At 38.1% G+C, this 288,358-nt stretch overlaps 3 protein-coding genes and 1 long non-coding RNA gene across 8 annotated transcripts; 2 read left to right on the forward strand and 2 right to left on the reverse strand.

Moving 5' to 3' along the window:
• The first annotated feature begins 3,782 nt into the window (after window positions 1-3,782).
• On the forward strand, window positions 3,783-136,827 carry LOC115933270 (ciliogenesis and planar polarity effector 1-like). 5 transcript variants are annotated; one of them, XR_010131788.1, is made up of 32 exons: window positions 3,783-3,921; window positions 4,018-4,083; window positions 6,105-6,188; window positions 16,491-16,611; window positions 23,270-23,452; window positions 26,522-26,771; window positions 26,947-27,096; window positions 27,266-28,035; window positions 29,569-29,777; window positions 29,976-30,056; window positions 32,822-32,986; window positions 40,569-40,742; window positions 47,880-48,108; window positions 48,851-48,990; window positions 52,504-52,721; window positions 55,441-55,605; window positions 58,299-58,437; window positions 66,886-66,995; window positions 67,156-67,314; window positions 68,331-68,439; window positions 69,644-69,935; window positions 71,023-71,962; window positions 73,734-73,882; window positions 74,560-74,726; window positions 75,304-75,386; window positions 77,045-77,124; window positions 78,770-78,847; window positions 80,813-81,005; window positions 114,754-114,813; window positions 120,105-120,238; window positions 120,438-120,584; window positions 136,742-136,827. XR_010131788.1 is itself a non-coding variant. In XM_055367915.2 (31 exons), the coding sequence occupies exons 1-31, from the start codon at window positions 3,897-3,899 to the stop codon at window positions 133,017-133,019; spliced, it is 5,760 nt and encodes a 1,919-aa protein (XP_055223890.2). In that variant the 5' UTR covers window positions 3,808-3,896; the 3' UTR covers window positions 133,020-133,147. The 5 variants fall into 5 exon arrangements, 1 of the variants encoding a protein (XP_055223890.2); XR_010131791.1 differs by having other exon boundaries at window positions 3,808-3,921; window positions 75,307-75,386; XR_010131789.1 differs by having other exon boundaries at window positions 3,808-3,921; window positions 74,563-74,726.
• On the reverse strand, window positions 41,628-45,298 carry LOC101137570 (centriole and centriolar satellite protein OFD1-like). Its single transcript, XM_019013595.4, has one exon. It carries the CDS (start codon window positions 44,943-44,945, stop codon window positions 41,922-41,924), a length of 3,024 nt encoding a protein of 1,007 aa, XP_018869140.3. The 5' UTR covers window positions 44,946-45,298; the 3' UTR covers window positions 41,628-41,921.
• On the reverse strand, window positions 122,413-125,605 carry LOC115932887 (putative POM121-like protein 1-like). The gene has a single exon (XM_055367917.2). It carries the CDS (start codon window positions 125,155-125,157, stop codon window positions 122,959-122,961), a length of 2,199 nt encoding a protein of 732 aa, XP_055223892.2. The 5' UTR covers window positions 125,158-125,605; the 3' UTR covers window positions 122,413-122,958.
• A 105,244-nt stretch (window positions 136,828-242,071) lies between the features above and the next one.
• LOC134757608 (uncharacterized) lies at window positions 242,072-243,314 on the forward strand. Its single transcript, XR_010131792.1, has 2 exons — window positions 242,072-242,631; window positions 242,986-243,314. It is a non-coding gene; the product is annotated as an uncharacterized lncRNA (long non-coding RNA).
• The last annotated feature ends 45,044 nt before the right edge of the window (window positions 243,315-288,358 follow it).

Below are 288,358 nucleotides of genomic sequence, written 5' to 3' on the forward strand. Positions count from 1 at the left end.
TTGTCATACTGAAGGTTAAAAAGACGTATAATTAAGGGTCAGGGTTTAACGAAATGAATACTGTTTATGGCTTTATTAAGGATATTCCTAAGGGAAACTGATTTTGCTTACAACGCCTATGTAACTGAAAAATACAGTGACTACTACAACATTTTGAATCCTACTGCCTTGATTTATGTTAAGGCACTGTTTTAATTTAGGAATTTTAAGATAGAGCATGCTTCTTCAATGATTAGTAGAAACACAGATATAAGCAAAGATTTTATTACTTACATGCCTGGGGGAGGCATCTGGCGCACCTGGAGGTCAAGGAATGCAGTCAGGGAAAGAGAAAGAGGGACTCATGAGCCAATGCATTCATTGGGTTCGTGGTGTTTTCCAAATAGATTTCCCAAGAGGAATTCCCACACTTTAATTGGTGGGTTTAAAGCAAGCATGCACAAATTTGAGGACAAGCTTGTCAGCCCAGAATGGCTTTGAATGTGGCCCAACACAAATTCGTTAACTTTCTTAAAACATTGTGAGATTTGTGATTTTTTTTAAGCTCTCAGCTATTGTTAGTGTATTTAATGTGTTGCCCAAGACAATTCTTCTTCTTCCATTGTGGCCTAGGGAAGCCAAAAGATTGGACACCCCTGTTCTTGGGAGTCATGCTGTGACCGAGGTAGTCACTGTGGCGTATCTGCACAGTCCATGTAGGACGTCAGTGTCAGCAGGGCTGGTGAAGTAGGCTGTATATATTTATCCTATGGGGAGGTGGGCACCAGGAGGAAGTTTTACACAATAGATACCTGGATTGATCACATTGAGGAACTGGGAGGAGGTGTAGAACTGGAAACTGTGTCAAGGGTGACTGAACCCTGTTTCTGATATGAGAAAGTCCGACTTATATTCAAAATAAATGCTAAGACAACATAAAATTGTAAGAATTTGGCCGGGCGTGGTGGGTCACGCCTGTAATCCCAGCACTTTGGGAGGCCGAGGCTGGCGGATTGCCTGAGGTCAGGAGTTAGACACCAGCCTGACCAACATGGGGAAACCCCATCTCTACTAAAAATACAAAAAAAATTAGCCGTGTCTGGTTGCGCATGCCTGTAATCCCAGCTACTCAGGAGGCTGAGGCAGGAGAATCACTTGAACCTGGAAGGCAGAGGTTGCAGTGAGCCAAGATTGCGCCATTGCAATCCAGCCTGGGCAACAAGAGCGAGACTCTGTATCAAAAACAAAAAAACAAAAAAACGAATACACTACAGGCACCGTAGATTTACCCACTGTTAACCCATTTCCCATTTTCCCCGAGAATACTCTCTGATGGTGCTTGCAGCTGCAGCCTTTACCCCAAGATAACTCACAGATTACAGTCCCGACTTAACCCCCAAAGTTTCTGTCTACTATTTTATTATTTTTGCATCACTTTATTATATTGACTTTGGAAACAAAAGACATTATTCTATTTATAGCATTCTGTTTTTAGTAGTGGAATTTCCATTTACAAAATATAGTAATTCTCGACTGCTGAAAATGTCAAATCCTAGAAAACATAGCATTCCTATGTGTGATGTTAATTCCGTGGTGAACTTATGGCACTGAAATGGTGTGACAACAAGGCAGTCACAATGTTGTCAATATTCCACAATGATACTGCGATTGAAATAGACAACAGATGGAAAGAAAACTAAGAAGCCATGTGTCATTGTGGATTATAACGATAATATGAGAGCAGTGGACTTGGCTGATCAGATGCTCACTTCTTATCCAGCTTAGCGCCAAAGGTACAAGGTTTGGTATAAGATATTCTTTCATAGGCTGTGTGCAGTGGCCCACGCCTGTAATCCTAGCACTTAGGGAGGCTGAGGCGGGTGGATTGCTTGAGCTCAGGAGTTCAAGACCAGCACGGGCAACATGATGAAACCCTGTCTCTACAAAAAATACAAAAATTAGACTGGGCACAGTGGCTCACGTCTGTAATCCCAGCACTTTGGGAGGCTGAGGCGGGCGTATCACTTGAGGTCAGGAGTTTGAGACCAGCCTGGCCAACATGTGAAACTCTGTCTCTACTAAGAATGCAAAAATTAGCCAGGGGTGGTGGCAGGGCCTGTAATCCCAGCTACTCGCAAGGCTGTGGCAGAATTGCTTGAACCCAGGAGGTGGAGGTTGCAGTGAGCTGAGATCGCGCCACTGCACTCTAGTCTGGGCAATGGAGCGAGACTCTGTCTCAAAAAAAAAAAAAAATAGTCGGGTGTGGTGGCGGTCACCTGTAATCCCAGCTACTTAGGAGGCTGAGGCACAAGAATCGCTTGAACCCAGGAGGTGGAGGTTCATTGAGCCGAGATTGTGCCACTGCATTCCAGCCTGGGTGACAGAGTGAGATTCTGTCTCAAAAAGAAAGAAAGAGATTCTTCTCCACCTTCTAAACGTTAAAGTGTTGAACTCCCACATTCTGTTTAAGAAGGACAATCCTGAGCACACGATTAGCCTTGTAAACTTCAGACTGACAGGCCAGGTGCAGTGGCTCACGCCTTTAATCCCAGAACTTTGGGAGGCTGAGGTGGGCAGATCACAAGGTCAGGAGATTGAGACCATCCTGGCTAACACGGTGTAAACCCTGCCTCTACTAAAAATAGAAAAAATTAGCTGGGCATGGTGGCGGGTGCCTGTAGTCTCAAATACTAAATAGCCGGGCATGGTGGCACACACCTGTAGTCCCAGCTGCTCGGGAGGCTGAGGCAAGAGAATCGCTTGAACCTGGGAGGCAGAGGTTGCAGTCAGCTGAGATCACGCCACTGCACTCCAGCCAAGGCAACAGAGGGAGACTCAGTCAACAACAACAACAACAACAAAAAGGTGGAGCGCGGTGGCGCGGGGCCTGTAATCCCAGCACTTTGGGAGGCCAAGGTGGGCGGATCACCTGAGGTCAGGAGTTCAAGACTAGCCTGGCCAACATAGCAAAACCCCGTCTCTACTAAATACACAAAAATTAGCTGGGTGTGGTGGCAGGTGCCTGTAATCCCAGCTACTCAGGACACTGAGGCAAGAGAAGAGCTTGAACCTGGGTGGCAGAGGTTGCAGTGAGCCGAGATCACGCCATTGCACTCCAGCCTGGGCAACAGAGTGAGACTCCACCTCAAAAAAAAAAAAAAAAAAAAAAAAAAAAGCAAAGGGTGTCGTCTGTAATCCCAGCACTTTGGGAGGCCAAGGCAGGCGGATCACTTGAGGCCAGGAGTTCGAAACCAGCCTGGCCAACATGGCAAAACCTCGTGTCTACTAAAAATACAAAAAATTAGCTGCGCGTGGTGGTGGACGCCTGTAATCCCAGCTACTTGGGAGGCTGAGACAGGAGAATCGCTTGAACCTGGGAGGCGGAGGTTGCAGTGAGCCGAGATCACGCCATTGCACTCCAGCCTGGGCGACAGAGACTCCGTCTCAAAACAAAAACAAAAACAAAAACAAAAACAAAAAACCAAAACAAAAAACCAAAAATTAGCCGGCCGGCACCTGTAATCCCAGCTACTCGGGAGGCTGAGGCAGGAGAATCGCTTGATCCCGGGAGGCAGAGGTTGCAGTCAGCTGAGATTACGCCACTGTACTGCAGCCTGGGCGACAGAGGCTCTGGCTTAAAAAAAAAAAAAAAAAAAAGGGAAAGGATGTTACAGAAACTCCAGATACTACTTCTCCCCTCCAGTGGTCTGCGTTGCGCGGCGCTTTCCCGCCTGTCCGGTAGGGGGTGCCGCGCAGAAAGCCGCGGTCCCTCTGCGGAAGGCGCCGCTCTTGGCTTCGGCGGCGCCGCTGTAGCTTGAAGGCGGTACTTCCTCCAGCATTTGCCGCGAGTTATTGGCAAGTTCCCCTGCAGTTGTTTGGGCTGTCGCTGTGGCTGGTTCTGGGGTGTGCGGCCAGCCATGGAGCGCTCTGGGCCGAGCGAAGGTGGGTTTCATGAGGCGAGTCCGGGCGGGGTGGGCCGTGTCGGGGGAGCTGGGGCGCCGCACTAACTAGGCCGCCTCTCTTTTCCTCTTGCTCCAGTGACAGGCTCAGACGCGTCGGGACCGGACCCGCAGCTTGCGGTCACCATGGGCTTCACTGGGTTCGGTGAGTGACTGCCCCAGGCAGAGACCCTCTTCCTTTTGCAGAGGTTTGAAGAGCCGCAGAGTGGGAGTGGAGATCGAGCTGTCAACTCGGAATTACTGTAGCTCGGGTGCATACCTTGCAGTTTGTCAATATTCTTCTCCCATTTGTCTTCTATTCTGCGTATCCGTTGGAACCAACTGAGGTGACAGTTATGAGAGTCCTGGAGAGAGAGGAAGAGAAAGGATTTTTCTAATTTTAAGTCAGCAATAATGCTAAAATGAACATTTTTGTAAATAACAGCATTTGTACGAGGATTTTTAAAAATACGTAATTCTGTAGGGTAGATTTCTAAAAGAGAGCCTAGTTTATTCAGAAATATAAATACTTAAAAAGCTGAAAAATTGGGTATGTGCCTTTTAAAGCTTCTTGATGCTTACTGCCGTAATACCCATCAAGAAACTTGTTTCAGGTTATACCAAAGTTAACAGAATTTAAGAATGCCATTTTTACCATATCCCTACCAACACAGAGTAGGTATTATTATTTAAAGAGAAAATTATTTAAAAAATGAAAACAAAACTTAGTAGACTGATACATGAAAAATGATTTCTCTTTATTTTCCATTTTAAAATTATAAATGCTGTTCATCCAAACATTGGGATTCTAACTTCCCTGAACCTTTTCTCAAGGTCTTCTTGTTTTCTTTTGACCAGCGTGTATTAATTCTGTGATAGTAATTAAACAGTAGACTTACACATATTGGCCTTGGGTTGTGTTCACACATACTAGTTCTGTAGTTTTTCTATTCATTCTTTTTTTTTTGGAGACGGAGTCTTGCTCAGTCGCCCAGGCTGGAGTGCAGTGGCAAGATCTCGGCTCACTGCAAGCTCTGCCTCCCGGATTCACGCCATTCTCCGGCCTCAGCCTCCCGAGTAGCTGGGACTACAGGCGCCCACCACCTCGCCCGGCTGATTTTTTTTTGTATTTTTAGTAGAGACAGGGTTTCACCGTGTTAGCCAGGATGATCTCAATCTCCTGACCTCGTGATCCGCCCGTCTCGGCCTCCCAAAGTGTTGGGATTACTGGCGTGAGCCACCGTGCCCAGCCTTTTCTATCCCTTTTTTATTTTTTGAGATGGAGTCTCGCTCTGTCACCCAGGCTGGAGTGTACTAGTGCGATCTTGGCTCATTGCAGCCTCCTCCTCCCAGGCTTAAGCCATCCTCCCACCTTAGTCTCCTGAGTAGCTGGGACCACAGATGTGTGCCACCACACCTGGCTAATTTTTTATACTTTTGGTAGAGACGAGGTTTCACCATGTTGCCCAGGCTGATCAATCTCCTGAGCTCAAGCAATCCGCCCGCATGAGCCACCCCACCCGGTATAAATCCTTCATTTTAGTATATCATTCCTTTACTCGGGAGTGAGAAAGGTGTCCATATGTTTGTGCCAAATAGGGGAAAATTTTAAGAGTTTTGATAAAGTTACTGGGGGAGGAGGAGAATGTTTCCATGCTCATCCAGTTCCTTGTTATAGGGCTGAGATTTCTGTTTCCCTCTTAGCTCCTTAAAGTACCTGCATTACTTCTCATGTTGCCCCTTTCGTCTTCAAGCCAACTATAATGCCTCAAATTCTTCTCAGACATTGGATCTCTCTGACTTCTTCTGCCATAGCTGTTCTGCATCTTTGCCTTTAAGGGCCAAATAGGATAGTTTCCCTATTTAAAAGTCCATAACCTTAATTATATTTGCAAAGGGTAACTTTTGGGACATTCTCCATTCTGCCTCCCCACATTAGTGTTGTTGTTTCATAGGGTAGGGATCTAGAGGAGGATGGGAAAGTTGCCGGGTTAATAGTACTTAGTGAAGGGATCGTCATCAGAAGTTTTCTGTGACTCAAACTCCTTCTTCTGTGATATATTATGGTTATATTGGAGCCATGCTATAAACTAGACAAAGTAAGTGTTTATTGATCAGTATTGATCACCTAAAGTTTGGCCAACTTACTGCAAGACAATCACAGTCTCCCATTTGTTCATGTTTTAGGTAAAAAAGCTCGCACATTTGACTTGGAAGCAATGTTTGAACAAACTCGAAGGACAGCTGTGGAAAGAAGTCGCAAAACACTGGGTAAGAAGTTCAGATATTTGTCGTTTTATTGGTTTAAGTACTATCTATACCTCATGCAAGTATATTAAAAAAGAGAAAAGAATGTTGGCTGGGCGCGGTGGCTCATGCATGTAATCCCAGCACTTAGGGAGGCCAAGGCGGGCAGATCACCTGAGGTCAGAAGTTTGAGACCAGCCTGGCCAACATGGTGAAACCCCATCTCAACTAAAAATACAATAATTAGCTGGGCATGGTGCAGGGGCCTGTAATCCCAGCTAGTCGTGAGGCTGAGGCAGTGGCTTCAGTTGAAGTTGGGAGGCGGAGGTTGCAGTGAGCTGATATCCCCCCATTGCACTCCAGCTTGGGGGACAAGAGTGAAATTCCATCTCAGAGAACAGAGAAAGAAAAGAATGTTGTTATGCTACTTGTCACTGTTGGTTTTTTTTTTTTTTTTTTGAGTTGGAGTCTCGCCCTGTTGCCCAGGCTGGAGTGCAATGGCATGATCTCGGCTCACTGCAGCCTCCACCTCCCCGGTTCAAGTGATTCTCCTGCCTCTGCCTCCCGAGCAGCTGGGACTACAGGCACATGCCACCACGCCCGGCTAATTTTTTGTATTTTTAGTAGAGATGGGGTTTCACTGTGTTGGCCAGGCTAGTTTCAAACTCCTGACCTTGTGATCCACCTACCTTGGCCTCCCAAAGTGCTGGGATTACAGACGTGAACCACCGTGCCCCGCTTTTTTTTTTTTTTGAAATGGAGTCTCGCTTTATTGCTGGGCTGGAGTGCAGGGGTGCGATCTTAGCTCACTGCAACTTCTACCTCCCTGGTTCAAGCAATTTTCCTGCCTCAGCACCCCAAGTAGCTGGGACTACAGGTGTACGCCACCATGCCCAGCTAATTTTTGCATTTTTAGTAGAGATGGGGTTTCACCATGTTGGCCAGGATGGTCTTGATCTCTTGATCTTGTGATCTGCCTGCCTCCTAAAGTGCTGGGATTACAGGTGTGAGCTGCCACACCCGGCCCAATTTATCATTTTAAGACCAACAATGGGCCAGGTGTAGTGGCTCATGCCTGTAATCCCAGCACTTTGGGAGGCTGAGGCGGGTGAATCACCTAAGGTCAGGAGTTCGTGACCAGCCTGGCCAACATGGTGAAACCCCGTCTTGACTGAAAATAGAAAAACTATCTGGGTGTGGTGTTGGGCCCCTGTAATCCCAGCTAGTAGGGAGGCTGAGGCAGGAGAATCGCTTGAACCTGGGAGGCAGAGGTTGTGGTGAGCTGAGATCGCACCATTGCACTCCAGCCTGGGCGACAAAAGCAAAACTCCATCTCAAAATAAAAAAAAATAAAATAAAATAAAATGGGTGACAAGAGCAAAACTCCATCTTAAAATAAGATAAAATAAAATATAAAATATAAAACAAAATAACTAAAATAAAAAATAAAATGTTGTACAGCAGCAATATCCAGTATTTGGCAGTGTGCCTGACAAAAAATATTTTCAGTGTTTGGAAGAAAACTTTTTGTGGTGAAAAGAAAGCCATCTACATGTACTATTTTTTGAAAAAACCTTTCATTATTTGTTTTATTTGAGACGGAGGCCTGCTCTGTCACCCAGGCTGGAGTGCAATGGCGTGATCTCAGCTCACTGTGACCTCCGCCTCTTGGGTTCAAGTGATTCTCTTGCCACAGCCTCCTGAGTAGCTGAGAGTATAGGTGACCACCACCACGCCTGGCTAATTTTTTTGTATTTTTAGTGGAGACGGGGTTTCGCCGTGTTGGCCAGGCTGGTCTCCAACTTGTGACCTCAGGTGATCCGCCCGCCTCGGTCTCCCAAAGTGCTGGGATTACAGGTGTGAACCACCGTGCCAGGCCAAAACCCATCATTATTATTATTATTGTTATTATTGTTATTTTTTTGAGATGGCGTCTCGCTCTGTCGCCCTGGCTGGAGTGCAGTGGTGCGATCTTGGCTCACTGCAAGCTCTGCCTCCCGGGTTCATGCCATTCTCTCGCCTCAGGCTCTGGAGTAGCTGGGACTACAGGTGCCTGCCAACACGCCTGGCTAATTTTGTTTTTGTATTTTTAGTAGAGATGGGGTTTCACCGTGTTAGGCAGGATGGTCTCGATCTCCTGACCTCGTGATCCACTTGCCTTGGCCTCCCAAAGTGCTGGGATTACAGGTGTGAGCCACTGCACCCAGCAAAACCCTTCATTATTATGTGAAATTTCAAACACGGAAGTATAGTCATGAACTACCATGTACCTATCAATCAGATTTAACTACTGTAATAGTTCATGGCTAGCGTTACTTCTGTTTCCCCTTTCAGATGATTTCGAAGCAAATCTTGGACATCATTTTACTCATAAATATTTTTGTATATACCTTAAAACAGTAAGGATTGTTTTAAAAAAAGCTTAAGCAAGATACCTGTAAGAGATAGGAAAAACCAAGTTGTTTCCTATCCTCTAACACTCCTCTCAGTACTTTCCCCTTTTTTTTTTTAATTTGAGACAGGGTCTCACTGCTGTTGCTTAGACAGGTGTGCAGTGGCATGACCTTGCCTCACTGCAGACTCCACTTCCCAGGCTCAGGTAATCCTGCCACCTCAGCCTCCCAAATAGTTGGGACTATAGGTTGGTGCTACCACACCCCACTAATTTTTTGTATTTTTAGTTGAGATAGATTTCACCATGTTGGCCAGGCGCGGTGGATCACGCCTGTAATCCCAGCACTTTGGGAGGGGCGGATCACGAGGTCAGGAGATTGAGACCATCCTGGCTAACATGGTGAAACCCCGTCTCTACTAAAAATACAAAAAATTAGCTGGGCATGGTGGCGGGCGCCTGTAGTCCCAGCTATTTGGGAGGCTGAGGCAGGAGAATGGCGTGAACCCTGGAGGCAGAGCTTGCAGTGAGCCGAGATCTTGCCACTGCACTCCAGCCTGGGCGACAGAGTGAGACTCTTGTCTCAAAAAAAAAAAAAGAAAAAAAATTTCACCATGTTGTCCAGGCCAGTCTTGAATTTCTGGGCTCAAGTGATCCACCTGTCTTGGCCTCCCAAAGTGCTAGGATTACAGGTGTGAACCAGTACTTTATTTCTGACACCAGATATGTAGGAGTTTTCCCCCACACATCAACCAGTTCTCCAACTAGGTATCCGGTAACTCAGTTTAATTCTGACACCGTCTGCCTGGAGACTACCACAAGACTGCCTTCACTCAGACACTAATCTCAATTCACAGGTTGTGACCAGTGCTTCTAATCTACTGGCTATAAATCAGGGTTCCCATGACCGCTCTTTTTGGTTTGATAATTAGCTAGGACGGCTCACAGGGAAACACTTTACTTACGTTTAACAGTTTATTATAAAGAATATTATAAATGATACAGATGAACAGCCAGATGAAGTAATGCATTGGACAAGGTATGGGGTGGGAGAGGTGCAGAGCTTCTGTGCCCTCTCTGGGTGCACCAACTCCCCAGCATACCCCTGTGTTCAGCTACCCTGAAGCTAATCACATCTAGTGGTTCAGGAGTGTCTAGGCTGGGTGCAGTGGCTCACACCTATAATCCCAGCACTTTGGGGGACCAAGGTAGGAGGATCACTTGAGCCCAGGAGTTTGAGATAAACCTGGGCTAACACAGTGAGATCCCATTCAAAAAATCTTATAAAAATTAGCTGGGCATGGTGGCGCACACCTGTAGTCCCAACTACTTGGGAGGCTGAGGTGAGAGGGTCAGTTGAGCCCAGAGGTTGAGGCTGCAGTGAGCTATGATCATGCCACTGCATCACAGCCTGAGTAAAAAAGCGAGAGCCTGTCTCAAAAAAAAAAAAAAATTTCTATAGATCTTAATTTTCAGCTTCTCCAGAGATTGGTGGGTGGGGATGAAAGTTCCAGTTATCTAACCCGTCAGTTTTTTAAGTGAGCAGCAGTCCCATCCTGAGGCCTAGGGGTCCAGCACTAAGTCACTTCAATAGCATAAACTTAGGTGGGATCCAAAGGGGCTTCTAATGAATAACAAGAGATAGCTCCTATCACTTAGGAAATTCCAAGGGTTTCAGAAGCTCTGTGGCAGGAACCTGAAACAAAGACCAAATATATATATATTTTTTTGAGACAGAGTCTCGCTCTGTCGCCCAGACTGGAGTGCAGTGGTGCGATCTCGACTCACTGCAAGCTCCACCTCCCAGGTTCACGCCATTCTCCTGCCTCAGCCTCCTGAGTAGCTGGGACTATAGGTACCGGACACCATGCCTGGCTAATTTTTTTTTTTTTTTGTATTTTTAGTAGAGACAGGGTTTCACCCTGTTAGCCAGGATGGTCTCGATCTCCTGCCCTCATGATCCGCCCCCCTCAGCCTCCCAAAGTCCTGGGATTACAGGAGTGAGCCACTGCACCTGGCCAAATATATTTCATATTATACCACAATATCATCACATCAAAAAACAATTTTAATATCCTCAAACGATAGACAAAGACATGCTATCTGAGGCATTTACAAATGTTTTAAACAATTTAGTGAATGTTTGTACTATCACAGTATAGGTACCTTGTATTTACCGTTTTAAGCATATAATACAACATGTTTTGAACAAGGATTGTCTTATTTGGCTATGTCAGCTTTTTGTTGTTATTTACTTATTTATTTTTTTGAGTTGCCCAGGCTGGAGGGCAATGGTGCAATCTAGGCTCACTGCAACCTCTGCCTCCTGGTTCAAGCAATTCTCCTGCCTCAGCCTCCCCAGTAGCTGGGATTATAGGCACGTGCCACCACCACCTGACTGACTTTTGTATTTTTAGTAGAGACAGGGTTTCACCATGTTGGCCAGGCTTATCTCAAACCCCTGAACTCAAGTGATCCGCCTGCCTCAACCTCCCAAAGTGAAGCTTTTTATTTTTAATTTTTTTATTTTCAATTTTTGTGGGTACATAGTAGATGTATATATTTGTGGGTATGTAAGTTTTATAGCCCCTAGTACTTTGCTTTGTAAAATAGGTTCTCAGTAATATCTTGAGAATATTAAATTGAATTTAGACCTGTAATACTGTCTTGTTAAAAAATGAAATCTTGCTGCTTTGGAGAATGTTTTAAAATGGCACAATCTGGGCTGGGCACGGTGGCTCACACCTGTAATCCCAGCACTTTGGGAGCCTGAGGTGGGTGGGTCACCTGCAATCAGGAGTTTGAGATCAGCCTGGCCAACGTGATGAAACCCTGTCTCTACTAAAGATACAAATATTAACCGGGTGTGGGTGGCGGGCACCTGTAGTGCCAGTTACTCGGGAGTCTGAGAGGCAGGAGAATCGCTTGAACCTGGGAGGCGGAGGTTGCAGTGAGCCTAGATCGTGCCATTGCACTCCAGCCTGGGCGATGAGAGCAAAACTCCATCTAAAAAAAAAAAAAAAATGGGCACAATCTGTTGGAAAGAGCTTGGGATTTGGAATTGGGGGACCTAGGTTTAAGGCCCAGCCCCACAGTCTACTAGATGAGTAACATTGGATGGATTTTCCAATTTCTGATCCTTCATAACCCTGTTGTGTGTGTATCATCTACCTTGGAAGTTTCTTGAAGAGATTAAGATGTTGGGTGTAGTAGCTTATAAACAGCAAAGTACTTTATAAATATTATTTTAAATTCTTGTAATTTTTCTTAGTAAAGCATGTATACATTTTATCTAAGAGGAACTTGGGGGGTTATTACATTTTTAAATTTTTGAAAAATTGTCTCAAGACTATGATCTCCTTTGATTTTTGTGGACAAATTATTGAACTCTCTTGATTTACATCTTTGGACTGCAATTTCTACCTCTGATCTAAACACATGAATCTAAATTGATTATCTCTTTGAAAGATCTACTTAGCTTTAGCATGTAAATAGAAAATACCATTGGGATAATTTATGGAAGTAGTATTCATCATTATATTGGAAGTTATTCATAAGAGTTTTTTTTTTTTTTAGTGTTCTTCCAGACTTGGCAATTAGATTACATTTAGACTGTGGAATTAAAAGTGATTCCCTGTGAGCTGTCCTAGCAAATTATGAAATTGAAGAGAGGGGTTGTGGGAACCCTAGTTTCCTACCATGAGACAGTTTGACTTACTTTTCTTTAAAAGTTGAAAATTCTCATATGGGCATTATTTATCTCATGCTTGGTATTGGAGTCTTTCCCTGGGTATTGATAGTACACTTGAGGAAACTAAGACTTTGACCCTTTTAATAGCAAGTTTGTCTGTATATGGGGGTATGAACTGTCTTGGTTGCTAAGTGCACTAGTGGAAAGGATGAATTACTGTAAAACCCCAATAAAATATGTGCTGTGAAGGGTCTGGAAATGATAATGGTACACATTTTTTTAAATGTTTTTTATGTTCTTGAAAGCTATAAGTATTTGTAGGACATATGAAATACAAATTTTTTTTTCCTTTTTCTTGAGACAGAGTCTCTCTCTGTCACCCAGGCTAGAGTGCAATGGGACGATCTCGGCTCACTGCAACCTCCTCCTCCCAGGTTCAAGGAATTCTTCTTCCTCAGCCTCCTGAGTAGCTGGGATTACAGGTGTGCACCACCATGCCCGGCTAATTTTTTGTATTTTTAGTAGAGACGGGGTTTCACCATGCTGGTCAGGCCGGTCTCGAACTCCTGACCTCGTGATCTGCCTGCTGCAGCCTCCCAAAGTGTTGGGATTACAGGTGTGAGCCACCATGCCCAGCTGAAATACAGACTTTTTTTTTTTTTTTTTTTAGAAGTGTTACACTAGGCTGGGGACAGTGGCTCATGTCTGTAATCCTAGTACACTTTGTGAGGCTGAGGCAGGTGGATTGCTTGAGGCCAGGAGTTTGAGACCAGCCTGGCCAACATGGTGAAACCCCGTCTCTACTAAGAATACAAAAATTAGGTGGGCATGGTGACTGGCGTCTATAATCCCAGCTGCTCGGGAGGCTTAGGCAGGAGAATTGCTTGAACCTAGGAGGTGAAGGTTGCAGTGAGCTGAGATTGTGCCACTGCACTAACGCCTGGTGACAGAGTGAGACTCCATCTCAAAACAAAAACAAAAAGAAAAACTAAGGGAAAAAGAGGGAGGACTGGCATGGTGTGGTGGCTCACATTTGTAAATCTTGAGGCAGGAGGATTGCTTGAGCCCAGGAGTTCAAGACCAGCCTGGGCAACATGGTGAGACCCCCGTCTCTATTAAAAAAATAATAGTAAAAAAGGGGGAAATGGCAGCTGAGTAGGCAGCCTCGATATCTTTTCCTGATTAGTAATGTAATTGACTGTAAGACCTGAGGGAGAAGATGAGCCTAGAGTACAAATGCTGCTGCTGCCACCCCCCGAGATCTGGAGGGATTGGCTGAAAAAACAGGGTGAACTAGGAGCTAAGCAGGCCCATTCTTTTTTTTTTTTTTTTTTCGTGGAGATGGAGTCTCACTCTGTGGCCCAGGCTGGAGTGTGGTGGTACTATCTCGGCTTGCTGCAACCTCCGCCTCCCGGGTTCAAGCGATTCTCCTGCCTCAGTGTCCCGAGTAGCTGGGACTACAGGTGCACACCGCCACGCCTGGCTAATTTTTTGTATTTTAGTAGAGACAGGGTTTCACCATATTGCCCAGGCTGGTCTCGAACTCCTGAGCTCATGCAAGCCACCCGCCTCGGCCTCTCAAAGTGCAAGGATTACAGGTGTGAACCATCGCCCGGCTTCAGGCCCATTCTTTTTTATTTATTTATTTTTTTTGAGATGGAGTCTTGCTCTGTTGCCCAGGCTGGAGTGCAGTGGTGCCATCTCTGCTCAGTGCAAGCTCTGCCTCCCGGGTTCACGCCATTCTCCTGTCTCAGCCTCCAGAGTAAGCTGGGACTACAGGCGGCTGCCACTACGCCTGGCTAATTTTTTTGTATTTTTAGTAGAGACGGGATTTCCCCGTGTTCGCCAAGATGGTCTCAATCTCCTGACCTCGTGATCCGCCTGCCTGGGCCTCCCAAAGTGCTGGGATTACAGGCGTGAGCCACCGTGCCCGACAGGCCCATTCTTAAATCTGGACACTATGCTTCTTTTTAATTTTTTTCCATTTTCTAGCATCAGAGTGCAGAATTGTTGACTCTTGACCCACCTCAGCCCAGAAGACACAAAAAAGTTAACATGATCTAGCACCGTAGTATTTGCCTTACCTCTTCCTGGAGGGTTTTGTCTTCCATATTTGACATGAAAGACTATGTAGTTCCTTGTTGATGTTTGCTGGGTAAGCTTCTTCCTCATCCTCCATGTCCCAGCAACTAAAGACCCTAAAGAATACAACATTCCACTTGATAAGTGTCCTTTGCTGCTGCTCAACTTGGATTGTGTTGTATTTCATTATTAAGTGAAGGAAAAAAATGTTAAAGATTATCTCAGGTTATTGAGGATGGTGGCAATTGAGAACCAAACTATTCATACATAATCCTTTTTCTTCCTAGTGCCCCCACAATTGTAGAGTGAGATTATCAGAGGGAAAAAAGTTAATATTTTAAATATTTTTTTGTCTTTCTAGAGTAAACAACTCTAGAAAATTAATGTAGTAGTTTTTTTTTTTAAATATAGTGAAAACAAGTTTATTAGGAAAGTAGAGGAATAAAAGAATGGCTACTTTATAGACAGAGCAGCCTATAATATAAATTTTTTTTTTTTTTTGGAGACCGAGTCTCACTCAGTCGCCCAGGCTAGAAGGCAGTGGCACGATCTTGGCTCACTGCAAGCTCTGCCTCTCGGGTTCACGCCATTTTCTTGCCTTAGCCTCCTGTGTAGCTGGGACTACAGGCGCCCGCCACTACGCCTGGCTAATTTTTTTGTATTTTTAGTAGAGACGGGGTTTCACCGTGTTAGCCAGGATGGTCTCGATCTCCTGACCTTGTGATCCGCCTATCTCGGCCTCCCAAAGTGCTGGGATTACAGGCGTGAGCCACCACACCTGGGTAGTATAAATTTTATTATGATTTTGATAGCTAGTCTCTGACCAAAATTCTAGTGTAGGAAATTCAGAAAAAAAGTGCTGTTATTTTTTTTTTATTTTTTTTATTTTTTTTTTGAGATGATGTTTTGCTCTTGCTGCCCAGGCTGGAGTGCAATGGCGCAATCTCAGCTCACCACAACCTCCACCTCTCGGGTTCAAGCGATTCTCCTGCCTCAGCCTCCCGAGTAGCTGGGATTAAAGGCATGCGCTACCACGCCTGGCTAATTTTTTATTTTTAGTAGGGATGAGGTTTCTCCATGTTGGTCAGGCTGGTCTCGAACTCCTGACCTCCGGTGATCTGCCCACCTTGGCCTCCCAAAGTGCTGGGATTACAAGCATGAGCCACTGCGCCTGGCCAAGAAGTGCTAAATTTATGTTTTAAAACATTAGAAAGTTAATTACCTAAAATCTCACCTTTGAATACTATTTAAAAAATATATCACCATCTACATTATGCTAATTTTGCTTAGCATATCTGTTAATATTTTCCCAGATTTCTGTTTTCTATCACTATTTTTATTATCTGCAGTTAATATTATATTGCTATGCAGTAATTTCGTTCAATTCTTTTACCACATTGGCCATTTAGGTTGATAAATTTTTTTTCTAATTTTAAAAATTGTTATAAAATACACATAAAATGTGCCATCTCAATATTTAAGTGCATAGTGTTGTGCAGCCATCACCACCATCCATCTCTATAACACTATTCATCTTGTAAGACTGAAACTCTATACATATTAAACAATTCTTCATTCCCCCTCCCTCTAGCCTCTGGTAACCACCATTCTACTTTTTGTCTCTGACTTTGACTACTCTAGATTACCTCATGTAAGTGGCATTATACAATATTTGTCTTTTTGTTTTTCTGTGAGTGGTCTATCTCACTTAGCATAGTGTCCTCAAGGTTTATCCAAGTTGTAGCATATTGCAGAATCTCCTTCCTTTTTGGGTGAACAATATTTCATTATGAGGATATACCACATTTTGCTAATGCAGTTATCTACAGATGGATACTTTGGTTGCTTCTACATTTTAGCTGTTGTGAATGATATTCTTATGAACATGGGTATACAAGTATCTTTTTTAGACTGTGCTTTCAGTTTCTTTGGATATATACCAGAAGTGGAATTGCTGGATCACGTGATAATTCTATGTTTAACTTTTTGAGGAACCACCATACTGTTTTCCAGTGGCTGTGGTTGATAATTTTTTGCTGTTACTGCTAACACTCTAAGTTATATCTTTGTGACTATGTTAATTTTTAGCCTTTCTAATACTAACATATTTTGAATTGTAACCGTTGGAATTTTTTTGTTAATCTTTTTTAAATCTTTTCAGAAGCAAGAGAAAAAGAGGAAGAAATGAACAGAGAGAAAGAATTAAGAAGACAAAATGAAGATATTGAGCCAACATCCTCAAGATCAAATGTGGTCAGAGATTGCTCCAAATCATCTTCCAGGTGCCTGATTTTCAGAAGGACTTCTATTAAACTATCAGTTTCTAGGTGTTTATAGAGTTTTTTTTTTTTTAATTTTTTTGAGACGGAGTCTTGCTCTATCGCCCTTTGCAGTGCAGTGGCGTGATCTTGGCTGACTGTAACCTCCACCTCCTGGGTTCAGATGATTCTCCTGCCTCAGCCTCCCAAGTAGCTGGCATTACAGGCATGCACTACCACCCCTGGCTAATTTTTGTATTTTTAGTAGAGATGGGGTTTCACCATATCGGCCAGGGTGGTCTCGAACTCCCGACCTCAGGTGATCTGCCCGCCTCAGCCTCCCAAAGTGCTGGGATTATAGGCGTGAGCATCCTGAGTAGCTGGGACTACAGATGTGCACTACCACGGCCGGCTAATTCTTGTATTTTTAGTAGAGACAGGTTTTACCATGTTGGCCAGGCTGGTCTCAAACTCCTGACATGATCTGTCCGCCTCATTCTCCCAAAGTCCTGGGATAACAGGTGTCAGCTACTGGGCCTGGCCTCCAGTTATTACTTTTTTTGAGATGGAATCTCGCTCTTTTGCCCAGGCTGGAGTGCAGTGGCTTGATCTGGGCTCACTGCAACCTCTGCTTCCTGGGTTCAAGTGATTTTCCTGCCTTAGCCTCCCAAGTAGCTGGGATTACAGGTGTGGGCCACCATGCCCTGCTAATTTTTTTTGTATTTTAGTAGAGATGGGGTTTCACCATGTTGGTCAGGCTGGTCTCCAACTCCTGACCTCGTGATCTGCTCGCCTTGGCCTCCCAAAGTGCTGGGATTATAGGTGTGAGCCACCGTGCCTGGCATCCCAGTTACTTCTTTTTGGCAATGCAACAATGGCCTAACACATTGATGTTGTTTATTTTGTCAGAAAATCAACGTTTGTTTCAGTGATGTTTTGTTATTCTTTTTTTTTGTTGTTTGGGTCGGAGTCTCACTCTGTTGCCCAGGCTGGAGTGCAGTGGCACCATCTCGGCTCACTGCAACCTCCGCCTCCCGGGTTCAAGCAGTTCTCTGCCTCAGCCTCCTGAATAGCTGAGGTTACAGGTGCCCACCACCATGCCCAGCTAATTTTTGTATTTTTAGTAGAGACTGGGTTTCACCATGTTGGCCAGGCTGGTTTTGAACTCCTGACCTTGTGATCCACCCGCCTCGGCCTCCCAAAGTGCTGGGATTACAGGTGTGAGTCACTGCGGAAGTGTCAATGTCATTTGTAGTTCTGCTCTGATTTTTTTTATTTCCTCTAATAATTTTTGGTTTGCTTTCTTCTTTGCCTAGTTCCTTGGGGTACATCATTAGGTTGTTTATTTGATGTATTTCTACTTTTTGGAGGAGGTCGGCCTCGAACTCGAGGCTCTCGCACCCTCGCCTCCCTGAGGGCCCGAAGGCCGGCGCAATGGGCCAGAGCCACAGTGGCTCCTGTATTTCTACTTTTTATGTAGGTGTTTATTGTTGTAAATGTCCTTCTTAGTACTGTTTTCTTTGTTTTCCGTAGGTTCTGAGATGTTTTGTTTCCATTTTCTTTTGTTTCAAGAAATTAAAAAAAAAATTTTTTTTATTGACCCTTTGGTCATTTGGAAGCCTGTTGTTTTATTTTCATGTATTTGTACAATTTCCAAGGTTCCTCTTGTTATTGATTTTTTAATTTTTTTTGAGACAGGGTTTCACTCGGTCACCCAGGCTGGAGTGCAGTGGCACATTCTTAACTCACTGCAACCTTCGCCTCCCAGACTCAAGTGATCCTCCCACCTCAGCCCCTTAAGTAGCTGGTACTACAGGTGTGTGCCACCATGCCTGGCTAATTTTTGTATTTTTTTGTAGAGACAGGTGTTCACAGTGTTGCCCAGGCTAGTCTTGAACTCCTGAGCTCAAGCAATCCGCTCACCTCTACCTCGAAAAGTGCTGGGATTACAGGCGTGAACCACTGCGCCTGGCCTGATTTTGGTTTTATTTTGTTGTGGTTAAAAAAGATACTTGAGGGCTGCGCGAGGTGGCTCATGCCTGTAATCCCAGCACTTTGGGAGGCCGAGCTGGGTGGATCACGAGGTCAGGAGTTCGAGACCAGCCTGGCCAACATGTTGAAACCCTGTCTGTACTAAAAATACAAAAATTAGCTGGGTGTGGCGGCTCATGCCTGTAATTCCAGCTACTTGGGAGGCTGAGGCAAGAGAATCACTTGAACCCAGGACGGGGAGTGAGCCAAGATCATGCCCTGGGACTCTAGAGTGAGACTCTGTCTCAAAAAAAAAAAAAAAAAAATCTGTTTTAAACCAGTGCAGCTGGAAACTTGTGCGTTAATCATAAGGGGGAAAATTTTGCAGTATGAATAGCTTAATATAAATTTGTTTAGTCATTCAACTATTACTTACTGAGCATCTACTGTGGATTACACAGTGTTTTAGGCACTGAGATATAGCAATTAGCAAGTCAGTTGAGACCTTTGTTCTCACTGAGCTCACGTTGTTGTGGGAGTATTTGAAGGGATAGATAACAGACAAGTAAGTAACCAAATAAAATAACTTAGCAGGCATGTAATGAAGATAAACAAAGGTACTTAAGGTAATGGGAAGTGGTGGTGTGCCTGAAAGTTTAGAAGGAGTGTGCCCTTAGACTTCTTTGAGGAGGAGACATTTGAGGAAACTCCAAAGATGAGAAAGAGGCCGTGTAACAATCTATGGGAAGGGTAAGTCAGCCGACAGAACTACAAGAGCAAAGACCTTGTTGTGAACCAAACTTAACCTGTTCAATTAGAAAGAAGGCCTTGGAGTGGAGATTTGAGCTACGCAGTGGCTCAAATGTAGAAACTCAGATTTTTATGGAGGTTTGCTAGTTCATATACCTCTGTTTAAGGGTAACCTGAATGTGAGAATATATTCTTTTCAATTTTTAACCTAGATGAAAACAAAAAGAAAAATCTCATGTTTTTCCGTCAGTAGATGCTGAGTGCCTGTTATAGGTGAAGCATTTTTTAGATGCTAGAAATATGTTAGATGCTAGAACAAAACAGAAATTCGTGCTTTCCTGGAGCTTACATACCAGAGATACTTCATTAGAAGGCAGTGACACTTTTAATCTTATCAAATATTTGAAAGATTAATTGATACAATTAAGAATGCTGAATTCTCAACTCTGGGGGCACGTGGAGGGGTGGTGGATGGTGAGGGCTACGCTTACAGGTGTTTGCTAGAGACCTTAGTGAGAGTGTATAATAGTCCTCAGGTGTGGTGGATAGGAAACCACTTGGGAATCAGTATGATATGCCCTAGACTCTCAAGCCTGTCCAACCTGTGTTATATTGTTGTTGTTTTCTTTTAGACTTTTAGCATCCTGAAGCCGTGGTTTTTAGTTTCTGTCTCTAGTGATAAGTAGAAAAGAGGGATGAGGAAATGGCTTCACTGGACAACCAGAAACAAATTAAGAACCCATGACTGTATTCTCTCCCTTGGACACCCCTGGTTAGAATATGGTGTTTTTAGAATGCAAGAATGCTACATTTAATGTTTTGGCAATGTGGGAAACTTGGATTAGCCGTTAGAAATAACTTGTATTTCGGAAATTATATTGAAACATTTTGGGAGTAATATTAACCTCCTTACATGACTGGCATAATTTGCTACTGTGGCAATCAGGGATTGGATTCAAATATAGTTAATTGAGGCACTGGATATCTCAGTGGTTTTTGTCCGTTACTATTTTGTAGTTTTTCTTCTGTATTTCCTTGTTCACCTCTTTTTAAAATTTTTAAATTAAATTTTTATTATATATCTGTATTTTGAGACAGGGTCTCACTGTTGTTCAGGCTGGAGTACAGTGACGCAGTCATGGCTCACTGTAGCCTTGACCTCCTGGACTCAAGTGATCCTACCACCTCAGTCTCCTGAGTAGCTGGTACCACAAGCACATGCCACCACACCTGGCTAATTTTTATTTTTTGTAGAAACAGGGTCTCACGTTGTTTCCCAGGCTAGTCTCAAACTCTTGGGCACAAGCAGTCCACCTGCCTTGGTCCCTGAAAGTGCTGGCGTTACAGGTGTGAGCCATTGCACTCAGTCTCACCTGTCTCTTTATGCGTGCTAATGGTCTAATGGCTGTCTAACATATAATTTCTGTGACCCTTTATTTTTGACTGCGTAAGACAGTTTTTTTTTTAACTTTCTTAAAATATTTGGCATTAAACATTTAATGTTTGAACTACAAATTTAAAAAAATTAAAAAATACCCATTTGTTAATAGGAGAGGAAAAGTATCCTGAGAAATGAATACTATTTCCAAAGTGTGCTCTTCATTGCAGCAGAGGCAAATGAAGAAGCAGGCTGTGAGAAGTGCAGCCTGCTCACATCTCAGTCTCAACAGCAGCCCACAGCAGGGTGATAGGGAGCCTCCCAGGAGTGCCTGAGAGTGCCTGGTCTCCCCTCTTCCTCCCTGAAGCAGTGCAGTAGCAGCCAAGTCTGTAGATCCCTGGTATCTGGGCTTTCTGACGCTGCTCTAGGCTTGGATGCCTGTGGGATTCCATGTGTTTTCCCTTTCTGGAGCAATGTCTCTGAGCATTCTTTAGGCAGCTCCATGTGTCAGGCCCAAAGCCCTAGTGGGTTGAGGGTTTCTCCCACTCAGAGATTATGAAAGCCTGTTTTGGGGTATGAAGCCCTGCGGATTTTTCTCTTACTGTTTCCCTGTGTTCAGGAGCTTTTTCCCACTCTTAGTCTTACTTACTACTTAATAGTAAGTAGACAGTCCATGGTTCCTCTCCATGGAGGAGTTACATGCTACCTGTGTCTAGTCAGCCATCTTGAGCTGAGTGTCTTTCTTTCTTTTTTTTTTTTTTTTTTTGCAACAAGGTCTTGTTCTGTTACCTGGGCTGGAGTGCAATGGCGTGATCATAGCTCACTGCAGCCTCAAACTTCTAGGCTCAAGCTATCCCCCTGCCTGCCTCAAGCTATCCCCCTGCCTGCCTCAACCTCCCAAGTAGCTGGGATTACAGATGCACGCCACCACGACTGTTTTTTTGTTTTTTTTTTGGTAGAGCCAGGGTCTTGCTATGTTGCCCTGGCTGGTCTTGAACTCCTGACCTTATGCAATTCTCCCACCTTGGCCTCCCAAAATGCTGTGATTACAGATGTCAGCCACTGCACCTGGCCGAGAGAGCCTAGTCTTTTTTTTTTTTTTTCCAAGATGGAGTCTTGCTCTGTCGTCCAGGCGAGAGTGAAGTGGTGCAATCTCGTCTCACTGCAACCTCTGCTTCCCGGGTTCAAGCACTTCTCTGCCTCAGCCTCCCGAGTAGCTGGGATTACAGGTGCCCACCACCATGCCTGGCTAATTTTTTTGTATTTTTAGTGGAGACGGGGTTTCATCATCTTGGCCAGGCTGGTCTTGAATTCCTGACCTCATGATCCACCTGCCTCGGCCTCCCAAAGTGTTGGGATTATGGGCCTGTGCCACCGTGCCTGGCCAAGCCTAGTTTTTTAAACAAGTCCCTACATATGCATCCTGTATATCTGAGTCAATAGTAACATAAGTGTTGATTTGGGATGGCACATGAGCTACCACCAGGATCCATGCAAAATTACAGAGTAGGAGAATTTCCTCTTACAGCTTCTAACTTCCTTTTCTGAATACTTTTCCATGCTGTTCTATGCATTTTCAGAGTTTTTAGGTTTATCTAGCCCTGCCTCTTCATTTTCTTTTACTTTCCACAAGTTCCTTTCTCTTTGGCAAATTTCTCATTCATATGATTCATAATACTTTGAAAGTATTAGTCTCAGTTCAGTGGTCTTTTTGATTTAGTGTCTGTCATTTTCTGAGGAGGACCTACTGTTTGTTCTCATTAAACATTAGTATCACCAGATATCAACACCTGTGAAAAGAAGGGAATAAGGGTTAAAATATAAAATTTTAAAAAATAAAAATAAAATAAATTTAAAAATCACGAAATAGTTAAGGAGTAGTACCAGTTAGAGCTTTGGGAAGAGGGAGAGTCTGCTGTTGAGAGGGACTCTAACAGCCTGCAGAGAGGACAGATGTGGCCTTGAAATCTATCAGTAGATCTTGATTGTAGACTCTACTAGGATTAAAATTCATTCTAATATGTCAGTGACTAAAAAACTCAGTTCTTTAGGAATATATATATATTTTTTCTCTGTGGCCCAGACTGGAGTGCAGTGGTATGATCTTGGCTCACTGCAACCTCTGCCTCCCCAGTTCAAGCCATTCTCCTGCCTCAGCCTCCCCAGTAGCTGAGATTATGGGCACCCGCCACCACGCCTGGCTTATTTGTATTTTTGTAGAGACGGGGTTTCACCATGTTGGCCAGGCTGGTCTTGAACTCCTGACCTCAGTTGATCCGCCTGCCTCGGCCTCCCAAAGTGCTGGGATTACAGGCTTGAGCCACGGTGCCTGGCCGAATATTTTTGTTTTTTAATTGCTTATGAATTTCTAATTGGAATATTGTTGAAATAGATGTTTATGAACAAACTCCTTTGTTCTAGGAAGTAAAATTCATGAAATGTGTATGGCAATTGTCTACTATTAGTCATTCTTTTGCCCTCATTTTTTGAACTTTCACACCTCTGCTTGGTACAGCCCATTTTAAATCGTCATAGACATTGTAAAGTATCTCTTCTAAACATGTTGTCTCTTATTTATTATAGGTCCTACTGGGTAGGTGATATCAGCTGGACGCATGATAGTCTTTTTCTGGCTTGTATGTTAAAACGTGGCTCTCTGGTTTTATTGACCTGCCAAGGTGAATTGCTAACATTAATTACATGTGGTTGCTCTATAGAATTTGGCCCAGCAGAATTTATTCCTCTTCATCCACTAATAACGTATAGGTGAGACATTTGAATTGTGTTAATTTGTTTATAGATTTTTTTTTCTGTTTTGTATTACTTTTACTGTGTATTTAAAAAAAATTTCATCTTTCAAATTGTCTTACTTTTTCTTTGAGTCTGTCATCTCAATATCTGTTTCTTATTTATAGTTTTCTTCTATTTCTTTTTGTGGCTTAATCCTGGTGAAAATTTGACATTGTGACTATGTAAGTATAAGTTATTTAAATATTTAGTAGCACGAAATATTATCTTCTTTGATATAAAAGTTAATAAAGTATGATATAGCATTTATTGTTATAAAATAATAGCACTTAGAAAATTAATAACTCAAAATTAACTTGACATATGGATTTATCTACTTTTTTCCCAAAGGGAAAAAGTTACTGGAAATGGATAGAAAACTGTAGGATTTAGCTGTATTTTAATTTTTGTTGTTGTTTTTAAAATTTTTTTTATTGATATACAATATTTTACATATTTGTGGGATACATGTGATATTTTGTTACTTGGATAACATGTGTCATATTATAATTTTTACTTGTGAGATGAAGTAGCAATTTGGCTTTGGAGTCAGATCAAGATTCACATACCGGTTCTTTTACTTATTAGTTGTATGACTTTGGGTTAGTTATTCTTTTTTTTTTTCAATTTTTCAATTTTCATTCTTAGTTTTATTTATTTTTTTTCTTGAGATGGAGTTTCGCTCTTGTTGCCCAGGCTGGAGTGCAGTGGTGTGATCTCGGCTCACTGCAACCCCCTCTCCCGGGTTCAAGCGATTCTCCTGCCTCAGCCTCCCAAGTAGCTGGTATTACAGGCATGTGCCACCATGCCTGGCTAATTTTGTATTTTTAGTAGAGACGGGGTTTCACCATGTTGGTCAGGCTGGTCTGGAACTCCTGACCTCAGGTGATCCACCCGCCTTGGCCTCCCAAAGTGCTATAAGTACAGGCATGAGCCTGTACCAATTTTTTTAATTTTAAAAATTTCTTTTGATCTCCCATCTTGCAGAAGGGTTATTCTTTAGGCCTCAGTTTCTTTTACTATGAAAGGAGTGTGACACTAATTGTGTCTTAGGGTTTAGAGAATGAAGTAAGGTAATACATAATTATATATCAGCACTGTCTGGCATAAAGTTAGTGCTCAGTAAATATTTGTTGTTATTGATGTTGATTATATGTGGCTAGACACATATGCATAACTATTTACAAGACAGAAAAGTTGGAAAAGACATTTGAAATTAGTCTATTCTGTTTGCTTTATAGAAAGGAAACTGAGGTAGGGTGTTTCCTTGATTATATTTATATTTGTTATTTATTTATTTATTTATGTATTTATTTATTTTGAGACGGAGTCTCGCTCTGTCCCCCAGGCTGGAGTGCGGTGGCGCCATCTCGGCTCACTGCAAGCTCCGCCTCCCGGGTTCACGCCATTCTCCTGCCTCAGCCTCCCGAGTAGTTGGGACTACAGGTGCCCGCCACCACGCCCAGCTAATTTTTTAGAGACGGGGTTTCACCATGTTGGCCAGGATGGTCTCGAACTGACCTTGTGATCCTCCCCCCCTCGGCCTCCCAAAGTGCTAGGATTACAGGCTTGAGCCACCGCGCCCGGCCTCCTCCTTGATTATATTTAGCAAAAATGACATTTAATTTTTTGTTTTTTTTTTTTTTTGAGACAGAGTCTCATTCTGTTGCCAAGGCTGGAGTGTAGTGGTGTGATCTCGGCTTACTGCAGCCACCACCTCCCGGGTTCAAGAAATTCTGCCTCAGCCTCCTGAGTAGCTGGAATTGCAGGCGCACGCCACCATGCCCAGATAATTTTTGTATTTTTACTAGAGATGGGGTTTCACTGTATTGGTCGGGCTGGTCTCAAACTCCTGACCTCGTGATGCGCTCGCCTCAGCCTCCCAAAAATGACAATTTTTAGCAATTGGCAATGCTAATGGAAAAACGTGTCACTTCCTGCAGTGAAAGTATTTTTTCCTTACTTGTTATGGTCTAATTCATAATTCATTAGAATTTTCTCATATTCTCCTTTAAAATTAATATTTGGGGCCTTCCAAACTGCTTTTTTTCTGATTATGAAAGTATAGTATTCATTATTTATTTTAGCACTCAAAAATCAAATGTTACAAAACTAAATAATGTGGAAAATTAAATACTTGTAATCCTATACTTCAAAGGTAACAATTATTAACATTTTAGTATGTTGTCCCCCAAATTTTAAAAATATTCATATAACAGTGATAATAGCAATATTAGTTTCTTTTTTAAAAACTAGATAATGTGATATATCCTGTTTACTATTTTCCATTTTTGATTTCACAGTATATCTTTTACATCTTTCCACGTTAGGCATTATTTTTAATGGTTCTACAGAAGTCTGTGGGGTGTATGTCCTATAATTACCAATTTTCTATTGTTGCCATTTGGCTAATAAAAAAAAATCTGTATTTGAATAGTTGCCTAACCAGAAAAAAATTACAATATACTTTGATGGTTTGTTCCTTTTATATTTGTAAAGCCCCAACTTTAATAAGGAGTGATATTAAGTAATCAGAATCAGGTACATCATAATAACAATATTGTATGTTTAAGTTAAGTGGAAACTCAAATTTAAATAGGTAAAATTTTACTCACCACCATTCTCTCCAAATCTTCTCAACTTTTTTCTTTCTCCTCTTTAATAAAAAGTATACTGATAGTTCATAATTTTATTTGTGTAAGCATATTTAAATATATGGTAAGAGGAAAGTTAACTATTTAACTCTCTTTAATAGTAAAAATAAACTGCCTGAATTATTTTCTGAAATAGGTTGTATGTAGATAAATACAAAATAGAATAAATGCTACCATTTAGGAAAATTTTAAAACACATGAACCTATATATTATTTTGTCTTAATCCTGTGTTATGTTTTCCTGAAAGATATAAACACATTTAATATTTTTTGTGTGTTTCACCTGCTTGCTTTTTCATTGTTCTGTAACTTTTTCTTTTTTTTTGAAAAACATTATTGTTTTCCTTAAGATCTTTCTCTTACTGATTCTTGTATTTTGATGTTTGTTTACTAGACCACAGCAGTTTACGTTTCAAGATTCAAATAATTCTGTTGATTCATCAGCTTCTGATAGTGACCCTATGAGACAGAGATTTTCTATAAAAGCACACTCACGGTTACCCTACCTCGTTATATCTGATGGATATATGGTCACAACCCTTCGATTTCTTGATAGCCTATCTCCATCAGTACACATGAGATCACTTCTACTTGATTCAACCCAGAGGCTTGAGAAAATATATCAAAGTGTGATATTGTCTAAGGTATAGTGCTTTTTTATATCATTGGGAAAAGTTGCCTTTTTCTTTTCAAATTTAAAACTTTACTGACAGTAATGTCCTTGAATTGTATACAGTTGTCTATAGAATTTTTAATTGCTTATAATTGAATTACAGATAACATTTTGCTCTTGGAAATCTTTCATCTTTTCTTCTTTAGCCAAAAGGCAAAGGACTGAACTTGCGATCACTGAATTCCCTAAGATCTAGCCTGTTAGAACACCAAGGAAATGAAAGTTCAGCCGATTTCACTGTCCCCAAATTCTTGCAGGCAGAAGAAACAATAAATGAAAATGCAGCAGATTTTCAGGTACTTAGTCGCAGAATTTTATTTGCTTGGAACAATTATGACTTTATTCCAAGAAACATATTCTGTTTTTCTCTTGTTAAAGGGAAGAGAAATTTAAGAACGCCAAAGTGATGCTATTGATAAGGTATTAAATGGTATTAAGTATCATTTTTTTCCCCTCATGTTTTAGGATTTTGAAGCAGAAGAAACTAACGAAGGCAGACACTTTCCAGACAACTTATTTCCTTTTTGGAACAAAAGAGATGATGTGCTGTGTTGTAGTATGAAGGAAGGAAGATTGGAATTTGCATCTATGTTTGATACGATACATGCAAAGGATGATAGTGAGGAGACAGATAGAACCATTACAGAACTGCATTCTATCCAGAAAAGTCTACTTGCAGCGTGGACTATAGGAATTTCAAAAACTGTGACAGAAAAAAATTTAATGTTAAATTACGTAGTAGTTTGTATCACTCATTTTTTTTGCATTCTTCAATTTATAAAATGTCCTTTTCCCAAACTTGATCTTGTTTTAAGCAAAAGCTCAAGACATAATGCGTGGATACTTTGTATCTTTCAACTTTTTCATCAGTGTTTATCAATCCATTATTGGGATATAAGATACAAACAAGATGTGGGGCATTTGATAAAGCTGACCTCAAATACTATAAAACTTTTGCTGACTCAGCAACAAAAGGGTCAGTTATTCTCAGAGAAACTTTCAGCTTGTTTTTATTTACTCAAAATGGTAGCTGACAATTTAAATGGTGTATACATTCTTCAACCTGAAGTTATTTCAGCATCGGCTGATGGAAGTAAAATAACAGCTCAAGACTCATTGGTGGTACCTATTTTTCAGATGTTTCGAGATAGTGGTTTTCAGAAAAACTGGTCTTGGAACTCATTTTTCAAGATTCATCCTCAAGTAGTAAATCCTGTGCAACAGCCAGGACACAGGTATAATCACTTATTTTAATACTGGGATACTATTAGCTTAGTTTTTTTTACTTTTTTAGAAACTGAGCTACAATTCCCATATTGTAAAATTCATCATTTTAAAATGTACTATTCAGTGTTTGTTAATATATTTATAAGGTTGTGAAACTATTAGCACTAATTCCAGAACGTTTTTATCACCCCAGAAAGAAACCTTGTATCTGTTAGCACTCAGCATTATAGATTTTATTTTTTAAAATATTTAAGTACGTTTCAAAACATCATGTTAAATATGTCATGTTATATGTGATAAATGTATACACTTTTAGTTTGCCAAAAAAAATTGTTAGATTTATGCCAAATGTTGTACAATACATATTTTCTTAGTCTCGGAAAACCATGATATTGAAAGATTTTGGTTTAGTTAAGTACTGTTAAAAAATGACCTCTTTTTTTTTGTTTGTGTTTTGAGATGGAGTACACTCTTGTCCCCCAGGCTGGAGTGCAATGATGCAATCTCGGCTCACTGCAACCTCCGCCTCCTGGGTTCAAGTAGATTCTCCTGCCTCAGCCTCCCGAGTAGCTGGGATTACAGGCGCCTGCCACCACGCTTGGCTAATTTTTGTATTTTTAGTAGAGACGGGGTTTCACCATGTTGGCCAGGCTGATCTAGAACTCCTGACCTCAGGTGATCCGCCCGCTTCAGCCTCCCAAAGTGCTGGGATTATAGGCGTGAGCCACCACGCCCGGCCAAAATGACCTCTTAAAACAATGACCTCTTAAAAAAATTAGGCTGGGTGCAGTGGCTCACGCCTGTGATCCAGCACTTTGGGAGGCTGAGGTGGGTGGATCACTTGACCCCAGGACTAGCTTGGGCAACACGATGAAACTCCGCAACTAAAAAATTAGCCAGGCCTGTTGGCATGTGCCTGTAATCCCAGCGACCCAGGAGGCTGAGGTGGGAGGATTGCTTGAGTCCAGGAGGCAGAGGTTGAGCAGATATCACGCCACTGCATTCCAGCATGGGCGACAGAAGGAGACCTTGCCTGAAAAGAAAAAAAAAAACAGTGTGGTGCACCTGTGGTCCCAGCTGCCTGGGAGGCTGAGATGGGAGGATTGCTTGAGCCCAGGAGGTTGAGGCTACAGTAAGCTGTGATGGAGCCACTGCAATTCAGCCTGGCAACAGAGCAAGACCCTGTCTCCCAGGCTGGAGTGCAGTGGCGCATACCTGTAATCTCACCTGTTCGGGAGGCTGAGGTAGGGCGATCGCTTGGGCCCAGGAGTTTGAGATCAGTCTGGGCAACATAGTGAGACCTTGTGTCCTAAAAAAAAAAAAAAAAAAAAAAGATTACAGGTGCTTGAAATATTTATGAAGATTTTATATAAGGCATTTTTTGATCATTTTATTTTGCACTATATTTAAATGTGATCAGTTTGTATGTATGTTATACTGATGAAGAATACAGGCAAAAAAAAAAAAATAGGCTAAAAAGGAGGCTAAACTCATCATTAGCCTGAAATTTGCTTTTGATAATTACCTGATTTTATGTGCAGATTGCTTATTCTCTGGAGAATGCTGTACAAAAAAACTTTATGGTATCAAGCACAATTAAATCGAAGAGTTCCTGAAGCTGATAGTCAGTTAACTGAAAAGATGACACATGAAGCATCTACTGTCAAGTCCCTGTTATGTCATTTGCAGGCTAACCTACAGAGTACTGGTGATTGCTTGAATCAAACCTTAGAACTTAAATCTATCAATGGTCAGTATCTTATGAATATTTTCCAACTCCATGAATAAATGACATAGTTAACCAGACTTTGAATTTCTAATTGGTTTTAATGATTTGTTTTTCAAAATAATTTCTGGCTGAGCTCCATTAACTGGATTTTAAAACAAAGTAAATTTTTATGAAGTAACATAATTAACTATGACTAATTGTTGGTTAAAAACTTTCTAGGGGAAGAATGTTTCTTATTAGGATCATATGAAAAGTCTGTTCAGCTGTGGCAAATAGCTCTACAAGAAATCGAAGAGAAAGGTAAGAGAGTGTTAAAAAATATGTGCCATAATATTAGCAGGACTCCTTTTAGCTTGCTGTAGACCTTAACAGTAATTCTAAATTCCAAAAAATATGTGCCATTATATTAGCAGGACATCTCTTAGCTTGCCATAGACCTTAAAAATAATTCTAAATTTCAGAGTGCTTATGATATCCTAATGCCAAATAGAATACATGTTGTAGGCAACTTGACACTCATGAATACTTATTTAAAATTATTCTTAACCTTGGAATTGGTAACACTAAAAATCTTTTCATTGATCTGTAGGTAAGTCTCCTTCTGTCCTTTCTTTGATTTGTGATAAAGCCTGTGGTTGATTGTTGATGGGAAAAATGAGATTTAGATCCTAAATAAAATAATGTGGTTTTTTTTTTGTCATTTAGAGAGACTGCAAGTATCTCAATAGGAAACTATAGGTCATATATTTCACCACCTTCTTACAGACTTAGAGAAACATGGAGCCGAGGGCTTTTTGCCTTTAAGTAATTTAACTTCAAGAATTGTACGTAAGTTAAACGTATCGTTGCATTAAGTATGGGCTTCGAGGAGTTTTTGATAAGGATATGGGGTGTGGATGTTAGAAACAAGTTATAGCTTTTATGATACAGAGCTGAGGGTATGGCTGAGATGACAGAGGTTCTCAGCTGGTGACCCTGGAACCCTGACTGCAACTCCTACGTGGTCAGATTTGGTCTATTATTACATTTATTTTCTGACTGCTGTGGCTTTGTATATTTCATTAATTCATTTACTTAACCAGTATTTGTTGAGTGCCTGCTATGTGCCCAGCACTGTATTAGGCACTAGGGATAACTGAAATAAACAACTTTACCTTCAAGTTGCCTACAGTCACTTTTCTCATTATGTTTTATGGTAGATGTTTAGGGAGCACAGAAGAACACCTCAATACAATCAGGCTGGAGTGCAAGCATCAGTCTGGGGAAAGCCTCTTGGAGTTGACATTTAAAATTGAGTAGAGATTGGCCAATTAAGGTCATGGGAATGACTTAACAGAGTATATAGTGTTCCAAAACCAAAAAGGCCTGAGAACCCATGGCAATTTGGTAAACTTCAAGTAGTTTAGTAGGACTAGATTATGTGATATATGTATATGTGATATTGGCGATAGGATCATAAGAGCTAAGTTGAGAGGCAGATGGACAACAGATGATGAAGGAGGGTCTTTAATGGAGTGGTAAGGAATTAAGATTTTATCTTGAAGACAGTGGAATCAGTTAAGACACTTTAGGTAGGAAAGGGACTTGTACAAATAAGGATAGGCTGTTTAGAAAGATCACTTTGGTACAGTTGTGGAAGGCCAGTTGCAGGACTATGATATAGGAGCGTGGGTTTTACTTGGAGGCAAGAAAATCAGTCAGACGAGAAGCCTTGAAGCCAAAGCAGTGTCAAGGGTAATGGAGAACAGAGGTTACATTTGACAGTTATTTAATAGGCTTGATCAGTCTACTTGTGATTGAGTAGATTTGGAGAAAGAAGGCTAGTGTAGTTCTCTGACTTGGGGATTGTCCATCTGGGTGAAAAGAGCAGCATTCACTGAGATCTGAAGTTCTGGATGTAGAAAAGTTTTTGTAATGAGTTCCATTATGGACATTTTGTTTAATTTCATTTACAACTATATCCATTAGGAATGGCTTCTAGTAATGGAGATTGAAAGTAGCAGTGGCTTCAACAGAGAAAGAGTGGCTTTCCTTTGTGAAAGGAAGGCAGAAGTTGCAGTTTGGGGCTGATTTGGTGTTTCCATGGTATCACCAAGGCCCCAGCCTCCTTTAGTTTTTCTGCTGCATCATCTTTAGTGCATTGCTTCCAATCTTAAGGCCATTACATAAGCTAAGATGGTTCCTGGACCTTCAGCTATCACATCCATGTTCTAGGCAGCAAATAGGACAAAGGTTGGAAGAGCTAGAAAGGTTGCATTTCCTAGCTGATTTACCTTTCTTTAAGCAGCTTTTCTGGAAATTGCATACAATGTTATCTCCTGAATCAGAACATAGTCACATTTTTACATGGCCACATCTAGGGAGAAATTGTGATCTGGGTGCATTATATCCCCAAATAAAATTGAAATTATTTTACTCAGAAAGAATGGATAAGAGGTAGGCAACCAGCAGTTTCAGTCTTCAGATACGTAAAGGCAGTTGTCAGGGGCTCCTGTCTTATTGGATGACTGTTTCTTCTGCTTCAGTAAGTCTCTTTGGCCATCCCTTTGATATACATATGGTTCCTTGGAGTTTTTTGTGGCATGTTCCCTTTTGTTTCATACTGTGTATACTTGAGATAAAAGTTATTAGTAGACCTTAATGTTAAGATGATAAGAATTTGCAGCTTTCTTTGGATAAACTCTAAGTCATCCTAGGGTGTGATGAAAGAAAATAAATTGTTTAGAATTCAAAATGAAAAAGAGCAAAGTATGCTAAAAAAATATAAGATAGGAGCCCCTGACAACTGCCTTTACATATCTGAAGACTGAAACTGCTGGTTGCCTACCTCTTATCCATTCTTTCTGAGTAAAATAATTCCAATTTTATTTGGGGATATAATGTACCCAGATCACCTGTTAAAAAAATCATTTATTGAAGTGTGAAACAGATGCAGAAAAGTTTACATATCATGAGTGTACAACTTGATGAATTTTCACAAACTACACACTCCCGTCAATTGAGCACTACACCAAGGGCATTCCTTTGCTTACATACTTTTAAGGTGAGCTTACTTCTTGTTTCAGGAGGAAGAAGGACGTATTTTCTTCAGATACGCTATTATCTTTCTCTCTTATACTGCCACCTCTATAGCTATAATTTAAATGATGCTCAAGGATTGTGTGATCAGCTAGCAAGAGAAATCCTGAGATGGTCCCAACTACCTGTAAAAGAAAATAAAGCGTTTTCAGGTATGCTTTTTTTTTTCTGTCTTTTTATTTTTAAAAAGAGACAGGGTCTCCCTATGTTGCCAGGCTGGCTTCAAACCCCTGAGCTCAAGTAATCCTTCTACCTCAGCCGCCTCAAGTGGCTAGGACTACAGAATTCAGTATGTTTACTTGTTAGTTTGTATTTATAGTGTAGACATGAAATTGCTTATACATAAAAGTTGGTTGTTTTACCTCTCTGGTGATTAAGTATATTATGTTGGATTTTGGACTCTCAGCTTCCCAATAGCAGGGACTATGTTGAGGTTTTTTGTTTGTTTGTTTTTAAATCTTAGAATCCCCAGGATTTAACAGTATAGTAATTGCGTGCTGAGCTGATAGTATGATTGCTTTCTTACAACCCTATTTGTTAGACATAATTTTAGGTACCCAAGTGTTTTTTCCTTAGTATGTTAGCTATTGCTTACAGCAGTTTAGTGAAATCATAAAAATCACTTTCCGAGAATATTTTTAGTCTTTTAAAAAATCTGGGCCGGGCACAGTGGCCCACGCCTGTAATCCCAGCACTTTGGGAGGCCGAGGCGGGCGGATCACGAGGTCAGGAGATGAGACAATCCTGGCTAACATGGTGAAACCCCTTCTCTACTAAAAATACAAAAAAAATCAGCCAGGCTTGGTGGCGGGCGCCTGTAGGCCCAGCTCTGAGGCAGGAGAATGGCGTGAACCTGGGAGGCGGAGCTTGCAGTGAGCCAAGGTAGCGCCACTGCACTCCAGCCTGGGCGACAGAGCCAGACTCCGTCTCAAATAAAACAAAAAAAAATCTGTTTAAGAGATTGCAGAGTATCTGGATTGACTTTTTCAAAGAGGTATATTTAAATTAGGCAATAACCAGAGGGAAAGATGTATATGAATGAACATGTAATATATTTATAATGCTTATAGGGTGGTAGACTGCTAGATGTTTACTGTATATATCAATGTGTCTGAAAGGCCCAATGTATTTGAAATTTCTAAATAGGGTTGATAACAATTTCATTCTTGATTGTTTCAGCCACTGTTTATAAATGTCTTATTTTGTGAGTTTTTTTTTTTTTTTTTGAGATATGGTCTTATTCTGTTGCCAAGGCTGGAGTGTGGTTGAGTGATCTTAGCTTATCTGACCTCTGCCGCCTGGGCTCAAGCCATCCTTCCACCTCAGCCTCGTGAGTAGCTGGGACTACAGGTGTGTGCCACCACGCCCAGCTAATTTTGGTCTTTTTTGTAGAGATGGGATCTCACCATGCTGCCCAGGCTGATCTTGACTTCCTGGGCTCAAGCAATCCACCCACCTTGGCCTCCCAAAGTGTTGGGATTGTAGGTGTGAGCCACTGTGCTTGGCTTACTTTCTGATTTTTATCTTTTTAAATTTTTATGTTCATTAAAGAAGTAATACATGTTCATATTAGGCAATTTTGAAAATACGGAAAAGTAGAAAGGAAACAAAATCACTTACAAGTTTAGTTTTTTTTGTCCAGGGCCTTTTGACACATGTATATGTATATATTACCGGAGCTGGATAGTCTTATAAATTTAATATTATAATGAATATTTTCCAGTGCCAATAAACTTAAAAAAATCTATTGAATCTTTTTCCCATTATTGTACATTTTGTTGCCATGTATTTACTATTTTAAATAATGCTGCAGTGTACCTAAATATTTGTGAGCATTACTAATAATTTCTTTAAGATAAATTCCGAGAAATGAGTCTGCTGGGAAATGAGGTAGCTGGAACCACAAGCATGTGCCTCACGCCTGGCTAATTTTTTTTTTTCTTTTTTTTTGAGATGGAGTCTTGCTCTGTCACCCAGGCTGGAGTGTAGTGGTGTGGTCTTGGCTTACTGCAACCTCTGCCTCCTGGGTTCAAGCGATTCTCCTGCCTCAGCCTCCTGAGTAGCTGGGATTACAGGCATGCGCCACCACGCCTGGCTGACTTTTGTATTTTTAGTAGAGATGGGGTTTCACCATGTTGGTCAGGCTGGTCTCAAACTCCTGACCTCGTGATCCACACACCTTGGCCTCTCAAAGTGCTGGGATTACAGGCGTGAGCCACCGTGCCCAGCCATGCCTGGCTAATTTTTAAAAATTATTTTATTATTTGTAGAGATGAGTCTTGGTATGTTGCCCAGGCTGATCTCGAACTCCTGGGTTCAAGTGATCTTCACACCTCAGCCTCTCAAAATGCTGGGGTTTTGGGTGTGAGCCACTGTACCCAGGGTGAAAGACTTCTGTATATGACTTTTTAAATGACAGGATAGTCTTTATTTATTTGTTTATTTTTGCAATATTGTCCTTACATGATTTAACTTTCATGATAAGTTGAACCTGTAGTAATTCATTTGTTTTAATTTTTTTTTTTTTTTTTGAGATGGAGTTTCGCTCTTGTGGCACAGGCTAGAGTGCAATGGCACTATCTCAGCTCACTGCAACCTTCGCCTCCCAGTTTCAAGCAGTCTTCCTGCCTCAGCCTCCCGAGTAGCTGGGATTACAGGCGCCTGCCACCATGCCTAGCTGATTTTTGTATTTTTAGTAGAGACGGGGTTTCACCACATTGGCCAGGCTGTTCTTGAACTCCCGACCTCAGGTGATCCACTCACCTCAGCCTCTCAAAGTGCTGGGATTACAAGCGTGAGCCACCGCGCCCAGCTCATTTGTCTTAATTTTTAATGATGATTGCTTAAAATATATTAAGCATATACTTACTGGGTTGGGGACCCCAAAATTACCCCCTAGATTTGATGGTTCACTAGGAAAACTCAGAAGATTTAACATATAGTTGTACTCATAGCTATGATTTATTACAGTGAAAGAAAACAGCAAAATCAGCAAAGGGAAAAGGTGCATGGTATGAAGTTTGGAGAAAACCAGGAATAAGCTTCTATGAATCCTCTCCCAGTAGAGTCACACAGGATGTCCCTAGTTTCCTCAGTGACAAGTTGTGACAACACGTGAGATATAGTCTACCAGGGAAGTTCATTAGAACCTCAGTGCTCAGGGTTTTTAATTGGGGGGCTGGTCACATAAACCCCTTCTGCCTTAGTACAAACCAAAATTCTACACTCTCAGAGGGAAAACAGATGTTCAGCATAAACCACATTGTTTATACAGTTTAGGTTCAGTGAGCTCTTCTTATCAGTTAGGGTGGTGGAAATCCTCCCAAAATCCAAGTTCCCAGATACCAGCCAAGGACCACCTTACAAGCAAGCATTTCAAGCAGTCATGCATGCTATGGTAGTTCCTTTCTTCACACCTACCTTATTAAATAATTGTGTGTAGTTAATTTTTATTAAATAGGTTTTCTATTATTTTTATTTTTATTTTTATTTTTATTTTTTTTGAGACGGAGTCTCGTTCTTGTCGCCAGGCTGGAATGCAGAGGCACGATCTCGGCTCATTGCAACCTCTGCCTCCCGGGTTCAAGCAATTCTTCTGCCTCAGCCTCCTGAGTAGCTGGGATTACAGGCTCCTGCCACCACACCTGGCTAATTTTTTTTCTATTTTTAGTAGAGACAGGGTTTCACCATGTTGGCCAGGCTGGTATCGAACTCCTGACCTCAGGTGATCCTTCCCCCTCGGCCTCCCAAAGTGCTAGGATTACAGGCATGAGCCACTTCACCCAGCTGGGTTTCTGTTATTAACATTATCACTGCACCCTATACAGAATTACACTTTATTTTTATTTATTTATTTATTTATTTGAGATGGTGTCTCGCTCTGTCACCCAGGCTGGAGTGCAATGGCGCAGTCTCGGCTCACTGCAACTTCGGCCTCCTGGGTTAAAGTGATTCTCCTGCCTCAGCCTCACTAGTAGCTGGGATTACAAGCGTGCATGCACCACCATGCCCAGCTAATTTTTTGTATTTTTAGTAGAGACGGGGTTTCACCATGTTGGCCAGGCTGGTCTGTAACTCCTGACCTCAGGTGATCCACCTGCCTTGGCCTCCCAAAGTGCTGGGATTACAGGCATGAGCCACTGCACCCGGTCGAGATTTACACTTTCAAAATTTTTTTAACTTCTAAATTGATACAGCTTTATTCTGTGACAATAACTTTTATCATCAGGTCACTCCCTATTTAAGAGGCTGATTCCTGAGTTTTGCATAAGGTTTGAATGATTAAGATTACTGAAAATCTTACCTTTGTATAATTCCTCCATAAGTTTTACCCAGGAGAAAAAAATTTTTACCCATGTATCTCTAACTCGAATGTGAAGAAATAGTATTTCGGGTTTTCCCCCCGAAATATTACAGTGACTAAATGAAGACTACTGCTTGAAGGCTAATAAAATTTTCTCAATTCCTTTTGTTTAAAAAAAGAAACCAGGTAACATTAATTAACATTATTTTCTTTATTAACAATATTCCTTTGAGGGCCTACTATATGAGAGGAGAAGTGCTAGGTGCTGGGACATACAGTGAACAAGATAGAACTCCATACACATATAAAATGTAATTTCCCATGAATATGTGTCAGATCACTTTTGGAAAAGAAAGATACCTTCCTATTGTTGGAGCCATACACTTCATACCAACTAATGTTATCCTAGTATTTATCTATACAGTATTTAGTAGTTTTAAACTAATTTATTTTCAAATTTGTGAATGCCAGCTTATATTATTATTGAGATTCTCAAGTGGGAATGACGCATGTCCTCTAATCCTGCTAGTGCACATTGGAGTTATGCCAGAAATTTTGATGTGATTCTTCTGTCCACCTGCTATCTAGCCATCTCCCTTCACCCCACACATTTGTGTGCGTGTGTTTGAGATAGGGCCTCACTCTGTCACCTAGGCTGGAGTGCAGTGGCGTGATCACAGCTCACTGCAGCTTCAACCTCCCAGGCTCAAGTGATCCTCCTGCCTCAGCCTCCTGAGTAGCTGGGACTATAGGCACATGCCACCACACCTGGCTAATTTTTGTATTTTTTTGCAGTGATGGGGTTTCTCCATGTTGCCCAGGCTGGTATCAAACTCCTGGACGGACTCAAGTGATCCTCCAACCTGGGCCTCCCAAAGTGTGGGGATTACAGGCATGAGCCTCTGTGCCTGGCCCACCCCACACGTTCTTTTTGCTACTGCCTGCCCCCAAAATCTTATACTAGTGAGCTACTATTACTAATGGGAGTATATTAAGATTCTCAGATCTAATGGTACAGACAAAAGCATTAAGAATCTTGGGTGGTCATGGTGGCTCACACCTGTAATCCCAGCATTTTGGGAGGCTGAGGCAGACCGATTACTTGAGCTCAGGAGTTCAAGACCAGCCTGTCCAACATGGCGAAACCCCATCTTGACCAAAAGAAAACAAAAAAAATTAGCCGGTCAAGGTGGCGTGTGCCTATAGTCCCAGCTACTCAGGAAACTGAGGCAGGAAGATGGCCTAAACCTTGGAGGCAGAGGTTGCAGTGAGCTGAGAATGTGCCACTGCACTCTAGCTTGGGTGACAGAGCAGGATTCTTTCTCAAAAAAAAAGGAAAAAAATCTATTTCAGTGCTTTTTAGATTATTTTTGTAGTAAGCCCTGCCCCGTTTATCTTAAAAAAAAAAAAAAAAAAAAAAAGGAAAGAGAAGGAAAAACGGGAAATAAATAATGAAATTCTAAGCTTGCAAGGCTGTCATGCCTGGGTCATTTTGTATAGATACCTCCATTTAAAAAATAAAACTTAAAGTTGTGAACAGTTCTTAGGTGTATATGCACATAATTACTAACTACAGTTGACCATTGAACATCACAGGGGTTAGGAGCACCAACACCCCCATGCTGTCAAAAATTCGTGTATAACTTGACTCCCGAAAAACTTAACCATTAATAGCCTACTGTTGACTAGAAGCCTTACTGGTAACATAAATAGTTCATTAACATATATTTTATATGTTGTATATATTATATACTGTATTCTTAGAATAAAGTAAGCCAGAGAAAGGAAAGTTGTATTAAGAAAATCCTAAGAGGCCAGGTACAGTGGCTCATGCCTGTAATCCCAGCACTTTGGGAGGCCGAGGCGGGCAGATCACCTGAGGTCAAGAGTTTGAGACCAGCCTGACCAACATGGAGAAAACTGGTCTCTACTAAAAATACAAAATTAGCCGGGCGTGGTGGCACATGCCTATAATCCCAGCTACTCAGGAGGCCGAGGCAGGAGAATCACTTGAACCCAGAAGGCGAGGTTTGTGGTGAGCCGACATCGCACCATTGCACTCCAGCCTGGGCAATAAAAGCGAAACTCTGTCTCAAAAAGAGAAAAAAAAATCATAAGGGAAAATACATTTCCAGTATTGTACTGTATTTATTGATACCACAAGTTTATGTTATCTGTTTCCAAGATTGATTGTCTGAAATGGTGGACAACCATAGCTGCAGACCTCAATCCATGGTATGTCTCAAGTAATTCAACTTTTATTTGTAATGTCATGAATTTTTTCTGCTTATTCAGAACACTTCCAGGATCTCTGGTGGCACTTCCTGTAGGTCTTAATGGTGTTATTCAAGGTTTATGGTACTGCACTAAACGTGATGAGAACTACACAAGAATTGTGAGGTTGCTTTTTATTGCCATGTGCACTTCACTAGAGAGATGAACTGCTCATGCAGAGATGATTAGCATCAGACAGTATTTTAAGCAAATACTTGCAACACTTGAACTCCTCAAAATAGTAACAGGAAGTAGCTACAAAATTAATACAGTAGTACAGTAGGAACTACAATGAATTTTATGCAGTTATTTAATACTTTATCTTTATGTGTGTTTACATTTCTCTTGACTGTGAACAGTGCCATATATGGCCTGTAAGTGTTTGTGTACATTTTGATAATTTTTTTTTTGAGTCGGGGTCTATCTAGCTCTGTTGCCCAGGCTGGAGTGCACTGGCACAGTCTCAGCTTACTGCAGCCTCCGCCTCCTAGACTCAAGTGACCCTCCTACCTCAGCACCCTGAATAGCTGGGACTATAGGTGCGCACCACCATGCCCAGCTAATGTTTCTTTTTATTGTATTTTTCTGTAGAGGTGGGATTTCACCATGTTGCCCAGGCTGGTCTCAAACTCCTGAGCTCAAGAGATCAGCCCACCTTGGCCTTCCAAAGTGCTGGGATTATAGGTGTAAGCCACTGTACCCAGCCAATTTTGATAAATTTTAACTTTTTATAGTTTATATGTATTTTATGGTACTAAATGATAAAATAATTATTTACATATATTTTTTATATTCATGACATACCTTTTTCTTTTTTTATTGATATTTCTAGGTTATGTGGTATGCCTACAAATTTTTTCAAATTGTCACAAATCTCCAAAACATTTTTTAGTATATTTATGGAAAAAAAAATCTGTATATATAAGTGGATTTATGCAGTTCAAACCCGTGAAGTTCAAGGGTCAATTGTAATTGTTTTTGGTTTTATTGTCTTTAAGAAGTATGGTACCTATTATAATTCAGCTTGTATTGGCCATGGGTGCTTATCTCAGAAAAAAACGTATTACAATTTTCTTTTTGTATAATGTTGGGAACTTAAATATTACTACTTTTGGTAGTTGATCACAATCTTCTTAGGTCATTGCTGTATTCCTTAGGTGCTGCGAAGTCTCATTTTGAGTGTGGAATGGTGGGCGGTGTTCATCCTGAGGCAGCAGTGAGAGTCGTCCAGTCCATGGCTCGTTTCATGGCTGCCTATTTCACCAATCAGCAGCTTTGCATTTTGCCCCCTCATCATGTGAATGTTCTTCCCCCACTTCATATTAAAACAGGTAATGTAGTAAACAAATCCTTTTTAAACTTTTTTTGCATTGCACATAATATAATATTTAAAACATATTATACAGAGGCCATTACTCTATGATACTGTTCTAGCATAGTATCTGAAACATAGGAGGTGATTTATGACTATGAATGAATAGAATCTGAGAAAAGTAATGGCTTAGATTCGTTTTTATTGAACATGGCTTTTTAAAATCACAAAATTGGGACAAGTTGATCTTTATAATAAAGTTTTTAGTTTTAAATTTTGATTTATTAATTATTTCTTTTTAGAGATGGAATTTTGCTATATTGCTCAGACTGGTTTTGAACTCCTGGCCTCAAACAATCTTTTCTTTTTTTTTTGAGACTGAGTTTCGCTCTTGTTGCCCAGGGTGGAGTGCAATGGTGTGATCTTGGCTAAACTGCAACCTCCACCTCCTGGGTTCAAGCAATTTTCCTGCCTCAACCTCCCAAGTAGCTGGGATTATCGGCATATGCCACCACACCTGGCTAATTTTTTGTATTTAGTAGAGACGGGGTTTCACCACGTTAGGCTGGTCTCGAACTCCTGACCCCAGGTGATCCACCTGCCTTGGCCTCCCTGCTGGGATTATAGGCGTGCGCCACGTGCCCGGCCAAATGATCTTAACCACCTCAGCCTCCCAAGTCGCAGGGACTATAGGTGTGCCCAGCTGAAGTTTCAGTTTTTAAAGTGAAAGAGCTGCCACCTTCATTTATGTCAAAATGTAGAGATTTAATAAATATTGAGCCTGCTAATTCAGTATTTAATTTTATTTGGATGATTTACTTTTATTATTTTATTTGGACCATTTACTTTTTAAATTTAATACTTTCATTAGTATGGTCAAAATGCATCTAATCCTGTGCTAGGTAACTGCCCTGCTCTCAGTATAAACAGGTACACAAATTTCTATGATATTCATTCATTCTAATTTTTATTAAGTGCCTACTATTTGCCACACAGTATTCTTAGTGCTGCAGATATACTAGCTTGCACCACATGAAATTGATAATATGAAAACATTTGTAGTTTTTCTTTCTTTCTTTTGTTTGGATTACACATTTTTATTCAGAGTTCTATCTGTTGATAGAGAAACATTTACAAAGGAGTAAATGTTATGTAATTTCTCATGGTATGTAAGTTAGAAGCTGGGCAGCAAACATGGTTACCAAGAGTCATCTGGTTCTTCATGAGAAAAGCCTGTTAAACTTTCGACTTTGTCACTACATTGCAGTGTGTCCACTAGGGAGCCTTCCTGGACCATCTTTTTTGAGCTCTTATCTGCCGACTCCTGGTCTTGCTCCTGCTGGATGATTTTCGTGTATTTCTCTAAAGGATTTTCACTGTGAGCAGATTTGTCTTTCATTTCTTGATTACTCATTTCTAATTCATTTTCCATTTCAATCTTCAGTGATTCTTCAGTCATCCTCCTTTCCTGATACAGTTTTTCTAGTTCTCTTCTTTCCCTTTCTAAAATTTCTTGTCGGTTACTCTGCCTTCTTTCTTCTCTCTGCTTTCGTTCTTTCACTTGCTGTTCCCATATTTTTTCTTCTTCCTTTTGTTCTTCAATTTGTTTCTGATCTACACTTGGGTGCTGATACGAGAGGGGCACAGCAGCTACAGCTGCGCCCATATGAAGCATATCCCCGGCAGGAGAGGGCCCATCCATTTCAAACTGCCTTGGCACATTCCGTGCATATTCAAAAGATGATTCAAATTCCTCGTTATCCTTAAAAGCTAGCTTGTCCGCATCTGAAAATTCACTTTTGTCTTGAAGTTCATTTTGTCTCCAATAAAGACCCGCTTTCTGCTGCGGAGGGCTGGAGAAGGGAGGGATGGAGAGGTTGTGCCTAGACTCAGCAGGTGATGGCGGGGGCATTCTGTCAGGACAAGGACTGGGGGAAGCAATGTGTGATCTGCCCAGACCTTCCAGATATATTTCACTTTCAAGGCTTCTTTTTGCTTTTGGAAGGGGTGTGGAGGAGTGGCGTCTGGAGGAAGTGCCCCCGCGTAGCCTTGAGGCTGCACTGCCTGTCAGGGCTTCCAAGATGTCATTCCTTTCTTCTTTAAGTGTGCCCACTTGAGGCTGCTCAGAGACAACTCTGTCCTCTGCAAAAATACGTCTTTCCGGGGAACTGGAAGTAATGTTTTTGAAGGCTTCCAGCAAGTGCAGAGATGGTGGGCTCTTTGCTGGTAGTGGGCCTTTGGCAGAGTTTTTAATGTCTCTCCGATGGTAACTTCTGAAAGCCTTTTCCAAGCGTTCGGCCTCTTGCTGAAGCTCTTTGACCCTTGCATTAGTATTGGCGACAAACTCAAGGTCAGAATCAGGGGAACTACCCTCCATCCCTGCATTTGGATAATTTGTGATCCTTGATGCAACCATACCTGCTAGAACTTTTTCCTGTTTAAAAGGATTGTTCAAGAAATCCCCACTTATCTCACCATTGTGAAGCACCATGTTGCCATTTATTAATCCGTTGGCAGAATGATGGATCACAGACTGCTTTGGATTGCAGTACACTTCATTCTCTAGGGCTGTCTGAGTTTGCTTCAGTTGCGATTTTAAATCGGCAACCTGAATAGTTAACCTCTTTATGGAAACTTTGTAACCTAGTATCTGGGCCTTCAACTGTGTAGTATGCTCAATTTCATCTTGCAGTTGTTTGTGCAGAGCTTGTTTGCGGCTTTCGAACTCCTCATGCTCAACCACTGTAGCCTTTTCTGCTTTCCGTAGTTCTTTCTGAAAGACCGCAAGTTCAGGAGCCGGCTGAGCTAGGTGGTTTAGGAGACGCAAGTTTTCATTTCTACTCTCTTCCAGTTGTTGTTTAAGTAATTTATTTTGTGCCAGAAGCTCCAGTCTCTCTTCTTTTAGTAGTGAATAGTCACTCATCACTTTAACCTTTTCATTCGGCATATGGTTTTGTTTTGTTATTGCCAAAGTCTGGGCTTTGACAGACTCTAACTCAAGCTCAAGTTCTTTCATGCGATTTATAGATTGATTGAGTTCCTCCTTTTTTGAATTAAAAGCTATGAGCTCCTCTTGCAAATGAACAGCTTTTTCTTTATTCTTCCTTTCATCTTCAATCAGTCGATTAGTTCTAATGATGTAGTCGTCCTTTAGTTCAAGTTGATACTTTAGAAGTTCATTCTTGAGTTTTTGGTCATAGGTCTTCTCAAAACTCTTTATATTCTGCTCCCGTCTCCTAAGTGCCTCAGTCATGCTTTTATGTTTTTCTTCCTGGAGCTTCTGGTTCAGTTCAAAAGCTTCAACTCTTTGCTTCAGCTCTGCTTCTCTTCCTCTTAACAAATCCATATCTTTTAGTAAAAGTTGCCTTTGAGCATAAATCTCTTTTGTTTCAATCTCTTGGTGCTTTTGAATTCTCTCAAGGGTGCTCTTTTCCCGAATAACGAGGGCTTCAGATTTTGCTTGACAAGCTTTCTCAAAATCATTCTGGAACACGGCTAATTCCTTCTCATACTTTTTTTTTGCTTCCATTTTAATTTTTCCTATTTCGGTATCTTTAAAGAACTTCAACTTTTGACACATTTCTTCCCGAAGTTGCTCTTCTATTTCTCTCTTATATTCATTTAGCTTTATTTCTAAAGACTCGAACTTGATACGCTGAGGGTAAGCATCTGCAAACTGATCATCAATAAGCTGAAGCTTCTCAGCCAGAGAATCTCTGCTAAATGTCGAACTTGTCTGAGTTTCCATATTACAGCTCTCTTTAGCTTGATGATATTCTGCCAATTCTTTTAAAAAATGCATAAGAAAACCTTTTTGGTTTTCTTTATCAGCTCCTGAAACCAGTGATTTGTACAGACTGGAAGTAGGGTTGATTTTAATGAGTTGTAATAGATCCTGCATAGTAAATATCTTTTCTTTTGCCAAACCACTTTCTGGAAAGAAAACAGAAAGTGAATATTCATAGCCACATCTTTGTAAGTGATCTGCCACTAAAGAGTTAGAGGCACTTATTAAGAGGGAGCTCCCTTGCACTGAAATGGACTGAGGTTGCAGTTCTCCACTCAATACAGGGTGCATTAACTCATGAATTAGCTGGTTTCGAAGTTGTATCTTGAGTGTGTCCAGTATACCCCGATCCTTAAATGTCTGGTATAGCTTTTTGCGCAGTTCATTTTGACTCAACACATCAGCCACGGGGAGCATGTTGGACTGAGCCATCATCAGCCGTCAGCTTCCTCCGGAGCCCGCCTCGCTCGCCCCGCCGTGGCCCGAGTTTAGTGCCCAGCTGGGGCTGTAGGGCCAAGACGAGGGGGAATCCCTGCCCTCCAGAGCCCTGCCTCTGTCCTGAGGGGTCGGGAGGAACAAGGGTGCTGAACGCTCTCTGCCTTGCACTCCCAGCTAGGTTTTCTAACAAACACGCTAGCTTCCTTTCTTCGCGGTTCTGAGGAATGAGTGGGGACCGTGACCCAGTCACGAATCAAAGGCGGCTGGAGGGCGGGGACCCGGAGACTAGGGACAGAAGGCGGCAAGGCAGGACCGCCTCACATCCCATCCTTCGTCTCCCGAGACCGGCTCAGTACAGCCTTCCCGGTCTGGAGAGCTACGGCGCATGCGCATGTTTTCTTTCTTTCTTTTTTTTTTTTTTTCATCTGTGAAACAGATTTATCCTAACTGCCATGAACAAAGTGATAAAGTACTTGTTCTTTTACGGGGTTTACGTCTAATATGTTGAGACAAATTTAAATATATAAACAAGATATATCAAATGGTTATAACTGTTATGGAGAGAATTAAAATAGAGCAATACAGCGTGACTGAGTGGCAATTTGAGATTGGAATTTCAGGAGTAGCTCTCTGAGGAGGTGAAAGTTAAGCTGAACTCTTTTTTTTTTTTTGGGTGGGGGGGACAGAGTCTCGCTCTATCGCCCAGGCTGGAGTGCAGTGGCGCAGTCTCGGCTCACTGCAAGCTCCGCCTCCTGGGCTCACGCCATTCTCCTGCCTCAGCCTCCTGAGTAGCTGGGACTACAGGCGCCCACCACCTCGCTGGGCTAAGTTTTTGTATTTTTAGTGGAGACGGGGTTTCACCGTGTTAGCCAGGATGGTCTCGATCTCCTGACCTCCTGATCCGCCCACCTCGGCCTCCCAAAGTGCTGGGATTACAGGCGTGAGCCACCGCTCCCGGCCTCTAAGCCGAACTCTTAATAACAAAAAAGAGTTGGATACATCAAGGCACAGGGCATTCTAACCTGAGTTTGTGTAAAAGCCCCAGGGCAAGAACAAGCTTGATGTGTTTGAGAAACGGAAAGATCTGTGTGGCTGTAAACTAGAGGAGGAGGGCTGGGCATGTTGGCCTATGCCTGTAATCCCAGAACTTTGGGAAGCAAGGCCGATTGCTTGAGTCCAGGAGTTTAAGATCAGCCTGGGCAACGTTATGAAACCATGTCTCTACAAAAAATACAAAAATTAGCCCGCCATGGTGACATGTACCTGAGATTCCCAGTCACTTGGGAGGCTGAGGCAGGAGGATTGCTTGAGCCCAGATGGCAGAGGTTGCAGTGAGATCACGCGATTACACTCCAGCTTGGATGACAGAGCAAGACCGTCTCAAACAAAACAAAACAAAACAAAAACAACAACAACAAAAAAAACCAAAGCAAACAAAAAAAAAAACTAGAGAAGGAAGTGGAGAGTGATATGAGTTGCATTCAGTAAAGGGGCCAGATGATGTAAGCCATGTTAAGAAATCTGAATTTTAAGTATCATGGGAAGCTGTTGGAGGGCTTTAAGCAAGAGTAGACATGAACAGATACATATGTATGTACAAGGCACACCTAAGTTAGAGTAGTACAAGTTAAAATATTATTAGAAATTTAATAAAGATGGCAACAAGTGGTCAGCAAATATAATCAGTCATAGAACCATGGATTTTGAACTATGTGTTCAAACTCCTATGTTCTGTGAATGTTTCAGGATGCATATACATTTCATGTTAATTTTTCTAATCAGAATTTTTCTAGGGATTTGAGTTGCTTATTTGGTGTGGTATTTTAAAAAGTCGTGAACTTTTGTACTGTGTGAAAGTAGTAAAATTTTCAGAAAATTTAATTATTCAAGTTATTTTAATAGTATATTACCTTGCTCGTAGTGAATAAAAATAGGAAAAATTTAGCCAGTCTCCTGGCTCCTTTGCTTATGCAAAATCAGACATCCAAGTGGTTGAAAACTTTTTGTTTTTCCAGATGCGTTTGTCAGAGAGCTAAAATGTTAGTTCTTGCAGTAGGCATAGCCTGTATAGGTCATGTGAGAAACTCACCATTTCGAGGAACAGAGAAGCTCACGAATGCTGTTGATGACTTTTATTTTGAGAGAATGAGTAAAAATCCCATCAACATGTATTTTTTAATAACATTTCTTTTATCCTATTTTTAAGTTGCTTTATCAAGTTACTTCAATTAGGGAAAGGGACAGAAGGCCAGGGGGAATGATATTATCCTTTTGTATTAAATCACAGGCCGGATGGCAATCTTATTATTTAGTCAGAATTACTGAACATCACACTTTTCTACTTTGTAATCAACACTAATATTGACACTTAATATGCTTCATTGTTACCTCAACTTAGTCTTTTATTGCATAACACTGTGGGTAACACAAAGTCAGATAAAATGTAGTCTCTGCCTTCTACATTTCATAATCTAGTATGAGAAATAAGCATGTATTTCTGAGCGTCCCACAGTAATAAATTGCACATTGTGACCCATGTCACGGTAATAAATTGTACTTTGTGAACCAGTAGTATAGTAGATATAAATGTTTTTTGTATGTGTTTACATATTACCTGACACAAAAGTTTCATTAAACAGTATTTACCTTTATTTTGTGTCTGATACTTTCTATTCTGTTTTCTGTTTTTTTTTCTCTTTTGTTTCATTTTTAAAATAATGCTGGCATTTGTTTCATGACCCAGGAATGAGGCACATTCTTCAGTGTTAAAAGTGTTTTAGGGCATGTTGCGTATTACTTTAGCCCATTTTGTATGTATCTTCCTGGTGGTTTTTTGTAGATAATACTGATTGAAGAGATAAATATACCCATGTAAAGAAGCATGAGTTTGGATGTGATTGTAATAATCCATTTTTAAAAATTTACTCACAGAGCAGTCCTTTCGACTTATTCCTCTGCAACACTCTAAGGTGGCCAGTGTTGTTAGAGATCAGAATCTCTCTAATGTGTGGACAGTTGAATATGCACTTGAATTACTATTTATTGGTGGCCTGGTTCCAGAGGCTGTGTGGTTGGCATATAAACTTGGAGACTGGAAGACGTCTGTTTCAATTGGTGTGGCTTTCCAGCTGTTCTGTAAACATGATAGCAATTTCATGAGGTATGGATTTTTAGGCAATTTTAAGATATAGTATGATTGAACTATGTATTTTATATTTCTCTTATTGCTGGTATTTACATTTTATGTGGAATCCTTAGTTCAGCATTGTTCAATGGAACATTCTTTAGTGATAGAAATGTGTTGTCCAGTATGGTAGCCACTCACCACAAGTAACTATTGAAATGCAGCCAGTGAGACCAAGGAATTAAATTTTCAATTTAATTTTAGTTAATTTAAATCAAAATAGCCACATATAGTTAGTGGTTACTGTATTGAACAGCTCAGTGGCTTACTTATTTGTGTTAAAACATTTATTAATAGCCAGGGGCGATGATCGTGCCTGTGGTCCCAACTACTTGGGAGGCTGAGGTGGGAAGATCACTTGAGCGTGGGAGGTCAAGGCTGCAGTGAGCCGTGATCATGTCATTACACGTCAGCCTGGGCAACAGAGTGAGACCCTGTCTCAAAACAAACAAAAACCATTTATTTAGCACACTTATGTGTTAGTAAAGCCCGTGTTTAGGGTAGCAATTAGAAATAAGAATGGGGGGAGTATATTAGGATCATAATCGTGGAGGGTCTTAATACAATATTTCCTTGAATATATCTTTTTTACATGTACGATAGATAAAAAAGTAAATTCTGTTGTTTCTTAAACTTTCATGTTTAGTCCTTGATATGTGAAACCTTTCCTTTTTTTTCAAAATTTGGATTCATTTCCCTTAATTTGATGTCATTTCAGGTCCAAGAAAAAGAGTCTGAATCTACCACTACGTATGACTCCAGCACAGATTTTTCAGGAAAAACTGCAGTGTTTTTTAGGTCAACCAACCTCTTTGGAAGCAAAAAATGAAATGGGCTCGAAATATAAACAGTTTACAGGTGTGTTATGTATGTATAGTCTGACTCGTGTCAGATTAATGTAAACCTTATAATACCTTAAAAAGTTTATACATGTCTACAAATGTATTAACACTTTGAAATAAACATCAAAAATGAAAGTATGATATTTATTTTTATTTTATTTTATTATTTTTTGAGATGGAGTGTTACTCTGCCACTCAGGCTGGAGTGCAGTGGCGTGATCTTAGCTCACTGCAAACTCTACCTGCAGGGTTCAAGCATTTCTCCTGCTTCAGCTTCCCGAGTAGCTGGGATTACAGGCGTGGGCCACCACGTCCGGCTAATTTTTGTAGTGTTTGTAGAGGCAGGGTTTCACCTTGTTGGCCAGGCTGGTCTCAGATTCCTGACCTCAGGTGATCCGCCTGCCTTGGCCTCCCAAAGTATTGGGATTACAGGCATGAGCCACTGCGCCCGGCTGAAAAATGAAAGTATGATATTTATACTTAACCATGGGAACACCCAAAATTGATGCCAGCTTACAATACAAGGGTTGATAACTGAATGATTTTCTGATTTTCCATACATGCCTTTTTTTTTTTTTTTTTAAGTATTAAAGTAGCTTTCTTGATGCCACAGTGTTACAGCTCTCTGACTCCTCCTGCAGAGCAAGGCCACCCCAGAGACTATGTTGAGAGTAGCCTTCATACATACCTTTACACTAATTATATTTCGCTTCATTTGTATCATTTTCTTTTGGAGCTGTAGAATCTCAAGCCTGGAAGGGTACTTAGGAGTGATTTATTTCAACTCTCACCTAGTGCATAAATTATAGATCTTTTTTATTTGAAAAGTTCAAAATGGTATTAAAAAATTAAAAATGATAGAATATTACATGTATTACATGGATTCACACAGGCATCTTATAAAATTTATCTGTTTTACAGTTGGAGAAATTTAGATAAAAAGTAATGAAATCAGTCATTTAATGTCGTATATTTAATGTAAAACCAGGACAACTGTGAGGCCCTTCTGTTTTTATCGGTGCTTTGCTCCAGTAAAGAGTGAGACTTCTAACTCTAGATTGCAAAAACTTATAACGTTTCTGTTTTGAGAGAACCTATAATACTTGGAAATCTGACTATAAACTTTTCTTTGATAATTTTCTGTGCAGTTCTTTTGCTTTAATCAATGAAAAGATGTTACTGTGTGAAAGTTGGATTTTAAAGAAGGGACTAAAATATCCCCAGTCTGAACTTTGAGTTTTGGCAATATGTTGTTTTAAATGATCTGAAAACTCTTCCACGATAAATACATAGATAAAATGTGTTTCTAGATAAAATACAAAAAATATCCACTTAAAGGCCAAGCTTTAAATAAAGTAAGGGGAATTGCCAGAGGTCAGAAACAACAAGCAAATAAAAATTCAAAGGGTTCCATTTCTTTCTCTTTAGCTGCTCTTGAATGAATTCCATTCCATTAAAGAGAAATAGAAACAGGCCCATTCAAATATTCATGTACACAAAAATGTGTACATGAAGCCAGGCGCAGTGGCTCATGCCTGTAATCTCAATGCTTTGGGAGGCTAAGGCCAGCAGATCACTTGAGCCCAGGAGTGCAAGACCAGCTTGGGCAATATGACAAAACCCTGTCTCTACAGAAAATACAAAAATTATCCAGGCGTGGTGGTATATGCCTGTAGTCCCAGCTGCTTGGGAAGCTAACTAAAGTGGGAGAATCCCTTGAGCCTAGGAGGTCAAGTCTGCAGTGAGCCATGATTGTGCCACTTCACTCCAGCCTGGGTGACAGAGTGAGATCCTTGTCTCAAAAAATGAAACAAAACAAATATCCATACATGAATGTTTATAGCAACTTTTTCATAATAGCCAAAATTTGGAAACACCTCAAATGTCCGTCAACTGGTGAATGGATAAGCAAATTCAAGTATATCTTTAAAATGGAATGACAAATAGTGAAGAGGAACAAATTGCTGATAACTTGTGACAACATAGATGAATCACAGAACTGTCATGGTAAGAAGTCCTGAAAGAAGTCAGGAACGAAGACTACGTACTGTATGATTCCATTTCTGTGGCATTCTATAAAAAACAAAACTATAGGAGCAGAAAACAGATCGGGGGTTGCCTGAGAATAAACAGGGAATTGACTACAAAGAAGCATAAGATAACTTTTGGAGTGATAGAAATGTTATTACAAGCCAGTATAGATTTGTTTAATTTTATTGAACTGTATACTTTAAAAAGGATGGATATAGTGTGTAAATTATGTCTCAACCTGATTTAAAAACAAAAACTTCAATAGATGGTTAAAGTTACTAAACCAATTTAGGAGCAAATTTGTGAACTGGAAAAGATGAATCTGAGCTATTCATCTGAGCTATTATATATATATAAAATATATAAAGAAAGATAAATATATACAAAATAGATAGGGACATAGATTTGAAAAATATGAAAGAGAAGTTAAGCTTTGTAGAACACACAACAGAGAGACAACATATATTTAATTGGAATTCCAGTATAACCACACCCAATGCTGGATAGTGGCTACCTAAGTTGAATATAGCAAAAATGTTAATATCAGACAAGGATGAGAAGTCAGTACATGAGTGTTTGACATATTCTGTACTTTCATATATTCTATATTTTACGGTATGCTTAAAATATTTCATAGTAGAAAAATCCCTGAGTTTCCAGTTCTACCACCACATCTCCTTGCATTTTGCCTTTTGGAACATGTGCACATATATATATAGATATTTGCATAGTTGAAGCCGTACTATACATATGACTATTTTGTGTTTTCCTGTTTCCTTCATAAGTCATTTTTATTAACTTATTATTACAAAGTACTATCATGTACTATTAAGAAAAGGAAAAATGGCCCGGCACGGTGGTCATGTCTGTAATCCCAGGACTTTAGGAGGCTAGGTGGATCACCTGAGATCAGGAGTTCAAGACCAGCCTGGCCAACATGGTGAAACCTCATCTCTACTAAAAATACAAAAATTAGCCTGGATAGTGTGTGCCTGTAATCCCAGCTACTCAGGAGGCTTAGGTGGGAGAATTGGTAGAACCTGGGAGGCGGAGGTTGCAGTGAGCCGAGATCCTGCCACTGCACTTCACACTCCAGCCTGGGTGACAGAGTGAGACTCCATCTCAAAAAAAAAAAAAAAAAAAAAAAAGGAAAAGTTACTCTCACACAATCTTGTATATTATTTTGGTGTCTTTCTTGACATTCTTTTCCCATTACTATTTTTTCAATTATTTTTGACTCAGAACTACATTTTAAGAATATTTTTATTGTATAGTTGTTTATACAATATCTTGTATAAAAATGTCTCATATTCTTACCTATAATCTCAAAGTAACAAGATAGTTTGTAATTTCTGTCTGTAAGTTTGGATGGTTGTATGTCAACCAATGTGTTCATTCTTGACAATGAATGTATTTAGATTTGAAATTTTTTCCTACAAAATGGATAAGAAGTTTAATACAAGCTTTAACTATTTTACCGAATTTTTGTATTTGATAGATCCCATTGAAGAGGAAGATGCAAATCTGCTATTTGGTTCAGTACAAGAAGTACTGAAAGCATCAGTTATGGCCGATGCAGATATTCTTTCGGAGACATTTCAACTTCTGATAGACTCTGCCAAGGACTTCAGTAAAAGACTGTGGGGCTTAGTGCCATTCGGCTTGTATCTTCCAGCTCCTCCATTGTACTGTCCCCAGCCAGCTATTCTTAGTGAAGTAAGCTTATAGCATTAACTTTTAAATTAATTTAAAGTTGATTTTGTCGAGTTTTTAAAATAATTAACTTGATAATAATCATCAGGTTAAAAATTCAAGCTCTAAAGACAAACTTTTAGATCCCAGCTTTGCTGTTCACTAATTGTATAATCTTAGGGAATGTACTAAACTGCTGTTTAAGTTTCCATATCGGTTAAATGCAGATGATAATAGTACCTCTCATGGCATTTCTGTGAGGATTGAGATATCCTGTAAAATCTTCTAGCTCAGGACCTGGGACATATAGTAATTATTCAATAAATGTTAAAATTATTGTAACAATATAGCACAATTAATCTTAATATCCAGACTTTTAAAAATTAGGCATTTTTTAGGCTAACAAATGAAATAATGAGTGTCAGAATTAGAAGCCATACGTTATTTCAGTCTCTTATTTATCTGTCTTTGCCTTTTTTGGAAGACTTGGCTGGGTGTAGTAGCTCACACCTGTAATCCCAGAACTTGGGAGGCCAAGGCGGGAAGATTGCTTGAGTCAAGGAGTTTGAGACCAGCCTGAGCAACATGGCAAAACCCTGTCTCTATAAAATATACAAAAATTAGCTGGGCATCGTGGCATGTGCCTGTAGTCTCAGCTACTCAGTAGGCTGAGGTGGGTAGATGGCTTGAGCCCGGGAGGTAGAGGTTGTAGTGAGCTGAGATCGCACCACTGCACTCCAGCCTGGGTGACAGAGCAAAACTCTGTCTCAAAAAAGAAAAGAAAGACTTATTTTTATTTGACTTTGGTTTAAAAGGTTTTTCTTTTCCTACACTATTCAATTGATAGTTCTATATTATAAATACTATATTCCTAAAAAACATTTTTATCTGCTCTTATTAAAAAATCATAACATTATAGTTAGCTGGTTTTAAGATTTAAAGTGTTATTATAAATTACTTACATTTAGATTTTTAAGTGTTTGATTAACACTTTGAAGTGTTTCTGGGTATTATTTTTTTACTACCTCCTGTTTCAATATTGGCGATTTCTACCTCTAGTTTTTTATTTCTCATTTGTTCGATTTGGTTATATTTCAGTAGTCTAAAACATTTTACTTGTTGATTTTACAAATGGAAGGAATAAAAAGTCCATGGCATTTCTCAATAATTCATCTTTCCTCTTGCATCTGAGTCTTTAGTAATTGGTTTAGAAATTTGAAATGACATTTAAAGTTTTTTGGATAGCCTATGCAGATAATAGTTCCAGTAGTTTGAGTGGTTACTGCCTTTAGTAGTGCTTCATTTTATTCTTTTTTATTAAAGCAATTCTCCTTGGTAAGATTTCTTCTAAATGTCACCGTATATCAGTTAGAGCCCCTTGTGTTGCAAGTAATAAAACACTTGGTCAAAATGGTTTAAACAATAAAGGCATTTATTGGTTCACATGATGAAGAAACCTAGTTGTAGGGCAGGTTTCTGATTTAGTTATGTTACCAAAGACTTGGGCTCTGTCTTTTGCTCTAGTTTGTTTTCTGAGGTGTCATCTTCACCTGAAGACTAGCTCTCCTTGTGGGAGCAGAATGGCCACTAACAGCTTCTAAGGATGCCTTGTCCATGTCCATGGGCACAGTGATTGAGACAAAGAGAAGTGGCAAAATTATTTCTCTCCCAGCATTCCAAGCAAGAGGATTGAGATTCACTCTTAGTGAGACTGGCTTGGGTCACATGCGTGTCCTCTAAACAGTCACTGTGGCTAGGCTTAACACAAGGTACTGCTTGGCCCGTGAATAGATCCTTCCTTGAGGTGGGATGAGCTTTCCCTCAATCATATGAGCCATGTAGGAGATGGGCAGATACTCAAAAACTGAGTACTGTTAAGAAGTGGGCAGGGAAGAAGGATGTTGGGGAAGCAGATGTTTACAATGCTCACATTATCTCATTTTCTGGGAAAATAATCTTTAGCTACTGGTTTGAATAGCATTTATTCAACAAACATTTATTGGGTCCTACTATGTATCAGACTTGAGTGTGAACACTGTGGCCATATGAAGACAAATGACAAGGCCCTTCCTTCCTCTTGGGAGTTCTTAGTACAGTGGGATACAGGTATAAATTGATATGGAATCAATTGGTGAAAGCTACAGTAGAAGTGTCAACAAAGTGCTGTTGTAGCACAGAGGGATGGGCTTCACAGAGGAAGTAACATTGAAATATAAGTAGGATTCTTCCCAGCAGAGGAAGAGAAAAGGGATTCTGCTTAGATGGACCTCTCTGTAACATCCCACCAATGGAGTCTGGAGTAGCGGGCTTTAACTGTTCTAGCGTAAGACTGGGAACAAGGGTCAGCTTATCCCTTTACGTTGAGGGGAGATAAACATTTCTCAATTCTAGAAATAGCCATAGTTGAAATCTCAGAGCCCATGCCTCAGAATTTCCTTTGTAAATCTCCAGGAACATCCTAGTTTGAGAAGCAGTGAGCATCATTAGCCTATCTTTTTTTTTTTTTTTTTTTGAGACAGGGTGTCCCTGTGTGGCCCAGGCTTGAGTGCAGTGATGCAATCATGGCTCACTTCAGCTTCCAACTCCTGAGCTCAAGCAGTCCTCCTGCTTCAGCCTTCCAAAGTGCTGAGATTACAGGAGTGAGCCACTGTGCCCAGCCTCATTAGCCTATCTTTATTTTCATTTTAACATTCTAAATTTTCTCATTACTAGCCACTAAAATGGATTGTTTTATTTTCCTCAGGAAGATGGTGATGATCTTCTTTTAAAAGCTGAAAAAAATAATCGCCAGAAGGTATCTGGAATCCTTCAGCGTGTTCTCCTGCTTTTCCGGGCGGCTCAGTGTTCTTTTCCTGTAGCACAGTGGTATATCTTGCAGTTGAGGTGGGCAAGAAAAGTCATGCAGAAGGTATGGAAATATCTTAGTCATTTACATGCTGTGTTAACTGAAATATACTCATATTTATATTATTGTTTTTATAATTGTTATATTTTCCCAAGGAGTCCTGCCCTATAAATCCATAGATTTCAGATTTATTCATAAACAAACAGACCAGATTCTTCCTGTTGAAAGGTGAGGACTCTGAACAGGGTCTCTAGGTTAGTTCCACCATGTCTAGCAAAAGATAGTGTAATCTAGTCCATTAATTCCAGGCAATTACAGTTATTTTTTTCCAACTCCCCTGTCATTAAAGATTGAAACTCAGTCCAGGGCTTTCTCCCAGTTCTCCTTGAGGTGTTGTCTGTGTTCTGTGGGGCCTTCTGTGGGTTCAGAGAATGGAAAGTTATAGTTCATTCTCGTCTGTTTCCATCCGGTAGCCTCCACTAGTCAGGGTCTCCCCCTTGCTATTTTCTGAGATGTGCAATTCAGTTTGATTCCCAGGTGTTCATCCCCTTCTATATTGACTTCAGCTGAGCTGTCGCTTCATTCTTATCAGATATCTAGCCAGATAGGACACCTGGTAGGTCTCTTTATCTAGCTGAAAATCCTTTATATGCCTGCTGTCTCTCTTGGAAATGTGGAAATAAATTTCATCATCTCCAAATGTTTTTAATTCAGCCTAATTAAAATTAAATTAATTCAGCCTAATTAAAACAATGTAATTATTTTTAGTAGGAACCTTTGGAGAGACTTTTAGATAACTTTGAGAAGTGATCTAAAAGTATTTTTGAAACACAATGGAAACTGAAAGTAGATAGTGGTTGGTTGCCGGGGTTAGGGAGAGGAGGAAGTGGACAGTGACTACTTTTGTTTTTCTTTTTGGGGTGATGAAAATGACCTGGAATTAGACAGTGATGATGGTTGCCTAACTTTGTGAATATACTAAAAACCACTAATTGTACACTTTTAAAAGATGACTTTGATGGTATGTGAGTTATAGCTCAATTAAAAAATGGTGCTGAAACAAAGATTCTGAACCATATTAGTTTTCTATTACTACCCTACCAAATTAACACAAATTTAGCAGCTCAAAATAGCAGCCATTGAATATCCCACAGGTTCTGTGCATCAGAACCACCACAGGGTGGTTCAGCTAGGTCTCTGCTTAGAGTCTCACAAGGCCAATCAAGGTGGCAGCGGGGCTACATTCCTTTCTAGAGGCACTAGGGGAACATCCGTTTCCAGGTGCATTCAGATTGTTGGCAGAATTCAGTTGCATGTGGCTGTAGAACTGTGGTCCCCCATTTCTTTGCTGGCTCTCTCTCTCTCTACCTCTTAGTACCATCCTGGTAGTAAATGCCATTAATGTATTTGACAAGAAGTCTGTCATTAGCATGCTTCCCAGGAGATTTGATTAGATTGTGTCTTTCTGGAAGTGACTAGCAGAAGGAGAAAATCAATTGCAAGCCTGCTGTTAATGCTTCCTTCCCAGGTTTATGTCTCTTAGAGCCCTTTCCTGAAACGTGGAAATAAATTTTATCATCTCCAAATATATTTAAATCAGCCTGTTATCTGTAGAAGCTCCCCTCTTTTTATTCTTGATTTGTTAAAAAAAACTAGGTAATTTTTCCTGCACCATATTCTAGATTTGTCTGATCGTTTCTTCATTTAGTGTCGCTTAGCTTGTTTCTCTTTCTTTTTTTTTTACCCCTGTAACCCGGTCATTGAGGTAGAGAGGTTTAAATAGATTGAAGTTCAAATTTTCTTTTTTTTTTTCCTTTTTTCTTTTTTGAGACAGCATCTCACTCCATCGCCCAGGCTGGGTGCAGTGGCATGGTCTCGGCTCACCGCAACCTCCGGCTCCCGGGTTTAAGTGATTCTCCTGCCTCAGCCTCCTGAGTACCTGGGACTACAGGCGCCTGCCACCTCGCCCAACTAATTTTTGTGTTTTTAGTAGAGATGGAGTTTCACCATGTTGGCCGGGCTGGGCTCAAACTTGACATCAAGTGATCTGCCCACCTCGGCCTCCCTAAAGTGCTGGGATTACAGGTGTGATCCACCTCGCTTGGCCTCAAATTTTTTTAGAAATGAATCTTTCATAAGTATTGTGCACTTCTTTCTCGCACGTGGCACATGTGTTTGCTTATTTTAATTTTAAGGATGAGGAGATTGAGTTTGGATCGTGTCACACCCTCTATCAAGTATCCCCGTCAACCCCTCAGCTTTTTACTCTGTTAGCATTTACTAATGATCCTTGCCTAGAGTCATTATTAGGGGTTGCCAAATGGTGTCTTTCTAATTCTGCCATTTATAGATTAGTTTTTTAAAAGTTATGTATGTAGGCATAATCTTTTTGTATTTGTTTTAGTTACTGTACACAGCTTTATTTAGGATAAAATTAAGATTCTTAAATTTCTTTATTTTCTTTGCTATGCCAGTGAGGAAAGTCAGGGAAGAATAGCATTAAATTCTTCTTATACAGGCAAAATTGTGACAAGAGAGTGCAAATGATTTACTTAGAACCTTTTTTTTTTTTTTGAGATAAGAAGCTAGTGACTTTCCTGAATTAAATTTGTAAGTTTCTGAAAATATAGCTGATTTCATGTGCTGTGTTTTCCATTCTGTGTGGCTTATCTTACCTGCCTGATTCTTTTATAGTTTCTTTTAAAAGTGATTTATACTGCTGATAATTAACATATTCGGTTATTCTTTACTTTTAGATTCGAATGAAAGGATCCCTTCCTTCACTGAGTCCTTTTCCTCAGTCATTACTTAATTACTGTAAAGGAGGTATCGCATTTTTTAGACCTGGAGCAGCTGGAGACCACAAGCTTGATGAAGTTTCCATTAGAGCAATAGGTTTGTCCAAAATGAACTGCTTGCTTAGAGTATGAATGATGGTATATTTTTCATTTGATTTGGGAAAGTATTGACTCTTCAAAGTACAGTATGCTCTGATATTTTACTTTGTGTTTACAAGTAAATATTGTACTTCAACAGCTATGTGTATATATATATGATATATATGATAGTAAGTCAGAAATTTCTTATATAAACAAATTGTGATACCTATTACCTTATGTCATGCTTCATTATTTAACCGAATTTTTTTTTTTTTTGAGACAGAGTCTGGCTCTGTTGCCCAGTCTGGAGTGCAGTGGCATGATCTTAACTCACTGCAACACACCTCCTGGGCTGAACCTATCCTTCCACCTCAGCCTCCTGAGTAGCTGGGATGACAGGTGCACACCACCACACCCAGCTAATTTTTGTATTTTTTGTAGAGGCAGGGTTTTGCCATGTTGCCTAAGCTGATCTTGAACTCCTTAGCTCAAGCAGTCTACCTGCCTTGGCCTCCCAAAATGTTGGGATTGCAGGCATGAGCCATTGCGCCTGACCTGAATTAATTTCTTAATTCATGGTCTATGTCCAGTTATTTGCATAACAAGTTTAAAAAGAAGTAAAACTTTAGATATCATTTCACTCTTTCCTCCTTAATCCTTCCTTAATCCTTACCAGTTCTATTTATATTAAGCCCTGATCTTATCTTTTTTTTTTTTTTTTTTTTTTTTGAGATGGAGTCTTGCTCTGTCTCCCAGGCTGGAGTGCAGTGGCGTGATCTCGGCTCACTGCAAGCTCTGCCTCCAGGGTTCCCAATATTCTCCTGCCTCAGCCTCCCAAGTAGCTGGGACTGCAGGCACCCGCCACCGTGCCTGGCTAATTTTTTTTTGTATTTTTTAGTAGAGACGGGGTTTTACCGTGTTAGCCAGGATGGTCTTGATCTCCTGACCTCGTGATCCACCTGCCTCGGCCTCCCAAAGTGCTGGGATTACAGGTGTGAGCCACCGCGCCTGGCCAGCCCTGATTTTATCTTTAGACTTTGATTAAAATGTTTATTTTAGAGCTGGGCACAGTGGTGTAATCCGAGGTACTTGGGAGGCTGAGGTAGGAGGTTGCTTGAGCCTAGGGGTTTGAGGGTCTTGTGTGCAATGATTGTACCTGTGAATAGCCACCGCATTCCAGCCTGGGCAACGTAGTGAGAGCCTGTCCCTAAAAAAAAAAAAAAAAAAAGTGTATTCTTAACTCACTCACCCTTAGTATAATCTTACATGTCCTGGGGCTCAGATTGTCTGTTTTTCCAACTGAAACGGCATTGAAATGCTTCTTGATTGCTCCTCTCACCTGTCATGAGCTTAGTTTCATAGACTCTTCATTCAGGTAACAAAAGGGCCAGGCAGGTGTCATCTGGAAAAGTATGTACAATCTCATTTATTTCTTAAAAATCTAGGTCTGTAAGAAGTGAGTTAAATTCACAATAATCCCAGTTAAAAGATATTTGCTCATAAATAGGGACGTAGTCCTTTGAAATGACTTAAAGATTTGAACACATGTTTTTAATATTTTCATTTTGATCCTGAGTTCTACTGTTTAATTATTCTTTTTTTTTTTTTTTTTTTTTTTTTTTTTGAGACGGAGTCTCGCTGTCGCCCAGGTTGGAGTGCAGTGGCGCAATCTCGGCTCACTGCAGGCTCCGCCCCCCGGGGTTCACGCCATTCTCCTGCCTCAGCCTCCCGAGTAGCTGGGACTACAGGCGCCCGCCACCTCGCCCGGCTAATTTTTTGTATTTTTAGTAGAGACGGGGTTTCACCGTGTTAGCCAGGATGGTCTCGATCTCCTGACCTCGTGATCCACCCGCCTCGGCCTCCCAGAGTGCTGGGATTACAGGCGTGAGCCACCGCGCCCGGCCTGTTTAATTATTCTTTTGTTTGATTTGGTCTCTTGATTGTTGAGAAGTGATTTGGCTAGATTAAAAAGTTTCCTTTCTGGCTGGGCGTGGTGGCTCATACCTGTAATCCCAGCACTTTGGGAGGATGAGTTGGGCGGATCACAAGTTCAGGAGTTCGAGACCAGCCTGGCCAGCATGGTAAAACCCCGTCTCTACTAAAATATGCAAAAAATTAGCCAGGCATAGTGGTGTGCACCTGTAATCCCAGCTACTCAAGAGGCTGAGGCAGGAGAATCACTTGAACCTGGGAGATGGAGGTTGCAGTGAGCCAAGATTGCACCATTGTACTCCAGCCTGGGTGACAGGACCAGACTCTGTCTCAAAAAAAAAAAAAAAAAAAAAAAAAAAAAAAAAAAAAAAAAAAGAAAAAAAAAAGTTCCTTTCTGGCCAGGTGCAGTGGCTTATGCCTGTAATCTCAGTACTTTGGGGAGGCTGAGGCAGGAGGATTCCTTGCGCCCAGGATTTCTAGGCTGCAGTGAGCTATGATCTTGCTACTGATCTCCAGCCCCGGCGGCAGAGCAAGACCCTGTTTCTTTAAAAAAAACAAAACAAAACAAAAAAAAACAACAAGGTTCTGTTCCCTAGTTTGTTACCTAAAATAGTAGATTTTAACTCTTAATTTTATTTATTTATTTATTTTTGAGATGGAGTCTTATTCTGTCACTCAGGCTGGAGTGCAGTGGCACAATCTCGGCTCACTGTAACCTCCATCTCCTGGGTTCAAGTGATTGTCCTGCCTCAGCTTTCCCAGTAGCTGGGACTATAGGCACCCGCAGCTGCGCCCAGCTAATTTTTGTATTTTTAGTAGATATGGGGTTTTGCCATGTTGGCTAGGCCGGTCTCGAACTCCTGACCTTAGGTAATCCACCTGCCTCAGCCTCCAAAAGTGCTGGGATTACAGGTGTGAGCTACCATGCCTGGCCCAGGATTTCCCACTCTTTTGAAGTTTTTTTATTACGGAAAATTTAAACCAAAGTAGAGATGTATAAGCACTCGAGTACCTCTCACCCACTCGCAACAATTGTCAACACATGAAAGCAAATCTGAGTACATCATAAGTACAATAAGTACTTCAGTATATGTAGTGAACAGATGAAGTTTTGTTGTTGTTTTTTTTTTTTTTTTTTTTTTTGAGTTGGAGTCTTGCTCTGTCGCCCAGGCTGGAGTGCGGTGGCATGCACAATCTCAGCTCACTACAACCTCTGCCTCCAGGTTCAAGCAATTCTCCTGCCTCAGCCTCCTGAGTAGCTGGGATTACAGGCGCGGGCCACCACACCCAGCTAATTTTTGTATTTTTTAGTAGGACGGGGTTTCACCGTGTTGGTCAGGCTGGTCTTGAATTCCTGACCTCGTGATCCACCTGCCTCGGCCTCCCAAAGTGCTGGGATTACAGGCGTGAGCCACTATGCCCGGCCCAGATGAGGTATTTGGTTTTTTTTTTTTTTTTTTTTTGATGGAGTCTAGCTCTGTTGCCCAGGCTGGAGTGCAGTGGCACGCTCTCGGCTCACTGCAAGCTCGGGTTCCCACCATTCTCCTGCCTTAGCCTCCCGAGTAGCTGGGACTACAGGCGCCTGCCACCACACCCAGCTAATTTTTTGTATTTTTAGTAGAGACGGGGTTTCACCGTGTTAGCCAGGATGGTCTCAATCTCCTGACCTCGTGATCTGCCCGCCTTGGCCTCCCAAAGTGCTGGGATTACAGGTGTGAGCCACCGTGCCTGGCCAGATGAGGTATTTTTTAAAACCATAATTCTATTATCATGACTGACAAAATTTACAATAAATCTTTAATATCATATATAGTCAGGCCTGCTTAATGATGGGGCTACGTCCTAAGAAATGTGTCATTAGACAATTTTGTTGTGTGACCATAGGGTATACTTAGACAAAAATAGCCTCGTACACACTGAGGCTATGTGATACGGCCTTTTGCTTCTAGGCTACAAACCTGTACAAGAGGATTGCTTGAGCCTAGGAGTTCAAGGCTATTGTATGCAATGATTGCGCCTGTGAATAGCCACTGCACTCCAGCCTAGGCAACATAGTGAGACCCTGTCTCTAAAAAGAAGTGTTGCCATATTGAATACTGCAGTACTGAATACAGAATGTGACTACACTGAATACTGTAGGCAGTTTTAACACAATGGTAAATACTTGTATATATAAACATATCTAAACATTGAAAAGGTACAGTAAAAATACAGTATAAAAGATTTTTAAAAATGGTAAGTATGGGGCACTTACCATGAATGGTGCTTACAGGACTGGAAGTTTTTGCCCCAGGGGAGTCAGTGAGTGGGTGGTGAGTTAATTTGAAGGCCTGGGACGTTTCTATACACTACTGTAGACTTTATAAACACTGTACACTTAGGCTATACTAAATTTATCAAAAATATTTTTCTTCCATAATAAATTAACCATAGATTATTGTAATGTTTTTACTTTATGAACTTAAAAAAAAATTAAAACCTTTTTGACTCTTGTAATCATACTTGGCTGAAGAGACATACAGTGGCATAATCACAGCTCACTGCAACCTCAAAAAGTCCTGGGCTCAAAAGATTCTCTAACCTCAGCCCCTTGAGTACTGGGACTACAGGCGTAAGCCACTGTACCAGCTAATTTATTTTTTAGTTTTTGTAGAGATGGGGTCTCTGTTGCCCAGGCTGGAGTGCAGTGGTGCCATCTTGTCTCATTGCAGCCTCTGCCTCCCGGGTTCAGGCATTTTTCCTGCCTCAGCCTCCTGAGTAGCTGGGACAACAGGCGTGTACCACCATACCTGGTAAATTTTTGTATTTTTAGTAGAGACGGGGTTTCACCACGTTGCCCAGGCTGGTCTTGCCCTCCTGAGCTCAAGCGATCCACCTGCCTCTACCTCCCAAAGTGCTGGCTTTTTACAGGTGTGAGCAACTGCGCCTGGCCTAATTTTTTTTATTTGTAAAATAGAGACATGGTCTTACTATGTTGCTCACGTTGGTCTAAACTCCTGGGCTCAATTGATCCTCCCGCCTCAGCCTGCCGAAGTGCTAGGATTACAGGTGTGAGCTACTGTGCTTGGCCAGGCTTTTTTCTATTGAAAAATTTTAAAGTTTATTTTTTACTGTTTAAACTTTTTTTTTTAATTTAAACTAAGACACAACATATTCATTAGTCTAGGCCTACATAGGGTCAGGATCATCAATATCTCTGTCCTCCACCTCCACATCTTGTTCTACTGGAAAGTCTTCAGGGGCAATACCATGCTTGGAGATGTCTTCTCTTATAACAATGCCTTCTTCTAGAATAACTCCTGAAGGACCTGCCTGAGGCTATTTTACAGTTTTTTTTTTTTAGTAAGTAAGAGTATACTCTAAAATAACGATAAAAAACATAGTATAGTAAATAAATAAACCAGTAACAGTTGTTTATTATTATCAGGTATTATGTACTGTATATAATTGTATGGGCTAGATTTTATATGACTGGCAGTGCAGTAGGTGTGTTTACACAGTTGTCACCATAAACATCTGAGTAATGTGTGGACTATGATGTCATGATGTCTCTAGGTGACAGAAATTTTTCAGCTCCATTATAATCTTATGGGCGCACCATAGTATATGCAGTCTGTCATTGACCTGAATGCCATTATGTGGCATCTGACTATATTATCTATCCCATGTTTAAATTTACTTCATAATCTCAAATATGTCTTTTCTATAGTTTTTGAAAAAAAATCTATCCAATCGAGGTCCACCGCACATTGCATTTTGGTTGATATATAAATCTTTCTCTTTTTATAGTGTGATTGTAGCTCACTGCAGCCTTGACCTCCCAGGTTCAAGTGATCCTTCTACCTCAGCCTCCTGAGTAGCTGGGACTACACGTGTGCACCACCAGGCCTGGTTATTTTTTTTTTTTTTCATTTTTTCATAAAGACAGGGCCTCGCTTTTTTGCCCCACCAGGCCTGGTTATTATTTTTTTTTCATTTTTTCATAAAGACAGGGCCTCGCTTTTTTGCCCAAGCTGGTCTCGAACTCCTGGGCTCAAGCAGTCCTACCCTGACCTCCCAAAGTGCTGGGATTACAGGCAGGAGCTACCATGCCTGGCCTATAAGTCCATCTTAATCTATAAAAGTTTCCTTGCCCCCATTCTTTTTCATGCCCTTTATTTATTGTGGAAACTAGATCGTTTGTCTAGTAGAACCCGTTCTATTCTGGTTTCAGTTGGTTACATCTTTTTGGTATTCAAACATTTTTGACCATAATTTAAAATAAGTGCAGATTTTATAGCAAGGTAATACATGCACACACCCATATGAAGTTAGAATGAAAATTTAATGAACTACCTTTACTCTTACTGTGTGCAGTGCACTCTTCTTTTCTTTTCTTTTCTTTTTTTTTTTTGAGACAAAATCTCAAGCCTGTCACCCAGGCTGGAGTGCAATGGCGTGATCTCAGCTCACTGCAATCTCCACCTCCCCGGTTCAAGTGATTCTTCTGCCCCAGCCTCCCAAGTAGCTGGGATTACAGGTGCACACCACCACGCCCAGCTAATTCTTGTATTTTTAGTAGAGATGAGGTTTCACCAGGTTGACCAGGCTGGTCTCGAACTCCTGACCTCAGGTGATACACCCACCTCATCCTCCCAAAGTACTGGGATTACAGGCATGAGCCACCGCGCCTGGCCGCAATGCACGCTTGATATATTCTGTTGTATTCTATTTTAAAAAGATGATTGAGACTCACTGAATTGATTTTATAGCCTAGTAACTAATAAAAGGTTGTAATCCACAGTCTGAAAAACACAGATAAAGGATGTTTTTAGATGAGTTACTGTTTAGTATGTTGCTGCACTGTATCTTGCTAGTTCTTGGCCTTAGTTCTATCCCAGCTTGCCTGTGAAATATGAAATAATGAAACACATCTGTCAGTAATGATGCCTTTCTCAAAAGATTGGGCCATGCTCCCCCGGCAGAATCTATGAGAATCTGATGTGTGGGGTGGGCTGTAGTGTGAAAATGCTCATTGGAGACCCTGATAGTCCCCCTGGGGCCATGTACCCACCATCTTCTCTCACTATTGGGATGAATAGAATGTGTAGAAGACCTGCTTTCTGCCCACTTTCCATAACGTCAAACTGTTCTTTTTGACTTTGTAATATTTATTTTAAAAAGCATATTAAATAGCTCCCTAAAGAAAATGAAAATACTGACTACTAATATAAAAGTCAGTTTATTGTAAAAATAAGGCTTATTTAAAAAATTAAGGCATAGGCTGGGTGCGGTAGCTTATGCCTGTAATCCAAGGCAGGTGGATTACCTGAAGTCAGAAGTTTGAGACCAGCCTGGCCAACATGGTGAAACCCTGTCTCTACTAAAAATACAAAATTAGCCGGGTATGGTGGCACACGCTTGTAGTCCCAGGTACTTGGGAGGCTGAGACAGGCGAATCACTTGAACCTGGGAGGTGGAGGCCAAGATCGCACCACTGCACTCCAGCCTGGGCAAGATAGAGCAAGACTCCGTCTCAAAAAAATAATCATAATAAAATAAATAAAAATAAACAATTAAGGCATAAATGAATGAATGCTAAATTTTAGAATATTATCTTTCTTTCTCCAAAGGAAAAGTTCCTATATTTTTCTTTTTCCAGAGATGGTCTTGCTATTGTGCTGCTAGAAAGAAGCGTGTGCAAGTGTCTTTTTCATGTAATGATTTCTTTTCCTCTGGGATTTTTGGATCAAATGGTAGATCTACTTTTAGTTTTTTAAGGAATCTTCACACTGTTTTCCGTAGTGGTTGTACTAGTTTACGTTTTCACCAGCAGTGTAAAAGTGTTTCCTTTTCACCACATCCATGCCAACATGGAGGCTGGTCTCAAACTCCTGGGCTCAAACGATCCTCCCACCTCAGGTGTCCAAGTAGCTAGGAGACAAGGTCTTGCTCTGTCTACAGAGCCTACACCACCCCGTTGAAAAGGTCCTATTAACCATAGAACATGAGATGGTTTTCACTTAATTGGTCATATGTTAACTATAATAGAAATTTAAGATTAGCAGAAGAGTGAAAACTTGTTTTGATAGCTGGATTGTGAGCCTGTGCATTGTGTATAGTTAAATCCTGATGCTCCATACAATGGAACACCATATTGGCAACAAGAAGACTTAGTATATTACCATGTGAAAAGATATCTAAGATATAGTAGGTGAAAAAAAAGCTAGTTGCAAAGCAGCATACATAGTATGATTTTATATATCTTTGTGTACTTGTATTGCTTTTAATAAAAAATTATTTACTATTAGAAATAGTTTTTAGTATTAAAAATGTTTAAACATAAATGAATATCTGTTAGTGACTTATAAGTCAGTCTCCATGACTTTTATATAAGGACTTTTATATAAATTTACAATGAGCATGTGTTCATTTTATAATTAGTGAAATAAAGACCTTTATTTTGAAAAAAATGATCAGCAGAGGTGGAGTTGTTATAATATTAATGTACATACTCATATGATTTTCTTTCATATTTGTGTTCCTGCTTTAGGTTGCTTCAGAGAACTTTGTGCTCTGTGTTGGATGCTGCATGTCCGTGATAAGTTATCCTATAGTTGCAGGCAATATCAGAAAGCAAGAGAAAATGTAAAAGGAGAAAAGGTATTTACCAGGGCAAAAATAAGAAAAATGAACACACGTTACTTGGGAAATTATTGTTTAAAAGAAGATTTTATTGTTTGTAGCAAAACTTTCTTTTGAACTCATTCTGGTCTACCATCTAAACTAAAAAGGAAATGAATGTTTTTCAATATCCTTTTAGGACCTTGAAGTGGAGTTTGATTCTTGTATGATTGAGCACTGTCTTAGTGCGGTGGAATGGGCTTATAGAATGCTGCCTTTCTCTCGGTTTTTTAATATGGAAGAACTTATTCAGGATATAATTTTGAGCCTTATTGGAGAACTGCCACCAATCAGAAAGGTAATGTGCTTGTAGGTGAAAGTAAACTACATCAGAATCAGAGACTTTAAAAGATTTTTATTTAATTTTAATTAAGGATGATGTTGCCTTTCTTTGGCTTATTTCACTTAGCATAATATCTTGTGGGTTCAAAAAGATAAATACTGTAGGACCTCACTTGTGTGTGGAATATAAAAATGTTAAACTCACGGAAGCAGAGAGTGGAATGGTGGTTGTCAGAGGCTGGGGATGTGGTGGAAATGGGGAGATCTTGGTCAAAGGGTACAACCTTTCAGTTATAAGATGAATAAGTTCTAGGGATCCAATGTACAATATAGTGACAATAGTTTTTTTTTTTTTTTTTTTTTTTTGAGACGGAGTCTCGCTCTGTCACCCAGGCTAGAGTGCAGTGGCGCGATCTCGGCTCACTGCAAGCTCCGCCTCCCGGGTTCACGCCATTCTCCTGCCTCAGCCTTCCGAGCAGCTGGGACCACAGGCGCCCGCCAACACGCCCGGCTAATTTTTTGTATTTTTTTAGTAGAGACGGGGGTTTCACCACGTTAGCCAGGATGGTCTCGATCTCCTGACCTCGTGATCCGCCCGCCTCGGCCTCCCGAAGTGCTGGGATTACAGGCGTGAGCCACCGCGCCGGGCTATAGTGACTATAGTTAATCGTAGTGTATTGTTTACCTGAAATTTGATAAGGGAGGATATTACAATGGTAAATGTGTGTATTGATGGATGTGCTAATTAATTCGACTATGGAAATCAGCACAGGATGTATACGTATATTAAATCATCACATTGTACACCTTGAATATACACAGTTTTTGTCAATTACATATTTTAAAATAAAAAAGTAAGTTGATACTAAACTCCTATTAGCAGACAGATGCTCAGAGAGAGGCTTTGACCTGACTTCAAAAGATTAGTAAGAAACGTGCATTTATATTTTGAGTTAAAATAAAATATTTGTGGAATGGAAGAAAAAAAAGAATGATGTTTCTCATAAAACTTAAACAATTTTTTTTCTAAAGGTAGCAGAAATTTTCGTGAAAGCATTTCCCTATCCTGAGGACGTGAGGGTTCCTTTAAGAGACAAATATCACTCTCTTCACCAGAGACTCAGACACTGTGTTGTGAAAGGTATTATTTGTTGTTTCTCAGATAGCTGATAGATAAATTGCGGAAGATTCCCTTTTTGTTTTGAAAATATTTATTTACTGTTGCTTATGTGTCTATGCATTTTTGCCTCTTCCTTGAGATAGGAGTATGAGAAGGTAGAAACATTTCTCCATTGCAGAAAGACTAATCTCTTGCTTTGGAACCAGATGAAGCTGACTTTGGCTCATGGCTCTGTCAGTCAGTAACTGTGCGATCCTAGGCAAGTTGCTCAGTCTCTCTGAGCCTCATATCTTTATTTGTAAAGTGGGCATAGTATTACCTGCTTTATGATGTGTATTCAGAGAGGATTAAGTAAGATAATATAAAATGAGCATATAGTACTTTGTATATTGCAAGTATTTGTTGAAAACAAGTAATTTCCCTCTATGGTTATTTATGCTTCTCATGTTGTTCTTCAAAATTAGAATACACACATTTCTTATTGTGGTAAAATGCGTATAATATAAAATTTACCATTTTAGCCATTTAAAATACGCAATTCATTGACATTAAGTACATTTACAATGTTGCGGAATTTTTAAAGAATTAAAATTACCCTGCTTTTTAGAACTATAATTCAGTATTTTAAGTCCAGGTATGTCCAGTGATTTTGTATTATTCTATTAATATATTGTATTTGTGATTTGTGTTTTTCTTAATACTTTTTTTGACATCCTCTAAAATATTCTGTTTATGTATTAAATAATGTTTTAAAATGTTTCTATAGGCAGCCTTGAAAACCTTCCCTTGCTATTGTTTCTTATTACTTTTAGTAAGAAAAATGTCCTTGATTTTTTTGGCTAGAATTATCCTCATTTTATCTTATTCTGTATGTGAGAATGGAAAAAACATTAGTTATTCTTTTTATTAAATATAATTATCCTTCTGAGTTTTAAAACAGTTAAATCACTTAAAGTTTTTTTTCCAGGGCATACTTTTTCTTCATGAGGTCTAGGTTCTGTCTCTTTTACTGTGTTCTTTAATGGACCTTCTTTAGCTTCTGCAGTTCTACTTTAAAATATCTTTCCAGTAAATACTGAAGAAAACACGACCAGTAAGAATGTGGAAATAAGCCTTAGTCATCAGTTAGGTTTCTTGTCCCCAGGAGGGACCAGAGTTGGGTCTCCTATGTCTTGAATTGAAATATTTTAATGAACACTAAGACTTTTTATTCTTTTCTTTCCAGGACCCCAGACTGAGGAAGTGATGTCTGTTGTCATGCATTCTATCCAGAAAGTGAGGGTGAAAGCTCTAAAACGTGTGCAGAGAAATATAGGCTCTTTTGAAGTGAATATATGGGAACCAATTGAAGAAGAGAAACCAGATGAGGCTCCAGGTTTTGACAGATATTCCCTGGGGACTAGTTTGAGCAGAAGTACACTCACAGAACTGGGGGATTCTGTGGTTCACAGTGATGCAGATACATTCTCTGAAGCTTTGTCGGTTGAAGAAAAAAGTAGGATAAATATCTATCAAAGGTACAATTGAGATCTTTTAATCACAGGCATTCACTTCCTTTGAAAAGTAGCTTTCAGGCATCTGATGAGCTGATTTCTGGTCCCAGCAACCCTCACTGATTGCGCTATTAATAATATGAATGATAAGTGCCACCCCCTCCACTCATAAGAATATTAGGAGTATAAAATGAGACTATACATTTGAAAATTTACTTTAAGTATTATTGATATATGAAATAATTTTGCCATCTGAAATTATAAAATCAAAGGAGTAGATGAAATTCTACACTTCACTGGAGGACTTTCAGTTTTTTTTAGTAATGTTTAGACTTAAATAGTTTGAGGTAACTGAGTTAGCCATATTATTTTTAAGGAAATTTTTCCTTAAATTTGCTTAATATTTTTAAGGGAAATATTTCAGGGAAGGAAATTGCCTCAATCAGAAGGGATAGGATGCTTTCAGCCCAGGTGGCCAACACCTGTTCTCTTACTGAGGGAACTAAGGATCTGTGTTCTGCCCTAAGAATCATGTTGAGAAGAAACATTTAAAAGGAATTGTGGTTGGGCAGTTAAGGTGTCCGCCCAACAGGTTTCATAACAGCTAAAAGTGTTTAGAAAAAGTTCCCAGTTTTTGTGTGGTAAAACAAAAAAGGACAGTCTTGCTTATTACACATGGTATTAGGGGAGCTGAGCGGGCAGATGCAAGAGAGAAACAAGAAATCCTAAATTTTGTTGTATATCAGTGGCTTGGAGTTTTTGTTGACTTTGTATTCCTAAAATCTGACCCATTAGAGGACTATTTCTTTTACCCACAGAAAAATCATTCATGTTCTTTTATAGTGAAATTTCTGTGGACACATTTTGATCTCTTCTAATACAAATTTTCCCTTTGATATTAATTTTTTTTTTATCTCATAGTAGAAATGTTCCACTCTTGAAAACACTTAGAAATCATTTAGTCCCACTCCCTCGTTTGAAATGTAGGTAATTGAGGCACACAAAATATACATGACTTAATCATTGGAGAGAATTTTTCATGTCAACTCTAAGATCAGTTTTAGTGATTACATGATCTCTACTTTTGTCTTATTTTACTTTTTTGCTGTAGAAATGCTCCAAATCACATGGAATTAACATCGATTCGTAAGCCAACTGATAAAAAGAAAATGTGTAATCAGAAAGAAAATCCTACAAAGAAAGAAGATCATGAAAAGTTATCACAAAATACACTTCCTGTAATAGGTGTTTGGGAATTTGAACGTGATGATGATGAATATATTAAATTCCTTGATCTGTTTTTGAGTTACATTCTTGAAAGAGACCTACCTTATTCCAGGGATGCTGGCATTCCATTTCTAACTAGTTTTTCTGGAAAGCTTAGAGAACATGAACTTAATTCTTTACTTTTTGATGTACATACAACATTAAAACGACGTCAGAGCAAAACTAAAAGCCAGAATGTGTTTAGAGCTGGTTCTTGCTTTGTTGTTGCTCCTGAGTCCTATGAATCAGAAAAATCATCCTCTTTAAATGATGACTATGGCATGCATTTAGAAAACCAGGAACTTTCATCATCAGTACTGGTTAATCAAGGGATCAAACCTTTTTTACAATATCCTTCGAATGAAGTCAATAAGAATGAAGGAATGAGTGGATTATTTGGTTTAAAACAAAAGTCAATTTACAAAATACAAGATGACACTAGAGAGAAATGTCTAATCCAGAGATCATCAAACCACATTTTTTGGACTCCCAAGTCCATTAAAACTAGAAGATGTATTTTCAAAGCTATTCAGTGCAATGATATTAACCCTCAAGAAGATCTTCCTTTAGCACTAAACACATTTGGCAGTATAGGAAGACTGCTGGAATGGATGATAAGGTGGTCTAATAGAAGGCTACTCTGTGATTCTGGTATAACTGAGTCATCCTCTGAGTACAGTCCAGTAATTCGTGTAAAGACCTCTGCAGCTGCCATTCTTACATCATTATGGCTTTTGGAACAACCCTATTTTGCTACATATAAGGCAAAAAATGCCATTATTAAGGTAAGCATATCAATTGTTTATTACTTACAAATGAGAATTCTCATTTTAGATTAAAACTATGTTTACATTTCCCATCTATTAAAGCATCATTAAATAATAGAAAATTAATGACAATGTTGATTATAATCAGTATCTCCTATTTTTTTCTTCCAGTGGTTCCTTTAATTCTTAACAATAAAGTGCTTTCAGAGAGGCTGTGAGGTTTTGAAGTTTTATGTGTATTTATAAAAAAGAAAAAAGGGAAGGAGATAATTTTAAGTGATATTACAAGTGGTATTACACGTATATTATTTCTCCTTTCAGTTTCAGGTTTTGGTTCAGGTGAAGAAGGACTAGGTGGCTCTGTAGTTTTAATTACTGATGTCTCATCAAGTCCATTATAGGGGATAGTTTTTCTTACACTCTCAGGCCAGAAGAGGTTGGAGAACCAAACACAGAAAGGCAGATGGGGGAGTCAGTAGAGGAGTTAGTGTTTAATTAGCTATTCTTTCTTCCCTAGTCAATGGCAAGTGCTTTTATTCTGAAGTAGTTTATTCTAGGCTGAAGGATGTGAATGTGTGTGTGTATGTGTGTGTGTGTATGTGAATATGTGAATTTGTTTTCTTTTATTTTTTACTTACTCATTTTTTGAGACAGAGTCTTGCTTTTTGTTTTGTTTTGTTTTGTTTTTTGTTTTTTTTTTTTGAGATGGAGTCTCACTCTGTCACCCAGGCTGGAGTGCAGTGGCGTGATCTCAACTCACTGCAACCTCCGCCTCCTGGATTCAAGCGATTCTCCTGCCTCAGCCTTGTGAGTAGCTGGGACTACAGGCGCGCGCCACCACGCCTGACTAATTTTTGTATTTTTTTAGTAGAGATGGGGTTTCACCATATTGGCTAGGGTGGTCTCAAACTCCTGACCTTGTGATCTGCCCGCCTCAGCCTCCCAAAGTGCTGGGATTACAGGTGTGAGCCACTGCGCCTGGTCCAGAGTCTTGCTTTATCACCCAGGCTGGAGTGCAGTCTTAGGATCACAGCTGTCTGTAGCCTTGACCTCCTGGGCTCAAGTGATCCTTCCACTTGAATCTTCCAAGCAGCTGGGACCACAGGCTCATGCCAGTATGCCTGGCTAATTTTTAAATTTTTTATAGAGACAGGGTTTCCCTTTGTTACCCAAGCTGGTCTCAAACTCCTGGGCTCAAGTGACCTTCCCGCCTTGGCCTCTCAAAATGTTGGGATTACAGGTGGGAGCCACCACACTAGTCCTTTTTTTTCCTTGAGGTTGGTTTCTGTTATCATAAGGTATACAGTTTATATGATACTGTGATATTGGTCATCCTTGAAATGTGTATTTCTAGGTAATGTATATGGAAATTTTAAGTGAGACAAAAAGGATGTACCTTGTGTTTTTAGCTGCATGTATTTTTGTCTACTATGTCATTTTGAAATAACTACTGAATGTCTTTATGATATAGCAAAGGGAATGAAATGAGAATATTATAATTTTTTTGCCACTGTTTTGTGGCCTGAAAACAATGACAATATGCCTTACAAATTTGTAAGGCTGATTTCTTTTGAATACTATTTAGGTAGTCAGATTGGCTTTTTCCAGTTAGAATAAAGACTTGATCATTGCTTCAGCAACAAATATTGAGTTGTAGAAATGCAGTAAATATTTGATAAATGAATAAGAGGATTATTCAGAATTCCTGTAGAAAGAATGAATAATTTTAAAATATGGTGAAAAATAAAGGGTTCAATAAATACTAAATACTTTAAATGGTTTGCTTTAGATGGTAGAGAATCGTGACACTGGGTGTCAGATTGGACCCAATATTGAGAGGGAGAGCAAATCAGATGCTGGCGGTTCAGTTGCAGTAGCAACTCCAGGTGGAACTGAGGAAAGAAATGGTCAGAATAAATCTTGTCAAAATATCTTGAAGTAAGTTGCTGATTATACTCTTCTTTTCAATATAAGACACGTGGTTTGATGGCATTTCGGCTTAAAGGGAAGATCAAACCCTTGAAAGTTAAAGGAATGAGCATTTTTTGAAGTAGAGGAGCAGGCAGTGAGCTTTCTGAGGTGCTTTAACAATTCATTGCAAATTGTATTTCTTCCCTCTTGGTCTAGCTTATATCTTCTGAGAGAGCAATTAATTCATCCTGAGGGATTCCTTTATCAATTTATTTCCCATATCAGAAGTTGGACTAATCCTTTCATCCATTTTTATATATGAAGCAATGCTAGGAGTAACATAGCTTTGAATACCAAGGCAAAAGCCATTATAGCATGAAGAGTCCTTTGTGAGAATGATAATTTTAGATAAGTTGAAATTATTCCAATCATTCGAGTAAATAAAAACTATGATGTTTAGTTATTTACTGAACAATCTTTACCTGAGCTTCTGTGTATCAGAATTTTTTAAAGAAAGATTTTATAAATATGAAACCAAAGTTTGTTCTTTGCTTTTAAAAAACTGAATTAAGCCGAGATTGCGCCATTGCACTCCAGCCTGGGCGAGACTCCATCTTAAAAAAAAAAAAAAAAAAAACCCGAAAACTGAATTAGCTCTTTATCTCCAAGAATAGTTGTAATTTTAGTTGCTGCATTTTTTTCAGTAGAATGCCAACTGAAGCAAAAAATCCTGATATAAAAGAAATCAATGATGATATTATTTCCGTCACTCATAATACTAAAAAAGAATTTATAGATATTGATGAGAATCTTTTAGAAGTAGAAGCATTTACAGAAGAGGAAATGGATATGCACATATCAGACTATGAAGGTCAGTTCATTTAGATAATCTATTTTTTTGGCTTTATTAATTTGAAATTGGTAAATAATATTATCTGAGGTAACTTATTTAGTCTCATACCTAAGTTAGTATGTTTACAGTAGCCTAAAATAAAAAATTAAGCGAATTAAATATTTATGAAATATTGAGCATATTAACTCTAGTTTTGGTTTTAATAAAACCAAGAAGATCTAAGGTATTTTTATGTTGGTGCTCTTTTACAATTGTTGGGCCTCTTGTGCTGCTTATATAATAATTATGGTCTGTTAATTTCTGTGAAGCAACTCTATAAACCTCTCCCCAGCAGTCTTCCTTAAGACAGAAACTCTCAGAGCACTACGTGGAGTTAAACATACTGAATAATAAGGCCTCTCTCTCAAGGCTCATCTGGGATTTACCTGATGAAGATGGAATGGACTCCAGGTGTTTTCAAAGACTGTCTTTATAAAAAGGATAGAAAATATTTCTGTCGTTATATTGTTTCTGGTAATATTCCCTGAGCCCCCTAAAAAGTCAATAGCTTATTTTTTAAATGATCAGTTTTCTCTTCATCTTCACTTATCGCTAGAAGACATTGAAGAATCTGTTGGAGGTTTCAGAAGTCCCAGTCTTGCCATTTGCATGATGACTTTACCACAGCAGTTAGAAGAAGTAAGTCAATAAATAGTGGATACAATTATTCTTCTTTCATTTTGTATAGTGTTTAAATTATACATGTTTTTATTCATTGTTATTAAATATATCAAAGCAGGGCTAGCTCTTAAAAATGCACTATGGGTTGTAGAATATAGCCATGCTGTGTGGCATTTTTCTTTCCCTGAAATTCTAGTACAGTGTAGTAACCTGTCCAGTAATTTCAGGCAATGAAATTTTCACGTCATAAACTGCTGTAGCAAATTTATTTAATCAAGAGTAGCAAATGTGTCCTTTATTTAAAAAGTATGGAAGTATGGCCAAGCATGGCAACTGATACCTGTAATCCCAGCACTTTGGGAGGCTGAGGCAGGAGGATTGCTTGAGGCCAGGAGTTTTAGACCAGCCTGGTCAAGAGAACAAGACTCCATCTCTACAAAAAATTAAAAAATAGCCAGGCATGGTGGCATGCACCTGTAGTAGTCTCAGCTACTTAGAAGGCTGAGGTGAGAGGATCATTTGACTCCAGGAGTTTGAGGCTGTAGTGAGCTGTAATGTGCTACTACATTCCAGCCTGGGCAACAGAGTGAGACCCTGTCTTTAAAAAAAAAAATTAAAAAGTATAATTCAGCTGTAGTATACTTTTTATACATATATATACTTTTTGATAATATTTTTCTCAAAACTCTATACACTGAATTTCCAGGGGGAACATAGACATTTCCAATTATTGTAACAATTCTGTGTTTTTGTTTTTTTTTTTGAGATGAGGGTCTTGCTCTTTTGCCCAAGCTGGAGTGCAGTGGCACGATCATGGCTCACTGCAGCCTGGAATTCCTGGAATAAAGTCATCCTCTTGCCTCAGCCTCCCAAGTAGCTGGGTCTTACTATAGGTGCACACCACTATGCCCAGCTAATTTAAAAAAAAACAACATTTTTTTTGTAGAGACTGGGCCTTGCTATGTTGCTTAGGCTGGTCTTGAACTCCTAGCCTCAACCTCTCAAAGTGCTGAAATTACAGGTGTGAGCCACCGTGCCCTATCTGTTGTAACAGTTCTTTTTTATTTTTATTTTTATTTTTATTTTTGAGACAGTCTTGCTCTGTTGCCCAGGCTGGAGTGCAGTGGTGTGATCTTGGCTAACTGCAGCTTCCACCTCCCAGGTTCAAGCAATTCTGCCTCAGCCTCCCAAGTAGCTGGGACTACAGGTATGCGTCACCATGCCTGACTAATTTTTTGTATTTTTTTGTAGAGACAGAGTTTCACCATGTTGGCCAGGCTGATCTTGAACTCCTGACCTCAAGTGGATCTGCCTGCCTTGTAACAATTCTTTTAAAAAAGATTCATTTTTCCTGGTTTTATAGTTGTTTTTACAGGGAAATGAGTAATCATATAGTGTTAGGTGTATATAATTTACAGTGTGTTAGTCTACTGACACAGTCTTGTCTTTGTAACTTAGCATGCTCAATAGCCTAGTGTGACAGACTGGAGGCAATTCACACAGTATAAAGATTAGGTCAGAGCAGGACTGGGAGTACATTTTACTGTTTGATTTCTCACTTGCTTGTAGACTGTTGTTACTCTGGCTAAGTGGCTAATATGGGACTCAAAATACTCAAGACAGTAATACCTGTTTGTTTTACCTGTTTTCTTTTTGGGTACTATTCATTTTAACAGGAGTTCACAGAAGAGGTTCAGTGTCAAAGGGAAGAACCACTGGAGACAATTATGGAGGAAAAATCGACTGAACAAAAAGGGTAAGGGGGAAAAAAGTGTGACAGTGATTGTCACTGGTTACCTCAGTGAAGCTTTCAGCTTTTTTCCTTCATAATTTACAATACATGATTTAGGGTGTTTCTAGTGTGTTTCTAGTGAAACTGTAACTTCAGTTTATAGTTATGGTAAAATGATTTTTGGTAAATGTTATACTTCTATGTATTGATAGAGTGAAACAAATAATGATATCTAAAATGCCTTTTGTTCTCTCATCACTATCAGCCTTATCAAAATAAAGCTGTAAATAGGCCAAAGCTTATTTAGCTGCTAAGTAGGGAACCACTTTTCATACTTATTCCATTTTTATTGAATCAAATAAAGAATGATTATAAATTATTTTATGTATGTATAAAATCTTTCACTGTTGTGATGATTACTATACACTATTCATTAGGGCTATGATGTACACATACACTGCCGGCTAGCTTATTGCTTCAGGGAGAGCTGAAGGCAGTTTTCATGTGTTGCAGTTTGGACATGATTTCTAAATCTTTAGAATTTTAGAAGTTCTAAATTTTAGAATTCCCTTAGATAAGAAAGGCAACATGGCCAGGCGTGGTGGCTCATGCCTGTAATCCCAGCACTCTGGGAGGCCGAGGCGGGTGGATCATGAGGTCAAGAGATCAAGACCATCCTGGCTAACGCAGTGAAACCCTGTCTCTACTAAAAATACAAAAAATTAACTGGGTGTGGTGGCGGGCGCTTGTAGTTACAGCTACTCGGGAGGCTGAGGCAGGAGAATGGCGTGACCTGGGGAGGCAGAGCTGGCAGTGAGCTGAGATCGGGCCACTGCACTGCAGCCTGGGCAACAGAGCAAGACTCCGTCTCAAAAAAAAAAAAAAAAGGCAACATAATTAGATTTTCTTTTTCTTTTCAGTATGCAAATTTTGTTAGTTTTTCTATGGACAGTTAAAAAGAATATATTTAATACTATGGGCCTTTACAAGTAATTTAGATACTTCTATTCATAAAAATGATTCCTTCGGAAAATTACCCAAGAAGAGAGAGAGAGAGAAGACAAACACTAATCTTTACAGTTTCTTTTTTCTTTTCTTTCTTTTCTTTTTTTTTTTTTGGAAACAGGGTCTTGCTGTGTTGCCCAGGTGTGCACCACCATGCCTGGCTAATTTTTTTGTATTTTTTTTAGAGATGGGATTCGCCATGTCGCCCAGGCTGGTCTCGAACTCCTGAGCTCAGGTGATCCGCCTGCCTTGGCCTCCCACAATGCTGGGATTACAGTCGTGAGCCATCGTGCCCAGCCTCTTTACAGTTTCAAATGTGACAATGGGCTCTAGGGTTCTGAGCATAGTGTCTCCCTCTTCTATAGGTGAAATTTGGGTCTTAACTAACCTCATGTCCCCTCATTCTGGGTTCTGTTGTTTTCATTGCTGAGCAGTCAGCAGTATTTAAGTGGTGTTTTAAGTCATCCAGACATATTTTTTTGCTTTTGCTTAGATCTGTTACTAATTGCTATGGAGACAAATGTAAACATTGTAATTATGAGCTAAACGTTATAGAAGATTAGAGGATGTTTAGACTCTTAGATGGCTGAGCATAGATCACTCATACCTTAGATAATGCAAAGAATATCTTGCTTACTAATCACCTGTTAATTTTTATTGATAGTATGATCGAAGCCTTTTCACATCCTGAGCATACCACTCCTCAATCAATGCAAGTAGATACAAGTTCAGAAATTTCTAGGTAAGAAGTTTTGCCTACTATACCACTTAAAAATAGTTGTGTTTTACAAATCACAGAGTGAAAGTATGCCGACTGTACCATTTTTGAAACAATTGCTACATTTTGACTAAAAACTAAGAAAATAAATGAAAGCAACATAAAACATTGAAAGAGCAGCATAAGCAGACAGATCTGACATCTTTCATTACTGAGTTTCTACTAGCGATTGTATTTTAAAGTTATACAGGAACTATGTTAGAACAGTCTTTTCTGAAAAAAAGTAGTGATATATTATTGAAAGATGAAGTTGTTGCTCATTTTCAGCTTCTAACTGATTTCTTGTAGTGTTTGAAATGCTTTTAATTCTCTCATAGAGCAGACTCATCCGGTTCTTTTGAACAGAGTGCTTAGTGTTTAGAAATCTTGCCGAAATAGGAAAATATAGCACAGCTTTACCTCAGAAAAAAATTTTCATAGTTAGAATCGATCTCCTTGAGACCTGTTGAAAGCAAAGCCCAATAAAGTTGTTTTAAAATGGGCAGATCTGTTTGTGCAAGGAGACCTTCTTCACAAAATGTTGTCGCGTCTGCATGAGTCCTCATACCCAGATCCGGCCCTTTTGCTACACTCAGTTTAAAGAGCTTCTGAGACTGGCCTGGACTGTGCACATCCAGCTGTCCCTACAGCTCAGTTTACCCCTACACCTGCCCCTACTGTCCCAAGGCCTTCTTGAGTGCCAGTCACTTGTGCAAGCATGAATGCACCCACCCTGTGCCCAAGGGGACCTCTACAGCCCTGGAGCCCCTTGTGGCTTTACTAGGAATGCCTGAAGAGGGGTCAGCCTGAAACCCATTCCCCCTTCCATCACACTTCAGGAAGCCAGTCGCCAGAGGGTGCCTCCTAAACCTTCTTTGGCTCCGCTCACTCTTTAGATTCCAGATCCCTGTCACTGGGCAACTAACTCCCTTGTCACCCAGCTAAGAAAGCTGGGGACAGTGGAGGCTGGCAGCAGCTGTGAGAAACATGATTCTCAAGGAGCAACACTCAAAGCTTTCACTTTGGCAGAAAAGGAAAAGGTAGATCAGTTGTAATGCCTATTTTTTGTGAATTTGCCAAATAAGGTTTTTTTATTGGGTGTGTTAAGATGCTCGATAAAAGGCAAATATTATTGCCAAATGGGAATGAGTGTAAACCTAAATAAGTCTATATGAAATTTAATATGTTCTTTTCTTTTTTGGAAACAGTGATCTGTTTGAATCTGATAACTGCCTGCTCCCTTGCTTAGTTTATAAAATGTAGAAAACTTTGAGTATCTGCTCTGTTTGAGGAGTCATCCCCCAACAGTCATTTTGTTTTTTAAAAAAAAAAAACCTAAACACCTTGCTTCGATCCTTAATTTTTATTTGTAAATAAGCATTTTTTATTAGGGTTTATGATACATTTGAACTCTGAGGTTTGCTTGGAAATGAAATGTTCACAGTACTATTGTTTCACATTTAATGATGATAAACAGTAGTTTTCTCTACTGATCCTAGAATTAAGTTTTTTAAACCCAGTTTTTCCCTAGTTTTCTTAACTCTATGCTGGATCATTAATTTTAGTCAAAAACATATTTCTAAGCCAAATTACAAATTGTGAAGTCTGTACAGCTAATCAGAATGATTCCACAGGTCTCAAATTCAGATGTCCACAGGGACCAGGCAAGTAAAATATATGTCAGCTCGTGGGTTTGCAACACCCTATGAAGGAGCCCATCACTGACTAGACAATCCCTTAATAAAGATGAAAATTGAGCTGATGACGAAAGTGTCTTGGGGGCTGACGGGCACTAGAGAGAAAGGCTTTAGGGTTTAAATTTCTAGAAAACTACTAGAATAACCTTTAAATTGGAAGACAAAAGTGGGATCAAAATATTCTGATCATAGACATTCAATTTGTTTTTTGTCAATTTAATGCATGTTTTTTATTTAAATGCTTTCCACGCAGTGCACAGATTTCTACATATAAAGACAAATCTTCCTCAGTTCCACTTCTGATATCAAATGGAGTCAATGTTGCTTCACAACCACCTGTGCCAACACCTCAGAAGACCCAGAGAAATGAATGCACGGCTCAGTTACCAGATTCTTCGGAGTCTGTTAGGCAGATGCTGCAAGATGAAATGTTTAAATTAGTTCAGGTAAGCACATCTCTGTATAAGTAAGTAAATCTACACATAGTGTACATGTAGGGTTTTAAAATATTAATAGATTTCCAGAAGTTGACAAGGTAAAATTATATCACAAGCATTTCTCTGCTTTGGGTACTTTTCACTCAAGTGTTTATAACTGGTTGGGCGCAGTGGCTCACGTTTGTAATCCCAGCACTTTGGGAGGTCAAGGTAGGAGGATTGCTTGAGGCCAGGAGTTTGAAACCAGTGAGACTGAGTTGGCCAACCTAGTGAGACTCTGCTAGGAAACTCTACTAGGAAAAAAAAATTCTACTAGGAAAAAAAAGACCTCTAGGGCCCAGAGGTCTAGGCTAAGCTACCTACTTCTCACAATGACGTATTTTTACTGAGCTCTTTGGGATGCAGCTGCTCACAAAAGTGAGGTGGGGAGTAATCAAACCAGATTAGTGGGCCCCTACTCAAAAGTATCCAAGGTTTATTTTCCAGCTGACACTATCACATATTTCTTATCCATATTTCTTGTGCTTGAGTTGAAACTGTCAGCTGCATTTCAAATTACTGTTCACTTTGACTTTCATCATACCTGGCTATCCTTTTTTTCTGTTTACCAACAATGGTTAATTGTTTACCTTTTTAGAAACATTAGTTTCCTTCAGATCTAAACCTCTGCTCATTTGTCCTACATTCACTTCCATATCCTTTTATGTGATGTAATATATACCATTTCCATATTGATGATTCTCGGCACTAATTTTCTTTTTAAAAAATTTTTTTATATTTTTATTTTTTGAGATGGAGTCTCACTCTGTTGCCCAGGCTGGAGTGCAGTGGCGCGATCTCGGCTCACTGCAACCTCTGCCTCCCAGGTTCAAGCGTCTTCTGCCTCAGCCTCCTGAGTAGCTGGGATTATAGGCATGTACCACCTTGCCTGGCTAATTTTTATATTTTTAGTAAAGATGGAGTTTCACCATGTTGGCCAGGCTGGTCTCAAACTCCTGACCTCAGGTGATCTGCCTGCCTTGGCCTCCCAAAGTGCTAGGATTACAGGCGTGAGCTGCTGTGCCCAGCTGCACTAATTTTCTCTTTGAACTTAGGGGCCTTGATGAGAATAGTTGTTCAGCGTGTCCCCCTGTCCCATGAAACTTACTGAAACTAATTTTATTCTTATTCTCTCTAGTCCCTTCTTTCCTTTTTCTGTTTAGTAGCACCACTGATTCTACCAGCTTAATGTTTTAGAGACATCTCTCAAACCGTTAGATGGATTACTTGGGGACTTCACTGGTCACTGTCCTATATATTTAACACATTATCCAGATAATTCTGATGCACACAAAAGATTAAGAATCACTATCTTCAAAAGTCATCTTTGCCTTCTTTCACAACCCTTACCCAGTGTTTTACTATGCCCTCTTGAATTTTTTGCCCATACTATATGTCGGTAATAGGCACTTGCTATTTCTATAGCAGTGGCTAACCTTAGCTTCTTAGTTTCATTCTTCCATCGTCTTCTATATTCTAGGACACTTTCTTCAGGTATTATTTTAATAATAGTAATCTGAATGTAAGAATCAGCTTTGGTGCAATTAAAAAGTATGCATGCTTAGGTCCTGTACTCTGGAGATTGATTCAGTATAACTGTAGTGGAACTTGCCTTAACTCCTGCAATTTGTATTATTTATAATAAAAGGCTCCACAGGTAATTCTAATGGATTTCTTCACAGTCTAGTTGTGCTGTTTACTTAATCACAGTTGGGGTCATAGGGTAACTTAGGGTACCTCTGCAGATTATGATCTGTATCATGTCTCATGGATACCTAAGGATATGGGATATTGCTTATAAAATATCTTATTAAAAAAAGGGAATGAAATTATTGCTTTTTTTATGATAGTGAAGCCACTTTAAAGGTTTCATATACCCTTTCATATAGCTCAGAGTTAATATATTTTGATCAGTATTTTATGAAAAAATATTTTTTCTATAATATGTGCATGTTAATGTCTGTGAAGCATTAGTGTTTAATTTCTTTTGAAGATGGCATGGCAGAGGCCATAAGCTCCTGGTTTTTTGAATCTCGTTCATTTTTATATCCTTGTAGTGCCTGAATTAACTATACCTATTAAATCATAATCATATTCTCAGAAGGGCCATGAACATGTAGATATTCTGGAAACTGAGCCTGTAGCTCTCACAGTTTTTTTTTTTTAAATCAAATTTAATTAATTTATTTTTCAATCCTGTTCCTTCTGTAAGTTATTGCTTTTATTATTGAAACTTTATTATTTAGTATCAGGAGCCTTGAAAATGTTCATTTCCTTTACACTCAATAGCCTTTTAAGGATTCTATCCAGAGGAAGTAATGAAAGATTTGGACAAAGCTTTATGCACAAAAATAATTATCACATTAGTACTTATAATTGTGGTTTTCTGAATGTGTTGGGATTACTGCTGGGGGTGTGGTATGGTGAGATGGGGTCCCTCCTATCAGTTTTTGGCCAGGTCAGCTCTATTTTTATGTTAGGCTTCCTCAGAGCTTTCTCTTGATGAAAGAGTTCCAAGTCTGAAAATGTTTGAAAATACCAACGTATGTAAAATATTAGAATAATTAGGAAGAATATAAATACCTAGTAATAGGGAGAGGGACAAGTAAATTGTGTTGTGGTCATGTAGAATGTTATGAAGTCACTAAACATGTTTAATAAGGGTTTTTAGTAGCACTAGGAAAGGATGTAAAACTTAATAGACAGTATGATTTCAGTAATTTAAACAATAGATATGCGTGGAACAAAGTACTCCCATTGCTTGCTTCTAGATTGTGGGAATGAGGATAATATATATTTTTTTGCCTTATACTTTTTTTTTTTTTTTTGAGACAGACCCTCACTCTTGTTGCCCAGGCTGGAGTGCAATGGTGCGATTTTGGCTCACCGCAACCTCCGCCTCCCAGGTTCAAGCGATTCTCCTGCCTCAGCCTCCCGAGTAGCTGGGATTACAGGTGTGAGCCGCTGTGCCTGGCCCTGACTCATACTTTTTTATATGTTTCCAGTTTCCACATTGACCATAGCTGTGCCCATAATCAGAAACAATTATTGGTGCTATAAACAGTTAATTGTCCCTCATTATAAAGCAATTATGACCTCAATTCAAAAATCTAGAACAGATTAAAAAAACCCAAAGGAAACAATATTGAACATGAATATAGAATAAGTCTTAAGTACTAGTAAATAAGCTTATTTTTATTTTACCTCATCTCAAAAAGGATTTAACGGACTGGTCGCAGTGGCTCACGCCTGTAATCTCAGCACTTTAGGAGCTTCAGGCAAGAGGATCACTTGAGCCCGGGAGTTCGAGACCATCCTTGCCAATGTAGTGAGACCCCCATCTCCACAAAAAATAAAAAAGCCAAGTGTGGTGGTGTGCACCTGTAATTCCAGCTACTCAGGAGAATGGGGTGGGAGGATCACTTGAGCCTGGGAAGTCAAAGTTGGAGTGAGCCATGGTTGCACCACTGTACTCCAGCCTGAGTGACAGAGTGAGACTCTGTCTCAAAAACAAAAAAGGATTTAATGAAGTGAAATGCATAGATTAGGAAGAAAGAAGGGAAACTGGAAAACTAAGGAAAACAAATTAAGTTAATTAATATAAAACATGAGAAACAGAGTCTTAAATACCAGGCTATGGGTAGGCCAAAAAACCTAGTTGCCATCATTCCTCTCTTTCCCTCATACCTCACATCCAATCTCCAATCCATTAAGTCTTACTAGCTCTGTCTTGAAGGCATATTACCAGATCTCTCCAATTCTCTGTCTCCATTACTACCACTTTAGTCTAATCCTATATCACTTCAGTGTTAGTAGCCACTAAAGTCTCCCAGCTTCCATTCCATTCTTGACTGGACTACTATAGTAGAAAAAGGAGCAAAATATAGATACAGGGATGCAATATAGAATCGTGATTAAGAGAGTGAGTTCTGGAGCCAGACAGGGCTCCTTCACTTTAAAGCTGTGTGATTTTGGGCACATTATTTAACCTCTCTGTGTCTGTCTTTCCTCCTCTATAAAATGGGACTGATAAAATTCTCCACTCAGATTATGTGGATGGATTAAATGAGTGAATGAATGTATAAAGAACCCTTAGAATAGTATCTGGTGTTTAAAGTGTTCAGTGTTAGCTATTATCATTAAGGTCATTAATTTCAATAGGATAGCAAAAGAGGAATTGAAAAACAAATTTAACATGATATCTAATAAAAAAACTAAAAGGAAACTTTCGTATCATTTGAAGGAATTCACTCATGCATCATACCAACAGTCAGTGTTGTACACAATTAAGGACCAACAGAGGTAACAATCATATTATTATTTAATATTATCCTAGACATTTTTGCCAGTTAAACTAAAATGATCAAGACTGCATTATAAGGAAGAGGTGGGAATATTGGTGTAGTTTATATGACTCTACCTGAAACAAAAGGAACTAACCAAAACTGTTAGATTCATTTAATAATGTTCAGTTTAAAGTGTTAAATGTGAAAGATAACTTTTTCACAATAGGAATAACAACAGATAATTTAGGTGTAGTCCAGGAGTTTGAGATTGCAGTGAGCCAGCCATGATCTTGCCACTGTACTCCAGCCTGGGGACAGAGTGAGACTGTCTCAAAAGTAATAAAGTTAGGGAGAGATGGGCCTGAATATAAAGAATAGTATAAAGCTTTTCAAGACATAACATTTAAGTAAGTCAGGCCGGTGTAGTGCTTACACCTGTAATCCCAGCACTTGGGGAGGTCAATGGGGGCTGGATCACCTGAGCTCAGGAGTTCAAGAACAGCCTGATCAACATGGCGAAACCCCATCTTTACCAAAAATACAAAAAATAATTAGCCGGGTGTAGTGGTGAGCACCTGTGGTCCCAGTTACTCAGGAGGCTAAGGCAGGAGGATCACCTGAGCCTGGGAGGCGGAGGTTGCAATGAGCTAAAAATCGTACCACTGTACTCCAGGCTGGGTGACAGTGAGATTCCATCTTAAAAAAAATTGAAATAAGTCAGAACCACTAAATAATTGGTAAATATTTCTCAAATTTTTCCCACAGAGGTTAAATAATTAGTCCAATTTATTTATTTGCCTACTTTAGCTATTAAGTGACAGAGTTGTTATGCACACGTAGGCTATCTGTGCTTTTTTTTTTTTCCTTTTACGCTTTTTGTCTGTTTTTGTAGAAATGGGGTCTCGCCATGTTGCCTAGGCTGGTTTCAAACTTCTGGCTTTACGAGATCCTCCTGCCTTGGCCTCCCCAAGTGCTAAGATTAAAGGTGTGAGCCACAGGCAGGTGAGCCACCGTGCCCAGCCTAACCATGCTTTTACAGTATGATGCTGCCTCCCATACTTAGAAGCCTGTGGAATTGAGTGTGGAGCCTGTTTTAAGTGTATATTAGTTAGTGTATTATTAATTTGGCTGCCAGTGACAGAAAATGCAAAACAACAGTGGCTTAAACAAGATAGAAGTCTTTTCTCTCCCTCACATTAATGAATAAGGAGTTAAATGGAATAGAACTAGTTTGCAGGTCCAGGATATCTCAGATCTCGTCTGCGTCTGTCTTTTTTTCTGCCATCTTTAGTATACAGGCTTCAAGTTAGATGCTGTAGCTGTAGCCATTAATTTTGCATTTTTGTCAGTAAGAAGGTAGAGGGACAAGGTCAAGCGCAGTGGCTCATGCCTGTAATCCCAGCACTTTGGAAGCCTGAGGTGGGTGGATCACCTAAGGTCAGGAGTTTGAGACCAGCCTGGCCAACATAGTGAAACCCCATCTCTACTAAAAATATAAAAAAATTAGCCAGGTGTCGTGGCACACGCCTGTAATCCCAGCTACTCAGGAAGACTGAGGCAGGAGAATCACTTGAACCTGGGAGGTGGAGGTTCCAGTGAGCCGATATCGCACCACTGCACTCCAGCTTGGGAGACAGAGCGAGACACTTGGCTTAAAAAATTGGAAAAAGAAGGTAGAGGGATAAGGATAAAGAAGCCTCCTCATTTTGAACTTTGTATCTTTGTTTAACTTGAGAAGTGTAATAGTTTTTCTTTTTTGGAGGCCAGGAGTCTACCTAAAATTTAATGCTTCCAATACAAAGAATGGATGATAAGGGGCAACTAGCAACTAAGCAGTGAGTATCTATGTTCAATATTTGTTGCTTTCAGTTATAGCAATGACAAGTTATTTATTTACTTTGGATTTTTTTTGGGTCTTTTTAGCCATTGTGAATGGTTCTTTAATATTATGTGTGTGTGTTTGTGTGTGTGTGTGTGTGTATTATATATAATATATATAGCATGTGTGCTTATTTGATTTTATTTCATACTCGTGAACATTAGCTACCTTTCTCCAAAGGAATAAAAAGTGTAAAGTTTATTGGTACTAATGCAATCTTTAAACTCTTAAGATTTGGTCAGAGTATTAACATGCATGAATTTCATTTTTATTATTTTTTTTTAGATGGAGTTTCGTCTTGTTGCCCAGGCTGGAGTGCAATGGTGTGATCTTGGCTCGCTGCAACCTCCGCCTCCTGGGTTCAAGTGATTCTCCTGCCTGAGCCTCCCGAGTAGCCGGGATTACAGGCACCTGCCACCATGCCCAGCTAATTTTTGTATTTTTAGTAGAGATGGGGTTTCACCATGTTGGTCAGGCTGGTCTCGAACTCCTGACCTCAGGTGACCCACCCGCCTCGGCCTCCTAAAGTGCTGGGATTACAGGCGTGAGCCACCATGCCTGGCCGAATTTCATTTGAATTCTTTTGTGTCTGGTTCTGCTGTGTAGTTATTCTACTGTTTCTCTTCGGAAATGAGATGTAATCTTTTTGGTTTATTTTATTAAGGGAAGATTCCAAAAAACTAGCCTCAGCCGAGATTTTTGTCAAGCTTGACTGTGTATCTGTCAGGTTTGTTTATACTGAGGATCACTGAAGCACTCATAAGGGAAATGAAGGTATAGAAACTGCCTTTTTCCTTGCTCCCACTAACAAATGTGAGAAACTGGCCTTACTTTTTTTTTTTTTTTTTGGAGATGGAGTTTTGCTCTTGTTGCCCAGGCTGGAGTGCAGTGGTGCGATCTCGTCCCCCTGCAACCTCTGACTTCTGGGTTCAAGCGATTCTCCCGCCTCAGCTTCCCGAGTAACTGGGATTACAGGTGTGCGCCAGGATGCCCGGCTAATTTTTGTATTTTTAGTAGAGACGGGTTTTCACCATGCTGGCCAGGCTGGTCACGAACTCCTGAACATCAGGTGATCCACCCACCTCGGCCTCCCAAAGTGCTGGGATTACAGGCGTGAGCCACCATGCCCGGCCGAGAAACTGGCTTTTTTTAAGAGAATGTTTTAGTTATTCACTCTTTCCCATTATTTTTCAGAACTATTATAATTCGTTCCTCAGTTAGCAGTGGCTTTATCAGTAATTCAGAATATTTTTTCAAAGACATGTCAAATCTTTCATCACAATAGGCAAATATATAGAAGACCTGATGCATAAATGTTTCAGACTTCACCAATCTCTATTTTGCCCATTCATTTTCTCTGAGAAAGGGGTCCACTAGTGTTTTTTTTTTTTTAAGGGATAGGGTTTTGCTATGATGCACAGGCTGGTCTAAAACTCTTGGGCTCAAGCAGTGCTTCTGCCTAAGCCTCCTGAGTAGCTAGGACTACAGGCGAATGTGAGTCCACCCAGCTTGGAGTTTGTTAGGTTTTTTTTTTTTTTCTATTTTAGAGACAAGGTCTTCCCGTGTTGCCAAGGCTGGTCTCGAACTCCTGGGCTCAAGAAATCTGCCTGCCATGGCCTCCCAAAGTGCTGGGATTATAGTTGTCAGCCACTGTGCCTGGCCTGAGTCTGCTAGTTTTGACTTGAGTACTGATGAGAACTTTAATGCTACTTTCTCATTCCTCCAGTTTCTGCTTGTTAAAATTCTGTGTACCCTTTAGGGACCATTTGAAATATAATTTCCTCTAAGCAACCTCTCCAGATGCTAGCTGCATTTGCTACTTCCCAGGCTTGGTTTCTGGCTTCTTGTTGTTAAATCATTATTTGTGTGCTTGTCCTAACTCCCTTACCTTTCTTTTCCAATCATATATTAAGACCTCAAGTACAGGAACTTTTGTATGAAAGGTATGGTAGTTTTTTAAAAGTCCTGTGTCTTCTAATGCAATACCTTATAAATGGTATGTACAGAGTACATATTTGTTAAATGGAATTGAACATTTTTGGGTTTTATAAATGAAAAGCTTGTGACATTCAAATGTATTTTTTCTTTATGACACATAGCCCTTAGTTTCTATATGGAAAATGGAAGTAGGTATGGAAGTGTGAACAAAGGAAATGTGAGCATAGAACTGTAAATAAACATCTATTTCCGTAAGAACCATTATACATGCCTTGCCCTAACCTTACAATTTAGATACATTATAGTTTAATAATTGTAAGAGCTGCCTCAAGATAGAGATGACTTAGTTAATTAAATTTATAGATTAAAACTTTATTCTCGCTTTATTTTGATAACTTATGAACCTACCTGGCAAATGAATCAGAAAAAGTTGTAGTTTTCTTTCCTTAAAACAGTTACACAATACTTTCTAAAAAGTGTGATTGTTTTTATTAAGGTGTAACTATTTGTTTTTTTATTTTTTATTTTTATTTTGTGGAAATAAGGTCTTGCTGTGTTGCCCAGGTTGGTCTCAAACTCCTGGCCTCAAGCAGCTTTCCTGTCTCGGCCTCCCAAAGTGCTGGATAACAGGTGTGAGCCACCATACCTTGCTTTTAAGGTGTTATTTAATATAATAATGTGCACAGATCTTAAAGGTTCAGTTTGGTGAGTTTTGACAGTTGTATATATTATGTGTAACCACCATCCCAAATAAGGTACAGAACATTTCTGTCATCTCTATAGTTCCTTGTGCCCCTCCTAGTTACAATACTGTTTAAAAATGATTTTTTTTTTTTTTTTGGCCAGATGCAGTGGCTCACACGTGTAATTCCAGCACTTTGGGAGGCCAGGGCGGGTGGATCAGTTGAGGTCATGAGTTCAAGACCAACCTGGCCAACATGGCCAAACCCCGTCTCTACTAAAAATACAAAAATTATCCGGGTGTGTTGGCACACACCTGTAATTCCAGCTACTCGGGAGGCTGAGACATGAGAATCGCTTGAACCTGGGAGGTGGAGGTTGTAGTGAGCTGATATCATGCCACTGTACTCCTGCCTGGGCTACAGAATGAGACTCCGTCTTGATTTGAAAAAAACAAAAAAGATTTTTTGATAGCTCTAAAATTGGAAGCAAAATTACCAGAGTACTTACTAGTAGGTACGTTATAAACCACACTGTCCCAACTGATTAATTTTTTTGTTTCTTATATGTATTTTACTTCAGTTACTAGTTAGTAGTTGGATTTAGTTTTACTGCTAAAGGCACTATATTAAAAATATTAATTATATTATAATTTCTTTTTGATAAACTTTTTTTTACTTATTTTATTCCATTTTGTTTATCTGTAATGGTAATAAAATTGTTCTTTCCAGTAGAATTTGAAGGATTGTGATTATTTTTCTTAGAACTAAGTAAAACAAAATTCAAGTGGGAAGTATCAGAGAAAACAGGTGAAAAATCATCTTTTGGCTGGATGCTATGGCACATGTCTGTAATCCCAGCACTTTGGGAGGCTGAGGCGAGCGGATCATCTGAGGTCGGGAGTTCGAGACCAGCCTGGCCAACATGGTGAAACTCTGTCTCTACTAAAAATACAAAAATTATCTGGGTGTGGTGGAGCACGCCTGTAATCCCAGCTACTCGGGAAGCTGAGGCAGGAGAATTGCTTGAACCCGGGAGGTGGAGGTTGCAGTGAGCCGAGATCTTGCCATTGCACTCCAGCCTGGGTGACAAGAGTGAGACTCCATCTCAAAGCAAAACAAAACAAAACATCTTTTAACCATTTCTATTACTTGTTCATGATTCTAATTTTTTTTTTTTTTTTAGGGATGAAGGAGGTTCTAACTCATAATTAAATGGAAACTTTAGGATTACTGAGGATTTTCATTATCTTTGCTATCCTGTTTCCCATTACTACAGAAAATAGAAAGTTGGATTTTTATGACTGTAACTAAGGGCTGGATGTAACAGCAGCTTTCTAGTTGTGAGCACCTGTTCTCCATGAACTCTGTCTGACTCCCTGGCTGGCACGTTCTGTGGTGGGGAGTCCAAGTTTGGGCCACCACTGTGTTGCTTTGTCTTCTGGTCTGAGGCATCTCATCCCCTTGGCCTTGATCATTGCCAGCCACCTGTATCAGTCAGTCTCTTTCCCTGATACATGGGGAGAGGCTGAAGAATTCAAAGTGGGAGAAAACTATCTTTTAGTTCTCAGGAGTTGATGTAAGAATAAGATGATTCATGTAAACACGCAACATAGGACTCATACTAGGCACTCAGAATTGCTGGGTTTTATCGTTGTTTTCATCATCAATACCAATATTTGATCAATAACCAATTTAAATTTAATTGAAGTTGACTTCAATTAAAGAAGAAAAGTTTTAAAAAATTGGTATGAGAAAACTTAACTATTTTAACTTCAAAGTAGAATTAATGTCCTTTAAAACAGAGTAATTTAATTACACCTGCAAGGTTATGTCAGCAGAGGATGCTAGAAGCTGTGTTCCAAAACCCAGTGACTGTGTTCCTTAGGGTTTCGAAACTGCTAATGTGTGAAAATGGGCACTAGGGGGCAATAGAAGCTCTTTGGCAAGCATCCAGTTTTTCCCTTTGCCTGTCTATAGTGGAAGGGAAAAAAAGAATCTTTTATAAATAATGTCTTCTACAGACTGGAACAAGTGAGTTTGAGATTGAGATTAGTGTTGGAATGATTACTTTTTATTCTCTGAAGAAGAATGCAGAAAAATTCTCTCAAATATATTTAAAATTTTATCTTGAGCTTTTTAGATAAGTAACAGAGGTTCCTGACTGGGCGCTGTGGCTCACACCTGTAATCCCAGCACTTTGGGATGCTGAGGTGGGCAGATCATGAGGTCAGGAGATGGAGACCATCCTGGCGAATATGGTGAATCCCTGTCTCTACTAAAAATAGAAAAATTACCTGGGCATGGTGGCGTGTGCCTGTGATCCCAGCTACTTGGGAGGCTGAGGCAGGAGAATCATTTTGAACCAGGGAGGCGGAGGTTGCAGTGAGCCGAGATCGCACCACTGCACTCCAGCCTGGCGACAGAGCGAGACTCTGTCTCAAAAAAAAAAAAAAAAAAAGAAAGATTCCTATGTGGGAATTTTAAGGATAGATTCCTCATACTTTAATATTGAAGTCTATAAAGTTGAATAAGGTTTATTTCTGTGATCATTTGTCTAATCCAAACTTTTGAAAATATATATCAGATCTTGCCGGGCACAGTGGCTCACGTCTGTAATCCCAGCACTTTGGGAGGCCAAGGCGGATGGATCACCTGAGGTTGGTAGTTCGAGACCAGCCTGACCAACATGGAGAAACCCTGTCTCTACTAAAAATACAAAATTAGCCAGGCGTGGTAGTGCATGCTTGTAATCCCAGCTATTTGGGAGGCTGAGGCAGGAGAATCGCTTGAACTCAGGAGGCGGAGGTTGCGGTGAGCCTTGATTGCGCATTGCACTCCAGCCTGGGCAACAGGAGCAAAACTCTGTCTCAAAAAAAAAAAAAAAAAAAAAAAAAAAAAAAAAGAAAATATATATCAGATCTTGTCACTTCTCTGCTCCAAACCTCCGGTTTCTTCCTATCACTTCAGGTTCTTTGCCTTGGCCTGTGCAAATCACACTGACTTTATCCCCTTCTACCCCCTGGCTTGCTCACTCCTCTCTAGCCACATTGATCTTTCTGGTTTTCTTTGGAGACCTATTCTTATTCCCACACGGAAACTTTCTATTTACTCTTTCTTCCACATGGAATAATACCCAGAACTTCACATGGCTCCCTTATTTTGCTTGGATCTGTGCTCAAGTGTTACCTTCTCTGTCCATCTTATATAGGTCCCCCCTGCTCCCCATCCCACCTCTTTTCCTATCACTGCTTTATGGTACTTATCATTATCTGACATTTTTGTGTATTGGTTTATTGTCTTTCTTCACATAAGAATGTAAGTTCTATGAGGACAGTCTTTTTTTTTTTTTTTTTTACTGCTGTATCCTCAGTGGCTTGACAGATACCTAGCACATAGTAGGTACTCAAGAAATATTAGTTGAATGAATGGAATGGCCATCCTTGGCTGTGGGCATGGCTACTTTCTTCCTAAACATTTCATTGAATCAAAGTTAGCTTCTGATCTGGTCACAATTATTCTTTTTTTTTTTTTTTTTTTTGAGATAGTTTCCCTGTGTCACCCAGGCTGGAGTGCAATGGGGTGATATCGGCTCACTGCAAGCCCCACCTCCCAGGCTCAAGCGATTTTCGTGCCTCAGCCCCCTGAGTAACTGAGATTACAGGCACGTGCCACCATGCCTGGCTAATTTTTGTAATTTTAGTAGAGTCAGGGTTTTGCCATCTTGGCCAGGCTGGTCTCAAAGTCCTCAAGTGATCTGCCAGCCTTGGCCTCCTAAAGTGCTGGGATTACAGGCATTAGCCACCGTGCCCAGCCACAGTTACTCTTTAGAAGCTGAGAAGCTAATATTCCACTTACACATTTCTAGGCTAGTCCTCCACAGTTATGTCAAAAGTGTGCAGTCTTTTTAAAGCTCCCTTTCCAGGTAAGCTTTTGTATCCTCTCAAGGGTTGTTTCTGCCTCTGAGCAGTGGTTTTTATTTTGCTCAACAAATATTTTGTGCATCTGCTATGTGAATGGACACTGCTAGTATGGATCAAAATGAGGATACTTTAAGGAAGATGGACTAAGTTATGCAGATAATACAAAGCATACTTTAAGTGCAGTGACAAATATGGGGGTACTTTTTATCTGACTTTGATTATAGTCTCTTTACTTACAAGTTTTTTTCTTTTTTTGAGACAGGGTCTTGCTCTGTCACTCAGACTAGAGTGCAGTGGCATGCTCACTACTCAACTGCAGCTTTGATCTTCCAGGCTCAAGCAATCCTCCCATCTCAGCCTCCCTAGTAGCTGGAACTACAGTGGGTGCCACCACGCCCAGCTAATTTTTCTGTGTTTTCTAGAGATGGGGTTTCCTCATATTGCCCAGGCTGGTCTCGAACTCCTGGGGTCAGGTGATCTGCCTGTCTCAGCCTCCCAAAATGCTAGGATTACAGGTATGAGTCACTGCACCCGGCCACCACCCCCCCCCCCCCCCGACTTTTTTTTTTTTTTTTTAAGAGACAGCGTATTGCTCTGTTGCCCAGCCTGGAGTGCAGTGGCACAATCATAGCTCACTGTGACCTCAAATTCCTGGGCTTAAGTGATTCTCCTGTCTCAGCCTTCTGAGTAGCTGAGACTGCAGGCGTGCACCACCATGCCGAGCTAATTATTTTATTACTTTATTCTTTGTAGAGGTGGAGTCTTGCTATGTTGCCCAAGCTGGTCTTGAGCTCCTTGGCTCAAGTGATCCTCTTGCCTTGGCCTCGCAAAGTCCTGGGATTATAGACATGAACCACTGTGCCCAACACAAGTTATTTTAATATCCAGGTATTCAGCATTAAACTCTGGTAAACATCTGTCAATTTAGTGTATACATAGCAAATTGCAAAACTTGCAGATTTAAGTAAGTGCACCATTAAGTAAGTGGAAATGATGTTAAAGAAGTTCTCCACTCCACCCAAAGCATTGTAAAGTGAGGAACTGGTTGAACTAGAGCAGTTAGTTCCTGATTGGAAAAGAGAAAGTTGACAAGAATGATACGTGATTTGAATATCATAGGATTTTGAAAAAATTGAAGAAGTTTCTATAAAATAATACTTGATTCATTCTTTGTGGATTCTAACATTTACTGTGAGATTTGTTATGACTTAAATTTTGAATTATGAATTTTATTTTATTTTATTCAGGATTAAATAAACCTTGACCTAAAAATTTTAATTTTATTTTAAGATATTTTAGTGTAATCTTTTTATACCCCCTCTTCAGTGAAAATTTGAATCTCCTGTTTTTTTGAGATGGAGTCTCGCTCTGTCGCCCAGGCTGGAGTGCAGTGGCGTGATCTCGGCTCACTGCCAGCTCCGCCTCCCGGGTTCATGCCATTCTCCTGCCTTAGCCTCCCGAGTAGCTGGGACTAGAGGCAACCGCCACCACGCCTGGCTAATTTTTTCTATTTTTTAGTAGAGACGGGGTTTCACCGTGTTAGCCAGGATGGTAATCTCCTTTTCTCCTTTTTAGTTGACTACTTCTCTTATAATCATGAAAAAAGTTGGGATGTTCTCCTTTGTATCATTTATCATTTCTTATAGCCATATACCTTCTTCTATATTCACAGAACTCTTGTTCAGTTTTCAAAAATCTCTTGGCATATCTAGTACTTTCTAAAAACTTTTTTTCTGTTACCCAAGGATATTTACTATCATCAGTAATTTTTCTTCTTCTTTTTTTTCCTTTTGAAATGGAGTCTCTTTGTCACTCAGGCTGGAGTGCAGTGGTATGATCTTGGCTCTGCTCACTGCAACCTCCGCCTCCTAGGTTCGAGCAATTCTCCTGCCTCAGCCTCCTGGGTAGCTGGTATTACAGGCACCTGCCAACTCGCCTGGCTAATATTTGTACTTTTGGTAGAGACAGGGTTTCACCATGTTGGCCAGGCTGGTCTCGGACTTCTGGCCTCAAGGGATCTGCCCGCCTTGGCCTCCCAAAGTGCTGGGATTACAGGTGTGAGCCACCATGTTGGGCCCAGTAATTTCTGTAAAGTAATGGAATGCTCATTTTTAAAAATCTTTCACTTTCATTTCTCTTTTCCTATTTTACTTCCTTATGTCTTCCTGTATAAGCCCCCACCTCTTTGCTGTTTAACTCATGTTTCATTTTACGTTAAAGCGTTTCTTTTTTTTGTTGAGACAGAGTCTCACTCTGTCTTCCAGGCTGGAGTGCAGTGGCGCAATCTTGGCTCTCTGCAACTTCCGTCCTGGGGTTCAAGCGATTCTCCTGCCTCAGCCTCCTGAGTAGCTGGGTTTATAGGCGCCTGCCACCGTGCCCAGCTAATTTTTGTATTTTTAGTAGAGACGGGGTTTCACCATCTTGGCCAGGCTGGTCTTGAACTCCTGACCTTGTGATCCACCTGCCTCAGCCTCCCAAAGTGCTGGGATTACAGGTGTGAGCCACCGCGCCCAGCTGCTTTTCTTTTTTTAAAAACTGAATTTAGGCTGGGCGTGGTGGCTCATGCCTGTAATCCCAGCACTTTGGGAGGCCAAGGTGGGTGGATCACCTGAAATCAGAAGTTCGAGACCAGCCAGGCCAACATGGCGAAACTCCATCTCTACTAAAAATACAAAAAATTAACCGGGTGCGGTGGCAGGTGCCTGTAATCCCTGCTACTTGGGAGGCTGAGGCAGGAGAATTGCTTGAACCTGGGAGGTGGAGGTTACAGTGAGCAGCGCAATTGCACTCCAGTCTGGGCGACAGAACGAGACTCTGTCTCAAAAACAAAAACTGAATTTAGTGCAATTATATTTTTCGCTTTGTTTGTTTCTCTCAGTTTACTATTTATTAAATTTATTTTGGGCTACTTTATTTATTGATTACATTTTTTTTTTGAGATGGGGTCTCACTGTGTTGCCCAGGCCAGTCTTGAATTCCTGGGGTCAAGTGATCTGCCCCCCTCAGCCTTCCAAAGTGCTGGGATTACAGGCGTGAGCCACCATGCCTGGCCCATATTTTGTTTTCTACCTTAACAGCTAAAGAAAGTATTCTTGGTCAGCCACAGTGGCTCTCATCTCTAATCCCAGTGCTTTGGGAGGCCGAGGTGGGAGGATTACTTGAGGCTGGGAGTTCAAGACCAGCCTGGGCAACACAGACCCACTCTCTACAAAATAAATTAATAAATAACTAAAAAGAGAAAAAAGTAAGTATTCTTAGAAGCAAGAATCAGGTAATTATTTTATGACTCCTCTAAATATTAATGAAGACAGCCAGAGGAACAGACGTATCAATTTGCACTTTAGTAGTAGTAACACAGTGTTTGAAAGTAAAATAGTTTCCTTGATCTTTCACCTTTTGTTGACGTGTATACAAGTAGATTTGCCTGTGCCAATCTTGAAAAAGATTTGTTTTTTTCTTTTTTCTTTTTTAGACACAGATTCTTGCTCTGTTGCCCAGGCTAGAATATAGTGGTATGATCATAACTCACTGCAACCTCGAACTCCTGGGCTTAAGTGATCTTTCTGCTGTAGCCTCCTGAGCAGCTAGGAACAAAGGTGCATGCCACCATGCCCAGCTATTTTTTGTAGAGATGGGGTCTTCATATGTTCCTCAGGCTGTTCCCGAACTCATGGCTTTAAATGATCCTCTCACTTTGGGAGGATGACATGAGGTTGAGAGTTTGAGACCAGCCTGGCCAACATGGTGAAACCCCGTCTCTACTAAAAATACAAAAAAATTAGCCAAGTGTGCTGATATGTGCCTGTAGTCCCAGCTACTCGGGAGGCTAAGGCAGGAGAATCACTTGAACCCAGGAGGCGGAGGTTGCAGTGAGCCGAGATCACGCCACCACTTCAGCCTGGGCAACAGAGTAAGACTCTGTCTCAAAAACAAAAAATAAATAAAAGAATTATGATATGAAATAAGCATATGCACTATAGCACCAACAGTTCAACAGTTAGCGGATCCTTCTTTTGTGCAATTTTCTAAACAATTAAGATGAATTAACTCATATAATCCTCCTGCTGCTCCAGTGAAGTGGAGGTACAGTTATCCATCCCCTTTCGACAGGTGAGGAAACTAGTATTCGGAAGTGCTAAGTTCTCTAAGGCCACGCAGTGGTAAATGGCGGAGTCAGGTTTCAAATTTAGGGAAGCTACTCCAGAATCCATGTGCTTAACCATTATGCCCTACTACACTACTGGTTGTGACCTGTTCTGCTTCTCAGGGTCATCTCGACTCTCTCCTACATTTGCCTCATGCCATATCCGTATAAACTGTGAACAGTCTTTGGTTCTGACTGTTTCATGCATTCCAGAATACTTTTTCTTCTCTCTGGATGCTGATCAATACTTAGTACACCTCTATTCAGTGGCATTCTACGTAAGCTGTGACCCTTGTAAGGTACTTTGTGACAGACCTATCTCTTTCATCAAGGAAGACCTTTTTCATTTTTCAGAATTATTTTTCCCTGTGAAAACAGAGCATTTTCTCCTTGTGAAAATCTTCACTGACTCACAAAAGTGATGTTGAATACCTTCTCTTTTGTGCTACCTCTGATTTGTTATATTCCTGTCTTACATTTTTAGTAACAGAACTATGGAGATATCAGGGTGAAGTGTGTATTAATCTTTATTCTACTTCTAAAAAGATGCTTTGTTTCCTAAATGAATCAATCAACAAATATTCTTTGTAGAGAGAAGGCTAAGGATTTGAGGCTTTGAGAAGACGGTTCAGGTTGTTAATTTGTGTGCATGAGAATGGGGTATACATGAGGTTGGTATTGCCACTGACATCCTAGATGAGGGACTTTTTCAGGAATAGGAAAAATGGTGCAACTCAGACCCAGCTCAGCAGGTGAAATTCTCCCTCTCTCTTGGTGGTTGTAAAAGAAAGTCTTCTCCTTGGGGTGGGAGTGAGAGTGTGGGAGGGAGGAGTTTCATTACAGGGTCCCAGGAAGCCAGGTCACTACTTCTTAGTTCTGTTACAGGCCATCCTTCTCCCTGGCAAGCTCAGCTTCTCTCTTCTTTCATTCCTACCTGGAATGGTTAATACCGAGGGTAAAGGATAAGGATGGATTCTTAATACAAATATTAATAAGTAATAAATGAAAAATACCACTGCAAATGATAGGCTCTTTAGAGATTAGTATCTTATAACAAAATACAAGTATTTGCTTTCTAATTATGTAAGAAACTTCTGAAATGTTAATTTTGTTTAACTTTACCTGAAACAGTAGTCAAATGTTGTAGAAAACTTTCCTTTTTTCTTTTTTTTTTTTTTTTTTTTGAGACAGAGTCTCACTCTGTCACCCAGGCCGGAGTAGTGCAGTGGTGCAATATCGACTTACTGCAATCTCCACTTCCCGGACTCAAGTGATTCTCCAGCCTCAGCCTCCAGAGTAGCTGGGACTACAGGCATGAACCTCTATGCCTGGCTAATTTTTTTGTTTTATTTAATTTATTTATATATTTTTTTTAGACAGAGTCTCACTCTGTCACCCAGGCTGGAGTGCACTGGCGCGATCTCTGCTCCCTGCAACCTCCACCTCCTGGGTTCAAGTGATTCTCGTGCCTCAGCCTCCTGAGTAGCTGGGATTACAGGTGCATGCCACCACACCCAGCTAATTTTTGTATTTTTAGTAGAGACAGAGTTTCATCATGTTGGCCAGGCTTGTCTTGAACTCCCGACCTCAGGTGATCCGCCTGCCTCCTCAGCCTCTCAAAGTGTTGGGATTATCGGCGTGAGCCACTGCGCCCAGCCCTCAGCTAAATTTTTTTTTGTATTTTTTGTAGAAACGGGGTTTTGCCATGTTGCTCAGGCTGGTCTCGAACTCCTGAGCTCAAATTGATCTGCCCGCCTCAGCCTCCCAAACTGCTGAGTTTATACGTGTGAGCCACTGCACCTGGCCAAATGTAGAAAACTTTCTAAAACAAAATGCGGGAATGTTGTGAAAAGTTTTTGATTGCTACCAAGGTGGTGGAGAGCCATTGAAGGTTTTTGATGAAAAATGACCTATGAAGAATAGTATTGTAGAGAGCAGTGTGGAAAGAAGTGAAGAGGATGGAAGTGAGGGGGGGCCTTGTCAGTGACAAGGTAGTGTTCACAGTTCCAGATGTGAATAAATTCAAAGTAAATTATGTCATATAATTCATGGTAACTAACCTCTTTCACTTTTCTAATTGACAAAGCTGAGGTTTGGTGTGGTTAAACAACTTACTGAAGGTTACAAGTGGAGTTAAATATAGATTCCTGTCTAGATTCCAGGATTTCTGACTTAGGAAGCAAATAAGAAGGAGAGTTACTGTGGTGGAGTGTTCATGGCCAGTATAATAAACAAAAACATTAAAAAAAAGAAGAAGAAAAAGAAAAAACAAGGGAAGAAAAAGGAAGAACAAGAGTTGCTAATATAGGATTTCTTGTATGATTTTCAACTACCATAGTTTCACTGGCAATAATCATTGCTTTTTTAAAATCATGAGAGAATTATAAATTGAAACATTAATTTGATTTGCTGCTGCTTAGGTTGTTTAAATGTTTGGTTTTTTTTTTTGTCTTTTTTTTTTTTTTTTTTTTTTTGAGATGGTGTCTTGCACTGTCTCCCGGGCTGGTGTGCAGTGGCGCTATCTCGGCTCATTGCAACTTCTGCCTCTTAGGTTCAAGCTATTTGCCTGCCTCAGCCTCCCAGGTAGCTAGAATTACAGGCAGCCGCCACCACACCTGGCTAATTTTTGTGTATTTTTAGTAGAGATGGGGGTTCACTGTTGGCCAGGCTGTTCTCAAACTCCTGACCTCGTGGTCCGCCCGCCTCGGCCTCCCAAAATGCTGGGATTACAGGTGTAAACCACCACACCCAGCCTATTCTTGAACTCCCGGTGGCTCATGCCTATAATCCCAGCACTTTGGGAGGCCGAGGCGGGCAGATCACCTGAGGTCAGGAGTTCAAGACCAGCCTGGCCAACATGGTGAAACCCCGCCTCTACTAAAAATACAAAAATTAGCTGGGCAAGGTGGTGCATGCTTGTAATCCTGTCTACTCGGGAGGCTGAGGCAGGAGAATCGCTTGAACACGAGAAGTGGAGGTTGCAGTGAGCCGAGATCACGCCACTGCATTCCAGCCATGGCGGCGGAGGGAGACTCCATCTCAAAAAAAAAAAAAAAAAAAAAAACAAAGACCAAAAAAAATTATCTATTTATAAATATATTGCTGCTTGTCTGTTTTTGGAATTAAAGTGTTCTTACAGATGTCTCTGTGTGGTTAGCAGTTCTTAGAATTGCCTAGGTAGCATGCAGTAATACTAAATATAATTATAAAGGCTACTAGATGGATCTTATTGACCAAAAGACATACCAAATGGAGGCATCAGTACTGCACTTTGCAAGTGACAATTTAATTTTTTTCCTTTTTTTTTTTTTTTTTTTAAGGGACAGGGTCTTGCTCTGTTGCCCAGGCTGGAGTACAGTGGCGTGATCACGGCTCACTGTAGCCTCAAGCTCCCAGGCTCAAGTGATCCTCCCACCTCTGCTTGCGGAGTAGCTGAAACTACAAGTGTGCACCACCATGCCCGGCTAATTTTTTTATTTTCGTTTTTGTAGAGACGGGGTCTTGCTCTGTTGCCCAAGCTGGAGTTGGACTCCTGGACTTGAGCAGTCCTTCTGCCTCACCTCCCAAAGTACTGGGATTACAGGCATGAGTCACCATGCCCAACCAACAGTGTAGTTTCAACAGAATATCACTCATCAAATTAACTTTGCGTTGATGTGAATTAACATTTTATTTGTTTTATAGTTATATTTAACTTGTAATTTTTTCCAGCTTTTTGTCAAAAAAGTATTTTTTTATATGTGCCTACTATAAGCTGAACATTGTTCTAGGTACCTAGATACATCAGAGAACAAAAAAGACAAAAAAAATCTTGCTTTTATGGAACTTGCATTGTAATAGGGAGAAATAGATAGTAAAGGCTGGGTGCAGTGGCTCACGCCTGTAATCCCAGCACTTTGGGAGGCCAAGGTGGGTGGGGCTCACTTGAGCCCAGGAGTTCAAGAATAGCCTGTGCAACATGGCAAAACCCTGTCTCTACAAAAAATAGAAAAATTAGCTGTGCGTGGTCATGCAGGCCTGTGGTCCCAGCTACTCAGGCGGCTAAGGTGGAAGGATCATCTAAGTCTGGGGCAGTTGAGACTGCAGTGAGTGAGCCATGATTGTGCCTCTGCACTCCAGCTTAGGTGACAGAGTGAGACCCTGTCTCAAAAAAACAACAAAAAAGATAAATATAAACAATAGAAAGCTGTAAGTGCTATAGGGAAAGGGAACATGTAGAGCACGATAACATGGATCAGAAGTGCTAACTGGGAGACAGGTTGTAATTTAAAATAGGGCGGTCAAGTTAGGCCTCCTTCAGAAGATGACCTTTGAGAAGACTTGAAAGAGATTAGGGAGTTGACCATGTAGATATCTGGGAGAACGGTGCAGGCATAAGGAACAGCTAGTGTAAAGGCCCTAAGGCAGTAATGTGCCTGGCACGTTCATGAAAAAAGCTCTTAGGCGAGTATGGCTGGAACAGAATGAACAAGAGGGAGAGAAGGAGGAGATGACTGACATCAGAACACTAACAGGAGGACCTGTAGGCAATTGTAAAGGCTTTTCCTTTTATGCTGTTTTTTTTCTTTTTTCCCCCTAAGCCTTAGTTTGTCTATAATTATAATGATTTTGAGCATGATTTTTGAGTAATGGCATAATTTGAAAGATGCTTTTTAGGAAGAATGGAAATGACTTGGTAATTGATTATATAAGTGTGGTGAGAGGGACTCATCAAGATGATTAGTTTTGTAGCTGGTAGGTAGTGGCAGTAGTTGCTGTTGCTGAGATAGAAAGCAGGATGTGCAGAATTTGGAGGCTGAGTGATAGGGAAGATTGTAAATTCAGTTTTGGACAATTAAGTTGAGGTATTTCTGAGACATCCAGGCAAAGCATCCTGATGACTGCTAGAAATATAGGTTTGTTGTTGAGAGACATCTAGCCTGGGATTATAGATTTTAGAGTCATCAGCATATGTATGGCTATTGAAGCTCTGAGAATGAACAAGATGAGCAGAAAGCCTAGGACAGAACCCCGAGGGACAGATAGAGAAGGAAGATCCTGCACAGGTGGCCAAGAAGGAGGTAGAAGGTAAATCAGGGTAATAAGTGTCATGGAAACCAAAAGGAAGATTGTGATAGGAAAAAAATGTGTGGTCAATTGTGTCAGAATTAGATGAAGTAAAATGAGAAGCATCTTTATTATATTTAGTGACAAAGTGTAATTATTTTAACTTTAAGCAGTAATTCAGATTATATGAGATTACTTCACAGTTTGTTTTTTTGCCAAATCAGAACATCTTTACTGTTTTAGTTATCTACTTCTATGTAACAAACCACCTTAAACTTAGTGATTTAAAAGAATAGCCAGTATAATTTTTCTCATGACTATAAGTTGACTGGAGGTTAGCTGCTTCTTCTGGTCTTACTTTGAATCTCTCGTGTAGCTGCAGTTAGCATATAGCATGTTCACCATGGCCTTACTTACATAGCTGGTGCCTTGGTGGGACAGCTGGAAGGCTGGCTCCGTTGAAACTTGGGGAAAGTACCTTCCCTCTCTCTAGTCTTTCCAACAGTGTGTCCAGACTTCTTACTTGATGATTCTGCATGGAAGAAGACAACAAGGGTGTGAATATTGAGAGATGTGATTTCTTGAGGCCATTTTTGGAGACTAATTAACATATCCACCTAAAAGTAGTTGCCTTAAAGCCTAATCTAGGTTCTTTTTTTTTTTTTTTTTTTTTGAGATGGGGTCTCTCTTGCCAGACTGGAATACAGTCACGGCTCACTGTAGCCTTGACCTTCCAGGCTCAAATGATCCCACCTCAGTCTCCTGAGTAGCTGGGATTACGGGTGTGCACAACCATGCCCAGCTAATTTTTAAATTTTTTTTAGAGATGGGGTTTCGCTGTATTGCCCAGGTTGGTCTCAAACTCATGGGCTCAAGTGATATTCCTGCCTTGGTCTCTGAAAGTTTTAGAATTATAGGCATGAGCTACCACGCTCAGCTTTATCTAGATTTTTGAACTCTTTAAAAAGAAACACGTTGGCTGGGCGCGGTGGCTCACGCCTGTAATCCCAACACTTTGGGAGGCTGAGGCGGGCGGATCACGAGGTCAGGAGATCGAGACCATCTTGGTTAACACGGTGAAACCCCGTCTCTACTAAAAATACAAAAAATTAGCTGGGCGTGGTGGCGGGCGCCTGTAATCCTAGCTACTCAGGAGGCTGAGGGAGGAGAATGGCATGAACCCGGGAGGCGGAGCTTGCAGTGAGCGGAGATAGCTCCACTGCAGTCCGGCCTGGGCGAAAGAGCGAGACTCCGTCTCAAAAATAAAAAATAAAAAAAAAAGAAACACGTCATTTCATTGATTCATATACACATGCACACATAGACGTGTATATGTACATACATGTACATGTACACACACATGCATAAACACATGCACACATGCATGCACACATACATTTCTCTTTTTATTCCTAATAGGATTCTCAGTATGTAACTGTTCAGGATAAAAGATACATTTCCCAGCTGGGCATGGTGGCTCACACCAGTAATCCATGCACTTTGGGAGGGCGAGGTGAGTGGATCGCCTGAGGATAACCTGAGGTCAGGAGTTCGAGACCAGCCTGGCCAACCTGATGAAACTCCGTCTCTGCCAAAAATACAAAAAATAGCTGGGCGTGGTGGCGCGCGCCTGTAATCCCAGCTACTCAGGAGACTGAGGCAGGAGAGTCGCTTGAACCTGGGAGGTGGAGGTTTCGGTGAGCTGAGATCGTGCCACTGCACTCCAGTCTGGGCAACAAGAGTGAAACTCCGTCTCATAAAAGAAAAAGATACATTTCCGAGCTTTTCCTGTTGCTAGGTATGGCTCTGTGGCTTAGTTCTGGACAGTGAAATGTAAGTGCAAGAATATGGACAACTTTTGAGAGGAAAATTAATGGGAAGAGATGTATCCTCCTTTTTTTTTTTTTTCCCCCTGCTGTCTGGAAACCACAGCAGCATTTTGGACCATCACCTAGACTTGTTGAATTTATGAGGGCAACAAGCTGTGGTCCTGATTGTCTTAGACATATGTCAGTCCTGACTTTATTTTGGGTTTTTGTTATAGCCAAAACTAATTCTATCAGGCTTTTGTTTTGTTGTTGTTGTTGTTTTTGTTTTTTCATTAAAAAAATACCAGTTTTGCTTTTCTGCAGATATCAGCAAAAGAAGTAAAAATTAGTTTTATCGAGGTATAGTTTACACACAGTAAAATGCAACCAATTTATGAGTATAGTTTGTGAAATTTTAAAAACGTAAGCATCTGAGTAATCACTACTACAATCAAGATTTAGAACATTTCCAAAAATGTTTCTTTCAAGCCACCTTGCTGTCAATCCATTTTTCCCTCCATTTACCCCTAATCCCAGGCAAATCTGTTTCATGTCACTGTAGGTTAATTTAGCCCATTCTAGAATTTTATATAAATGGAAACACTGTACAGACTCTTCTGTGTTTGGCTTACTTTGCACAGCATAATGCTTTTGAGACTTGCCCATCTTGTCTCATGTGTTAGTGCTTTGTTCATTTTTATTGCTAAGTAGTAGTATGTTTATGAATCTACCATAGATTATTCATCTTTTGATAGACAAATAGCGTGTTCTCAGTTTTTGGCTATTCTGTATAAAGCTACTGTGATCATTCTTGTACAGGTCTTTTTGTAGATATATGTTTTTATTTCTCTTGGAAGCAAAATTGCTAGATCACGTGGTAAGTGTATATTTATAAGAAACTAGCAAACTGTTTTTTAGAGTGATTATTACCATTTTCCACTCTCACCTGCAAAATTGGAGAATTCTGCCTCCTCCATATCCTTGCCTACACTTGGTATTGTTGATAATTGTAATGTTAGCTATTCCAGTAAGTGTGTAGTGCTGTTTAATTGTGGCTTTAGTTTGCATTTGCTTGTTGACTGACATTAAACCTCTTTTCTTGTGATGAGGTCTCACTGTGTTGCCTAGGCTGGACTCAAACACCTGGGCTCAAGCAATTCCTTCTGCCTTAGGCTCCTGCGTGGCTGGGACTGCAATGTGCATCGCTATGCCTGGCTAATGTGTACATCATTTGTGAAGTGTCTGTTCAAATCTTTTGTCCATTTGAAAAATTAGGTTGCCTTTCTATTGAGTTTTAGAGTTTAGAGTTTATTTTGAGCTTAAATATTTTGGATAGAAGTATTTTGTCACATAAATGTATTGTAAATATCTTTGCCCAGTCTGAGTCTGCCTTTTATTTTCCTGATCATGTCTGTTGAGGATAGAAATTTTAAATTTTGATAAAATATGTCAGTTTTTTTTTGTTTTTGGTGTGTATTTTTTGTATTCTAAGAAATCTTTCCTTACCAATGATTGCAAAAATTTTTCCTATACTTTCTCATTGTTTTATAGGTTTAGTTTTTACGTTTATTATCTGTTTCAAGTTAATTTTTGTGTATGGTGTAAGGAAAGGATTGGAGTTCCTTTTTTATTTTTTCCAAATTGATACCCAATTGTTTGAGTATTGTTTGTTTAAAAGGTCTTCTCATTTGGATTATCTTGGCATTTTTCTTGAAAACAAATTTATATATGTGTGGGTTAATTTCTGATTTGTTTATTTCATTGATATGCCTGGCCATTCTTACTCTACTATCACAATGTCTCAGTTACTGTCTTAGTTACTATAGCTCTATACATGAAATCATGTAGTGTACAGTTCTCTGACTTGTTTGTTTTGAAAACTGATTTGGTTACTCTGAGTCTTCAAATTTACATATACATTTTAGAATTAGCTTGTAAATTTGTACAGAAGTGCCTGCTGAGATTTTGGTTGAGATTGTATTGAATCTGTAGATTAGTTTTGAGAGCCTTACTTTCCTAACAATATTAAGTTTTCCAATCCATAAACACTATATATCTTTCTGTTTATTTTAAGTTCTCCTTAATTTTTCTCAGTAACATAGTGTTAAGTGTACAGGTCTTGCACATATTTTAAAAAATTATTTCTAAGTTTTAATGTTTTTTGTTATTATCTTAAATGGCGTGAACCACTGCACCCAGCCTGTTTTAAAGTTTTATTTGTGAACTTTCCAATGTCCTAACTAATATATCTCTTAGAGGTAAACCTAGTTCCAATACACCTTTTTATAAAATATCTTTGTTGGGATGTAAGGTGAGAGAAAGGGAGTGATAAGATGAAAGTAAAGTGGTCTACTAATAAGGTAGAAAACAGTGTGACTGAGTGTGATCTGAAGAGAGAACTGTTGTAGTTAAAGATTTGGATATCTTGGTTTGTGGTTTTAGAATCAAAGCAGCACTGGGTGTCAATTAATTCTAGAATTGGACATGAGGGTAAATGGCTGAATAATGGTAAAGAAAATGAAAGACTAGTGTATTGAATGCGTTTTCCGCATTGATTAAAATCACCCTGTACTAATGAAGTTTTTACTGTTGTAATTAATTAATACTTTGTGTATAGATTTTTTTCTTTTCTTTTTTTCTTTTTTTTGATATGGAGTCTCGCTCTGTTGCCCAGGCTGGAGTGCAGTGGCATGATCTCAGCTCACTGCAACCTCCACTTCCTGGGTTTAAGCGATTCTCCCACCTCAGGCTCCCAAGTAGCTGGGATTACAAGCCTGCGCCACCACACCCAGCTAATTTTTGTATCTTTAGTAGTGACGGGGTTTCACCACGTTGGCCAGGCTGGTCTCAAACCCCTGACCTCAAGTGATCCACCTGCCTCGGCCTCCCAACTGCTGGGATTACAGATGCGAGCCACCGTGCCCAGCATGTGTATGTATACAGTTTTTTTTTCCTTCTATCGTCCAGGTTGGAGTGCAGTGGCGCAATCTTGGCTGACTGCAACCTCTGCCTCCCGGGTTCAGGCCATCCTCCTGCCTCAACCTCCTGGGTAGCTGGGACTACAGGCTTGTGCCACCATGTCTGGCTAATTTTTGTATTTTTACTAGTGATGGGGTTTCACTATGTTGGCTAGGCTGGTCTGGAACTCCTGACCTTAGGTGATCAGGCTGCCTTGGCCTCCCAAAGTGTTGGGATTGCAGGCATGAGCCCCTGTGCCTGGCCATATATATTTAAAGTTCTGACTGTCATTGGATTGCAAGATTCATGAAGGCGGGAACCTTCTTTCTTTAAAACCAGAATATCATCAGTGCTAGGCATAGTCAGTACTCAATAAATATTTATTGAATAGTTAATTATAAGAGTGACATCAGGGCTTTGGGTGGAGAGTAACAGAGCTATCTTTATTTCTTCACATCTTAAGTCCTTAAGATCTCTTATATAATTCCTCTTTTTTTTTCTTTTCTCCATTCCCACTGTATTATGTCAATTCAGGTCCTCTCTGGATTATTGCAAGAATATTTTAATAGGCTTCCCTGTGCTTACACTGGCATTTACCTTATACTGGTAATTTCCTAGTTCAGCCTCCACACCACAGCCTTGATGATTTTTTAATTATTAATTTTATTGTGCTAAAAACACATAACATAAAGTTTACTGTCTTAACCATTTTTAAGTGTACAATTCAGTATTGTTACATATATTCACATTATTGTACAATCAGTCCCCAGAACTTTTTCATTTTGCTAACTGAAACTCTATATCCATTAAATAGCAACTCCCAGTTTCCTCCTGCCCCAAGCCCCTGGCAGCAACCATTCTGCTTTCTATCTCTATTAATCGGACTGCTCTAGCACATATAAGTGGAACCATATAGTATTTGTCTTTTTGTAACCGATGTATTTTACTTAGCATAATGTCTTCAAGGTTCATCTGTGTTGTAGCATGTGTCAGAATTTTCTTTCTTTTTAAGATGGAAAAATATTCTGTTTTATGTTTATGTCACGTTTTGTTGATTAATTCATCCATCAGTGGATACTTGGGTTGCTTTTCACCTCTTGGTTGTTGTGAATACTACTGTGAACGTGGATGTACAAATAGCTCTTCAAGACTCTGCTTTCAATTCTTTTGGGTATATACCCAGAATTGGAATTGCTGGATCATACAGTAATTATATTTTTAATTTTCTGAGGAACTACCAAGCTGTTTTCCATAGTAGCTATACCATTTTACATTCCTATCAACATTGCACAAGGATTCCAGTTTCTTTACCTCCTTACCAACACTTGTTATTTTCTGTTTATTTGATAGTAAAAGTTTTTTGATCCTAGTGTGAAGTGATATTTCATTGTGGTTTTAATTTGCATTTCCTTAATTATTAGTGATGCTGAGCATCTTTTCATGTGCTTATTGGCCATTTGTTTACCTTCTTTGGAGAAATGCCTATTCAAGTCTTTTGCTCATTTTATTTTTATCTTTGAGACGTAGTCTCGCTCTGTGGCCCAGGCTGGAGTGCAGTGGCGTGATCTCGGCTCACTGCAACCTCCACCTCCCGAGTTCAAGCGATTCTCCTGCCTCAGCCTCCTGAGTAGCTGGGACTACAGGAGTGTGCCACCACGCCCGGCTAATTTTTGTATTTTTTTTTTTTTTTTTTTTTTTTACTAGAGATGGGGTTTCACCGTGTTAGCCAGGATGGTCTCGATCTCCTGACCTTGGGATCCGCCCACCTCAGCCTCCCAAAGTGCTGTGATTACAGGCATGAGCCACCGCGCCCAGCATTTGAACCACCGCGCCCGGCCTTTGAGCCACCGCGCCCGGCCTTTCTGGCTACCTTTTTGTATTTTAGTAGAGACAGGATTTTGCCATGTTGGCCAGGGTGGTCTTGATCTCCTGACCTTCCTCGTGATCTGCCTGCCTTGGCCTCCGAAAGTGCTGGGATTATAGGCGTGAGCCACCGCACCCGGCCTTTTGCTCATTTTAAAATGAGGTGGTTTGTTTTTTTCTGTTGTTGAGCTGTAGAAATTAAAAAACATATATAATCTGGATTTTAATCCCTTATATATATGATTTGCGCAGATTTTCTCCCATTTCTCTGTAGATTGTCTTTTTACTGTATTGATTATCTCTTTTGATGCCCAGAACACCTTGGCGATATTTTAAAATCTCAGATTTTTTGTTGTTGTTGTTGAACAGAGTCTCAGTCACCTGGGCTGGAGTACAGTGGCACGATCTCGGCTCATTGCAACCCTCACCTCCTAGGTTCGAGCAATTCATGTGCCTCAGCCTCCCGAGTAGTTAGAATTACAGGCGTGTGCTACCACGCCTGGCTAATTTTTGTATTTTTAGTAGAGATGGGGTTTCACCATGTTGGTCAGGCTGGTCTCAAACTCCTGGCCTCAAGTGATCCGCCTACCTTGGCCTTCCAAAGTACTGGGATTACAGGTGTGAGCCACCGTGCCTGGCCTAAAATCTCAGACTTTATCAAATTACTTTCTATGACTCAGAGCTTAAACTTCTGTTTTTTGGAATCGTATACAGCCTGATTTGGAACTCTCTCTCTGGCTTTTATGTATACAGTTGGCCCTTTGAGAGGAATTGGCTCCAGGACTCTCCTGCTGATCCCCAAATGCAAGGATGCTGAAGTCCCTTATATAAAATGGCATAGTACTGTATATGTATAACACGTACACCCTTGCTCTATTTTCTGCCTAGCAATTCAAACTCTAGTAAGGGAAAAATACTTGAAGTTCAGAAAGTGTCAAGATTTATATTATTCTGTCCTGGATGTTCATCATATTCATCTAGATAACCTCTGTTTTTTGAAAGATACCAGAAATCTCTTTTCTAACCACCTACTTTCTTAGGCAGAATGGAATTGAGCACTGAATCCTGTGTATACTTCTGTTACAGCAACTGAAACATTTTCATTTGCCCATTTGTTTACCTGTCTTATTTTGCTTTTCTGGACTGACAGTTCTGTGTAAGCAGAGTCTTTGTTAACAGTTCTTTTATCATTAATCTAACCCAGTGTGTGGTATGTAATTAAATAATAAATGTTTGTTAAGTGAATGTTTAGTGAGTAAATGAAGGTATTAGTTCATTCTCACACTGCTATGAAGAAATACACAAGACTGGACAATTTATAAAGGAAAGAGGTTTAATTGACTCACAGTTTCACATTTCTGGGGAGGCCTCAGGACACTTACAATCACGGCAGAAGGCAAAGGAGAAACACCTTCTTCATAGGGTGGCAAGACAGAGTGCGACATGCAAGCAGCGGAAATGTCAAATGCTTATAAAACCATCAGATCTTGTGAGACTCACTCTCAGGAGAACAGCATGGGGAAACTGCCCCCATGATCCAGTTACCTCCACCTGGTCCTGGGAATGTGGGGATTACAATTCAAGATGAGATTTTGGGTGGGGTCACAGCCGAACCATATCAATGAAGAAATGAATTAATGTTAAGTTAGTGTTATTAGATCTCCATAGTTGCACTAGAATAGACTTTAATTCTGGTTGCCTGCACTGGTAACTGTACTTCAGTGATTTCTGCGAGAAAATAGCACTCATTTTCAAGCTTCTTTCTGGCAGTCCTTACTGTCTTCCCCCAGCACCCAGCAACTTTGTAGCAGATCTTTGTTATTGGGTAGAGGTTTTATTATGGCTTATAGTTGTATGTGACCTTAGCCTAGAAGGGTTGTTTCTGATTTGTAAGTCAGTTGAAATCTCTGTAAGGATGTTCATCAGATAGAATTGCTCATATTATTTTAGATATATTTACCATCATTGTTGTTATTGGGGGTAGACCACAGAGCCTGGGAAATAATCCTTTGGTTGGTTTTCAAAATTAAGCCAAAAGAAAAAATGGTATATTTTCCTCTCTTCCATTAGGACTGTAGCTCTTGTTATGAATTCTGGTAATAAATTACTTCATCGAAGTCAAATAGTTTATGATGTTCCTTGGCAGGAAAATCTTGAAAATATTTTACTGTTATAGCAAATTTCACGCTAAGCTATATTTCAAAAAGTCATTAGTAAAAGTTCTGGAAAAAGAACAGTCACCATCAAGTGATGTGCTACCAAAAGATGGATTGCTACTATTTTAGATGATTTAGCTGTGCCAATTATACGGGATTTTTATGAGTTATGCCATGCATGACTTCCAGTAAAACTTTGATTTTAAATGTAAACATTTATTTAAATGGTTAGTTCACTCCTACTATAAATACTAAGTTGTATGTCCTTGTAAATTTTTTTAAGTGTTAGAAATTGTCTATATATAGGCACATTCTGCGTTGAAATAAATGAAATAATTTTCATCCTATCTTTTTGGTGACAGTATTTCTATTTGCTGAGTGATGAAAAAGTAGTTATGAAATGAGGTACAAACTATGATAGATTCTTCTGTAAGTAGAACATTTCAAGTATTATCTTGGTTCTTGCAAGAATATTTAGCACTTACAAATGAGTTTTCATTATGTTCAAATGTGGTCAGCTGCAAAGAGAGTAGTGACTCAGATTATTCAGTGTAGGAATAGTCCAGAATTTGACCTTTAAATTGTTTTGGAATTTGTGTTTGAATATTGATATCTCTGAAAGAGGTATGTGCAGCACTTCCCACAGTATAGTAAACAAAACAGTAATGTCTTTGTCTTGAAAAAAACTGCAAATTCCCCAACTGTGTCTTTACAATCTAAAACAAAACTACCTTTATTTCTGTATTGTTGCAATCTTCAATCTGCTTTTAGTCTGGGATATAATAATTTGGTCTTAAAAGGTTTTCAGCTTTTGAAAATCTTAGTTATCTCTTGCCTCTCACTTACCAGGCTGGCCTGATGTGATAGCACCTGCTTTTCTTTATGGACATAATCATTACTCTAAAATTTGAGAGTTAATTAAAAATTACAATCTAGTGTGATGAACAAGGTAGACAGTGGGCCATTTATTCATTTCTAAAACCTCTGTGTGTGTGTATGTATGTCTGCCATATACCAGCTTTTTTGTGCATAGGGGATCCAGAGATGATAAACAGATATAGTCTTTGAGAAGCTTATATTTTGCAGTTTGATAAGGGGGTGGTGGTGGGGGAGATAGGTAAAAAATTACAATGTATTATCATAAGTTCTGTGACTGAGATAAGGAAATGCCATAGAAATGCATAAGAGGGTCATTTAACCCAGTGTTTGAAATGTTGAGAAGTGCTTTGAGCAGCTGGTCACATCTGAATTGAGTTTTGAGGGATGAATAAAAATTAGCCAGGTAAGGAGGAAAAGAAGCCTGGAAAAACACTCTAAGATGATGTGACCAATATAGGAGGTAAGCCTTGGAATAAATAGTGGCTATCATTTATTGAGCTCTACCATGTGCCAAACTCTGTTAGGAGTTTGAAACCACTTCACTGTAACCTGTGGGGCAGGTGCTATTATTCATAGTTTGCAAATGAAACTGAGAGTCATAACTTTGCTGAAGTCATCCCATGGTTAATTAATGGCATTGCTAGTTTAAAAAACTCTAGCATTTCTGGCTTTTTCTGCAGGCTATTTCCTCCCAGCAAAGGACAGTTTCAAGATGGAGGAGATAAATAGTTACCATGCTGTTGAAAGTTCGTGTATGTAGATTAAGTTCTGTAAAGTGTGCAGAGGGATTTATAGTGACTCGTTTGTTCGTTTAGAACTATTTACTGAGAGCCTCTTATGTGCCCAGAACTGTGCTAAGAATTAGGAATAAAATGATGAATGCCAAAATTGAGGTAGAGGGTGAAAGAAAGTGGGGACACTGAGTGAAGCCATAGTTTGAAAAAGCGGGATTGTAGAAGAAAAGATAACGATTGAGCAATAAATTTTAGGGGAAGTCAGTAGTCTTTTAGTTTTTGTTTTTTTACTATGGTAAGTATTAATACTTTGTTTATATGCTGAAGAGAAAGAGCCATAGCAGGGGAAAGATTGAAGATAGAAAAAGCTGTTAGGTCACATGTTTAATTAAGTAGATGGTGAGATGATTCTTGAATTTGTAATAGACATATAATATTAGTAGGATTAGCCTGCTCTTGAGTAATGAGACTTGAATAAACAATGAAACCTCTGATTTAAATGATCACTGTTACCTCTTATGTCTGATTTATGCATTCCTCTTTACTGTCCCTCAGTTGTTCTGCCCATACTCCTGTCTATCATAGCATTCATTATACTGAAGTAGAGCCGTTGATATCTCCCTGTTAGACCATATGCTTCTTGTGTGGGAGGGATGAGAAGAGACCGTGTCTGCTGTCACCTAACAACTGGTATAATCCCACTTCAGTAAATGCTTATTGAACCAGTGAATCAGTGAATGATTTGGAGTTTCTTATTTTTACCATTTTTGAACAATTTTCTTTTTAACTTTGAAGGGTTAAAAGGTATATAGTTACCCTGTGAAGGTTTTGTTGTTTGTTAGAAATTAAGTACTTAACACTTTAAGGTATGCCCCAGAATAGATAGAGAACTTTAAAAATTTTCGATGTTGAAAGGACCTTGTTGGTTATTTTTTAGGAAAATCTGTAATTATTATTTTATGCATAGGTTACAATATGCTTAAAAATAATTTTTGATATTGAAGTATGGTAAGCAGATATCAACCTTTTCGTTCCTCTTGATAAACTGTGATTTAAAGGAAAAATAAATTTCTAGTTTTTCTTTATGAATTATACTATTAACAACTACTGACTTATTTTTACATTTGGATTAAATTAAAATTTCAATTTATGTTGACAATAAGAGATAATTTTATAGAACCTAATGAGTTTCTTAGGTTTATCCTTTTAGAGATTTAAAATCAGTTTATTGTCAGAGACCCATTGTAGTGTATCTAGAAGTGTAGAAAAAAGATACTCTCACACTTTTTTGCTGTTTTTTTAAGCTTTGTGTTTAAAAACCAATGGTACAATTTTAAAAAATTGTATTTCCTGTGAAATGTGTTGTGTAGTTCCCCACAAATATGTCATTTTACCGTTAATGTCATGGGGTTTTCTTGTTTCAGAATCCTGTTCACAAGATTCCTGACTCGCATGAGATAACGCTGAAGCATGGCACTAAAACAGTAAGTTTAAAAATCTAGTTTTTTCCTCTCTCAAATTACAGGGCTGTCATGGAAAAGTGAACTGATAAGATACATTTGTATTAAGGCTAATTATACAATCAACTGATGACATAAAAGCTATAGACATTAAGGAAAAATAGATTACTTTTATGTTCAGTCAAAATAGCCATTTCCTTTTAGTTAAAATAGGAACACTTATTGTCACTGTTATTGTTGGCTTTAAAAATCTCTTATTTTTTAATATAGGAACATTATAAGTGGAAGAAAGAAATGAAACTCAAACACAATTTTGCTTTTTATGGTGTGGGAAAATTTCTTACTACCTTTAGCTTTACTTCTGTATCAGTAAAAGGCATGAATTTGTTCATTTTTCAGATGAATGTTGAGATAAGAAATGAACTTTCAGTAGTTACTGTATGGGTCTAAGTATTTATTAATACTTAGTTTACAGATTGCATGTTTATATTGTTATATTTACTTATGTTTGAGTAATCTAAACTATTTAAAGATGAATAATATAAAATATTTGAGATGTAAGGTGAAATCATTGTATCTTATTGCAAAGCCACTAAAAAGTAGTAGTTAAATGAGTGAAACATTCACATGAAATGAAAAAAATTATCTTTCCCTTTTCAGTGAAACTACTTTTTTCTAATTGACATGTAAAGAAGTAAGAAAATACATCCCATAATAAGAGGGAAATATCAATCAATAGAGGTAGACCCAGAAATGATATAAACAGGGTCATTCTTACAGTTTTTCTTTTGAAAATATTGTTTTCATAAAAATATTTATGTTAAATATAATGGGTTTATTGTTATTTTAAATGAAATGGAAAAGATGTAAAAATCTCTTAGTTTTAATTTCTAGTGGAAATAGTGATACATATAACTCACATAAACAAAACCTCTTTGGAGTCCTCATTCGTTTTTTGTTTTTTGTTGTTGTTGTTGTTGTTGTTTTTGAGACAGAGTCTCACTCTGTCACCCAGGCTGGAGTGCAGTGGTGTGATCTTGGCTCACTGCAAGCTCCAACTCCTGGGTTCATGCCATTCTCCTGCCTCAGCCTCCTGAGTAGCTGGGACTACAGGTGCCCGCCACCACACCTGGCTAATTTTTTTGTATTTTTGGTAGAGATGGGGTTTCACCATGTTAGCCAGGATGGTCTCGATCTCCTGACCTCATGATCTGCCTGCCTCGGCCTCCCAAAGTGCTGGGATTACAGGTGTGAGCCACCGCGCCCGGCCTGGAGTCCTCAGTAGATTTTAAGAGTGTAAAGAGTCTTGAAATGAAACTATGTGGGAATTGCTGCCTTAAGACATCATTTCCATCTAATTCTTAATATATTTAGTTTGTCTTAAATCAGGTTTTTTATATTTTTGTTCTGAAATCATGATGGAATTCTACTTTTTGTGTTTTTAAGTAAATAAGGAAAAATTGTAGACTGAGTATTTAAAAGGAAGCTTTTCTGTCATCTAGTCTGGAGAATTTTACAACTGAGAGATGGGTCATGAGTTTCACAAGTTTGATTTAAATATTCCTTTTTTCGTAAATCAAGTTTCATCTTACAGAGAAACATAACTTAAAAAATACTCCAGTATGTTTTACACATTGAAAATCAATTAGAGTGTCTAATTATACTCTTGGCTTAACTCTTTTTTTTTTTTTTTTTTGCAATCCTGCCTTTGTTCTACATGCAAATAAATTTATTTTTAAATAAATGTTGGATTAGAAGGTGACTTTTCTACGGATTAGAAGGTGACTTTTCTACCTGATCTTTTTTTCTTTTAAATGGGTTATTTTAAAAAGGTCCATAAGGCCAATCTTATTTCTTTCCTATATACTTTACATTTTAGTACCCCCGTCCCCACCTTACAGGATTATTTAAAAGCAAATACCTGACTTCATATGATTTCATCTGTGAATATTTCAGTATGAATCTCTAAGAGATAATATTGGGCTGTTTCTGAATGTGCACACGTACACTCTTTCTGAATGTGCACACATACACTCTTTCCTACATAATACCATCTTTATATATCTATTTTTTTAATCTAATATCTCATTAGTGTTCAAATTTCCCCAGTTTTCTCATACATCTTTTTAGAGTCAGTTTGTTCAAATCAGTCTCTTAATGATGTCTGATGTACTCTTAGGAGAATTATCATCATGTTTATTTTTTATATCTCTATAAGATTTTGTGCTTCTTCTCCTTTTAGTGAATATTTAGTGAATATACTTACTATGGCATAATAGTCAACTGAACCCTTCCCACTGAATGTGATGATAAAGTCTAAAGCTTTTTGAAAGGAGGAGAGGGTGATACACACTCATTCTTTTAATATAAATGTTAAAACTGAAAATTTGTGCTCATTCTCAAGTTGGAACAAGACACTTTTTTTTTTTTTGAGACAAAGTCTTGCTCTGTCACTCAGGCTGGAGTGCAGTGGTGCCATCTCGGCTCACTGCAGCCTCCACCTCCCAGGGGTAAGCGATTCTCCTGCCTCAGCCTCCCGAGTAGCTGGGATTACTGGCGCTCGCCACAACACCAGGTAATTTTTGTATTTTCAGTAGAGATGGGGTTTTGCCATGTTGGCCAGGCTGGTCTTGAACTCCTGACCTCAGGTGATCCGCCTACCTCGGCCTCCCAAAGTGCTGGGATTACAGGCGTGAGCCACTGCGCCCAGCCTCTGAGCTCTGTTTTCTATTTTTCTAATTACCTCCTTCATATCCTTTTGGTAAATGATGAATCATATATACAGTCAGCAGCAGAGATCCTGATACTTCAGTGAATGGTAGCATTGAAAGCTTCATTTTGTAATTTTGCTTTTTAATTTGTCATCTTTCTTCTTAGTTAGGAGAACAGTCAAGTTTGCAATTTATTTTGTTCTTCCTTGATAAAAAGGAATTTGTCTCATATTTGTCAGACTGCATGTTTGTTTTACATAAGATTTAACAATTTTTAGTTCTCCTTTCTTTTAAACAAATATTTAGTAGAGTTTGTATTTTGTGCCAGGTTCAGTGCTGGGCACAGACAAGGTCTCTGTCCATATGGTGCTTATACTCTTGAGGGAAGGACAGATACAGAATAGAGGAACCGCAAATGAAGTTGTAATTTTATATTGTGTTGTAGTGAGATGAACACTGGTGGGGTTAGCTTTATTAGGAGGAGAAATAACTTTTAAATTGTAACAGGAGGGAAGAAGGATAGCCTAATGAACGTAGAGGCAAGTGAGTTTGTAGGTGGTGGTAGCAGAAGTCACTTCTAGATTTTTAAAACTACTATTCATTTATTTTTGTTTTTGATTGTTTTTTAAGACATTATTGTTCGGGCATAAAAAATGACTTTGTTTTCACTTGTATATTTTCCTTGACATCTTTAGAGTTCATGTCTAATTTTAACATAAGTATTATTATTTATGTATGATTCCCTTATATTATGAAATCAGTATTTGCAAGTGCTAATTGAAATGAATATGTTATTTTGTCAGTATCTGACTTATTTAATTATAATTATATTAATTACATTTCAAGTCTATTTATTAGGAGAACTGATTTATAGAAACTTCCTTTATGTAAAACGTTGACTCTGGCCAGGTGCCGTGGCTCACACTTCTAATCCCAGCTTTGCGAGTCTGAGGCGGGCAAATCACCTGAGATCAGGAGTTTGAGACCAGCCTGGTCAACAAGTGAAACCCCTTCTCTACTAAAAAATACAAAAATAAGCTGGGCGCGGTGCTACGCGCCTGTCATCCCAGCTACTTAGGAGGCTGAGGCAGGAGAATCGCTTGATCCCAGCAGGCAGAAGTTGCAGTGAGCCGAGATTGCACCACTGCACTCCAGCCTGGGTGACAGAGTGAGACTCTGTCTCAAAAAAAGCAAAACAAAAAAAACCTTTGATTCTTTTACTGTGTCCAATGTATGGTAATCGCATTAAATATTCCTAATGCAGTTCTTTTCTTCTTAGAGGGCAGTAGATCTAGGGACTTTCTGCTTTGAGAGAAAGCTACATATAGCTTAGGAACAATGAGTTACACATTGGATATTGACGTGTGAATTGGACCTAGGAAAGTTCACAGGGAAAGCAAGTGTTTTTTTTTTTTTTGAGACAGGGTTTCACCTTGTTGCCCAGTTGGAGTGCAGAGCCGCGATCTCAGCTCATTGCAACCTCTGCCTCCCGAGTTCAAGCAATTCTCCTGCCTCAGCCTCTCAAATAGCTGGGATTACAGGCATGTGCCACCATGCCTGGCTAATTTTGTATTTTTAGTAGAGATGGGGTTTCTCCATGTTGGTCAGGCTGATCTCAAACTCCCAACCTCAGGTGATCCGCCCGCCTTAGCCTCCCAAAGCACTGGGATTACAGGCATGAGCTACGGTGCCTGGCCTGCAAATTTTTTTTTTTTTTAAGACAGAGTCTCGCTCTGTCACCCAGGGTGGAATGCAGTGGCACGATCTTGGCTCACTGCAACCTCCGCCTCCCAAGTTCAAGCAATTTTTGTGCCTCAGCACTACAGGTGCATGCCTCCACACCCAGTTAATTTTTGTATTTTTAGTAAAGATGGGGTTTCTCCACGCTGGCCAGGCTGGTCTCAAACTCCTGACCTCAAGTGATCTCCCTGCCTTGGCCTCCCAAAGTGCTGGGATTACAGGCATGAGCCACCGTGCCCGGCCGAAAGCAAATATTTTATGGAACCAATAGAAGTGCTATTATAACGTGATTAGTCACTTAAAAATTCAGCTTTAAAAATAATTGTTTAAGGTGAATATACCGAGCCATTTGACCATAAGGGACAGATAATTCTGCTTTGTTCTACTTTGTTAAATAGATTTGTTAAAGCTCCCTTGGTGTTACTCATTTTGGTAATTTGAGATTCATATGGTTTTCATTCAGTTATGATTATCTTAAAAGTTTTCCTCAGATTGTATGTTGAAAATGCTGAATTACTGTAATTATTTGTAAGATTTTTACTTGTACACTAAAGCAACTTAGTTTAAGATATCTTATGGAATTGCAGTGATAGCTATTCTGAGTACATGGTTGATGATTTGGGACAAAATTGTCAAATAGATTTAAAGTATTTTTCTTTATTGCAAAAGAATTAATATAGTAACAAAGTCTAATAGTATGGAAGGCAACCATCCATTCCCGCTTTTCAGAAGTAACAATAGTTGGTGGTTTGTGCTTCCAAGTCCTGTAACATAGGGGGTGGGATTAAAGAACAGAAATGGGAGGTTATAATTGACCATATGTCATTTTGCTCTAGTCATTTTATTTTATTTTTTTAAAACCAGGTGTCTGCTTTGGATCTGGATGCCTCAGGTGCCCGTTTGGTGACAGGTGGATATGACTGTGATGTTAAGTTTTGGGATTTTGCTGGAATGGATGCTTCTTTTAAGGCATTTCAATCCCTTCAGCCCTGTGAGTGGTATGTATTCACTTACTTAATATCTTCATATTTGACTTAATATCTTCACATTGGAAGACAGTGCTGTTGGCTTTGGAATCCCATCTACAATGATTTGTATCAAAATACATTACATTTATATGACTGTATACTGCCTTCATAATTTAAATGAAGTAAAATGAGCCTTACATTTCTTTTGTTTCATAAACCTATATTTTAGGCTGGGCGTGGTGGCTCACACTTGTAATTCCAGAACTTTAGAAAGCCGAGGCAGGCGGATCACCTGAGGCCTGGAGTTTGAGACCAGAATGGACAACATGGCAAAAGCCCGTTGGAAATGGCCATCTTCTCTCAGTATCCTCACATGGTAGGGAGAAAAGCAGCTCTAGTGTCTCTTCTTATAAAGGAAGTAATGCCACCATAGGGGCTCTATTCTCATGACCTCATCTAAACCTAATTCTCTCCTAAAGGCCACGCCTCCCAATATCCTCACCTTGGGGGTTAGGGCTTTATCATATGAATTTTTTTTTTTTTTTTTTTTTTTTTTTTGAGACAGAGTCTCGCTCTGTGTGTCACACAGGCTGGAGTGCAGTGGCACAATCTCGGCTCTCTACAAGCTCCGCCTCCTGGGTTCACGCCATTCTCCTGCGTCAGCCTCCTCAGTAGCTGGGACTAAGGCACCCGCCACTGCGCCCAGCTAATTTTTTGTATTTTTAGTAGAGACGGGGTTTTACCATGTTACCCAGGATGATCTCGATCTCCTGACCTCGTGATCCACCCGCCTCGGCCTCCCAAAGTGCTGGGATTACAGGCCTGAGCCACCGCGCCCGGCCTATCATATGAATTTTGAGGGAACACAAACATGCAGTCTGTAGCAGATGGTAATAGCCTGATATATTACACTTGTTGATGTAAATCTGATAGGTTTCTTTCTCTCCAAGGACAGCTTTTTAAATATTTAACAATACCAATAATTTTTCAGGTTCTGTGACAATTTTGTAATTTATAAGTTGCAAACTTAAAATAATCTATGATCTATTTTGTCCTAACAATTACAAATATATTTTTTATTTCAGATTATATATGTTCCTACCAGATGGAGATAATTACAGCTTTAAAAATTTTTATTTTTTCATTTTATTTCACATATTGACATTAAATTTTTATTGACACATAATAATTGTACATATATATGGGGTACAATGTGATGTTTTAATACATGTACTCAATGTGTAATGGTCAAATCAGGGTAATTTGCATAATGATTTTTCTGTAGGGAGAAAATTCAAAATCTACTCTTCTGGCCGTTTTCAAATATATAATATGTTATTGTTAACTATACTCATCCTACTATGCAATAGGACACCAGAACTTATTCCTGGGTTCTACATGTGTTTATGAAGCCAACCAAGGATTGGAAATATTGGGAAAAAAAATTGCATCTGTACTGAACATGTACAGACTTTTTTCTTGTCCTTATTCCTTACACAATATAGTACAATAACTATTTGCGTGACATTTACATTGGATATTATGAGTGATCTAGAGTTGATATGAAGTATATGGGAGGATGTGCAAAGGTGATGTGCAAATACTATGTCATTTTATATCAGGGACTTGAGTATCCTTTGTTATCCTCAGGAGATCCTGAAACTAGTCCCCCATGGATACTGAGGGCTGACTGTATAGTCCTATCCTCACGGAACTTTCATTCTAATGAGGGAAGACTGACTATAAACCAAATATATATAATAGGTGGTGGTAAGTACCGTGGAGAAGTAACAAATGGGGCAAAGTGAGTTCTACAGCTCCATTCTTAGAAACCTTGGAGTACTTTTCTTAGTTTATACTCGTGGTGGTTTCCTTTTGTCTCCTTTATTACATGGGACTCTGACATGTGCCCATAGCTAGGGTGGCAGTAGGATCTACCCGAAAAGCATCCTGCTGATACAGGACCAAAGCATCCTGTTGTTCTCCAGCCTATAAAAAGAGCTAATGGTCTTGCTTCTCTTAACTGTGGCTTCCTACACTGTGTTTTGGACGATTGGTGATGTCTTGGATATTCTGTTTCTTTGGAACTTTGAATATACAACACTTTACTAGGGAATTAGCAATGGAAGCAGAGCAAAGATGTACAGAGGAAACAATGCATAACTCTGATGGAATTGAAGTCATGAGGCAGCAGAGAGCTTAAATTACAGGTTTAAAAATTTTTATTTTTTAGAGGGAATTTAATTGGGAGTAACAGCAGTAATAGTTAACGGAGCCAGAATGCTTGAGTCACATAATTGCAAAGCAGAGTTGGGAGCAACAGATGCTAAAGAGTAGTTGCTGTAGTTCCTCTTTGGGTCGTAGGAGCAGTTGTCATATTACTATATAGCTACTGAATGAAGAAGAGTTCTTAGTGAGGCCTGGGTGAACAGCTCTTCTTCGTATTCAGTGTGACCCCATTTGACCTTTTAACAAATCTCTAAGTAAATAAATAGCCCCTAAGGTAAACTAAGTTTTTCTCTGCTATTTTTTTGCTTGAGAGAGCTATAACTGTAATAGACTTATATTTCTGAACATTTTAGTGCTTGCCAATATTGGGTAATATTTATGTTTCCTATATTTGTAATGAACATTCTTCTTCTGGTACATTTTTTGTTAAGTTATTGTTTCATGCATAAAAGTTCACCTCTTATTGTATAAAATTGACTCAGATTAATTTATAAACATTGACAATGGGTAAATAGAATTTTTCAGATTATTAAAAGCTGAAGGATGCCCATGTAAGCAACAACAACAACAACAAAAAAAACCAACAAAAATAAACCCAAACCCCTCAAACAATTTCGAACACAAAACATTCTTCTCATGCCGGCATCCCTGCTTGCAGGTGTGAAGGGGGCAGGAATCGGCGAGGTGACCTGGGCTGAGTCCCGGGAGTGGGAAGAGGTGGCAGGAAGGGGATCTGAGGAGGAGAACAGGGGTCCTGCTGGTCTGTGCTTCTTCCCAGACACGGGAGCTGTAGAGGGGACCTCTGCAGCAGATGCTAGGGGGGCCACTAGGCCCAGGCAGTCTTGGGACTTGGGTCTGCCCTGCTGTGCATCCATAGTGGGTGCCTTAGAAACGGGAGGCCCACCCGAAGCCCCTGTTGCAAGTGAGGACAAAGTGTGGGAAGGCCGTGAGGGTCTGCAGTCCGAGATGGCCTTGTCCTCAACATGCAGTGCACTGTCGATGCGGGGCCTAGAGTCCTGGGATCTGGGGGAGCCACCCCTGGGGGCGAGTGTCTGCCCTGGTGCTGTATCTGCCTTCTTTTCATAGCGGTTGTGACCCGAAGAGACATCCTGAGGTCCGTCCTCACTCACTGTCTTTGAGGAACTGTGTGCCAGCTGGCAGCGGGATGAGGCTGGCCCCGTCCTCCGCTTTAGTTCCGGGAGGCCTTCCGTAGAGCTGTGGGAGCTCGAGCTGGCATTTCGTTTGGGGCACGATCTGGTCCGGGAGGTCTGGGATCTCTGCTTATATCTCACTTCTGACCTCTGGGCACCTGCTGCAGCTGTGGCTGAGGCCCAGAAATATGAGGGGCTTCCATCCACTGCATTTAGTAACCTCACCCTGGCGATCAATGTGGAGGGGGGAGGGGCTGCTGCGGCAGCTGCAGGAGCCGACATGCCAGGCCTTGTTCTTCTCATGCGGGCATCCCTGCTTGCAGCTGTGAAGGGGGCAGGAATCATCGAGGTGACCTGGGCTGAGTCCCGGGAGTGGGAAGAGGTGGCAGGAGGAAGGGGATCTGAGGAGGAGAACAGGGGTCCTGGTGGTCTGTGCTTCTTCCCAGACACGGGAGCTGTAGAGGGGACCTCTGCAGCAGATGCTAGGGGGGCCACTAGGCCCAGGCAGTCTTGGGACTTGGGTCTGTCCTGCTGTGCATCCATAGTGGGTGCTTTAGAAACAGGAGGCCCACCCGAAGCCCCTGTTGCAAGTGAGGACAAAGTGTGGGAAGGCCGTGAGGGTCTGCAGTCCGAGATGGCCTCGTCCTCAACGTGCGGTGCACTGTCGATGCGGGGCCTGGAGGCCTGGGATCTGGGGGAGCCACCCCTGGGGGCGAGTGTCTGCCCTGGTGCTGTATCTGCCTTCTTTTCATAGCGGTTGTGAGCCGAAGAGACATCCTGAGGTCCGTCCTCCCTCACTGTCTTTGAGGAACTGTGTGCCAGCTGGCAGCGGGATGAGGCTGGCCCCGTCCTCCGCTTTAGTTCCGGGAGGCCTTCCGTAGAGCTGTGGGAGCTCGAGCTGGCATTTCGTTTGCGGCACGATCTGGTCCGGGAGGTCTGGGATCTCTGCTTATATCTCACTTCTGACCTCTGGGCACCTGCTGCAGCTGTGGCTAAGGCCGAGAAATGTAAGGGGCCTCCATCCACTGCATTGAGTAGTGACCCCGACGTGGGGTTCAATGTGGAGGAGGGAGGGGCTGCTGCGGCAGCTGCAGGAGCCGACATGCCAGGCCTTGTTCTTCTCATGCCGGCATCCCTGCTTGCAGCTGTGAAGGGGGCAGAAATCAGTGAGGTGACCTGGGCTGAGTCCCCGTAGTGGGTAGAGGTGGCAGGAAGGGGATCTGAGGAGGAGAACAGGGGTCCTCCTGGTCTGTGCTTCTTCCCAGACACGGGCGCTGTAGAGGGGACCTCTGCAGCAGATGCTAGGGGGGCCACTAGGCCCAGGCAGTCTTGGGACTTGGGTCTGTCCTGCTGTGCATCCATAGTGGGTGCTTTAGAAACGGGAGGCCCACCCGAAGCCCCTGTTGCAAGTGAGGACAAAGTGTGGGAAGGCCGTGAGGGTCTGCAGTCCGAGATGGCCTTGTCCTCAAGGTGCGGTGCACTGTTGATTCGCTGAAATGCCGCCTCTTTTTCCAGGTGCAGGTCTTCAGCCATGACCCGATACCCCAGCTCTAAGGGAGGTGGCAGCATCAAAGGCTCCCCTCGCCTGCGTGGCAGCAGGGGAATCTTGCGTCTACGGGGCCTAGAGTCCTGGGATCTGGGGGAGCCACCCCTTGGGGCGAGTGTCTGCCCTGGTGCTGTATCTGCCACCTTCTCACACCGTGTGTGACCCGAAGAGACAGCCTGAGGCCTGTCCTCACTCCCTGTCTTTGAGTAACTGAGGGTCAGCTGGCAGCGGGATGAGGCTGGCCCCCTCCTCTGCTTTAGCCCCGGCAAGCCTCCCGTGGAGCTGTAGGAGCTGGAGATGGCATTTCGTTTGTTGCTCGAGCTCCTCCAGGAGGTCTGGGATGTCTGATTATATCTGATTTGTGAGCTCTGGGCATGGAGGTCTGTCTGCTGAGGCCCGGGCCTGAGCACAAAGGGAGAGAGGCCTCCATTGTCCCGCAGGGGCCGAAATGCAGACCGTGCATCCCCGGTGACCTCGGGGACCGTTCTCTGATCATCCGGATTTTTTTGGACTCTGGGTTCCTTGTCCTGCTCAGGCATCCCTGCCGCACTCTCCTTGAGGGCCCTCAACACTATCTTCCCTGGACACAAGTCTGGGCACAGCTGAGTGTTGTGGACCCCAAAGGGGTGACCACCTGCTCCTGGGCCCCACAGAGTCCTTGTGCTCAGTGTAGTGGCTGAGCTGGGGGATGTCCTGGAACTTGGAGCACACAGCACTGGCTTACTGTGGTACCTGTGCAGTGAAATTGAAGGCAGAATCACCAGGATGGAACACAGGTCTTGCAGGATCACGGAAATCCTTCTTAGAGTTGTCTTGACGCCACTGATGTCGAGTGTCCGGGTGCTTGTAGGATGGCCTGCCACTCAGTCCAGGGGCAGGAGCAACGGGGAGATCCCACAAGCAAAGTGAACTGGGGGATGGGCTGAAGGGGCTCCAGGCAACTGAGGCCTACTCGCAGGTCCTCGGCCTTGGCCCAAACAGGAATGAGGGGCACAGAGTGCCCGGGTAACCGCTCCTGGGAGCAGTGGGGAACCGTCGGATGCTTGAACTCTCGAGAGCTGGGCTCTGAGCGTCCTCATCCAGCTGCCAACTCGGCCAAAGGCTAAGCCAGCAGACTCTTCTGTTTCCGGGCAACGCGCCTTCTAAACCTGAGGGAGTGGGCACGTGAGCACATAATGGTACCAGTGACAGAGCGACCATAATGGATTAATAAGCACAGCCAGGTACCCGCACAAGGCACTTGCTGGCAATGGCAGGAGGCGGACGTGGGGGGTCGTGCAATAGGTACTGGAGGGAGAGACGTGGGCACAAAGGTCGCGGGAGGAGCAGGTGCCCACAATGGCTGCAGATCTGCCCGTGGATCACTGAAGATTCCTGCTCTCCTGCTGAGGTGGAGACTGCAGTGAGCTGAGATGGCACCATGGCACTCCAGCCTGGGCAACAAGTGCAAAACTCAGTCTCCAGATAAAAAAAAAGAAAAAGAAAAAAAAGAGGCTGGGTGTGGTGGCTTATGCCTATAATCCTAGCACTTTGGGAGGTCGGGGTGGACGGATCACGAGATCAGGAGTTGGAGACCAGCCTGGCCAACATAGTGAAACCCCGTCTCTAGTAAAAATACAAAATTTAGTCAGACGTGGTGGGCAGGAGAGAGCATGTGCAGGGGAACTCCCATTGATAAAACCGTCAGATCTCATGAGACTTATTCACTACCATGAGAACAGCATGGGGGAAACTGCCTCCATGATTCAATTATCTCCACCTGGCCCCACCCTCGACACATGGGAAGTGTTACAATTCCAAATGAGATTTGGGTGGGGACAGAGCCAAACCGTATCTTAATTCTTCCCCGGCCCCTCCCACATCTCATGTCCTCACATTTCAAAAGCAATCATGCTTTCCCCAAAGTCCCCCAAACTCTTATTTCAGCATTAACTCAAAATTCCATAGTCCAAAGTCTCATCTGAGACAAGGCAAGTCCCTTCCACCTATGAGCCTGCAAAATCAAAAGCAAGTTAGTTATTTTCTAGATACACAGGGATACAGGCATTGGGTAAATACACTCGTTTCAAATGGGAGAAATTGGCCAAAGCGAAAGAGCTACAGGCCCCATGCAAGTCCAAAACCCAGCAGGCAAATCTTAAAGCTCCAAAATGACCTCCTTTGACTCCATGTGTCACATCTAGGTGATGCGAGAAGTGGGTTCCCAGGGTCTTGGGCAGCCCCGCCCCTGTGGCTTTGCAGGGTACAGCCCCCCTTCTGGCTGCATTGAGTGTCTGCAGCTTTTCCAGGCACACAGTGCAAGCTGTCAGTGGATCTACCATTCTGGGGTCTGGAGGATGGTGGCCCTTTTCTCACAGCTCTGCTTGGCAGTACCCCAGTGGGAACTCTGTGTGGGGGCTCCAACCCCATATTTCCCTTTGACACTGCCCTACCAGAGGTTATCCATGAGGGCCCCCCCTCCCCCCTCCCCCCTCCCCCTCCCTCCTCTCCCCTCCCCCCCGAAGCAAACTTTTGCCTGGATTTCCAGGCATTTTCATACATCTTCTGAAATCTAGGCGGAGGTTCATGAACCTTAATTCTTGACTTCGGAGCATCTGCAGGCTTAACACCACCTAGAACCTGAAAGGCTTGGAACTTGCACCCTCTGAAGCCATGGCCTGAGGTGTACCTTGGCCCCTTTTACCTATGGCAGGAGCAGCTGGGATGCAGGGCACCAAGTTCCTAGGCTGCACACAGCAGGGGGTTCTGGACCCACAAAACCATTTTTCCTTCTAAGCCTCCTGGCCTGTGATGGGAGGGTCTGCTGTGAGGGTCTCTAACATGCCCTGGAGACGTTTGCCCCATTGTCTTGGTGATTAACATTTGGCTCCTCATTACTTGTGCAAATTTCTACAACCCAGTCTCCTGAGAAAATAGATTTTTCTTTTCTGTTGCATCATCGGGCTACAAATTTTCTGAACTTTTATGCTCTGCTTCTTCTCGAATGCTTTGCTGCTTAGAAATTTCTTCTGTCAGATACCTTAAATCATCTCTCTCAAGTTCAAAGTTCCACAGATCTCTAGGGAACTCTAGAAAAAAATTCTTATTTTCACTCTTTCCCGCCTATCTTATGCCCGTTTCTAATACAGGTGCACAATGCCTGCAGTGTCTTTGCATAGTAAGAGTGACTTTACTCCATTTCCCAACAAATTCCTCATCTCCCTCTGAGACCACCTCCGCCTGGACCTTATCGTCCATATCACTATTAACATTTTGGTCAAAGCCATTCAACAAGTCTCTAGGAAGTTCCAAACTTTCCCACATTTTCCTATCCTCTTCTGAGCCTTCCAAAGTGTTCCAGCCTCTCCCTGTTACCCATTTCCAAAGTTGCTTCCGCATTTTCGGGTATCTTTACAGCAGCACCCCACTCTACTGGTATCAACTTATTGTATTAGTCTGTTCTCACACTGCAAATAAAGACATACCTGAGACTGGGTAATTTATAAAGGAAAGAGGTTGAATTGACTCACAGTTCTGCATGGCTGGGGAGGCCTCACAATCACGGTGGAAGGCAAGGAGGTGCAAAAGCATGTCTCACATAGTGGCAGGCAGGGGAGAGCATGTGCAGGAGAACTCCCATTTATAAAACCATCAGATCTCATGAGACTTATTCACTACCACGAGAACAGTATGGGGGGAACCATCCCCATGATTCAGTTATCTGCACCTGGCCCCACCCTTGACACGTGGGAATTATTACAATGCAAGGTGAGATTTGGGTGGGGACCCATCCAAACTATATCAGTATGTTTTGACTTCTTGCTTGATTGCTAGGTTGCATAGAGGACAAACATGGAAATTAATGAAGTACCTTCATATCTGGCTTCAGATCTTAGACAGGATCAGAGGGCCAGCTGAAATTTGCAAGGAGGAGAGGTAGATCCCACCATTTTATGGGTGAATGGCAAAATCAAACAGAAATTATGTGGGATGGGAGATACTGATGCAGGCATCTTTGGAAACATTCTACTTAGCTAATTTTATGCTAGGCTTTAGGTCAAGAAGGAGAGAGAGAGCTGACATGCTGTGGTACACACTTATAGTCCCAGCTACTTGGAAAGCTGAGGCAGGAGGATTGCTTGATCCCAGGAGTTTGAGGTAGTGTGCGATGATCGTTCTTGTGAATAGCCACTAGCCACTGAACTCCAGCTTGGGCAACATTGAGACACCCTGTCTCTTAATTTAAAAAAAAGGAGGAAAGAAAGTGGTCTCAGTTTTTAATGTAAATATTTTTAATGGGATAATGATATTTTAAGATTAATGTATATTGTATATCAGTTAACTATAGGTCAATAATTATATAAAACTTAAGGTACGAAAAACATTTATTTTTGCTAACATATCTGTGAGTTGACTGTTCTTGGCTTGGTGAGGCTGCAAGCTGCAGATAGAGTCTAGGTATGTTTTCTGTGTGTTCGTTCCCCCTTGGATCAGTGGACTACCTGAGAATGTGTTTTTGTCACAGTGATAGAATCACAAGGAAACTCCAGTTCTGGAAGTACATTTTAAGCCATTGCTTCTATCGTGTCCACTAACATTCAGTCAGCCAAAGCACATACCTTGTCCATGGCTAACATTGATAGTATAGATAAATATACCTGATCTCTAGCAGGAGGAACTGCATTGTCTTGGGGAAAGGTTGTAGATATAGGGAGGGGTGATGAGTTGGGAACAATAATGTAGTCTGCCACAAACATATTAAAGTGTAACTGGATATGGTTGATGCAGAATTTTGAACCTTTGTTTTAATTCTGATTTTTACTCTTTTCCCCCTGTCTAGTGCCCTTTTGTAATACGGTAATTCTCATGATTTTTGTCTGAATTGAAATCGTCTATGAGATTAGATTGTCTACGAAAATACAGTCGATCCTCCTTGCTTTCAGCTTTTGTATTTGTGAACTCACCTACTATTTTTTGTAACCCCCACGTCAGTACTCACAGCACTTTCATAGTCATGTGTTTGCATAGAGTGTCAAAGAATTTGAGTTTGAACACGATGATATTCTGCCTTCTTTTTCAGCTCTCATACAATAGTCAGGTATCCTTTTTGTGGTCTATTTAATGCCATGCTTTTCCTATTTTTGTACTGTTTGTTGGTTGTTTTGCCATTTAAATTAACCCCCAAGCATAGTGCTGAAGTGCTGCTTAGCATTCACAAGTCCAAGAAGTCTGTGATGTGCCTTACAGAGAAAATACATGCATTAAATAAACTCCACTCAGGCGTGAGTGCTGTAGTGCCTTTGGCTGTGAGTTCAGTGTTAATGAATGAACAATGTATATTATTTATTTATTCTTCATTTAATTAATTATTATTATTATTTTTGAGACAGAGTCTCACTCTGTTGCTCAGGCTGGAGTGCAGTGGTGCAGTCTTGGCTCACTGCAATCTCTGTCTCCTGGGTTCAAGCGATCCCCCTGCCTTAGCCTCCCAGGTAGCTAAGACTACAGGCATGCACCACCATGCCTGGCTAATTTTTTTTTTTTTTTTTTGTAGTTTTAGTAGAGACGGGGTTTCACCACGTTGGCCAGGCTGGTCTCGAACTCCAGACCTCAAATGATCTGCCCGCCTTGGCTTCCCAAAGTGCTGGGATTACAGGCGTTAGCCACTGTGCCTGGCCAACAATATATATTAAATAAGCACACATACAACAAAAGTAGGTGTTGGTAAGCTTACAAAAATGTGACCAGTAGCTTGCTGAAACCTAACTTTTTATTTGTTCATGGAACTTTCTAGACTGTAACTACACTGAATAATGAGAATCTGCTGTAATCTTTTTAGGTGCTGTAGATGAGCCATTGGATTAAATTATTACAGTATGTATCAGACTGCTCTATGTTGAACCCTAGTGAAATGCCTCTCAGACCCTCATAAGGATCACAATCTCATGTCCTTTTTTTTGTTATTAAATGCCCAGTATGTGTTAGCGATTTAAACAAAATTCAAATATTTTTTTTTTTTTTTTTGAGACAGAGTCTCACTCTGTCACCTAAGCTGGAGAGTGCAGTGGCATGATCTCGGCTCGCTACAACCTCTGTCTCCCGGGTTCAAGCGATTCTCCTGCCTCAGCATCCTGAGTAGCTGGGATTACAGGCGCCCGCCACCACGCTGGGCTAATTTTTGTATTTTAAGTAGAGACGGGGTTTCGCCAGGTTGTCCAGGCTGGTCTGGAACTCCTGACCTCATGCGATCTGCCTGCCTTGGCCTCCTAAAGTGCTGGGATTATAGGCGTGAGCCACCATGCCCGGCGTTGACTTTTTAATAATAACCATTCTGACTGGTGTGAGATGGTATGCCATTGTGGTTTTGATTTGCATTTCTCTAATGATCAGTGATATTGAGCTTTTTTTCATATGCTTGTTGGCCGCATGTGTGTCTTCTTTTGAAGTGTCTGTTTATGTCCTTTGCCCACTTTCTAATGAGATTTTTTTTTTCTTGTAAATTTGTTTAAGTTCCTTATCAGTGTTGGACATTAGATCTTTGTCACATGCATTGTTGCAAAAATTTTCTCCTATTCTGTAGGTTGTCTGTTCACTCTGTTGATAGTTTCTTTTGCTGTGCAGAAGCTTCAAGAAGAAAGGAATCCGATTGGTTCTGTGTCTGTCTCTTTTGGTATTCTCAGACTTATGTAGTCATCCATATAGAAAGATGTTTAGGAAAATAGGACAAGAATAGCAGAAATCTACATAAAAATGTAGGAAATTAAAATTAGTTACCGGCATACAAAAAACTACTATATGTTATAATTACATACTATAACTCACCCCTCCTTGCCAAATATTCTCTCTCTTTTGACTTCAAAATCATGGCTTATATGTACTTTCTCTATTTCCCAGATGCAAATATAATTAATTGACTTTATTTATCTAGGAAATGTTACTGATATCTTAATTGTAGTCATTGGCTTGAGTGATGGGTTTTGGTAATTCAACTACTATTACTTGAAAGTAGTAGATTTCATAGGATACTGTTATAAAATCTTTTTAACCTCTTTTCTGATTTCAGGAGTAATTAGTAATTGTGGTTTACTGGAAAATTCAATGAATAGGGTGTTAAAGGAAGCAATTCATCAATAATATATCTAATCTATTGGGAGACTGAGGCGGGTGGATCACCTGAGTTCAGGAGTTCGAGACCAGCCTGGCCAACATGGCAAAACTCCGTCTCTACTAAAAATACAAAAATTTGCCGGGCATGGTGGTGCATTCCTGTATTCCCAGGTACTCGGAAGGCTGAGGCAGGAGAATCACCTGAACTCCAGAGGTGGAGGTTGCAGTGAGTCAGGATCTCAGCACTACACTCCAGCCTGGGTGACAGAGTGAGACTCCATCTCAAAAAAATAAATAATTAAAAAATAAAAAATTAAATTAAAAAAAGCGGGCCGGGAGCATTGGTTCCGGGCCGGGCACGGTGGCTCAAGCCTGTAATCCCAGCACTTTGGGAGGCTGAGGCAGGCGGATCACGAGGTCAGGAGATCAAGACCATCCTGGCTAATGTGGTGAAACCCCGTCTCTACTAACAATACAAAAATTAGCTGGATGTGGTGGCAGGTACCTGTAATCCCAGCTATTCCAGAGGCTGAGGCAGGAGAATCACTTGAACCTGGGAGGCAGAGGTTTCAGTGAGTCCAGATCATGCCACTGCACTCCAGCCTGGGTGACAGAGCGAGATTCTATCTCAAAAATATGAAAAAAAAACAAAAGCAACAGAAGCAAATGAGAGTGCCTGGGAGTGGTCATTGTGGGGCATTCCTGTTTGTGTGACCCAGGTCATGTCCCTCCCTAAGCCCTGGTCTCTCTTGCCTCCTGCAGGGCTGGTGAATTACCAGATCTCCGTCAAGTGCAGTAACCAGTTCAAGTTGGAAGTGTGTCTTTTGAATGCGGAAAACAAAGTCGTGGACAACCAGGCTGGTACCCAGGGCCAGCTGAAGGTGCTGGGTGCCAACCTCTGGTGGCCGTACCTGATGCATGAACACCCCGCCTACCTGTACTCGTGGGAGGTAATGGTGGTTTTGGACTTGCTTAAGGGAGGTCTTTTGCCCCCATCTGGTAGCCCTGGCTTCAGCAGGAGCCCAGGACAGGTGAACGGGCAGGTGTGGTCCTCTGAGCTTTGTGATGTTTCCCACCCTTGGTGGGAGGCCCAGATTTTTTATTTATTTATTTATTTATTTATTTATTTATTTATTTATTTATTTATGATGGTCTCACTCTGTCACCCAGGCTGGAATGCAATGGCCTGATCACAGCTCACTGCAGCTTTGAGCTGCAATCCTCCTACCTTGGCCTCATGAGTAGCTGGGACTACAGGCACATGCCACCATGCCTGGCTAATTAAAAAAAATTTTTTTGTAGGCCGGGCATGGTGGCTTACGCCTGTAATCCCAGCACTTCAGGAGGCTGACGCGGCTGGATCACTTTAGGCCAGGAGTTGGAGACCAGCCTGGCCAACATGGTGAAACCCCGTCTGTACTAAAATATGAAAATTTGCAGGGCATGATGGTGCACGTCTGTAATCCCAGCTACTCGGGAGGCTGAGGCAGGGGAATTGCTTGAACCCAGGAGGCAGGGGCTGCGGTGAATTGAGATCATGCCACTGCACTCTATCCTGGGTGACAGAGTGAGACTGTCTCAAAAAAAAAATCCTTTTTATTGAGTTGGGGTCTTACTAGGTTGCCCAGGCTGGTCTTGAACTCCTGGACTCAGGTGATCCTCCTGCCTTAGCCTCCCAAAGTGTAGGGATTCCAGGCATGATACACTTCGTCTGGTCAAGGAGAAGGCCTGGTTTTGAAGGGCAGGTCCCAGGGTCAGCCAGTGAAGGGCAGAGCCTCTGATTGCTGCTTCTCTGCAGGCCCAGAGGCGACTTCTGGGGTGCATCACGAGGGCTCTTCCTGCCGTAGGGCAGGCCAGATGGGGCTCAGGCTGTCGGGGTGCTCACACCTGGCGCTTTGGCTGTCATAGGTGCGGCTGACTGCACAGAAGTCACTGGAGCCTTTGACTTCTACACACTCCCTGTGGGGCTCCGCACTGTGCCCGTCACCGAGAGCCAGTGGGTGAGAGTCAGTTTCATTTGCGGTAGAGGCAGCAGAGGTTGTAGAAATGCTCCTTGAGGCAGATGCCACACCCCAATTTCATGGAGTGATTTGGGCTGAGCTGAGTCTGCAGCAGGCAGAAGGCTCTGAGATGTTGTCCTAGCCTGGGCAAAGGACAATTCAGAGCTCGGGGGAATAGGGGTGTGCTCAGCACGACTGGGTGGACAGGCCCTTTGTTGTGAATCGTACAGGCTTCCAGGAGCGGGTGCCTGAGGCTTCCAGACAGGCTTTGGGAGGTGGCCAGAGGAGATGCCTGTTTCCGGGGCAGGAAATGGAGGGAGCACCCAGGCTGGAGAGGTTCAGCCAGGCTGTCACAAGGCTTTGAAGCTTCCCATCTGAGAGCCTGGCTATTGGAGAGTGTGGGTTTGGAACTTGAGGCTAGGAGGTTCTGTTCTGTCCTGTGCCAGCCACAGCCTTCGGATGGGCAGAGCAATGATGGGGGGAAGATGTAAAAGAAAAGAACTGAGGAAAGAAGAAGAAAACCAGCTTCAACAACATTCTAGGCCAGATGCAGTGGGTCACGCCTGTAATCCCAGCAGTTTGGGAGGCTGAGGTGGGTGGATCACCTGAGGTCAGGAGTTCGAGACCAGCCTGGTCAACAGGTAGTGAATCCTGTCTCTACTAAAAATACAAAAATTAGCTGGGCATGGTGGTGGACGTCTGTAATCCCAGCTACTAGGTAGGCTGAGGCAGGAGAATCGCCTCAGGTGAACCAGGAGGCAGAGATTGCAATGAGCTGAGATAATGCCACTGCATTCCAGCCTGGGCTACAGAATGAGACTCTGTATCTCAAAAAAACAAAACAAAACAAAAACACAACAGGTCTGTTCTGTGGAGGCCTTGGGCAGATGCTGGGAGCTCTGAGCACGGACTGGTCCCTCTGTTGGGAGCCTCTTCCCTTCATCTCTCCTGGTTAACTTGACTCAGCATAAAGGCCATTTCTTCTAAGAGCCTGTCCCTGACTCTCCAATCGGGGATGTGTCTGTTGTCTCATAGAGTGCCCAATTCCTGCCACCACTTGTCATTTCCATTCGCAACATTTCTTTCATTGTTTGTTTTTCAGAGTCAGGGTCTCACTCTGTTGCCCAGGCTGGAGTGCAGTGGTGCAATCATAGCTCGTTGCCATCTCGGCCTCCTGGGCTTAAGCGATCCTCCCCACTCAGCCTCCCAAATAGCTGGGACCACAGACGTGCGCTGCCTTGCCAGGCTAAATTTTAATATTTTTTTTCCCCACGAGTCAGAGTCTTGTCTGTCTCCCAGGCTGGAGAGCAGTGTTGCGATCTTGGCTCACTGCATCCTCTACCTCCTGGGTACAAACAGTTCTCCTGCCTCACCCTCCTGAGTAGCTGGGATTACAGGCTCACGCCACCATGCCCAGCTAGTTTTCTTCTTAATTTTTTGTTGAGATGGGGTTTCACCATGTTGGCCAGGCTGGTCTCGAACTCTTGAGCTCGTGATCCACCTGCCTTGGCCTCCCAAAGTGCTCACAGGCTTGAGCCACCATGCCCGGCCCTAATTTTTAAATTTGTTGTAGAAACAAGGTCTTGCTATGTTGCCCAGGCTGGTCTCAAGCGCCTGGTCTCAAGTAAGCCTCCCAAAGTGCTGGGGTTCTAGGCGTGAGCCACCTCGCCTGGCACTTGCACCGTTTTTCTGTGCATGCATCTCCACTCCCACTGCCCAGGACCTGTGGACTTAGATTTGAGTCATTACTGAGCACCTAGCACCCAGCCCCATGCCTACCTCCCGCTTCGCACTACCTGTTTGCTTGATGCATTAATAAATATTCCACCTGAATCCACAGCCCATTCACTCCTGTGTTCAAGAGCTATTTCAGGAAGTGAACCTCATTTTTGGCAGTGTTCAGTCCAGTGACCTCAGCTCTGTGTACCTGGCAGGGTGGCTACGCCTCTGGGGGAATTGGATTCAGGGGTGGGGGAGAAAGAGTGATGTTAAAGAGCTCGGTCTAGGACTAGAGGAACGTGCCCTTATGTAAAATACATCTCAAGTTAGGGAAGAAAGCAGCGGCTCTGTGCTTTGTTTTTTTTTCTTTTCTTTTCTTTCTTTTTTTTTTTTTTTTGTTTGTTTGTTTGTTTGTTTTGGGGCAGGGTCTTGCTCTGTGGCCCAGGCTGGAGTGCAGTAGCGTGATTTCGGCTCACTGCAACCTCCACCTCCCGGGTTCAAGCAATTCTTGTGCCTCAGCCTCCCGAGTAGCTGGAGTTACAGATGCGTGCCACTATGCCTGGCTAATTTTTGTATATTTAGTAGAAATGGGGTTTTGCCATGTTGGCCAGGCTGTTCTTGAACTCCTGACCTCAGTGATCTGCCTGCCTCAGCCTCCTGAAGTGCTGGGATTACAGATGTGAGCCATCATGCCTGGCCCCCAGTTGTGTTCTGGCAGGGGAAGATGGGACAGAGAGGATAGGAGGGTGTCTGAGCCTTTCCCGGACTGACGGAACCTGTGTCTTCTCTCTTTTGTGGACAGGATGGTGATTGCTCACACCAAAGCCTTGGACCCCTCCCAGCCTGTGACCTTTGTGACCAACTCCACCTACGCAGCAGACAAGGGGGTGAGCCTGGGGGTCCCCACCCCATTTCTCCCTGCCTTTGCCTGGGCTTGTCCTGAAGCCTGCTCATGGGAACAGCTGGAAAGAACCATGTGCTGCCAGTCTGAGCTTTTTATTTTGTTTTACTTAGAAAGATAGAGACAGGGTCTTGCCATGTTGCCCAGGCTGGTCTCGAACTCCTGGGCTCAAGTGATCCTCCTGCCTCGGCCTTCCAAAGGGCTGGGGTTACAGGCGTGTGCCACCGCACTCAGCCGCAGCCAGTCTGTTTTCAAAGATGGTCTTTGGGTTAATGACAATTCTCTCTCTGCTTACTCTCCAGGCAGTGTGGCTTTCTGAATCCAAGGAGGCTGGGCATAGGGAGATGGGATTTGTTTGCCCAGTTTGGACTCAGCATTTTTTGTACTCGATTTAATAGACTCATAAAATGTCAAAGGTTTAAGTGAGCTTAGAGTTCATCTGGCCCAAACCTGGCTGATCAGAATCTCCAGGGGAAGTTTTATTGAAATGCCAGATCTCTGCATTCTGAGATCCTGATTTAGTAACTCCAGGGTTGGAACCTGAGTTTTTTTGTTGTTGTTGTTGTTGTTTGTGTGTGTGAAGGCAAGGTCTTACTCTGTTGCTCTGGCTGGAGTGCAGTGGTGTGATCACAGCTCACTGCAGACTTGAATTCCTGGGCCTAAGCAACCCTCTTGCCTCAGCCTTCCAGGTAGCTGGGACTCCGGGTGTACACCACTGTGCCCGGCTAATTTTAAATGTTTTTGTAGAGATGGGATCTCACTATGTTGCCCAGGCCAGTCTCAAACTCTTGAGCTCAAGTGATCCTCCTGCCTTAGCCTCCTAAAGTGCTGGGATTACAGGCATGAGCCACCGTGCCTGGCTGATACTAGCATTCTTTTTTTTTTTTTTTTAAAAGATAGAATCTTGCTCTGTTGCCCAGGCTGGAATGCAGTGGCACAGTCTCAGCTCACTGCAACCTCCGCCTCCCAGGTTCAAGCAATTCTCCTGCCTCAGCCTCCCAAGTAGCTGGGATAACAGGCACATGCCACCACGCCTGCGCTTGATCGTGGGAGGCAGAGGTTGCACTATTGTGCCACTCCATTCTAGCCTGGGCAACAGAGCGAGACTCTGTCTTCCAAACAAAGCGAAAAAAGATTATCTGCGAGAATGACTGCATTGGCCCCTTGGGTGGGAGCGCTTCTCCAGGGCAAGGTGAGGGGATGCCCAGTGCTGGGAGTGCTGCCTGGAGAGGAGTCAGTTCCAGTGGCGGGGGCCCTGGGTTTTGGCTGAGGACTGCGTGTTGGCAGCTGCTCTGCCTCTCACAGCCCTTCCCAGCTGCACACGTCATGAGCGTCAGTGTGCAATCACAGGCCTGCCTCCTTTGGGCCACTTTGTGACCATGTTTTTTGCTTGTGGGGCAGGGCAATTTCAGGATCTAAATTGGTGCAGTTGGATGTTCTCAGCCCCGAGAGGTAGTTCTTCCCGTTCTAGGCTTTTTGTTTTGTTTTGTAGAAATGGAGTCCTACGATGTTGCCCAGGCTGGTCTCAAACTCCTGGGCTCAAGTGATCCTCCCACCTTGGCCTCCCAATGTGCTGGGATTACAGGCATGAGCCACTGTGCCGTGCTAATTTTCTTGATACTATTTTTTGTAGAGCTGGTGTCTTGCTGTGTTGCCCAGGCTGGTCTCGAACTCCTGGCCACAAGCCACCCTCCTGCCACAGCCTCCCAGAGTGCTGGGATTACATCCCCTTCTTACCTTCTCTGTCAGAGGAGCCCCCACAGCATGTGAGTACTGAGTCATGCGGTCTTGTGGTTGCTGAACGGGCTCTGCTGCTCTGGTCCTAGGCTCTGTATGTGGATGTGATCCGTGTGAACAGCTACTACTCTTGGTATCACAACTATGGGCACCGGGAGTTGATTCAGCTGCAGCTGGCCTCCCAGTTTGAGAATTGGTGTAAGACATCACAATCCCATTATTCAGAGCGAGTATGGAGTGGAAACGCTTGTAGGGTTTCACCAGGTAAGCGGTGTTGAACTTTCTGCTTGTGTATTCTCTCTGGGCAGAGATTCCACTTGCCTCCCCCACCCTGCCCTGCGCCCACTGCAGTGCTCCCCTCGCTTCAGCTTTGGGCTCACCTCCCGCTACCCTGTCCGTGTTCCCTTCTCACCAGCAGCCAGGCCTCTGCCCCACTCGCTTGGTCCTCAAAGGTGGACTCCTTACTGGCCTTGTTTCCAGACAGCCTCCTATCACCCGTGCCCAAGTGGTCTTTCTAACAAATCCAGATTTTTGTTTGTTTTTGAGACCGCCTCTCTCTCTGTCACCCAAGCTGGAGTGCGGTGGTGCGATCACTGCTCACTGCAGCCTTAACCTGCTGGGCCCAAGTGATCTTCCCACCTCAGCCCCCTGAGTAGCTGGGACCATAGGCACAGGCCAACATGCCTGGCTAATTTTTTTACTTTTGTAGAGATGGGGCCTTGTTGTGTTCCCCGGGCTGGTCTTGAATTCCTGGGATCAAGTGATCCTCCTGCCTCAGGCTCACAAAGCGCTGGGATTACAGGTGTGAGCCACTGTGCCCGGCCACAAATCAAAATTTTTGAGTCCTATCATTGGCTCCCGCAGGCCCATAGGACAAAGTCCTAACCCCTAGTCAGGACACTCAGTGTCCTCTGCTCTCTCCTGGGTTTTCATCCTCTTCTCTTCTTACTCCTGGCCACTGATCTGTTTCCACTGCCCTCATTTGCTCTCCTGCTCTTGCTTGAGCTATTCTTTCTGCCTGGAATGCCCATGTTGGCACCATAATCACCAACTAAAAGATCCTTTTCTTTTTATTTTTTTAGAGATAGGGTCTTGCTGTGTTGCCCAGGCTGGTCTCAAACTCCAGGACTCAGTTGATCTTTTTGCCTTGGCCTCCCAAAATGCTGGGATTAACAGGTGTGATCCACTGTGCTAGCCTTTTTTTATTTTTTATTTTTTTCCTGACAGGGTCTTGTTCTGTTGCCCAGGCTGGAGTGTGGTGGTGTCATCATAGCTCACTGCAGCCTCGAACTCCTGGGCTGAAGCGATTCCCCTGCCTCAGCCTCCTGAGTAGCTGGGACTACAGGCGTGCACCAGCATGTGCAGCCTAGTTTTAAAATATTTTGTAGAGATGCAGTCTCGCTATGAGGCTGGTCTTCACCTCCTGTCTTGAACTCCCAAAGTACTGGGAATACAGGCATGAGTCACGACACGTGGCTGAAAAGATTCCTGTTTGGCGTCTGAGTCTCCTCATAGCTGTCCCCTCTGTGGGGGAGGTTTACCCCGCCTGCCCCAGGCGGAGGGAACCTTCCCCATGCTCTGCCCTGTTGCAGCCGGAACCTGGCTCTCCCAACATTCTCACCAGGCACCGTTGTTATTTCTTTGGCTCTCTCTTTGATTGGACTGTGGGCTCAGGAGACAGGAGTCCTATTTATTGTTGTTTCCCAGGTACTCTGCAATAGCTGACACAGCACATGCTAAATAATACCTATTGAGGGCATGGGTGAGATCTTAGAGCCATGTTTAATCACTCACTTTGTCTTTTTTTTTTTTTTTGAGATGGAGTCTCACTCTCACCCAGGCTGAAGTGCAATGGTGTGATCTCAGCTCACTGCAACCTCCACGTCCTGGGCTCAAGCGATTGTCCTGCCTCAGCCTCCCAAGTAGCTGGGATTACAGGCACCTGCCACCATGCCCAGCTAATTTTTGTATTTTTGTAGAGGTGGGGTTTTGCCATGTTGGCCAGGTTGGTCTCGAGCTCCTGACGTCAAGTGATTTGCCTGCTTCGGCGTCCCAAAATTCTGGGATTACAGGCCTGAGCCACCATGCCTGGCCTGTCCTCATTTGTTTATCCATCTCATTTTTTGTCCTTCTCACCAAAGATATGTTGCCTTGTCTTGTGGGTTTTTTTTCATGTGGATTCCTGAACCCCATCAAGCCCCTTGTCCCTTCCCCAGCCAGCTCACACTCTTTTGTCACAGCTCCTGGGACTCCCGTTGACACACAGGGAACAGCCACCCACAGTGGACTGCACTGTTCTGTTTGCACCCTTAAATTTTTCGTGCTTACAGAATGACACTTCTGCAAACTAGTCAAGTAGGGGGAAATGGTTTGTGGATATGCACCCTTGTTCATTCTCTTTGAAAAGGTAACCAGCTCTGAATTCTTTCTCCTTTGAGGAGGAGTTTCACTTGTCGCCCAGGCTGGAGTGTAGTGGTGCAATCTTGACTCACTGCTACCTCCGCCTCCCAGGTTCAAGCAATTCTCCTGCATCAGCCTCCCAAGTAGCTTGGATTACAGGCATGCACCACCATGCTCACCTAATTTTTTTTTTTTTTTTAGTAGAGATGAGGTTTCACCATGTTGGTCAGGCTGGTCTTGAACTTTTGACCTCAAGCGATCCACCTGCCTTGGCCTCCCAAAGTGCTGGAATTACAGGCATGAGCCACCATGCCCAGCCCCAGTTCTGAATTCTTAAGAAACTCGAGACGGTCTAGGTGAGCATCGATAGAACGTCTGCAGTGCTGGGTGTGGTGGCTCACACCTGGAATGCTAGCCCTTTGGGAGACCGAAGTCAGAGGATCTCTTGAGCCCAGGAGTTTGAGACCAGTCTGCACAACATGGACCCCATCTCTACAAAATATTTAAGATGAGTTGTGGCTGGGTGCAGTGGCTGACGCCTGTAATCCCAGCACTTTGGGAGGCTGAGGTGGGTGGATCACGAGGCCAAGAGTTCAAGTCCAGCCTGACCAACATGGTGAAACCCCGTCTCTACTAAGAAAACACAGAAATTAGCTGGGTGTGGTGGCATGTACCTGTAATCCCAGCTACTCAGGAGGCTAAAGCAGGAGAATCGCTTGAACTGGGGAGGTGGAGGTTGCAGTGAGCCAAGATTGTGCCACTGCACTCCAGCCTGGGCGACAGAGCAAGACTCCGTCTCAAAAAAAAAAAAAAAAATAGTTGGGTATGGTCGTGCTTGCCTCTAGTCCCAGCTACTTGGGAGGCTGAGGTAGGAGGATTGTTTGAGCCCAGTAGGTCAAGGCTGCAGTCCGCCATAATTGCACCACTGTACTCCCACCGGGGTGACAGAGTGAGACCTTGTTTCAAAAAAGAACCTTTGCAATGATGGAAATGCCCCCTGTCTGCACTGTCTGAAATGGTAGCCACTAGCTACATGTGGCTATTGAGGTCTTGCTATATGACTAGGTTAACTGAATTTATTTGGTTTAATTAAAAAAAAATTTTTTTTGAGACAGCCTCACTCTGTTGCCCAGGCTGGAGTGCAGTGGCGTAATCACAGCTCACTGCTCAACCTCCTGGGCTCAAAATCCTGGGATTACAGGCCTGAGCCACCATGCCTGGCCTGTCCTCATTTGTTTATCCATCTCATTTTTTGTCCTTCTCACCAAAGATATGTTGCCTTGTCTTGTGGGTTTTTTTTCATGTGGATTCCTGAACCCCATCCAGCCCCTTGTCTCCTCCCCAGCCAGCTCACACTCTTTTGTCACAGCTCCTGGGACTCCCGTTGACACACAGGGAACAGCCTTCCTCCTCAGCCCCCCAAGTAGCTGGAGGCACAGGCATGTGCCACTACACCTAGCGAATATTTAGCCTTTTTATAGAGACTGGGTTTCACTGTGTTGCCTAGGCTGATCTTGAACTCCTGAGCTCAAGTGATCCTCCTGCCTCGACCTCCCAAAGTGCTGGGATTACAGACCTGAGCTACCATGCCCAGCCTGGTTTAGTTTAATTTCATTTTACATTCATTCATTCATTCATTCATTCATTCATTCATTCATTCATTCCTGAGATAGGGTCTTGTTCTGTCACCCAGGCTGGAGTGTAGTGGTGCAAACACAGCTCACCACAGCTTTGACCTCCGGGACTGAAGCAGTCCTCCCACCTCAGCCTCCCAAGTAGCTGGGACCACAGGTGTGTGCCTCCATGCTTGGCTAACTTTTGTACTTTTTGTAGGCTAGTCTTGAACTCCTAGGCTCAAGCAGTCCCCCCACCTCCGTCTCCCAAAGTGCTTGGATGACAGACATGAGCCAGCGCGCCTGACCTAAAGACATATTTTTCCTTCTAGTGTAGTTCAGCCTTAAGACTGTATCAGCAGATAGAGACGGAAAAGTAAGAAAAATTGAGTATCAGATTATGTTTATAAATAAAGCAGTTACTAATTGATGTTTTTTTTTTAAACCTCCTTTTTAATTCTGGGTTACATCATTCCCTGGCTGTCTTTTTTGTTTTTGTATTTTTTTTTTATTATTATACTTTAAGTTTTAGGGTACATGTGCACATTGTGCAGGTTAGTTACATACGTATACATGTGCCATGCTGGTGTGCTGCACCCACTAACTCGTCATCTAGCATTAGGTATATCTCCCAATGCTGTCCCTTCCCCCTCCCCCCACCCCACAACAGTCCCCAGAGTGTGATGTTCCCCTTCCTGTGTCCATGTGATCTCATTGTTCAATTCCCACCTATGAGTGAGAATACGCGGTGTTTGGTTTAGGCATGCTTTGACTATTGTCATGTTTGACAATTAGGCTGGTGGAGTCCTTCAGGAAGGAGATGCTGAAGTGAGGTTAAGATTGCCAGCAGTAAAAGATATGTTAAAGTTATAAAAGATAGAAGGAAGGGGGGAAAAAAAAACAAAATTGGGCAGAAAATGCCTTTAAATGTTGAAACTGTACCTATAATCTGCTCTAGCAAATGCACCATCTTCTGATAGCATCTGCTATATTGTATACTATGTTGTCGACCTGGTACTGGTATTTGAGCCATTTTTCAGGTTACTTTTTCTTCAGTGTCCAGAGTGTTGGATAAAATGAAGATAAAATAGGCAATGCCATTTTTAAATTCATTAGATGCCCGAGTATTGCATTAATCTTCACCACTCCACCCACGTTGCAGTGTTATTTGTGATTTACTAGATTGGTTATTGATGGAGATAGAAATGTTAGTTTCAGAGCCCTCCACTTTATCTTTTCTACTACAATAGCTTTTACTCTATAGTCTAAGAGCAAATGTGAGAAGTACTACAATTGCCAAGTGTCTGTCTCAATTATACATTTGGAAACCCAAAAGTCCTGCTGTAATGATAACTTTAGCCATGACCCCATCTATTATCTGGCCTCTGTATAGTATCTTTCTAATGGGAGTTTGTAGGGATTATAGTACTTTTGGTCTTCAGAAGCATCTGCCTATGCGCCCCTAGTCCATGTGTGAAAGATTCAGATTTCCAACAAGGACACTGAGCTTGTTATAACAGACTTACTTGGGCTAAAGGCTGAATCGTGTTTGAAGCTCAGGAACTCGAACTAGTAAATCCTGGGCTTGATCTTTTGAATTATTTTCTCTCTCATTACAGGAGATAAGGTGCTTTGCAAGCTACCAAGACACATTTTGCACTTTGTACTTAGTCACCAATTATTCTCTTTGTGAGCTACCAAAAAGATGTTTTACACTTCATATTCAGTCACCAATGTCAGAACTGTTCCCAGCCTGATGATGTCACTATATAGGACACTGAGAAACAAATTTAATAACAACCAACCAATTTCATTTTCCTTGTACACATTATCTGTCACTCTCTATTTTTCATATTACTAAACAATTATAACCACCTGGGTATTTCTCTCCACTGGAATATTACCATACCTCCTAGGTTAAACTTCAGAAATTGGACCACAGTTTTGTACCATAGACTATCCATGCCCTACATACCTTACAAGATTAGATCATCATTAACAGTCAGGTAGTGAGAGATCTAGTCCCAAATCCACATTTTTCCAGCTGCATCCTTGAATCACTCCTGATACCAGGTGTGTTAATTTGGCTATCTGGAAAGCAGAATATCTGAGAGTTAGAAATGTCAGCATTTTATTGTGCAAGACAGAAGGAAAAGGAATGAGTTAGTAAAGTCTTCGGACTGTAATATCTATTTGAAACTCAAAAGGAAAATTGGGCAAGGAGATCCACCTATTATGAAACAAATATGACTCTTCATAAAGTCAGTGGGGCATTCCAGAATACACATGGTCCTTTTAAAAAGCCCTACATTCGGCAGAAATAGCCAAGCACTGGAAACCTCTGCCTGATTTACAATTATCTCTTGTTTTTTGCGATCTTAGAATTATTAGCCATATTGGGTAAGATCCTTAATTCATGTGAATTTTATTTCACATTCTAATGCATTGTGTTACCTCAATATGCATTTTGTGACTCTTCAGACTGTTCAATTATTATGTTTTACACTCAATAAAATATTTTAAAGAAATGTCCAAACAGTGTGTCACCACAATATCTAGTTTACTTTTATTACTCCACAGTGTCCGATATTATGATTGCAGGACACCCTATAGAGGTGGCAGAGATTTTGAGTCTTTAATCTCTTTCATTACTTTCTTATATATACTATATACTATTTGACCAATATCTTCATGTTATATGAATTTTGGACTTTAAGGATTTCTGACTTCTAATTGAGAAAGTCCTCAAACTTGAGTTTTTAAAATTGTCATGGATATTCTTGATGTTTTCTATTTCACTCTAAATTCTAAAATCAGTTTGTGAATTTCTACACATAAAAAATCTGGTATTTTGAGAGAGATTCTGAAGTGAATTAAAATTTTTAAAATATTAAGCTTTATAGCTAATTACTATTGCAAATATTAAATTTTTCAAGAATTCTGTTACTATTTTAGTGTAGATGTTTTATCCATCTTTCATTAGATATATTGCTGGTATTTTTTTCTTATCCTTCTAAATTACAGATATATAACACTTATATATTATGGCTAGTATTGATTTAAAAAGTGATTTTTAATATTAACTTTGTGTCTATCAAACTTGATTAATTCACTTACTTATTCATTATTAATAGTTTGGTGAATTTTACATTTATACAACTATGTTATCTGCAAACTACGAGAGCTGTAATTTTCTTTCTAAGCTTTATACCTTTTCTTTATATTTATGTCTTATTTCACAGTATAAGACCTCCAGTAAATGGCTGAAAACTGTATATTAAATAATGGAATGTTTACCTATAATCTTATGAATATTAATCCTTATGCTGTTTACGTGAAAGTAGTACCCTCGCCATTTAACAGATGAGAAAATGAGACTCAGTGAATTTCTCTCACTTTCTCAAAGTCAAATTGTTCCTATGTGAGCAAATAGCATGAGAAATTCAGTTAACTCGTAATGCTAGGGATTTTCCTTTTTCTACTTTTATCATACCATCTAATTTCAAATTCAGTTAGGAGTGCATTTTCTTCTAAAGTCCTTATTGTGTGTTTTATTTTAATGTTCTGATTGTGTATCCCCTGCCCTAATCATATCATGAAAAATCAGTTTCTCCTGCTAAGGACTACAACTAGAGACCTCATATATGAAGATTCACTTCCTAGTTTATACGTGCTCAGTACTTGCGTAAAAAATACTCCATATCTATATATCAAAATCACATTAGTGAAATCTTATGGAGTATCATTAACACTTTTCTCTGGAGGGTCTGTAATTATGGTATTAACAACTATTCTTCACAAGATTAGATATTGCATACTAAGTTAAAAGTATTTAAGTGGCCTAAATATCTTTTTCAGTCCTTTATTTCAATGTTTCTATGTCTAACCCTAAAAAAGTTAAATACTAAATGTCAAGTAGCCAATCTAATTTTTACTATATATAAAACGAATAATAAAATTTAATTTTAAATGATATTTCTGTACTTCCATATGATCTATCTGAGCATATTTTTAACTACCTGCATAAGCCCAGCTAAGCCATTTTTGATCCTTTATATGGAAAATGATTATAGAGTCCATTTGATGTTATTAAATTGCATGAAAAAAATCTACATTTCTCTAGTTGATGAATCTCACCCTTGAGTTTCATTTTATTAAACTATAATTATTAGATCCTTTAATATTCATACAGGAAGAGCTTGTATCACATTTTGAGCTCAAAACTAAGCAGTAAGGAGATAAAGTGTAATGGGACAGGAGAATTAAAATACCTATAGGAGTCTCTTTTCCAAAGTGTCAATCCGTTTAATATCCAAAGCTATAGGCATAAAAATTATATTTTAATATAGATGCTTTACCATGTGTTAAAGATAACAAAAATCAATGTTATTTGTTAAAATACAGTAAGGCAGACTTTATTCAGGACCACTGCTATACATTTGGAGGTCATGGCAATGGTATTTTGTAATGAGGGAAAAAGATAAGACTCGATTCTAAATATAGTATGGGAAAGTGGGAGTTTGTATCCTTGCAGCAGGATGGCAGTCAGTGGATAAAAAATAACTAAGAGGTAACTTAAAAGTAAGGGGGATTCAGGCTAAACCTATGTAACAGTATTCTTGCTGAAGAGATGCCAAGGTGATTAGACATTACCTAGAGATGGTGGAGGATGGAAATCCTCGCTAATATCAAAGGTGATAAGATTATGAGGGTGGGAGGTTCTTACCGAACTGATTTAGCAGGGGGGCTTCTTTCAAAACTGGATTTTTACAAGCAAGTATACAGATGATCCTAGAAGGTTCAGGAGCCTGAATAAAATTTGGTCAAGACAATCATCTTTGTTACATGTATATTCAGATAGACTTTCTGAAACATTTGATTCTCAATTTTTAAACTGTCTAAATAGCCTATCTATTCTATGTATTAAAATATGCCTTAAAATATGTATTCCTTTTTTTTAGCATTGAAATGGATGGCATCTGATCCTGCTTCATGTGATTCCTCATTTAGCTCTGGACTCTTTACATCATTAAGGTACCCTGAATATATTCAGTATGGTAAGGAATATTTTAATCATTGTACACAAATAAGTCACAGTCAATTGCTGTATTAGTTCATTCTTGCATTGCTATAGACTACTTGAGACTGGGCAATTTATAAAGAAAAAAGATTTAATTGACTCACAGTTCTGCAGGCTGTAAAGGAAGCATGGCAGAGGAGGCCTCAAGAAACTTATAATTATGGTGGAAGGGGAAGCTGGCACATCTTACATGGCCAGAGAAGAAGGACAAGAGAGAGGGGGAGGTGCCACACACTTTTAAACAATCAGATATCGTAAGAACTCACTATCATGAGAACATCAGGGGGGATCCACTGTCATGATCCAATCACCTCCCACCAAGCCCCTCCTCCAACATTGAGGATTATAGTTCAACATGAGATTTGGGTGGGGACACAAATCCAAACCATATAAATTGCTTATTAGGGTTTTAAGAAGAAATGTATCCAGATCCATCTGTAACTGTCAACAGTTCATAGTTAGAAAAATAAAAAAAAATCTAGAGAGAATATAAAGAAATTTAAAGATTGAAAAGTGAAATACTCTCACCTACTCATCAGTTAACAAATATTAACTCATATGAAGTGAATATTATGTAGCATATGTTATTCTGTACACTGAAGATATAGGGATGACAAAGAAATTAGAGTTCTGGCCTAAAGGAGTTTACATATTTTAAAAGGATACAGATATTAATCATTTATACATAAACACATAAGATTTCTTGTTCTGAGTGCTAAGAACAAGAGTCTAAGGAGACATTTGACTGAGAGTGGCTAATGAGAGATTTCTCCTTTAGCTAGCATTGTCAGGAAGATAAAACCCTAATGATGAAAAAAAGGCAGTAGTGAAAATATCTTCTAGAATAATGTTTCAAGCTTAAGGAACGCTACAGCAAAGGGCCCTAGTTAAATTGGACCTGAAATGCTAGAGGGTTATAAACATCACAGTACTACTAATGTGGTTTTTCACTGTACTTTCATCCTATAGTTGTAATGATTTCCAGGTTATGGCACTGGTAGAGGATCGTGACTGCAAGTTGTCCAGGTTCTTGGTGTTTTGAACAAAGAATTCGACAAATCTCACAGCAAACAAAGAAAGAATAAAGCAACAGAAGAACGAAAGCAGGAATTTATTGAAAACGAAAGCACACTGCACGCAGTGTGGGAGTGGACCTCAGCAGTGGCTCAGAGGCCCAGAACAGAATCTTCTTGGGTCCAAACACTCCCTAGAAGTCTCCCATTGGCCACCTGATGCTCAACTCATGTAAATGAAGTGGTAGCCCACACTCAGTCTGATTGGTTACAGAAAGCAGCCAATCAGAAGCTGAAGTGAAGTTACAAAAGTCACAGTCCTGGGCAAATATCTGATTGGTTGCAAAAAGCAACCAATCAGGGGATAGGGTGAAGTTATACTTCTATGCAAATGAAGGCTGCTCCCACAATCAGTCTGATTGGTTGTGGACAGTAACCATTTCAGAGGCAGGAGTGAAGTTACAAAGTTGCAAACAAAGACAGGGCCGGCAATCAGTCTGATTTGTTGCAGACAGCCAATTTTCCATTTGCCTCACAGAAAAGGTCAAAGAGAGTAGCCTCTGTTCCTTTTGTTAGATGTGTAAAGTTAGGAGTTTCTTTCAGTTTAGTTCTAGAAAGCGTGAAACAGCCTTAGGTTCCCTGCCTGCAGACCCTATCCTCCTTGCTCAGTAACATTCATCCATAAAAAATGAGTTTTAAAATCTCAAACTAAACTTACTTATAGCCAAGAGGTAAACAAAATGACACCCTGTAAAAGCTCCCTTATTTTGGAAAGCCCTATAACAGTATACTTGAATACTCAGGACTTGATATAAAACACATTCGTGAAAGAATAGAGAAAACTTATTCTTTTATGATGTTCTCATGTTTAAAGAAGAACATTTTGCCATTCTTGCTGGTAAGCATATATAGAATATAAGAAAGGAAGAGAACCTAATGTAATCATTACCATCTGTGCAAAACCATATTTCTTTTGGGGCCTTATTTTGTCTGCTTCTCACAACAGTCCCATATAATCAATATTGCTTTCTGCCCGTTTAGTAGCCAGAAAACTATTTTACAGAGGGGAAATGACCAAGTTAATAGGTAGAAGGGGTGATCATGTGGAGATACAGATCTAACCCCATCCTAACTCAAAGTGTATGATCTCTATTTTTTTCTTTATTGTCTCAAAAGAAGGAGAATGTGGATGGAGAAAAGGCACTCAACCCGTCAGCCTAATGTTGTTCTCTGGTCAATTTATATTGATGAATTTTTGCTTTTGTACTTTTGTGACTGGCTCCTTCTTTTTCAGGCTTTTTCTTTGCGGGAATTTAAAAGCAACCCTATGAATATAACATTTGTCAAAAAGAGCAAGTGCCAAGCCAGTTGAGAATAACCTTACAATGTGTACAAGGATTCCAGGTAAAAACATTTTCATCCCTCTGAACAAAAGTGTCTGGCTTTTGAAAAACACTAATTTCTAAATAGTGAGAGATTCTTACATTTTGTGTATGTGGAGCTTTTAAATTCCTAACAAATGTAAAGTTTAAAAATTATTTGAAAGTGACAAAACAAAATAAAAATATACCCTTCATTTTAATCCAGGTTCAGAGAAGTTCAGCATCTCAACCATATCTTTATTAAAGAGGCAGACATGCTAATCTAAATATTTTACCAACATTAATGGCTTGAATGTAGCTCAAGAATGCCAAATAACTGTTTTATAAACTCAACAGATATACAAACAAAACTGAATAAATAGCTATAGTGATATTATAAATTATATCTGTTCATACTAATGCCAAACACTGGAATTTGAAATTGCTAATTAAAGACATTAGTGAATGTCAATACAGCAATATTTTAATGACTCCAAGATAATCCCAAAGCAATTTAAATCAGAATGAGTTTATTGTAAAGTGCCAAAGGTGGAAAAAATGCTTCCCTTGCACGATAAAACAACAATTTCTCAAATGAATAATGCCTAGTCAAAATTTAACTAGATAATTACTTCATTTGCATTTATTAAGGAAATATAACAACTTGGAAGAAAGCTGTTTGGGAAATGATCTCGGAGTTTAGAGTCATCTAATTTTACCTAAACTTCTGAATACACAGAACACATTAATGATGGTAACAAACCAGAACAACAGCAGCAGAAAAGAACAACAAAGTTATACAAAATTTGTACGACAAAAGGCAGGGCCTATTTTATAGCTAGTATGTGTATAAAAATTACCAGATCATTGTAGGAAGGTACTTGGCCTAGTGAGTTAAATGAGAGGATAAGCTTCAGTTTCTATATTTTGTGTCCAGTTTTCCTAGAAGCAGGGAAGAGTGTCTGCTTCTATTTTTATACCTGTATGAGTATAAGTAAAAACAATGCATGAATTTTGCTTGTTTCCATCTTATTCCAACAGGATCTGACCATTGTCCAGTTTATTCATGGTATTACAAAGAAAATGGCCTGGAAAATCACACAAAATATAATATCCTAATTTGCTTAGAAGGGTTGGGTCTAATCTATATCATGGGATTCTTTTGGATCATCATGCCAGCAGTGGAAGACTCAACAAACAATTAAACGATTAAAATCAACAAACAGTTAAAATCAAAACTAACAACTTTAACAAAGTTCTGAGCTAGTCTGAGATAGTTTAGTCTTCCAATCAGTTGTAGGTGTGTGCAATGATTTGTGGCAATAAGGAAGCAGACAGCAAATATTAAATCTGATGATAATCAGTCATTAGAATGGTATGAAGGCAGAATACCATATGTATTTTGCAACTCCTCCCATCAAAAAGTAGAATCTATCTCCTCATCCTTTGAATCAAGTCTGGCTTTGTTACTGGGTTTGAACTATAGAATATAGCATAAATGACAGTGTCAGTTCTGAGTATACATTTCAAGAGGTCTTGCAGGTTTTGCTCTCATTCTTTTACAGTTCTGCTGCTATATAAACCAGCCTCAAATAGTCTGAGTCTGTGATATCACTGGGTCACCCCCATCACTTCAGTAGAAGGCCTGCCACTGCCTGACATGTGAAAGAGAGCATCCAGGATAAGCCACCTGTCAAATTGTCAACTTTATGCAGATATACAAGTGACAGGTTTGAGATCAGCCCAGCCCAATCAACAGAGAAATATCCCAGTAGAATCATTATATAATTAAATAACATTAAAAAAAAAAACAACTAAGTTTGGGATGATTTGTTGTGCACCAAAGACTTGAATGTGACCAAGTGCTAAAAATTGTCCATTATTTACCCAACATACTTTGGCTTGACCGAACTTTAGTCAGGCTTTTCTCCTCCCTAAATGCCCCTAGACATTGGCTTGCCTACAAGCTCAAGTAAGCGCTAAAGCGCCAAGTTACAGAACATTCCTCTGAACAGCTCATTCTGAAAATTGGCAGACCACAGAAATATTTTATGTTAAACTATCCTGACCACATCGTTGGCTCATGTCTACTGTCTGCCCTATTATTCACAAAGTTCTTGCTAGCACTAACCTCCCTATTTTTTTGCTTTTTTGTTTACTTTTGAGACACCTGCAGATCCTGAGGTTAGAGCATTTCCCCATTGCGAGAGTGTTTTTGAATAAACTCTCTCCTTACTTGAGTCTGCATTTATTTTTTGTTATACAACTTGAAGAGTTTAAGAGTAAATGAGGGCCGGGCACGGTGGCTCACGCCTGTAATCCCAGCACTTTGGGAGGCCGAGGTGGGTGGATAACAAGGTCAGGAGTTCAGGATCAGCCTGGCCAAGATGGTGAAACCTCGTCTCTACTGAAAATACAAAAATTAGCCGGGCGTAGTGGCATGTGCCTATAATCCCAGCTACTCTGGAGGCTGAGGCAGAGAATTACTTGTACCCAGGAGGTGGAGGCTGCAGTGAACCCAGATCGCACCAGTGCATTCCAGCCTGGGCGACAGAGGGAGACTTCATCTCAAAGAAAAAAAAAAAAGAGTTAATGAGTAAGGACCTGGTCAAGTGGCTAAAAGGCCACTATATATTACACAGCTCAGTTCCGTTTTGTTATTGGAGTATGGTGAGTTGAGTGTGTGACTTGCTCAAAAAGCCAGTGACTCCATACTGTGCAACTAACTGTGGGTTAAAGGGGTGTTTCTTAAACCACATTGTGCGTAGCAATCACCTGTGGGTCTCATGTAAACAGAGATCTGGAATGAATTCTGAGGTTCTGCTTTTCTAAAGCTCACAGATGATACCAAAACTGCTGATCAGCTTTCTACTTTTTGAGTTGCAATGAGATAGAGAAACTCACATATCTTCATGCAAAGTTCCAAAGTTAGTGGAGAGAGATTATTGAGAAAATTGCCCTTCTGCTTAAACCCTGCGAGTGCAGCACAGTTTATATGGTGTTGCTTATAGATGATAACTCATTTATGAATTGGCTCTGCTCTCATCAGACTTCACAAATATCCTCCAAGCTATAAAGAGCTTTTTCAGGGAATTTTTTCTTTTTAAATGCCTAATATCATTTTATTTATATGGACAAATGTAGATGGTGACATGTTTCAGCAAATCCAATATTGAATAAGCAAGTAAAAATAATAATTCATAAGTTGGACTCTTTAGATAAATGGCTAATGATGTAATTGTTTGGTTTCATTGTCCCATATAGTGCTCTGTTGTAGCTGTATTAAAATCATTGGTACTAAAGTAGAGGTACTAGAACTCTTTAGCCAAAACCAAAACTGCACATTTTCCCTTCGCCTGACCCCCACACAGTGCTTTTGCAAACATGTAATTTGAATGATGTGAAGTGAACATAATTTTCCACTTTGATACAGGCATCACAATTCATACACGCTTTCACTGAAGCCAATTCAGAGTTTATAACATTAAATTCTTTTATAGGTGGGTGTGGCCTTTTTATTTATCTTTAACCAAACAAGACACAGTCACGCCTCCCTTAGTGACAGGAATACATTCTGAGAAATGTGTCATTAGGTGATTTTTGTCATTGTGCAAACATCAAAGAATGTACTTATGCCAACCTAAATGGTATAGCCAACTACACACCTAGGCTAAATGGTATAACCTATTGCTCCTAAGCTTCAAACCTGTATAGAATGTTACTTTACAGAATACTGTACACAATAGTAATACAATGGTAAGTATTGGTGTATCTAAATATATCTACATCTACAAAAATACAGTACAAATATGGTGTAATCACATGAGACCACCATCATGTATACATTCCCTCATTGACCAAAATATCATTGTGTGCCACGTGACTGTAATCTAATTGTTGTGTTTGGAATCTTTAGTCATCTTTATTTCTTTCATATGTATATTAAATATGTATTATGTTATATATTCTTAGCTATATTATAGCTAAGAATATATAATATATATAAACTATATATAATCCATAATACAAACTATTATATAATCACTTTATATATTTATATATTACATATATTTATCTATTAATCAATACAAATAAGTTATGCAATAATTTAAATTATGGTAAGATAATATATAAAATATATGAGTTCTTTAATATCCATTCTCATTTAATTTTTGTTGTATTACATAATTTATACATATCTTATGTCAGTGTTCTTAATGTCAAATTTACATTTTGATAATGAAGTTGCCCGTATAAAAGTAAGGCAAATAGAGATTGAAATAATCATTTGGGGGAATAGAATATTTTACAAATCTTTACAAATCTTTACACTTTACGAAAGCACTCCTGAATTTAGTATCAACTTCAATTTTGTTGATAAAAATCAAGCTCTCTTAAATGTCATTCTAAAAATAGGATTTATACTCACATGAAAGATGTGTGTGTGTGTTTGTATACATTTTTTTCAAGGTGGTAGAATCTAATCTTTGAAAAATAATGAATCTGTCTTTGGTAAAAGAAGAATCTGACATTTTACTATATTATTCTCTCTAGCAAATTATGCAATTTTATATTCAGGAGACTTTCATGGAATTATTATACTTATTCTCTACTAAGTACTATTTCTAGAATTTTTCTCCTAGCCATTGTTCTTTTAATCAGCTATGTTATCAAAACCATTTATAGTCCTTCTACATTTGGGTCCTTAGAAAATTTCCATGGAACTACTTCAGTAAATGGACTCATACGCAGTAAAGTGCATATGAGTTTAAAATTCTATTTAAAATCTATTATATTTAAAATATATTGAGAAAATACCTGAAGTATTTTAAGGGTGTTTACTTATCAGTGCAGATTGGAATCATCTTAATTCTTATTAAATTGACATCCTGCATTGATAGGCTTAAATACACATGTGGCAGAGATGAAGCCTAATGAAGGCTCTAATCCAGAGCTGACTAATGACCCCTACCAGGAGCCATGCTGCTGGAACAGAACTCCTGATGTATACATCCATACCTAATATTAAGACTCCAGCTTAAAAGTTTGAAAATGTATTGTATTTACTGCACAATTCTTGCCAAGATTTACCTTAAAAATTTAAGGTTTCCCGAGAGAAATAAGAATTATATATCCACTTAGAATAGCAGTTAATGGCCATTAATATCTATTCTTATCAACAGGAAAATTAAAGTTTAATTCCTAAATCATTTTAGAATTAAGGACCTTGATATAAAGCTTAGGATTTCTCTTTCATCAGAGTATACTTAAAAATTGTATTTATTCACTGTACTTTATAACCTCTAGATTATGTTAAGTTCTTTCATAAGATATAAAACATAGATTAGATGTATAGCAACCAGCCCACCAATAGTGAAGGAAATATACCTTCTAATTATTTTAAGACTCTCAAGAAATCAGTTATATTAAAATATTCTATAATAACAATATATAACAAAAGAACATTAACATTGTTACAATAGTTAGAAATATTTGTTATTATACTCCGTATTCTCTAATCTGTTTCAATTTTGCATATATGTATATGCCTCTAAATATAATGTAGTATAATATAATATATAGTTCGAATTTGAATGTTTTATATTAAAATATATAATATAAATATGAAATAGAAAATGTAAATAAGTCATATTACAACATATGGTATAACTATGAAATAGAAAATGTAAATACAATATATGCAAAGTGCAATATATTACTGATGTATATATATGCATATACATGTGAGTGCAAAAATATACACATACATATAAACATACACACACCATCCACACAAAGACATACACATATATTCAAACATGTATGCATTTTTTCAATTGGGATTTAGGCTGTTGAGAAAAAAGGCCAAATTATCCATTGGTCTATTCAAAACTTTCATTAAAAACACGATTTCTAAATCTTGACATTAAAAATGAACAAATTTAGGCCGGGCGCCGTGGCTTACGCCTGTAATCCCAGCACTTTGGGAGGTCGAGGCAGGCAGATCCAGAGGTCAGGAGATCGAGACCACAGTGAAACCCCGTCTGTGCTAAAAATACAAAAAATCAGCCAGGTGCGGTGGTGGGCGCCTGTAGTCCCAGCTGCTCTGGAGGCTGAGGCAGGAGAATGGTATAAACCCAGGAGGCGGAGCTTGCAGTGAGCCGAGATCGCGTCACTGCACTCCAGCCTGGGGGACAGAGGAAGACTCCATCTCAGAAAAAAAAAAAAAAAAAAAAAAATAGAACAAATTTAACAGAACATCTGAATATAAACATATATAAAAGCAAATTACAAAATCATCTCAAAATTTTACTTGAAAAGATTTAGCAAAGTAATTTTTTTCTGATATCAATTTTGTAAAACTTAATGTTTTATGTTTGAGATGCAGTGATTCATAACTGTTTTAGGTAAAACAAACTTGTAAGAACAACATTGTATATTTTTTGCAAAAAAAAGTGTAAAAGACTTGAGAGAATTTTATTTATTCATTCGTTTATTCATTCACTCATTCTCTCACTAATACTTTCTCCTTGCCCATGTGATAGGAAGCATGTTGACAGCTCCTGCTCTGAAGAAGTCCATGGTATAATCAGTCAGAGACACAGGCCCTAGTAATATAAGACTTATTGGGATCAGAATAAAGGCACAAAAATGAATGTATTTTTATATTAACTTGATAGCAAAGATAACTTGTAGAGGAGAGGACACTTTATTTGAATTTAAAGGAAGTGTATCAGTCATTTGAGAGAGGACTTTAGCGAAAGAAGAAAGAGTATTACCAGCTCTTGCATCCAAGAAAATCTTTAAATATAATGTTTTAGGGAGTAACCTAATTAAAGTCATCGGTACTAATTTTCCCTTTAGTAGTACAATATTATTTAAAATACAGATTGGAGACTATATGAAGTGTTATGAACATTTCTGATTTCTAGTGTCATCAACATTAGGTAGAAAAGTTCCATAAACTAACTCTCAAAGAAGTAGAGTGAAAGAAAGAGAGAATGGATGAATCTATGGAAGTCTAATACAGAAGAAATAATTGTGGTTCAGTAGATCTGAGATTTGGCCAAAATTTTATTATATATCAGTAAAACACATATAATAAAGAAAAAATCCACATGCAGAAAAACATTTAAAAAACTGCTCTTGTAGCCCCAGTTAAATTAGGTAAATTTTAAAGTTTCTTTCTTTTCTAGCACTGATATTTTTAAACTTTATTTGCTTCTAAAACCAAAAATTAAATACAATCATATGTACATGCATGTACATACAAAAAAATTAGAATAAAAGCAGTGCTATATGGAGACAATTTGAGAATTGTAATATTTTAAACCATAATATTTCTTTGTGTAACAATTAAATGTTAAATCCCCTAAAGTTTAGCTTAAATGCTAACTTGCTGTTTGCAGAACAACATAGACATATGGAGAAGAAAGTCTTTGTGGCTCACAGGAAAAATAATTTCAGCAGTAATCCGCATACCTGCAGTTGTGATAACAAAATATGGCTTTAAAAATGTTTAGCTCCAGTGTCCTAATGGGTAACAAAGGAAGGATCAAATATCTTTCTATTATTTTGTTATTGACATACACTGGGGAGGCATTGTGTATCTGTCTGATTCTGTATATTATTGTCTCTTTGCATATGCATGGATGTGTTTCTATACACATTTGAAGTCTAGCTCTTATTTTGTATCCATTTTTACCACCATAACTCTTCTCCCTCCCCTTTTAACTGTATTTCTCTCTAGTTTACAGCTTTCTAAATTATGTTCTTTCCACATAATTGGCCATAGTATTCAATGAAATGAGCCTTCATTTTTTTTTTCTATTTGGTTAAAAAAAGATGGTATTTGCTGATCCTATTATTAAAGAATAAATGAGCCATGTGTTTTATATCTCTCTCTGAAATATATTCACATTTTAAAAATATGAATCTTTACTTTTTGAAGGTTCACTGATCCTCAATACAAAATAGAAAGTACAATACATAAAATAAACTTTTGTTAAAAAGAACTAGCAAAATAACATTTTACTATAAAACGTGTAGAATTTTCAAGTATCAGACATTATTTCTAAAATCAGCATTTAAAATCTCAATATTGCATACCAATAGTACAGACACTTTTATTTTCTTAAAGTTTACCATATATTTTGAAATAAACTGACACAGAAAAAGACTTTAGATGTGTTAAGTGTATAATCTGAGGATTTCTGACATAGGTAGATACTCGTAGAACCATAGCCACATTCAAGAAAATACACATAACTATCACACCCCAAATATTTCCTAATGCCATTTTGTAATCCCTCCAACCCACACTAAAAAAATTTCCTGAGCTTTATATAATTAGAAACTTAACAGTATCTACCCTTATTTGCCTGGCTTTAAATTTCAACATAATTATTTTTAGATTGGTCAACAGTATCGCATGTATCAATAGTCTGTTATTTTGTATTGTCGATTAATATTCCACTGTATAGATATTCCAAAATTTGTTTATTCATTTATTCCCCGATGGCCATTTGGGTTGTTTCCAGCATGTGCCTGTTACAAAGAAAAAGCTGCTATAAACATTTATCTTTTCATAGACATGTTATTTTATTTCTCTTCAGTAAATACCTAGAAATAAAATGGCTTAAAATATTCAAGGAATTAAAACACAATATTGAGAATGTCGAGAAATAATTAGAAAATATAAAATAAAAAATGTACACAACCAAAAATAACAAAACTGCTGAAAATCAAAAACAGAAGCCATCTTAAATGCACCTATAAGAAAGTAAGAATGTATCACCTTCACCGGAGCAAAATAATTACTTTTACTCTCAAAACAATTATTATGACTTTTATTCCTGTGTATTTATTATAATAAATGAATTCAAACTACAACATTAAAATCTGTTAATTACACTTAAACAATGATTCTTAGCTGGGTTTGTGGCTTCATAATAGTTTTATAAGAGAGCTCAGTAGAGCATGACACACAGCTTGATTGTGGAGAGACTACAAAAGGTAAATTTTGAGAAATTAATTATGAGTTTAGCGTAAAATTACATGTATATTCAGATCATTTTTTCACCTATCAGAATGCTAATGATTTAATTATCAATCATTGTAAAAACACATAGCACATTGTGTTAGCAAGAGTGTGGGGAATGACGGATATTTATATATTGCTAAAAATATAATTGTCCCAAATTCTGGAAATGACAATTGGACAAATATTTTCAAAATCTAAAGTTACACATGTCCTTTATTATAGCAATACAATTCCTAAACATTATCCTAAAATATACTATTTATCATATGATTCATTGATTTCATTATGTTTTGGCCAAAAAAAAAATCAAACTCAATATAAGTTTAGGTAAATGGCTGCAGATAGTACAGAACAAATAACACTGGAAACAAAAATATAATAAGAAAACTATTACATATATTTGAGAGACACTGTCTCTATCTGCTGCCTAGGCTGGAGTGAAGTTGCATGATCATAGCTTACTATAGCCTTTAATTCCTGGGCTCAAGTAATCCTACCACCTCAGCCTCCCCAGTAGCTGGAACTACAGGCACATGCCACCATACCTAGCTATTTTTTTTTTTTTTTCTTTTAACATTCAGGGGTCTTGCTATATTTCCCAGGCTGGTCCCAAACTCCTGGCCTCAAACAATCCTCCTGTCTCAGCCTTTTGAGTTACAGGAATTACAGGTGTAAGCCACCAGTCCTGGCCCAGGAAACTATTTATATTGACATGGAATTAATTACAAAATATAGTTATGATTTAGTTATGATTGATAATTAACTGCCAGCTTTGATTTTATATATACTATAAACCATAATGCAGTATAAATAATAGTAATACATCAAAAAGTTTTTAAGGCCAATTATATATTATACAGCCAATTATAGTTTAGAGCTACTAAACATCTGTTTTATCCTCATTTTAATTATTTCTAGAAATCATCATCTACTTATGAAGATCCAAAGATATGTCTATGCTCACATGCAGTGTCTCTGAACATCTTTTAATATTTGCTTTAATATAGTTACCCTCTAACGAATTCTTCATTTTTTGTTTACTTAAGCTTTTTTCCTGTTAGTTTTATGAGATATTTTCATTACGTATAAAATTCTAAGTAGAGCTTTTGTTTTTATTCTGATTTGCATAGTTTCTGGTGACAGTTGTCTATAATAATTCTGAAGTTTTTTTCCTCCTTTTGTATGGAATGTGTCATATTCTCTGGTTGCCTTTGGGATTTTATCTTTATCTTTGCTCTTTAGCAGTTTAAATATGTTGTGTCTAGGTGTATGTCCACAGGATAGATTCACAATAGTCCTTGGAAATATTTATGATATTCTGAATATCATAAATATAATATTTCTAAAATTATATTTATAACATTTCTATATTTGTAATATTTATAATATTCCTTGGAAATCTTTATAGTGTTTATAAAGATTATCATTTATACTATATATGAAAATATTTCCTTGGAAATATGTATAATATTTATAGTATTCTCAGCATTATTTCTTCTTTTTTTTTGTTTCTAAATTCTCATTCTGAGATTTTAATTACAAGTATCTTAGCCATTTAATGCTGCTCCACAATTCTTGGGCACTCTGTTCCTTCTTCCCCCTACTTCCTTTATTATTCTATCATCAAGCTCACTGTATCTGTCATTGGCTCTGATGGGTCTACTTTCCACCAAAGGCATTTGTCATCTCTGTTTACCTTTATGATATTTTTCATAGTTTTTTCTTTTTTTATCATTAAGTCATGACTTTATTGTTTCTTACAATATCTGAGATGATATTGCAAAAGATGTAAGTGATTTTAGAAGTTCTCACTTCGTAGTTAGTTGCAGAAACCTCTTTTGGAGGAGGGATGTTTTCTCTATATATCCTAATTTCTACTTAATGTATTTCCACACCTCTTTGAAGTGTGTAGTAAGAATGGTAAAATGCAGTACTTCGTCATTTGGTACACTTCAATCAATATGCATTAAGATGTGATCATATGGGTAATAGAAAAATGTGAAAGATCCAATTCTTTTTCTCCAGAAGGCAGGAAGCTCATATTTGATTTCTGTTACTATAAACTATAAAAAAGTTTCGAATGTAGTTTACCCGTAACCATCACCCTGCAAGGGTGATACTGCTCCCCGCCAATTTACGGAGGAGAATACTGAGGCTTTAAGGTTGTAGATAGACCAAGACCACACAAGTAGAGAGTGGCGGGCTGTGGGTTGGGCTTTAAAAATCCAGGTTCATCCGTGACTCCCAGTGTGTTCTAGTAAATCCACTAGAATCTGAGTATTTTCCAATGATTTATGCTCCACTCTGTGTCAGGCAGTTCATGGTATTTTTCAACAATCAGAAAATCCTGGGGAAGGCAAACTGTTTCCCCCTCTCTAGGTGCCTTGGAAGTGGCCGTTGTGGACCCAGAGATCATCCTTTCTGATCTGACACCTTCTTCACTGCCCTGGCCCAGTGTCTTTTCTGCAAGGCTGGAAGCCCCCTTAGACTGGTCATGTCCCATCTCTTTCCGGAGGGAAGATGATCCCAAAGACGACTTTTCTCTCCACGGTGCTGCCATACCGCAGGCGGCCGCCAGGGGTCCCCGCTCGGCGTCCGCGCGAGACAGTCGAGCCCCGGCCGGCTGCGCGGCGCGCTGGGTGCATGTGGGGGCTGCTCCGGAGCGACGGCGGCTGCAGCTGGAGCCAGGCGCTCGCCTGTCCGCCGGTTGGCTCGCCGGGACCTCGCGCACCGGCGGCAGAGTCCCTTGCGTGGATTGGCAAGCGACACCCCACCTGCCCCGAGCTCACCATTTTCTTTCGCGCTGGCTGCAGCTGACCCGGCGAAGGGAGCCGACCGGGCCCTGGGCTGGAGGTAAAACCCCATGGTGAGTAAGAACCCGCTCCAAGCTAGGGGAGGCGGCGCAGCCCGGTGGCTGCTCGCTCCGGATCTCGCCCGGGCGGGCGGCGAGGTTTGGGGCGCACCTGGGTGCGGGTGCAAGAAGGTGCGGGAGGCGGCGGACGGGTCTTCTGCCGGCCGGCCACGGGCTTCCGGGGCTGGAGTCCTCTTCAGACCCCTGCCGGCGCCTGGGTTTCTGGCCGGCTCCTCGTGTGCACTTCCCGGCAGGAACAAGGGTCGCCCACTTTCCACCCCGGGATCTGTGTCCTTGATTTGAAAAGATATAAATCAATAAGATCGTCCTTCTTTCGGGGTGCAAGACTCCGAGCCCATCCCCAGCCGCGGACGCCTGCAGGGTGCGTGTTGGGCTGTGGGTGGCGGGAAGACAAACTTTTACAAAAGTGCGCCTGGGCTGGGGGACAACGCTTGGGCGTCCTGATCCTGAGGGAGGAGTCTCGGCTTGGGGCAGCGTAGGGGAAGTCCGCACCGTCAGCCAGGTCGCCCCCGGGGCTGACGATGCCTCACGGAGATGGGGAGCGTGTAAAGGCCGTACAAATCGCGCTTAACTTTGGGGCCAACAACTGTCAAACATCTGGAATCCCAGCCCCTCCCTTTCCCTGAACTGGGGAAGAAGGTAGAAACCCTTCAACTTTTCTTTGATTGCCCCTTCCCACCTTCAGACCCCTGCTGGCAGGGTAAAGCGCCGACCCCTGGTGCCTGGCAAGTACCAGAGACCCTAAATCTCTCGGAATCCCCCTCTCGCGCTCTTTCCTGACCCTCTCCCCTAACCCTCCCCACAGAGATCTCGCTACGCAGCCGACTGAGATCGTGGCGAATGGCCTTTTGTTTCTCCGCGTTTCCCCTATTGTTTGCCTTTCCAACATCTGGCGGGGCTTGGGGAGAGAAGGAAGCCCCTCTGGTCCCCCTCCCCGGCCCCCACGCCAGCTCCGGCAGAGGATCCCAGCTGGGAAAGTGGAGGAGCCCGACCCCAGCGAGGCCGCCCCACCCCGCCCTTGTGGTTAGAGGGCAGAGGGAAAGTTGTTCCTTCCCCGCCTCCGCTGCTGCCTGTGGCCCAGGGCGCATTTCCGGTTTTTTTCTAAGCTCCCTGCAATATTGTGCCAACATGTGGTCTTTGGCCGAGTCTCATCTGTTGATTACTTTTTCTCAATAATGGCTTATATTTCCTTGTTGTGTGTATATGTCTCAAAAATCTTGGTTAAAGGCTGCACATGGTGTGGAGAGTAGAAATTGTAGATAAATGTAATTATGCCTGGAAATGGGCCTGCCTTTTCCTAACCTAGGTCTCCACTATGGGCAGTTGAATCAATCTAATCACCTCTTAAGCTGATTTCATTTTATCCCTTTTGTTATTGTTTTACATTGTTCTGACTACCCTCGGTCCTCCATTTGTTTCTAATTCTTATCCATTGTCTTCTGCTTATGATGGTAAGCCTGATCTAACCTCAACTTTAGAATTTTCCCCTGCCCTTTCACAACACGAAATGTCTCTATACTCTTTTTTAATCTCCTGTTTGTAGAATGCTGTTATAATATTTAATGCTAGCTGCTGTCCAGTCTTGTAGTAATGGCAGGGATATTTTTATTTTCATATTTCCAACTTTGTTCTAGGCAGGACTTGTGTCCTTGAATCTCAGGGTTCAGGCATTATTAGTGATCTTGTTCTACTCCCAATAGTAGAAGACCTCTGATAGTAGAGCCCGAGATGGTATTCTACTCATATGCCAGTTTTGGAGGTATTTTTGTTTCGTTTTATTTGCTTCTTTCAGCCTTACCATTGTTGCCCTGAAACCAATATTTTTGCTGACCATTCTCTTACAGCTTAAGACTTTTGCTCTACCTGAAAAAAAAACAAGCCAAGAAGAGCTCTGCTTTTCGCCAGTGGCAACCATTCTTATCCCCCAGTCCTTCACCACAAGGAATGCTTTCTCTGTCTCTTCATCTGCCCCTAAACTTTCTTATGATTCCCTGGTGGAAATCAGAAGAGAAAACCTGCATGTGGCTGCAAACTTCTCTGATGTCTGTTGTCCTCTGCAGTCTATATTCTCAAGATAGCTCCCACTCAAAATTTACAACTTATTGAAAGTCAGTCATTCTTATCCACAGGGAGAGAGGTCCTACCTTCCTTGCATACTCTGCCAGAGATGAGTCAGTGTCGTGTCTCATCACTCCCTAGAGAAAACCATCTATACTTCCTCAAATTTCAGTCAAGTTGGAGAACCTGTAGTCAGCTCCAATATGGTCATAAAGAAAGTTTTGATTTTATTGAATACCCAGATTTTTCTTGTTGTGAGGCTGGCACTGGTGTTCTTTTCAGATTTCTACATCTTAAACAGAAAACAGAAGATCTAGTTTTCTTATGTGATTTGTAAAATTATAATACAAACTTATGAGTAAAGTATGCACAGAGAGAACCATGGCAAATATACGGGTCTTTCTTATCCAACAATGCATAGTGTTTTTATTTAAGAAAAAAATTATGAACATTTGGGGGATTGAATATAGACCTTTTTAAAAGACCAATAAAGTAAGAACATTTACACATATGCTTGTGGTCCAAAGTTTCGTCACAGTGATACTTTGAATTTGGGTGACATGATTTGGCTGTGTCTCCATGGAAATCTCATCTTGAATTGTAGCTCCCATAATCTCCACGTGTCATGGAAGGGACCCAGTGGGAGGTAATGGAATCATGGGTGGCAGGTTTTTCCCATGCTGTTCTTGAGATAGTGCATAAGTCTCACAATATCTGACGGTTTTAAAATAGGCAGTTCCCCTGCACACACTGTCTTGCCTGCCACCATGTAAGACATGCCTTTGCTCCTCCTTGCCTTCTGCCGTGATTGTGAGGCCTCCCCAATCATGTTGAACTGTGAATCCATTAAACCTCTTTTTCTTTATAAATTACCCAGTCTCAGGTATTTCTTCATAGCAGTATAAAAACAGACCAATAAAATGGATAAAATATTAACAATAGCAAAACTTGTTTTTGTAAGTTTATCTCGCTTTACTTTTAAATTATATGAACTGAGATATTATGGATAGAATATTCCAAGTTAATATTCACCTAGAGCATATTTCACCAAAACGTGGAAGCGTATGTAACCACTTCCATGTTTACCTACATATAATTTTTCCTTGTTTAATCAATACATTAGTCAATATTGATATAGTTTAGATATTTGCACCTATGCTATTCTCATGAAGAAATTTGATCCCCATTGTTGAAGGTGGGTCCTGGTGGGAGATGTTTGGATCATGGAGGCAGATCCTTCATGAATGTATTTGGTCATCCCCTTGGTGATAATTGACCACTTTCTCTAAGTTCACAGGAGACCTAGTGGTCTAAAAGTGTGTGGCACATCCTCTCCCTCTTTCTCTCTCTGTCTCTTTCTGTCTCTCTCTCTCTCTCATGCCTTCTCTTGCTTTCACCGTGTAACCTGGCATGCTCTTCTTTCATTTTCTGCCATAATTAAAGCATACTGAGGCCTCGCTAGAAGCCAAGCAGAGGCCATCACCATACTTCCTGTAAAGCCTGTAAACCTCTCTCATTTATAAATTACCCAGTCTCAGGTATTTTTTTATAGCAATGCAAGAAAAGACTAATACAAATATTTCGTATGAACTTATTTTCACAAATATGGCATTATATGTAATGTAGCTTAAGAATATTTTTCACCAGTTTAGGAGAGAGAAAATAGGTATTATTGATTTCGTTAAAATGTACAATTATTTGTCACCAAATGTCAGGATTTGTAGCGTAAATAAGAAATACAAAGGAAGCCATATCTTGGCAGGCTGGATATTAGAAATATGTTTCATGGGTAATATCAGGTATGTGTAGATGGGTTACATCACTCTTCATACAGAGAAGGAATTTCAAACAAATGTTAAGAACATGACAAATATAGGGCAGCCATCGTGAGTTAAGTGATTTATTAAACATGCAGGTATAGATCATGATGTAATTTGGGAGAGATTTGAAGGGTTAACATTACAATTTTGCAAAAAATTATGAAATAAGATTCTGAATGGCTTTATGCAATTTGGAACTATGAATTTAGAATAAAATCACAGAGTAAGACTGACTTACTCTCAACTTATAGGCAAGAGGACTGTACTTCTAAGAGTCATTATAGAGCAGCTAACTGGTTCATTCTGAGGTTCATTCTATTTTTCATTCTATTTTTAATCTGGATTTTTTACTAAACAACAACTACCAAGAGAGGTTAAATAAATGATGAAGATGTGCATTGAATGCCCAGCTTTTCTTTCCAAACTTAATAATTAGTTATTCTATTCCTCCAGAAGGGAAATTAATAAAGGGAAGAACAAAGGCCCACAGTGTGCTTAGAGAAAATATATTTTATGGAAATTAATATCTTGGGAAAAGGTTTTTTTATGTTTGTATTGATGTTCTGGTCTCTTTCATTGTGATGCCTAAGAAATCTGTTACACACTACACAAACCCCTCCACATACTTACTTTTTCAACAAGGGCTCTATTGATTCTTGTCATAACTGTGCTGTGAAAGCTGTCAATACTGACGACAAATGGAGACAGTCAGTACTGCATGCATTCAAACCTCCAAACAGATTGAACTATTTTAATTTCCTGGAGATATCACCCCTATGTTTCTTATCACACTATTGAGAGTACCTGTTATTGTCGTTTATTTTCTTCCTAAGCTTTCAAAATCCTATTGACTGATTCTCCAAGGCTCAACTTTTGAGTTCCTTTTGTAAGAATAGGTCTCTGATGAACCCAGCAGGACATGAGCTTACCTCTTCCTCTTATGGCACATTGTGACTTGTTCCATTGTCTGAAATGTATGGCTTTTTGCAAGACCTTCAATGTGTATGTGCGTGTGTGGCGGGGGTGTGTGAGTGAGTGTGTGTATGGGGGCAGTGTTCGGGGAATTTTTTCTTGTTACAATGTATTTCTTAGTTTAATTTTTAGAAACAAAAATACCATTGTGAAATAAATTTAAAAGCTGTCTGCTTAAAAAATATTTTATGTATGTTATCAATAAATATTTAATGGCTAAACTTTAAACAAATATACAAAAATTTTCCAAGTTAATATTGTTGAAGATAATAGAAGTTATGGAAATCTGCTACACTCTATGCAAAACCCTCTATGTACTTGTTCAAGTGCTCTATTGATGCTTGTCATAATTGTAATGTTAGTCATGTAGTCAATTATGAATACATTTGTTTCCATCTCACTCATTCTCCCTCAAATTTCCTTTATATTGCATTTTGGTTTCCACCTTCTATTTTTAATCTGGATTTTTTTACTAAAGATATAATATTAGTGGAAACTAACTTCAACAGTTATGACACAAATACAAGGTTCCAGAATCAATCAGTATCAATATGGCTAACTGAGTTAAAGTAACTGAGAATAACATTTTATGAGGATGAATGTTGATCAAGCATTCATGCATATGTAATTACACTTCAATATCTGAGTGAACACAAATAAAAGGTATGTGCTTAACTTTGTTACAAGCTGCAAAATATAATTTCAAAAAACACAGGCTACAAAAGCAAAAATAAATAAATGGCACCACCCTAAGATAAAATCTTCTTCACAGTCAAAAAAGCAACCAATAAAATGAAAAGGCAGCCTACAGAATGAGAGAAAATATTTACAAACCTTTTATCTGATAAGGGTTAATATTCAAAATACATAAATATTTAACACAAGTCAAATAGGCAAAGAACTTGAGTAAACATTCTTCCCAATAAGTTGTAAAAATGGCCAATAGGTATATGAAAACTTTTCAACAGAACTAATCATCAGAGAAATGCAAATCAAAATCTCAGTGACATATCACCTCACACTTGTTAGGATGACTGTTATAAAAAAGATGAGAAATAAATGTTGGTGAGGAAGTGGAGAAAAGGGGGCTCTTGTGCACTGCTGGTGGGGATGTAGATTGGTATCGCTGCTATGGAAACAGTATGGAAATTTTGAAAGAAAGGAAAAAATAAGTATTATATGACCAAGTAATCCATTTTATTGGTCTATAACCTAAGGAAAAGAAATCACTACCACATAAAATTATCTGCACTCTCATGTTCAGTGTATCACCGCAAAACCCAAGAAAGGCTCACGCCTGTAATCCCAGCACTTTGGGAGGCCAAGGCTGGGGGATCACAAGGTCAGGAGTTGGAGACCAGCCTGACCAACATGGTGAAACCCTGTCTCTACTAAAAATACAAAAAAAAATTAGCCAGGTGTGATGATGATGTGCACCTGTAATCCCAGCTACTCAGGAGGCTGAGGCAGGAGAATCACTTGAACCCAGGAGGCAGAGGTTGCAGTGAGCAGAGATCGCACCATTGAACTCCAGCCTGGGCGCCAGACGGAGACTCTGTCTCAAAAAAAAAAAAAAAAAAAAAAAAAAAAAGGAGATTCTGCCATTTACCACAACACAGATGAACCTGAAGACATTATGATAAGTTAAATAAGGCAGGCACAGGAAAGAAAAAAATACAGCATAATTTCACTTTTATGTGGAATCTAAAAAAAATGAATATGCAAAGTTAGAAAATAAAACAGTAGTATTACCAGGGGCACCAAGACTGGGTGGGAGAAAATGGGAAGGAGGAGATTTAGGTCAATGGAGACGAAGCATATATAGCATGAATAAGTCTAGAGACCTAATGTACAGCATAAGGACTAAAGTTAATAATAATGTACTGAACTCAGGAGTTTTTCTAAGAGTAGATTTTATGCTCTTGCCACACAAAAAATAAAATATTAGTGACCGTGTAGGATAAGATGTATGTTAATTTGCTTTACTATAGTAACCATTTAACTGTCCATATATATATATCAAAACATCATGTTGTACGCCTTACATATGCATAATTAAGTGTTGAAAATAGAAAAAAGTGTTTGTATCATCTTATACATCCATTACTGGTAGAAGACTGGAAAAGAGTTTCAGCGGTTTCACATCTTCTCTAAAACTTGGGAGTGTCAGCCTCCCTCAACTAAAATGTGCATGCATTTATATGAAATGAGTGTACAACATTATTACAGTCATGTGTCATTTAACTGAGAAATGTACTATTAGCCAACTTTGTTCTTTTGTGAACATAACAGAACATACTTACACAAACCTAGAGAGTATAGCCAACTATACACCTGGCCTATATGGTATAGCCTGTTGATCCTCAGCTATAAACTTGTACACTATGTTACTGAATAGGGTAGGCAACTGTAACACACTGGTAAGTATTTGTGTATTCAAACATATCTAAACACATAGGCGGTACCTAGAAGGTACAAGGAAAATATAATATTATAATCTTATGGAACCATTGTCATATATCTGGTCAGTTGTTGACCAAAACATTTTTATGCATGCATGCCTGTGTTACAGTACTTGTATTAGTGTGATAGAATTATAGATTATTTCCTTGATAATGATAATGCTCTAATGTTATTTCACATGAAAAAATAAATATTATTTTTCAATAAATGGGTAAATAAATTTTTTTTAATAATTTATCATTGTAACTTTGAATTATACAATGGTGTTAACAACATGGAGAAAAAGGAGCATAATTAATATATCCTTAAAATAGAACAATGCATTTCAAGATGAATACTAAATCTACAATATTATTAACATCATATATTCATAGATAGACGAGAACTTTTCTTTTTCTTTCATTTTCTAGCTCTTTTTTATCACTCTACTTTGACCCCTCTAGATTGTCAAAAATTTTCTGATATTAAGTAAATTCTTATACTAATGCAGAAAATGGTAAGTTCATATAAAATATATCTAATATTAAAGCCTTACTAGTATAAGGCACACAAAAGATATTACTTCCAGGTCTATGAGTAATTATAACTATTTTATGGTATATTAATTTGATGCTGGCAGTTAAAAGCGATAAATTAATATTTTGGTTCATATTGTACTTGCAATTAGTGTGACCATATGATTTATTTACTTATTTTTTTTTTTTTGAGACGGAGTCTCGCTCTGTCACCCAGGCTGGAGTGCAGTGGCACGTTCTCGGCTCACTGCAACCTCCGCCTCCCGGGTTCACACCATTCTCCTGCCTCATCCTTCTGAGTAGCTGGGACTACAGGCGCCCGCCACCACGACCGGCTAATTTTTTGTATTTTAGTAAAAACCGAGTTTCACCGTGTTAGCCAGGATGGTCTCGATCGCCTGACCTCGTGATCCACCCGTCTCAGCCTCCCAAAGTGGTGGGATTACAAGCGTGAGCCACTTTGCCCGGCCATAGTGTGACCATATGATTTTTTTTTTTAATAAAATATTTTTCATTCAAAATGATTTTGAATATTTTTTCCAAATGTAATATATTTTGATTATTAATGGTAGTAATAGTTTCAGTATACTATATTTACCTTTCTTGGAAATTAATCAATACATTCTCTGACAATGACTAAAATTGTTCATTTTTCAGTCCATCAGTATAATTTAAGGAAGACTGAATTTGGATGGTAGAAACCTATAAGATAAAAATAATTACTTTGTCCTGATACCATAATTTTTCACACACTTATCTTGTTTGCTCTGCACACATTTATGCAGTTTTATGTCAGTAAAATTTATATATACAGTTGTCCCTTGAACCACATGGGTTTAAATGTGTGAGTCCATTGATACACAGATGTTCTTAAAAAATAAAAGTTACATTGAGTGTGCCTGCTTCTCCTGCCTCCCCTTTCACCTCCTCCACCTCTTCTTTTTTTTGCTGTTTCTGAGACAACAAAACTACTCCCCCTCTTCCTCCTCCTCGGCTTATGCAACATGAAAATGGCAAGGATGAAGACCTTTATGATGATCCATTTCCATTTAATGAATAGTAAGTATATTTTCTCTTCCTTATGATTTTCTCAGTAAGACCTTTTTTTTCTCTAGCTTACTTTATTGTAAGAACACAGGGTATAATACATAGGACATACAAAGTATGTATTAATCAATCATTTATGTTATTCCTAAGGCTTCTGGTCAACAGTAGATTATTAGTAGTTAAGTTTTGGGGGAGTCAATGGTATATGCAAATTTTCAACTGTGCAGAGGGTTGGTGCCTCTAAATGCTGCATTTGTTCAAGGATCAACTGTATATATTGGGTCCTGTAAGTTCTTTCGAAAATATCATCTTCCTCAGAATTTTAATCTGATATGTGATGGTTTCTTTTCATAATGAAAAATATAATTTGTGCACTTCTCTTGGATTCCTTTATTCTGAGAGCTATGAATACTATTGAATGTGTTTATATAAGGAAGCCTCAAAAGTAGGGGATATGCATGTATTTATAATATGTATGTATATACACATCTATGTATGTGTGTATGTATTTTTATGATTGTTCAGTAGGAAAAGTTCAAAGCAACTTTCTCTGTATAGGTGGAAAGGGAAATTCATAATGGCTCAGATACTCCTTTACTTAAGTGAGGGTTAATTGGAAGAACTACTCGGTCATCTATGTATAAGAAGAAACTGGTATCCACTCAACAGGGGATTTTTTTTTTTTTTGTCTTGACGTACTTCTTGAGTATCATTCTTTGTTTCACTTTTTTTTTCTGCAAGACATTCTTTCTGTTTTGGAGAAATGTGTTATTCTTCAAACACCTTATCCTCTTAGAGCTCAAAGATGGTTGTAAAAGGAAAGGGTCATTTTCATAAAGGTCTAGGATCCTCCAGGGAAGAGAATCATCTAATCTAATCATCAGTTGGATTTTAAATTTACTGAATGTTGTCCAACAATTTAAGATGGTCCAGTTGAAACATTTGGCAAGAGTGAAGACCAAGGGTCATCCTCAAGCACACCTCCTAAAATGAACTTCTTTAAAGGAAAAGAGGGTTGTTATCCTGTAACCCAGGCTCAAAGTTACCACCCAGATGCCAGATGAACCAACATGAAGTTTAGGTGCAGTATGATGGTAAGCTGCCCATACTTTCTTATTGGTATGATGGAGAAACTTTCTTAGGTTTTTGTTCTGTATTTTCAAAATAACAAACTGCAACCTAACTCTTCCAAGTAATTTTTAGTACAAGGCCTCTTACCTCTGTACGACACTGAGGGATTGAGATCAACCTTATTGACTAAACCACAGTGGCTTATCCTGAGAACTTTTGTGGCTACACTGGTTATAGAGTGAGAATTAAAGCTTATTCTGAAATAGAATAATTGGGAAATTTCTTTCTTCCCTTACATAACCAGACAATCAACTGTGGGAATAGCAAAGCTAATATTAGGTTCTTGGGAGCCATATTTCCAATTTGACACTATCCTGAAGAAACAGAAATGATGATATTAGAAGTCTGGCTCAGGATTTTTAGGAAGGAAGAAAGACTTACACTTAGGGGCTGGTTTTGGCCGGAGTTTAAAGGCCAGTGGAGAGAATACATGGCTTTTCACCACAGGCTTGGCAAGTAAACCTTTAAACAAGGCTTTTAAGTATTAATAAATTTGCTACACATTCTGTGCCAAAATTGGATTATAGATATTTTAAGAATATAATTCTTTAAAAGACTCAGGTTATTAAGCAAACATTATTAAGTCAACAAGTTACAATATGTTGAATTAAAAGTTGACATGGTTTAAGAAAATAGAAGGTCTTTTTTTCAATTTTTTTTATTTTCTTTATTTTTTTAGATGGAGCCTAGCTCTGTTGCCCAGGCTGGAGTGCAATGGTGCGATCTCTGCCCACCACAACTCCGCATCCCGGGTTCAAGGAATTCTCCCACCTCAGCCTCCCGTGTAGCTGGGATTATAGGCATGCGCAACCACATCTGGCTAATTTTTGTATGTTTTGGTAGAGACAGGATTTCGCCATATTGGCCAGGCTGGTCTTGAACTCCTGACCTTAAGCTATCCACCCACCTCTGCCTCCCAAAGTGCTGGCATTACAGACGTGAACCACCACACCCGGCCAGAAGGTCCTATTTGGATTAAATGCCGGAGGAAGCATAAGGAAATTAACATTGACTGTTATATGGTCCGAAGAAATTATACTCAGATCTCACTGTAGGGTGTTTTCTTATTGTTTGTAACCACATCTTCCAGGACTTATAGTGGAAAAAGCAAATGGCTTCACTTGAAGAAATTTAAGCAATGCAATCACATAGATGAATGAAAACCAGCCCCTTCTTCATATATATTATTCAAGCCCCTTTTCGTTTTTATTATTCCAGGATCCTCTCTTATTCCATTGTGCCTATTTTACATTAGTATTCTCTGCTGATACCTACTTAGATTGTCTCAGTGGAGTTTATACTTATAATTACACAAAAAAGGCTTTGTTTCTTTTCTTCTGCAAGTGACTAGAATTCTAATAAAATATGTTTCTAATCAAGATTCAGCGTTCAAAACGAGAATATTTGTGGATTTGTTTTTCTGTCATTTAAATTTTATGTTTCCCAATCCCTTTTTCATGGACAGAGACAAATACATATAATCACTGTATTGCTAGCATCAAGAACCGTAACGTTTGAATTAAACAAACGAGTCAATTCTTTATATCCTGGAAAATATTAAATTTATACTGTCTTGCTAATATTTTCTTACATAATAATATGCAAACACATAAAGTGAAGGTTACTTTATAATAATATGCTCTTTTATATTTTAGCAATATTTTATGTGAAAATATTAAAACACATAAAAACTACATAAAATTACCAAAATTCCAGCACTTAAATAACTTGGTGTAATTTTGAATGTCTTTCCAACAAATCCTCTCTTAATACACCCTAATATTCACCTTCATTGTAACTAATATAAGTGTTAATTTTTCTTCTCAATTCTTCTCACCAGTGGACTCATATGTATGTTTTTCTATGAATATTTTTTTCTAAAACTTTGGCACAACTATAATATTTCTAATTACATGAGTTCTTCATCAATCTGTGCACTATTAATTTCTTTCTAATGCATATTTGAAATGCTACGTAATTGCATAAATTATGGATTATCTATAATTTATTTATTCAAATATTTTTGGTGGATATTTAGGTGTTTTCCTATTTTCAAGAAGCAACATTGTACATGTATATCATTACATAAGTGTCTCTAATCTTGACTGCATATGAATAGCTTGCAGTTGTGTTTAAACAATCTCCCATGAACATATTTTTTCCTAAAATACCAAAAGCAATTTCCAAATACTGTGTAATTTCAGCCATAATTACTTCATAAATAAAGTACTCTTCATCTCTACTTCTTCTCCCAAACGTAAATATATATCACTCTTTATCTTCAGACATTCAAGCAGTTATTAACTGAGATTTGTATAACTTTCTAAAGACTCTGATAACTTTAATTTTATACCTTTTTTTGGACATCCTTGCATTTTTTTTTTTACTTTACTTTGTACTATCACAACTAAAATGGTAATTTAACTACATTCTATGAGTTCATTCCAGACAAATTCTAATCCGTGTATGGAAATACTGTCAGAATAAACTCTGAAACACAACCTAAGCATGCTACAGTTCTGACTGTGTAATGGCTGTTTAGTAATAATAATAATAATAAAACCTTTATTTTTCTTACCCACATATCTGTATGACACAATTTTGGCTATTGACCCACCTTCATATTATTTTATCTATAAGCACGATTCACTCCTACTATACAAATATAATAGCATTGTTCTAAACTCCATATTCTACCTAAAGAGAAATGAGGCTTCCACAATTCACTCAAAGTGGTAAAATTATTGATATGAGTAGTCTTTTATAATTTCAAATATGTATTATAATATAAAAGGCAAACAATATAAAAACCATGTCAGAGTTACAAGTAAAAACACTATTAAAAAAAACAAGAGGAAATCCTCCCAAAATTTCAGTAATCCATAGGATGGCAAATAAAAAAGAAATAGAATAATAAGAAACAGCAAAAACAAGTAATACAATTGCAGACTTCAGTGCTAACATATTAATAGCTGCTTCAATAAAATTATGTATATAATCAATTAAAAAACAAGACTGATAAAGTGACCTTCTAAAATGGCCTAACCATATCCTATTTATATAAAATTCACCTCAAATTCAAAGACAAAAAAGTTGAAAGTAAAAAGATGAAGAAAGATATATCATGCAAACTTTAAGAAATAAAATGAATTACTACAATAATATCTGATAATGTACATTTTAGACAAAGAAAAATTCTTGAGAAAAAGAAAGACATAACAATGATAAAAATAATAAATCTACCAGAGAACAATCTATAAAAAATCTGTAAAACAATATATAAGCAACATTTAAAAAAACCTGTAAAACAATATGTTAAGCACCAAACAAAGTGTCCTCAAAATAGATGAAGAAGGACTTATAAATATGAGGTAAAATATTTGTAAATCCATATATCTCATAAGGGATTTTTTTTCTAGAGTATATAAAGAACTCTTACATCTCAATAGTGAAAAGACAAACCAACTAAAATGGGTAAACCATTTTGATTTTTCCAATGAATATTCACAAATAGGCACAAAAGCACATAAAACAATGCTAAACATAAAATAATTCTCAATATTTTAAATCATAGAAATTTAAATTAAAATTACAGTTAAATACCACTTCACACCCATTAAAATGGCAATAATTAAAGAGACAGGCAATATTCAATGTTGGGAAGAATGAAAAACCTTACACTTGCTGATAGAGATGCAAATTTGTCAAGCAAATCTGGAAAACAAGTTGATAATTGATTAAACACTTAAACAAAATGTATCACATGAATCACCAATTCCACTCCTGAATATCTATTCAATAGAAATTAAAACATACACCACCTGAAATCTTGTGAGCTATTGTTCACAACAACATTATTCAACAGTATTCTTAGGAGTTACTGTTTCATGGCAACATTAGTCAAAATAGTTCATCAACTGAGAGTGGATAAACAAAAATGGATGAACCTCAAAACTATTACGCAAATTGAATGAGGCCAGATGAAAAAGATCACATTGTAAATGATTTGATTATAAGATATGTTTAATAAGAGAAATACATAGAGACACAAGTAGGTTAGTAGGTGAGACATGGTGTTGGCATGGGAAATTTTTTCAAAGTATTAGAAATGTTCTAAACATGTATTGCAGTGACAAGAGCAAGACACTGTAAGTTATTAAAATTTTGTATATAAATGTCACATTCAAATACCATTTTTATGTATACACAATAATGTAAGAATGATATAATATGCTTTTAATTCTATATTATTTAAGTACTCTGCATTATTTCCATAATTCTATTTATTTTAATTATCAATAGTATAATTAGTTTGATAATTTATAATCTTGTTTCACTGTGCCTCAAATAAGTAGTGTCTTATGATCAACCAGATCATTGATTCTTATATATACTCTATGTATATGTGTATATATGTATATTTGCAGTTTACAGTTTGCCCAATGCTTGCTTCAAATATCATCAAAGAGAAAGTGTATTTTTATAATAAACTTGATGTGTTAAATCAATTTTAATGCTGAGAGGACACATTTTTGGGTAGTCTGATGGAGTTTTTAACAGAGGGTCTTATTTTGTGGTAAAATAATGTGCAACCGTTTAATATAAAACTGCTGAACTTTTATATATACTGGAAATAAGTTAATGTATGCAGTCTTTAAAACTTTTTATATTCTCCTGGCTCTAAAGGAAAGCAAGGTAACTAGCACTCAAAAATACTATTTTTCCTGAGGATAAAAATGTATTTTGTAAAAGAGAATTTTATTTTAGCTTCAAATTATTAATATTTCAAATCAGAAAACCTAAGAATGTGTGCAGGTACGATGTGTGTTCATTCTGCCCTGGAAAAGGAGGCTTAGGCAGTAAAATCCAGTCTTCTAAACTAATCATTGGCTTTGATCAGGGGCTAGAGGTTTCTGCCAGGGCTACTAATGGGAGAAAAGGAATAAGCTAGGAAATTGCAGCATCATTTTGCTCTTTTGCTTTGGGGCCAGCTGAAATTTGCCCAAAGTTTCCAAAATATCCTAAGGATAAATATTTGCATTTTTATGTAATTGAAATAGTTGCAAAAGGACTCGGGATTTGTACCAAAACACAAACATTTAACAAATAACTGTACAGATACCTACACCATAATAATGGTGATAACTATCATGAAGCAAACTCTGGACTCATGAGTGTATACAATTCAAGTCCTGAAACAGTATGATTCAAAACTCAAGATACAAGGTTATAAAAGTGATTTTATGCAAGGAAATTATCAGGCGGATTATCTTGAGAAAAGAAGGACCTGGGCATTTTGATAAAAAAATTGTAGTTCCTTTTGGCAGGTGCATATTAAGAAAGGTGTGTAGGCCAGTGAAAATTCTCTTGAGGGTGGGATAGCTTCAGTCCTTTGTAGATAACATTGAGGATTTTGAAATATGTTCAAGTAAAAAAAAGTAGAGAAGAAAAAAGTGAATAAAACCTTAAGCATCTTTCCTACAGACATATTAAGGATAATTTGCCTTTATACTTTAGCATACTACATGGAAAATGATAATACAAATGTAGCGTTTTTTAAAAATCATTTTTATAACAATATGTTTTGGGGTAATGACGAATACTTATTTTTTACATCAAATTCAGGTGAGTCGCAAAAGGAAAATCCGAAATAATTCTCACTGCAGAAAAATATTGGCATCTTTAATAAAAGACAGTTTTTTGTTTACTTGCTTTGTTTTTTCCTTGTTTAATATTTCTGATGTATTTAAGTGGGTTGTTTACCTGCATCCCGGCAAATTTTGTGTTCTTCTAATTAAAAAAATTACTGTCTTTATATTGATTTTTAGGATTAAAAAACACTATATATTAAGGCTTTGCTGGTTATACATGTTGCAAATGCCTTCTCCCGTACTGAGCTTACAAATTAACTCTCATAATGCTGTATTTTATTGAGCAAAACTAACTTTATTATAACAAGATGAAATACTCTTTTTTTTTACTATCCATTCTGTTTTCAAAATATTCACTATGCACAAGATAGCAAAATACTCTTCTATATTATAATCTAGAATATTTTTCCTCTTTCTTTGCCTGGGACAATTTGAGTAGAATTGATCTATATACATGAATGTGAGATATAAAATATATTTTATTTTTTCTAAGTAGACATCCAGTTTACCTAGCAGCATTTACTAAAAAGACAATTTTATTATTTTTCTAGGAAGAAATGTTATCAATTCTGTTGATGGACCCCTTAATCTCTTCTACTGATTATCTTCTACTTGAACCAGTGCCAAATTAATGTTGCAAGCTTTGTCTTGAAATATGTAAGACTTATAACTTTGTTGTTATTCCACTCGATTGTGATGAATATGGGTATTCTGGGTTTCCATTTAAACTTTACATACAGTTTTTAAATTTCTCCAAAAAACCTGATAGAATTTTGACTGAAATTGATTTCAATCTATAGATCAATTTGGACAATTAATACATGTAAATGTGGTAGCTATTTATAATTATTTTCTGATATTTATACATTTCATTAATTTTAATTGTGGGATTGGATTCACATCAATCTCTTTAGTACAATGTTGAATACAGGTGAGATTAAATTTTATCCCTATATTATTCTCTACATTTGAAAAATAGTTTTAAATATTTCACCATTAAGTATTATATTGGCTGTATAATATTTGCAATAGTATTTTGAAAAAGTAATATACTCAAATATAATTTTTTATCCTAAATTTAGTACGAATTATCATAAATTGAGTTTTTAAGTGCATGCAAGTTTATTAGAAAATAAAGGAATAAAGAATGGCTACTCCACAGGCAGAGCAGCTTCAAGGGCTGCTGGTTGCCCATTTTTATGGCTATTTCTTGATTATATGCTAAGCAATGGGTAGATTATTCGTGAGTTTTCTGGAAAAGGGGTGGGCAATTCCCGGAACTGAGGGTTACTCCCATTTTTAGAATATAGAGAAACTTCCTGATGTTGCCGTGGCATTTGTAAACTCTCATGCTGCTGGTGGGAATATGGCAGTGAGGATGACTAGCTGTCACTCTCATCGCCATCTTGATTTTTGTAGGTTTTAGCCAGCTTCTTTACTACAAACTGTTTTACCAGCAGGGTCTTTATGACCTGTATCTTTTGATGACCTCCTACCTCATCCTGTGACTTAGAATGCTTAGCCCTCTGAGAATGAAGCCCAGTACGTTTCAGCCTTATTTTACTTAGCCCCTTTTCAAGATGGAGTTGCTCTGGTTCAGAAGTCTCTGAAATTTCCCCTATTTTCTTTGTAAGATGGAGCTTCTATGTTTTGATAATAGACAAATGTACATTTCTTTCCCAAAATAGTCTAGACTTGCAGAATTCTGTTATGATTATTTTATATATCTTATAGGCCCCACTTTCCACCTTAATATTGGTTTTTTTGGACTAGCCTTTTGAACTTTATTCTTTCGTGTTTTTCGTGTTTTTAAGTGAGTTTTTCAAGAAATGCATCTACTTTTTAGTTTATTCTGGAATAATCTTGGGATTTGGCAAATTTTATTTTTTAACTTATTATTTTTTAAATTTCTGCTCATATCTTTATTGTCCCAAATACATAAAATAGAAGTCTTTTACTTAAACAGTTTTATCTAGTCAGGGTGATAAGATACAGTATCCTCAATGTAAAATTGATAACAAGGGTATCCTCAATGAAAAATCAGTACTTCAGACATAATTGCTATTGGGGACATTGTTGATTTGGCATCATTTTTGTAATATAGGGCTTGCTTGATGCAGCATAATTGACAGAAAAATTGTAATAATAAATGGTGGAACATGCCATGCTTGAAACAAGCTCTTGATTATAAATCACAGCTACGGGTACCATGGTTCATACCTATAATCCCAGCACTTTGGGAGGTCGAGGCAGGTGGATCGTTTGAGCCCTGGAATTTGAGACAGCCTGGGCAACATAGGAAGAGTTCATCTCTATTTAAATAAATAAGAAATAAATGATAGTCAGGAATCATTTTAGAGGCAAAAATTTAGAGCAGAAGATCTGGCTACAAGGGCTGTGACCAAATAGATTGGTCTACTGGAGTAGCAAGATGTGCCAAAAAATAAAAATAAAAACAAAATGAAGTACAAGGGTGACAGAAGGATACTTGATAAGAGGAAGTAATGAAAACACAACCTGGTGATGAGAGAATCATGGGGAGAAACAAAAAGAGAGAGCATTTAAACAGTTGTCCAGAAGGGAAAGAGCCTGCAGATTACACATACTGCAGCAAACTGGGGAACATAAAATTCTTCCAAATGTTGCAGCAGCTATTCAGCTTCATGCTATTGCTGCTATATAACAATGAGTGCCTGGTATTGCCAGTTCTTCGATGTTTCAATACGTTTTTGATGCATGATATTGTGAATTTCAGAATGTGGTGAAAGCCAAGCTAAACAATTGCCTATGAACCGATTGTGTCTCTATGAGTCCATCAGGAAAGTCTTATGCATCTAATAATCACTTTCATTTAAAATGGAAAATTTAAGTTCTATAATTATGCATTTGACTTTGCATATTAATACATGTTTTATATCTACATATATAAGTATACATACATGCTTACAAATGAAGATGATAAGGTCAAAATAAGGATGCTTCTCATTTCTTTACACAAATGTTTTGATTTCTTGTAGTTTATGTGAAATCAAGGCTTAAATGAAATAAAGTCTTTAATGTGACTATTTTACCAATTAAGAAAAAACTTTCTTTTTGTTTGCAATATATTGTTCATATTTTTATTAGTGAAAGGACCCCTGATTCAATTTATTGATGCTATTAGTATTTTAGCTATTTTCAGTAAACTCACTACATATTAGACATGTTTTATTTCTGTCTAGTTGTTTAAATCATTCATTCATAGATACACCCTAGGTACCTGTCGTATAAAAGACTGCTGTAGGCACTGGGGATACAGTAGTAATTGAAGCAGGCAACAGCTTACCTCCAGTGGAAAATATATTCTAATTGAAGAGACCAACAGTAAACAAATAAATAAAATATAAAGTAGATTACACTGTGATAAATGTCAAGGATAAAAAAAAATCAGAGAAAGGGCAAATTTAATTGTCGGCAACTGGTAGGTGGAAAGAAGAGCAAGTTTTGAAACTTCAGACTGTGTGGCCAGGGAAGGCTCCATTGAGAAGGTGACTTCTAAGTAAAAAAAACATAGGAAGCCGGGCGTGGTGGCTCACGCCTATAATCCCAGCACTTTGGGAGGCCGAGGTGAGCAAATCACGAGGTCAGGAGTTCGAGACCAGTCTGGCCAACATGGTGAAACCCCGTCTCTACTAAAAATAAAAAAAAAATTAGCTGGGCATGGTGGCAGGTGACTGTAATCCCAGCTACTTGGGAGGCTGAGGCAGGAGAATCCTTGAACTCTGGAGGCAGAGGTTGCAGTGAGCCGAGATCACGCCAATGCACTCCAAAAAACCCCAAAGGAAGTGAGGTAATATTTTAAAATATCTGTTGGAGGATATTCTAAACCAATGTTTTTCAATATTCATTAACTATCGTCTTAGGAGCCTTTTAAGGCATTCATTAACTGTATCTACCCCAGTACACACAAATAAAATTAAATCCTAAGAAATAAGATTTTGATGGGTTGGGTTTAACATTGGATAACTACTAATAGCTGTAATAGCTAAGATCTTGTTTTTTTTTTTGGCCTCTAAGAATCAACTTTTGCTCTCTTGGGAATGATATAGACCCAATTGAGAATGCATATCCTAGACTTAAGAACAAAGGCAAAGATTTAGACATAATTATTTGGTAGTATGTGGATATCTAGGAACAGCAAGAAGGTTAGTGTCTGAGTCAACGATAACTAGTGAGAGAATAGTAAGAATAAAAGAGCTAAGAGAGTAGGGAGATCATTTAAGAAGGTACAGATTAAAATATGGACTTCGACATCATCGGGATTTTAAGTAAATGAATGGCATTGTCTAACAAGTTTTTACTATCTTACTGGCTGTTCTGTTGAGTCTAGTGGGAACAACAACAAAAGCAAAGAGAGCGTATAGAAAATGTTTGCAATCAGGCCTGGCTATATAATTTTGGGATCCCAATGTGAAATGAAAATGTTCAACTTCTGTTAAAATAATTATTCAGATATCAAGATGCCAAGAGGAAAACATTAAGAACAGAGCCCTTCTAAACACAAAGATCTGGAAGACTGGACACCAGAAAATAGGTTGCAGACACTTGAAGATGGCCCTGTTTGCAATTATTTGTGAATTAGGGTAGCAATATTGGTGGTGGTTAAAAGAGATTAGAAGTTGGATATTGGAGGCATGACAGACTGTATTTCCTCCTAATGAGCATAAGAAAATGACAGAAAGAGAGGACACTTAGATTCTGCCCTAAGTAATAAAAAAAGAATTAGACTTTAACTGAAATAAAGGCAGCAAAGGAGTTGACTTGGTAGATTTGTTTATGTTACTGTCATTATTCTCAGAATTTCATATAAGATGTTTCTGAATTATAATTTATTTCGTATCTTTTATCTGCATTATTATTAACATATCTTAAGAGTTATTTTAATTTTAAAAATGTTGTCAAAAGTGTGTCTTTTATTTGAATAACAAAACTGTTGTTTTAAGTTGAAGACTACAACTTTTTTTAGTTTATCAGTTTCAGTAGTTATTAATGAAAATATATTAAGAATTCACATATATTTATAACATACATAAATATATACACATGTTTGTCAGATGTCTATTGGGTCCATTCTTGTATTTCATTCTACATTGAGTATCTTTAAGATTCGCAATTGCCTTATCCCTTTGAAAAGATTTATTGATAAATTAAATATTTATGTTTACTTAAACATGTATATCTAATTTCCTTTCACCCTCATTCTTACTTGTTGAGTGATTGCAAAATTATCAAGTCTTAGAATTTTTTAAAAATGAATTCCTAAACAGCATAACACATTTTGAGACACAAATTCATAAGACCCCTATGTAATATGCTTATTATTTTTTAAAGGCCTCATCTGGTAGTGTCTATTAAAATTTAAAATGTGTACATTCTATAAATGATCAAATGCACTTCACAGCCACCTCTATTTCTTAATTCTTGATAGCATTCCTTCCTATGTTGACTTTTGTTCTGTAATTTCAAATGTTCCAAGGACACAAATATCAAGTAAATTGCCTATAATTGTATTCATAGTTGTTATCAAATTCAATTAATAAGTATGCTATATATATGAAAAAGTGATTCAGGCTTTAATTTTTGTGCTGATCTTTTGCTTGCTTTTAAATCAATGCTGACAAAAAGCCTTAAGATGCTCTTCAGCCTCAACTCTGGAGGTCAGCAAGGACAGAAAGAGCAGAGAGCTGATAAAACGGAGTGAACAAGGCAGACTGAGCCACTGTGATTATGTCCTCAGTGTCTGTTTTGCAGGAAGATTTTGTTATCTTAAAACTGATGAAGATTATGCAGGTTATTTTTCTTTACTTTTTTTTTTAAAGGTTATTTTTCAAGGTATGGGATGAATAAAAAAAACTATTCAATCATGCTGTCAAAGATTTGTGTAGCTGAAAGCAGAATTTATATTAGAAAATGTATTTCTTTTCTATATTTGATAAAACTGAGGCCTCAAAATTGATAATTATATTTGTGTTTCCTAAATTTGATGAAGCAAAACAACTGAGAATTCGAAAATAGTGTTTTGACTAAGATGAATAATTACTTTCAAAAGTAATACAATAATGTGAGAATGAACATGCCATACCACAGAAACTGATACCACAATGAAAAATAAATTTTATGTTTTGTATTATTTTAATTTCTAATATGAGAAATAATTATTATCAGTAACATGGCTCTACCACAGTTACTCATTTCCAAATACAAAACACATACTACTATAAAAACTATTTATTTGAATTTATCTTTCCAAATAATAAAAAATGTTTAAAATATGGGAAGACTTTACAATATGAAAGTGTGTATATGCCTGTGTGTTTTAAAATAGGAAGACAGAAAAAAATGACATCAACGGCATCTTAAGCATCTCTTTGAATTTCACATAAAGGATTTCCATATAAAAGTTTCAAGTAATAATTCAAGATGTATTTGCATTTTATTTTTCTTAAAGATTCTATTTCATGGTTCCAAACTGTTTTTTTTTTTTTAAAAACCTATAAGGAATAATTTACTGGTGAGTCTTAGAAGTGAAAATATGAAAATGAAAAGCAAGGACGAACACATTTATCTTCTATCATTTTGTGGAAAAAAGTCAGACATCTACTACTAACAGCTGTCAGTAATAATTCTGCTTTGAGAGACAGACTATATCACATGCAATATTTGAGATGCTAATTACAAATGTGAATTAAATATTTTGAAGGAGTACAGTGAGTGAAAAACAAATACCAGTTGGCAATTTTAGTAATCTTATCCATCCATATTCAATCACTAATATCAGGCAATTTAAAATTTCTAATTAAGTGAAATTATACATATTTCACAATTGTGCACACATAGAATGCATAAAATTAACAAAGATAACCAAAAATGTAATTTCAAATTAAAATATTTCCGAAATAGCTAATCAAATAATTACTAATATTAATGTTTCAATTTATTTATGATCTTTCTGTAGTTTTGCCTCCGTACTCAGAATTGTGAGAGTTGCATCACATTCATTGTTTATAGGAGGCAGTATCTCAGTTCTTCAATTAATGCAATTTTTCTGGTATTATCTTCCAGAAACATAAAATGAGTTTTAGTAACATAAAGGTCCATAAATACCATCATAGGCAATGCCTTCTATGTCATGAATATACAACATTAAGGAAAAAAATATATACATGGATTTTTGTATTATTTCTAGACTGAATGCTAGCCAGAAATTTAGCATTGAATAATTTATTTATTAAATATTTAGAATAACATACCATGCACTGTGCTAGATGCTGAATAAGATACAGAAGGTTATTTTCCTTTTGAAGCTTGCATTCTTGTGGGGAATCCAAATTTTAAAAAATTATTTTCAAGTGTGCTGAATGTTACCAAAGAGAGGAATACTACGAGTTGAATTAAGAAAAGTCAGAAGACTGCATCCTCAATATGGTTTAAGGAAGGAAGACTGTACATTCCAGTTTGCTGTAATGGGCCAATCTATGTCCATTGTCCAGGTATAATAATTAAAAATGACCTACTTAATTTTCATAATTGTTCCAGTGTAAGCAATAAATAATAGTGATTCCACTTAAGACTGTCTTGATTGTCACTTCTCTCGATTGCTCTTTTATCTTCCGTTAAATAACAAATATTTAAAAACTGAGCTTCTCTGGATTTTCACTAAATACACATTATTGATTTAAAAAAAGCATATATTTTGTTATCATTCAATATTATTGGAAACCAAGGCTGTGAAGATCTTACAAAACTCACCATAAACTCACCTAGATGGTTAGTCAATTTACATTTACATGGAAATTTCCTTAGGGAGTCTGCAGACAAAAATCAAAATTATCATTTTTTTTTCTATTGATACATACTATTTTATATATTTATGGGGTGTATGTGAGTGTTTCTTACATGCATGGCTTGTAATAATAAAGCCAGGGCATTTGGAGTATCCCTCACCTTATGTATTGATTATTTTCATGTGTTGGTATCATTTCAAGTACTCTCTTTCAGTTACTTTGAAATATACAAAATAATGTTGCTAAGTATAGTCACCCTAGTCTGTTATCAAACATTAGAACTTATTTCTTCTGTCTAATTCTTTGCTTATAATGCTTGACCATCTTCTCTGCATTTCCCCCCTCCCACTCATCCACCCTTCCCAGTCTCTGGTATCTATGATTCTATCCTCCACCTCCATGAGAACAAGTATAAAGTGGACAAAGACTTAGTTGTGGTTTTCAAGTGCCATGCCAGGTGGATAGAAATAATATCAGTGTGGTAAGTTATTTAGCAGCAAGTTATCATTAAAATGGACTAAAATACACAACAGCTTTAAATGTATTTGCATTTAAATTTTCATGTTATAAAAAGTGTCGGATGTCATTAAAATAAAACCAACATAATAAATCTTTCATGTCCTTCACAGAAGTGGTCACTTTTTCACCCAAAAGCATGCTTTCCCTGAAAACTACTTTCCAAAAGGTGAGAGATAGGAATGTGCTTAGCTTTTCCTCTAGGGAATGCATAGCCAGATACCCATCTCACCATTTCAGTGCTGACAGGTGTAGCTGTACAATCTCTGGTTTCCCAATTTTTTTTGCAGATCTGCTCCTTTCAGGTAGTTCACGTACTGTTACACTGTTAGATATTGGTTGCAAGCAATAGAAATCACTTGGTTATGCAAGACAAATGTATTAAAGAGTTTATAAAAAAAGAATGGGTATGCAGAAGCACCAAACTTGGGCAAGAATTAAGGAAGACAAGGCACAGCCAAGATCCTTCGGCAGAAAAAATCATGTTAAACTAGCATTGGTGCCACTATTGCTACTTGATATTTCACCATGCTCACTGCTTCAGGACTTGGGCTTCCATGCAGCACCACTCTGCCACTTTTGGTTAATTTGCATTCCTGACACCATTGTATCCTATCGAAGAAGATCATTTTATACCTTTGATAGATTTGGCAAGGAAACAAGGACTAATGAAGGTGGCTTAGAAAAGACTATTAAAATAGTATGATAAGGACATGGGGAAAGCATGAAAAACTAAAATAAGAACCTATGTGAACATTATTAATAAAACCATCATCTACCTAGTCCTCCAGTTGCCATATATAAAATAATCTATGCCCCTTTGAGACCCTAATCAAATTGATTGCATCGTTCTATTTTTCTTTTTCATCTCTATTTTCTCTCCTTTGAATTTGTCTTTTTTCTTTTTATTATCTTATGATACTTTTAATGTCTTCTTTTACTATATTATCTGGTATAGAATATAATTTTCATGAGTAAAAAGCATATTGCATGTTAAAAATTTTTGGTCTGTAAACCATAAATTGACAATGTAATGTGTTTATGTTATCATTACGAACTGACTGTTGCCGCTCCACAGACCACACCAAAACAGTGGCTTAAAACAACACCATTTTATTTGTTCATGATACTGTGGGTCAGAAATGTGAACTGCGGTCAAATGAGTAGCTTTTCTGGGGGGTTCCATCTGGGGTGCTCTCGAGCTGTAGTCATGAGATGCCTTGACAGAGATTGAATGATCCCAGATGTCTTTGCTCACATGTGAAGCTGCTGGATGCTACATGTGGACTGTGGCTTTTGACTTCTTTTGAACGTGGTTTATTATCTTCCAGTGACTTCATTTCTTTATTTAGGGGGATCATGACAATGTTTCAAGAGGAAAAGAAAAGTTGCTGGGCTTCTTGAGGAGCCATCTCCTGATCTCTCAAAATGTCACATGTGCATCATTCTGTTGGTCAAGGGAAATCATATGTCCAGCCCAGATTCAAGAGATGAGAAAATGGATTCTCTTTCTTGATTGAAGGAATAACAAAGATATTACACAAGAGCATACACATAGGGTTAGAAGGAGTTATTGAGGCCATTCCCCCTGCCTCCCCCAAATCAACCTCAATACCTAACACAAAAAGAATACAAATAAGTAATACAGGGGAGGAAAAATGCTTCCTTCTACCCTCTTAGGTTCTTTGGCTTGTCTATGAATTTAATTGACATAAGAGAGATTAACAAGAGAAAAACTATATCAATTATGTACATACACATAGGAGTCCCGCAAAAATACAGGGCTCAAAGAATTGGCCAGAAGATTGAGGCTTACACGGTGTTTCCTCTTGAAATAGGAAATTACATGGAGAAATAAGAGCTTGGGGCCTCTAGGTGGTACTAAAAGCAAATTATGAGAGGGTGAGGAGACAAGCCAGATTAAGATGAGATGACCAGGAAAAGCACCTTAAAACAAAGATAAGATTTGTTGCACAGATTTAAGTCTACACCTTCTTCATTGATTAGAAGTCTCTAGTGATTTAATTCTTTTTTCCCTGGTACAGATAAGGAGACACTCTTACAAATGGAAAATTATTTAATCGACATGAAAGGCCAACTTTTAAGAGCTATTCTTGTGTCTGCAGTTCCTTAAAATAACCAGCTCAAAAGCATCAACCTGCCAAAGAAGAATATGTTAGGGTGATGCATTCTGGACTTGTATAGTCATGTTTTAGGGCAGAACATAGTGAATCTCATCATTAATTTAGCCACAAAAAAAAGCTTTCCTTTCCTATCAGGCATACAATACTAGTTGGGAAAGCATATCCTAGTTGATGGACATAGCAGTAAAGGAAGGGTACCTTTTTGACTCTTTCCGCTTTTTCATAGTAGCATCTTAATCGCAACTCACTCAAATATATTTTCAAAAAAAACTGTTTTCTGAATGCAAAGGATCTTTTAATTCATATTATTTTCTCAGTTCAAATAAAGAAAAAAGGCACTATTAAGGCATTAAAAAACAATTTTAATAAAATAAAACATTCAGAAGAGAAAATATGTGGCAGGCACATTGTAGTATTAAGAAAGACATATGAGATACATTAATTCAATTAAAAAATGGCATCACTTAATCTCTGTCTACGTCTTTCATTGTGGTATAAGTTTCTTGCTCAAAACAAAGCACCAAGATGGAACGAAGAAATGGCCGGTATACTTTGAACTTATTCATTATTGATTCATATTAGGTAAGGGAGGGAAGGGAAGCAAGTATTATATTGAGAAAGAGAGAATGAGCAAGACAGGTCAACCTCTACGATTCTAGTATAGAGTAATAAAAGACTGTTACTTTAGTATCCCTTTGTCCACCTCCTTGACCTACTTGCAAGAATTCAAGGTCCTCGCAGTAGCCATAGAATCTAATTTATTTGCAAAGACCTGAATAGAAAAAAAAAATCTACAAATTCCCCTTGGTAATATCTTTTAGGGTCTAGTATGAATTCCTCTCAAGTTTGTCTTCCTGTTGTCCAATCTAAACCACTCCTGCTGTGAATTAAACATATTTCCATGTCTTGTCTCAGTGGAAATGAAGAGCAGCTGGTTATAATACTCCATCTATTTACAGGTTACAGTTTTAAAAAGCACTTAGTTTATTTGTTCTGAAAAAGAAAAAAAACTTAAATGTTGGAATATTTTCTTCATGAGTTGATTGAAGGCCTTTAAGTGATCAAATACCATAAAACTATAAGCATGGCAACAGGACTATAGAGCAACAAAATATATATATTTCTATGTATATTTCTTTCCTTGCTCACTATGCTACATATGTTGATAGCTTTGAGACAGTCAAATTTAGTATTATTTTTGAACCATGTGGGTCACATTCAGGATTTTTAGTGTTTAAATTTGTGTGAAAGTTGAAAAATGTGGATGAAAACAGAATAGAGTTGACCCTTGAACAATCTTGGGATTAGGGTGCTGATCTCTCACATAGTCAAAAATCTACATAACTTTTGACTGCCTCAAATCTTAACTACTAATAGACTCTTACTGATCAGAAGCCTTATTGATAACTTACATAGTTCATTAATACATCTTTTGTATATGTATTATATACAGTATTATTACAATAAAGTAAGCTAGAGAAAATAAAATGTTATTAAGAAAATCATAAGAAAGATAAACTATATTTACTATTCATTAAGTGAAAGTGACTAATTCATCAAGATCTTCATTCTCATTATCTTCATATTGAGTAGGCTGAGGAGGAAGAGGAAGAGCAGGGGTTAGTCTTCCTATTTAAAGGATAGCAGAGGTAGAAGAAAATCCAAATATATGTGGACTTGTGCAGGTCAAACCTGTGTTATTCAAGAGTCAACCATATATGTAAAAGTCTTTAAGTATAATTTTAAAAACTAAGAATTCTTAATGAGTTTGAAGTATTTTATGTTGTCATCTTGATTTCCTTAATTTTAAAATTTGCTCTGTGAGAATAAGAAAATTTAGTGTAGTTAGGAGTTGACTGAGTGATGTGTAGAGACTTGAATTTCAGACTTGAATTAAATAATTGTCAGGGGACAGAAAAGACGTGGTTGGGAGAGAAATCGATTTCATCCAGTTGATATGCAGCATTATAAACCTCCAGAAAAACCATTGCCAAATGTATGTGTCTCAAATATCTCTTCTCCATACCATCATTTAATACAACATCCCGGCCCAAATGCTAATTATTTGTAGTAATGTTTGAATCATTGAAGGATTTCACCTCAGCATAGCCACTTAATGCATTCAGAAGATGCATAGTTCTAGACTCATCAGAACATCTGTTTATAGATTCAACTCATGACTTAGCAAAGATCAATATAAGCATATAATAGTCAACAAAATATTAGTTTCTCTCCTCATCCTTAATCTAGCCCATATGCCATTTGAATTATATTAAATAAAAATTGTAGCAACAGAGAACTATTTGGAGATCCGGTGGTCAGGCAGTTAAATAATATTATCTTCTTTACTCCTTGTCAAAATTGTAAAGCATTTGTTACTTAAACGCTGTAACAAGGCTGGTGGTGGAACTACTTGGGTGGAAGAAAATACCTTCACGTTGGTTCTTGTATTTCTGACTATTTCATGAATTCTCAACAACTCAAAGAAAAATAGACGAAAAAAAATAATGTTCCAGGTATGATATTGTTCCTATACAAATATTGGAGTAAGCATGTGAGTAAATTTCCTTGCATATTTCTCAGACAGTTTAAGAACAGTTTGTCTTCTTCTAGGAGACTGCACAAATAAAGGGCTTGGTATTTTACTTCACCCTTTTTTTTTTTTCCAAGCTTGAGGTAAATGCATCTCAGAAGGCTGTACATATGCTACATGCAACTTTGATTGACACACCAAGGCAAAGTCAATCTTCTAATGTTTATTGTTAAATAACCTTTCCCATACTTTATTAGACGTGCATTCTATTCTCCAATGGTGATTTCTTCTATCTTTAGATCTCCTGGGCTATCAGAGAGTTCAGTCCAATCACTATATTTATAATCTACCTACATTCTATTGCTGCACAGAATCCACCGTGAAAGTCAGTGGCTTTAAATAACAATAATATATTATTGCTCTTGCTTCTGTAGGTTGCCTTGATATCAGCTGATCTACACTGGGCCCCCCTGAGCAGTCTGTTTAACTTGGGCAGACTTACTCATGACTCCACCAGTCCCCTGGGAGCCAGCTGATTTCTGTTGTGTTAGATCTCACTTTCTTCCTAGAAAAGGAAGGCTCATAAACCTAAGTGGGGAATATTCTTTTCATAGAGTTAGGAGCTTCAGGAGGGCAAACTGAATCATGTGAGGTCTCTATAGGCCTAAGCTGAAAATCAGCACACTGTCACTTTCATTCATACGCCACTGATCAAAACAGGTTTTTGGTCAAGCCCAAAGTTAAGGATCAAATATGTTCATCGGCCATTAGTGAGAGGGACCAAAGAATTTCCTGCCAGGAAGCATGGATGCCTGATGGGGCAAAAACCTAGTGCCAATAATAAAATCTACCTTTTAGCATCATCTGATCAATTTCCACATTTTACCCTTTTCTCACAACAACCTCGTTTCCCTATATAGAAATGATAAAGAAAAGAGAATTACTGGCTGGGCACGGTGGCTTACGCCTGATTCCAGCACTTTGAGAGGCCAGGGGCAGGAGGATCACTTGAGGTCAGGAGTTCGAGACCAGCCTGGCCAACATGGTGAAACCCTATCTCCACTAAAAATTGGCCGGGTATGGTGGTGCACACTTGTAATCCCAGCTACTCAGGAGGCTGAGGTGGGAGGAGTGCTTGAACCAGGGAGATGGAGGTTGCAATGAGCCAAGATCACATCACTACACTCCAGCTGGGTGACAGAATGAGACTCCATCTCAAAAAAAAAAAAAAAAGAATTACTAACAGCTTTTCCTTCAAATGTAAGATTAGGAGAAAAACACTTTTCGCACTGTATTATTGTTTAACATCTATCGTCTCTCTCTCTCTCGTATATGTGCACATACACACACAGACACTTTTTTTTTTTTAGTAGTTCATTATGTGTTTTTCATGTCAAGTGACAATGTAACCTAATGCAGGCTTGGCTGCTTACTGCTTGCAAAACAAAATGGCAAGGACCAGATGTGATAAAAATAAAACAAATTTATTCCAGAGCTTAGCAGTAGGGAAGCCCCCGAATTCACATCTAAAGAAACCACTTCAGATTTCTGAATATGTAACCCTAGAATATGTAACCGTGAATATGTACCCTGAATATGTAACCCTAAATATGTAACCCTAGTATACGTCATAATACTGTTAGTTAAGCATTGCAGTAGCTAGCACTTACTCAGCAGACTAGCTTAGGTAAAAACACGTGGAATTCAATGACTTTATAAAAGATCTGTAAGCCAGTTAGAAATGTGTATAACATAAATAGATGATTAGAATTACAAAATTGATCACAATCTCTTCTGGTCTCATCTCTTTCCATATCTCTTCTCTGATTTCCTTGTGTTTTTACTTCATTTTCTCAGGCCAGTTTTCTTTACATAACTGAAGCTATGGTTGCAAGCAAATATGTGCTTCTGTTTCTAAGAATGTCCTAGAGAGAAAAAAGAGGTTTTCCTTATCTGCTCTTCATAGAAAACAGAACAAACATAGAAGCAAAATATATGAAAACAGTTTCTTATTGCTCTGGCTTAAGAACTACATATTTATTCCTTGAACAATCTCCGTGAGCAAGAATGGCAAACAGAATTGATTTGGCCTGAGTCATGTGTAACACTACTCTGTGACTAAGGATTTAGTCTTTTACTACAGAAAAGGGAGAAAAATAATGTAGAATAGGTGTCAGTCATGATTTAATATCCCAAAAGACAAAAACAAAGCAGTTCGAGTTGTATCTAGAGAAAATGTGTCTGGTAATGACAGTGTGCAATTCAAAAATGAATGCAATAAACCTCTGAACACTACAGAGTATATGCAGGGATATATAAGGTAAATATTTATGTCAATGTTATGACACTTAGTAGGTATCTCTTTTTCCCTCTGTTAATGAGATTAAAGTAGCACTAGAGAAACAATATATGCCAAAGGTGGTAAATGACAAAATGAACTACATAGCCCTGTCAAATCATAGCTATTTAAGGTATTCAGATTTTTTTCTGGTAGCACAAAATAAGCTTTGGGACAGATGCATCTCGTAGGGATGCAGTCCCTATGGGTAAGTGTATTAGTTTCTTTCTGTATTAACGAGCATGATAAATTTGTTTCTCTAATTATGTGTGACTGTGTAAGAATCAAATAGCATCAGCAAATTATAAAATTTAATAAAATTATTTTAAATTTTCTATTCTCATTATTCTAAGGAAAGCAAAGGCTGTGTGAAAATACACGGGACTATTCTTCCAACAGGGTAGCAGCATTATTTATAACCAAATTATTTGTAACCTTGGGCTCAGGAAAGTTTGTAGGTTGTGTTGGATCAAGAATAGCAATGAAAGATTTTTGGATATGATAATAATTCCCGGTATGGCTCACTTTCATATTGAGATGGTTAAGTAACTTAATAGATGTTAATTTTATTTTTGCATTTTGAAATGTTTAAATAAGCAATGTTTTGGGGATACTACAGAAAAAAATCATTTAGACTAGTTTCATTTAAAATAAATATTATTTGAACAAAATGTAAAATCCAGCTTTGCTCTCTAGTATGAAAAATAATAAAACAAATAAGACTTTTAAACTAGAATTGCAACAAGTATGCTTAAAATACATCAGAAAAGTTGCATTTAGAAATACCAAATTACATGTAAGTGGTTTATTAATATATAAGTCATATATTCCTTTGTAAAGCTCTATTTGCCAAAATATTACTAGCAAATTCATGGAAATATACATTTTTAAATTAAATAGTGAAATATGTTAATGTAACATACAAATGTAATTCTTACTTATTTAGATGGTGCTGTGTTCCAGTTAGACTGAATGAGCTAAAATTGCTAATTTGTCATTGTAATTTTCTTTAACATGCTAACAGCTTATAAAATGTAAAAAATACTCTCCTTTTTTTTATTTTGAGGCTAGATTTGGGAAAAGTATAAACATTATCTTCAATTATCACAATCATCAATTTATAGCTAAATAGGCCATATGATTATGGAGGTCCTGGTCCAGCCTGCCACAAAACAGATCTCTCAGAAGGGTTAAAGAAGAGAGATGAAATGAATTCTCAAAGAAGGATTGCAACAAGTTTTCTAGCCTAAATGTTGTCCTGTCTTTTATATCAGAACCTGATTTTCAACCACCTCTAAAAATATACTATCATTTTACATCTTTGGAAACTGAGACATGGACAAATTAAATAACATTTTCCAGTGAGTGGTAAATTTATAACACAAAACTAGGGTTATCTGGTTCTCAAAAGAATGAAGTCTATTTCTTTTTCTTCTTCTTCTTCTTTTTTTTATTTCTTCTCATTTTTGAGATGGAGTTTCGCCCTTGTTGCCCAGGCTGGAGTGCAATGGTGCCATCTCAGCTCACCGCAACCTCTGCCTCCCAGGTTCAAGTGATTCTCCTGCCTCAGCCTCCCAAGTAGCTGGGATTACAGGCATACGCCACCACGCACGGCTAATTTTGTATTTTTAGTAGAAATGGTGTTTCTCCATGTTGGTCAGGTTGGTCTCAAACTCACGACCTCAGGTGATCCCCCTGCCTCAGCCTCCCAAAATGAATGAAAGCTATTTCTATAGTGTGATATCAGTAGGTCTAGTTAAGTATGGCATAAAACGTTATCAGACATGGTGAGACAGTATAATCAATTTTGGGGAGAAACACAGACATAAGAATATGGAACAGGCAAGTGAGAAACAGAAAACATCAGAATTTGGAAAAGGCAACAGGTAAGTCTGTTAGCCTCTAGTTACTTGTGGAGAAGAAACAAGATAAAAGGCAGTTAGGGCTCAGTAACAGAATTCAGATATAGAAGAATATAAAGAACTGAACAATAACTCCTAAGTCAGTAATATTTCTAATTCATCCTGTGCTAAATAGTCTTTCTTCTTCTATTTTTAATAAATGAATCAGCGCATGTTGGAAATATGTAAAATGACATATTAAATATCTATCATATTATTCTGTATGGAGACAGTATATGAGTGAATATCAATTACATGTAAAGATTTACATTGTCAGTAAGCTAGCAGGGTTACAAAGAATGTTAGCTAAACCATTTCTAGTCATTGCAATGATTTGTATTCTGCAATTTTTGCCAAAATAACTTTTCTTCATTTCATAATTGGCAACTTATTACACAAATTCAAATTCAAGTTTCAAACATACCATCTTGTTACAGCTACCAAACTTCAAACTTTATAATGTTCAGTTTATGGGCTAAAAAGAATATCCTGATGGGATTCTGTTTTGTTCAGGAATTAGTTGAACGGGGCCACCAAGCAGGGAAATATTTAGTGCTTTAATTTTCATAAAAAGGCTAAGAAAGGATGGTGGATTATCTGTGTGATTATAAATAAATTTAGCAATATTGTAAAGTAGCTCAGAATGATCCTGAGAATTCAAAATGTAAAAGATATTAAAAGTAATGCTAGACAATTCGTTTCAAGATTTACTCAGAAATTATTATAACATATTGTGATATAATGTCATGTGTACAATTTTGCATTAATGGAATATAATTTCTATGGGGAAACTATGAAAGGCAGTCCATGAGCAAATAATACATTTTATACTTTAATGGTAATTGATTTTCTAAAGATCTGTAGTAGAATTCAATTGGACTTAGTGGGTTCAATTTTATTTGAGTAGTTTTTAAAAGTTTATTATAGTCCAGGAAGAATTCCAAGTCCTACGGGCACTAAGTCAAAGAAGAAACTCTGATCTTAAGAAATTCAAGAGTTAAGCAGTTAAAATTATACAAATGTGTAAATAAGTATTTAAAACATGCATATATATATTCTATCAGAATTTTCTCTCACTGTAAAATAAAAGAAGAAAGTAAATTTGTTTGCTATCTCTTATACATTTTTGCATCTGGCAATTAGTCACGTAAGTGAATCAATTGCATGTTCATTAAATTCTGAAAGGGGAGGAACAGAAAAAGGGAGATGAGAAGGGGTGGGAGGAAAAGGGGACAGAGAGATGGTAAAATAAAGGGAAAAGGGAGAGGAGAAGCTAAATATGTGATTCTGTGACATCTTTGTATTTCTGGATATGAGAATCATGCGTAATGTAAAATTAGTTTCTTTTTTTGTTAAACTATAAATGTGTAGGTTAGTCTTAAATGTTGTGGATTTCAAAGAAAAGCACTTTATGCCTAGGAATTTAATTTCTTGTAAAGATTAATCACTACTGTGAAAGTTGTCAGAATCAAAATTGAGTCACTACTGTTAAAAAAAAAAAAAAAAAATTCCCTGCCAAATAAAGGCAGGGAAGGCCATGAAGAGAAAGTTCTCATGCCTGTATGCATGATAACAAAACCTATCACAATGGCCTCTGCAAAAACCACAGCTTTGCACAAAGACCATCACGAACTTACACACAAAATTCTTCTGCAAGGACATCTGCCCAGCAACTGCCTGTTCAAACTGGAACTGGAATAATTCTTGTTATTTATCTTTGCAGCCATGGATAATTATCTCAAAACAATTATGTAATTATCCCTGTTTTTTTCTTTAAAAACCTTTATCTTCTTTTACCTTTCTGAATATGCACATAAATTTACTGCGGCACATGTATTCTCATGTCAATACTCTCGTCCCAAACAACTACCTTTTTCTTTTAAAGAGACTTTTTCTGTTATGTAGGTTGACACACCCTGACTTCCCAAAAGTTATATGGCAGCAGGTAAATCCACCGGCAGGAAAACATCAAATTCATACAGCTGTGTACCTAACGGCATCCCCTGCATATTTGAAGATTCATTTTCTCATTTCTAATATGCACGTGGTTACAGATTGCTTTTCACATAAATATGTGAAATGTTGTGTGACATGTGAACATTTTCCCATCTGGATGATTGTTCATAAAACTCATTTTCTATGATTTAATAAACCTCGGAACCCACAAGCAAGAACAGCTTTAGCCCTAGTATTTCAATGTTTGTAGGTGTTATAATCACTTGTATGTTCCATAACACGTTCCTACTTTTATCAACTATTAATTTGTGCTTAAAAGGTAATAAACCTATCACTCTGACCCTTGGCTGTCATTAATGGCAACATAAATTAAAGGATTACATGCTTTAATATTTTTCAAACCCTTCTATTCTACTTCTCCCCAAACCCCACCTTTCATAAGAATTTACTGGTTTAGAAGAGCTGAATGTCTTGGAAAAAATTGATTATGTAGTTTAGCAGAAGCTGTTGCTGGCACTGCATAAAGTAAAGCATAGATTATATGATTCAAATGTACCAAAACAAATGATATTTTTGGAATGAAATTAGAATTTTATTGCTTTCTCTGATCATTTTGGAAACCACTTTGTAATAAAAGATTATTACCATTCATGCATGTGCTGTAGAATCTCTCCAAATGCAGACACCAGACTGGAAATTGTCCACCAGAACCTACTCAGAAAAAATTAATAAATAAATAAACAAACAAACTTTTCTGGAACATATTAACAAAAATATTTCACAGAGATAACTTTAGAAAATAAATCTTTGCATTTTTATAAATGAAATAAGTGAATAATCTACTCTCCCTATACCAATATTCTGACTTTGAAATATATAGGGTCCCATGTTCCTCTAAATTTTACAATAATTTTTAGAATTATGAGGTGTAGAAACTTATCTCCTTGGCAAAATTAATAAGGGGCTTTATTTAAACCACTAATATTCAATTACATTGTAATTATAATTCTCTATTATTTTACAGGATAATTAATTTAATAAAATAAACACAGTTTAACAGGAAAACTGAACTGCAAGGAAATCTATATTTATAAATAGGATGAACTCAGCGAAAACTACCAATACATCTTAATTCTAATAAAGATAAGTAATACTGAAGAGAATAGATTAAACAGTTATATATAGTATATCTTGACATTAATTGAAGTTCCCCTCTCTTGATTTGTATTTGTTTTTTTCTCATCAATTATATTACAAAGATTATCTAGATAAAATTCAAGAGATACATCTACCTTCCTGATTTTCAGACTCACTTGTTAATTATAAAGATAATATTAAAATGAAACTAGAATTCTACTTTTCAATATGATGGCTGTTAACCACATGTGACTAATGAGAAGTTGGAATATGGGTAGTCTGAAATGAGATGTGCTATAAGCACTGAATACACCAAATACACTGAAAAATATACACTGAATTCTGAAGACAGTTTGGACAAAAAAGCATGTAGTACATCCCATTAATTCTTTTCAAATATTGATTATATGTTGATGTAATGCTTTAGAGACACAGGTTTAAATAAAATATATAATTAAAATACATTTAACCTCTGTTTACTTTTTTAATGTGACTACTAGAAAATTAAAATATCGAGGAGCCAAGATGGCCGAATAGGAACAGCTCCGGTCTACAGCTCCCAGCCTGAGCCACGCAGAAGACGGGTGATTTCTGCATTTCCATCTGAGGTACCGGGTTCATCTCACTAGGGAGTGCCAGACAGTGGGCGCAGGTCAGTGGGTGCGCGCACTGTGTGCGAGCTGAAGCAGGGCGAGGTATTGCCTCACTTGGGAAGCGCAAGGGGTCAGGGAGTTCCTTTCTGAGTCAAACAAAGGGGTGACGGATGCACCTGGAAAATCGGGTCAATCCCACCCGAATACTGCGCTTTTCCGACCAGCTTAAACAATGTCGCACCACGAGATTATAACCTGCACCTGGCTTGGAGGGTCCTACGCCCACAGAGTCTCGCTGATTGCTAGCACAGCAGTCTGAGATCAAACTGCAAGGCGGCAGCGAGGCTGGGGGACGGGCGCCCGCCATTGCCCAGGCTTGCTTAGGTAAACAAAGCAGCCGGGAAGCTCGAACTGGGTGGAGCCCACCACAGCTAAAGGAGGCCTGCCGCCTCTGTAGGCTCCACCTCTGGGGGCAGGGCACAGACAAACAAAAAGACAGCAGTAACCTCTGCAGACTTAAATGTCCCTGTCTGACAGCTTTGAAGAGAGCAGTGGTTCTCCCAGCATGCAGCTGGAGATCTGAGAACGGGCAGACTGCCTCCTCAAGTGGGTCCCTGACCCCTGACCCCCAAGCAGCCTAACTGGGAGGCACCCCCCAACAGGGGCACACTGACACCTCACACGGCAGAGTATTCCAACAGACCTGCAGCTGAGGGTCCTGTCTGTTAGAAGGAAAACTAACAAACAGAAAGGACATCCACACCAAAAACCCATCTGTACATCACCATCATCAAAGACCAAAAGTAGATAAAACCACAAAGATGGGGAAAAAACAGAACAGAAAAACTGGAAGCTCTAAAAAAGCAGAGCGCCTCTCCTCCTCCAAAGGAACACAGTTCCTCACCAGCAACGGAACAAAGCTGGATGGAGAATGACTTTGACGAGCTGAGAGAAGAAGGCTTCAGACGATCAAATTACTCTGAGCTATGGGAGGACATTCAAACCAAAGGCAAAGAAGTTGAAAACTTTGAAAAAAATTTAGAAGAATGTATAACTAGAATAACCAATACAGAGAAGTGCTTATAGGAGCTGATGGAGCTGAAAACCAAGACTCAAGAACTACGTGAAGAATGCAGAAGCCTCAGGAGCCGATGCGATCAACTGGAAGAAAGAGTATCAGCAATGGAAGATGAAATGAAGTGAGAAGGGAAGTTTAGAGAAAAAAGAATAAAAAGAAATGAGCAAAGCCTCCAAGAAATATGGGACTATGTGAAAAGACCAAATCTACGTCTGATTGGTGTACCTGAAAGTGATGGGGAGAATGGAACCAAGTTGGGAAACACTCTGCAGGATATTATCCAAGAGAACTTCCCCAATCTAGCAAGGCAGGCCAACGTTCAGATTCAGGAAATACAGAGAACGCCACAAAGATACTCCTCGAGAAGAGCAACTCCAAGACACATAATTGTCAGATTCACCAAAGTTGAAATGAAGGAAAAAATGTTAAGGGCAGCCAGAGAGAAAGGTCGGGTTACCCTCAAAGGGAAGCCCATCAGACTAACAGCGGATCTCTCGGCAGAAACCCTACAAGCCAGAAGAGAGTGGGGGCCAATATTCAACATTCTTAAAGAAAAGAATTTTCAACCCAGAATTTCATATCCAGCCAAACTAAGCTTCATAAGTGAAGGAGAAATAAAATACTTTACAGACAAGCAAATGCTGAGAGATTTTGTCACCAGCAGGCCTGCCCTAAAAGAGCTCCTGAAGGAAGCACTAAACATGGAAAGGAACAACCGGTACCAGCTGCTGCAAAATCATGCCAAAATGTAAAGACCATCGAGACTAGGAAGAAACTGCATCAACTAATGAGCAAAATAACCAGCTAACGTCATAATGACAGGATCAGATTCACACATAACAATATTAACTTTAAATGTAAATGGACTAAATGCTCCAATTCAAAGACACAGACTGGCAAATTGGATAAAGAGTCAAGACCCATCAGTGTGCTGTATTCAGGAAACCCATCTCACGTGCAGAGACACACATAGGCTCAAAATAAAAGGATGGAGGAAGATCTACCGAGCAAATGGAAAACAAAAAAAGGCAGGGTTTGCAATCCTAGTCTCTGATAAAACAGACTTTAAACCAACAAACATCAAAAGAGACAAAGAAGGCCATTACATAATGGTAAAGGGATCAATTCACAAGAAGAGCTAACTATCCTAAATATATATGCACCCAATACAGGAGCACCCAGATTCATAAAGCAAGTGCTTAGTGACCTACAAAGAGACTTAGACTCCCACACATTAATAATGGGAGACTTTAACACCCCACTGTTAACATTAGACAGATCAACGAGACAGAAAGTCAACAAGGATACCCAGCAATTGAACTCAGCTCTGCACCAAGCAGACCTAATAGACATCTACAGAACTGTCCACCCCAAATCAACAGAATATACATTTTTTTCAGCACCACACCACACCTATTCCAAAATTGACCACATACTTCGAAGTAAAGCTCTCCTCAGCAAATGTAAAAGAACAGAGATTATAACAAACTATCTGTCAGACCACAGTGCAATCAAACTAGAACTCAGGATTAATAATCTCACTCAAAACCGCTCAAATACATGGAAAATGAACAACCTGCTCCTGAATGACTACTGGGTACATAACGAAATGAAGGCAGAAATAAAGATGTTCTTTGAAACCAACGAGAACAAAGACACAACATACCAGAATCTCTGGGACACATTCAAAGCAGTGCGTAGAGGGAAATTTATAGCACTAAATGCCCACAAGAGAAAGCAGGAAAGATCCAAAATTGACACCCTAACATCACAATTAAAAGAACTAGAAAAGCAAGAGCAAACACATTCAAAAGCTAGCAGAAGGCAAGAAATAACTAAAATCAGAGCAGAACTGAAGGAAATAGAGACACAAAAAACCCTTCAAAAAATTAATGAATCCAGGAGCTGGTTTTTTGAAAGGATCAACAAAATTGATAGACCGCTAGCAAGACTAATAAAGAAAAAAAGAGAGAAGAATCAAATAGACACAATAAAAAATGATAAAGGGGATATCACCACCGATCCCACAGAAATACAAACTACCATCAGAGAATACTACAAACACCTCTATGCAAATAAACTAGAAAATCTAGTAGAAATGGATAAATTCCTCAACACATACACTCTCCCAAGACTAAACCAGGGAGAAGTTGAATCTCTGAATAGACCAATAAAAGGATCTGAATTTGTGGCAATAATCAATAGTTTACCAACCAAAAAGAGTCCAGGACCAGATGGATTCACAGCCAAATTCTACCAGAGGTACAAGGAGGAACTGGTACCATTCCTTCTGAAACTATTCCAATCAATAGAAAAAGAGGGAATCCTCCCTAACTCATTTTATGAGGCCAGCATCATCCTGATACCAAAGCCGGGCAGAGACACAATGAACAAAGAGAATTTTAGACCAATATCCTTGATGAACATTGATGCAAAAATCCTCAATAAAATACTGGCAAAACGAATCCAGCAGCACATCAAAAAGCTTATCCACCATGATCAAGTGGGCTTCATCCCTGGGATGCAAGGCTGGTTCAATATACGCAAATCAATAAATGTAATCCAGCATATAAACAGAGCCAAAGACAAAAACAACATGATTATCTCAATAGATGCAGAAAAGGCCTTTGACAAAGTTCAACAACCCTTCATGCTAAAAACTGTCAGTAAATTAGGTGTTGATGGGATGTATCTCAAAATAATAAGAGCTATCTATGACAAACCCACAGCCAATATCATACTGAATGGGCAAAAACTGGAAGCATTCCCTTTGAAAACTGGCACAAGACAGGGATGCCCTCTCTCACCACTCCTATTCAACATAGTGTTGGAAGTTCTGGCCAGGGCAATTAGGCAGGAGAAGGAAATAAAGGGTATTCAATTAGGAAAAGAGGAAGTCAAATTGTCCCTGTTTGCAGACAACATGATTGTATATCTAGAAAACCCCATTGTCTCAGCCCAAAATCTCCTTAAGCTGATAAGCAACTTCAGCAAAGTCTCAGGATACAATATCAATGTACAAAAATCACAAGCATTCTTATACACCAACAACAGACAAACAGAGAGCCAAATCATGAGTGAACTCCCATTCACAATTGCTTCAAAGAGAATAAAATACCTAGGAATCCAACTTACAAGGGATGTGAAGGACCTCTTCAAGGAGAACTACAAACCACTGCTCAAGGAAATAAAAGAGGATACTAACAAATGGAAGAACATTCCATGCTCATGGGTAGGAAGAATCAATATCGTGAAAATGGCCATACTGCCCAAGGTAATTTACAGATTCAATGCCATCCCCATCAAGCTACCAATGCCTTTCTTCACAGAATTGGAAAAAACTACTTTAAAGTTCATATGGAACCAAAAAAGAGCCCGCATTGCCAAGTCAGTCCTAAGCCAAAAGAACAAAGCTGGAGGCATCATGCTACCTGACTTCAAACTATACTACAAGGCTACAGTAACCGAAAAAGCATGGTACTGGTACCAAAACAGAGATATAGATCAATGGAACAGCACAGAGCCCTCAGAAATAACGCCACATATCTACAACCATCTGATCTTTGACAAACCTGAGAAAAACAAGAAATGGGGAAAGGATTCCCTATTTAATAAATGGTGCTGGGAAAACTGGCTAGCCATATGGAGAAAGCTGAAACTGGATCCCTTCCTTACACCTTATACAAAAATCAATTCAAGATGGATTAAAGACTTAAATGTTTGACCTAAAACCATAAAAACCCTAGAAGAAAACCTAGGCATTACCATTCAGGACATAGGCATGGGCAAGGACTTCATGTCTAAAACACCAAAAGCAATGGCAACAAAAGACAAAATTGACAAATGGGATCTAATTAAACTAAAGAGCTTCTGCACAGCAAAAGAAACTACAATCAGAGTGAACAGGCAACCTACAAAATGAGAGAAAATTTTCGCAACCTACTCATCTGACAAAGGGCTAATATCCAGAATCTACAATGAACTCAAACAAATTTACAAGAAAAAACAAACAACCCCATCAAAAAGTGGGCAAAGGACATGAACAGACACTTCTCAAAAGAAGACATTTATGCAGCCAAAAAACACATGAAAAAATGTTCATCATCACTGGCCATCAGAGAAATGCAAATCAAAACCACAATGAGATACCATCTCACACAAGTTAGAATGGCAATCATTAAAAAGTCAGGAAACAACAGGTGCTGGAGAAATAGGAACACTTTTACACTATTGGTGGGACTATAAACTAGTTCAACCATTGTGGAAGTCAGTGTGGCAATTCCTCAGGGATTTAGAACTAGAAATACCATTTGACCCAGCCATCCCATTACTGGGTATATACCCAATGGACTGTAAATCATGCTGCTCTGAAGACACATGCACATGTATGTTTATTGCGGCATTATTCACAATAGCAAAGACTTGGAACCAACCCAAATGTCCAACAATGATAGACTGGATTAAGAAAATGTGGCACATATACACCATGGAATACTATGCAGCCATAAAAAATGATGAGTTCATGTCCTTTGTAGGGACATGGATGAAATTGGAAATCATCATTCTCAGCAAACTATCGCAAGAACAAAAAACCAAACACCACATATTCTCACTCATAGGTGGGAATTGAACAATGAGATCACATGGACACAGGAAGGGGAATATCACACTCTGGGGACTGTGGTGGGGTGGGGGGAGGGGCGATGGATAGCATTGGGAGATATACCTAATACTAGATGACGTGTTAGTGGGTGCAGCGCACCAGCATGGCACATGTATACATATGTAACTAACCTGCACAATGTGCACATGTACCCTAAAACTTAAAGTATAATAAATACATAAATAAATAAATAAATAAATAAATAAATAAATAAATAAAAAGAAGTTACTGAAAATAAAATAAAATAAAATAAAATACTCTAAAAAAAAAAAGAAAGAAAATTAAAATATCTCATATATTGCCCGTATGTTTCAATGGACAATAATAAACTAGAGTATTCCTTAAAATCATTATTTATGAATTGAAAAATAACAAATATTTGGCTTTCTATTAGTAACTAATGCCTACATATATACTGATGTATTATCTGTATGTTTTTGTCTTTTTTGCTATGTTTTGATTAAGAGCTAAAATTACGGTAAAGAAAGAGAAAGGATAAACTATCTTGTGTATGTGTGTATTTGTGTGTGACTTGTGTATTTTCTGGTGTGTTTATTTCTGTTGATGTAATATATATTAAAAGGTTTGGGGTTTTATTAGGATACATTGCTTTATATTTGAATTACTGAAACTGAATGAGTCAGAAATAAATACAATTTATCTCCTGTTGATGATTACTTTATCATAGACTAACAGATCCAAAGAAAAAGATTAGAAATACCTAAGAAAGAAGAATACAGTTTATATTTGAAGTCACTGGAAAGCTGTCAAGTCAACCAGGTTTAGTGGGCAAAATCTCAGACAGAAGGCCAGTTCCATGAGGTGAGCTAAAGCATATGCAACAATGATTTGTGTCTTGAGGTATTTCCCAGTCTATAAGCAGCTCATATGAAAGGCTAAGGAATGGAAACTAAGAAACCAAAAAGCCAAGCAGAATATTTGTTGTCTTATATTGGAGATAAACATTGGAGTTCATGGGCTGCCAAGAAAGAAGCATAAAATCTACATTGCAGTTATGACCCAGGAAGTGCTATGCTCTAGAAGCAAGTGAATCAGCAATAGGCCATCCCTTACAAAGCCTTAATCCCAGCCTTGAATACTCTGGCTCTGTTTAGATTAAGATAATGTGACTTTATGTAACTATCTAACAAAAGAGACAGTAAACCTCACTTGAAGAAAAAACAAATTGTTATCAAGAAATTGACATTTCTAGATGACCAGTATTCAAATGAATAGCAAATAAGTGAATAAACAAGCACCAAGTATGACAAAAGATAAGACCAAATATCTGAAAATCGGCAGAAACAAAACTAACAATGTCAGTGTCAAAAGTAAACAACATAAACTTTAAAAGCTGTAATATGTAAAAAAAAAGTTGATTATTTCTACTCATAATAAATCTAGAAAAAATAAATTTGTATTTTAAAAATGAAGAGTATAATAAGTAAAATAAAGCACTAGCAATATGGCATACTCAATAGATAATTTATCTATATATTAGACAAAGGAGAATATCAGGTTAATGAACTGGAAAATAGAACACTAGACAATACTCAGACTGTTGATTACATATGGTTAAAAAAGGAGGAGGGACAGAAGAGAGAAGAAAAGAAAGAAAGAAAGAACAGTATGAAGGGCGAAAGGGAGGGAGAGAGCGAGGAAGAAAGAAAACCTCTTAAAAATGTAAGAGATATATGGTACAAAGTGAAAATGTGTAAAATGCATGTCACTGAACGACCAGAGAGTGTAGAGTTTTAAGGAATAGAATTAATATTAGAAGTTATACAAGCTCTCTATATTTTCCAAGATTATGAAAAACATCAAGCCATAAACTAAAAAATTTTTAATTACCCCATGGATAGACAATTCATATTTTTAAAGCACACTTAAGTACATTATAGTAAAGTGCATGCTATGGTTTGAATGTTTGTATCCCACTCAAATTCATGTGTTGAAGCCCAAACCCCAAAACAACAGTGTTAAGGGGTGGCATATTTAGGAGTTTATTAGGTCATGAGGGTGGAACCTTTTTGAATAAGATTAGTGCCTTTATAAAATAAGTGAAAGCGAGTTTATTTTTCCCTTCCATCATGCAAGAACACAACAAGAAGTCACCATGTGTGAAGCAGACAGATCCTTTACCAAACACTGTATCTGCAGTGCCGTGATCTTGGACTTTCCAGCCTCCAGAATTGTGAGCAATAAATATCTGTTGTTCTTAAGTTACTGTAAGATATTTTGTTACAGTAGTTTGAATATACTAAGAGAGTACAAAAAAAAAGTAAAACACCCAGAAGCAACCAATAAAATTTAAAACAATATAATGAAAATAGCCTGATGCACTAATATAATCATATTTAATACAATATTTTAAAGTACACAGAGAACATTTCCCAGAATTGATCAATATGCTGGCCCATAAAGCAAGTCACAACAAATTTCAAGATGGTGTATAGGGCTATATATATTCTACTACTTGAATCCTTTTTCTAAACTCACGTCACAATTCTTTCTGCTTCACAGCCTAAGTTCCAATAATTTGTCCTTTCTGCCTTCTACATTGATATGATTTAGCTGTGTCCCCAACCAAATCTCATCTTAAATTGTAGCTCCCCTAATTCCCACATGTCCTGGGAGGGACCCAGTGGAAGGTAATTGAATCAGAGCGACAAGTCTTTCCCATGCTGTTCTTGTGTTAGTGGATAAGTCTCATGAGATCTGATGGTTTTATAAAGAGGAGTTCCCCTGCACATACTCTCTCTTGCCTGCTGCCATGTAGGACATTCCTTTGCTCTTTTTTTATCTTTTGCCATGATTGTGAGGCCTCCCCAGCCATGTGAAACTGTGAGTCCGTTAAACCTCTTTTCTTTATAGATTATCCAGTCTCACAGTATGTCTTTATTAGCAGTGTCAGAACAGATTAATACATATATGAAGTTCCCTTTATATTAAAATGTCCTTTCCAATCCCTTCTCTGACCTAATTACTACTAGTCATCTAAAATTAATCTCAGTTACAGCTTCTTTCAGAAAATATTTTTAATTATTCCTGAGACCTCATCTAAACAAAATTAGGTACCTCACAGTTTTGTGCCCCCAAAGCCTAGGGTCTTCATATATTTTTTGAATTACCTCAGCTTTTCATTCTAATTAACTTATTCTTGCTAGAATGTAAGTTTCTAAAGAGATGCAGTCAAATTTGTACATATTTAGTGAATGCATTAGTTAATCAGTATTCACAGGATGTCTATTTTCTATTGAATTCTAACACTGTATGAATTTTGGCATTGCACAAATGAATTCTAAGAAACTTGTGCTTCCTTACTAGAGATAATCATGCAACAGCTAAAATAATTAAATCAATATTCTCTACTATGACAAAAGATCTGACTTCTCTACACCAGAAACTCACTAGCATGGAATTCTGGCTATGTCAAGGGAGAAACAAGTAATGATGCATCTACCTGTATTTCTTCTCAATAACTTTGAGTAATCCTAGAAAAGAAAAGATAGTATTCATTATTATTACATGCATCCTTTTTTTTTGCTATAAAATGAGGTCTTCAAAATAAGGTTAGTGTTGATACAATGAGAATTTAAAGAACAGGTGTTTTCAGGAATCAATAGATACCTAGAGTTGTTTTGTTTGTGGAAATTTTCCAGAATTTTTATCTTATTTGTACTTGTTTACAATTTTATTATTTCCAAAGTTTCACCACAAATCATTTTTAATTTAACCACTTTTTATGTCTTTGTTGATATGTAATTCTCTGGAACTAATTAACTTTTAAAATCCCCTATTCCTAACTGCAAACTCTATAGTAACATATCTACTTATATTTTGATATTGCCATAAATATGTAGTAAACACATTTCAAGGATTTGCATTCAACCACTAAAGTCATTTTATAGCTTTCATAATCCCAAGATGACAAAACAAACAAACAAATAACACATGTGTTAGGCCTTATATATATTTAGAAGGGATTACTATACTTAAAAAGTCATTTTTTAATAAATTGCCCTTTATCACCGGAAGGGGAAAATTGTTCTTATGGATATAATTTACCTCTTGAAGTAAAGACAGAACAATGATCAGATATTTAATTCTGAAAGAAAAATATTGATCTTCAAAACAAACAAAAAACTATAGAAAGTACACCGAAAAGACAGTTCACTAAGAACAAAGTAGGCAGTTTGAGAAATCTGAAAATCCAACAAATACAGGAAAGGATGATCATACTTTTGAGTAATTAGAGAAATACTCAATTAAAATTTATATACTATTTTATAAGAGCTTGTCAAAGTTTATAAAGGTAGATAATATCTAGCATTGGTGAAATTACGGTATAATGGAAAGCTTTATGTACCAAGAATAGTATAAAGTGGTATAAGCATTATGGCAAGAAATTTTAAAGAACTTAATTAAACTAAGTATTTTATACCCTATCATTCTTTGGTTACATTTCTATGTATATATCTCAGAAATGTCTTTATATATGTCTAAAAAGGAAACACATGCATATGTTAAGGATTGTAGTCAAAATTTAGAGGCCACTGTATGTGTTCATTATTCTGCCAATAGGTACATATAATGTAGTCTTGTACTGTGGAATATTATGGAACAGTTAAAAACAATATGGGTAGAAATTAAGGACAACGTCAAATTTTAAAAATTTAACAATGGAATGGGATCTGTAATACATAGCGCTTATGCAAATCAAATGTATAGCCAGAACAATCTGCATAATATAACATAATACACACATATCCACATATAGCACACGTCACGCCTATGTTGAAGTAGGTGGAGGTGAAGGAAAGTGAAAAATGTCTTTAAATGAGAAAATGTTAAATAAAGTGGGGTCTTGCAAAAAGCAAGTATGATAATATGTCACAACTCTTAGTACAATGAAGCTGATTTGAAAGCCTTGGTGGTCCTATTAATTTTTTCATGAGTCAATATGAATAAGAGAGATGGATAATCCTGGAAAGAATGGAGGATTCTTCCTCACTTTATTATATCATGAAGTTTGGAGTCACAGGATAGAGAGAAGCTTGGGACCACTGTGGAAGTGGTGGGGTGGGGCTTGCTCTCTAATGACCCAGTACGTTTAAAAAGACCATTTTATTTCAAGTGGTATGTAATTTATATCTTTTTCCCTTCTAATATAAATCTGTTTTACGACATTTTCAGAATTGCAGTTGGTCACAATAGCGTTTTAAAATTTCAAAACACATTTGGACACACTGGCTTTCATTTACTGAAAGACCTTTTGGTTTTCCCATTTTCACATTGCGTCATATATTCACAGATTACCTATTTTACTGGAAATTCTATGAAGACAGACTATTAAAAATTATGAATCAGAAGTTAAAAAATAGCCTTATAGGGACTCAATCTAGCTTCTTTAAACGTATCCCTGTAAAATGGGAATTATGTTCCATAACTTGACTTTTATTCAAGTAATTGATTTTAAATTACATCTTAAAATGAACGTTTGTAGCTGCTTGGGGATATTCTAATCACTTACTCACATAGAATATTATAGATTTGGTGAAAATTACTATTATATTGTATGTGTATTAAGCTTTACTTTTCAAATCATTACTCAGATCTACAGAAAAGATATACATGTACTAAAAAACCCACAATTGGATAATGTTACTTATCTTTAATAATTAATATTTCTTAACAATTCTCAATGTTTCCAAATATAGAACTGTCCTACTTTTTGTTTAAATGCAACATAAATATTTGTTGTGTGATTTCACTTTTATTGATAATTTAGAAAAGTGTATCTTCAGACTATATTACATTAACTTATATTTAGAATTTCCATTTCTCTTATAACCTTTGCTAAATCTTTTGAAGAATAAAATGACTATAGTATGCAAAGCTATTCCTGTGTTTTTACATTTTGCTCAATAAATTAAAAGAGTATATTGAATGGAAGATTTTAAGATTCGAAAGTTCTTCGTGGTATATAGAAAAATAATTTAATTGCATTAAAATTTATCTTACATAATTCTATCTCAATAAAATAATTCACAATAGTTATTGTGTCTTAATAAAGACAAAATATTAATGCATATTCAAATACAGTTTTAAAAGATAACATATTTCCATAAATGCATTCTAAAATGTGTAGCGCTTTTATTTTAAAAGCAGTATGTTGTTTTGATCAGGTCTATTGTTTGTGAATTCAGTGGGAGTTCAGAATACCACACCTGTTACGTCCTTTAATTACAAATAATGCCTACAGCTACTGCCTTATACTCTACCATCTTCATAGCCATAGGACTCTAAGAGTTGTTTTCATATAAAGCCAGTATTTTGCTACACTCCAGTTCATTTTGTTACACACCTTCTTACTTGGGATCTGCTACTATCACTCAACCAAAATTTCTCCTACAGTAACCATCAATTTCCATATCAAAGTGAAGGGCAACTTTTACATATTTCACTGTACCATACTTTACTAGATTTCATGGCAGCATTTATTTCTTTCAGTTAGTAATATCTTTTTTATTTCTTGTATGATATAGTTCCTCATGCACTTTCTCTTTTCTCCTTCTGCCAATTCTTTCTTCTCTCTCTCTCTCTACCCCTCCCCCTTCTTGTTTCTTCTTTCTTGGTGTCCTTTTCCACTTGCTCCCTCTTTAATAGTCATGTAGTTTTGGAGTAACTTAGGACTCAAGCTGGAGCCCTTTTTGCTCCCAGTCTTTCCATAGTTGCACAATGCAGTTCTGTAATTAAATTTCAAGTGCTTGATAGTTATGAAATGTAATATACGTGTGTGTGAAATATATAGTGTTTTCATTCTTTATTATTATTATTTTTTATTTTTAGAAATGAGGTCTCACTTCCCTGGGCTGGAGTGCAGTTGCATGATTATAGCTCACTGAAGCCTCAAACTCCTAGGCTTACATATCCCTCCTGCCTCAGCCTCCCAAATAACTGGGACTACAGGTGCACACCACCGTGCCTGGCTACTTTATTTTTATTTTTTATTGTTAGTAGAGACAGGGTTTGCTTTGTTGTCCAAGCTGGTCTCGAACTCCTGGCTTCAAGCGATTCTCCTGTCTTGGCCTCTCAAAGCGTTGGGATTACAGGCATGAGACACAGCTCCCGGTCATAAAATTTAGTTTTTAAATAGACAATTTTACTTTTTAACTCTGGTTTCAAAGAGTAACACTATGGAAAGAATAGCAACTTCCTTCCAGCACTTTATCCCAACCTTGTCTCTTGATGTTTGACAAGAGACATTTCTTGTCTCCCGATATATCTTTGAGGTCTCACAAAGGTCTCTAATGTACCCTTTCAAAAACTGAATTATATATTTGTTTCTTTTTATCCCCTTGTTTTTTACCTTGTTTTTTAGGAAGATCTTCTTCTTCTTTGCTGGAATTAGTGTTCTCAGGAGTCTATCTTGTTTTACTTTTTCTTTTCTTACAGACTGTGACTTATAATCTGCTTACGACACATAATGACTAAATTATCCATTCAGCCTTATATTCAGCAGTTTGTACTTTTTTCACCATAGTAATTGCATCACTTGTCATCTAAATACACACACATTCATTTAATAAAATATACACACATACATGTATCTATAATGTCTTCAAAAGAACTGTAACATAAGAATTGTAACTGATTTATTTATTATTTTAACCTCCATTTCTTACATCATATGTGACATACATTTCAATATCATTATACACTTGGAAATAAATGAATTGCAGGATTTAAACTCTTGAAGACAGGGGTTTTCCTTTTTTGGCTAACTCTGAACTGAGTTTTTTTCCACATTTTATTTTCTTCAGAATTCATAATATTCTAATTTGTTTGTAATAATTTCTATACATTATTTCTCACCTATATGTTATGTTCTGTATATTATGTTTTTTAAAACTTTGCATACAGAACATAACAGATAGAAAATATTAAATATAAATGTTTTGAATTAATGAATAAAAGACTATAGTAAACATGTTGTCATCACTGAAAAATAAATGCATCTGTCTTACAATGTTTTGAAGGACATTTCATTATCTGCCTACACATTAAGAATGTCACCTATTCATATAATAAAAGATAATTTTCCTAATAAACCATAATTTTCTGTTAATTTAATATGTATTTTTATGGGAAATATTTCCAGATAATTACTTAGACATATAAATGATCTTTACGATAAACTAAAGCATTATAATTTAGAATTGTGCAAATAATTCCATTCAAATTATAACTAAGCACATTTCTGGAACATGTTTCTGTCACTAGGACTGTGTTTTTAATAAAGGATAGAACTTTAATTTTGAAGAAAATCTCTCCCCGTGCCTATCTTGCATCTGAATCTGCCTATTTAACAGCATGAACTTTCTCGAGAATAAGATTTATTTTACTTTAGAAAGAAAAATGCATGCCTGTATTTCACTGACACCAAAATTCAGGAGCTAAGCATATTAGTGTTTTCCCTAAGCTCTGAACACTTGTGAAAGTTTGCTAAAAGAGAATCTCTTCCATATTTTGTTTTATCCCATTTACATACAGTGCTAACATTTCATCTCATCATTTTCTTTCCACTTGCTCCAGACAATAAAAAAGGTTATCTTTAGCCCATTGCACTATTGCGATTCCTGTTGTCCAAACTATATTATATTTCACTTCTTTCTCAAGGCAAGGCAAGGAAGGCGAAAAGGGTATGCAAACGGTGAGTAGAGGCTTGTCTATGATATTGAAAGATAAGTACACAATAGCCAACTTAATTTTAAATACATATATCCGTAAATGTATTTTAATAGTTACATATTAAACATTTTGATAAAATAAATGTGTTGATTATCCAATTCACCGAAATTGTCAATTGACATAAAAATGGTTAACTTTATAAAGCAGGCAGCAGGTAGAATTTTATCTGATGAAATAATAGCTATATTTTTAAAAAGTTCTTTGACATTGATATTGATTTTCATTTTGTGTTCCTGACTTATCGTAGGCAATGTTTAACTGAGGAAACCTATGTGTGTGTGTGTGTGTGTGTGTGTGTGTGTGTGTGTGTATGTACATATATATATGTATATATATATATAACTTGTTCTAATAAACTTAGATTTTATTTGGATATTAACAATTTTTATGTTTTACTTTGTTCATATATGTTGTGTAATTTGATCTTCACCATACTCCTAGAGGTTCAAGACATTTACTTTTACTGCTACTTTAAACCACACAAAGCTAAACCTGAGATCCAAATTTAGCTAAAAACATCTACAAACACGATGGAAAAGATGCAATAGTTCAATTATTATTGAACTGTCCCACAGAGAATTGCCTGTGTTTCAAAGGTTTACCCTAGCTTTCGTTGGCATTGGCTGACATACAACACATTCCCTTGCTTGGATACAGTACAGTTCTATGGAATTATAAATGTTTATCAAACCATTTTTATATTCTGTTACTGGTTTGATACTGTGTAAACTGCATGTCTTTAAAGTCTCTTAAAAGACATTGTTTTGAAATTCTGATAATTTACAGATATTGTACATAGGGTCCAAAATATGTTTATATATACCCTGCCTTATATCTATTCATAGGCCTGTGAGAAGACTTGGTGCCTATCCTTTAATCTCCCATTCTCTTTATCCTATCCTTCTTTAATCTTCTCTCTTTCTTTAATCTCCCATTGCCCAATATACAACGAGGAGAGAGCAAGACTTTTTATTTCACTCCACAACCAAGCCAAAAAAAAAAATAATGATATTAAAAACATTGGTTAGACCTTGTTTTTTAGGAAGATCTTCTTCTTCTTTGCTGGAATAAGCATTCTCAGGAGTCTATCTTGTAATGAAGACATTGGCCCTTTTTTTCTTTTCCTTTAGGTCAGGCAATATAGAAATGACATAGCTGTGAGAAAAAAGAATATTCCAGCTTTCCTTATTGATTCCTGCTAAGTAACAAAGCAATTTGCTCTAAACATGTGGGCACATATTTCCGTGATCCAGTGCCTCTGGCCCGTCTGCATGATTGGGACACCTGGACCAGAATTACTTACATTGTAGTACAAATAAAAAATACTATTTATATGGTTCAGACTAGTTTTCTAGGGCCTACAATTGGACATGGTGGCAATCCTTGTATCACTATAGAATTTTTTTTTGTAAAAATTTCTTTTTGAGACTTTCTTTTCCATTATTTCATGCGGAGTACTGGTTTAAAAGAACACTCTGTTTTTAAAAAATACAGTCCCTTTGTGAAAAGATATAACATTATCTGGTTTCCTGTATTTACTGTTCACTATCTAACCCAGACCCCAAGAATCATAAATCCTTTAATTCTGTTATTTCACTGCTCTTTATCCTCTAAAGTCTTTGCCCCCTTTTTTACCCAGTTGAAATCCATGGTCACACACTTGATTCCCATGGTCTCTCTCGTTTCTTTTTACTTGAATGACAAAAACCACACTCTGATTAAATCTAACTCTCCAGCTGTTTTTTATCTGCACCCATGGAGTTTGACATGAATGGAGAAAAATACACAACCAGATTGACAGGTCTCACTGAAGATTTTTGACGTGAACTTCAAGTGGAAACTTAATGCATTTTAGCAACCATACTAAATATCCTTAGCACATTAAATCTTAATTATTAGCCGTCCTTTCCTCTCTCCAAACCTCCATGCTTCCTATTCCTAAGTTGCAGCTGATGAAATTGTGGCTTCCACCACCGAAAGCAAACTTACAGATTCCAGTCACCAAATCTATGCATGTATGGTATCTATACCACATCCTCTAACTGCTCCTTAATCACTGTAGAGCAGGGTGTTAAACTGAATGCCAGTATCCCCCAGATTGGCTCCCACCATTGTGGGGACTGGCAAGTGTGAATGCTGAAGAGCAGCAGGCTGGAGATCAGGGGAGAGTTGATGCTGGAGTCTTGAGTCTGAAGGCCAATCTAAAGTCAGAATTCTTTTCCCTTAGTGGAACCTCAGTGATTTTTTCTCTTAAGGCCTTCAGCTGATTGGAGAAGGTCCACCCAACTTACGGAGGGTAATCTGCTTTAATACAAATTTACTGATTTAAATATTAACCATGTCTAAAACATACCTTAATAACAACCTCTAGACTGGTATTTGACCAAGCAACTGTGGACAATACACTCACCAAGTTGATACATAAAATTAACAATCCCATCAGGTCATTGTCATCAGCATAATAACGAACTGAAATATCTCTCATTTAAAAATGTAATTTATCTTGACCTGATCCTATTTCCTTTACTAAGTACCAATCTACTTCTCTGTTTCCCTTTTCAGTAAACCTCCCTGAAAGAGTTGTGTAGATACACTATTCCCAAATTTCCTTTACATATCCTATCACGAAGCTACACTGATCATACATTTATCCCCATTCTAGCAAAAGTGTTCTTGGTGTAATCATTGACCTCTACCTTGCTAAATCTAATATTTGATTTTATATTGCCCATCAGAACCATATAATGCAGCCCACCTTTATCTCCTTCTTGATACACTTTTCTCATTTTGCCTTCAGGATATTACTCTTCTTGTTTGCTTTCCTAACTCTTGTCTTCTTTCTTTTCCTTCTTTTATATCTTACACAATAATATTGACTTCCAAGACCCAATCCTCAAATCTCTCCTCTACTTCTCCACTGCAGTGGTTATCTCATTGGTTATCTCATTCAATCAAATGGCTTATGTGCCAATGAATTCCAAATACCATCTCTAATATGGACCTCTCTCTTGAAAATACAGGCTAGTCAAACTACTTACTCAACTTCTCAACTAGAGTGTCTTATAGACATTTCAAATTCCACATATCTAATACTGAATCCTTCCTATCTCTCCCAAAATCTACTTCACCTACCACCTTTTCCAATTCAGTTGATGACAATTTCAGCTTTTCATGCCTTCAGACACAAATGGCATGTGATGTTATACTTAAGTATATTTTTCCTTCACATCAGGCACTCAGAAACATTTCTGGCTCTGCCTTTAAAATGTAAACAGACTCTGACTACTTCTAACTATCTCATTGATATCTCACTGCTCATCATTCTAACCCAAGCCACTATCATTACTAGTCTAGATTTCTGCAGTGGCTTCCTCACTGTCTCTGTGCTCTATCTTTGCCCCCATGCTGTCTATTTGTAGCAGAGCAGCTGGAGTGATTCTTTAATGATATGTGAAATCATGTCACTTGTCTGCTCAAAATCCTGCTTATAGGTTTCCATGTAACTAAAAGTAACAACACAATATCCTTACATTGGTACAAGTCCCTCTGTGTGGTTGGGCCTCTGATTCTTCTCTAACCTCATCTTCTGCTCTCCCGATAACTCATGGCCTTCATATCACAGAGGGCACGGAGGGAGGAGTATTTCTTGAAATTCCTGGAACATGCCAGCCACACTTTCACTTTACGGCATTTGTACTGGTTGTCTCCCCAGATATCTTTATAACAAATGCTTTTACCTCTACTCACTAGCTCACATGTGCTCTTCTTACTGAGGCCTACCACAGTCTCACTTTTAAAATCATAATCCATACTTCCAATGCCTATACATAACATAATCTTGCTATGATTGTATTTTGCCAAAATGCTTTTTTCCTGTGTGTGTCTCAAGATCTCTTTTAGGAGATTAGCTATCAACTCTGGCCATGCCCTGATGGGGCTCCAGAGGATTTGTATTTGGTTGTACATATGACAATGTGCCTTTCACAGAATGCTTCTTTATCCCTGTATACATTCTAATATTTAAGTATCCAATTTGTGATCACTGGTCCCTTTCACAGGAAACTCATTTATATGGGCAGACATTTTCGTGGTTCTTGTCTGACTTGTGTCCAGTTTATTTCTACCATAGCCACTCTCTAGGAGCACTCTGACTAGGAAAGAAGATAGGTTTTGGTGTGTTGCTCAGGTGAGCCACAGAGGAGGCAACTCAAGAAAACACATGAAATAACAGAAGCAGTTTATTACTTACAGATCCAGAGAAAAAAGGGCAAGTCTTGCAGGGACAATAGGAAATGGGAAGCGATATAGCACACACATTCAACCATCAGGTAGAGAGTAAGAAAGGCAGAAAGACCTGTGAGTTGAAGCCTTTTTTGGGGGTTGAGGGCATTATCTAAGCAGGTTTCCAAGGGAAGTTTTAATTGGTGGGTGATACAGTTTGTCACTGTCCCTACCCAAATATCATTTTTTCTTTTTTTTCTTTTTTTTAGATGGAGTCTTGCTCTGTCACCCAGGCTGGAGTACAGTGGCACCATTTGGCTCACTGCAACTTCTCCCTCCCGGATTCAAGCGATTCTCCTGCCTCAGCCGCCCAAGTAGCTGGAATTACAAGCGTCCACCACCAAACCTGGCTAATTTTTGTATTTTTAGTAGAGATGGGTTTTTGCCATGTTGGCCAGGCTGGTCTTGAACTCCTGACCTCAGAAGATCCGCCTGCCTTGGCCTTTCAAAGTGCTGGGGTTACAGCCGTGAGCCACCATGCTCGGCCTTACAAATATCATCTTCAATTGTAGTTCCCCTAATCCTCACACATAGTGGGAGGGACCCAGTGAGAGGTAACTGAATCATGGCAGCCTTTCCCCCCCATGCTATTCCCCTGATGGTGAGTTCGTTCTCAGGAGATCTGATGGTTTTAAGGGGCCTCCTTCTTCACTCAGTTCTCATTCTTCTCTCTCCTCCCACCGTGTAAAACGGATGTGTTTGCTTCCCCTTCCGCCATGATTGTAAGTTTCCCGAGGCCTCCCCAGCCATGCAAAACTGTGAGTCAGTTAAACCTCTTTTCTGTATAAATTACGCAGTTTCAGGTACGTTTTTATTAGCAGCGTGAGCATGGACTAATACAGTGGGCTTATAGCAAGCAGGAACAAGTCCAATAGTCACACTGTAACTGAGCAGGGGCCACTGCAGCATCTACACAGTCCACGAGAGGTGAGAAGGCCAGAGGGGTAGGTTGTATCTGCTGTCTCACAGGGAGGTGGTCACCAGGAGACAGTTGTATAAGGCAGATATTGGAGGCGACCACATATAGGACTTTGGAGGAAGTGAAAACTCCTTTGAGGGTCACTAAGCCAAGCTTCTGGTATGTGCAAGTTAAACCTATTTTCAAAATGGATGCTGAGGTAACATACAATTTATAAGAATTTGCTAAATATTATACTTACTTAGTGTAACAATGGTGGAGTGTATGTCTCCCACTGATAGAATGCAAGCTCCACAAAGGTAAAGAAAGTGGTCTTTTTTCTTTTCTTTTTTTTATAAAAAATGGTATGTTCACTGAAGTATTTCAAACATCTGGAACAGGTTCTAGTATAGATACTCAACAAATATTTGTTGAATTATGTTGAGCTGCATAGCTCATTATCTCTTCCCATGAAGCTATTTAGAACAAATTTTCCAGTTTTTTTTTTTTTTTTTTTTTTTTGAGACGGAGTTTTGCTCTGTCGCCCAGGCTGGAGTGCAGTGGCGCGATCTTGGCTCACTGCAAGCTCCGCCTCCCAGGTTCGCGCCATTCTCCCGCCTCAGCCTCCCGAGTAGCTGGGACTATAGGCGCCCGCCACCGCGCCTATGTAATTTTTTGTATTTTTAGTAGAGACGGGGTTTCACCGTGTTAGCCAAGATGGTCTCCATCTCCTGACCTCGTGATCCGCCCACCTCGGCCTCCCAAAGTGCTGGGATTACAAGAGTGAGCCACCACGCCCAGCCGCAGTTTTTGTTATTTAAGGGAGAGTGTAGTATTCCTTGAGAGATAGAAAACAAATGAAAATTACAGCTGAATTTGGCTTTAACACTTCACTGTTTTATGAGATGAATGAGATGCATTCACCTCATTATTGTACAATGGTTACTTTTAAGCCATTCTGTCCCATTTTTCAATATTGCTATCTTAAAATCAGATTAGATTTGCCTAGAATGAAAATAATTAAGCTTATATCAAAGTAACTGTTAACAGAAATGCCGTCTTTGCCCCTGCCCCCCCATCCCCCAACACAGACACACCTTTGAACTTTCGAGAAATGCTGGCTTATTTTTATCTGTAGGTATTCAGGTTTAATAGGGTATCATTCTTAATTAATTAACTAATTCTTCATCTCTCTATTGCTTCTCTCCTGCTTCTTCTTGTTCTTTTTCTCATTTCATTTATAAATAATAGGTACATACATTGTTTTTTTCTAGATAAAAACTCTTAATTCTTCCATCCTTGGAAATTTATCTGATTACAAAAAGGTTTAGGAGACCATTTTGGCAATACATAACAGTGGTTCAAATCCCAGATCTGACAAAAATTCACCACTAGGGAATGCAAAATGATTGTGCTGTTCTTCGGTTTCCTCGTGTGTCAAATTAAGAAAATAAGAGTATTTTAGAGTTATCTAGAAATTAAATTATTTTACACATTTGTAGTTTATAAAATTGTGGATTGCAAACACTAAAAAGTCAATATTAGCTCTCTACTTCTTATATTTATAATCCCAAGGGATGTTAATAAAAGTTCTCAGTACATGGAAAATGTGTTTAAGCTATTATTAGGACAATTAGAACCGAATAAAACACTTAGAAAACATATTTTCTTCTGCATTTGTTCATATAGAATGACTGTTTTATTAGATAGTTAAGGCCATCTGTTGGATTATCACGTGTGACCAGTTAGAAGTTTATATTAATACTGAAAACATTTCTATTTTTAAAAAATCCTCCACTTTTTGTTCTATATTTTAAGTTATATATTTAATTTTTTCCATGGGAAAAATATAAACTTTATAATCTTGTGAAAATTGTCAGAATCAAAATGGAATTACTAATGTTAAAAAAAAAAATCCCCCACAAATAGAGCCAGGAAAGGCAGTGAGGAGAAAGTCCTCATGCTTGTATGCGTATAACAAAAAGTATCACAGTAACCTCTGCAAAAACCACACCCTTGTACAAAGACCATCACAACCTTACACAAAACACTTCTGCAAAGATATCTGCCCAGCAATTGCCTGTCCAAACTCAGACTGGCATCACCCTTGTGATCTTTGTAGCCAGGGATAATGCTTTCAAAACAATTATGTAATTCTCCTCATTCTTTTTCCTTTAGAAACCACAGTTTTTCTTTACATCTCTAAATATCCACATGGTTTAATATGGCATGAGTATTCTCATTGCAATGCTCTATTCCCAAATAAATATATGTTTTTCTTTTAGAAAGCCAATGTTTGTTGTTTAGATGGTCAGTCTTTTTATGATCTTTTCCTGATCCTTGTTTTTACTTTTCTTTAAATTTTTTTGTTGTTGTTTTTATGAACTTAGACTTTCAAAGTTATCCTATGTGACCTTGAAAATTGAAAATGTTTCTTTAGTTTTTCTTTTACTATCATGATTTTTTTTAAGAAAGTGCTCTGTGAAAAAGGGCAAGTGTGATAACATCCTATATTTTGAATTTGTTGAGAGTTCATCAGAGACACAACATCTTATGGGGAATTACCTCCCCACCAAGATCAGAGTACATACTCAGTTTCAATTGCTGCATTTCGTCTTTCAATTTAAAGGGGGCTAAATATCATCTAAAAATACTCAAGCACTTGGAAAGACTTTTTAACTAAGCTTCATTCCATATGCATGGCAGCTAGCTTGTTATAGGATTCCTTTCCAACTTGTCTGTGTGCTGTCCAGCAGGAAGGAGCATTCCCAAATATGTTGGCAGTTGCTTCCTAGTTGCAGCAAGCAGGGAATTAACATCTGCAAAGAGGAGATTACACTCATGCATCATATTGAGATTTTTCACACACTTCTGTTACTCCTTCAAAAGTAACTCCCTTGTGACATATTCCATGACGGAGCTAACAAATCTGCAGGCAGCAGACAACCTTGAAAAGTAATTAATGATAATATCTTTTCCTCACCACTATGCTTGCCTTTTTTTTTTTTTTAAGCTCTTGACTAAATCCCTCATGTAATATTTTTTTAAAAGTTAGAAGTTTCCTTGCATAGTATTCCCTAAACCACCTCATTCTTGATTATTAGTTCCAAAACACCCTCAGCTGAACAAAGGTATATTATTCTGTCAAATGAGAAAGTGTTTGTGTGTATCAAGATACAAAGTAAGACTACATTATTAGAGTATAAATGGCATTTTCACTTGAGTGTTTCCTTTCATAATATGTGATTTTATGTATCTTGTAATACTTTTTAAATTGCTTTGTGATTCCTCACCTGTTTATCCTGGGGATGCTATTTTAGCTGAGAGAGAGAGAGAAGGAGAACGAGAGAGAGAGGGAACATGAGAGAGAGAGAAAACAAATTGATATCAAGATAACCTGATAATTGACTGATTACTTCGATTACTTCAATGATTCTGTATTATGCAGAAACTGCATCTTGGAAGCATTTATCATATTGGTAGAAAATAAGCAAACTCTTTCCTCTACACATGTCAGAAAGGTGTTGTAAATTCTTATTTTTATAGGTAAAATGCTTTTTGTTAGGGCCAAAAGTTCAAATTCTCAGATGATTATAAGTGGGTGAGTGAGCTAGACTTATCTCTGAAATGTATATTATGTGAAATTGGTATAATTCTATTTGCCTGACATAAACATGTTAAAGTTCATTTTGAATATCAAAGAAAAATGGATTATAAATATCTTCTTACATTATTATATAGCCAATGTTCACTCAGTGTCTATTAAGTGCCATCCACTATGCAAAGCATTTTTTATATATTATCTCATTCAATTTTTAAACCAACCTTAGAAAGTGAGTGCCATAATTATTTTCTTTTTTTCAGTGGAAGAAACTGAAGCTCAGAGAGATTAAATACATTTCCCAAAGCCATAAACAAAGTAGAGCCTGGAGTCAGTGCCAGAAAATTTACTAAAATTCCAGCACCTACTATAATTGTCATATTTCTTTAAGTCTTTTTATTTTCAACCAACAGTAATAACCATAAAAAGGCACCTGAAGTAATTTCCCACATAGATAAAAATGTTGCAAATTCTTAATATTCTTTTCTCAGTGGAATCTTTTTAAGTCCCTTATTGTCCTACTATGTAGATATGCTGGGGATTTTTAAGTTGTTCTACTTCTGTGTCTTTGTTTTTGTTAATCAATATAATTAAAATATATTATTCTATAAATGAGGGGAAAAGTCAATAAAGATATCCAAATTATTTATTTTTAAATTCATTTTATATAGAGATTACCTGTAGGTTTATGATTGTACAAACTAGTAATTTAATCAAGTCTATTAAAATTTACATTAAAATTATATAACAAACATTATCAATCTCTATTTCATAAAAGAAAAGCCCTTCAACTATGAAAAAAATGACGGATATATTTAGTCTTTCTGCATTCTTTGTATGAAAATGAACTTGCAGTAAACAAATTAAAAATAAAATTTGATGCTGGGAATTAAATTTATATTACTGTCTACTGATGTAGATTCGAACTATAATCATGAATTAAAATATTCAGATCCAGTAATTTTTACCCCATAATCTGGCAGTCCATTAAAACTGCCACATAAAGTCAGGCGCAGTGGCTCACTCCTGTAATCCCAGCACTTTGGGAACCGAGGCGGGTGGATCAACTGAGGTCAGGAGTTTGAGACCAGCCTGACCCACATGGAGAAATCCCATCTCTAGTAAAAATACAAAATTAGCCAGGCGTGGTGGCGGGCGCCTGTAGTCCCAGCTACTCCGGAGGCTGAGGCAGGAGAATGGCGTGAACCTGGGAGGTGGAGCTTGCAGTGAGCTGAGATTGCAACTCTGGACTCTAGCCTGGGTGACAGAGCGAAACTCCATCTAAAAAAAAAAAAAAAAAAAACCTGCCACATAAATTGCAGTTTCAATGCTAATTTCTTTACGTCATAACGGTGTGCGCTCAATTCTTAGGTCTTCTGCTGTCTCATAGAAAAGCACAACATACCATTTATCAGGTAAGGTTAATGGAAAATTGATTCACAAGTTGTATTAGTCTGCTCAGACTGCCGTAACAAAATCACACAAACTTGGTGGAATAAATCACAGAAATTTATTTTATCCGAGTTCTGAGGCTGGAATTCCAGGATCAAGGTGCCAGCAGGGTTGGTTTCTGGTGAGGCCCCACTCCTCTGCTCGCAGATGGTGGCCTTCTCCCTGTGTGTTTGTATGGCCTTTCCTCTGTGCTGCAGCAGAGAGAGTGAGCTCTGGTGCCTCTCCCTCATTTTAAAAGGACATCAGTCACATTGGATTAGGGCCCCAATTTTTTCTTTTTCTTTTTTTTTTTTTTTTGTTTTTTTGAGACAGAGTCTCACTCTGTCACCCAAGCTGGAGTGCAGTGGCTCAATCTCGGCTCACTGCAACCTCCGACACCCGGGTTTAAGCCATCCTCCTACCTCAGCCTCCTGAGTAGCTGGGATTACAGGAGTGTGCCACCAAGCCTAGCTAGTTCTTGTATTTTTAGTAGAGACAGAGTTTCACCATGTTGGCGAGGCTGGCCTTGAACTGTTGAACTGAGGTGATCCACCTGCCTTGGCCTCCCAAAGTGCTGAGCCACCTTTTTCACATAATTTAACATTAATTACCTCCTTAAGGGTCCTGTCTCCACATATTTTCACATTGAGCATTAGGGCATCCACAGATGCATTTTTGAGAGAAATTATTCAGTCCAAAACACTAGTAAAACATCAAGATCAACAATCTAAATGGGATTGATGTCTTTCATTTAGGAAATGAAAATCAACTAAAATATATCTAACTTCATACTTACATAACATATTGAACCACAAAAATTTGGATCCTGTTTACAGACCTCATAAATGAAAACAATTATGTGACATCTCAAATATCTACCTGAAAGTTTGACAGTATGACCACAGAGTCAATGACCACACACAAATAATAAAGTGGTTTTCATTTGGCAAATGCAAGTCTTACATTTTGTATTCCTTTCAAAGTCAGAGGTGACTTGTTTCTTTGAACTAACCTAATATTGAAAGTTTAAGTTCCAAGGAAAAATTTTTTTCTGCAATATTATGCCAAGAGGCATATCAATCTGAGAGTCTTTATTCAATATACAAAATAAGAGTTATCAATCTTAAGATTTTGCCAACATTCATTTAAACTCTTAAAATATTTCCCTACCCACAACACACATACTTTCAGGCATGGGGTTGGGGAAGATCACAGATTATTTTGAGCACATTTTGATGCCTGCTTCGATGAAGTGCAGAGTAAACTTCTGATTTTAATTAGAACATTGAGTAGGGCATAAATTATTTGCCATTGTTAAAACCATTGATACAATAAAATGGTTTAAGTAGTAGATTTTAAAAATTAATTTGGTGGCAATATTATGCTGCAAGCTGTCACAATTTCAAAAGTAATTCCTCACAGGAAACTCAAAAGCAATGTATTGTTTTTTCAATAAGCCAAATTTAAGTCAAAAATTTTCAATGTCATTTGTTTTCTAAGAAAGCAAATAATGGCTTATAAAGCTTTGGAAATTATCAGGTCTGTTATAATATATAGGTCTTTTCTATTGTGCAAAATGAGACCACTGAATGTATACCAATCATAAATCTCTTGATGTTCAGCAAACATTCTGTAAAGTGTCTATTGCAGGCTATGTAAACCTCTAGGCTGCAAAGATTCAGAGAGAAACAAGATTTACTGCCTTCAAGTTGTTTGCATTTGAGCAAATTCTAATAGCTCTAGAGATTTTCTAAGCAGATCATAATAGAGAAAAGGGGTGAGGGAAGGTTAATGCCACAGCCTGAATTTCTAGCATTGATGTCCCTTAAAAATTCACGTGCGTTGGGTTTAATGCCTGGGTGGGTTGTTGTTATTGCTGTGTTATATGTCTGCTGGGAGTCAGGGGATGCTTGATTTTTGGCAGGCTTTCAAAACGGTGCACATTGAGTTGTCTAATATATTTAATATATACCAGGAGGGAGAAGCAGGTTGGTACTGCATGTGAGTATGAATATGGAACTTAGAGATGAAGTATAGATAGAGTTTTGGGAAAAGGTAACATTTAGGTAGATGAGTGTGTATGAACGTGAATGTTGTATCACATGAGAAGTGATGAACAAAAGCCAGAGTCAAGCAAAATTTCAGAGACAGAAAAATAGTTGGCTAACCCAACACCCATTCCCAAATAATTCCTCCCTTATCAACTTCACTCCAGAAATTGGAGAAGCCAAATACCTGTGCCTACTCTCCAGTGTTGCTAGAAATGACCACTGAAATAATTTATATTAGAGAAGACTAGAGAAGAACTCTGCTGGGAATCTCCAACCAAAACTTTTTTTTTTTTGAGATGGAGTCTACCTCTGTTGCCCAGGCTCGAGTGCAGTGGCGCAATCTCAGCTCACTGCAAGCTCCCCCTCCCGGGTTCACGCCATTCTCCTGCCTCAGCCTCCTGAGTAGCTGGGACTACAGGCGCCCGCCACCACGCCGGGCTAATTTTTTTGTATTTTTAGTAGAAACAGGGTTTCACTATGTTAGCCAGAATGGTCTGGATCTCCTGACCTCGTGATCCGCCCGCCTCAGCCTCCCAAAGTGCTGGGATTACAGGCGTGAACCACCGCGCCCGGCCTCAACGAAAACTTTTATTCTCCTTTCCAAGGGAGTGATTTTTCTGCCATCTTTTTCTCTCTTCTTTGTTGAATATGATTACGATGACTGAAGTTACAGGATAGATCTTATAGAAAAGGCCACAGAAATCTCGAGCAATGTTGTCCCTTTTACTCTGAATTACTCACCAAACAGTAGCAGCCACATGCCTCCAGATATTATATTATCTTGAGATAACACTTCTGTTTAAGCCGCTAAGTGAAATTCTCACCTCTTGAAGATGGCTGCATGCTATTACGGAGAAGTAGTTCATGAAACAAAGACAAGTGCAAGAGACACAGTCAAGATGTTAATATCTATCTCCAACTTTATACCAATAAGTCAAGGGAAAGCAACTCTAAAATGGTAACATAAATCAAGAACAAAACATGATTTAATTTGTAAAGATTTGATTTATATTTTAAAATTTAGAAAATGTGCACAAATAGACCTGAATTTATGACAGATACCTCTTTTGTTAAATGATGCTTTCCAACTGCTTTAAAAATTAGTTTTAAGTTCATTTTGCACAGATCTGGATTAAATAAGACATTTCAATGAGCAGATTATTTATAAGATTAAAAGCTGTTTGTTCTATTTTTCTCCCAAATTAGAAATAACGCCTTTAAATTTCTATAGTAGCACGTGCTCAATAGAAAAAGCCAGCTATTACTACTAAGTAAAATACAATGGCAAAAATACCTGGCACTCCCAATACCAGAAGAACGCTTTTCACGTATTGGTACTTCAGTTTCCAGATTTGTTTCTTTTGGTTTAGTCACAATTGGGTACATAACAACCTATAGTGACACAAACATGGTATATAGAAATAGATGGATTATAGGAATAATAGTATTTTGTAGAGAAATATTTTTGTTACATAGTTCAGAGAGTAATATATTAGTTATATAGTTACTTTTTCACTTACTCCTTTTTTTTAAATACGACTTTTTTTTTTTTTTAAGACTGGGAGTCTCTCTCTGTCTCTCCCAGGCTGGAGTGCAGGGGCGCGATCTCGGCTCACTCCAACCTTCGCCTACCAGGTTCAAGTGATTCTCTTGCTTCAGCCTTCCGAGTAGCTGGGACTATAGGCGCATGCCACCACACCCGGCGAATTTTTTGTATTTTTTGTACAGACGGGGTTTCACCGTGTTACTTAGGATGGTCTCAATCTCCTGACCTTGTGATCTGCCGGCCTCGGCCTCCCAAAGTGCTGGGATTAAGGCGTAAGCCACTGTGCCCTGCCAATATGCCTTATTTCTAATAGTATATTTCAGAAATAAGTCTTTGTTTTTTGGATTGTATTATTGAAGGAGAGTTTATATTCCAAAGTACATTTGCTGTAAATTTGATAACTTTAAATTAGATAAACAAAAAGACATAGTTTGTACACCTAAAAATGTTTGAGAATACTATCCCCAATATTAAGGCAACTATGAATAGATTAATTTTCCTTTGGGACAAATACTACAACCTCTAACTGAATAAAAATTGTGATTTTTTTATTGTTTTTCTTTATTATGCTTGCAATTGACTTAATTAAATACACACTTATCTTACTAATTGAATTATTTCAATTGATTTTATTTCATGATTATTCAAGATAGTATGGTTTATTAACATGACACAAATAATGTAGAATTTTGAAACTTCATTTGAAGTATGCTAAGTAATATGAATAAAACATGTGGTTGATCTATGTATTTTATAGTTTGTCTTTAGTTTTTCTTAAATTGGGAATCATATAGTGTACATTTTTAATATGTGTACACCTCTGTATTTCTCAATTTAATATGGTCACAGAGCAATAAATATGGATCCAAATTGTCAGTTCTTATTAAATGCCCCATTTGGTAGAGGCATCTTAATTTGAAAGAGTAACATTTACTATTCAACTAACATGAAAACTTTACCCTGCCAAGAGATGAAATCTATATTTTTATTGCTTTAATTTTTGACAACTGTTGATGTTGTTTATTTTAAAAATTATATATTTCATTAACATGCTCCAAAACATGCACTTTTGCATTTTTTTGATGGTAGAGACAAGTATTTTTGGTTTAACCAAAATGAGTAAATTAAAATCATTATTCAGTTATTTTAATCAGTTTAGCAATTGCAACATCAACTTCTCTATCCATTTTAATGTGTCTTTGCTCACAATATGAGCTAATAAAATGGTGACAAAAAGTTCTACCACAAAAGAGTAGAAAGAGTTGGTGAGTAAAGAGAAAGATTTGTCTATAAAGAAATACATGGTTTTAAATTTAGGACTTGTCTTATTAAATACTATCAGAAATAAAATATCACATTAATATTTTTAGAACCATCCCACTACAAATAACCATTTGATTTCATGGTGATTACTAGATAAATAGTTTATGAAAAATAAGCACATAAGCTAGAATATTGTAATGAAAAATAGTTAATTTCAAATATATACTTTTCTATGCATAGCACTTAGATTGATAAAAATAAGAGTAGGCAAACATCTATAAACAATCAAGTTACAAGGGTATTTAACTAAGCAAACAAATTATTCAGTCAAATTAGGACATCTGGTCACCTTTGCTTAGAAACAACTTTGTATAGTTAATACCATCCCAATATTAATGCACTTAACTTAAGCTGCAAGTCCATTTACTGTCAAAATAATTCCTTTTGTCCTAGCTGTGGTGCTGGATAAGTGTTTCTTTGCCCTCTGTGCTGCTGTGTTTACAGAGAATGTGTTGACATATCAGGCTTCAATTCACCAAACACAAGGCATCTTAAAGCATGCAATAGGACTTTAGCAATCCTAGGTAGAAACAAATATTCTCATTATAAGAAATGAATTTCTTTTACTGGTTCAAGAAAGTCAGGATCATTGTCACACAGATCTCAGAAATATTAAACAGCCAAAACAGCAGCAAAATGGGATTCAAAAAGCAAAAGCAGATACTTTAACAAAAACTTCCTAGCTTCTGGACATTCATTCAAAGGCTTCATTCATTAAGCCAGCTTGCAATATCAGTGCCCATCGTGTCTCAGAGAGCCAGAAAGACTAAGCTGCTGGTTTAAAACAAAGCATGTCCTGTGGCTTGCAATCTCTTTTTGGAGTCTAAAGGACATGTAAAATTATTCAAACAGTTAAATTACAAAGATTAGGAAATTGTACTCAAATAGTAAAGGGCTTTTGGCTTGAATTTCAGGCTACTGAAGGACTACACATTAAGGGAAATTTGAAACAAAATTTGATGGAAGTGAGAAGACAGTCCCTGCCATTAACTATTTGAATATAAACTTGAAAAGCCCACCAATACCTTATAAGCTTTAGTTTAAAGCCCTTTTTTTCAGCTTAAGCCTTTTGTGTTTTAATGTCTTGCACCAGCACTTGGCTGTTTTATGTTATCCATGAGAGTTTCTAAATTGCTGCCTCCACCTAATGGAAGCCTCAGGAAATTATAAAGCCAATTTCACTATAGCTATTAAGCAGAAGTTTTCTAAATTATCCAGGAGACACTAAGTAGTAGCATGAAGGCAAAAAGGCTAATAGAAGTTAAAGAGGTTAACTAGTATTTTTTTTTTCACATTCTCTTGCTTACTGCCACAGTGAAGAGAAAGGCAAAGAGAAGAGCAAACACATTGTGTAATCAGCATTCATTTACTCTGCTTTTCCATGAGCCTTGCCTTTCTACAACATTATAGCATTAGGTTTGGGCTCTATGATTATATATATGTATTTTTAACACTATTGATAACAAATTGTGCTAGGAAATCTGTGTTGAGCTTCTTGAAAAAAAATAGTTAAAAATAGAGGGGTGGTTTGTACAGCCAAGGTGGTACAGTGAATTTACACATCAACAATCACATTTGCTGCAAATACATCAATGGACAGTAGGCAAAACAAAAGTTACAAAACTGGGCTTATAAAATGAATACACATCTACAACTAAAATTAAAACCACCACCAATAAATCAACATGAAAAGAGAGCAACAATAAAAAAGTAAGCGAACATACTTATCCTATTGTCTAAAGGAGTTTTAGTTCCATAGGCAGATGGCAAAAATTTGACTCCTGCAGCAAAACATGGACTAAACCCATTCCATACCTAGATGAGAACCTGGATCAAGCCTCACAGGTCAAATTTAAGAGAGAGAATCATAGGGAGAAAGGAGGGAAAAGCAGGGATGAGAGAGAGAGCACCCAAGAGTATGCAAAAGAGAGAGAAGTCCAAAATAACAAAAAAAATCTAAAATTAGGTGATAAACCTAAGAAAGATAACCAATACATTTTATAATTAAAATACAAATTCACAACAGAAAAAATGTTACTTAACAACATGAAATATACTAAGAATATTCAAGATATATACAGGAATAAAATTAAGATCTTTATTTTAAAATATATAGACAAAAAATATGAAACAAAAATATGTACAGCTATTACGAGTCAGTTCTAAGTATTTTAAAAATTTTACAAATTAGAAATCTTGGATAAGATCTAAATAATATATACTATTAAGGATTTGAAACGTCAAGTAGACACAAATTAGTGCATTCCAACATAATTCCAAGGATTTTATTGCAATTTAAGCAAAGAGAAAAGCTGCTTCTACCTATCATGTGGAAGATAATTATGAATCCTCTCTAACAATAATAAGTAAGTAGAAAACCAACAAATTTTTAAAAAGGATATAAGAACTCATGTCACAAAAATACCCAATGAACTAAAGTACAATTTGATAAATACCTCTTGCTCACAAAGAGGCTCATAGTTGCTTTTATCCTTATAGAGCAATAGATGTAAAAAGAACAGACCTGGGTAAGAAGACAGAAAATGAGAATTCTTTTTATGACTCTTTTAAAGGCAAAATGGTGGCTAGCATAAGAAGGAGCACTCTCCACAGGCATAGATTTAAAGACAGGATATATTCACAGACAGATTGTAGGCAAAGCAAAACACCTGGAGATACTACCCTGTGTGGTATAGATGTATCAGACCTGCAGAAATATTAGGGCAAGTTTGGAAAACAGAGATGAACACTATAAGCACCTCAGGCTTTAACTGTGTCCAAGGCAGCCACCCTTTACAGTTGGGGAAACAGTGGATAAGTCTGTGCTCAATACACACAGGAGAGTTGACAAAGTCTGTGGCTCACTAATGACTGTGAAAAAGTCTCTCCTAGTCTTACAGTGAGTATTAAACACTGGATACCTGCATCTGGATGAGGGGCAAGAAAGTTGGCAGAGATCTCTCCAGGGTTGCAGTTGCCTCAGGCTAGCTGAAGGCTAAAAGCCGAAAGAGCTAATTGAAATACGACTTTTTGAAAAACAGAAGCTTCTGGTCCTGAACACAAAAAAACCTGAAGTATGCAATTAATTGAACCCCACAAAAGCAAAATAATAATAAACAAAACTGTTTCAATGCAGACTTGATTACCTCAAAAGTATTCAACTTGACAGAAGAGAAAGCCTACAATTTTCTGTGGACAAATGTAACCTACTTTCATTTGTAAGACTATATGATCAAAATGTCTGGCATCCAATTAAGCAAAAGATTACAAAGCACAAAGGAACAAGGCACTATACGGTACATCATCAAGAAAGGAAACTGTCAATAGAACAAGAGTGAGAGATAACAAATTCTAAAATTACTACAGATAGACTTAAGATAAATACATTAAGAAACCTAGTCAATAAAGGGAATTAATATTCATTACATACAGGGGAAAAAGTGAAATTTAAAAATTAATAAAAGCAAAATGAAAATTATCAAAACTAAAAGTGTTGGCTGGGTGTGGTGGCTCATGCCTGTAATCCCAGCACTTTGGGAGGCTGAGGTGGCTACATCACGAGGTCAGGAGATCAAGACCATCCTGGCTAACAAGGTGAAACCCTGTCTCTACAAAAAATACAAAAAGTTAGCCGGATGTGGTGGCATGTGCCTATAGTCCCAGCTACTCAGGAGGTTGAAGCAGGAGAGTTACTTGAACCCAGGAGGCGGAGGTTGCAGTGAGCCCAGATTGCGCCACTGGGCGACAGAGAGAGACTGGGCGACAGAGAGAGACTCGGTCTCAAAAAAAAAAAAAAAGAAAAAAAACCCCAAAAAACTAAAAGTGTTATATTATAGATACATTGTTTGTTGACTCATTAGCAGAGATAATAATAAATAATGTTGAAAACAGGTAGAAAATACACAGTTTGAATTACAAAAGGGAAAAAGAGAATATATAAAGAAGAAAATGATGAATAATCTGAAATTTGTGAGACAATATCACACAGTCTAATATACATATTATTGGAGCCCCAGATGAAATATAAAATATAATGAATTGGTGTTAAAAATATTTGAGAAATGATGTCTTATAGTATTTTTAATTGATTAATGATATCAACCCAGATATTCAAAGAGTTCAGCACATTCCAACCAGAATATGTGCAGAAAAAAGCACACCTATGCACACTCTATTCAAATTGAAAAAAATATATAACATTTAAAAGCCATTAGATGAAGAAAATAAAACAGAATAAGGAGAAATGCAATGAAAATAACAGATCTCTGCACTGCAGCAAATGAACAATAGAGCTCAGAAAACAATGACATGATATAATAACAATTATGAAAAAAAACAACTGTCAGCCTAGAATTTTAGTGAAAATGTCTTTCATAAACAAAGTCAAAACAAATACATCTTTAGGCAAGCTGAAAAATTTTTCTTGAACAGATCTGCTGTAGAGGAAATAAAATATAAAAACATGCTTTTTAATATTTTTTCTTTTAAACCAGAGAAATGGTATCTGATAGAAACAGGCTATTACAAAAACTGGGGGAAAAGAGTAATGATGACATATATGCAAAATAAAAGATATTTTAAGAATAATTTTTGATGTGATCTGGGATTTATATTATATATACAGAAGTCAAATAAATGACTTTAGAAGTATGCCAGAAAAGAGAAAATTAAAGGACTTGAGTTGGGTGAGAGTCAGAGAAAGGTGGTCAGAACAATGGGTGGTTGTACACAGAGATTCTGTAATTAGCATAGTGTAACAATGTTGGGACTTCTTTTAATTAGGTTCCAATGTGCAATTATGTCCAGGGGTAGTTTACATAAATAGTAGTGATACAACCTTCTACAATTTCCCTCATGATCTGAAAACAAAACTCAATGGAAGGAAGTTTAAGGCATGTCATTAAATACTGCACAGGAAAAAGCGCACACAGCATGTCCTGCAGTCCATTTGGAACTTAGTTCTTTTCAGAGTAAATTTAAGTCTTCAGACCTTCTTAAACAATTAGGCTAAATTTTCAATGCATACTTCTAGTCCTCAATATATAAAATACCAGTATTCTAAAAGGCTCTTTTCTTCTCTATATATCCTTGCTTCTGCCATGCCAGCTTAATAAAAATAAACTTATATAAATGATAATGGTCAGTTGCAAAGGATATCATAGTTTTAGTTACCAGGTTTGCCAGTGACCTATTAAACGTCAGTCTTCTCCCTACTAAATAAACTCTGTGATTGAGATAAAACAAGAGTAATCTTCAGTGAACTGCTGCTGTCAAAACCTTGCCTGGACTGTATTTACTAAAATTAAAATTTGAAGCCACCCACTTGGACGACTTTAGATTGCTCTATGTCTATTGTTTATTTTTCTTCTTCAAGGTTTCAGACCAATTCACTAAAAAGTTAAAATTTTAAGGTACTATTCTGTTATATACTTTTTCCCCTCCTGCTATGGTTTGAATGTATGTGTCTGCTCACAATTCATATGTTGGAGTCTCAGACTCAACGTAACAGTATTAAGATTTCGAGCTTTTAGGTGGTGATTATTATCAGGGCTCGAGGGAACAGGCCAGACCCTTCCGCCCCTTCCACTTTTCGACATCTGAGAGCACAACAACCAAGTTCCATCTTGGAAGCAAAGATCAAAACTTCACCAGACACTGAATCTGCCAGCACTTTGAATTTTTACTTCCCAATCTCTACAACTTTGAGAAAATGGATTTCTGTTGTTGATAAATTGCTCAGGTATTTTGTTATAGCAGCAGGAGCCTTCTAAGACACCTGCTAGAATACAAGCAAATTAAAAAATAAATCGGGGGACAGATCATTAAAACTATGATGCATGCTTTAATACTGACAAATGCATTTATATAATATGGATTTACATGTATAGCCAAAAGACTAATGATCTATGAATTGCCATCTTTCCAGCCTAAACAATGAGATTCTCAACCTGGAAAATATTGAGGAGAGTAGCACATTCTTACCTAACTAGGATTATTGCTTCATATCAATTTAGGAAAGAGTCAACAAAACAAGGAGAATCTCTGGTACTTTCAGGCTTCTTCTTTTTTTGTTTTTTGAGACAGAGTCTTGCTCTCGTCAACAGGCTGGAGTGCAGTGGCACGATCTCGACTCACCACAACCTCCGATTCCCTGGTTCAAGCAATTCTCCTGCCTCAGCCTCCCAAGTAGCTGGGATTACAGGCACGTGCCACCACGCCCAGCTAATTTTTGTATTGTTTGTAGAGATGGGGTTTCACCATGTTGGCCAGGATGGTCTCGATCTCCTGACCTCATGATCCACCCACCTTGGCCTCCCAAAGTGCTGGGATTACAGGCGTGAGCCACCGCGACAAGCCTTCAGGCTTCTTAGAGATTAATACATTACTATCAGGAATACTGGACCAGTAGATATCAGAGAGCAATCAGTGAACACACTCAGCCTCCAAGGGAGAGATGAGTAAGGAAAGTGAAGAGAAAATTTTATGAATTTTTCTTATCATGAAAGATATTTCCTGTGGAACCTTAAATACAGAAGAAATGTTAGCCCTCTAACAAATTAGAACTATAAGATATTTAGACTCCAAATGCAGTAATCCGAAATCAGAACTGTGGCATGTAGCAAACAAAAACATACTCAGTACAATGTCCTAGGCTTTAAAGTATTTATTTAGAAATAAGTATATAAAAATTATTAGTCAAATGACAACATAAACTAAAAGAAAACATAAAGAAAAATAAATATATAGGAATATGAAGCAGAGGAGAAGAGAGAGAGGTAGTGAGAGAGAGAAGAATAAACAAGCAAGCTGAAACTGAAGTTTTGGGAGGAAAAACCAACAACGTAGAAAAACTTCTTATAAGTTCTAACTAATCAAGAAATTAAAGGGAAGGCAGAAGTGACAAATCAACAAAGTTGGAAATAAGAAACTTATGTAAGCAAATGTGTATACAAGGATCATTAAAGTGCAGAGTACAGATCAGAATATTCAGTAGAAAACTCCTTGAAACTATGTTAATGTGGTGAAAACCTAAGAGAATTTCATGTCTCTGAAAAAATAAAAAATTGGAATTTCCATTTAAGGAGGAACTAGAAAGTATCCAAAATCAGTCTTTAAAATATGCATTGGTAATTTAAAGCATCACACATAAAAAGAAACGACGATCAGTGAGTCCTTGAGGCTTATCAAAACTAGACTTTAAGGAACACGTAATCCCCACTTTGTGTCAATGTTTTTAACTGAATATAAAGAAATCTACTTATTGTATTTTAAAAGAATATAATTACACACACACACACACACACACATTCATACATACAGAAGTAATGAAAAAAAAGGAAAGAGTTGTGTTTAACTTGACTGTTAGTCAGATACCATCTCCAACTTCCAGAACTACTTTTCCAAGGCCTAGTACAATATCTATACAAACTCAACACTCACAGTATAGATACTATAGTACTGTATCTATACAAATTCAAACTAAACAGGGCATTAATAGGTAACTAAGAAGACAGAATTTAATCCTTGACTTCACAGAGCTTTCTATCTAGTAGAACTGACAATATTTGTATATAAATATAATGAAAGATGAAATGTGAAAAATGTTATCATAAATGTACCAAAATCTGTAAAAATGGTTAAGTGGTTGAAGAGGGGAAGGGGAAGAGTGAGAGTGAACATAGGATCCATCAAGAATGCTCTAAATAAGTTAAGGAAATAGTATGATTAGACTCTAAGGCTCATTTAGGGACTTCTATTAAAATTCTGATAACACAGCATATCATACTCTAGGCTATTCAGCATTCAGTTAATTGAAAGTAATGTGGAAACTCAAAAAGGCCTTCCTTTGGATATTTGCTCACTTGCAATACAGTCTCATTTTTATGATGTATTTAGCTAGTGGATTAGTAAAGTAGTTATGTCAGAATGATTCAGCTTGCTAATTAGCATTTTTAATGAGTTTTTACTATGTCACTCCCTAGCATTCTATTTACCATTTTCCATACTGTAGTTTGGAAGCCAAAATCTTAGTGGGTTGCAATTAACTAAAAGTACTTCTGCTGAAATAAGCCCAGTCAAAGATTTAGTAAATTCAACAATAGTAAACATAGTAATAACAAGGCAAGATATAAGAACAAATATATAAAAATATAAATATAAAAACATCAGAACATTAAAATTATAAAGTCAGAGTAGAAATGTGTCCATATAGAATTGAGCAAAGAAGATCTCTATGTTATTATATATGAAATAGTGCTTGTTTAAATGAAGTTTTAATGAATTTGCACTTAAATTTAAACAATTTTAGTTTCACAAGCTGTAGACTATGTAATAGATTATTTCATTTGCAAATTCTGTGGCTTTGATGAATACACAGTAACTTATAAGCAGCATTTGTATATTAACTGCATTGATTTATTAGTATATTGCTACTGCATTATTATACTTTTACAGTAAATCCTGTATTAGTTCACCACAAATAATAGCAAAATGAGGATATACATGTCAGTCATATGCATCTGATATGTGTGGCAGTCTATAGTCCAGAACAACACATGAGTAAGTAAATCCTAATGTACTATATATTATCATTCTCACTGTATTACAACTTCACCTCAGAGAGAGTTTAAAGTCTTATTTCAGACTTAGTGAGTTCTAAGTTTTGTACAAGACTGAGGTACATCAACTGTGTCCGAGGTAAAATTTTCTTTTAACTTTCCTGAGTATTTGTGTGGAAGATGTGACATAGCTGATAAGTTCTTCAGTAACAGTGTGTTTTTCCCTTTCATATTACATGGCTGTCGTTAGGAAGATGGCTTCTCAGCTTAGGACGGCATTCTTTTTGACCCATTGTCTTTGATGGTAGTGTGATTTCTCTCCAACAAAATCTAAGCAGTAATGATATGCATACTTTCCAGGAAGGTTGACTAGGGAGGCATCTTTTTCCTATTGAGGACTGAGGGCAGAGAATTATAAATATCGAGTGGATTGTAGAACTTTACTCTGGAAGCAACTTGGTTCCTGAATCAGCATAGAAAGCAAACAATCCCACGTTAGATAGGAATGCTTACATATATCAGCTAAATGGATCAGAAATAAATTTCTGTTTTGTTAAGCCACTGAATGGTTGTTTTATTTATTTAGTTAGTTAATATTGTGGAGAACTATTCTAACTACAGAAAAAAATCAGAATTCCTCAACATACATGAGTAATTAAAAAAATTCAGTGTCTCAGCAATCATTTGAATGCTTATTGGTTACATTTACAAATTGGCCTCCTAATGAAAACCTATGAAATGAAATCCAATGTATTTATATGCATGGGAATTATACATATTTAAAGAATGAAGTGAAACTAAATGTTAAATGTTAGTATCTAGAAAAAATGCCTAAAATGCAGCTTTCCCCTGCCCCAATGCACACTTTAATTCATCCAGCCTGTCAACACATTGTGCTGAAAAGGTAAACATAAATATATGTTTTGTTTCATTAGGGATTGCTTCACCTCCTCTTTTCTCTTTATTTTATTTGTGTTGCTGTGAGGAATTGGGAGCCTATTATTAAAACAATTTTTAATCCTAAGAGAAAGAAAATAAGCTGATGACACAGATGGAAATTATGTGAAGAGAATGAGCTACAAGGAAGAAAGGGTTCAATGAAATCATATTACAGAAAGAACATGCAAGAACTCTGGCTTCCCCATAGGAATCTACGATTATACAAAATTAACTGCAAATCCCCTTTGTTTGTTATCACTTATTGATGGTTGGAGGCAACATAGCTAAAATATGAAAAGTGAAAATTTAATTAATCACTCGACTCTACTTACAATGAAATAATAGTTACTTATTTACTAATTATATACATATAATAATACAATACTCAGGCATAATTATCAGAAGTTTCCTCAAAGAGTGAGTATGAGTTCAGCTTCTAACATTCGTATAGTGGTAGGGTCAGAACATTTTATTTGCAGAGAGATTCTACTCAATCCGACAGTTGCACCTAACTGGACAAGGAGTGGGTACCTATTCTAAATTACAACAGTCAGAACTTCTTCCCACAGAATTTTCAACTGATGTTAGAATCATTTTTCCCACGTCCTTTGGATGTTTAACTTGTAAACTCATGAAATCCGAATAGGCTCTTTTGCCGTATAAATTCAGTTGCCCATCCAGAGGAAAAATAATGGAGCAGGTGACCAGCAAAATAAGAGAAGGAGACACGTTAAAGACCAGCTTCTCAGGCATGCTTGAGGCCTTCCTGCACACTAATTCTTCTGTCTCTAGCTTGGCAGGAGACCCTGTATCCATTGTGCTTAATCTGACAACATTCATTTTCTATTATTTCAAATCCAAAAAAAGTTCTAGGTAATAGAAATATGTAAAATAATTTTGGAAGAATAAATGAATTTCATATTCTGGGAACTCCTTGAATCATTTATGCTTCTTGACTTGCAGGAGAACTGCATCAGCAAAATTTCATTGCATCAATGGCTGTTATTTCTCTATATTGGGAACAGAGGAAAGACAACCAACTCCTTATTTTTCTGAACCTTAGAATATATTTTTTCTTGGAAATCTGTGAAGTTATTTCTGTTTTATGTGCAAAATTGTAACTTATCGTTCACCTGACAGCAATTAAGAACAAAGCCTCATTCTATTCTAAGTGGTCTCATTCCATCTATTTCGCAAAGCACAAGACAATTAGCATACTTCTAAGTTTTACTTTCTGATTAATATATTTATGAAATTTTACTGAAAGTAAAAGTGATCACTTAAAGTTAAACCTCATACAACTTAACCTTACATAACTTACCCGATACATTTTTTAAATAATTAAAACATGACTATAGACAACAAGGTTAGGTCCTGAGATTATATACTGTTTAAACTCAAAAAAAAAATTTTAATACCTTTAAATCTTAGACTACTATGTATACCTTATGTTTTAAGGTGTTACTGTAATTTATTCACTAACAGAAGTTGGTAATATTTAATACTTTTAAATTATTACTCTTACTTGAGGAAAACTGGTGAAACCACTTTGCTATTTTTCTCATAATCGTTTTTGTTTAGAATGGAGCAAACAAGTTTCAGCTTATTCTATTTTCTGTGCATTCACTGCATGAAAGACTTAAGACTCAACCTGGGCAGCAAGGACCTAAATTACATTTATGCATAATGGACAGAATGTGTATCCCAAATGACAGATCTCATTCTGCTGATGGAGGAGGTCAGTGTCAACTGGAACGCAAAAGGCAAGGGGATGAGTATTAATGACACTGAGATGCCTGCAAGTGGAAGAACAGTAAGTAGTTCTAGAGGTCAGGTAAGGAGTGGGTGATTCTGGGGATTGTAGTTCAGGCAGACTCCTGAGTTGGGATCTGTGGATGAAAACTGCATGTGAATTCCAGGGTGTTTTTCTGCCTTGGTTTGGCTGTAAACTTGGCTCACAGTGGGGAATGATACACTTGGAAATGGAGTCAGTGCCCAGAAAAGGTGGTGCTCACAATAAAAATTTTACACAAGCTACTCAGCACCCACACTACTGAAACATCTTTTGAAAGACCTGGAAACTGAAGCACAGCTGTAAATATTTTTACAGCAAGTGATTCTAGCATCCTGCAAACACTGAAGCACTTTTTTTTCCCAAGCCTTTTGAAGTGCCAAGGCACATGAATATTCATAAAGAGGTATTTTGCCAACCCCAGGGCCTCTTCCTTGGGGTACACCTGACTCTATTCAGAGTGACAGTCAAACCAAACCATATATGGATTTGAGGAAAACAGACATCCACGTAACTTCACGTGTCCACACCTAAGGAAGAAGTGGTTCTCCACAAGAGCACCCTCACTGCAGACACCAGCTACATGCTCCAAGGCCACCCTCAATTCTGATCAGCTGCTACAAATTCTGGGGCTCTCACTACCTGCTCAGGTTTGATAATTTGCTACAACAATTCACAGAACTCAGAAAGAGTTATGATTACAGTTTTATTATTATAGCAAAATCATACAGATCAAAATCAGCCAAGGGAAGAGACATGTAGGCAAATTCTGGGAAGATTCTAACTACAGGCCTTTCATTGTTTCCTCCCTGCGGAGTCAGGACACATTACCCTCTTAGAACCACGATGTATGACAATATACGGCACTGTCAACCAAGGAAGCTCACGCAAGCTTCCATGTCTAGAGTTTTTGTTGGATTTTCATTACCTAAGAATGATAGACTAAATCACTGTGCATGCTATTGAGCGCATCCTCCAGCTTCCTTCCCCTCTCCAGATGTCTGGCTGATGTAATGTGGCTCAAAGCTCTAAGCTTTACAAGGTTGATCTTTCTGGCATGACCAGTCCCCATCTTAAATCACGTCTTTAGCACAAATTATCTAAGGGTACACCCTGAATCACCTCTACATAAACCATCAGATGTGGTCTAAAGAGTCCACCATGAATAACAAAGACACTTCTGTCACTGAAGAGATTCCCAGTATTTAGAGGTTAGCTCCCAGAAACTGGGGACAAAGGCCAAATTCTTTATCACACAACTGCTCAATCATAACCAAAAATGAGTTAAAAATGATTTCTGTAGTGCAGGTCACATTCTATTATAAAAACTGAGAAACAAAATCAATGCTCTCACTCTCATAATAAGCCATTCAAACATCACAGAAAAGTTGACTGGTCACTACCTGCTGATAATGCTAGAATTGTTCTGTGGAAATATTTTTGGGTACGTTCTAGTATATGGAAAAAAAAAATAAGAAAATAGAGTATTTTCTCCCAGAGTTCAATACCACAGCAGGTATCAGAAACAGGAAATGTTTTCTTAATCAGAAAATGTATTCTTAATCATTAGTGAAGACTGTGTGTGTCTGAGGGGAGAGGGGATGTACTCAGGAATGACCACAGAGGCCAGGAAATTCTAAAGAGAATGATTTCTACATTTGCCTACAGAACAAATCAGAAGTAAAATCATAGCTCATATACTTGAACAGCTTACATTAGTGTACATTTCATCATCTATGACCCACCTGCTGAGGAATTATGTTAAGATATTGTTAAATCCAGTGTAACAAAGTGCTTTGGAATGTCTTTTCTGAAGGGAGCCTGCCTGGGTTAAAATATTTATTCATTATTCACTTACCAACTGTGTGCCTCAGGAAAGTAATTCACTTGCCATGAGGATATTAATAATACTTGCTAAGAAAAATTGTTAAATTTTACTAAAAAAATTTCAAGAAAATGATTAAATAAAACCGGACTCAGCAAATATTTAATTAAGCTAATGGTAATAGTAGTAGTAGCAAAAGTGACATCAGTAGGACTTCTCACACACTTTTCTCATCTAAACTATGCAGGGTTATTTAAATTACAAATTAAAAATCCAAAAGTATGCCTGTTAAAACGGAGAGAACACTAATTTTAATTGAAATACATCTTTAAAAAAGAAGAGGGTAGATATATTTAGGGGGAATTAAGCACCAGCTTTTACCTTGGTGTGCAGTTTTCAATAGTTCAGCAATCGTTCCAGAGACAGCAACAAGAAAAAGCGCATGCTTGATAGTGAGGCCAACAAAGAGATTCCTCTTTTTCTCTCTTTTGCATTGTTTGAATTACTCTGTAACCGTGTATCTTATTTAGCCAAGTGGCCACTTCCACTTAGTGAATAAGGGGCATCCCCTTGTTTGTTTCTGGCTGCCACTGAATTTGTAAGTGTTTTGTTTTCACTGATACTGATATGTCTACTTTGAAATTTCCTCTTAACACATTGCCCAAAGTATGAGTATTAGTCAGGTTTCTGCAGAGAGATAAAAACCAAACACCGAATGTTCTCACTCATAGGTGGGAGTAGAACAATGAGAACACATGGACACAGGAAGGGGAACATCACACACTGGGGCCTGTTGTGGGGTGGGGGGAGGGGGGAGGGATAGCATTAGGAGATATACCTAATGTAAATGACGAGTTACTGGGTACAGCACACCAACATGGCACATGTATACATATGTAACTAACCTGCACGTTGTGCATACGAACCCTAAAACTTAAAGTATAATAAAAAAAAGAAAAAAAAACCCAGTAAGACAGATAGATGATAGATAGATAGATAGATAGATAGATAGATAGATAGATAGATAGATAACATAGATAGATGCATAGATACATAGATAGAAGAAAGGGAATTTATCAGGAAAATTGGCTTATGGGATTATGGAAGCTGAGAAGTCTCATGATAGGCTGTCTGAATTTGCAGATACAGGGATATTGGTAGGTTGGTTCAGTCCAAATCCAAAAGCCTCAGAAGCAGGCAAGCTGATGGTATAACTTTCAGTTGGAGGCCAGAGGCCTGAGATCCCAGGGGGCTGTGGGTGCAAGTCCCAGAGTCCAAAGGCCAGAGAGCCTGAGGATTCGATGTCCAAGGGCAGAAGTATGTCCCAAATTCAGGTGAGACTGAATTCGCCTTTCTCCTACCTTTTTATTTTACTTGGTCTTCAGCTGATTGGATGCTGCCTCCCACATTGAGGGTGAATCTTCCTTACTCAGTCCACTGATTTCAAATGGCAGTCTGTTCTGGAAACTCCCACAGATATACCCAGAAACAATGCTTTACTAGCTATTTATGTACCCCTTAGTCCAGCAAGGTTGACACCTCAACTTAACCATCACAGTAGGGTTTCTTTTATCCTCTAGTCATCCAAGGCTCATTTCCTTACCATATTGTCAGTCTCTCAGTTACTACCTAAGAAACTGTATAAACCCTTAACCTTGCTATTATTGTTATTGTGTATTTTTTCTAAGGCAATGGAAACACCCTCATAATTCTGCTCATTTAGAAGATACATATTTTTCTTCTTCAGTAAAATGCAGCGATCACAGGACACAATATAGATGCCTTCCGGACTGAATGTGGAATCTCCATCCTGAGCAATGCTGCCTGTTAGGAAGTCCTCTAATAACTGATTATACAAGAGAACTTCTAAGCTTTTTAAAATTATGGGGTTAGTTAACATCTAAAATTGAATTTAACACAGGACCTAAAGACTTATGAGCTACCTGTTCATAGATATGATCAATACTGCCTGTGGTCAATTCTGATGCATATTCTTAAATAAACCATTTTCATTTGATGAGGGGGTTTCTCTGTGCCTTTTTCTTTGTATTGGAATATTGTTCTTATATAAATCCTAATATGAATGTTTCAGTTTCCATTAAACCCCAATAAAAGGCCATCATTTGCCTTTCAAGGAGAGTAGACATGAAGGCAGCCTCAGATTATTTTCTAGTGATTACCACCAGGTGGTACTTGCAGGCCTTTGCCAAAGGCTCCATCCAGCATAAGTGTCATTGCTGACACTTCTAATATCTTTTAAGCACAAGGGTCACACATGGTCTTATGTTATTGATCTATTGCTATGTAACAAATTTTCACAAATGTAGGTGCTTAAAACAACACACATTTGTTTTCTCATAATTTCTGTGGATCAGGAATCTCTGTATGCCTTAGCTGGCTTCTCTGTTTCTGTCTATCACAAGACTGTAATACAGGTATTAGCCAAGGCTGGGGCCTCAACTGAACTCTAGACTAAGAATGAATCTGCTTTTATGCTCATGTGGTTGTTAGCAAGATTCATTTCCTTGTGAGGTGTTAGAATGAGAGTCTTAGTTCTTTGCTAGCTGTTGTTCAGGGAATTTCTCATTTCCTTGTCCATGTGGACCTCAAATATATGGGTCTTCCCTTTATTGAAGCCAACAAGATAGCAAGGCAGAACTCATATTTTGTATAAACTAATTAAGAAAGTGACATCTCATCTCCTTTGCTGTATTCTGTTGATAAGGAGCAAGTCACTAAACCAGCCTATACTCAAATAAGAGAGATTGCATAAGAGTGAAAATACTAAGAGGTGAAGAATATTAGGGGCCAAATTAAAATCTGTCTGCTATAATGATCAACACAGCAATGGCTCTGTGTTCAGGCAACTCTAGGGTTGTTTAGGTTGCCATTTAATTCCAGATTATTTCACAGCTTTGTGGATAGGAAGCAAGACACTATCCAGACAGGGTACACGATTTCTTCAGAAACCAGACAACCAGAGCAATCTTTCTGTATCATCTTCTGATTCTGGAACTGGAAAAGCACAATAATTTATTTTTGGTTGATTGAGGAATGTCTTTAGTTACTCTGGCCCAAGTAATAAACATGAATTTTACTATTTGTCCTGTACTTCATTCAAATTAATCCATATAATCAGTAATGTAACTCTTCCCTGGGTATTTATATAAATAACCATTACTTTTCATTCATTTTTAGCTTAATCTTCAGGTTAAAATATATATCAGCATTATATCGTCAACATAATAACAATAGCTTTCAATTAAATCAAAATTGTTTCTTCTTACTGAGTGGTGTCAACACATACACAAATTTAAATGTCCTTCTAGGAGAACAATAAATGTGTATTTTGTTTCATCTCACATTAATGAAAATTGGCCCTGGGTTTTCCATCACAAAATACCAATTTACCTTCACAATGTGAATTAACACCATATCAGGCATAGCTGATGCTGTTGTAGACATCACTTTACTCAATATTTGGCTGTCCATGGTTAATCTGCAGGATCCACCAGTTTTTCTCACAAACACTGCTAGACTGTGAAGCAATAAATGCATAGGTAGTGTTACACCTGCAGCTAATATATCATTATTTAAAACTGAAATTTCTGGATGTCCCCCAAACAAACAACATTGTTTCAAATTAAGCATGTCAGTGGATTTAAATAATTCTAAAGCTCTCATTTAGCATGCCTAACTAAAAGAAGATATGGAGCCAATTTGGACAATATCCGTTCCCTTAATATTTGAGAGAAGGAAGAATATCCATTTAAATATTGCATACATTTAAACAATATATTCTGGCAAATGTGTCAGGATTTGATAACTTCCTTGCTCATCCTAGAACATTCTCACCGTTGCAAAATTATTTTCTCTATTTGATTGATACAATATATGAAATTTAAGAGGGTGCCATATTTTACTGGACACTATTTCATGTTTCAGGAAGACATTTTTACCTATTGATTTCTAACACAAAAAGATACTGTGTTTGTGAAGGCAGCTTTTTGTAATACTAAAATGAGAAGTAATTTGAGCTGCAGGATTTATCAATATTATTGATGGCTAATTTTCTACTTTTGTGTAGTAAAAGCTTTGATTTCTCAAATTGTTAATGCATTTAAAAATACATTGAAATCACAAAATGAATAGAATTATTTGTATATGTTCTTTCATATTAATTCCTGAAATATTTTCAAATGGTGACCCTTTATAATTAATGTGAATTTTAAAATTACCCATAAAACCGTTCATGTTTTCTTAGAATTATTGTAGCTATACAATATCACATTATATTAGAACTGTTATCTATAAAATAAATGACCTCCACTAAACTTGACTTGCATCAAAAAACAAACAGTTTCAGTATTTTATTATATGATAAATGTGGTAACAAATATGGGAAGCATGCCCAAATATGGACAGATGAGTAGTTCATTGTGACAGCTGTGGCTTGACAAAATCATTATCAGTCTTATACTAATATTATTTTTTCCCTGTGTCTCTCTTGCTATAACTAAATTTCATTAACACTTTAGGAAATATGAGCCTTTCTCCATCTGGCACATGGCTTTTAAAACTCATTTACTGTAATTTACAAAATCTGCAAACAGCTGGCAAAAATATATTTTTATTAAGTTTTTAGCACATGATTTGAAAGATCTGTAACTTTGTCCACATTCCTAAAGCCCAGAATATTTTCTTCATTTTCCAACTCTGGAATCTCCACAATTTCTTTCTAAATTGTAAGAAATTAGGTGGCTTGGTCTTTAATTATCCACTGGTATATTAAGTTCTCATATTTAAATTTTAAATATGGGTAATTCAACTGATCTTTATCCTTGAAAATATTAAAAGTATGAGAGGCTTCTTTTTTGTTTGTTTGTTTTTACAATAAAGTTTTTAAACTGTACCTCTCAATACATAACACTGAATGACTAATTACTGTGTTTCCAGCTTTAGACTTTCTTTTGATATATTATACACCATATGAATTTTTTCTATTGATAAAATCAGTTCATCTTTATAGTCCCTTATATCTTTATGATATGTGAGAAATCACAACCTTTAATATCAAACAGTAATACTAGTAATTTTTAATAATTAAAGTTTGTTCCTAGAAAGTACAAATAAAGGAATAATAAATATGTTGTATATAAATACAAACAATCACATAAGCATATGTGGTTTGTAAAAGTTAGAAAAATTTGCAATAGGATATTGTAAAGACAAAAGCATACTTTTTTTCTCTCTACTCTTTTACATGGACATTCAAAAGAATATTTCTGATTCCAGATTCTCCAGTGGAAACCAAACTAGTGTTTTGTAATTTAACTGAATTCTGACACTGCCAACCTGGGGACAGCATCAGATCTCACAGACTGAAGGCTCAGTCCCACAAGATTGACCCAACTTCAGACACCAATCTTGAGAACTAGGTTATCACCTATACTTTTGACTGACCAACTGTAAATGGGAGGTTTCCAAGACAGCCTCCTGCGTTTTGGTTAATTTGCTACAGCAGCTCATAGAGCTCAGAGAAATGCTTTACTTACATCTGCCCATTTCTTATAAGAGGCATTACAAAGGATATAGATCAATAGTCAGATGAAAGTGGCAAAGAGTTTCCATGCCTCTATAGGTGTGGCATTCTTTAGAGGCTCCTTGAACCCTGTCCTATTGGGTTCTTATGAAAGCTGTGTTATGTAGGCATGAATGATTATATCGTGAGCTACTGGTAATCAACTCAACCTTCAGCCTTTCCTCTCTCTCTGGAAGTCATGGGGTGGGGCTGAATATTCTAATCCTCTTATTGCATGGTTGGTTTCCTTGGCAACCAGCTCCTGTCTTGAGACTCTCTGTGAGCCCACCAAGAGTTGCTTCATTAGAACAAAAGATGATCCTATCATCCAGGAAATTGCCAAGGATTTAGGAGATCTGTGTCAGGAACTGAGGTCAAAGTCCAAATATTGGAACAGAAGATTCTCTTAGTACCCCTATCTATAAAAGTTTCAGGAGCCGTATGTCAAGAACTGAAGGAAAAAAACAAATAGATATTTCTTCTTATATTACAACAGTACAGATAGTCAACAAGGGCAGGTAATAATAACTATAAAATATTTATGTAAATAAATTTGAGTTATGTTTGTTAAAGTAGGTGACTAGATGTCCTGAAAACAAAAAGGCTGCAGTTAGGAGTACGTGAACTCTTTATGAAAGTTCTTAAATTCATTAAAGAAGGAGCTAGATAGAATATTTAAGGGAACATGGGGACCCAGAATTAGAGACAGTTTTGTCCTGGAGACATTATCACAAAAATTATGAACTTGACAAATTTTGGTTCTCCTTGACACAGTATACACCAAGAGATGAGAACACAGTCCCAAACACCTTCCCCAGTTGATTTCAATAACCTTTTGATATAAATCTACTATCAGATTATTTAATCACCCAGGTACTAAGTCTAGTACCCAGTAGTTATTTTTTCTGCTACCAAACCCCGATGACATGAGTTTACCTACATAACAGACCTATACATGTAACCCTGAACCTAAAATAAAAGTTAAAAAAATTAAATATCTACAGTCACACAAAGTTATAATTTTTGTGAAAGTGAGAAGCAAGTCTAAAACCCTTCCAACTTCCTCATCACAAGAAGATTACAATAAAAGTTACTGATCTTAGAGCAGGAGTTCTAGTAAGGATTTCCTTGAGATTGTATAATCAAAAGAAAATCTTAACATAGATTTGAAAGCCAAGATCACATAATATTTTAATCCAAAAGATGGTTTTCCTAAATGTCTAAGATAAGCAAATACATATAATTTCTGAAATGATTTACCCCAAATGATTTCATGAATAATTGTCATGGGAAAATGACATAGTCAAAAAAGAAAATCCAAACGGATGAACAGACTTCCTGTGATCATATAAAATAAGACTTAAAACTGTAAAGATGTCAGTTATCTCTAAATTGGGATATAGATTTAAAGCCATATCAATCAAAATCCTAATTCCAAAAATTTACTTTGTTGATAGCCCTGAACAAAATTTTAAAAAATATATCTGAAAATACAAAGAACCAAGAATAGTGAAGATACCATTAGAGAAGAATAACAGAGCTAATGAACTTTTCTTAATCATGAGATTTGTCATCAAGGTACAGTAATTCAGACAGAATTATATTAATATCACTGCAGGCATATGGAAACATAGCAACAACACAGAAAAGAGAGATCAGAAATAGACTCATTTTATGGACACTTGATATTTAATTGAGATTTTATCACAAATCAGTGAGCAAAGGATAGATTTTTAAAACAAATGATGCTGAATGATTGAATCTACTATAATGCACCTTTTCCAGTTGACATCAATGTGCTTCATTTTCTCTGTCCAGAAAGTGAGCATAACAATAGCATGCCTATATCAGAGGTTTCTTTTAGGGATTAATTGAGTTAATATATTAAAATTTTGAGATGAATAGCTGACACCTAGTAAACATGATATGTATTAATATGTCATAATTACCTTCATTATCCCTAATTATTTTCAATGTCATGATATTGGAAAAATAAATTTGTAATTTTATCTTATAACATACTGGAATTATTTTCAGGTACAATAAAGGCCTAAGGGCAAAAACAAAATATTAAAGATATTTAATTTCTATCTATGTATGAAAGATGCACGTAGTTTTGTTAAACATGGAGGTGGAGGCCATTTAAATAGTGTTGTCTGATAGTTGATAAAACATTTGATATTTTCCAATCATCTTTTATGTTTATATCAATGTTGTCACATAACTGGCAGATAATTGTTTTAACGTAGATTTGTGTTTCAGTACGTTTTACAAATTCTTTAAAATCGTCCCTCTCCTCATCTCAGCTTACCTAAGACCTAAGTAGTTCTCATCTTTTAAAAAGGCGATAATGCCCTCTATTCAACATGAAAGCTTTCTGGCTCATCAAAATTCAGTTATCTGTTTTCTATATTCCAGTAATATTTACCACACTCATGTAGCACTCATTATTTCCTTCCTGTGGAACTTTTAAATGGTTCAATGGTTAAAAATTCTGAATTTAGTGTGAGATGTATATATATAAGTTTGAGAACTAATTCTAGCAGTTACTAACTGAGGATCTAGGTGAAGAACAAGTTCTACACCTCAGTTTTTTTTTTCATTTGTAATACAGAATTAATAATCCCTGCTTTATGAGATTTAATTAGAATTAACTTTAAAAAATGTACCTATCAGAGTAGGTATATTTACTTATTTCCAATTTTACTGTAAACATATCGGCAGAAAGTACTGTGCTATGTTGTTTATATCCACATGAGCACCATTCAAAATATCTTGTACAGAGACATATTTAATAAGAAATATTTAATAAGTTCATTATGGGAACTGGCTGCTAAAGTTAAAGTTCAGTCTCCCCATTTTGCTGTGCATTGTCTTTTGAAAGCTCTAATTTCACCAAAGATAATTTCTTCTTCCCCTATTTTCTTGCGTTTACTGCTAACACAAAGATGTCCAATTTCAGAGTTACTGAGTAAAGAAACATTTCCCTCCTATTTTTCCACATAATTATAAGACACAATTTTAAAGAGAAAGAATCCATGGAGTAATACAATTTTGCTTTTGTGTGTAAAAGATATTACAGCTAATGGTCCTGGCTACTCTAGAGTGTTCTCATTAGGTGTGATTATGCTATTTCAATTACATCTTTTTCTCTTGTTACTATTATTTGATTTTCTTAAACTCCTAATGTGCTTGAAAGAGTTTTGCCTTTCAAAAATTTTCAAAACAAGTTTTCAGCTGATCACTGAGAGTCTTGACCATATTTAATTATATAAAAGACACTGAAAACAATCTACAAACACCACTTTGATACTGTAGACTGGTCTCTCGCTCTTTCTCTCGCTCTTTCTCATTGTCTGGGTGTAGGGGAATAATAATTTTATCTGTATTATATCATAAATAGAGAAAGATAGAATCTTTCTTTGCCATTACTTGGAGTGCAATATACTCAGGTTATCTATGGAAGCTCTTGATTTTTCTGGTAATTTATATGACTGGCATTTTTGTATTTTTTTTTTTTCTGGAAACTTACCCAGTGTTTTTTAAGAGGCTAAAAGGTTTTGCTTTTAGTGAAGATTTATTTTCATGGAATCCATTTTGAATGTTAAGACAGAGCCAATTAATTCCACATAGACTTAGTGAACAGAAGAATTAGAAGAGACCTTGGTATCCGTAAAAGTCTAAACTTCATCACTGACAACTTGCTATCTGGCCTCTGTTTCAATACTTCTAAACTGGAAGTAGCTATAGGCTACTTCCTATAAGGCTCCTTCAACTTTGTCTATATCTAAATTCAGAAAATGTTCTCTTGTACAAAACCTGGAATTTTCCTCTTAATATTTTCACTCAAGCAAGTTTATCCTTAATTTGAGAGCCACTGAATATGAACCTATTACATTTTTCTTTATTAGAAACAATTAAAGAATACAAATTCAGGTATGATGGTTTTCTCACAACTAAAATTTGTTTATACCTTCTAAATGTTTTGTACAAATTTTACCAGTTGATTTTCATAAAAATTTATTTGGGTAGGTATTTTCACTCCAATTTTTCTTAGGAAAAAGAAATCAGGGCTTAATTTCTTATGTTAAAATCGAACTACCATTGCTTTCACATGGCTTCTTTCTCTAAGAAAAACAGTAATTTGTTTATAAACTGACAATTTCAACTCTTCCTTAGTACGGTAATTTATATCCATTAGCCATACTCTACTTTTCTTTATTTTTTGTAAATGCATCTTTTAGAATCATTGCCAATAAATGGAAGGAAGGAAAGAAGGAAGGAAGGAAAGAAAGGAAAGAAAGGAAACAAGGAAGGAAGGGAGGGAGGAAGGAAGGAAGGAAGGGAGGGAGGGAGGAAGGAAGGAAGGAAGGAAAGAAGGAAGGCAGGAAGGAAAAGAAAGGGAAAGGTTTTCAGATGTAACTTTCTTTAACACTTGTGTCCTAAACTGTGAATAATAAGTCTCCTTCATTACTATCTGTAATTGTCTACATAGGTATAATTTTGAATCTCAGAAGTCTCCAATTTTGTAATAAAATATTGTTGATGCAACTATGGCTCCTGGGTTGTAAGAGTATTGCTATCTACAGTATACTTCTAAGAATGGCATGAGATAAGAAAATGCCTACATTCCTAAGATTGTCATCCATGAAACCAAGTATCAAATAGATAATGGAAAAGACATTTCTAACCTTTGCAATTATTAAAAACTAACATATAATGCTTTTAAAGTCACCTTTTTCTGTACATTGAAATATAATTCTAATTCAATCTAATACCATTATATTAATACAATCTTTCCAATTCTATTTGATATTACATTCACATATTTGGGTCACATACATGCATTTTACTTGTACTCCTAAACATTTATTCTTTTTTTTTTACTTCTTTTTTTATTATTATACTTTAAATTCTAGGGTACATCATTTATTCTTATATCTAAACATCTTTTACTCTAATCACTTTGGATAATTTATATACTTAGGTAACATAAATATTTATTGCCCAATAATAACTAACAAATACTGATTGGCACAAATCTTTGTGCTTTTTTAACTCGTAATTCCCATTACAACCTTTTAAAAAAATATATATATATATATTTCTCCTCCTTTCAAAAAGTGACACTGCAGCACAGACAGGGTAAGTAATATATCCAAATTTACAAAGTTTGTTAGTGGTAGTGCCTGCGTTGGAGTCCAGGCAATTTGGTTCTAAAGTTCATGCTGTTAATCACCATCTCTTAGAATTCATTATTTTAAGTATCCTTAGTCCTTACAAATGCAGGCTGTATTAAGTTAGATTTCTTTTAGAGCTCATGTTACATGGCATAGTCTATCATAATTGTTCATTATAATAGTTCTCAATTAGTGACCAGTTTTAACATTTCCAACCACAAACATGTGCACAAACACATACCCAGAATAACAATTCCTGGAAAATAACGAGGTCCGGCGTGGTGGCTCACGCCTGTAATCCCAGCATGTTGGGAGGCCCAGGTGGGCGGATTACCAGGTCAGGAGTTCCAGACCAGCCTGGCCAACATAGTGAAACCCTGTCTCTATTAAAAATACAAAAATTAGCTGGGTGTGGTGGCATGCACCTGTAGTCTCAGCTACTCGGGAGGCTGAGGCAGGAGAATCGCTTGAACCCAGGAGGCGGAGGTTGCAGTACGCCAAGACCGCTCCATTGTACTCCAGCCTGGGTGACAGAGTGAGACTGTCTCAAAAAAAAAAAAAAAAAAAAAATAGAAAGAAAATAACTTGGGGTCTAATACACTCTCAGATGTCTTACCTTCTGACAGCACCCCTTGGTGAGGTGACAGATAGCTTAGGAGCTAGTGCTAAGACAGACTTAAGTTTACATATGTAGTTATAAATGACCTATTTTCATGAATTTTTTATTCGTCTTATAAGAATTCCTGAAAATGACATTGTAAAATTGGTTTATTCAACAATTTGTTACCTGCTGTTCTCAAGATATTCTGCCTTTCTTCTTAAAGTATGATCTGAACACCATCATTTAACATTACCTGAAAACTTCTAAAAAACACAGAATCTCAGACCTCATTTGAGATCTACCAAACCGAAATCCTTGTTTTTCAAAGATCCTGGGTGGTTTATATGCACATTAAAATTTAATACTCAATGCTTAAGAATATCCAGTGGACTCTACCTTTTAGTAGCTTACATTCTGTTCTACTGCACTGTATGGTAGCCACCAGTCATGTGTGGCATTTACACTTAAATGTAACTTATTTTAAATGAAACAGCAAGAAAATTCATTTCTTCTGTAATACTCCCCATAATTTAAGTGTTAAATAATTACTCCTGTAAGAGTGAATATTGTCTTGGATATCTGTGATGTAAAATATTTCCATCATTGCTGAAAGTAATATTGAAAGTGCTGCTCTGCAGCAAAAATCAACAATTTTTATTTTTACTTTTTGTAAAGAGTCAAGAAATAAATACTTCAGGTTCTGCAGCCTATATGCAGTCTCTTTTCTCCTTCTCCTCCCTCTACTTCTTCTTTAACAAGCCGTTTAAAAAATGGTAAGCAATACTTGGTTAGTGGGTAAACAAAAAATTAATTAATTAAAAAAATAAAAAACATGCTGTGGAGTGAATGTGGTGTATAGGCCATAGTATGTAGATGCCCATTCTAGGTAACAATTTTGTAGATAAAACAGGTGATTAAATAATACTTACAAGAAGAGATGTGCAAAGTACTCTGTTGGGTGCAAAAGGCCTAAAATAAAAACTAAAAACCTACACAACTTCTAGATTTTCTTGTTATTGAAGGCATTCCTTAATTTTAATCTGATTTTTTTCTAAGAAAAGACAGAGGTGGTACAAAAAATATCTTGAGTTTCACCCAGTGCTAAATCAGCCTTGCCATCAAACATAGCTGCACCAGGGAGGAATGGAAGATTATCATTCTAAATTGACAACAATTTCACACCAGTAACTGGAGGCACAGAGTAGCCATTTCAAGACACAATAATGATGATAACAAATTAACTGAAATAGTCCCCTTTATTACTGGCTCCTCTTTACAAAGACCTCAGAGCCCTGTAAAGTATTACAGAATTGTTTCTGTGAGAAGCTTGGGGTATTTCAGTTGCTCTTTTAACAAAAAACGCACCATTATAGTTCCCTTATTTACCACTTGTGTGCATGGAAATTGTGTTTCCTTCTGTAATCCTAACCCCAAAACCCACTCACAGTTAACTCTTTTTGAGATTACACTAAATTATAAAGTTCTCCAGGCATGGTGAAACCTTGTTTCTACTAAAAATACATAAATTTAGCCAGGTGTGGTGGCGAATGCCTGTGGTCCCAGCTACTTGTGAGGCTGAGTTGGGAGAATTGCTTGAGCTGGGGAGACGAAGGTGGCAATGAGGCGAGATCACGGTACGGCACTCCAGCCTGGGTGACAGAGTGGGACTCTGTTTCAAAAACAGTCAAAAAATAAAATAAAAATACAATTTTCCATTTTATTCAGGTTAAACATCTCAAACTGGTTTATGGTGCTTAATCTCTCCCTGTATCTAAAACTGGCCAATACTTCTGCTTGTAAATAGCCTTTTATTTTAAGTAGGAAAAAAACTCTTCTATCTCAAACTCATTAAATTATTTGTTTGATTATGTAAATTGTAAATGTTTTAATAATGGAGTTACATGAAATACATAATGCCACTGATGACTAATTACATTGTAAATTGCATTATAGCCTGTTTTCTATTTCAATTTTACTCCTCAGCCAGGAGGTATAAAATTTGTAGCTAAGTATTCAAAGTATAATTACTTTAATAAATGTGCCATTCTTTGCATATATATTCAAGCTCCTATTCATTAAAAGAATTATAACTATGCTTCAACAAAAATAACTTGATTCTTCCCATATCTAAAGGTAATTAAATTTTAAAACTATAACCTTCAAATGGAAAAGTGTTAACCTTGAAAGCATACTGACGATACTTACCAGACACATAGATGTAAGTTAACTAAACTCTATTTTTGTATTGTGCAAGGTTTGTTTCAAAATGTTTATTAATTGATTTCTTATTAAAAAAGACAAACTAAAGTATATGGGAACTAATATATAAATATCTGTAACTGTAGATGTAGAAATAGTAGCTTTTAAGGCAAAGGCTATCCAAAAGAATTAGATTATATATGAAGACAACTACAGATATAAACTACAAACCACTCAGGGCAGAGAAGGCAAAAAGGCAAAAATATATTTTACACATTCATTGCTTGGTTGTTAAGACACTATGCCTTGGCAATACAGTAGATCTGTTCCCCATAAAATCACCTCATCAATTCACACTACACAAAGAAAGTTAGAAGAAAAATTTCAAAGTTGATGACTCAAATAAAAACCCAGACTCTAGACAGACAAGATATTTTGTACAACACATCATTTGAATATTATATATTCATATCTCTATTTGAATACATCCTATTATCTGCAGGTTACATAAGGAGTACAAGTCTAGCAAACAAATTCTAATGCTTTGCTAAAAAAAACTTATGCTCTCCAAGTGGCCAAGTAATCAATCTAAACTTCAGTGTACACCTGTGGAAAAAAAATGAGTTTACACTGTTGGCTCAGACTTTTATCGTAAGCAACCCTTGGATTCATGTACTTTGTTTCCTCCAGATTTTGTTCAGTGCACTTTCCCTCTGCTGATTTTGATATGTGTAATTTTGCTATGATAAACCATAACTTTGAGGGTAACAACTTTTGGGTGCTGTGAGTCCTTCTAGTCTGCTGGTCAGATTGGCCCTTGGCTGATGTCTAGAAACTTGGTGGGTAATCTTTGGTTTTGAAGATCAAGATAGGGCTTACATTTTTGTAGGTGGAGTTAGTGACAGGAGAGAGACAAAAAGAGTACTGGTAATTTTCTGATTTTTGAGTGATTAAGTTTTAAATAGATGCTTCTCAGTTTACATTTTAAATAAAATTATCAGTACAGTATCTAAAAACTGTATATAAATTTTGATGCGTATTAAAAATAAAATTTTATGGTCTGTATAACTTTTTAATTATCACTTTCATTTTAGGTTCAAAGTTACATGTGCAGGTTTGTATATAGGTAAACTGTGTGTCACTGGGGTTTGGTGTACAGATTATTTTGTCACCCAGGTAATAAGCGTAATGCCTAATAGGTATTTTTTTCTGATCCTGTTCCTCCTCCTACTTCCACCCAAAAGTGGGCCCCAGTGTCAGTTGTTTCCCTCTTTGTGTCCATGTGTTCATGTTGCTTAGCTACCACTTATAAGTGAGAACAGGCAGGATTTGTTTATCTGTGTCTCTGTTAGTTTGCTAAGAATAATAGACTCCAGCTCCATTCACGTTGCTGCAAAGGACATGATCTCATTCTTCTTTATGGCTGTGTATGATTCTATGATGTATGTGTACCACATTTTCTTTAGTCTACCACTGATGGGCATTGAGGTTGATTCCGTGTCATTGCTATTGTCAAGAGTGCTGCAATGAACATGGAGGTGTGTGCGTCTTTATGGTAGGGCAATTTATATTCTTTTGAGTGTATAACCAGTAGTGGGATTGTTGGCTCAAATGGTAATTCTGTTTCAGGTTCTTAGAGGAATTGCCACACTGCTTTCCACAGTGGCTGAACTCATTTACAGTTCCACCAGGAGTGTACAAGTGTTCCCTTTTCTCTGCAACCTTGCTAGCTTTTGTTAATTTTTGACTTTTTAATCATAGCCATTCTGACTGGTGTGAGACGATATCTCGTTGTGGTTTTGATTTGCATTTCTCTAATGATTAGTGATGTTGAACATTTTTTTTTCCTATGCTTGCTTGGCCTATATAGCTCTTATTTTGATAAGAGAGATTTCATCAGTTAAGTACTGTATTTTGAAATGTCCCTTTGTTATGCCAGAAATTTTTACTCCCAGGTTACTGTTCTATGGTAAGACTTCAAATATGTGAGAGATATATGAGAGGACAATTGCGAAAGGGTAGGCAAGAAAGGATTAGCAGATGAATTCCTGAAAAAAATAAGTTTTAAAGAAGCATGTAAAAAAAGGATGAGATTCTGAAATTTCATTATGTTTAGACATTTATAGTCTCATGAACTTTGGAAAGTTTCATGCTTCCTGACATAATTATACTATACTGTTTGTCTTTCAACTGCATCACTGTATGTATATTCAACTATAAGAACATTTTACAGTAGGCCCAGATGTAAAGAAGTGTTCCATGAAAGAGGCTCATTCAAAGTGATAAGGACTGAGGGGTGAGTTAGAAAGGATAATCCATGTGAATTTTGTAGAGAAATGGAGATTCACGTGTGATAGAATTGAATTCTCTGGGACCACCTATACGCTATTTAACCATTCTGCCATAATAAATGGAGAGAAAAATGAGATGGAGAGAGAAACGCATAATTAGCCAATTATCTAGAAAATAGATTAAATAGCTGCTCATGGGTTTTATTTGAAAGAAAATTATAATTTCATTTGACCACATAAGGGCATTTTATATAAAGGTGGAAGAAAATAATTACAAAGGCAAACACACTTATTTTAAAATTGCATCTATCACAAATTATTTGCATTTTTAATGCAGGGATGATTTTTAAATTTCAGATAATTATTTTAATTATTGTTTTTATAATGCATTTTAAAATATTACTGATATTCAGAGAGCAATCATGAACTATAATACATAACAAAGTATTTGCTATTCTATACATGGTTCTACAAAAGCAGATCTATTAACTTTTTATTTTATTCATGTAAAATGACATATTGTTAAGATTCCTTAGAAATAGGCTGGGCATCGTGGCTCACACCTGTAATCCCAGCAGTTTGGGAAGCCGAGGCGGGTAAATAACCTGAGGTCAGAAGTTCCAGACCAGCCTGACCAACATGGAGAAACCCTGTCTCCACTAATAATACAAAAATGAGCCAGAGATGGTGGTGCACGCCTGTAATCCCAGCTACTCGGGAGGCTGAGGCACAACAATTGCTTGAACCCAGGAGGTAGAGATGGTGATGAGCTGAGATCATGCCATTGCACTCAAGCCTGGGCAACTGGAGCGAAACTCCATCTCAAAAAAAAAAAAAAAGAAAGAAAAATAAAAGACATATTTTTCTTCAAGGATAATAAAATACTTTATTTGCCATGGTGATTCATTTTTTTCCATGTTTCTATTGAAGTAGACAGTTTGGTCCCTTTGAATAACATTTTAATTGAAAACCATGAACCTGAAAGTTCAAGTCTATTTACTCACACCAGGAAAGCCTGACTGTTTTTTGTTTTTGTTTTTAACATCATTGTTATCTCATAACATCACTTTGATGATTTTGAATGTATCGTAGATGTTTAATGCTTATTAATATATTGTTACGGATTGAAGTTGTTGTCCATTCAACATTTATATAATGAAATGCTAACCTCCAATGTAATGGAAATGGGGACTTTAGGAGATATTAGGTCATTAGGGTGGAGGCCTCATGAAAGGAGTTAGTGCCCTTATAAAAAGATACATAAGAGAGTTTGTTTTCTCCCTCTCTCTGTCCACCATATAAGTATATACGAAAAAAAAAAATCCATTACCAACGAGAAGGAGTGCCTTCATCAGATATTGGATCTGGTGACACCTTGATCTTGGACTTAACCTCCAGTTATGAGAAATAAATGTTTATTGTTTAAGCCACCACATATATTGTATTTTGCTATAGCAACCTGGACTGACTGAGGCATCTATCTTGACTTCAACTATAAATTTAACATACACAAGGATTTAAGTAGCACTGAAAACAATAATGCAAGTCCTTTAGCACAATATTTCATAGCATGGAGGCCGTGTTATAAAGGTTGCTAAAAATGTATCAACCTTATGGTTCCAGATTTAAATTACTAAGATTCCCCACACAGAAAGAATGGGTATGGGCAGATGCTTTTTACTCACATTGGTTCTGTTGCTTTTTGGTGTGTTTCCTCTCTGGTCTCAAAATAGTTTTGTCTCCTTCCTGGTAAACTAATATTACTTACAGAAACCACGACTTTTCCCTTGCCTAAACATTGGTGTTGCTATGATATGCATTCCCTATAAGCTGACAGAAGTAAAATTTAAAAGAAAGGAAAGAATGCAGACGCTTACCCTTAGCCTTGGATATCAACTTAGAGAGACAAAATCATATTTCTCTACAAAGAACAGAAAATAAACTGAAGTCTATTATTTAAGTGTGAGTAGTTTTCCCCGATAAATAAAAATTTGTCTTCTATCCAGATAGTAAAATGTACTTCATTTGGAAGTCTCACTGTCCTGCAGAACTCTTCCTGTTTGTTTTCTTTTCCTTTCTTTTTTTTTTTTTTTTTTGAGACAGAGTCTCACTCTGGTGCCCAGGCTGGAGTGCAGTGGCGCCATCTTGGCTCACTGCAAGCTCCGCCTCCCGGGTTCATGCCATTCTCCTGCCTCAGCCTCTGGAGTAGCTGGGACTACAGGCACCCACCACCACGCCCGGCTAATTTTTTTTTTGTATTTTTAGTAGAGACGGGGTTTCACGTGTTAGCCAGGATGGTCTCCATCTCCTGACCTCATGATACGCCCACCTCGGTCTCCCAAAGTGCTGGGATTACAGGCGTGAACCACCGTGCCCGGCCTCCTTTCTTTTTTTTTGTAATATTGAGAGGTGACAGCATGCTGGCAGTCCTCACAGCCCTCGCTCGCTCTCGGCACCTCCTCTGCCTGGGCTCCCACTTTGGCAGCACTTGAGGAGCCCTTCAGCCCACCAATGCACTGTGGGAGCCCCTTTCTGGACTGGCCAAGGCCAGAGCCCACTCCCTCAGCTTGCAGGGAGCTGTGGAGGGAGAGGCGCCAGCAGGAACCGGGGCCGCGTGTGGCAATTGGGGGCCAGCTGGAGTTCCGGGTGGGTATGGGCTTGGCAGGCCCCGCACTCGGAGCAGCCGGCCAGCCCTGCCGGCCCCAGGCAATGAGGGGCTTAGCACCCGGGCCAGCGGCTGCGGAGGGTGTACTGGGTCCCCCAGCAGTGCCAGCCCACCGGCGCTGCACTGGATTTCTCGCGGGGCCTTAGCTGCCTTCCCACGGGGAAGGCAGCTGCTCTGGACCTGCAGCCCACCATGCCTGAGCCTCCCACCCCTTCAGTGGGCTCCTGTGCCGCCGGAGCCTCCCAGATGAGCGCCGCCCCAAGCTCCACGGTGCCTAGTCACATCGACCACCCAAGGGCTGAGGAGTGCGGTGCACGGCGGCGCGGGACTGGCAGGCAGCTCCACCTGCAGCCCCAGTGCGGAATCCACTGGGTGAAGCCAGCTGGGCTCCTGAGTCTGGTGGAGAGGTGGAGAACCTTTATGTCTAGCTCAGGGATTGTAAATACACCAATCAGCACTCTGTATCTAGCTCAAGGTTTGTAAACACACCAATTAGCACCCTGTGTCTAGCTCAGGGTTTGTGAGTGCACCAATCAACACTCTGTATCTAGCTGCTCTGGTGGGGCCTTAGAGAACCTTTATGTCAAGCTCAGGGATTGTAAATACACCAATGGGCACTCAGTATCTAGCTCAAGGTTTGTAAACACACCAATCAGCACCCTGTGTTTAGCTCAAGGTTTGTGAGTGCACCAATCAACACTCTGTATCTAGCTGCTCTGGTGGGGCCTTAGAGAACCTTTATGTCAAGCTCAGGGATTGTGAATACACCAATCGGCACTCTGTAGCTCAAGGTTTGTAAACACGCCAATCAGCACCCTGTGTCTAGCTCAGGGTTTGTGAGTGCACCAATCCACACTCTGTATCTAGGTGCTCTGGTGGGGCCTTGGAGAACCTGTGTGTCCATACTCTGTATCTAACTAATCTGATGGGGACATGGAGAACCTTTGTATCTAGCTCAGGGATTGTAAATGCACCAATCAGCGCCCTGTCAAAACAGGCCACTCCGATCTACCAATCAGCAGGATGTGGGTGGGGTTAGATAAGAGAATAAAAGCACGCTGACTGAGCAAGAAGTGGCAACCCGCTCAGCTCCCCTTCGACACCGTGGAAACCTTGTTCTTTTGCTCTTTGCGATAAGTCTTGCTACTGCTCACTCTTTGGGTCCACGCTGCTTTTATGAGCTGTAACACTCACCGCGAAGATCTGCAGCTTCACTCCTGAAGCCAGCGAGCCCACGAGCCTACCGGGAGGAATGAACAACTCCAGACGCGCCACCTTAAGAGCTGTAACACTCACCGCGAGGATCCGCGGCTGCTACATTCTTGAAGTCAGTGAGACCAGGACCCCACCAATTCTGGACACAATATGAGAAAAGAGTTATGATTAAAGTTTTCCAGCGATTTACTAAACCATGTACTCCACTTGTGGAAATTCTTCTTCCTTTACTAATGTTATTATTTGCTAAGCAGCAGATGTCAGATGCTATAGCTGAATTTGCTTAGCTGCCCAAATCAACCCTTCAAAAATTAACTTTATATTGAGCATAAACCGACAAAATTGGCTTAAGTGAAGCTTTGCTAAATGTCTAAAACTGGCTTGTAAAATAATTGACCACTGTAGCTGCAAGTTCAAAAGCAGGTTAGTATGCATTTGGCATCTTTCCATACCAATTATTACAGACTTAAAAGTTTATTTTCCATAGGACCGTTCCCATTCTTCTGCCTCTGTCACTTTTTAACTTATTTCTAGTCATCACTATCCTTTTTCTTGATAATATAAATGATGGGTTAATTTTAAAGATCTAGTTACCAAAAAAAAATATTACCTAAAAATGAATATTTAAATGTGGGAATTAAAATGATAGTGAAAAGCAACAGTGATAAAAGCTGTGGCCATTGACAAAGTTCGTATGGACTTACTTTCTAAATATTTTTTCTTGTTTTTATTTTTCTTTAAAAATTTTTTTACATGCTTGGGGGTAAATTGTAGTTTTGGTGCATAGATACATTGCATAGCCAGCAATGGAACTTATTTTTTAAAATACTACCAACCATATTTCTGTAAGTAAATAACATATGGAATGGAACAGCCATAATTATCAATTGAGATCAAGCATGCATTACTTTTTATTTATATGAAGATGGAATTGTTAGGTTTTAATATTTTAGAATCTAACTTTACATATACAGTATCATCATTAGTTTACATAAGTACATCCTTAATCATAAACTGAAATATGTATATTATATTTATTACAAGGATTAACATGACCTGCCAGTTTCTTCTGTTGTAAATGAACTGTAGAGAAAAAGTACCCAAAATTTGAAAATAAGCAAAAGAAAATATGTACAGTATAATTGCAATGCCATATGAGCTATTGTTTAACAAGCCCACATTACAATTATTTAATTATCTCAGGGAATGTGTCTGTGTTACCATTATTTCATTTGAGCCCAGACTATGTGATGTACATGTTAGTATGAAGATTTCTGTCCCACAGAGAAGAAAATAATGGGGTTCAAAATTTTATTGCCCCATAAGACATTTACTTGTTTTGTAGTTAACTGGGACACATTATTTTAAAATCCTTTAATATTTTTGTCAAAATGACTTTCAATGCCCAGTTTTTCTAAATGCTCTTTAAGTTAGTTTTATCTTTTTACTGTTTTCCTCATTAGTGAGTTAATACATTTTTGACACATTTTCATGTCATATTTGTATGAGTCATGCTGTTAACTTTTTAAAAATTATATTTTGACAGTATAAAATGTAGTCCATTTCCCCAGATATTTTCTATGTTTTATTACTGAGTTAAATTTTATATATTCAGTGGCCATAATTGAAGCTGTTAAATCAAAAAGCCCATTGCAACTTTAAAAATGTCTAACTTTCTGTGATTGACCAAAAAATAAAAAAAGAACTGTTTTAGCTAAGCTTTGATTCCCATATGATTTCACAGCTGACAAAAATAGTGCAAATTAATGTTGAATTTTCTGAAACTCCTCTTTGATCTCAAAACAGGATAGCTGTAGACTTAACACGCTCAATAATCATTTTAAGAGTCAGATCTGTTCACTCATTCGTGTGTCTTTATTTCCTTTTGTAAGTGTATAAACCCTTAACTCATTTTATCCCATCCTTCTGGCTTGGTGCTTTATGCTCTCTAATTGGAATTACTTTCTTCCAATCTCCTCTGTCCTATGTTAGTTTGCCCACAGAAATCTGTTGTCAAGTGTGTCTGTCCTCTTTCTATTCTTAAAATTCAACTTAGTTTATAAGGAGGATTTAAGCATGAGCTTCTTTTATCAGTCAGGAGCCAAAATATTCCTCATCACATTTCTTATTGAAATTACACACACACATTTAACTCAAAGCCAGTGATAAATGAAAATTTAAGATTTAAATATTTCATCTAATTTACAAAGTACAGTAAGCAGAGTATATTTCCTGAAACTTATTCCATTGAAAAAGTATAAACAAATCAGAGAATAGATATGCAAATTGTACTTGGGTTGAGGAATCAGTGTCAGGAAATGATGTCATTTGCACTGTGAAGCATTCACTGTCTTTAAAGTCAAAAGACACATTTGCAACAATATGGATGTTCCTGAAGTCTGGTATGCTAAGTGAAATAAGCCAGGTGCAGAAAGACAAATACTGCATGATTTCACTCCTATGTGGAACTTAAGAAAGTTGATCTCACTGAATTAGAGAGCAGCATGGTGGTTACCAGAGGCTGGGGTGGTTCCACAGGGAGGGGCAATTGTAGAGATACTGATCAAAGCATTCATATTAGAGTTAGATAGAAGGAATAAGTTCAAGAGCTCTGTTGTACAACATGGTGACTCTAGTTAATGATGGTATATTGTATTCTTGAAAACTGCTAAGAGGGTAGATGTTCAAATTTCTCATCACAAAAATGGTAACTATGTGTAAGGTAATACATTTGTTACTTAGCTAGATTTGAGCATTTCACAATGTATATGTACTGAAGAACATCATGTACACAATGAATACATACAATTGTATGTGTTAATTAAAAGAATAAATGTAAACAAGAAGTCACAGAAGTCACAGCTGATATAATAGCAAAATTTATCCTTCTTACTCTATTGAGTGTATTACATTTCTACTACAGGAAGGCTGTTTATAAAATTTCACAGCAAATCGTGTTAAAATTTTCAGAGTATTCTGCTTAATGGGTTGATGTATTTCCTCATACATGTACTGGCATCTCAGAGATTTCTTTGTCAATCAGAAGTGGGGGCATTGTTACCAACGAAAAGCATGGCTGCATCACAACAAATCTGTCTGTCTGCCAGATGCACCATCATTGTAAACCAGAGGACCTTATTTCTCCCTTAAAAAATAACAAAATAACATTCTTAATCAACCAGAATGTCTCTTTCCCTCATGCACATCACCTTACTGAAAGGCTCCCTTTGTTCGCTTAAAATCTAATCCAACCTCCATAAAAACTTCTCTATGTTTTCTCTTGCAAAGTAGAATATACTTCCTCAGAGACATTGTGTGGTTGATGGTTTAGAAAATTATTTTTAATGTCCTTATTCACTTACCATCCTTTTCCCATGCACAAATTGAGGATATCAGCAAAGATTAGCTCTTTCTACTGTACTCTCTCCCATTCTATGCTTTCTCATGGTTTATTCTGGAAATTAGGATAGAATTTATTGTTATTACATAAATCATTACTAAATTCTTTGTATTGAAGAAGAATAGAATCATTATGAGTGATACAAATGGATTTATTATGGTGATAGGATCTTACACAATTTTGAGACTGGCTTAAGCAAGCTATGTAATTTGTTATCCTGTAACCAAATGTAACCAAATGTTCTAGTCTTGACGTCAGCTAGTCTGGCTGGCAGGGAGCAAAGACAAACATGAAAAGGGGGTATATGGTTTGGGCACGGAAGCTCAGCCCTGTAATCCCAGCACATTGACAGGCCAAGGTGGGAGGATCATTTGAGGTCTGTATTTCAAAAAAGGAGTGTCCAGGCAAAGTGGACCCCTCAAGGGTGAAATGGAATTCATTAAATGAACAGGAATCAATGTTTTTCAATGACCATTTCTATTCTCCAACTTCATTGATGCCAGCAACCTGCAGAAGAACTGGCACACTTTGCCACAGACATACATATGAACCATGCCTAGGAATTGAGGAAAATAAACAAAGGAATGTGGTGGAAGCTGAAAGGATTAAAGCCCAAATGCTGCACAGGGAGATCAGCAGGGTTTAGAGGAGCTGAGTGTTCTGAAGCCACTAGTTGCCAACAGGGTGAACCAGCCAAGGTGTGACAATGCGCTTGAGCTGCAGCAGCACCTGATATTGTATCAACTTTCTGTGATTCATTCTGATTACTAAATCCTGTGCAAATGACTCTTGAAGCCTAACTTAGAAGCGTGCCATCATTGCTCACTGCCTTTTATATCTAAATGCTCCCATTTGCGATTATTTTTATTCATCTCTCATTTGGCCAGGGTACAGTTCGAAAATATTTTTCAGAAAATTAATATGAGTAGTAAACTTTCTACATATTGGAGCATAGTTTCTCTTTGAAAATATGAACGATTGTACAACATTTTGGGTTTTATTAATGGTGACCTTGTCATTGTTGCTGCTATTTGCTGTGTTATATTGCTATTGTTATTGTTTACAGGAACGGTCTAAATACACAGATTCATTCCTACTATGCCTTTATCATCTTTCTTTTTTTCCTAAAGATGATTATCAGAGCTTCTAGTGATTTTTGAAATTCATAGTTTTAGTGGTATAGTTAGATATTATTGTATTTCATTATTTTTTGCTGTAGTAAAATAAGCTATTTTTATTTATGGATTCATGTCTAGGTCACATCAAAATTGTTTTCTTTAGTAAATCTCTGAAGCATTTGTCTATCCTAGTGACTAAGTATTTTAAAAACACTTTTAAAGAGTCAATTATTTGTGGGATGAAGCGTTATCCATTTTCAGTCCCATGCAGCTGCTCACCTTTCTACAGTTATTTTTTCTTTCCTTTTTTAAAAATTTTTATTCTTGTCATCTGTGAAGTAGGAAGAACATCCTGCTTTCAAAGGCTCTTTCACCGTATATTAATTAGATTTTCTAATTGAGTTTGTACTTTTCTACTTTTGAGGATAGTTTAAATTTATCACTGTGATTATTTGCATAATTCCTTTTATTTAAAAATCTGATGACAATTTATATCAATATTCATATAAATACTTTCCAACCTATCTCCCACTTTTCTTGATCCTTTCTTGATCTTTCTCTCCCAACCTCACCAAGCCCAGACTTATTTTATGCATCTTTGTGAGGTGGGGAAGAGAAATAAGAGCAGCTAAAATCTACTCGTGGCAAATTTTCAGGACACAGTACAATATAATACAGTATTATTAACTGTAGTCATCATGCTATACTTTAGATCTTTAGATTTATTCATTGTAAGTAACTGAAAATTTGTATCCACTGATACATTTCTTCTAATTTCCTGCCCCTCCCCACCCCTGGTTACCAATATTCCACTCTTCATTTCTATGTATTCAACCTTTGTATCGATTCTACATATAAGTGAAACTGTACAGAATTTTTCATTCTGTTTCTGGCTTATTTCACTGAGCATAATAATGGCCTCTAAATTCATCCTGTTTTATTTTTTTTAAATAAAAGACAGTATCTTCTTTTTAAGGCTGAATAGTATTCCATTATGTATACATACTATAGTTTTTAAACCATTTATTCATTGATGGGTACTTAGATTGTTTCTATACCTTGGCTATTGTGAATAATGCTGCAATGAACACAGATATGCAGACGTCTCTACAAGGTGCTGATTTTATTCTCTTTGTGTATTTGTCCAATAGTGAGATTTTTGGATGATGTGATAGTTCTATTTTTAATCTTTTAGGAACCTCTATACTCTTTTCCATAATGGCTGTACCAATTTATCTTCCTACCGACAGCGTACAAGAGTTTTCCTTCTCCACACTCTTAAACAGCACTTGTTATCTCTTCTCTGTTGTATTGTATTCATCCTAACAGGTATAGGGTGATATCTCACTGTGGTTTTGATTTATATTTCCTTGATGATTAGCAATATTTAGTACTTTTTCATATACCTGTTGACCCTTTTTATGTCTTCTTTGGAAAAATGTCTGTTCAAGATTTTTGTCCACTTGTAGTTAGGTTTTTTTTCTTAATTACTATTAAATTGTTTGAGTTCGTTATATATTTTGCATATTAACCCCTCATCAGACATATGGTTTTCAAATAGTTTCCCCCAATCCATACACTACCCTACCTTCTATTCATTGTTTTCTTTGTTGTGCAGAACCTTTTTAGTTTAATGTTGTTCCACTTAATTATATTTGCTTTTGTTATTTGAGCTTTTGGTGACATATCAAAAAAATTATTACCAAAGCCAATGGCAATGATCTTTTCTTCTGTTTTTTCTTTGAGAGTTTTACAGTTTTAAATCTTTAAATGAAGGTATTTAATCAACTTTAATGTTTGTATATGGTGTAAGAAACGACTCCAGTTTCATTCTTTTGCATGTTGATATCCAGTTGTGTCTTTTGGTGGCCTTGTTGAACATTAGTTGACCACACATGCTTGGATTTATTTCTGGGATCTCTATTCTGTTCCATTGGTCTATGCGTCTATTTAATTAAAGTACCATAATGTTTTAATTATAACTGTGTAATATAATTTGAAATCAGGAAGTGTGATGAGTTTGTTTTTTTCTCAAGATTGCTTTCCCTAGTTGGGTTCTATTGAACTTCCATATAAAATTTTATTTTTTTTCTATTTATGTGAAAAGGCCATTGGAATTTTAATAAAAATTTCATTGACTATGTAAAGTGCTTTGGGTAGAATGAACATTTCAACAATATTAAACCATCCAATCCATGAACACAAAATATCTTTCTATTTTTTGTGTCTTCCTTAATTTTTTTATCAACATTTTATAGTTTTCAGTGTACAAGTATTTAAGTTCCTTTTATTCCTCAATATTTGTTATGTTTGAAGAATATATTGTTATTGGTGTATAGAAATGCAACTGATTTTTGTATGTTGATTTTATATCCTGCTATTTTACTGAACTTATGAACATATAAGCAAAATTTTACAATATATTAGCAAATATAATGCAAAAATATATAAAATACATAATACACCATGTCCAATTGTAGTTTATTCTGAGGATGTAAGTCTGGTTCAATAATTGAAAATCAATCAGTTTATTTTGTCATATGCTAAATCTAAAGAAGAAAAAAGATTATATCGATTGATGCAGAAAAGGAATTTAGCATATTACAAATAATAATAGCTTTTCATGAGAAAAAATCTGACTAAACAATAATTAAAATGGAATATACTTGACTAGAGAGGGAATTCATGCAAAACCAATTGCTAACATAATGCTTAACAATGAATAACTGTAAATGTTCACCATAAGATCACAAACAAGGCAAAGATGGCCTCTCTTATTACTCCTATTCAGTATTGTACTGAAATATCAGCCAAACAAAAAGCGGGAGAGAGAAGAGTGTGGGGCGGGAGAAGATACCCATTGGAAAGAAATAAAAACTCATATTACTTGTTTTTATTAAGCGTAGCACAGAAGTTTGATAATTTCAACAAAGAAAATAGAAGTTAAAGGCAATTAGTGGCCAATCTGACTTATGTACACAGAATCAAAGGTATATCACTTCCAATTTCAGTTTTTATAAAAATGCAAGTTTGGCTTAAAATACAAAAGTAAATTACTAAAATTTGTCATATTTTCAAATTAAAGGAACACATCATATACTTATTATACTAGATGTAGAAAAATAGCTTTTAATAAAAATGAATTCCCTTTACAGAAAAGTTAGCAAATTTAAGATTAGAAGTTAACTTTCTTAAGCTAGCAAAGATATGTACAAAAACACTATGTTACTACTTGGAAAGTTTTCTTGCAGATGTTGAAAACCAAAAAAGATATTCTAGAAACTGACTTTTATTGAGCATTGCACTAGATGTCTTAGCCAGCTTATTAATGTGTGAAATAAAACTATGTTGATGGGAAAGTAGGATAAAAAAATTTTACTTTCAAATGATATGTGTATAACAATAATATTCAAAAGAATTTTCTATATCAAATTATTATAATTTATAGGATAATTCAGCAATTTGTTGGATACAAATTAAAAATGAAAAATCAAGTACAAATTAACAAAACTCAGTAATTCAATTTTTGGGTATATATCCAAAAGGATTGATGGCAGTATCTCAAAGAGATATGTGTACACTCATGGACACAGCAGCATTATTCACAACAGTCAAAAGGTAGAAGCATAAACAAAATGTGGTATAGACATACAATGGAATATTACTCAGCTTTTAAAAAGAAGGAAATTGGCTGGGTGCAGTGGTGCACACCTGTAATCTGAGCACTTTGGGAGGCCAAGGCAGGCAGATCACCTGAGGTCAGGAGTTCAAGACCAGTCTGGTCAACATGGCGAAATCCTGTCTCTACTAAAAAATACAAAAATCAGCCCGGTGGGTGGTGGTGGGTGCCTGTAGTTCCAGCTACTCAGGAGGCTGAGGCAGGAGAATTGCTTGAATCTGGGAGGCAGAGGTTGCAGTGAGCCAAGATGGCGCCACTGCACTCCAGCCTGGGCGACAGAGCAAGACTCCATCTCAAAACAAACAAACAAATAAATAAATAAAAAGAAGAAAACTGCATACTATGCTAGGGTAGGATTAGGGTTTACATAGATAAACTTGGTGGACATTATGTTAAGTAAAATAATCCAGTTGTGAAAATACAAATATTTAATAATTTCATTTATATGAAATAACTAAAGCAGTCAAATTTATAGAGACAGACAGTAGACTAGTGGTTGCTAGGTGCTAAGGGAATAGGTTATGAAGTAGAGTTGTTGTTTAATGGGTGTAGAGTTTCAGTATTGCAAGATGAAAATATAATAATTCTGATGATTGGTTTCACAATGTATAGATGTACTTAACACAACTGAACTATACACTTAAAAAAGTTAAGATTTTAAATTATATATTACATATATTTTAGCAACATTATTAAAAATCAAGTGCATTTCTATAAACCAGCAGTAAACATGTAGACACTGCATATTTTTAACAAGATAACATTTTTTTTTCAGAGTCATTGTTCTGCAAATCTCCCATGTCCACCTTTCAGAAAGGTATTGGAAAGAGCATCCCTGAAGCTAAGCCATTCATATCATCTGCATAGGGCCCTCATAATAGGGTCACTCCATTTATATATTTTTTTCAAAAATATCAAGTCTCTATGAATAAATCTAACAAAATCTATGAAAGGCCATATATGTTTGTAGGTAAATTATAAATTTTATCACACATCAAAAACAAAATAAATGATAAATGTAGATGTAAATATACATTTTCATATTCATGGGTTGAAATACTACATAAATGACTTTTCTCCAAGTTGATATACAGATTTAGCACAATTCAGTCAATACCATTTTTTCTGTGACATGTGCTTACATGAACTGACAATTTTTAAAATTTATGTAAAATTGCTATATAAAAATTCTTTTTCAAATTTATATAGAACTAAAGGAAAATAATAAACCCATAAAAGATCTGCACATACAGTGGCGTTATTATATGTGAGAATTTGCAGATTAACCTGAAAAAAGATTGACTTTTATAAATGAGAAGTATAAGAAGAGCACCATTTTAATATTGTGACTATTTAATATTATACTAAGTTGATATTCCCACCTGGTATTTCAAAGTGCAATAAAAAGATTACTGGATAATAATTGTGTATGTAGGGGGTTTCTTTCAATTTCTCTAAATTTATAATTTTTAATCTGTGGAAGGCAAAAATGATGTTTTTTCATCATCAGTTTTTGATAGTCAGAGGAAATATTAAATAAGACATCATAGACATAATGTAATCATTGGTCAATTTTTTTGTATCAGGAAAACACTGAATATAATAAAAACTTTATACCTGGTGAAAAACAAACAAGCAACCAACACCACTAACCACAAATTTTTAAAGTCTTAATCTTTACAAACTTAACTTTTTGCTTATTTCAAATTGCACTTAGCTGAATTCATAACTCTTAAAATAACATACATTTTAATATCATGTAATCATTCTTCTCAGACTTTTTTTCCTTTCCTGACTGCATGTGTTATTGTCTTTACAAAGTTCAAGTATATAAAACTTCTTTAAAAATAATTTTTAAATTAAATCTCTCTTTTATTTTAGCAAAATAAAATAAAATTTTAACAAATTCTAATGATGTTATTTTATCCATTTCAAAGAGAGAAAATGCAATAGGGTTTTGTAATATTAATTCACATTATCTTAAAACTTCATATGAAGTATTAATTTGCTAAGGTTGCTGTAATACTATAGACTGGCTGGCTTAAGCAACAACACTTATTTGCTAATAGTTTTGAAGGCTGGAAATCCAAGTTCACGGTGCTGGTGGGTTTGGTGTCTTTTAAGGTTTCTCTCTCTCCTTTGCTTGCAGATGGCAAGCAATCACCTTTTTTCTGTGTCCTCATATGGTCTATCTTATGTGCACTCAAATCCCTGGTGTCTCTTCCTCTTCTTCAAAGGATACCAGCCTTGCTAGATTAAAGCCTTATCCTAATAGCCACGCTCTTTAAAGGCCCTGTCTCCAAAACCAGTCACATTCTGAGGTACCAGGAGTTAAGACCTTCAACATAAAAACCTTAGGGGTGATCACAATTAAGTCAATAACATATGGGTATTTAAAGTTTAAACTCGTTGAATTTATTTCAGAGTTTTTAACCTCACTTTCTATTATGTCCCTTTTAATTTTATGCATATGGTTTAAAATTTAACAACAAAGAAACACATTAATTTTTATATCTTGCTGATGGATTTACTTAGTTTATTCTGAACTTGCAAGAAAAGTTTTAGTACAGGCTTACCTCATTTTATTGTGCTTTGCTTTATTCTGCTTCACATAAAAAATCCAAAGCCAATTTTCAAATTGAAAGTTTCTGGCAACCCCGCCTTGAGCCAGTATATCAGTGCCATTTTTCCAACAATGTATGATCACTTTTTGCTTCTGTGTCAAATTTTTGTAATTCTTTCAATATTTCAAACTTTTTCTTTATTATTATATCTTCATGGTGATCTGTGATCAGTGATCTTTGATGTAACTATTGTGATGATTTTGAAGCACCACAAATCACCCCCATATAAGATGGCAAACTTAATAGGTAAATGTGTGTGTTCTTACTGCTCCACCCACTGGCCATTGTTCCATCTCTCTCCCTCTTCTCGGGCACTTCCTATTCCCTGAGACACAATAATATTGAAATTAGGCCAATAACTCTACAGTGACTTCTGAATCTTCAAGTGAAAAAAAAATTCATGTCTCTCACTTTAAATCAAAAGCTAGACATAATTAAACTTTTTCAAGAAGGCATACTGAAAGCTGACACAGGATGATCTGGATAAAATGGCAGATGGGAGACAGCACTAATGTGCAGCTCCCACTTGGATGGACAGAGCAACATCTGGAGACTCACATTGTGAACTTTTGCTCTAAGAACCACTGCAGGAACATACCAGGAAAACTGAAAGAATTCACAAACGCTTTGAAAGAAACAGTTTGCTGCTGCAAGTGCCACAAGACAGCCAAAAAACTGTGAGTTTTCAAAGTGTGAGAGGGGGAAAAGTTAGCCTCTGAAAACACATCCCCACTGGGGAACCTGAAAATCCACATCAAGGGAGAAGGGTTTAAACTTACGTAGAGCTGAAATGGGTTTAGGGAGCCAAGTGAAATATAAAAGTAGAACAAGCAGTGGGAAGAACCTTGTGGGTACTCCCAGTCCCCAGCTAGAACCCAGGGAAGCCATTCCTGGCCTTATTTTACAGAGGTCCTTGGGGAATGGAAGGCAGCCAGGAAAATTGGGGAGGGGCCACAGGGTGAAGGAAGCTCCTAGCTGAACTTTGCAATAATGTCAATTGAGCATGAAGTTTCCTGAACAGAATCCAGGAGGGTGAAAAGGAAGTGCAGATAGGAGCATAGAAGCCACAGCTGAAGATGCAGGGAGGCGGGGAGAGAGACAAAGCTGGAGCCCTGCTTGCTTTCTCAGTACGGAGGCTTGTAGCTTTGGGCAAGATTTCTACCCTGCTCCCTGGCTGCCTGGATATAAACTCAGTGTGGTTGGGGGTGCACAGCAGGAGTGAGACTGGACTTGCTGGCTGCCTGGGAGCTGGGTGAGGCCTGTCACTGCCAGCTTTCCCCTGTTTCCCAAGTAACTGATATGACTCAGCAGAGGCAACCATAATCCCCCTGGGGACATAACTCCATTGGCCTGACCACCACACCCCCATCTCTCACAGGGCCTGCAGCAAGTCCTGCCCAAGAAGAGGCTGAGCTCAGATCCACCTCACCCTACCTGCACCTAATGGTTTTTCTCTACCATCTCTGGCAGCCAAAGACAAAAGACATAAATTCTTGGGAACTCTGTGGCCCTGGCCATTGCCTGAGTAACCTGAAAACTTATCCTGGCCAATGTAGGTCAAGATTATATCCCCCTTCTACTACTGCAACTTATGCTGTCTTGAAAGCACAACTTCCTGGCTGGAGACCAACCAACTCAAACCATAACAGCAACTCATAACAGAGCAGCCCTGTTCCAAGAAGAAGAAAACAACAGCTACTTTCACCACCTGCAACACTCTGGCTAACCAGGGGTCCCAAGTCTGTCCATTTGACAAATTCATTGCTAGTATAATCAGTATTTGGGGAAACCAGCACACAAAACAAAATTATAACCAAGGACTCCCACAGAATTCACTTCACTCCCCTGCCACCTCCACCAGAGTAGGTGCTGGTATCCATAGCTTGGAGACCTGAAGATGGATCACATCCCAGGAATCTTTACTGACATTCCCTAGAACCACCCTGGAGCTCAGTAGTCCTGCTGGGTGGCTAGACCCAGAAGAACAATAACAATCTGATATGGTTTGGCTGTGTCCCTATGCAAATCTCATCTTGAATTGTAACTCCCACAATTCCCACATGTTGTGGGAGGAACCCTGTGGGAGGTGATTGAATTATGGGTGTGGGTCTTTCCTGCATTGTTCTTGTGATAGTGAATGAGTCTCAGGAGAGCTTATGGTTTTAAAAAATGGGAGTTTCTCTGCACAAGCTGTATCTTTGCCTGCCACCATCCAGGTAAGATGTGACTTGCTCCTCCTTGCCTTCTGCCATGACTGTAAGGCCTCTCCAGCCACTTGGAGCTATGAGTCCAATTAAATCTCATTATTTTGTAAATTGCCCAGTCTTGGGTTTGTCTTTATCAGCAGTGTGAAAATAGACTAATACACAATTACTGGTGTCTGGCTCTCAGGAAGCCCCATCACTAAGGGAAGGGGGAGAGCACCATATCAAGGGATCACCCTGTGTGACAAAAGAATCTGAACAGCAGTCCTTGAGTTCCAGATCTTTCCCCTGAAACAGTCTACCCAAATTAGAAGGAACCAGAAAAGTAATTCTGGTAAAATGACAAAACAAGGACTCCCAAAAGATCACACCAGCTCTCCAGTAATAGATTAAAACCAAGAAGAAATCTCTAAATTGTCAGATAAAGAATTTGGAAGGTTGATTATGAAGCTACTCAAGGAGGCCCAGAAAAAGGTGAAAAACAACTTAAGAAATTTTAAAAACAATACAGGATTTGGATGCAAAATTCTCCAGAAAAATAGATATTATAAAGAAAAGACAGACACAACTTCTGTAAAAGAGAGACATACTTAGAGAAATGCAAAATACACTGGAAAGTTTCAATAGAATCAAACAAGTAGAAGAAAGAATTTCAGGGTTTGAAGACAAGTCTTTCAAATTAACCCAATCCAACAAAGAAAAAGAAAAAAAATTAAATGAACAAAGCCTCCAGTAAATTTGGGACTATATTAAATAAGCAAACATAAAAATAATAGATGTTCCCAAGGAATAAGAGAATTCTAAAAGTTTGGAAAACTTATTTGAGGAAATAATTGAGAAAAACTTCTCTGGTCTTGCTAGAGATCTAGACATTGAAATACAAGAAGCTTAAATGAAATTCATTGTTAAAACATCATCACCATGGTACGTAGTCATCAGGTTATCTAAAGTCAAGATAAAGGAAGGAATCTTAAGAGCTGTGAGGAAAAAAAAAAGCACCAGGTAACCTATAAAGAAAAACCTATCATATTAAAAGCAGATTTCTCAGCAGAAACCTTGCAAGCCAGAAGGGATTTGGGTCCTATCTTTAGCCTCCTTAAACAAAATAATCATCAGACAAGAATTTTGTATCCAGTGAAACTAAGCTTTATACATTGAGAGATAAAATTTTTTTTCAGACAAAGAAATGATGAGAGAATTCACCACTGCCAAACCAGCACTACCAGTAATGCTAAAAGGAGTTCTAACTCTTGAAGCAAAACCTCAAAATACTCCAAAATGAAACCCTGTTAAAACATAAATCTCACAGGACCTATAAAAAAACAGTAACACAATGAAAAAAATATCAAGGTATTCAGGCAACAACTAGCATGATGAATAGAACAGTACCTCATATCCCGACACTAATATTGAATGTAAATGGCTTAAATGCTCCAATTAAAAGATACAGAATGGCAGAATGGATAAAAATTCACCAATCAAGTATCTGCTATCTTCAAGAGACTCACCTAACACAGAAGGACTCACATAAACTTAAGGTAAAGGGGTGAAAAAAGATATTCCATGCAAATGGACACCAAAAGCAAGCAGGAGTAGCTATTCTTACACCAGACAAAGCAGATGTTAAAGCAACAACAGTTTAAAAAGACAAAAGGGACATTATATAATGATACAAGGACCAGTCCAACAGAAAAACATCACAATCCTAAGTATCTATGTGCCTAATACTGGAGCTCTTAAATTTATAAAATAATTACTACTAGAGCTAAGAAATAAGGCAGACAGCAACACAAAAATAGTGGGGGACTTCAATACTCTGCTGACAGTATTAGACAGGTCATCAAGACAGAAAGTCAACAAAGTAACAATGTACTTAAACTATATCCTAGAATAAATGGACTTAACAGATATTTACAGAATATTCTATCCAACTATTACAGAGTATGCATTCTTTTAATCAGCACATGGAACATTCTCCAAGATAGATCATGTGATAGGCCACAAGAAAAGTCTCAATAAATTTAAGAAAATTGAAATTATATCAAGTACTCTCTCAGACGACAATGGAATAAAATTGAAAATTAATTCCAAAAGGAACCCTCAAAACTATACAAATATATAGAAAATAAATAATATCCTCCTGAGTGATCTTTGGGTGAATGATGAAATCATAATGGAAATTTTAAAATTATTTGAAGTTAATGATAATAGTGGCGCAATTTTTCAAAACCTCTGGAACACAGCAAAAGCAGTGTTAGAGAAAATCTCACATCAATAAATGGCTACATCAAAAGGTCTGAAGGAGCACAAATAGCCAACCTAAGTTCACACCTCAAAGAACTAGAGAAACAAGAGCAAACCAAATCAAAAGCCAGCAGAAGAAAATAAATAACAAAGATCAGAGTAGGATGAAATAAAATTGAAACAACAACAACAAAAATCAAATGATAGGTGATATGAAAAGCTGGTTCTTTGAAACCATAAACAAAATCAACAGATCATTAATGAAATTAACCAAGAAAAGAAGACAAAAATCCAAATACACTCAATTAGAAACAAAATTGGAGATATTACAACCAATAGAAATGCAAAAGACCATTACAAGGCTACTATGAACACTTTTACACACAAAAGTAGAAAAGCTAGAGGAGATGGATAAATTCCTAGAAATGTGCAATCCTCCTAGATTAAATCAGGAAGAAACAGAAACTCTGTATAGACCAAATAAAAAGTAGGAAGATTGAAACAGTAATAAAATAAATTGTCAACAAATAAAAATCCAGGACCAGGTAGATTCACAGCTAAATTCTATAAGACATTCAACGAAAAATTTGTACCATCCTACTGAAACTATTCCAAAAGATAGAGAAAGAGGGGAACCTCCCTAAATCATTCTATGAAGTCAGTATCACCCTAATATCAAAACTAGGAAAGGACATAACAAAAAACGATATTACAAACCAATATCTTTGATGAAAATCCTCAGAAAAATAGCTAACCAAATCCAACAGCATATCAAAAAGATAATACACCATGATCAAGTGGGTTTCATACCAGGAATGCAGGGTTGGTTTAACATACACAAGTCAATAAATGTGATATACCACAGGAACAAAGGTAAAAACAAAAATTATATGATCATCTCAGTAGATGCAGAAAAAAACATTTGATGAAATTCAGCATCCCTTTATGATTAAAATCCTCAGCAAAATCATCATAGAAAGGGCATGCTTTAAGGTAATAAAAGCCATCTATGACAAACAAACAACCAACATTATACTGAATGAGGAGAAGTTGAAACCATTTTCCCTGAGAACTGGAAGAAGACAGGATGCCCATTTTCACCATTTCTATTTAACACAGTACTGGATGCCCTAGCCAGAGCAATCAGAAAAGAGAAAAAAAATGAAGGGCATCCAAATCAGTAAAGAGGAAGTCAAACTGTGGCTGTTCATCAATGATATGATCCTATACTTAGAGAACCCTAAAAGCTCATCCAAAAAGCTTCTAGATCTGATAAATGCATTCAGTTAAGCTTTAGGATATAAAATCAATGTACACAAATTGGTAGCACTGCTATACACTAAGAGCGACAAAGCTGAGAATCAAATCAAGAACTCAAACCCTTTTATAACACCTGCAAAAAAAACATAAAATATTCAGGAATATATCTAACTCAAGAGGTGAAAGATCTACAAGGAAAGCTATAAAACGTTGCTGAAAGTAATCATAGATGACACAAACAAAAGGAAACACTTCTCATGCTCATGGATGGGTAGAATCACTACTGTGAAAATGACCATACTGCCAAAGCAATCTATAAATTCAACTCCCATCAAAATACCATTATCATTTTTCACAGAACTAGAAATAAACAATCCTACAATTTATATGGAACCAAAAAAGACCCCAGATAGACAAAGCAAGACTAAGCAAAAAGAACAAATATGAAGGCATCACATTACCCAACTTCGAACTATACTACAAGTCTACAGTTACCAAAACAGCATGGTATTGGTATAAAAATAAGCAGGTAGACCAATGGAACCAGATAGAGAGCCCAGAAATAAAGCCAAATACTTACAGCCAACTGATCTTCAACATAGCAAACAATAATATAAAGTGCAGAAAAGACACCCTATTCAACAAATGGTGCTGGGATAATTGGCAAGTCACACACAGAATAATGAAACTGGATCCTCATCTTTCACCTTATAGAAGATAGAAGATAACATCTGAAAAACTCTGCTAGACACTGGCTTAGGCAAAGAGGTTATGACCAAGAATCCAAAAGCAAATTTAACAAAAACAAAGATGAATAGTTGGGACTTAATTAAACTGAAAAGCTGATGCACAGCAAAAGAAATAATCAGCAGAGTAAACAGACAACCCACAGAGTGAGATAAAATATTTGCAAATATGTATTTGCATTAATACATAGATTAATATCCAGAATTTACAAGGAACTCAAACAAATCAGAAAAAAAACTCATCAAAAAGTGGGTTAAAGACATGAATAACAATTCTCAAAAGAAGATATACAAATGGTGAACAAACATGAAAAAATGTTCAACATCATTATCAAGAAAAGTGAAAATCAAAACCACAATGTGATACCACCTTACTCCTGCAAGAATGGCTATAATTTAAAAATCGAAGAGTAATAGATGTTGGCATGGATGTGGTGAAATGGAAACATTCTTACACTGTTGGTGGAAATTTAGACTTGTACAACTGCTATGGAAAAGAGTGTGGAGATTCCTTAAAGAATTAAAAGTAGAACTACCAGTTGATCCAGCAATCCCACTAGTGAATATCTACCTAGGGGAAAAGATGTCAGTATATAAAAAAGACACTTGCACACACATGTTTATAGCAGCACAATTCACAATTGCAAAAATACGGAACCAGCCTAAATGCCCATCAACCAATGAGTGGATAAAGAAATTGTGATATATAAATACCATAAAATACTACTCAATCAAAAAAAGAAATAAAATAATGGCATTCGTGCAACCTGGATGGAGTTGGAGACCATTTTTATAAGTAAAGTAACTCAGCAATTGAGAACCAAACATTATTTGTTCTCACTTGGAAGTGGGAGCTAAGATATTTGGATGCAAAGGCATAAGAAGGATATATGGACTCCGAGAACTTGGGGGTAAGGTTGGGAGTGTGGTGAGGGATAAAAGACTATGCATTTGGTGCAGTGTACACTGCTTGGGTAATAGATGCACTGAAATCTCAGAAATCACACCTAAAGAACTTATCCATGTAACCAAACACTGCCTGTTCCCTCAAAACTGTTGAAATAATAATAAAATAAAATAAAATCCCATTAATTACCCAAGATTTATTGAATACCTATCATATATCATGCACTATGATGAACACTGGGTTGACAAAGATTAAAAACATCATGATCCATGCATTCAAGAACTTGACATCTAAACCTCAGCATCACATAACATACCCATGTAACAAACAAGCACAGGTACCCTCATATCTAAAAGAAAAATTGCAATTATTAAAAAAGAAAGCTGACATAGGCTGAAAACTAGGCCTCTTGCACCAAATAGTTAACCAAATTTTGAATGAGAAGAAAAAGTTTTTGAAGGAAAGTTCTCCTGCAGTGAAGACACACATGTTAAAAGAGCAAAACAACCTTATTGCTGACATGGAGAAAGGTTTAGTAGTGTGGATAGAATATCAAACCGTCCTTAATATTCCCTTAACCCAAAGCTTGATACAGAGCTTGAACTCTCTTCAATTATTGAAAGGCTGAGAGAGATGAGGAATCTGGAGACCTTTACAGCTAGCAGAGATTAGTTCTTGAGGTTTAAAGAAAAAAGGTGTTTTCATAAGATAAAAGTGCAAGAAGAAGCAGTAAGTGCTGATGTAGAAGCTGCAACATGTTATCCAGAGATCTAGCTGAGGTCATTGAAGAAGGTGGCTACAATAAACAACAGATTTTCAACGGAGATGAAATAGCCTTCTATTGAAAGACGATGCCATCTAGGACTTAAATAGCTAGAGAGGAGAAGTCAATGTCTGGTTTCAAAGCTCAAAGGATAAGCAGGACTGCCCACCCAGTGTGACCTACCCTGGGCAGGCTCAGGCACCTGTACCACTTGCATACTCACTGCACATACATTGCACTGGTGTGATCTACCTTACCCCTGTGTCCCAGCCATGTCAGGTGCAGAGGCACTCTTTATGCATGGGAATGACCCAGAGGGAACATTTACTCACTTTAAATGCAGCCTTTTTTAGAGAAAAAGCCAGCCTGAGTGTCAGTGGCTGGTCAAGGACAACAGTGAGGCCACTGGAGACGCCAAGATAGCTGTCAAAGGGAAAGGACAAAAGGAAAAGGAAAAGCAAGAGCAGAGGCAAGGACCAGAAAAAACTGAAAATCTGAAAAAGCAACTGACTGAAATAAAGGAAAAATCCCAGGAGGAGAAAGGAAAACTGAAACAAAAGTACACTGTGCAAATAAATAAGCTGGAGGAATAGTTCCATTAAAAAATCCGAAGGAATTAGCCTTATTCAGACAGAGCTGAAAACAATAAACAAGAAAGAATAAGATGTTCTAAAGAAGAATTTAAAGAACAATTAATAGAAACATAAGGAGACTGTTAGGACCTGGGAAGGCATGGTTTTTGAAGAAAATCATCGACTAGAACAAAAGGCTGAAAAAAGACAATGCTGGCGATGAGATCCCATCATGAAGTTGTCGTGCAATTGAACAATGATGGAAAAAATGTGTTTAAAGAGAGTAGTTATCTCCAGAATGCTCTTGCACACCACCTGAAAGAAGTTTATGCTCTACAAAAACGCTCCCAGAAGTTGCAATAGAATCAAATCCTTTTACATCAAAAGGAGATTAATGAGCTCTTGGTTAAGGAAAAGATTATGCAGCTTACCCAGTAGAAAACACAAATCCAAACACTTCAGAAGAAGGTAGTAAGGTTAGAGACTGCTCTAAGTTATAGGACCAGAGTTTGAGACTCAAGTGTTAAAACTGTAGCAACAGCAATGATAGAGAACCAATCAGGTTACGTATAAACTGACAAGCAGTAGCAAAGTCAGGTGAACAAAAGAAAAATGAATTGAGTGAAGAAGCAGGCCAAGAACATACTAGGTGAGAGAACAGCATTGGACAATTCTTTTTTAAATGTCCTACACCAAGTGAAATAACAGATCCTATTTATCAGGAAGCATTTAAATTGAAAGCACAAGGGGCTTTCAATTACAAATGAGATCAGCACTTACAGGAAGAATGGAATATCCCCAAATCAGAACAATTGATGACAGAGAGCACAGCATCAATAGTGAAACAGGCTCTTACAGAGACAGAGATAGACAAGTATTGAAGGAAATATGAATATTGGAGATTTGATCTGGGAGCAGAATGAGAAAGTAATGAAATTTCTCTTTGCAAAAATAAACAGTTTTGTTTCTAGGAAATTTAGCCGGATTTCTAGGCCTCTAGTTCCAGGCTGTGTTGTCTCTGATGGTGGAGAAAAAAAAAAAAAATTGAGGAATGAAAGTGAGCTTCAAGATCAAACTCTCATCACCTGGCAAATTCCACTATCAGACTCTTTTGTTGAAATGATGTTTCCCAATATTTTGGAAAAAAAAATTACAAGTGTCTGACACAGGGACCTTCTGAGAACCACAGATGAATAGCATGTAACTCCACAGAAGCTGTGGGCAGGCATTTCCTTGTAGAAGTCTTACTTCAGATTATGTTCAAGAAAGTATCTTAAAGGAAAGAAAGTTAACTCAGAAGTTACCTGTTTGCCACAGAAAGTAGTGTCTCCCATGAGGGAAGTTGAGAAACTGGTAAATGAGAACATTTGCAAAGGCACTGGATTAGTGGCATTCACTTCCGCTTACATCAGAATAAATCCACGTCAAATATTAAGCAAAGGACTCAAAGACACTTGCAAATGTCAGTTGCATTTCCATATGGGTTGTTATTTACGATCTTGATGACTTTATCCAATGTTTCTGTCTCCAGAACCACAAGAACTGGCCACAAAATCTTCTCTTTATAACAAGACATATTTGGCTGCCAGGAGTGTTACATCCAGAAAAAAGTCAGCATTTTAGATTCAGGAAGAAAGAGAGCTTTAAACAACAAGCTGACTCTCCTATTAGGGGCGATTACAGTTGATGATGAAAGCCAACACTCATTTATCATTCTGAACATTCTGAAAATCATAGAGCCTTTCAGGATGATGCTAAGTCTACTATTCTTGTGCTCCATAAATGGAGGAACAAAGCTTAGATGGCAACCCATCTGTTTACAGCATGGTTCACTGAATATTTTAAGCCCACTTTTGAGATCTGTAGTACAGAAAAATATTTCTTTCAAAATATTGCTGCTCATTGACAATGCGCCTGTTTTTCCATAAGCTCTGATGGACATGTGCAATGAGATTAATGCTATTTTTATGCCTGCTCACACAACATACATTTTGCAGCCCAAGGATCAAGGAGTAATTTTGACTTTGAAGTCTTATCATTAAGAAATATATTTCATAAGGCTATGTCTACCATAGATAGGAATTTATCCAATAGATCTTGGCAAAGTAAATTAAAAATCTCTTGGAAATAGTTCACCATTCTACATTCATTAATAACATTCAAGGTTCATAGGAGTAGGCTAACATATCAATATTAACAGGAATTTGGAAGAAATTTATTTGAATCCTCATGGATGACTTTGAAGGGTTCAAGACCTCAGTGGATGAAGTAACTGCAGATGTGGTGGAAATAGCAAGAGAACTAAAATTAAAAGCGAAGTCTGAAGATGTGACTGAATTGCAGCAATCTTATCATAATATTTGAATGGATGAGGAGTTGCTTCTTCTGGATGAGTAAAGGCTTCTTGAGATGGAATCTACTTCTGATGAAGATGCTGTGAATGTTGTTGGAATGACAGCAAAAGTTTTATAATGTTACATACACTATAATAGAGCAATGGCAGGGTTTGAGAGGATTGATTCCAATTTTAAAAGAAGTTCTACTGTGGGTAAAATACTATCAACCAGCACTAAGTACTACAGGGCAACCTCTTGTAAAAGGAATTGTCAATGGTGCAGCAACTTCATTGTCTGATGGTAAAAAATTGCCAAAGCCAGCACGGCCTTCAGCAACAAACACACTGATCATTTGCCAGGAATCAACATCGAGGTAAGACCCTGCAACAGCAAAAATATTGCAAGGTGCTAAAGGCTAAGATAATAGTATTTTTTAAGCAATTAATTGTTTTTAAATTAAGATACGTACTTTTTAAAGATATAATTCTACCACATGCTTCATAGACAACAATATAGTATAAACATAGTTTTATATGCACTCGAAAATCTAACAAGTTGTACAACTTACTTATTGTGACAGTCTGAAACCAAACCTACAGTATCTCCAAAGTATGCATGAACTGTGGAAAAAAGGTAAATTTGACACGCCTGTTTCACAATGTAAACTACTTACAATTTGTAGTCTTTTGTTTCCTTCTCTTTGCAATGTCTCTCAACTTACCCTGCACATTTTCTTCAGGTGATAACTTCTCTCCATCTTCTAAATATCCGTAGCTATTAACTCATTTATTCATCCAACATCACTAGAATTTTAACCACTGGTGTAGGCACTGAGGAAATAGTGATTAATAAGAGAGAATGCCTTGCTCTCACAGAAAAAAAAAATTATAAAGATCTATTATACATATAATGTAGTTAATTTCAAATTGTGGCAAATACTGTTTAAAATAACTGCAGAGAGATTAATGATGTTGGGGTGCTCATCGGAAACTGTCTAGGAGAACATTTAGAAATAGGTATCCACTGCACGTAGAAGATTGCTTTGTGAAGAACTGGGGAATCTTTCCAAGAACGTTAGATTAAAAATAGATAAAAACCCAGGAGATTGTAACAGGTCTAGGTTTCTCAAGAACCATAAATAAATGTAGTGTGATTGGGATATTTAATAACAGATGTGAGGGACAGGAGATTTGGTTGTAGTGATAAGACAGGGCTTTGTAAACGATGATAAGGACTTCAGATTTATTTAAATAACAATAGAAGGCATTTGAGGTAAATAAATGAAGAACGTGATACAATAAATGAAGAATGTGATACATTCTAAATAAATGAAGAATGTGATACAATACTATATTTGTATTTTATAAATAGGATTAATTCCTATAAATAAAGAGAATAATGCGGTAACGTTAGAGATAATTTAAGAAGCTAAAGTCCCAGAGTAAATGTAATCTCATCCTTCACAGGAAGAGTTCAAATGAGTAGAGATGTTTCTCAAGAGTTACATGAGTAGAGATGCTTCTCCCAAAGTGTTGGGAGTGAATAAAGCAGAAGAATCTTTATCAGAAAACTAATACAGATTAACCTTCAAGACCACTCTCTTACATGGGCCCATGAGGGGGCATTAATAATGTACTCACGTGAGCATGTATTTTTTATAAATTTTGCAAAATAACTTATTTATCTGCAATTAGCTAACATTACTATTTCTTTCTGTCCACCTTTTTCTCACAATCACATTTCTCTTATATCAGATGATGCTAGAATGGCCACAAGAATTTATGTATGCGTATAAGGGGACTTTGGCTGAAGGACACTTTGAGTTTGGCTTTCATGCTATATGTTTATGTGGTTCACATTCAGTAATGACTTCCAGGAATATTTGTATGCACTGTACTCATCTTATTACAAAAAGGATATTATTCAATAAATACATTATAGAGTAATGGAAATTATTTGTAAGGTTAATTGCAGGCTAGGAATACATAATTGATCTGAAAAAAAGTAGAAGAAATGTTGAAAGTTGAGCTACTAGAAGGATAAAAGTCTAAATAGATATATGAGAACGACTTAAGTTTGCAACAGTGATGTGGAATTGATTATTTTTAAGAGATTAATTTTGATAAAAAATTAGGATTTACTCTTTAAGAATGAAGAAAGAAGGAAACAGAGGGTGAAAATTTACTGAACTATAGATTTCAATAAATAATTTAATAAATTATATAACTTACTTATTTTAGGACAGTCTCTGCTATGCCTCCCTGCCTCTTCAGATAAACCTATGAGAAAAATATAGCTATAGGCAAGTTCTTACCTCTGGGTTCCCTAAAAAGAATATTAGTGTCGTATGGGCACTTAATTTTGCTCCTTCTAAAACTTCCCCCAAACTCACCTATCAGAGTAATATAGTATAATATCAGAAACTACCAAGAGATGCAGAATAAAGTGTCCCTTCTCTGCTTCTAATAAATTATAACATTTTGACTTCTTCAGTAATACTCAAGGCAATAAAAGTGAAAAAAAAAGTAACCAGTAGCTATTGATCACTCTGTGTGTAATCACATGAAGCTATATTGTTCTTTTTGCTCACTGATGGATAACTACCTGGAGCCTATATATTACACCAAGTGTCATCTATATATTTTCTAAAGGACAACAGTAACAGAATTATTTTGTTTTTTTGAAAGAGAAATGGTTCTACATTTTTGGTAAAGCAGAGTGATGTAGCAGGAAGAAAACACAACCCAGATTCATGAGCTCATATTTTCAGTTAGTAACCATTTATGTCACCACGGGCAAAATAGTCAGTCTTTGTGAACCTCAGTTTACCAATCTGTGCAGTAAAATGACTAGATTTATGTCTTCTAGGTTTATACAGCACAAAATTTCACCCTATGATTCAACTCTGCTGGAGATACAAAGAGTTAGTCATTACATTTTATACATAGGATTCAGTAAACTAAATAGACATCATTTTTTGTAGATTTACCTTGAGGATACTAGAAAGAATGAAGATAGTGCCAGAAAGTCAATTATTTGATATTTTGATAAAAGGACTCACTCACTGAAATAGTATTCTTTTCTTCATTTTTCAGAAACTAAACTATCATCATATACTTATTCTTTACATTCATTGGGGGCCATTTACATCCTTTATCCTAGGGGAATGAAAGTTCTTTAAAATTACAGTTTTCTTTTCACAAAGTACTAAAGAGGAAAGTTGAAAGAGTCAACACAGGAATATAGGTACCATTATCCAGAGAGTCATACAATAGCTTTCATTCCATCTGGTGCAGAATTGAGAGTACCAGCTGTCCATGTATGGATGCAGAAATAAAAGAAAAGTGGAAAATCTAGTCTTACATTGTGTTTGGAAATCAACAGATGCCCTTACAAGTAAACTATTTCAACACATTTCTATGAGAGCTTTATAACTTCTAGAATGGTGGCATATATATCAATGCAGACACATTCTCTAATGAAACAGCATAACTAGTGAAAATGGTAAATTTATAAGCTTGCCGTTTATAAATCTCTAGAAATTACCCTAATGGAATACAGCAAATATAAAAAGAGCATTTATTCAAGCAAGTCGATCAAATCTTGCTAAGAATAGTGAATCTATGGCATTTGAGCCATGACCCACTCTTCCTGTTCACAAGCTCAGCATGCAGAATTTTCCACTTTTGCAGGTGTATCCAAGAACACAGGACTTCCTGTTCTCCCAGCAATGAGACATGAGGTAAAGATCTCCCCCAAGAAACAAACCATCAGCCTTTTTTATTTACCATCACTTCATTGGGCAGAAGTTCTCATTAAGGCAAGAACAGCTGAAAAGTCTTGGACTCTCTTCTTCCACCTAGCCCCATCTGCATGGTGGAAGTTTCATCTTAGACATGGCAGGCTGAGTATATGAAGACACAAATAGATCTCCTGTAGCTCATAGTAGGATTGAGGTTACAGGCTTGGAGAGGTAAGCCCTAAAGACCATAAGCTAGGGCCTTTACTAGGATCCCACTTATAAGAAGTGTCACGCCAAGAGAAGCGGGTCACTGTGTCTATGTCTTGATCTGGAAAAGTGGCAAAGAGTGTTTGCGCAGGGAGAACCCCAAAGAACTGATGTTATTTGGGACAGAGTTGGGGAAAAATAAGCCCAATTACACTCTAGAACACAATGGTGGTAAAAAAAAATTGAGAATAGACTGATAACTCCATAAGGTAACAAGCTAAACTTGATATAAATTAAAGGTTTACCAGAGAGAACTGAGAACTGGGGAAAGAGATTGCTAATAACAGTTCCTCATTGAGTCAGAACAAACCTCAAAGAGTAGCATGACGGAAGACCCACGAAGAGGCACCAAAATTTTGATCAGACTGTGGAACAATTTCTATCTGAGGACATTGTGAAAAACAAGAGAGAAGCCAGTTGGGAAGTAATGAAAACTATAGCTGCATGTGATACCAACAGAGGTAGGTAGATTTACAGAAATATCACAGTATGCTTTCAAAAGCAGACCTGTGAACCCCAACATTATCCCAAAGTGGCTGTGTGCAAGTCCAAGGCTATGACCTCTGAAGATGGCATCAGAGTGGGCACCCTGCTTGGGAAATATGCTTAACTAAAATTTTCCACCCAAGTCACTAAACAAATGAAGTAGGCAATAGCAACCACAACAAGCCCTAGATGAGGAGCAAGATGGGAAGTGGTAATAGAATCTGCAATTACTGTAATATGTTATCTAAAATATTAAATCTCTAATGACAAATTATGAGAAATGCAAATAAACAAGAAAGAGCAATGTATACCTATGAAATAAAGTAATATCTGTCCTTAATGGGGCCCCAATCTCAACTCAGCAGACAAAAGCAAAATAGCTATTGTAAATTTTCAAAGAACTAAATGACACCATGCTTAAAAGAAAAAGAAAGATATGATGACAATACCTTATCAAATACATTATATCAATTAGAAAAATTGAAATTACAAAAAGGAATGAATAGAAATTCTGGAATTAAAAAGCGTAGTAGCTAACAATTAGCTAGAGGGGCTCAACTGGCAGATTTGACCATACGATAAAAAAATAAAAGATTGGCCGGGGGCAGTGGCTCATGCCTGTAATCCCAGTACTTTGGGAGGCCACGGCTGGCAGACCACGAGGTCAAGAGATCAAGACCATCCTGGCCAACATGGTGAAACCCTGTCTCTATTGAAAATACAAAAATTAGCTGGGCATGGTGGTGTGCGCCTGTAGTCCCAGCTACTTGGGAGGCTGAGGCAGGAGAATCGTTTGAACCCAGGAGGTAGAGGTTGCAGTGAGCCGAGATAGTGCAACTGCACTCCAGCCTGGGAACAGAGTGAGACTCTGTCTCAAAAAATAAAATAAAATAAAATAAAATAAAATAAAATAAAATAAAAGATTAAGCAAAAGGCATAAATCGATCAATGTAGGTTATGCAATCTAAAGAAGACAGGAGA

This window comes from Gorilla gorilla, chromosome 19 (genome assembly GCF_029281585.2).
Source record: "Gorilla gorilla gorilla isolate KB3781 chromosome 19, NHGRI_mGorGor1-v2.1_pri, whole genome shotgun sequence".
NCBI lineage: Eukaryota > Metazoa > Chordata > Mammalia > Primates > Hominidae > Gorilla > Gorilla gorilla.

Excerpts from the sequence above, each read along its gene's own strand:
- LOC115933270 (XM_055367915.2), top strand. The coding sequence starts at position 3,897 with ATGGAGCGCTCTGGGCCGAGCGAAG. Across the intron at positions 30,057-32,821 it reads ACAAGAAATCGAAGAGAAAG|GAGGAAGAAGGACGTATTTT; the intron begins GTAAGAGAGTGT and ends TTCTTGTTTCAG. Across the intron at positions 75,387-77,044 it reads TACCACAGCAGTTAGAAGAA|GAGTTCACAGAAGAGGTTCA; the intron begins GTAAGTCAATAA and ends TCATTTTAACAG.
- LOC101137570 (XM_019013595.4), bottom strand. The coding sequence starts at position 44,945 with ATGATGGCTCAGTCCAACATGCTCCCCGTGGCTGATGTGTTGAGTCAA.
- LOC115932887 (XM_055367917.2), bottom strand. The coding sequence starts at position 125,157 with ATGCTGCCACCTCCCTTAGAGCTGGGGTATCGGGTCATGGCTGAAGAC.